Source organism: Colletotrichum phormii, assembly GCF_030913505.1.
Source record: "Colletotrichum phormii strain CBS 102054 chromosome Unknown BDP81scaffold_28, whole genome shotgun sequence".
Taxonomy (NCBI): Eukaryota; Fungi; Ascomycota; class Sordariomycetes; order Glomerellales; family Glomerellaceae; genus Colletotrichum; species Colletotrichum phormii.
This window is the reverse complement of record NW_026851470.1, coordinates 76,728-317,358: the sequence shown is the minus strand read 5'-3', so window position 1 is coordinate 317,358 and position 240,631 is coordinate 76,728. Positions and strand designations below refer to the sequence as shown.

At 52.4% G+C, this 240,631-nt stretch overlaps 76 protein-coding genes and 3 non-coding genes across 79 annotated transcripts; 43 read left to right on the top strand and 36 right to left on the bottom strand.

The window, feature by feature from the left end:
- The first annotated feature begins 6,454 nt into the window (after window positions 1-6,454).
- On the top strand, window positions 6,455-8,278 carry BDP81DRAFT_119530 (uncharacterized protein). The gene has a single exon (XM_060581584.1). The coding sequence runs from the start codon at window positions 6,571-6,573 to the stop codon at window positions 8,194-8,196; it is 1,626 nt and encodes a 541-aa protein (XP_060439595.1). The 5' UTR covers window positions 6,455-6,570; the 3' UTR covers window positions 8,197-8,278.
- A 3,708-nt stretch (window positions 8,279-11,986) lies between these two features.
- On the bottom strand, window positions 11,987-13,558 carry BDP81DRAFT_399287 (ankyrin repeat-containing domain protein; the record flags this gene model as incomplete). Its single annotated transcript, XM_060588560.1, has 2 exons — window positions 11,987-12,380; window positions 12,684-13,558. 2 exons carry the CDS (start codon window positions 13,556-13,558, stop codon window positions 11,987-11,989), a joined length of 1,269 nt encoding a protein of 422 aa, XP_060439594.1.
- Window positions 13,559-15,735: 2,177 nt separating this feature from the next.
- Window positions 15,736-16,476, top strand: BDP81DRAFT_331832 (uncharacterized protein; the record flags this gene model as incomplete). The annotated part of the gene is made up of 1 exon (XM_060585537.1): window positions 15,736-16,476. One exon carries the CDS (start codon window positions 15,736-15,738, stop codon window positions 16,474-16,476), a length of 741 nt encoding a protein of 246 aa, XP_060439593.1.
- A 910-nt stretch (window positions 16,477-17,386) lies between these two features.
- Window positions 17,387-18,545, bottom strand: BDP81DRAFT_119497 (uncharacterized protein). The gene has a single exon (XM_060581583.1). The coding sequence runs from the start codon at window positions 18,464-18,466 to the stop codon at window positions 17,468-17,470; it is 999 nt and encodes a 332-aa protein (XP_060439592.1). The 5' UTR covers window positions 18,467-18,545; the 3' UTR covers window positions 17,387-17,467.
- Window positions 18,546-18,575: 30 nt separating this feature from the next.
- BDP81DRAFT_439146 (uncharacterized protein) lies at window positions 18,576-19,112 on the bottom strand. Its single transcript, XM_060591379.1, has one exon. It carries the CDS (start codon window positions 18,972-18,974, stop codon window positions 18,630-18,632), a length of 345 nt encoding a protein of 114 aa, XP_060439591.1. The 5' UTR covers window positions 18,975-19,112; the 3' UTR covers window positions 18,576-18,629.
- A 1,320-nt stretch (window positions 19,113-20,432) lies between these two features.
- On the bottom strand, window positions 20,433-22,915 carry BDP81DRAFT_331740 (peptidase family M13; the record flags this gene model as incomplete). Its single annotated transcript, XM_060585531.1, has 4 exons — window positions 20,433-21,803; window positions 21,854-22,093; window positions 22,152-22,597; window positions 22,780-22,915. 4 exons carry the CDS (start codon window positions 22,913-22,915, stop codon window positions 20,433-20,435), a joined length of 2,193 nt encoding a protein of 730 aa, XP_060439590.1.
- Window positions 22,916-24,930: 2,015 nt separating this feature from the next.
- BDP81DRAFT_119450 (DnaJ domain-containing protein) lies at window positions 24,931-26,263 on the top strand. Its single transcript, XM_060581582.1, has 4 exons — window positions 24,931-25,174; window positions 25,236-25,296; window positions 25,353-25,908; window positions 26,003-26,263. Exons 1-4 carry the CDS (start codon window positions 25,144-25,146, stop codon window positions 26,078-26,080), a joined length of 726 nt encoding a protein of 241 aa, XP_060439589.1. The 5' UTR covers window positions 24,931-25,143; the 3' UTR covers window positions 26,081-26,263.
- A 263-nt stretch (window positions 26,264-26,526) lies between these two features.
- Window positions 26,527-26,627, top strand: BDP81DRAFT_t331. The gene has a single exon. It is a non-coding gene; the product is annotated as a tRNA-Ser (tRNA).
- A 6,042-nt stretch (window positions 26,628-32,669) lies between these two features.
- On the bottom strand, window positions 32,670-33,602 carry BDP81DRAFT_465232 (uncharacterized protein; the record flags this gene model as incomplete). The annotated part of the gene is made up of 2 exons (XM_060594256.1): window positions 32,670-33,487; window positions 33,551-33,602. The coding sequence occupies 2 exons, from the start codon at window positions 33,600-33,602 to the stop codon at window positions 32,670-32,672; spliced, it is 870 nt and encodes a 289-aa protein (XP_060439588.1).
- Window positions 33,603-34,142: 540 nt separating this feature from the next.
- On the top strand, window positions 34,143-35,865 carry BDP81DRAFT_503328 (uncharacterized protein; the record flags this gene model as incomplete). The annotated part of the gene is made up of 3 exons (XM_060595591.1): window positions 34,143-35,044; window positions 35,102-35,140; window positions 35,204-35,865. The coding sequence occupies 3 exons, from the start codon at window positions 34,143-34,145 to the stop codon at window positions 35,808-35,810; spliced, it is 1,548 nt and encodes a 515-aa protein (XP_060439587.1). The 3' UTR covers window positions 35,811-35,865.
- A 1,386-nt stretch (window positions 35,866-37,251) lies between these two features.
- On the bottom strand, window positions 37,252-38,400 carry BDP81DRAFT_331787 (uncharacterized protein; the record flags this gene model as incomplete). Its single annotated transcript, XM_060585535.1, has 1 exon — window positions 37,252-38,400. One exon carries the CDS (start codon window positions 38,398-38,400, stop codon window positions 37,252-37,254), a length of 1,149 nt encoding a protein of 382 aa, XP_060439586.1.
- Window positions 38,401-39,510: 1,110 nt separating this feature from the next.
- Window positions 39,511-41,296, top strand: BDP81DRAFT_439135 (ceramidase). The gene is made up of 4 exons (XM_060591378.1): window positions 39,511-39,869; window positions 39,957-40,143; window positions 40,202-40,655; window positions 40,707-41,296. Exons 1-4 carry the CDS (start codon window positions 39,780-39,782, stop codon window positions 40,888-40,890), a joined length of 915 nt encoding a protein of 304 aa, XP_060439585.1. The 5' UTR covers window positions 39,511-39,779; the 3' UTR covers window positions 40,891-41,296.
- Window positions 41,297-41,959: 663 nt separating this feature from the next.
- On the top strand, window positions 41,960-43,587 carry BDP81DRAFT_331875 (uncharacterized protein; the record flags this gene model as incomplete). The annotated part of the gene is made up of 5 exons (XM_060585542.1): window positions 41,960-42,128; window positions 42,245-42,671; window positions 42,732-42,849; window positions 42,909-42,958; window positions 43,017-43,587. 5 exons carry the CDS (start codon window positions 41,960-41,962, stop codon window positions 43,585-43,587), a joined length of 1,335 nt encoding a protein of 444 aa, XP_060439584.1.
- A 258-nt stretch (window positions 43,588-43,845) lies between these two features.
- BDP81DRAFT_331862 (uncharacterized protein) lies at window positions 43,846-44,583 on the bottom strand (the record flags this gene model as incomplete). The annotated part of the gene is made up of 1 exon (XM_060585541.1): window positions 43,846-44,583. One exon carries the CDS (start codon window positions 44,581-44,583, stop codon window positions 43,846-43,848), a length of 738 nt encoding a protein of 245 aa, XP_060439583.1.
- Window positions 44,584-45,217: 634 nt separating this feature from the next.
- Window positions 45,218-46,114, bottom strand: BDP81DRAFT_331612 (uncharacterized protein; the record flags this gene model as incomplete). Its single annotated transcript, XM_060585523.1, has 1 exon — window positions 45,218-46,114. The coding sequence occupies one exon, from the start codon at window positions 46,112-46,114 to the stop codon at window positions 45,218-45,220; it is 897 nt and encodes a 298-aa protein (XP_060439582.1).
- Window positions 46,115-47,919: 1,805 nt separating this feature from the next.
- Window positions 47,920-49,534, top strand: BDP81DRAFT_454382 (fasciclin domain-containing protein; the record flags this gene model as incomplete). The annotated part of the gene is made up of 3 exons (XM_060592934.1): window positions 47,920-48,054; window positions 48,260-48,304; window positions 48,476-49,534. The coding sequence occupies 3 exons, from the start codon at window positions 47,920-47,922 to the stop codon at window positions 49,532-49,534; spliced, it is 1,239 nt and encodes a 412-aa protein (XP_060439581.1).
- A 2,236-nt stretch (window positions 49,535-51,770) lies between these two features.
- Window positions 51,771-54,370, top strand: BDP81DRAFT_399275 (peptidase S41 family protein; the record flags this gene model as incomplete). The annotated part of the gene is made up of 4 exons (XM_060588559.1): window positions 51,771-51,978; window positions 52,140-52,535; window positions 52,595-53,301; window positions 53,354-54,370. 4 exons carry the CDS (start codon window positions 51,771-51,773, stop codon window positions 54,368-54,370), a joined length of 2,328 nt encoding a protein of 775 aa, XP_060439580.1.
- A 1,341-nt stretch (window positions 54,371-55,711) lies between these two features.
- Window positions 55,712-56,357, bottom strand: BDP81DRAFT_399274 (uncharacterized protein; the record flags this gene model as incomplete). Its single annotated transcript, XM_060588558.1, has 2 exons — window positions 55,712-56,029; window positions 56,142-56,357. The coding sequence occupies 2 exons, from the start codon at window positions 56,355-56,357 to the stop codon at window positions 55,712-55,714; spliced, it is 534 nt and encodes a 177-aa protein (XP_060439579.1).
- A 4,897-nt stretch (window positions 56,358-61,254) lies between these two features.
- BDP81DRAFT_410548 (alpha-L-arabinofuranosidase) lies at window positions 61,255-63,660 on the top strand. Its single transcript, XM_060589130.1, has 4 exons — window positions 61,255-61,476; window positions 61,536-61,997; window positions 62,055-62,171; window positions 62,227-63,660. Exons 1-4 carry the CDS (start codon window positions 61,351-61,353, stop codon window positions 63,511-63,513), a joined length of 1,992 nt encoding a protein of 663 aa, XP_060439578.1. The 5' UTR covers window positions 61,255-61,350; the 3' UTR covers window positions 63,514-63,660.
- A 298-nt stretch (window positions 63,661-63,958) lies between these two features.
- Window positions 63,959-66,730, top strand: BDP81DRAFT_454378 (heterokaryon incompatibility protein-domain-containing protein; the record flags this gene model as incomplete). Its single annotated transcript, XM_060592933.1, has 1 exon — window positions 63,959-66,730. The coding sequence occupies one exon, from the start codon at window positions 63,959-63,961 to the stop codon at window positions 66,728-66,730; it is 2,772 nt and encodes a 923-aa protein (XP_060439577.1).
- A 370-nt stretch (window positions 66,731-67,100) lies between these two features.
- On the bottom strand, window positions 67,101-68,527 carry BDP81DRAFT_384284 (uncharacterized protein). Its single transcript, XM_060586952.1, has 2 exons — window positions 68,057-68,527; window positions 67,101-67,991 (listed from the first exon to the last, which is right to left on the bottom strand). The coding sequence occupies exons 1-2, from the start codon at window positions 68,251-68,253 to the stop codon at window positions 67,178-67,180; spliced, it is 1,011 nt and encodes a 336-aa protein (XP_060439576.1). The 5' UTR covers window positions 68,254-68,527; the 3' UTR covers window positions 67,101-67,177.
- Window positions 68,528-70,328: 1,801 nt separating this feature from the next.
- BDP81DRAFT_399271 (uncharacterized protein) lies at window positions 70,329-71,957 on the bottom strand (the record flags this gene model as incomplete). The annotated part of the gene is made up of 1 exon (XM_060588557.1): window positions 70,329-71,957. The coding sequence occupies one exon, from the start codon at window positions 71,955-71,957 to the stop codon at window positions 70,329-70,331; it is 1,629 nt and encodes a 542-aa protein (XP_060439575.1).
- A 720-nt stretch (window positions 71,958-72,677) lies between these two features.
- On the top strand, window positions 72,678-75,883 carry BDP81DRAFT_439116 (fungal-specific transcription factor domain-containing protein). Its single transcript, XM_060591377.1, has 6 exons — window positions 72,678-72,901; window positions 73,016-73,340; window positions 73,439-74,413; window positions 74,476-74,742; window positions 74,814-74,958; window positions 75,008-75,883. Exons 1-6 carry the CDS (start codon window positions 72,774-72,776, stop codon window positions 75,748-75,750), a joined length of 2,583 nt encoding a protein of 860 aa, XP_060439574.1. The 5' UTR covers window positions 72,678-72,773; the 3' UTR covers window positions 75,751-75,883.
- A 79-nt stretch (window positions 75,884-75,962) lies between these two features.
- On the bottom strand, window positions 75,963-77,948 carry BDP81DRAFT_384280 (CocE/NonD family hydrolase; the record flags this gene model as incomplete). The annotated part of the gene is made up of 3 exons (XM_060586951.1): window positions 75,963-77,531; window positions 77,593-77,832; window positions 77,905-77,948. 3 exons carry the CDS (start codon window positions 77,946-77,948, stop codon window positions 75,965-75,967), a joined length of 1,851 nt encoding a protein of 616 aa, XP_060439573.1.
- Window positions 77,949-78,293: 345 nt separating this feature from the next.
- Window positions 78,294-78,865, bottom strand: BDP81DRAFT_384278 (uncharacterized protein; the record flags this gene model as incomplete). The annotated part of the gene is made up of 2 exons (XM_060586950.1): window positions 78,772-78,865; window positions 78,294-78,683 (listed from the first exon to the last, which is right to left on the bottom strand). Coding segments are annotated over exons 1-2 (456 nt in total), but the record flags the coding sequence as incomplete, so codon positions are not given.
- A 699-nt stretch (window positions 78,866-79,564) lies between these two features.
- Window positions 79,565-80,386, bottom strand: BDP81DRAFT_273646 (uncharacterized protein; the record flags this gene model as incomplete). The annotated part of the gene is made up of 1 exon (XM_060582950.1): window positions 79,565-80,386. A coding segment is annotated over one exon (822 nt), but the record flags the coding sequence as incomplete, so codon positions are not given.
- A 1,420-nt stretch (window positions 80,387-81,806) lies between these two features.
- On the bottom strand, window positions 81,807-83,966 carry BDP81DRAFT_331694 (family 2 glycosyl hydrolase; the record flags this gene model as incomplete). Its single annotated transcript, XM_060585529.1, has 5 exons — window positions 81,807-82,107; window positions 82,159-82,619; window positions 82,680-83,086; window positions 83,148-83,332; window positions 83,395-83,966. 5 exons carry the CDS (start codon window positions 83,964-83,966, stop codon window positions 81,807-81,809), a joined length of 1,926 nt encoding a protein of 641 aa, XP_060439570.1.
- A 3,881-nt stretch (window positions 83,967-87,847) lies between these two features.
- BDP81DRAFT_465218 (transmembrane amino acid transporter) lies at window positions 87,848-89,264 on the top strand (the record flags this gene model as incomplete). Its single annotated transcript, XM_060594255.1, has 2 exons — window positions 87,848-87,967; window positions 88,026-89,264. The coding sequence occupies 2 exons, from the start codon at window positions 87,848-87,850 to the stop codon at window positions 89,262-89,264; spliced, it is 1,359 nt and encodes a 452-aa protein (XP_060439569.1).
- Window positions 89,265-91,417: 2,153 nt separating this feature from the next.
- BDP81DRAFT_465217 (kelch domain-containing protein) lies at window positions 91,418-94,114 on the top strand (the record flags this gene model as incomplete). The annotated part of the gene is made up of 4 exons (XM_060594254.1): window positions 91,418-91,976; window positions 92,025-92,102; window positions 92,161-92,984; window positions 93,041-94,114. 4 exons carry the CDS (start codon window positions 91,418-91,420, stop codon window positions 94,112-94,114), a joined length of 2,535 nt encoding a protein of 844 aa, XP_060439568.1.
- Window positions 94,115-96,132: 2,018 nt separating this feature from the next.
- On the top strand, window positions 96,133-97,452 carry BDP81DRAFT_465216 (uncharacterized protein; the record flags this gene model as incomplete). Its single annotated transcript, XM_060594253.1, has 3 exons — window positions 96,133-96,364; window positions 96,426-96,676; window positions 96,739-97,452. The coding sequence occupies 3 exons, from the start codon at window positions 96,133-96,135 to the stop codon at window positions 97,450-97,452; spliced, it is 1,197 nt and encodes a 398-aa protein (XP_060439567.1).
- Window positions 97,453-97,607: 155 nt separating this feature from the next.
- On the bottom strand, window positions 97,608-98,606 carry BDP81DRAFT_331652 (uncharacterized protein; the record flags this gene model as incomplete). Its single annotated transcript, XM_060585525.1, has 3 exons — window positions 97,608-98,255; window positions 98,342-98,485; window positions 98,544-98,606. Coding segments are annotated over 3 exons (855 nt in total), but the record flags the coding sequence as incomplete, so codon positions are not given.
- A 9-nt stretch (window positions 98,607-98,615) lies between these two features.
- BDP81DRAFT_475564 (major facilitator superfamily domain-containing protein) lies at window positions 98,616-100,145 on the top strand (the record flags this gene model as incomplete). Its single annotated transcript, XM_060594739.1, has 8 exons — window positions 98,616-98,619; window positions 98,692-98,742; window positions 98,825-99,084; window positions 99,144-99,295; window positions 99,354-99,415; window positions 99,487-99,545; window positions 99,607-99,633; window positions 99,699-100,145. The coding sequence occupies 8 exons, from the start codon at window positions 98,616-98,618 to the stop codon at window positions 99,840-99,842; spliced, it is 759 nt and encodes a 252-aa protein (XP_060439565.1). The 3' UTR covers window positions 99,843-100,145.
- BDP81DRAFT_484786 (cation transport protein-domain-containing protein) lies at window positions 100,082-102,664 on the bottom strand. The gene is made up of 9 exons (XM_060595125.1): window positions 102,544-102,664; window positions 102,285-102,409; window positions 102,077-102,200; window positions 101,711-102,022; window positions 101,611-101,655; window positions 101,423-101,581; window positions 100,532-101,361; window positions 100,418-100,461; window positions 100,082-100,361 (listed from the first exon to the last, which is right to left on the bottom strand). Exons 1-9 carry the CDS (start codon window positions 102,578-102,580, stop codon window positions 100,127-100,129), a joined length of 1,911 nt encoding a protein of 636 aa, XP_060439564.1. The 5' UTR covers window positions 102,581-102,664; the 3' UTR covers window positions 100,082-100,126.
- A 1,982-nt stretch (window positions 102,665-104,646) lies between these two features.
- On the bottom strand, window positions 104,647-107,779 carry BDP81DRAFT_399261 (uncharacterized protein; the record flags this gene model as incomplete). Its single annotated transcript, XM_060588556.1, has 3 exons — window positions 104,647-105,932; window positions 105,999-107,324; window positions 107,482-107,779. The coding sequence occupies 3 exons, from the start codon at window positions 107,777-107,779 to the stop codon at window positions 104,647-104,649; spliced, it is 2,910 nt and encodes a 969-aa protein (XP_060439563.1).
- A 5,281-nt stretch (window positions 107,780-113,060) lies between these two features.
- Window positions 113,061-113,662, top strand: BDP81DRAFT_439078 (uncharacterized protein). The gene has a single exon (XM_060591376.1). The coding sequence runs from the start codon at window positions 113,116-113,118 to the stop codon at window positions 113,287-113,289; it is 174 nt and encodes a 57-aa protein (XP_060439562.1). The 5' UTR covers window positions 113,061-113,115; the 3' UTR covers window positions 113,290-113,662.
- Window positions 113,663-113,672: 10 nt separating this feature from the next.
- BDP81DRAFT_439077 (uncharacterized protein) lies at window positions 113,673-115,577 on the top strand. Its single transcript, XM_060591375.1, has one exon. It carries the CDS (start codon window positions 113,937-113,939, stop codon window positions 115,098-115,100), a length of 1,164 nt encoding a protein of 387 aa, XP_060439561.1. The 5' UTR covers window positions 113,673-113,936; the 3' UTR covers window positions 115,101-115,577.
- A 349-nt stretch (window positions 115,578-115,926) lies between these two features.
- BDP81DRAFT_119166 (zinc-binding dehydrogenase) lies at window positions 115,927-117,391 on the bottom strand. Its single transcript, XM_060581580.1, has one exon. It carries the CDS (start codon window positions 117,116-117,118, stop codon window positions 116,072-116,074), a length of 1,047 nt encoding a protein of 348 aa, XP_060439560.1. The 5' UTR covers window positions 117,119-117,391; the 3' UTR covers window positions 115,927-116,071.
- A 1,697-nt stretch (window positions 117,392-119,088) lies between these two features.
- BDP81DRAFT_399257 (transferase family-domain-containing protein) lies at window positions 119,089-120,543 on the bottom strand (the record flags this gene model as incomplete). Its single annotated transcript, XM_060588555.1, has 1 exon — window positions 119,089-120,543. One exon carries the CDS (start codon window positions 120,541-120,543, stop codon window positions 119,089-119,091), a length of 1,455 nt encoding a protein of 484 aa, XP_060439559.1.
- A 2,380-nt stretch (window positions 120,544-122,923) lies between these two features.
- BDP81DRAFT_465210 (uncharacterized protein) lies at window positions 122,924-124,985 on the bottom strand (the record flags this gene model as incomplete). The annotated part of the gene is made up of 3 exons (XM_060594252.1): window positions 122,924-122,964; window positions 122,994-124,100; window positions 124,148-124,985. The coding sequence occupies 3 exons, from the start codon at window positions 124,983-124,985 to the stop codon at window positions 122,924-122,926; spliced, it is 1,986 nt and encodes a 661-aa protein (XP_060439558.1).
- A 2,134-nt stretch (window positions 124,986-127,119) lies between these two features.
- BDP81DRAFT_399255 (uncharacterized protein) lies at window positions 127,120-128,332 on the top strand (the record flags this gene model as incomplete). The annotated part of the gene is made up of 2 exons (XM_060588554.1): window positions 127,120-128,139; window positions 128,228-128,332. 2 exons carry the CDS (start codon window positions 127,120-127,122, stop codon window positions 128,330-128,332), a joined length of 1,125 nt encoding a protein of 374 aa, XP_060439557.1.
- Window positions 128,333-128,964: 632 nt separating this feature from the next.
- Window positions 128,965-131,420, bottom strand: BDP81DRAFT_331578 (uncharacterized protein; the record flags this gene model as incomplete). Its single annotated transcript, XM_060585518.1, has 4 exons — window positions 128,965-130,162; window positions 130,226-130,664; window positions 130,728-130,846; window positions 130,909-131,420. 4 exons carry the CDS (start codon window positions 131,418-131,420, stop codon window positions 128,965-128,967), a joined length of 2,268 nt encoding a protein of 755 aa, XP_060439556.1.
- A 1,985-nt stretch (window positions 131,421-133,405) lies between these two features.
- BDP81DRAFT_331833 (ferric reductase NAD binding domain-containing protein) lies at window positions 133,406-134,780 on the top strand (the record flags this gene model as incomplete). Its single annotated transcript, XM_060585538.1, has 2 exons — window positions 133,406-134,282; window positions 134,341-134,780. 2 exons carry the CDS (start codon window positions 133,406-133,408, stop codon window positions 134,778-134,780), a joined length of 1,317 nt encoding a protein of 438 aa, XP_060439555.1.
- Window positions 134,781-135,190: 410 nt separating this feature from the next.
- Window positions 135,191-135,878, top strand: BDP81DRAFT_439069 (uncharacterized protein). The gene is made up of 3 exons (XM_060591374.1): window positions 135,191-135,517; window positions 135,574-135,662; window positions 135,743-135,878. The coding sequence occupies exons 1-3, from the start codon at window positions 135,242-135,244 to the stop codon at window positions 135,855-135,857; spliced, it is 480 nt and encodes a 159-aa protein (XP_060439554.1). The 5' UTR covers window positions 135,191-135,241; the 3' UTR covers window positions 135,858-135,878.
- Window positions 135,879-136,352: 474 nt separating this feature from the next.
- On the top strand, window positions 136,353-137,881 carry BDP81DRAFT_475555 (uncharacterized protein). The gene is made up of 6 exons (XM_060594738.1): window positions 136,353-136,504; window positions 136,572-136,635; window positions 136,704-136,795; window positions 137,053-137,227; window positions 137,377-137,566; window positions 137,626-137,881. Exons 1-6 carry the CDS (start codon window positions 136,415-136,417, stop codon window positions 137,801-137,803), a joined length of 789 nt encoding a protein of 262 aa, XP_060439553.1. The 5' UTR covers window positions 136,353-136,414; the 3' UTR covers window positions 137,804-137,881.
- Window positions 137,621-139,019, bottom strand: BDP81DRAFT_503220 (uncharacterized protein; the record flags this gene model as incomplete). Its single annotated transcript, XM_060595588.1, has 4 exons — window positions 137,621-138,000; window positions 138,066-138,693; window positions 138,789-138,913; window positions 139,013-139,019. The coding sequence occupies 4 exons, from the start codon at window positions 139,017-139,019 to the stop codon at window positions 137,969-137,971; spliced, it is 792 nt and encodes a 263-aa protein (XP_060439552.1). The 3' UTR covers window positions 137,621-137,968.
- A 396-nt stretch (window positions 139,020-139,415) lies between these two features.
- Window positions 139,416-140,991, bottom strand: BDP81DRAFT_465206 (major facilitator superfamily transporter; the record flags this gene model as incomplete). Its single annotated transcript, XM_060594251.1, has 3 exons — window positions 139,416-140,617; window positions 140,676-140,756; window positions 140,820-140,991. The coding sequence occupies 3 exons, from the start codon at window positions 140,989-140,991 to the stop codon at window positions 139,416-139,418; spliced, it is 1,455 nt and encodes a 484-aa protein (XP_060439551.1).
- Window positions 140,992-141,507: 516 nt separating this feature from the next.
- On the top strand, window positions 141,508-143,946 carry BDP81DRAFT_465205 (fungal-specific transcription factor domain-containing protein; the record flags this gene model as incomplete). The annotated part of the gene is made up of 2 exons (XM_060594250.1): window positions 141,508-141,571; window positions 141,989-143,946. 2 exons carry the CDS (start codon window positions 141,508-141,510, stop codon window positions 143,944-143,946), a joined length of 2,022 nt encoding a protein of 673 aa, XP_060439550.1.
- Window positions 143,947-146,066: 2,120 nt separating this feature from the next.
- Window positions 146,067-147,293, bottom strand: BDP81DRAFT_484776 (fumarylacetoacetate hydrolase; the record flags this gene model as incomplete). Its single annotated transcript, XM_060595124.1, has 3 exons — window positions 146,067-147,084; window positions 147,140-147,221; window positions 147,282-147,293. 3 exons carry the CDS (start codon window positions 147,291-147,293, stop codon window positions 146,213-146,215), a joined length of 966 nt encoding a protein of 321 aa, XP_060439549.1. The 3' UTR covers window positions 146,067-146,212.
- Window positions 147,294-148,090: 797 nt separating this feature from the next.
- BDP81DRAFT_t332 lies at window positions 148,091-148,162 on the top strand. The gene has a single exon. It is a non-coding gene; the product is annotated as a tRNA-Met (tRNA).
- Window positions 148,163-150,084: 1,922 nt separating this feature from the next.
- On the top strand, window positions 150,085-150,166 carry BDP81DRAFT_t333. The gene has a single exon. It is a non-coding gene; the product is annotated as a tRNA-Ser (tRNA).
- Window positions 150,167-150,367: 201 nt separating this feature from the next.
- Window positions 150,368-152,799, top strand: BDP81DRAFT_358818 (fungal-specific transcription factor). The gene is made up of 4 exons (XM_060586370.1): window positions 150,368-150,611; window positions 150,695-150,825; window positions 150,883-152,175; window positions 152,232-152,799. The coding sequence occupies exons 1-4, from the start codon at window positions 150,573-150,575 to the stop codon at window positions 152,599-152,601; spliced, it is 1,833 nt and encodes a 610-aa protein (XP_060439548.1). The 5' UTR covers window positions 150,368-150,572; the 3' UTR covers window positions 152,602-152,799.
- Window positions 152,800-153,117: 318 nt separating this feature from the next.
- Window positions 153,118-154,320, top strand: BDP81DRAFT_439062 (uncharacterized protein). Its single transcript, XM_060591373.1, has 2 exons — window positions 153,118-153,175; window positions 153,254-154,320. Exon 2 carries the CDS (start codon window positions 153,579-153,581, stop codon window positions 154,110-154,112), a length of 534 nt encoding a protein of 177 aa, XP_060439547.1. The 5' UTR covers window positions 153,118-153,175; window positions 153,254-153,578; the 3' UTR covers window positions 154,113-154,320.
- A 1,087-nt stretch (window positions 154,321-155,407) lies between these two features.
- Window positions 155,408-157,219, top strand: BDP81DRAFT_454351 (cytochrome P450; the record flags this gene model as incomplete). The annotated part of the gene is made up of 4 exons (XM_060592932.1): window positions 155,408-155,592; window positions 155,666-155,825; window positions 155,892-156,326; window positions 156,380-157,219. The coding sequence occupies 4 exons, from the start codon at window positions 155,408-155,410 to the stop codon at window positions 157,217-157,219; spliced, it is 1,620 nt and encodes a 539-aa protein (XP_060439546.1).
- Window positions 157,220-157,783: 564 nt separating this feature from the next.
- On the bottom strand, window positions 157,784-158,475 carry BDP81DRAFT_399245 (ankyrin repeat-containing domain protein; the record flags this gene model as incomplete). Its single annotated transcript, XM_060588553.1, has 3 exons — window positions 157,784-157,966; window positions 158,048-158,188; window positions 158,311-158,475. 3 exons carry the CDS (start codon window positions 158,473-158,475, stop codon window positions 157,784-157,786), a joined length of 489 nt encoding a protein of 162 aa, XP_060439545.1.
- A 3,240-nt stretch (window positions 158,476-161,715) lies between these two features.
- On the top strand, window positions 161,716-162,534 carry BDP81DRAFT_454349 (uncharacterized protein; the record flags this gene model as incomplete). The annotated part of the gene is made up of 1 exon (XM_060592931.1): window positions 161,716-162,534. The coding sequence occupies one exon, from the start codon at window positions 161,716-161,718 to the stop codon at window positions 162,532-162,534; it is 819 nt and encodes a 272-aa protein (XP_060439544.1).
- Window positions 162,535-164,187: 1,653 nt separating this feature from the next.
- BDP81DRAFT_331850 (uncharacterized protein) lies at window positions 164,188-165,261 on the bottom strand (the record flags this gene model as incomplete). The annotated part of the gene is made up of 2 exons (XM_060585539.1): window positions 164,188-164,959; window positions 165,023-165,261. 2 exons carry the CDS (start codon window positions 165,259-165,261, stop codon window positions 164,188-164,190), a joined length of 1,011 nt encoding a protein of 336 aa, XP_060439543.1.
- Window positions 165,262-165,770: 509 nt separating this feature from the next.
- BDP81DRAFT_119043 (short-chain dehydrogenase) lies at window positions 165,771-166,925 on the top strand. Its single transcript, XM_060581579.1, has 2 exons — window positions 165,771-166,043; window positions 166,100-166,925. The coding sequence occupies exons 1-2, from the start codon at window positions 165,878-165,880 to the stop codon at window positions 166,795-166,797; spliced, it is 864 nt and encodes a 287-aa protein (XP_060439542.1). The 5' UTR covers window positions 165,771-165,877; the 3' UTR covers window positions 166,798-166,925.
- A 127-nt stretch (window positions 166,926-167,052) lies between these two features.
- Window positions 167,053-167,868, bottom strand: BDP81DRAFT_331679 (dolichol-phosphate mannosyltransferase; the record flags this gene model as incomplete). The annotated part of the gene is made up of 2 exons (XM_060585528.1): window positions 167,053-167,671; window positions 167,771-167,868. 2 exons carry the CDS (start codon window positions 167,866-167,868, stop codon window positions 167,053-167,055), a joined length of 717 nt encoding a protein of 238 aa, XP_060439541.1.
- A 2,332-nt stretch (window positions 167,869-170,200) lies between these two features.
- Window positions 170,201-171,298, top strand: BDP81DRAFT_454345 (uncharacterized protein; the record flags this gene model as incomplete). The annotated part of the gene is made up of 2 exons (XM_060592930.1): window positions 170,201-170,255; window positions 170,436-171,298. The coding sequence occupies 2 exons, from the start codon at window positions 170,201-170,203 to the stop codon at window positions 171,296-171,298; spliced, it is 918 nt and encodes a 305-aa protein (XP_060439540.1).
- Window positions 171,299-178,417: 7,119 nt separating this feature from the next.
- Window positions 178,418-181,522, top strand: BDP81DRAFT_331723 (uncharacterized protein; the record flags this gene model as incomplete). The annotated part of the gene is made up of 3 exons (XM_060585530.1): window positions 178,418-178,477; window positions 178,541-179,089; window positions 179,144-181,522. 3 exons carry the CDS (start codon window positions 178,418-178,420, stop codon window positions 181,520-181,522), a joined length of 2,988 nt encoding a protein of 995 aa, XP_060439539.1.
- Window positions 181,523-182,214: 692 nt separating this feature from the next.
- BDP81DRAFT_410522 (alcohol acetyltransferase) lies at window positions 182,215-184,337 on the bottom strand. The gene is made up of 2 exons (XM_060589129.1): window positions 183,953-184,337; window positions 182,215-183,863 (listed from the first exon to the last, which is right to left on the bottom strand). The coding sequence occupies exons 1-2, from the start codon at window positions 183,991-183,993 to the stop codon at window positions 182,345-182,347; spliced, it is 1,560 nt and encodes a 519-aa protein (XP_060439538.1). The 5' UTR covers window positions 183,994-184,337; the 3' UTR covers window positions 182,215-182,344.
- Window positions 184,338-185,053: 716 nt separating this feature from the next.
- BDP81DRAFT_399237 (uncharacterized protein) lies at window positions 185,054-191,479 on the top strand (the record flags this gene model as incomplete). Its single annotated transcript, XM_060588552.1, has 3 exons — window positions 185,054-189,125; window positions 189,497-189,857; window positions 191,134-191,479. The coding sequence occupies 3 exons, from the start codon at window positions 185,054-185,056 to the stop codon at window positions 191,477-191,479; spliced, it is 4,779 nt and encodes a 1,592-aa protein (XP_060439537.1).
- Window positions 191,480-191,879: 400 nt separating this feature from the next.
- Window positions 191,880-193,469, top strand: BDP81DRAFT_439045 (uncharacterized protein). The gene is made up of 2 exons (XM_060591372.1): window positions 191,880-192,744; window positions 192,803-193,469. Exons 1-2 carry the CDS (start codon window positions 192,150-192,152, stop codon window positions 193,345-193,347), a joined length of 1,140 nt encoding a protein of 379 aa, XP_060439536.1. The 5' UTR covers window positions 191,880-192,149; the 3' UTR covers window positions 193,348-193,469.
- Window positions 193,470-193,826: 357 nt separating this feature from the next.
- BDP81DRAFT_299314 (uncharacterized protein) lies at window positions 193,827-194,270 on the top strand (the record flags this gene model as incomplete). The annotated part of the gene is made up of 1 exon (XM_060583115.1): window positions 193,827-194,270. A coding segment is annotated over one exon (444 nt), but the record flags the coding sequence as incomplete, so codon positions are not given.
- A 567-nt stretch (window positions 194,271-194,837) lies between these two features.
- Window positions 194,838-196,546, bottom strand: BDP81DRAFT_465192 (Tim44-like domain-containing protein; the record flags this gene model as incomplete). Its single annotated transcript, XM_060594249.1, has 2 exons — window positions 194,838-195,513; window positions 195,579-196,546. 2 exons carry the CDS (start codon window positions 196,544-196,546, stop codon window positions 194,838-194,840), a joined length of 1,644 nt encoding a protein of 547 aa, XP_060439534.1.
- Window positions 196,547-196,973: 427 nt separating this feature from the next.
- BDP81DRAFT_331753 (uncharacterized protein) lies at window positions 196,974-197,699 on the top strand (the record flags this gene model as incomplete). The annotated part of the gene is made up of 1 exon (XM_060585532.1): window positions 196,974-197,699. The coding sequence occupies one exon, from the start codon at window positions 196,974-196,976 to the stop codon at window positions 197,697-197,699; it is 726 nt and encodes a 241-aa protein (XP_060439533.1).
- Window positions 197,700-197,944: 245 nt separating this feature from the next.
- BDP81DRAFT_399232 (PPPDE putative peptidase domain-containing protein) lies at window positions 197,945-198,790 on the bottom strand (the record flags this gene model as incomplete). Its single annotated transcript, XM_060588551.1, has 2 exons — window positions 197,945-198,601; window positions 198,686-198,790. 2 exons carry the CDS (start codon window positions 198,788-198,790, stop codon window positions 197,945-197,947), a joined length of 762 nt encoding a protein of 253 aa, XP_060439532.1.
- Window positions 198,791-199,706: 916 nt separating this feature from the next.
- Window positions 199,707-201,605, top strand: BDP81DRAFT_439039 (P-loop containing nucleoside triphosphate hydrolase protein). The gene is made up of 3 exons (XM_060591371.1): window positions 199,707-200,103; window positions 200,189-200,746; window positions 200,949-201,605. The coding sequence occupies exons 1-3, from the start codon at window positions 200,029-200,031 to the stop codon at window positions 201,498-201,500; spliced, it is 1,185 nt and encodes a 394-aa protein (XP_060439531.1). The 5' UTR covers window positions 199,707-200,028; the 3' UTR covers window positions 201,501-201,605.
- Window positions 201,606-201,846: 241 nt separating this feature from the next.
- BDP81DRAFT_439035 (uncharacterized protein) lies at window positions 201,847-203,828 on the top strand. The gene is made up of 4 exons (XM_060591370.1): window positions 201,847-201,941; window positions 202,114-202,159; window positions 202,213-203,236; window positions 203,345-203,828. The coding sequence occupies exons 1-4, from the start codon at window positions 201,887-201,889 to the stop codon at window positions 203,534-203,536; spliced, it is 1,317 nt and encodes a 438-aa protein (XP_060439530.1). The 5' UTR covers window positions 201,847-201,886; the 3' UTR covers window positions 203,537-203,828.
- BDP81DRAFT_439033 (uncharacterized protein) lies at window positions 203,820-205,397 on the top strand. The gene has a single exon (XM_060591369.1). It carries the CDS (start codon window positions 204,126-204,128, stop codon window positions 205,281-205,283), a length of 1,158 nt encoding a protein of 385 aa, XP_060439529.1. The 5' UTR covers window positions 203,820-204,125; the 3' UTR covers window positions 205,284-205,397.
- A 77-nt stretch (window positions 205,398-205,474) lies between these two features.
- On the bottom strand, window positions 205,475-208,185 carry BDP81DRAFT_503134 (peptidase S8/S53 domain-containing protein; the record flags this gene model as incomplete). The annotated part of the gene is made up of 4 exons (XM_060595587.1): window positions 205,475-205,999; window positions 206,045-207,485; window positions 207,548-208,000; window positions 208,094-208,185. The coding sequence occupies 4 exons, from the start codon at window positions 208,183-208,185 to the stop codon at window positions 205,508-205,510; spliced, it is 2,478 nt and encodes an 825-aa protein (XP_060439528.1). The 3' UTR covers window positions 205,475-205,507.
- A 226-nt stretch (window positions 208,186-208,411) lies between these two features.
- BDP81DRAFT_454331 (ankyrin repeat-containing domain protein) lies at window positions 208,412-210,766 on the bottom strand (the record flags this gene model as incomplete). The annotated part of the gene is made up of 3 exons (XM_060592929.1): window positions 208,412-209,997; window positions 210,097-210,596; window positions 210,648-210,766. 3 exons carry the CDS (start codon window positions 210,764-210,766, stop codon window positions 208,412-208,414), a joined length of 2,205 nt encoding a protein of 734 aa, XP_060439527.1.
- Window positions 210,767-211,650: 884 nt separating this feature from the next.
- Window positions 211,651-213,949, top strand: BDP81DRAFT_331934 (uncharacterized protein; the record flags this gene model as incomplete). Its single annotated transcript, XM_060585546.1, has 2 exons — window positions 211,651-212,830; window positions 212,886-213,949. The coding sequence occupies 2 exons, from the start codon at window positions 211,651-211,653 to the stop codon at window positions 213,947-213,949; spliced, it is 2,244 nt and encodes a 747-aa protein (XP_060439526.1).
- Window positions 213,950-214,102: 153 nt separating this feature from the next.
- Window positions 214,103-215,201, bottom strand: BDP81DRAFT_454329 (hemolysin III family channel protein; the record flags this gene model as incomplete). The annotated part of the gene is made up of 2 exons (XM_060592928.1): window positions 214,103-214,495; window positions 214,614-215,201. The coding sequence occupies 2 exons, from the start codon at window positions 215,199-215,201 to the stop codon at window positions 214,103-214,105; spliced, it is 981 nt and encodes a 326-aa protein (XP_060439525.1).
- Window positions 215,202-215,898: 697 nt separating this feature from the next.
- Window positions 215,899-216,880, bottom strand: BDP81DRAFT_439029 (translation machinery associated TMA7). The gene is made up of 3 exons (XM_060591368.1): window positions 216,695-216,880; window positions 216,514-216,603; window positions 215,899-216,424 (listed from the first exon to the last, which is right to left on the bottom strand). The coding sequence occupies exons 1-3, from the start codon at window positions 216,714-216,716 to the stop codon at window positions 216,330-216,332; spliced, it is 207 nt and encodes a 68-aa protein (XP_060439524.1). The 5' UTR covers window positions 216,717-216,880; the 3' UTR covers window positions 215,899-216,329.
- Window positions 216,881-217,415: 535 nt separating this feature from the next.
- On the top strand, window positions 217,416-220,173 carry BDP81DRAFT_118877 (kinase-like domain-containing protein). The gene is made up of 4 exons (XM_060581577.1): window positions 217,416-218,255; window positions 218,313-218,545; window positions 218,591-219,471; window positions 219,526-220,173. Exons 1-4 carry the CDS (start codon window positions 217,498-217,500, stop codon window positions 220,087-220,089), a joined length of 2,436 nt encoding a protein of 811 aa, XP_060439523.1. The 5' UTR covers window positions 217,416-217,497; the 3' UTR covers window positions 220,090-220,173.
- Window positions 220,174-232,960: 12,787 nt separating this feature from the next.
- BDP81DRAFT_118821 (uncharacterized protein) lies at window positions 232,961-233,823 on the top strand. Its single transcript, XM_060581576.1, has one exon. The coding sequence runs from the start codon at window positions 233,133-233,135 to the stop codon at window positions 233,670-233,672; it is 540 nt and encodes a 179-aa protein (XP_060439522.1). The 5' UTR covers window positions 232,961-233,132; the 3' UTR covers window positions 233,673-233,823.
- A 398-nt stretch (window positions 233,824-234,221) lies between these two features.
- On the bottom strand, window positions 234,222-234,819 carry BDP81DRAFT_118819 (uncharacterized protein). Its single transcript, XM_060581575.1, has one exon. The coding sequence runs from the start codon at window positions 234,674-234,676 to the stop codon at window positions 234,230-234,232; it is 447 nt and encodes a 148-aa protein (XP_060439521.1). The 5' UTR covers window positions 234,677-234,819; the 3' UTR covers window positions 234,222-234,229.
- A 2,321-nt stretch (window positions 234,820-237,140) lies between these two features.
- On the top strand, window positions 237,141-238,757 carry BDP81DRAFT_399224 (kinase-like domain-containing protein; the record flags this gene model as incomplete). Its single annotated transcript, XM_060588550.1, has 2 exons — window positions 237,141-237,825; window positions 237,910-238,757. The coding sequence occupies 2 exons, from the start codon at window positions 237,141-237,143 to the stop codon at window positions 238,755-238,757; spliced, it is 1,533 nt and encodes a 510-aa protein (XP_060439520.1).
- Between the last annotated feature and the right edge of the window lie 1,874 nt (window positions 238,758-240,631).

Below are 240,631 nucleotides of genomic sequence, written 5' to 3'. Positions count from 1 at the left end.
GAGAGAATAATACTTAGAAGGAGGGTCGTATAAAAGATACTAAACTATAAGTTATACGTAACGATATAGAAATTATAAAAAGCCTAGATATAATATACAAACCTATAAAGTAGTTTAGAGTAGTAATAAGAAAAAGGCTAATATGTAGTTTAAATTTCTATACGTTATGGCTAAATTAACTTATATAAAAGATAGGAAGGTCTAAGAGAGTGCGTCGCTTGCTATGATGCGTCGCTCGCCATGCAAGTACGTTAGTGATTTTCGGGTTCTGTTCAAAATTATTAATATATAACTAGTTATTAATAATTATAAAAGTTCACTAAATTATACCCAATTTTATAGAGCACCAAATGAATATTTTTAATCAATAAATTATAAATACTTACACTTATAATCGCGTATATAATTAGATACTTTTATTGTAAATGAAATAAAAAGATTAGAAAATAAAGTGATGCAATATAATAGTATAGTATAATGAAATACAATCGCATATAAGCAAACAGAGGAGCGTAGGCGGGTTACTTACCTCTCTTAAGAAATATTAAGTTAGGTAGGAAAAAGAGGAAATTGATTGGCAGTGGAAATTAATAAGGAGGTATAGACCCCGGTGGCCTCAATTTCACCGCCTAGTTAACTTCCCTCACGTGATCTACGGCGCCCCCGGTCGCAAGCAATTGCTTACCATATTATACGGGATTAGCAATCATATTCATTTATACGTAGGGCACGTATGGCACTTTAGCTTACTTAATTGTACGGCTACCGTAAGTCTACTGAGAAAAAGTGTTTTGGCGGAGTGCCTCTTGCAGTCTGCCGTACTGTGGCGCATCTTCGCTTGACGACACTGCCTGCGCCAATGCTTGTGTATAGCCTGACGCGGCCGTGGCCAATCACCAAATCTCTTAAATCTGGTGTCTTCTTACTGACGATGGTCAATTGAATGTGCCTGCCTGCTCCTCTCAGGTCGGGCTAGGTACTTGGGCAAAAGTTGACTCGCATCCGGAAGCGTGAGTGCGGCGTCCGGAGGTAAGTGTTGTCTCAGTTCCTTTTGTGATGTTTCCGTACTTAGAATTCCGGAAACGGTAAAGCTGTTGTTGGAAATCCATCGGAAAATCATCCATTGACGAGAGGTCAGAGTCGAGATTGAGTGCAAGTAGGATAGAAAAACTGCCCATCTTGTGGTTGGCGATGAGACCTAGGACCACTAAAGTGGCTAGACTACTCCCATTGTAAACCGACTTGAGGCTCGAAAGCGGGCTTCACGGTAGGAGTGAGGCGACGACCCAGCATCTGACAGCTTTGCATCGTCTCGTAGAGGCAGGGCACGACGTCGGTTGTGTCACATGAAGTTGCGGTAGGCACGGGCTGTCGAGCCGCGACCGAAGAGCGGCTCCGACCAAGGTAGGTAGGTCCCTGTTGAAGACGAGCTCGGGCATTGACATCAAGCTGCGGAATCCCAGTCAGCCAAAGAGTTGCGAGTTCTTGAAGAGTCTTCCAATCGGGCTTTGCGAGCAGAAGTTGCTTCAGCGACACCTGTTCTAGGCCTCTCTGACCATTGGTGTTGACGAACCCCTTGCGCAAGACGCTGGTCAAGCTGCGCTGCCCCTTGCGTTTGGCAATCCTCCCTAGACCCGCATTCGCGACATGGATATGGCTTCGTGGCTGAAGGTCGCTGGTGTCACGGGCCGGTCTGCGAGCGGGGTGGCTTCAAGCTTGGTCGAACAGACGTTTAAAAGCAAAAAAAAAATTGAGAGCTTTCTGTGACAAGAGCGGTTGGCTGTGCCCGTTCCGACGAACGACTAGAAATCCAGGGACTCGTCGGAGCAAGGATCTCTGACTAGAGAAAGGGGCGTTTGCTCAAGCCGATCAAGCTCTTGGATCTGAAGTAAGTCTGGACCCTGCGGCCGGGACGTTTCGCGGCCGTAGTATCGTCTCGTCAAGAAATCCAAGCCATTGGTGGCTGGGCTGTCAACCAGGAGGCTAGGAGGAAAGTTCGTGACTGCATTCAGCGATGAAGGTTTATGACAACGTCCCGGCTCGGAAGCGGAGCTGAGGGAAGATTTGATATGGAGACGCTGCCGATGGCCCAATTCTTGACATCCAGTCGGGGAAAAGCAGCGCCGGAGGGTAAATTGCGTGTTGGGACGTTGACAGAATTGGGATGCTTCCGATGCCAGGGTAGCATCCCGGTGGATTTTCTCTGGTCGACTTGACGTTGCCATGTTGGAGACAACAAAGACTCGACCACCCGGCCTTGATATCCGTACATGATACAGGAAAGCCTCGAAGTATGCGTACTTGGTAGGGCATTGTGTAAGAGGATGCAAAGCTTCGTTCGACTGGCCTGCTTACGCCCTCGTAGTGCTGGTTCATTGGCTCGATGCAGTGCCCTGCGTTTATGGTGGCTGCAATGAGGACACTCATCTGATGTTGACAAGTTTTGTGTGTTCGCATTAGCGGCAGCGATCTTTTCGGTGATGCCCTCAGAGGGTTACAGGTAACAGAAGTAGCGCGGCTGCCAGGTCGGCGTCGAAATCGTTCGTCGTGTTGCCCTGGCAGTCAGATGGGCCAATTATCTGCCATGAATGTGCGCTCTGACGACAAAGCGAGTCGTGTCTGCGGGATCAACAGGCACGAGGTAGTGGAAAAGGTGACAGCCAGTGTTGAAGACGACGCTCGAACCCGGTTGCACAGGGTGCTGCTGTCAATATTTTACGGCGTTAAGTCCAAGCTCCCGTGGTAGGGAGCCGGGGTGAAGAGGCCGATCACCAAGGCATCAAGTCAAAGTAGGTGGTGCACTGGCACGATTTGTGCGTGGCTCAAGCTGCCCAAAGTGTGCCTGAATCCGGGGGTCCAACTCTCAACGTCTCTGAGAGGCTCGCCAAATGTCGTGCATGGCGTTGCTTCACGGCGGGTAGAGTGCGTAATCGTTCAAGAAAAGGCTTGTTCAATGCCTAATGATTTGTATACATGGTGACAAGGTTGGAGGGAAACGATGATCCGGCGTAGGCATTGGTACCAAAGACCCCAGGTTCGTCTTTGAGTTGAGGCTATATCATGTCATGCGTCTCGCATCTTGTCAAGATCGACCTCTGGTGGGTGGCGTTGAGGCAGTTTGCGACTAGAGACAAGACGCAACGGCCGAGATGGGTTTGATAGATGGCAGGAGTGGCTGATGGATATCGCTCTTCCCCGCTGACATATGACAAGCAAACCTGCTCGATACATACTGACAGGGGCACTGTGTTACACAGAGAGAGAGAGAGAGAGAGAGAGAGAGAGAGAGAGAGAGAGAGAGAGAGAGAGAGAGAGAGAGACTCTGGCGACTGACGGAAGAGGATCCGAAATCAGCCTCGAAGCGGCGGCGTGATTGGCTCTCGGAGGATCTAGCATGGACGACGGCTCGAGAGCCTAGAGATTGGGGGACCACTGAGGACCCGGTATCGTCAAGATACTTGGTTTATCCTGTTTTCGTTTTAGGTGACGAAGATGGGGTGAAGATGAGCGATGAAGGATCGGGAGGTCGCTGTGAGGGAATCGATCATATTGGCCGGCAGTGGAAGAAGAAACGAAACGAAACGAAACAAAATGATCAAAGAGGCAGCGAAAAAGGCATAGAGTGTGCAGCGGCAAGGAGCCAGTAGGTCCGGGCGAAAATGATAGAATTGTCGTGAAAATGACGGGAACAGTCAATTACTGTCGACTGTCAACTGTCAAGACGGCGATAGTAAAAAATACTTGGTAACTACCGCTGGGGTTGGGACTGAAGCTCGAAGAAAAAAAAAAAAAAGGTTCATCACCTGCAGATGCAGGAGGGAAGGAACGAAGGACCCTTGTTCCGTGCACTGGTGCTCTTTCCCTCTTGGTCCTCTTCCAACGTCCTTGCCCTCTGCGGTCTTTGCCTCATTTCTCATATCAGGTAGGAACCGACGGGAGTAAAACTACACATCCGTACGATGCATACCTTCCATGTGCAGGCGCAGTGGTAGGAGGATCCGCCGGGAAGGATACCTTGAGCAATTGACGAATACAGGGACAAAAACCAGCAAAAAGAGGGCCATGCCATGGCGAGCTGGATGCTTCTGCCCTTGCATCGGCTTATGCGCTCTTCTTCCCTTTTGACAGTGCCCTTTGGGCGTCAATTGGCTGTACGGAGTGCCTATGGTGTTGAGCATGGGGTACTAAGGTAGGTGAGACTAATTAAGGTAGGGCAGGGCAGTCAAGAACTGCATCTCATCTTGCCCTGCTCTCCTGCCTTGCGCCGTGCCGCTGCCTCTCACGATCGGTCCTGCCTCCGGATTTGTTAGTGGTGTTGCAGCTCGCTCCTGCCCTCTGAGAATCCGTAGCTTCGACCTTGGGTTGTTCTTTCCCTCGAATTGTGTCAGCCATTAGCTAGGCCCAAATGAACACCCTCAAGAAACATATCCAGTCACAACGTCTGAGAACCCTGCACAATCCCTGTTGGGCCATGAGAACATGAGAAACTAGCCCTGTCTCTTTTCTACCATGTCCACCCACATCCATAGCCGGAAGGATAAAAAAAAAAGAAAAGGCGACTTTGACTGAGCAGTGAGAGAGTCTGAGAGAGCTTTTGCCTGCTGTACGGAGTAAGGTAGTGCTGCCCTTGCTCCAAATCGCAAAGGTGCGCCCCACCCCACCATCCCACTTTCAATTGCCTCTCCCGCCCGCGGACTCACCCCCGGTCTGCGCTTTTCCAGGGATGGCTACTTCGTAGTACGTACACTACGCATGTGGCACCGGCTTGAGGTGAATTGCTCGGTACGTATCTTTTTAGCTTCATCCATCCGTCTAGCTTCTTCCCTACCCGTCTCCTCGCTGGCGTCTCTCTCTCTCTCTCTCGTCTCTCGCTCACTCTTTGCACTTCCTTTCGTGTCTCGTCCACAAAGCCAAGACAGCCATCTCGAACTTCGCTCACACTCCTCGCCTTTCTTCGCACTAATACGGCGGGGCAATACGCCCTCGTCCTCCCGTTCCCTCGCCTTCACCCACTCCTACTGGTCATCACGTCCACTCCTGCTCCCACGCCCGCTAGAACCTCCTCTCCTGCTTACCTTACCGTACGGAGTATTCGTACGGATACTTTCACGTCAGAGACACTACCTACTCCGTAAGGTAGACCTCGACAGTGTCAGAGACCACACACAAGACCTTAGACAGCAGCCACACTTTCCTTCCCCGGCGTTGCTGCAGCTCGACATGGACATGGACCTGGATCTGGCCCTCGACCCAAATCTCTGACCCCGACGCTACCTCTACATCTGAGCGCACCCTCACACGCTCACCCTCCCGTCACCGTCACCCTCTCACTCGCCTCGAGAGGTATTCGACCCTCAAAAGCACCTCAGTCTTTTTTGTCCCGTCCCGTCGCCGCGTTTCAACCAGCCTCGACTGTCATATCTTAAAGCCTTCACTTCCCCGGACCCTTTTTCTTCATGCCCGTGTCCCTACTTAGCTCTCAGTACCTCACCCCTTGGTCTTGTGCTGATCTTCGGTCGACTTTTCAATTTTCATCATAAGCATCCTTATAACTTAATCAATCCTCGGCTCGGTCCTTTCGTATTTCGCCCTCACCTCACCCTCACATTCGCCATCAGCTCCAGCTTCAACTTTCGGGCTGAGCTACCTTACCTTTACTTCACCCCTTGCCTACAACACCACCCGACTGATACCGAACGCTGTGGTACCTCTTTCCACTTTTCCACCTTTCTTATTCTCATATCGTGTCTCGCCTTTTCCTTCTGGCAACACAATTCTACAAAACGCCCCCCATTCCCACCCAACCAATCTGTTCGGTCGACGACGACCTAGAAGCCCAGAAAAAGCCAGGTGCCCGCCATTTTATATATTACGACCCATCTCACCTTGACGACCTGTCTCACCCAAGAGTCGTACAATCTTGATCGTACAAGTACCGCCTTCAGCCAATCCCTTCACGACATTCTCAGTCAGGGCCTCTGTGTGGCCCATTCTTCGGCTCATTGCTCTCGAGTTCGTTCAACCGACGTCGCGCAGACGAGGGACCGCTTCATTCCTGTGTCTGACCCTTCGCCCTATTACCGGTACAACTCTCGCGTCACCTTTGGTGTTCTGGATTCACTCAGCCGATCCGGTGAGACTCGACTCACTCCAATTGTTGGACTCTCCTGGTCTACAATTACTCCTGCCCGGGTGTTCCTGCCTACTTTTCGTGGCCCCCGAACGTCCTGTCTCACTGTGACCACACTTTGGTCAGCTCCCAACAGTGTGGCCGAGGCCTCTTGTTCCCATTTTTACTCTCTACCTCGCTCCTTCCCTCACACCTCAGTCTCGACGACCACACACGTCTCTCACACAAGGATTAATTTCTAAAATTTCCTCCTCTCCTTGTCATACCATCCGCAACTCGCGGTTCACTTACTTATAATCACGTCTCATAACGGGTATGTTTATCCTCGTCCGCCCAAGTGGCCCTCCTGTCAAACTCATAATCCGAGCGCGAAGAACTTACCAAACTCTCTGGAGATCAGACAAACACACACAAGTAGCCGTCACTCGGCCTATTTCACCATGCCTACCAGCCTCGACCGCTTGGAGAAGCTCTTCTCCCGGAGGAAAGACTTCTCCGTCCAAACGAGCCCATCAACGCCAACCATGGAGTCATCGGGTCCCAGGACCGCAAGTTTAGATCACAGTTTTCCTCAGCCTTCCTTCATCCGTCCGCGAGTCTCCCGCATGAAGGCTAGAGAAGAGCGCATTGTAGCATCGCAAAATGAGAGACGTGCCCAGAGCCTCCCGGAGAATCAGTCCGAGCGCATCTCAATACACATCTCCCACCTAAGCAGTGCAAGCACGACAACTCTTACTCTTCCAACCCGCTCCATGTCGCTCAATCACCGCAGGGAAACTCAGCCCGTGGCAAGTTTGCGTGGATTCGATTTTCCTTTTCCTCCCACATCCCCATCCCCGGCTTCGCCTTTTAGTGCTACTTTCTCTCCGAAAACTCTCCCCACAACGCATAAGGTTTCCCTCGAGCACCGCCACAGCTCTGTCATCATCCCTCCCAGAGCCGACACCCCACCTACCTCGGACCACGAGGACGACTCAAGCATAAAGGGATCCCAGGGCCGGCCATCTTCTTCTCTCAGCAGAGATTTGCCGACACCTGCCGCATCTCCAGAAATGAAGCCCATCAACGACATGAGATCCCGGGACTCTGCAGAGCTGAGCTTGGCCAAGAGAAAGGCAGCTGCAGCAGCGACAAGACGTCGAAGAGAGGAAAAGGCAGCCGCCTTGCGCCGGCCTCAGGGCCAGTCCAGACCTCACAGGTCCATCACTTCACCAAGTCAGATCCTCAAGGGTGGAGATGTCATGGATTTCTTCAACCTCTCTGACGAAGACATCTTGGAGGAGCCAGAGTTGGAGGATGCCCCGGACACCCCGATCATGCCGGCGCCTTTACGACTACCACCCTCCCCGCCGACCCCAGCCTCTACGGTGTCATCGGTCGGTTCAAAGCGACGAACCTCATCTATTCATGCTGACGACGTCGCCAAAGAAGGAGCGCTGCAGGTCGCTCAGATTGCGGCCAAGCACAAGTTTGACCTTGTCTACATCGTCAACTTGTGGCCCGAAGGAGCGTCAGAGTTGTCGTCACCCACGTTCCGCTCTTCTATGGATTTCTCATCACGACCCTCGAGCATGAGGAACTCACTTCTTGGGCCCATGGATGGACCGATGGTGGACACAACTCCCGGTATGACCGGGCGTCTGCTTGCCGCCTACGGCTTGTCAAACCTGACCAGCCCTTTCCGCATCTCGGCTACTGTTCAGTCCAGAATCTTGAAGCAGGAGGGCTGGATGGAATACCGCAGCGATGATGCGCAGGCGGGCGAGATCGCCCGGGGTTATGGCCACGCCTTTCACACGGCCACTGGCCGAAGAGGCTCCGCGAACTCGAGTCCCCGAAGCCCGGGACCGCTAGACGTGTCCCAGAACGATCGCGGCATTGTCTTCGCCGCCTACCGCTACCCGAGCAAGGACTCCCAAACAACCGGGTGCACCAAGGAGGAGCTCGACGCATTGCGCGCAGATGCTGAAGGCCTCGTCGACTACCTTGTCGCCATTCACAAGGCGCGACGCCTCCGGGATCCCATGACACTACAGACGCTGGTCGATGAGGACGCCACGCCTTAATCAACGCCAACGCCAGCGCCACACTTTAAACACACCGACACGACCGTTTCTGATTTATACCAAACGCGCGATCAGTGCAACGGATATTAGATGATTACGACCCCGTCATTCCTTGACACATTCTTCTTTGGCTGGATTTACACATTTTGCGATTCGTCTTTGATATGATACCACATGGAGGGCGTCGTCCTCTATTCGCGACATGGACTTCGTCATTTAGCTCGAAAAAAGGACATTTTAGTCACATCCAGACGGTTCAGGTGCTAGGCATAGGCATCGAGCGTTGGAGGCGACTTTCACAGAGGCATGGCATGGAGAGGATGGGTTCTGAACTAGTCCATCCTGGACTCTTACGTAGCAAGTGGACTCGATCCATAATGAAAATAATTACTCATGATACCTCAATCCGGGTTTCTTCCCCAGCCACACTCGCGGGCCCCTGTTCTGGCCCGAGGCCACATTCCCATGACCGCATGACGAATCCGAGCGTACGCAGTCTTCGGCTTTACCGGCGCGACTCGTCTTTGGTTTCTTTTTTTCCAATAATCCGATCTTTTTGTTAATGAACTCTTTTTCATGCCTCAAAGCTATTTTTCTTCGGCTGACATGGACAGTTCATGAGTCGGGTTGATTTTTGGGGGCTGAGCCCATCAGCGTGGCGCATATAGTAATTGCCCATGGGAGAGGCCTGGCGGTTCTTGACTCTGGTAGGACTGGTAGGGCCACTGACAGGTCCCAATTTTTTTATTTTTTTTATTTTTTTTTCCCTTTCCCTCTTTCTCAATTGGGTCCCCGGCATCATCATTCCATCTGGCAGCGGGCGATTTGTAGTCACTTGCAGCCGGGGAACCCCTGGTTTCAAAACTTCCCGCGACGCTGGTTGGGTGGGGGTGGAGAGAGGAGGAGGGTGAGGAGGAGAGTATCCGGGTCCAAAAAATTTTTTTTTTTTTTTTTGATTTCTTGTCTGGGCCAGGCCTTTTTTGCTAATACTCCATTGGCAACGGGGAGGGACTCTGGGAGGCAAAAGGCAACGCCGCAAGCCCGCAACGGCAAAGCATGGTCAGGCATTGAGGAGGTCTCCGTTCGCCATGTGGTTAGAGGAGGGGGGGCTTTGGTACAATGGTACGCTGGCGTGGGTTCGCGGTGGAGTTGATGGTTTAGCCCAAGTTGAGGGCGTTGAGCGTTTGGATAACTTGGCGCCGATGGGATTTGATTATCGTTGCGTCGGGGGATTCTTTTTCTTTCTGGTTTTTTCTTCTTTTTTTTTCTTGGTCCTTGATCCTTTCATTTCTCTTTCTTCGAGAGTCTATACCCCCGCTCTTTGCTTGGTTATCTACTAGAGACCAGATGATGGAAGGTGAAGTATGCCAGGCAAAACTTTGAAAGTTTAAGGGCATGACATGAAGTCAGCTGTAGTTCTGACGACAGTCTCACAGAGAGAGAGAGAGAGAGAGAGCGGCAAACTCTGGCCGGGCCGTTCATGATTCGATGGCGAATGGCGTGTACGGCTTTTTGGGGGGGACGCGGGTACGTACGGACGTAGTGTACGGGATACTGCACGGCATGGCATCCCTGGGTTTGTGAACTTATCCAAGACCATATTGCCTACATGACTACGGATACCTACCCTGCTGCTCGCAGAACTTCCAGTGCGCCATTTCGATAGGGTTGCAGTGGATTGGGGAGAGCTCTCGAGGCTTGAACTTTTACGGGTGGTGGGAGGCGATTGCGAAGGTGGCTGTTCGGCCTTTTGCGCGTTTAATCTACGTCATTGGCAACACCAGGAAAACGGCAGGTTCCTCGGGTTAGTAATTGACTACCTGCCAAACCTTTACCTGACTCTATATCAATGGAGCGGGGGAAAGAAACCTGAACTTGATAGCTGCTTCGTGAGGTAACTATCATTGGACCGAATTTGGAAGTGGGCCAAGACCAAAGAGTTTCCGCGTCTCTTGGGTGGATGCGACGGCGGCAGGACGGCACGAGCGGCGGGACGTTGCCGGTGCCATGTCTCGACTCTCTCTGACTTACCACTCGCGACTGCGGCTTCTTTTTTCGTGCCTCTCCCCGCCACGCGCCGCCTGGATGGGCTTTTACTAGTCACCTAGTTGAACCAGTGGCGAATAGTGTGTGGTACGGATTATGATGCCAACTATTCGTACTCGTTGCGGGCTTCGCGGCTCGCGGCTCGCGCGCGCGCGCGCATGTGTGTCTTGGTTGGCAATGCAGGCTTGGGATGCATCTTACAGGGCAATCTAAGGTACGACCACTCTTGGCTGCGGCGACGGCGCGGGCGCGACATGCAGGAAGGGGGCACAGGGGAAAAGAAATGAATATTTGCTCCTGCCTGCGGTATTTCGATACCTTGCGCGCGGCTTGCCTTGCATTAAGTGCGTAAGGTAGGAGTCTCTGATACTCTGTATATGTGTCTGTGTGTGTTTCTCGGGGTTTTGATAACGGATGGAAGCCGAAGGATGGGTTGCAGTGGTAGTGACTAGTGAGTAGTATTTCGTAGTTGAATCATGGGGAGGGGGAGGGCTAATGCAGGTTGTATATCATCGATGACGGGGCGAATGTTGCATTGCTTGTGTTTAGATGGGATTCTAATGTGGTTTGGATTTGTTGGACGGTGGTATTGGACCTGAGTTTGGGCATATCTGGTTCAACCACGCATCTGGTCGGGTTTATCGTTGTTGACATTTCTTTTTTCAATGTCTCGGTAGAGTCTCGTTAAATCGCAAGGGGTTTCCCGAGTCCGAGCTGCATGTTCGCGTTCAGACGTCCGAGAAGGTGGCGTGCTTTTTGACATGCTCTTGACACTGCCACGGCTGCAGCATGCCCTCCAAGCCAGCGCTCAGACGTTGAAGAGATCGGGACCGATGGTCCGGCTCTCGAGGCGAGGTAGGATGGCGTGGATGGCGTGGATGGCGTGCTTGGACGTTCGTGGTCTGTGGGGGAAGGAAGCTATTCCCGAGATTGCTACAAGATAGAGTCCTGACTGATCGTCAATGGGTGTGGTTGCCATGGTGTTATGAGAAGCGATGATTCGATATCAGGTTGAAGATCTGGTTCGACCAGCTAGTCTCAGGGGCACCCTCTTTCCGAATTGTGTGGATAAGAGCACTGGCGGCGGTGCGATGAACTGCTCCGGTGGCGGCCAACGTCAGATCGAGCTTCTCAGACGCCATTGGATGAACTGGACGACGATCTGAGATGTCAGAAACGCCCAACCGGCTCCGAAGTATGTTTGTGACACTACATCCGGACGCCGGCGTTGTTTCTTTGGAAAGAGAGGAGGCGTATGGGAGAGGCGTTTTTGCCCGTTTACTGTCCAGGCGCGGGCGCGGGCGGAAGCGGTCTCGAAAAGGTTGAAGCTAGGTTAGTAGGCTTGAAGGGACTAGGGGAAGCGTGACTAGAGCTTCCAGGGCCGACACTAGAGTCTAGACTTGCTTTGGATACCAACGTCCGAGTTTCAACTGCGAAACGAAGGTGCGATCCAACTATACACTACTTTTTATATACTGTCTTGCAGGTACGCAGGTACGTAGAAAGGAACCATCCCAACGTCTTAAGAACCGCCTCAAGAATTCAAGGTCTTCCAGACCTCAAGAACTCTGGGCGGCATACAGCTCTCAATATCATTGCGAGCCTTTGTAATCACGTATTCCCTCTTATATGCTACAATTGGTAACGCACACTCGACGTGCCCTCATCATCCTCCTCCCCCAAGGGAAACCATCCGCCACCATCCCCAAGGACCTTGATGACGTTGGCTAATTCTTCAGCCATTTTACCACCCTGAAAAGCCGTTGTCACACAGTTCCGCGGCCAAGTTTCCGTGATAGTGTCGAACAAAGTGACGAAGCGGACTCCATTTCGGATCCATGCCAGGTGTCACAGTTTGGGAAGCTCCTTCCGTGATCAGCCATTTGATGGTACGAATTAATGCTTCATTGCCTCCGTCGTATTTTCTGAGGAAGGGTCGGGGTTGGAAAGCGGCGATCGTCGCGTGCAGCGCGAGCATGCCAATGGTGCAGGTTGTGACGCCGGAACCATCATCCTCGGCGTCTATGTCTGAGTGAACGAAGGGCTCGGCGTCGTTGGTGTAGAAGTATTCTGTAACTTGAGACCCAAGCTGACCATCGACAATCTTTTGGAGATCAACGTTTGTATCCAACAAAAATCTGTTAAGGGTGGAAGTCTTCAGCACTGGACCACTGCATTGGCATGCAATCAAGAAGCAATCGAGCATCTCTTGGTCAAGAGGCACAAAGTGTGGTTCATGTTGCTCTTTGGTATACCGCAAGAGACTCTACATCATCTTATTTAGACCCGGTGCCAGAGGATTGTAATAATCCTTGGTCCAATGCTGGGACCTTGCCTTTAAGAGTAATTGTCTCAGTTTCGAGACGACCTTTTTGTCGCCTCCTGTAGGGCAGCACCAGGCCGCTCCTGGTTCTGAAAAGAGACAATGTGTAGCATCTGACTTTGCCACGGCCGAAGAGAATTCGAAAATGTTGATTATAGGATCGGTCTTCTCAATGGCAAGAACGAATTCGAGAGCGTTTTCGTAATTGACATTACACGCGTCCGACACGAAGAACTGCTCCGGCTTCGCCCCGAGGCTTCGCAAGAGAGCCACCGATTGCGCATTATATGCCGCTAAAGCATAGTAGAGTGGCGTCGCACCGCCTTCTTCCACTCTTTCGTCAACGTCCACTCCCATGCGCTGGACGAGCTCCGTAATGATGGGCTTGTTGCCAGAAAACGCGGCGGATTGGAGCGCGGAAACCACCGCCGGACCTACGTAATCGTTCGGATCCAAACCCCACCAGTAACTGGAGAAGACCTGGTTGAAGCGAGGAAACTTTGACCGGCCCACGTTTACGCTTCGAGACGAAGCGCCGCGGGAAAGCAGTAGGCGGGCGACGGATACTTGGTGGTGGCAGATGGCAATGTGTAGGGGCCTCCAGGCCGGTACGGCTTGCCCCATCAAGAGGCGAATCGCGAGATCCTGACAGGTACCTGGGGGAATACACTGACACATAAACCTCGCCGGCATTTCCATGTCGACGGAGTGCTGCCCCAGGAGCCACTGGACGGTATCGTAGTGCCCGCCCTTCGCGGCGAGGTGCAAGGGCGTCGCGAAGCAGGCTTTCGAGAGCGCGACCTCGACACCTTGCCCGCCTGAAATCTTGCTGTCCCACTTCCGCTGCATTTCCATCCAGTCTTTGAGATGCTGGGGGGCATCTACTGAATAGATCTTGTTCATGTCGGCGCCGTGCGATGCTATGCGCTGGAGAGTGGCCAGGTTGCCTGTCGCGGCGCTCCTGGTGATGATGTCGGTGTTGCCATCGCGCATCGCTGTGAGGTATACTTCTTTCTGAAGATTCCTGTGGAATCCGATGCTGACTTGAGCGAGGGCGGCGACGTCGACACTTTCTAGAAACTTGGCAGACGTGAAGCCAGGTTTCGGCAGGAAACTCCACGCGCGATGTAGTCGGCGTCATGGTGGTTGTAGGTGAAGGATATGTGCTGTGATGAGTGGTATGGGAAGACGATCGATGCAATCAATTCGAGGTTTTTGTTTGAGTTGCTAGGGTTGATGAAACTTTTCCGAGAAAATAAAAAGAAGATGATATATATATATATATATAAGCGGAATCATATCCTTCAGTGCAAGTCATCAGGGTGACCACCAACGGGAACCTGGAAGGGGAATGGAGATAGTTTAACCTTTCTCCGTCTCTTTTGCTTCCCTTGTCAAGGTTTTGGTGCAAGAGAATATTGCGAAGCTGGAGAAACATACTTGATAAGGTGTTCTTCATGTGACTATCTCGCCCGCCGTTGAGACTCGGCCCCGGCATCTGGCCGGAAGACTGGCCCCGCCAGCATAGGCTCCCGTCTTCTGGACCCACTCCTGCGGGCCACCCAGTTCTCCGATGTAAGTGCTTTATTCAACTCGGACCGACGTCTGATATGTTAAGATACGCTCGAGCAAATTCCGTACATTGGAAAGAGGCCAGAAGCGTATACTGGCAGGTTCTTCTCCTGAGAACGAAGACTAGCAATCTTCCTGATACGCGAGAGACAGCGCGTTCCCGCGCCCTTTTTCTAACTCGGAGATACCGCTCAACGACGCCTTTTCTAAATTGCAGATCGTACAGTGGTTTTTTATGGAGAAAAGACGGTGGTGATGCTTTACATGCTGTCACAGGTAGGCCACGCCGGTCTCGCACGCCGCTGGTGACCCACCCGGCGGAAGATACCCACGTCGCCGATGACCCGCACCGCGCCGCCGCCGCGGTCAATGGCTCCTCCCACCCAAGCTTTCGTTTTTTCCCGACATTTTTTTGCGCCAGTGAACTCAATTGAACCCTGCCCGGTTCAAAAGAGATAAGGCGAGCACGCCAAATCTCCCTCACTGATGAGTAAACGCGAATGAGTAAACATGCTAGGAGCTGCTGGGTAAGTTTGTGAGTTTGATTGCCGCAATCAACGAGATAATCCCTCGCCAGATAACCATGTTGGGACTTTGGAAGTGCTTCCTTCGTAGGTGAGTGACGGCACGATGCTGCATGGGGCGGGGCATCCCTCCGGTCACGCCACCGGACACTAGTCACGGACTGCGACCGACTCAAGGGATGAGCGGGCACCGGTGGAGAACAAGCCTTGATTGTTGCGAGAGAATCCAGGCCCGATCACGCAACGTTGACGAAGGGTCTTTTCGTTGTTGTTTTTTCAAGCTTTCTCGGCGTCGGAGCAAGTGCCGCCCTGCATACCGGATCTTCCAGATGAGCTCAGCTCATTTAGTCATTCTAGTCTTTTGACTACGACATATTCTCTAGTCGCAACGCTACATTCGCATGCTAGTCTTCAGAAAGAAATCTGGGAATAACATGCGGATAAGAAAATCATGCCCATCGCTCAAAGTTTCATGATGCAGGACAAACTGACAAGGTTCAACCCGTTTTTCCCGGATGGTGCATAGCACCAGGCGGTAAGAGGTTTACCACGTAGTCCACGCTGGTTCATTGGGCCAAAAACCATCCGACGTCATGACAGGAGATCCCTCCATCCCAGGGTGCAGTAATTTATTTTACCACGAGAGACTTTTTCCTCAAGCCGAGGGCCAATTGCTAATGGCTGCCAAAGTAAGACCACGTTCCCGCCGCTAGGGCCGTCGATGCAGGCATTCCCGTTGACGGGTTGACGGGGCGGCCAACATACTTCAGCCGCCCGATGTCCGGAGAGCTGAAAAGGCTGACGTCCTGTCGTCTCTTTCCGTCCCATCTCACCTCATCTCATCTCGTCTTATCTCACTTCGCGGTTACATACGTCAGAAAACGAATTGCCATCGACTCACAAACATCTTCAAAGTCGTAGACTACCATCTCACGCGACTGAAACGAACCAGTAATTAAGAAAGCGCAGAACGATACGGGAACAGTGGCCGATTAGTTTAACCTACACGGCCGCTGCAAACGCAACCTCATAATGTCAACAACAAACGCCATCCTCACATCTTCACAGCCAACAATGACATCGCCACATCCCTCATCCCCGCAAAGCTGTCATCCGTTCCTGACACTCCCCCTCGAACTCCGCCTCCTCATCTGGGAAACCTTTGGCTCACAACCCCGCGTCTTCGAATACAGAGAAGACACCCACCTCATCAAGCCTCCCCACGAGTACCGCCACCCACGCGCCGCCGGCCTCCTCACAAACGCCGAATCGCGAAAAGCAACCCGCGCCCTCTTCCGGCCCTTCCCGCACCCGTACGACATCCAAAAGGATTCCCGCCCGTCGCCACCGCCCCTGGAATTCGTCCCGTCTTCGGATATCATCTACCTCCCACCGCTCGTCTACCGCAGACGCCTCGGCGCGTGGGATTCGCTGTGGACCACGAAACCGGGCATCGAGAATGTTGGAATTCACTGGTCTGTTCTCCTCGATGAGCGGCGTATCGCGGAGGCGCTGCGGGCTTGTTCGCGCTGTTTCACCGATGTGAGGAGGTTGTCCGTCTTCGTCGAATTTAAGCCGCTACCACAACCGGAGGAAGAAGTTGGTAATGGCGGGATTGTGAGGTTGTTGGGTCCTGCAGAGGATGAGTACCGCCTGCCGAGTTTATATGCCGAGGCGCATGGGTTGATGGATGAGTTTTGGACGTGGGGGGAGTTGAGGGCGGCACTTGAGAAGGTTAGGAAGGCGATGAAGTGGACGCCTGAGATTGAAGGGGTGTTGTATACCAGAGAGATGGAGGAGGCATCTGCTTTCTGAGATGGGATGGATTGATATCCATGGCCTCATCTTAGCTATCAATTACGACGAGGACGTCAGGCTAATTCGGGGCATGCCCTGACAGAGAGTATCAATTTTGAGGATCTATCAGGGATCAAGCTCAGCATGCGGCGCCATGATCGGGCGTGGGTCTCATGGCGTTCAGCGGGTTTTGTGTAATTTTTATGACAGGTCTGATATGAACCTGCCACTTTTGAATGAGATATCAAGTCATTTTGAGCGTTACTTGGAAATTTGCCCTTGCGTGCGTTTGCGTCAGAGTTGAAGAAAAGATCAAGTTGCTTCCTCTACTACTTTGAAAGCCATCTCATTTTCGAGGACTTCAACTATTAGAACCATGTGTGCACGGGTATCGTCTTCGACTTAATCGTACATCTCATTTCAGCTTCTATTCACGCCGTTGAGAGGGGTGCCCGTGGCCACAATCTCGTCCAAGCTCAGATCCACGTCCATCGATGTCTTAGAGGCTCATGTCTGTGATCATATCACTCTCCGCAACCTCTCCTCTAACCTCACCCACACCCTCCCTTCAGCCATATACTCATCCAAAACCTCCTCATCCTGGTCATCGTCTTCATCTCCTAATTCCGATTCGGAGAATGCTTCAAGCTCGCTATCCTCCAATTCCTCAGCTTCATACTCATACACACACTCCTCTTTGTGCTCATGTGCATCCTCCACTTCATCCTCATCTATGCCCCTTTCAAGATCCTCCTCTGCGTTCTCCTCTTCGTTCTCGTCTTCATCCCCCTCTTTACTCTCTTTATAGTCGCTGTCTTCCTCTTCGACGTAATCATCTTCTTCGATAAGCCCGTGTTGCCTCAACATCTTCTCAACCTTGGGCCTCTCAGACCAGTCATCAAAGTCATCGCAAATGGCAAGAGCCCACTCCGGCGTGATGTCCGGTCTCTCATGTAAGTCGCGAACAAAAACCTCCCAGGCTTCGTACACCCGAGCAACCCCTTTGAGATCATCCTTTCCGGATGGGAACCACGCTCCCTCTTGCGCAAGAAGTCGGATAAAGGGGGCCGACTGAGCCTAGCGGAGCGGGAAGCGGCTCGTTTTCTCGCAAGTTGCTCACCATGAGCTTCTTCATCAAGTAGACGAACGGGGTGAGAGACGGGTCCGGATCGGTGTCCCGCATGCCGATCGGATTGGCGCCCCAGGTCATCAGCCTATCCAAGGTCGTCAAGGCCCGCTTCTGATGTTCCCAGTCCATCGCACCAATCGTGACACAGAGAGCGAGCATGCCGAGAGAAGAGCCCGATAACTCGTGACGCTCTTTGTCGTAATGCATCATAGGGGGACAGGCTGCGCCCCATAAGTCTTTTCGTTCCAGATAGCTCCATCTTATGAAGTCCAAGGAGGGGGGAGCCTGCTGGAGAGTCACTGCGTCGTCCAGATCCAATGCTTCCACCAAGGGGCGGAGAATGTCCACACAGTCGCGATCTAGCTTGCAGGAGAGCTGACAGACGAGGAGAAAGGTCGACTGGAGTTCATATTGAAGCGCAGCATATTCCGGCCGGTGCGTCTGTTTGGTCTGCCGGATGAGGTCTTCGCTGATTGCGGCGAGCGAGTCGAGCGTCAGATCCCAGTAATTTTCGTGTGCATCGCCCGACGGCGTAAACAACCGCCTTAGCAGTGAAAGCCTGGGACCGCTGCATCCATAAGGGATAAACCAAAGGCAGTCCTCTACCATCGCAAGCCGCTTGGCGGCCTCGATATTACCTCTGATAATGGCATAATCGAGTGCAGTGTCGACATCAACTAGACTTGAATCGTCAAGAGAGGACGAGAACCTTATCTGCACCTTCGCCCCAAGGCTCAGCAGATGCGACACAACTTCCTGTTCCTTGTGTGGATTGTGGCTGGAGGGATGGTACTCGCAGGCGTAGTAAATTGGCGTAGCGCCCAACTCATCCGAGCTGTCCACCGGAATGCCGCGGTCCTCGACGAGATAGGTTATCATCTCCAAGTTCCCTGCACGAGCAGCGTCGTGCAGCGCATTAAGGGGCCTTGAACTTTCCAACGCGTCAAGACCCCAGACCTTCGTCCCGCTGGTGTACGGGGCGAATAGACTTGTTTCCGCACCCAATTCCGGGTCCCAGAAAGGAGACCTCTTCATGGCGTACTCACCCTATACCTGAGTCACCAGAGAGGCTCCGGCAGAGAGCAGGAGGCGAGCAATGGCGCCGTATCGTTGGCAGAGGGCTATATGTAGAAAATGTATAGGCAGGACGGTAGGAGGCGGAGAACGAGCGGGCGAATCGGCCCGATGCCCTCTTACCGATCGGCATACAATGGCACACGCTTCTTCCGGGGCCATCAACGTCGACTTTCTGCTCTAGAAGCCACTTGACCATCGTCAAGTTACCTCCTGCAGCAGCTTGGTACAGCGGCGTACCCCAAGTCGTCATCCTATCGAGGTTCAAATAGCTCATACCACAACCTATACGACGTTGGAAGTAGCGGTCCATGGGATCTGATGGTGGTGGTTCTTCTTATCCCAGCACTGCCACAGGATACGCTTTGGCGATATCTGCGCCGAAGCGATGAGCGCGTTTGAGCATATCGAGATTTCCAGTCATCAAGGCGTGGGTGACGCAATCCGAATCGTCGTCGCTTATACTCTTCATATACAAGTCGTGTTCGAGGATGTCGTGAAGTCTCTGGTTGACCCGTATCAGACGTGCCGCGTCGGACTGCGAGAGGTAGCTGCTGACGAACAGCCATAGCTCCGCCGATAGCTCATTACTCGGCATTGTAAATCCTTGCACCTTAATGCGAAGATGAATCGAGCGTCGAAGTTGATGGAGCGAGCTGCAATGACACCGATTAGTTGAGACACCACAAGTGCCCTCCAGGAACCTCTGTACGAACTACCACGGCTACAGTGCGGCCACAAACCACGGATGCCGCTTTCAACTCGTCGTGTGGTCACAATGCGGGCATCGAGATGTGTGATGATTCGAGATCGATTGTCAATTGAATGGAAGAGAATCGACCGAAGGTTATCTGAAGTAGAGGTACGGAGTACGGTCGCGTGGGCAAGCGCGTCGGTGGGTGGACATCTGGGATTATTATGCAAGTAAGAGGCGCAGCCTCGGTTGGCCAACGCCATCGCGGTCCGATTCCAACACGACGACCAATTTCACCAAAAGCAACATGGGCCACTTACTTGGGGAATAAGATAAAAGGCCACTTTTTGACGAATCATTCATGGACAGGCGGCCATTTGCTTTGTCCCCCGAGTGCCAAGATGAGATATTCTTGATACGTGATCAAGTTTATTTTCTCATTCTGGCAGATGTACGTTGTTTCTGGTGCCTTTTGGTGACTGCATTGGAGTCTGACGATCGATAGAGTAGCATCCGTACGGATGCTTGTATATCAAGGGCTGGGGCATCGTTTATTTCCCTCCGTCACAGCCGGTGCCGATCCGGACGAGAGTGGGGCCGTGTTCCGGGACGAGTGCTGTGCTCGGTATCCAATTTTGGCGATGGACACATCAGGAATCGACCCTTTTTGAGGCGCCGAATCTTTCTGCCATACCGGAAATCATGGCAAATGAGCCGCAATAGGATGATTCGATATCTACACTAATGTAAGTATACCTTCCTACAGATGCTGAGATCACCGTTCGAGTCGACGTTGAATGTCGCTCATACTAGTGCGCGCTTCCTTGCGTTGACAGATGCCTGTACTTTGACTTCCAGAAAGGAACGCAAGATGGCCGAGAACTACAACATGGAAGATTACTCATGCATGGCTCGGAGGCAGTTAAGGATTCTTGATTTAATCTATGATGCGTACAGGCTCGGAAATGCGAGCAAGGGGCGGAGTCCCCAACATCACAGCCCGGCAGCATCAAATGCCGGCGATACTCCTCCCTCAGGAGATCGAGGCTATCGGCATCTAGTGGCTCCACGTGATTTCTACCAAAGTTCACACGTAGGCTGTCTCTGAGGGCAGTTGAAAACGCTGCGAAAGTCCTTGGAGTTGTCCAAGGGCCCCTTGATGCGAGCGAAGCCTGGAGAGTGCACATCGGCTCCAAGCAGGTAAACGTCGTACACCTTCGAAGACGATACGTCACACCAATTTTGTGCCCATTTCAAGAAGAAAATCTGGTCATGCGAGAAACTTTGTAGGCCAGGCAAGTCGAAATCTTGAGACTTCTTGTCTGCCTGTAGTTTCTTCCATGCCGCATAACTTGTCGCCACTCCTCCAGCATCTGCTATGTTTTCACCGAGCGTGAAATTACCTCGAACGGGAATATGCGTGCCATTAGGCGCAATGACCGTGAACTGCTGATACTGGTTGGCGAAGCATTTGGTGCGGGTACTGAATGCCTTGAGGCTCTGCTCATCCCACCAGTTTGTGAGGGAGCCATTAGCAGCGTAATTGTGCCCGCTGTTATCAAAGCCGTGGGTGAGCTCATGACCAAGAACAGAACCAAGTGCGCCATAATTGACATATGAGGGGTAGGCAACATTATAGAGGGGCTTTTGCTGGATGCCGGCATTGATGACGATGTCGTTGAAGGTTGTAGAGTAATAAGCATTAGTTGTCGACGGGGTTTGCAGCCAAATGTTCTTATCAGCAGGCTTGCCGAGTAGAGCCCATAACGACTTGCTGGAGAAAGTCGCAAACGCAACTGCATTGTCGAAGTAGGAGTTGGTTACCTTCAGTCCAGTGTAATAGTCTGCAAGCTTGCGTGGGTTTGTGGTGTCTGGAGACACGTTGGGGTAACCGATCTTTTTGGAAATGGCATTGACCTTCACCTCGGCCTCTTTCTTGACTTCGGATGTTAGCCAATCCTTTTCGCCGAGGCGCGAGATAAAGGCCTGCTGAATCATGCCCATCATATTGACAGCCAGGTCACGAGCTTCGTTTGAGTATGCCTTATCGAGGTAGAATCGACTGAGAATCCAGCCGAGCCCGGTAGGTAGAGCACTCCATGGGATTCCCTCATCAACATGACCGACGCATTGCTGCCATCTCGGTGGCTTGCCAACCAACTCCGGATCTGTAGCGCGAAGCTTTGATTTCAAATCATTCAACCTTTCCGTGACATCTGTCTCGACGAAATTGGAGAAGGTGGTTACTGTTTTCCAGATGAAGAATCCTTGGACTGTTTCGACAGAGGTGTTGGCGAGAAGCTGAGATAGGTTGCCAAAGTAGGCGGGGGAAAACACAAGTTGATCGGGGGTATAGTCCGCGGGAATCAAGTTGTTGATGACGAAATCGTGGCCGAGTTCTGGGGCCACGCTTGTGACCTCTTCCAACTTGAAATTCCTTGCTGGCGACTTTGACGACCACTGTCAGTTCTTCGACCAGACCTAAAGGTTAGGAATACACCCACAGTTGGGCCTGCCTTACTGTCATCCGTAGCCTGCAAAGCGACCGCGTCCTTCTCAAACTTAGTGACAGCCAGAGCGAGTCTCTGAGCATTCATGACATCGAGTTTGGCCGGATGGACTGCCTGAAGCAGTGCTGCCATAATGCGCTCAAAATCCGCAACAGTATCATTATCTCGGGCTACTGAGCCTGTGAGCAACGGCGTGCCCCCGGGGATGACGTTAATGAGTGTCTTGTTCTGTATGAAATCAGTATGCCTCCATAGTGGAAGGTCCTCAGGCTCCAGGTCAACATACCGTATTCTGGTCATCAAAGTTAACAGTGACTGTCTCGAACGTAGAAATGCCGAGTTGGCTAAAGAACAGTAGTGTCTTGCCCATATTTTTGGCATCATTCTTCGAGATCTTGCGGTCCTTGTCCTCTGTGGTATTGGCCACAGGGAAGGCCTCCGCGACGCGATTGACGATGTTGATGAGGGGACCCAAGCCTGCAGCCTTGACGGCGGTGTCATTGATGCAAGCATTGTATGTCTCCACGATCAGCTGAAAGTTGTCCCGATCCACGCCTACTTGCTCCTGTGACAGCGATGTCGTGATGAATCCGGCATCTGGTCCGCTGGGATAAGTGCCTTCTACGATGTTTTTCAGCACTATTGAGACGTCACTGCCGACAATACCAAGCGATGAGACCTTTCCTTGGCCAGCCCCAGGCGCATGGGTTGCTTTCCATCCAGAACACGCATCTGCCAAGAAAGTGTATCAGCCAACCAGAGTCATGCAACAAACAGAATCCGCGGCAGTGCCGAGTAGGAGAACAACGAAAAGATATGTGAGACATGGATCGGGAGCTTGGGCGCGGGGAAAGTAGAGCTGGAAGCAATGCGAGTGGGGGGAAACAAAAGGCAATTGGAGTCGTGCGACGCACATTTGTCAAAGTCTGTGCACGGATCGATGTCGGTATGGTTCGGTGCGAGACTCATGAGAATGTTCGAGGCGATCTCGAGACAGATCGGTGTGGTGCAAAGGCTGCTGCCGTCCGCGGCCGCAGTGAGGGGAGCCATTTTGCCGACAGTCGAGCAGTACTTGGAACGTCCGTACGCAACTAGCATTACAAGTCAGCTAAGGAGCTTTTGGTCAGTTGGAGTACCGGATAGACAGACCTTGAGATTAAGAAGCGACCTGGCGAGCCGGATAGGGAAGCTGAGGCGCTCGATACTGGAACCAGAAGTGCCTTTCACCGACAAGCAGACGCCCAAGTTAATGAGAGAGAAGGAATCTGGCGAGGATCGGTTGGAGCTGGTTCATCCAGTGTGGTCTCGGGGACGAGCTGGTCCCTATATATAATGGCTCGTAAAGGGAGGAAAGAATATGCTTTTCCTGCAAACCTTTTTTGGTCTAAACAATGTCGGGCATCGAGAACCATAGAATGCAGGATAAAGATGCCAAAAGCGGTAATGAGAGGGCGGCGGCGGTGTGGTGTCGTTGATGTCGCAGAAGAAGAAAGGCAGCGAGGCGTTGATCCAGTTCTCTTTAGGTAGTCCAAAGGTACATCAACAGAGCAGGTACCTGCCCTTCTCAACTTTCTCACGATCTTCACTGCCTCTAGCCAAGGCAGAGTCCGGTCAATTACACCTTCCTAACCCATCCTTAGACGTGCAGGAACATCGCGGGCGAGGCTGCCTTGTTTCCTGCCAAGACTGCCATTCGCCAAACTCAAGCCAACCCCAGCTCGTTAACACATCGGAAGTCTATGTGGTGACGGAGTCAACTCGGCGGATGTTCAAATGTGCATGCGGCGAAGGTAAGCGTTGCGGAGAAATGCAGCACAAAAGTGCCGCTCGCCAAGGATCGGGGACTTTCGCAGAGTAACCTCTGACCTGACATCTCAGCCGCGGGAAGCCGATTCCGACTCCCCGTCCCGGCTCCCCCGCGTTTCTTAGCTTATTCTCCCAAGCTGAGTGGCACGATGTCGATCATCTATGTGCGTTGTTGCGCAAGCATCGCTCGCCATTCGAGGCTGCCGGATGGACTGGTACTTTTGCCCAGAACGCACAGCTGGAATGTTGGGCTGATGTGTGGCTGCGAGTGAGCTTCCGTACTGAATAGGTACCCCAAGCTGGTTTCGTAATGCCATGTGGACGCACGTGTGTCCCAAAAAGCCGACATTTTGGTTAGCGTGTTGGTCAATAGAACGGCGCGACTTGTTCCTAGAGACTAGCTGGTGTTCTATCAATTGCAGCGGAGTACGGTGTATCAGTTGTTCAACTTCAACAAAAGAATGTAGGAGATGAGGGTCGGTGACTAGACCACACAATGGCCCCAGACCGCGAACCGTAGGAATAACCACTTGGCAAATGTGATGGCAACGCCAAGAGCCTTCGCATGACTGTTAAGCAACAGCCGACTCTCGGCAGACCTGCATTTTGACTTCCTCAGAATAGCCTTTTAGCATGAACCTAGCTTCGAAAGCTCGAACATGCGTGCAATATGCCTCACAGGGTCTCTGAAATGTGCAACGAGTCGTTGGGTAGTCATTCCCTCCCAGGATCCAATGGGATGAAAACCTTCGACGGAGACCGTTTTCGAAAACGAATGCGGCATGATCCTTTCGCAGCTTGCTTCGCCTCGAAAAGAGCACGCGAGACCAGACGATGGCGCTCCTCGATCGCAGAGCCTCAAAGTACAGTAGTGTTACCGTTCCTGGCGTCGGAGCACAATGATAGATCCTTCATCCGGGCAGATGGGTCGATACTTGGGATGAGAAGGTCTACACTAGGTGTGACTGAAAGCGTTCGGCCATTGCGGGGACTCCAAGACTTTGGCGCTGCTGATGATTCGATCTTGGCGCTTGCCATGGGCCACGCTCTAGCTCTGAAGAGCTATAGCTATCACCAAGCTCTTGAAGGTAGGTAGAAGTGTGAGAAGATGCCAGGGAAGATGTCGAAGGAGGAGGAGGAGGGGCAGCTGGGCACGTGCTTGCTAGACTGACCTGTGCGCTCCTTACCTCAGCACTGCCGCACAGACCATGTCAAAAGACTTGAAGTGGGGGAATCCCCGGAGGCAATGCCCCGCAAGCCGATCAAGCCACGTTCACCCTTTGGTTTCATGCGCCACAATGACGTTAATGTCAGTCACGCCTGGTTCCTCGGGGAGGCGATACCTCAAGCGCAATCTTCCACTTGATCACCTTAAGCTCGCAGCCTCTCCTACTCCCTTACCGTGCGGGTTTTATCGCTATTTTCACATCTAGAACAAGCCTCTTGTACCTTGAGTCCTATCGATCATCAAGATGGCGAACACGGGCGCCCCTCCAAACTACTGTAAGCTTCCCTCCAATACCCCACCATAGCTACCGAGCCGCGACTAACATTGCGCCTAAAGACAAGATCCTCGAGATTTCGGAGGCGGCCACGACCCAGCAAGTTCGCGATGCGTACAAGAAGTAAGGGATCCAAAATATCGAGCCCAAGCTTCCTCAAACTGACCTTTACTTCCCAGAGCCGCCTTGAAGACACACCCAGACAGGGTTCCCGCCGACTCGCCCGAGCGAGCAACGCGCACCCGCAAGTTCCAGCTTGTGAACGACGCATACTACACCTTATCCGACACACAAAGACGCAGAGAATACGACGCCCAGCGAAAGATCTTTGGCGCATCCGCTGGTACAACATACGGCGACTTTTCCGACGACGACGATTCTGACCCGGAGGAAGTACCCCCGCAGGCCGGCTCCAATACACAAAACGCCTACTCGTGGGCATGGAACTTCTTCACCGGCGGGAAGCAAGGCCAGCAGAATGAGGGACAGCGCGCGCAGGCAGATAACGCACAGTTTGGCGATGTGTTTGAGGAGATGCTGAGAGAAGAGGGCATGGCCGAGGAGGGTACGAACCGCCCGACGAGCTCATTCTGGAGCATGGTTGGCGGTCTTAGTGGTGGCGCTCTGGGCTTCATTGTCGGAAATATGCCTGGTGCGCTGGCGGGTGCTGTCGCTGGAAACAGGCTTGGCTCTGTTCGAGATGCGAAGGGCAAGAGTGTCTATGCCGTTTTCCAGGTCAGTGCGAATCTGGAGATATCAACCGGGTATATCCCGTCAGCCCCTCTCCCTATTCTGTCATTTTACGTGGGTGAAGGCTAACTTATCGCAGGACCTTCCGCAGGCAGATCGTGCGAGATTACTCACCCAGTTGGCTGCCAAGGTGTTCAGCCACACTGTAGGAGCTTAGGGAATTTTGGGATTTCAGATGGGTTCAGGATGATATCACATGGGCAGCTCGGAGTTTTGGGTCGGGTCAAGATCGGTATGAATAGGTAGTTTCACCAGGCCACCTTGGCACTTTGGCATCAATATACTAGATAGCTTTTATCCCTTCAAAAGTCCTACGTGTCGCCAAAAGTATTATTACGCCTTTGTACAGCACAGCTTGACGAGCCTTCCCTCCCTTTGACACAACATGATCTACGGTTGGATGGACCCTGCCTCGACACAGACTGTGGCCATCACTGACCAGCATCTCACCAATGCCACTCTCAGTCATAACTCCGCCAGTCTCCACGAGCCATTGCCAAAATGGTGCCCGCGACTCCGCCTGTGGATGTGCAGCGGGGTGAAGCGGGGTTGTTGCTCAATATGGGCGGCTCCCCACTAAGGATCTCCATCAATTAGTCACTAGTCAAGGTGCCAGAGTGGTTAATGGGCTGCCCTGCTATCATACCTTGATTCCAGATCAGGCAGTGGCTTCGGTCGCGCAGGTTCGAATCCTGTCCTTGACGCAATAAACTTTTTGTCTCTTTGACTCATTTTCTATGTTGGGCGACCTTATGCGATGTTTTTGGATTGTTTTGGTGAATATCTGTAAACAATAGTTGAATAGACCGGGGCCTTCGGCACTGCACTGGCCTCCCGGGTGTCCGAGCGGCAGCACACCGGAGCTAGCCCGCCTTCTAACCCACATCCTCCGCAAGATCAAATCGTCACGGTCCGAAGATCACTTCAATTTCGGTTCCAATGGTACGGATCTGTCTGTATTCGTTACTTGAGATCGGTAGCTAACTTGAAGTCCTAAATACTTCCCTTACGCTGCATCTGAATGCGCTCTGGTATCATTTTCTTATTAAGAAGGGAAGTTATCTTCGGCGGGAGCCCATCGATAAAGGACGCCGTGGGGTTTGCACTCAAAAGATGCTGAGAAGGCTTCGTGGACAGCGTATCAATCTCAACATCCCAATCTTCCTGACTCGGCTCTTTGTAGTGGTAGTGTGGCAGGTGCAGGTGGGTCACGTGAGGCAGCTCCTTCACATCTCGGAGCTGCCCCACCTACACCTTGCCCAGATATCCAGCCCAGCCAGCGCTCAGCTTTTCCTATCATCATCATCATCAGATCCAATACAGTAGTATTGCCTCCACAGGTTATGAGAGCCCAGCGTTGACTCTTTTTCTTTTTACCCCATATGAATTGATCGCCCAGCTCTGCGTAGAGCCCGTTCAATTGAGCAGTTACTAATCTGTCGACCAGAGATCGCGGCGTCGCGACTGGCAACGGCAGAGGTACAGATTCCTCAAAAAAACAAAACAATAACAGACGCGACCGTACAGGCCGTCTACACCTATACACACACTATCACGAATCTTTCACCTCCATCGTCATCATGGCTGGCAACCGCGCCCGCTGGGAGGTGCCCGACCTCAAGGGAGAAGAAAATTGGGACCAATGGTACGCAGTACTGCATCTCACCCTTGAGACTCTCGATTACGAGAAGTACGTCGATAAAGACGTCTCTCAACCCCATCGCGATGATCCTATCACTCCAGCGCAGGCTGTGGCCTTCACTACTTGGAAGAGCCAGCGCATTGAAACGTACGGCATCATCATCGCATCAATCAGCAAAGTCCTCGATCGTCTCCTCGCTGATGGATACGACATCAAGACGGCTGACCGCAACCCCTTCCTTCTCATGAACAAATTGAAGACCATCATCCCCAAGATTTCAGAGGATGCCGTCGCCGAGCTCGTTCGAGAGCTCTGCAACCTCAAGCGAAAGGACTTCTCAGATACTCATAAGTATCTCCAGCGTGGCCAGTATCTCATTCGTCGTATCGATGAGCTGGTCCCCTCTTGGCACAAGAAAGCCATGTTCATCCTACTCAACGGATGCCAACAAGAATATCCAGCACTTTACGACAAGTACGTCGAGGACAACACCAAGACTCTTGAAGATCTCACACGCGATCTCACATTCAAGGCCAATGCCGAAAGGACTGCTTCACTCAATGCCGCGAAGGGCTACGTCGCCGTTGGAAACAACAGCAACGGCAACAACAAGGCCTCCGGTAACACCTCAAACAACAATCAGCGACCTAACAACAACTACAATGGTCCTGACTGCCAACACTGCGGCAAGAAACATGCGACTACCTCTTGCTGGGTCGCCCATCCCGACCTCATCCCATCCAACCATAAGTACCGTGAGAACCTGCTCAAGAAAGCTGCTGCTCATACTTGTACCTCCGAATGCCGGGAGGGTAAGGCAGTCGCGGTCAAGGCTACGCCGAACGTTCTCCACCAGAACACAATGGGACATACAGTCTTGCCGTGCTCAACTTCGATGGCAACGGGCAGAATTAACCGTGACGACATTATCCTGGATTCCGGGTGCTCGCGAACCACTTTCAACAACCTCAGTTGGTTCACCTCCTTCACCGAGGCAATACTGCCACCCATGGAAGTCGCCAACGGTCAGTACGCATCGCCAGCTGGTTACGGCACGGTTTACTTCACTGCCGTTGATCCAGATGACAGCAACAAGGTGGTCGACTGGTCAATTGAGGATGTACAGTACTGCCCTGACTGCCCAGTCAACCTGCTGAGTCAAGGCACACTCCGTCAGCAGGGCTACAAGGTCAGCGACGACACTATCCACTTTGGAAACAACGTCGCGATCGCCAAACTCGATTGGCATAACAATGTTGCCGTTATCGTCACCAACAACTACGAAGGCCCGAAAATTAACGCGGCCCTTAACCTTGCTATGGTAAGCAAGAATAACAACAAAGTCACATTTGACCTTATGCACAAGCGACTTTGCCACGCGGGCAAGAGCAGGGTCGTTGAAGCCTGCCGTCGTGTGGGCATAACTTTTCCTCAACAATAAATTGACACCTTTCACTGCGAGGCTTGCCACCTAGGCAAATCTCAACAACTCATCAGCAGAGAAACCCCCATTCGAGAGGCCCAGCCCGGTCATCTCATTCACATGGACTTGGTACAATTCGAACCCTTGTCCTATACAAAGTCACGTTATCTAATTCACATGATCGACGCGCGTACAGGCTTCCAGTGGCGATACTTGCTCAAGAGCAAGCGTGCTGACGAAGTGCTTGATCGTATCGAAGAATTCATCAACTTCTTCGAAAACCAGACCAACCTTTCGATTAAGGCGTTTCAAATAGACAACGGCACCGAGCTTTTCAATGCTCTTTCGCAGGAGCTGTACACCAAACGAGGCATTAAAGTCAAATTGACTGTTGCTGACACCCCAAGCATGAATGGAAAGGCAGAGCGAGCTGGCCGGACTTTTGCAGAGGCGGCCCGAACCATGCTGATTGACGCCAACCTTCCTGATTATCTCTGGGACTATGCCGTCACCACAGTCATCACGATTGCCAACCTGTTGCCCAAAGCAACCAATCCAGGCCATCTCAGCCCCCACGAGATGCTCGCGAAAGATCTCAATCTTGACGAAGCCCATCACGTACCGTATATCCACCATATCCGCACTTTCGGCTGCGTTGCCTATCTCCACCGCAAGGGGTCATTGCAACCAGCCCGCGCCAACAAGATGGAGACAAGAGCCATCAAGGGATATCTCGTTGGATACGACTCACTTCACGGCCATCTCTTCTACGTCTACGTACCTCAAAGCCACAAGGTATACCGCTGCCGCGATGTTCGTTTCTATGAACAGGGCAAGCACCAGGACGAAGACAATGACCCAACCATTGATCACGATGCCATTTTTGCTGATCCAGACACCAGCACCTCATCTGTTGAGTATGAAGGAGCACAGAAGTCGTCCAGCACTCCTGACCGCCAGGACGAAACCACTGACAACAAGTCTGCCGAAGAGGCAACTACCCAAAACCCTCTTCCAACCCCTGAACCAGACAGCCCTATTGATCAGCAGATGTCTGCTAACATAACTGTTCAACAGCACGATACTGATACATCTTTCGATAACGCTATCGAAGAAGCTATCCAACAGGATATAGATGAAGCAACTATAGTAGTTGCCACAGAAGATCACGATCTTCAACCTACAACACAACCAACTAGACGAACTCGTCAATCTCGCCCTCCTCCAAGCCAACCAAACAGAGCCTCAACACGTGAGCATGTCAGAAACTCACAGGGCACTTGGGTCAAGAAGAGGGGCGGTTTCAGCGGTTGCTCTCTCCGAGGCAACACGTATGCCAAGTCTGATGGTTATCAACAAGCCTATGTCAGCCTTGACACAGTTGTGTGGGAAGACAACCAGCCTCCAGTATTATCTGCTATCGCCGCTGCCGCACTCGCTGGTCCAACCGTACCTCGCACTTTCAAGCAGGCCAAAGAGGGTCCTGAGTGGGACAAGTGGCAACCTGCTTTTGATAAGCAAATCAAGGCGCTACAGCAAGCCGAAGCCTGGGAACTCGTTGACCCTCCAACCGGAGAAAAGATTCTTCCTGGCCAATGGATATGCGATATCAAGTCTGACGGCAGATATCGTGCCCGATGGGTTGTCTGTGGCAACCACGCGGTATCTGACTGGTCCGCTGAACAATTGTACGCAGCTGTCGCTAATGCAACCTCTATCCGTGTTTTCTTTGCTGTTGTTGCAACCAAGACCTACATCGCAGAGTTATTCGATTACGACACAGCTTTTCTTCACGCCTCTATCCCGGACGATACCAAGGTGTACGTCCAGCAGCCCCATGGCTATCGCCAAGGAGACAAAGTCTGCCTCCTCAAGCGTGCCCTTTACGGCCACCCCATGGCACCTGCGAAGTCTGCCTTTTTATCCATGACGAGTACAACTGCATTGTTTTGATGTATGTTGATGACAACGTCATCGCTGCTCCAGACCGGAACACTATTCGCAAAGTCAAGGATCTCCTTAAGTCATTTGTCAGCATGAAAGAACTGGGAGACGTTCAGAGATTCCTAGGTTACGAAGTCTGTCGCAATGAGAGAGCCAAGACCCTCCACCTATCACAAGCCGAATTCTGTCGCAGGATGCTTCAGAAGTTCGGATACGTGGACCTCCATCCAGTCCGCACACCAATGGATCACAATATCGTCGCCAAGTGGCCAGTTGAGTATGAACCAGTTGAAACTGACCGTTGCAAGCTGTACTTGCAAATGACAGGCTCTATTAATTTCCTCTCGACCGGTACGCGCCCCGATATAACTTACGCAACTAGCAAACTCTGCGAAGCCAACAGCCGCCCTGGTGAGCACCACTTCGCAGCAATCAAGCACCTCATGAGATACCTCACTGGCACAGTCGACCTCGGCATCACCTTTGACGCTTCTATGCCTATTGATGACCTCGGACTCCATGCTGCCAGCGACGCGGCCTTTGGCGACTGTCGCCTTACCCGAGTGAGCACTGGAGAATACGTCGTTATCCTTGCCGGTGGCCCAGTGATATGGAAGTCGAAGAAACAGACTTACGTCACAACCAGCTCCACGGAAGCTGAATTCATTAACCTTACTCCAACGGGACTTTCGGTCCAATGGGTTCATAAGCTGCTGAGACTTCTCGGCTGCACTCAACCTCGTCCTACGGTCCTACTTACTGATTCCCGCAACGCGCTGATCAACGTAACGAATCCACTAAACCAGGCGCGAACCAGGAACATCGATCTACGATACAAGTGGATCATCGATCAAGTCAAAAACGGCTTGTTCAACCTCAAACTTATCCGAACACATGACATGCCTGCTGACGGACTCACGAAGCCGTTAAATCACGAGAAGCACGCCAACTTCGTCAAAATGCTTGGCCTTACGAAAATCGCTTGCAAATGAGCATATAGATATCCTTATACCCGACCGAACAAACAAGGGATAAAGGATTATTTGGCTCAGGCACAGGACGGAGGATATAGGCGGAGCATGGGATACAGCGGAGGACTAATTGGGATTGTCGGTATTTGAGCCTGCTTCTCACATGTACGATAGTTTTCACTGTGGCTGGCCTGAGGGGCGGTGTGGCAGGTGCAGGTGGGTCACGTGAGGCAGCTCCTTCACATCTCGGAGCTGCCCCACCTACACCTTGCCCAGATATCCAGCCCAGCCAGCGCTCAGCTTTTCCTATCATCATCATCATCAGATCCAATACAGTAGTATTGCCTCCACAGGTAGTCCGGTGATGCCCGTACCTTCTGAATGAAACTCGATTTAGCCCTTGGCCGTGATTGCTGACCCGAGCCCACAAACTTCACCATCATCAAGACCCAATTGAAAAGGGCCAGCGCTACAACTTCCGACACCTTTAACATGTGCTGAGCAGTTACTCGGCCCACAGATTGGACAGACTTGCCCGAGACGCTGTGGTCGCTGCTGTCATTGACGAGCGTCTCGTCACCCGCAGAGAATTCGCTTCCGTTCTTTACCGGCGACGCTTGACGCTCGATCGCTACCTTAGCGGGCTGGTGGAGGAACTTCGATAAAACATCCACCCCGGATTCTTGAACCTCATCGATCTCTTGAGAAGGTGCTTCTATCGAAGGAGATACCTCTTCAAAGGTTGCTGGCATAGGTGGCGGCATCTCTACCGGGGAGTCATCGTGGTTTCCTTCTGCATTGCCATGTTCAGACCGTGTGCAATCCCGTCGAGCTGTTTCTTGAAGACCGATGTTGCCGAAGATAGATCGATCTCGGTTGTCATCGAGTTGTCAGTGTCGCCTGACTTCGAGCAGAAGCGCAGAAGCTTGTGTCTGCTTTGCCGCATCTTGCTTTTGAGACGACCCTCGACTTCAACGCACATGATGATCGGTCTTCCGCTGTGTTCGAACGCAAAGCCGGTATGGAAGTTGTGTTTTCGAAATGGATTGTTGTATATTTCGCTTTCGTTGAGCTCCCACTCGAGAGACCGGAACCCTTCTCCGTTCTTTGCCCGCTTTACCGTTCCTTTGAAAGTCCAGCTGTCGATAACCTCTCTCATCTTACTCTGACGAGTTCCCATTCCCCCTAATTCAAAGAAGCCCCCAGCTCCAAGCGTGGGTTCGAAAGCCCTCGCCCTGATCTCCGAAGTGACAATTCTTGGACCTGTGAGAAACTGGGGCCCAAAGAACTCTGTCACTTGTACCGCATAATCTGATTCTAACGACGTTCGAACGTGCCTTTGTGTTCGTCTACCACCTCTAGCGTCGAGTCCAAGTGTATTTTGCTCGCTCAAAGTAATGAGCACAGTGGCGTTACTGGGAGTGTGTCCCGGGGGTTGCTTGATTGTTATATCGATGTAAACTATACCGGCAGGATGTCTGCTAGGACCAAGGACACCCCATTGTGCCTTCCTCCACTGGTATTTGCATTGGACTTGAACTTTTACGATAGTGCCGGATCCCAGGCATAGGTGAGACCCCCGGGCTGCCTCCTAATCGAAGCGCTCGAAATCTTGCCAGCCGAATCGGCGAATGCCTAGTTCGGGACGGAAAGAGGGCGCTCTCCCATTTGCTAGGTGTTCGATCGCTGTACCGGTCATGTTCGGAGTGTCTTTGTGTATCACGATACAGGCAGTTGAAGCAAAAAAGTTGGGGGGTTTTTTTTTTTTGGAAAGTCAGGGAAGGCTCTGACAGCGTGAGAAGAACAGGATGGGCAAGGAGCCCTGCCTAATTGAGGGGGACCTCACTGCTGCGCGTGCTCGAAGCTGCAGCTAAAATTGCGCGGCTACCGATTGCGCCTATCATTGAACAGAGACAAGATGGAGTTTCATGTTATCTTTTGGGGTTGGCTGGGCCGTTGGCTGCAGTGCTGGTCATGTACGCTTACGGCGTGGGCTACCGTATCCGCCGACCTTCTTTTCCTCTCCACGGTAGGTAGGTAATCACATCTCTCTAGAGACACCTTTCTCCGTTACGCTAAACGAAGCCTTGGTGCTCATGGTCATGCCACCTAAACTTAAAAGTAAGCATACTTACTTCTTTGAAAGACCGGCTTTCTGCTATGTACGTTCAGGGTCAATCTAACAAGGTCGCAAACGCTATCAGCTTCGGAATAGAGGCACAAACGCTCCCCCATCATCATGGACCCCAAATCGCAAGCGAGCAGAACCTCCCGTCATACTGTTCTTAGCGGAGCCACGCTTTACGACCACGACGAAGAAGCAGACGAAGAGGCGACTAGTCCGCCAAAAGAGCCCTCTTACGACAAGAAGCAAAGAAAAGTCGCTCGAGACATCCACTCACTCAAAAGAAGAATGCCCTGGAATCTTCTGGGAGGGAAACTATCATCACCACTGCGTCATTCGACCACCGATGGAGACCGGAACTGGAGGCCTTACTCCGAGCCTCCCGTAGACGCCGCCAGTCATCAAACCCACAGCGGTCTCCATACAAGACTTGAAGAAAATACACATCGAGAATCAATGGCGCAGGCCAAAAGAGGTGATAAGATGCCTCGAAAACCAAAAAGTTCAAATTATGTCGCTTTCGTCGAAAACTACAATGAACCCAATCAGTCTTCAATGTCTGATGATGAGACACCATCAGATTCATCCTCGAACAGCCTCCATCCGAGTGATGCGGCTTCCGCACAACTGCAATTGACGACCATGGAATTCAGCCAAATCTCTAACCATACCAAGCACAGCCGCAGCATCAACGTTCGGATCGATCCCCGGTATCCTCAGGACGTTACAATCCACTCAGAGCTTAACGCTACTGACGATCTGGAAGAAGATCTGGAACAATACTCAAGACTTGTGACCCTGGGGCGATTCAAGGCTGCTCAGACACAATTCGACCGTCGTCTGTTGCATTTTGTTGACAATCCTTACGTGTTGGATCAGTACTGCGCAGGTCTTCGGGCAGCGTGTGATTTTCATGCACTCTCTCAAGTTGAGCAGAAGTTTGCACTGGAAATCCGTCCTGGAACCCTCCGAACAAGTATTTATATGCATTTGGATCAAGCGAGAAGTTACTGTGGGTATGAATTATCCAAGAGAATCGCCCAGAATGGGTGGGTGTGTATGAATGTATGCAGACTATATGGCAACATTGGCCTCGGCTGGACTCAACGGAAGTAAGTGCATGCGAGGATATGGATCCACTGAGATTAACAAAAATCTAACTTGACCAAGCTCAGTGTAGCGATTGCTGCAATGTTTCAACGCGGCTTTCCCAACCCTTACCGACATCATGAACTCGCTCAAGTCTACCTGCACTTAAGAGACGAGGGCAGAATTTGGGAGTTCAGAAATCTACTGGCAAATCTCCTGCATTCCTATCGGTATTGCGTTTCCGGGGCTCTTGGTATTTTACTTGCAGACAATGGGGAGGAAACCGATGAGCGTCTGATTAAAATGGTCGAAAGAATCGAAGACGATTGGGGGACAACCACGCCAAACGAAGAATCATCATTTGCTCTACTGGACATATTCACGACACTAACCCTTTCCTCTATGAATGCGCGCACGAATCCTACTACGGTCAAAACAATTTTTGAATTTTCCCAGAGTCATGCTCTGGAGGTCGTTGGAATACAATCAACCAATACGAAAACTCGACCATATCTTCGTTGGATCATAGCGAAAGTCTTGCTAGAACAATATGTTGATCCGAAGATCACCGGAGTTTTTGCCCTTGCGTCTCATATTAGAAAAATACGGGGATTACAGCATGTGTTGGATGTAAACCTGCCCTTGAGTGGCATGGTTACTGTCGGATTGGAAGTCCAATTCGACCGCGGATAAGGGCAAGAGCATGGGCCACCTCGAGGTGGTACAACTAGACCGCGACTACCCAACCAACCTACGTTTGGAATCTCCCTTTTACACATTACGCAGAATCAATCAATACAGAGATATTGATACTTCGTCACCCCCAGGACCCTACGGTTCGAACCAACTTCCCTGTGATAGGGATACCAACAGTTACATACGCACCTCTTGATGACGAATCACCCAATTGGCATCCGGACCCGTCTACGACGCTTGGGCACGATGGAGCTCTTCGAACCGTCCTCGGAGTTGCGGAAGAGCTGGGAGATGGTCCACTACAAGCGACTTGCCTTCAACTACTCATCTATCAATGTTCTCAACCAAAGCTCCTGCTAGATAAGCTCGGTGACTTGTGGCACTGAATGGGATCGCCAAAGCACTACCTCCTAACACGTCTATACTGTTACATAACATATTCTCTCACGACCCGCGAAGTCCGCGCGGGCATCCGGCAGGAGATTATCCTCGCTGGTGAAACTTCAACTGAAGGACCAGTATCACATACGCGAGCCATGGTATTGAGAGCCCTCTCAATAAGTCAGGAAGAAAAGGACTTGTATATGAGAAGAGCGATATTAGCCGGCCCGTACCTCTTTAACCATTTGTATCCTACGCCAATGGCAATAGGCAATGGAAGACCTGGATTGGCGCAACCCCCCCAACTTGTTTTCGCCCAGCCCCAAGACTTTACTCGACATCCTGTTTTCCAAAGAAGCGAGAGGAGTTTTGCTGAACAGAAGGAACGGGTCAACAGTTTGACATCCAGAGATGCTGGCAAGATAATAGACGACAGCGGTGGCAAGCAATCAAATTCTTCCGAAACGAAGCCAACAAGTCGGAAGCCTGAAAATGAGCTAATTGAAGAGCAGCGACAGAGATTGAAAGAGCGTTTCAGGCCTTCAAGAACTGGAGATAGAGTCAGAGAGGCAAAAGGGAAGCAAGTGGAAACGAAGTCCAAGACTCACCCACATGATCGAACGTCAGCAGCAGCACAGGATTGAAACTGTTGGATCTCTGAGCAGTCGGCAGAAAGGGTGGATCTGGAAGGCGGTATGGGCACTTACAAACGGCCCTTCACTTACATACCACTTCTGAGGAATCGTGGGCTCTGCCCACAACCTCCTCCTTCCACCTCCATACGCAGCAATAATAGACCATTATTGACACTTCGTTCCAACCGTACGGTTGCCCTGCTGACGTGTATACCAACAGAAACAGTACGAAGATGTTGAAAGTTTCACGAAGTGAATCTACGCGGATCACTTTGCTGGACGAAGTCATCACCTTTTTGACCAAGATGGTGTACTAAAAGAACAAACACCTATTCTTGGATAAGTCCACGACAATCAGAAGGATTCGAGTTCACATACACATCTGGCCGAGAACCTTTCGATCTGTAAAAGTAGCAGCTATCTCAAGTCTCAAATGCCCCTGAACTAGCTGTGCTTCTGTGATATATCTTGCCACCGTGTTCCAAGACCTCTGTTGGCTGGGTCAACTCGATAGAATCATTCCTCGGAAATAGTCCTTTTCTTTCACCGAGGATATCTCGTAGCCAGAAAAGCTCGTACATGAGGATGAACCTGCTCACCATCGCCGATGCCATGTAACGAGCCATGATCTTGAGGCTATCCGTTGCAGAAATGAAAACAAGACTGGAAAACAACATACTTCCGTAAATAAGATGGCATGTACCAAGTAGAGACGTGAAATATGACAAGGCCATTGAAAAATATGTTTCGTCTTCATCAATAACTGCTTTAGTCCAATCCTTGTCGCCTATAGGTGTGAATTGTCGCAGGAGTACTTGCTTGATATATTCACGTCGAGTCATACCTCTGGTGATACGTGTTCGAGCCCACACGCTAGCAGCCGCGGAGACGTGGGAGCTGATGCCAATGATACTCCAGAGGAACTCCAGATAAGTAAGCTGGGGCGCAAGCATACTGACAACCATAACCCCTAGCTGATTGCAAAGTGTATACGTGTTGATAATGGCCGCAATCGCAGCAAGGAATTCGATCGCGAGAGCAACCCTTCTAAGCGGTACGGATGATCTTTTGGTGCGTAATCGGTAGCGCCGAGACTTAACCAACTTCATCGGGTTCATGTATTCGAATGATCGGATAGGGTGGATGGCGGGCGATCCAGCAGCAACGAGTAAGGCGATGAGTGGTCTCTGGCCGATAACGCAGAGCGTCGAGGTCTCTTCCACGCTATTTCCGATTGTGGCAAGGATTGTTGGCATGAGACCGAGGACAACTGCGGCGGCTGCCATGTTGCTCATGATGAACTCGGATGTGTTGCCCAGGATGCAATTTGCCACAGGTTGGGCGAGCCTGTTTGTGTTGCCGCCTCCGGTGAACCAGTCGATGGTGGCATTTTCTCTCGGTATCGTCAAGTACCTCTCGTACTCGGCAGAACAGTTGCCCTCGACGATGGCTTCGAAGGTGGGTCCGAATTCGGGATACCAGCTTTTGAACTGGTCTTTGGCAACGTATACTGCGAGGCACGGCCAGCAGAGAAAGGTAACCAGTACGAAGAAAAGGAAGAATGAAGGCATCTTCAGCATCGAGAAAAGCGGTGCAGCATTAACGTTGGAGCCGACAGTCGGAAATTGTCAACTATCTTGCTAACATGGAATAATGTACGATTATGACATGAACTTGATAGCGAGAAAGAAACGCTCCAGAACTTCATGAAAGCTAGGATGTACCGGGGCTTTTACCTGTCACATAAGATACTGCAGCCTTGGGCCTGGGGAGAGAAACCTAACAACGCCCATGTTGAACAGCCGGACAGCATCCTGTATGTCATCACCTCTTGACAGATCATACAAGAACGCAAGACATGGAGCTGGACGAGAATGTCAACTTTCGAGCCACCTTCTTTTCTGGGAAGCACCCAGGAGGTAGGTCAGAGAGCGTCAATCTTCCGACAAGTAAGCAGCCTCAGGAGGCGAGAGCCTCGACACCCGAGAGTCAAGTGGTGTTCTCGTATGTATTCCTCCCAGTGGGCATGCTCACTTTGTCATCATCCAGTGGTACCAAGACATGCACTCGAAGTTGCGGAGGCTACACAACTGAAGCCACATTCAGCATGGCTGATTACTGGAGTGATTGGAGCCGACCAAGCTTATGGAGAGCGGCAATGGGCCTCTAGAAGGGTGTGTGAGAGACAGAGAGACTGGGACTATATGACTCTGTACGTACTCAGAGCAGAATTTCCAAGCTGAAGGGCTCGGTCGTCGGGTACGTTGACCAAATAACTACTTTATGCAAAGGCAAAGTCGAAACTGACTCGTCCTGTATTCGGTAGAATATAATCATAAAAACTCATCTTGGCTGAACTTATGCAAGTCAGTCTCTGCATAGATTTATGAGTGGGACCTTGCTGTCTAGCTTCCAGTGGGATTAAGTTGTGCATTCCGAAGGAATGGTTTTCGGGACCATTTGGGCAGATAAATCTATCTTAATTCAGCCGGGGCGAATACCCACTCCACCTACTTAGACCTTCACGGATTAACACCCAGTCGATTACTCAGCTCGGTATCGGTACGAACGGCAACTCTGCAACTTGCCGGATATCCATACTGTGGCTTCAGGCTCGCCCTTTTTAAGAAACAGCCAGACACACTTAGACTTTTCACCAATCCACGAAATAATCCTTAGCAACTCCCATTCCGCCTTTCGCTCCACTCAATGCAAACCACCGGCATGTTCATGAGTTTTCCACTGTTCCGGCGTGTAACATTTCAACATAGACAATTCGACCACGACAGCTTCTAAGAAACAGCGTGATCAAAGTGCAGCTTTGCGCTGTAGCCGTGCTCACACCTAGCTCTCAGGGAATGCGATCAAAGTCTCACGGAAAAGTCTACGGTGTTCAGCTTACTTTGTCCGCCACCGTCTCTCCGTTTCTACAGCCTCATACCAAGCCGGAATGCCTTTTCCGTTGCCATCACTACCCTACCCACCCTCCAGGGACGGGTTCTGGAACCCTGTGACAGCAACCATCAACTGGTGCGAGGAGGTAGGCATGTTGCGCGATATTTCAAGAAGATCTACAAAGACTTCTACCATCTAATCGAATTTTACTGATATTGACCGAGGTTTCCAGGACTACTATGTCACATCATACGTGGCTGAGTTTGTTAACACCTTTACCAATGCGATATTCGTCTACCTGGCATTAGTTGGAATCTCCAGCTGTATTCGGAACAACCATCCACGAGTATTTCTGGTGGCATACGTCGGATACATGACCATCGGTATCGCAAGCGTGGTCTACCATACCTCCTTGAAATGTTCGTTGCTTCTGGAATCCTTGACAATGTCGTGTTACAGTACTAAAACTTGAAAAAGACTGGATGCAGCTGTTTGATGAGCTATCAATGATATACACCACATGTATCCTCTTCTATGCGGTATTTTCCCACGGGAAGTCCTCATCTGGCCAGGCTCTTCTGGGCACTTTTGTTACTAGCTTGGCCATTTTCATCACCGTGTACTACCACTATCTCGGGGATCCCGTCTTCCACCAAGTCATGTTTGGAATCCTCACAGCTACCGTTGTCTTCCGAAGCATGTATATCATGGAGAAGATACTCCGGCCCAAGTCCACACCTCAGAGCAAGGCTGAGATTCTTGACACGCAGCTCCTCAAGAAGATGTGGACATTGATCACTTGCGGTCTTGTAGCCATAGCCATTGGATTTCTAGCTTGGAACCTCGACAACATGCTCTGCTCACAACTTCGACAATGGCGACGAGAGCTCGGACTTCCTTGGGGCATTCTCCTCGAGGGCCATGGATGGTGGTGAGTGTGGGCTCACGTCGGATACAAGAAAGAAGCTGACAAGCGAGCTAGGCACTTATTCACCGGGATTGCATGCTATATCAACGTGACTTACGGCGTCTGGCTGCGCTATTGCAGAGACGGGAAGAAGGAAGAAGTTGTCTTGGCGTGGCCCTCGATGTTTGGTTCCATTCCCACCGTTGAACGAGTGCAGCATGGAGGATATCCGTCGAAGCTCCTCTTGAAAACGGAGTAATCTGGAGTACAACAACCGATTGGAAGAGGCTTTTTAATGCCAATGAATCTGCCGGATAAAGCGGCACATTGATGCCGGCGAAGGCTTCATTCGTGTGTCACAGTGTCTGTACTTCCCCTGAGGCTCTCAACTCGAAGGAATAGGGGCCACTAATTAGACGTCAGTGGGAATGTGTTGGACAATAAAGCGGCTGAGAAATATTGCCTGCCGTGACACCACCTGGCCATCGCATCGAAGCCATGTACGACAATAAAGGGCTTGGACGAAAAGAGGGAGCCACTCAAAATATACAGAGGCTTGGTCGATGTAGGTATGGCTGTTTAGGTGGGTGGGTGTCCCACATTGTGACCATACGACAACTTAGTTCCTAATTGCGCCGTTCAGGTGGCGTTTCGCACAAACACACATTTGATCGTCCACGTGGTGTGGTCTCTTATCTTCTTTCCATTTCAGAGGTACAAGACCAATGTTCTCTGGTATAGAGCCGCGCTTCGCTTTAACTAAGAATAGAAACCCAAAGAATTCGAGAGGAAATCCATTGCTGAGATGAGTGCGCCCAGCGAATGAGCTGCGGCGCTGAAGCGCGCATCCTTTTCGCCAAGTGTCGTACAGACTGGAACCAACTATCCAACATCAAGACACTTGACAATCCAGCCAATCAGCTACTGTTTAGTAACATGCAGCTGATCATTGTTCACAGTGCTTCAATAGGTACTGAACCACTGATCAAGGGCGGTACTGAGCCCTTTGATATCTCCAGTCTCAATGCGTGCGGTTACACAGCATCAAGCTGCCACGCCAGCCAACGGCCCCCGCGGGCCGAGGAGCTCTTGGAAAACTCGACTATCTGGTCTTTGTTTTCTCTCGGGCGGAAAGAAGGGCTCCCTCATACCTGTAGTCGCAAAGTTTCCTCTGCAGTCCCCTATTAGACAGTTGTGGAAGCTGTTGAGCGACGCAACATGGTTCCACGCAGTTAGGACGCAACCGAAGCACCTGATTCCTAACACAAGGTCCTGTCAAGGAATTCAGAGCGGCAACTTTACCTGGGCAAATAAGGTCCGCCGCAGGTATGGTCGGCCTATGTTTTGTCGCATTTCGCTGGCAAAGTATCTTGGCTTTACTATCAAGCGTTTCCCTTTCTACCGCACTATCCATCCCGGATGGGAGCAATACGCACGACTCTTCACTCCCTTCTCGCGAGGCCGAGAGAATAGTGCCAGAATATGTCACTCGTCATGGTAGGAGAACATCCCAATTACCTTTGAAGGCTTGCTCGTTTCGAAAGGTTCCTGGAGTTTGGAACTGGCAAGATACCAGGCCGATACATATACTGACCTACCCGTATTTATAACAGCGCCGTTGGTATGGCTTCACTCTGACGACCCATTCCGGCCGGCAGACATACTCGGACATGTACGCCATACGACGCCGATGGTGCATATGGAGCCTATCAAGGGACTGCCAGAACTTAATCTCGACAATCTGGCGATGCTAAACGACTATTGGAACAACGGTCCAGTTTCGCTGACTGCAAACGGCGACATCACCAGTCTTCCCACTTGGCTCTTAGGAGAGACACCAGACGAGTCCGGCAAGCTCCATAATGCCACCTCTTGCGTTGTAATCACCGTTGATAGGGGTTCAGGAGATCTGGATGCCTTTTACTTCTACTTCTACTCGTATGATCAAGGGGCAAACATTACTCAAGTTCTTCCGCCTATGAATGGATTGATAGAAGACACTGAGCATGGAATGCACTTTGGTGATCATGTTGGCGACTGGTCAGCTTCATATTTGGATCCGTATCAACAACATTGCCTTCACTGACATTTCGTGGACAGGGAGCACAACATGATTCGATTTTACGACGGGAAACCTACCGGTATTTACTACAGCCAACACTCCTCAGGCTCTGCCTACAAGTGGGATGACAAGGCTCTATCCGTGGAGGATGGACGGGTATGTCGCGTCCCTGGTTTGTTGGTCAGATCCGACCAAGCATCTAACGATGTCTTTAGCCTGTCGTTTACAGCGCATGGGGTTCTCACGCAAATTGGGCATCTCCTGGGTGAGTACGCTATGTTGTTCAATCCGTTGACACCGCACTAACAACATCGTTCGTCTAGTGACCACGTCCACGATTCGGTTCTGCTCGACTACTGTGACGCAGGTCAAATTTGGGATCCCGTATCGTCAGCATATTACTACAAATTCGATCCCGAAACATCGCTTCTGACGAGTATCTTTCCCGTTGGCAAGGAAGTCTCCAACAATCTTACATCCTTCTTATACTATTCAGGGATATGGGGAGACTTTCAATACCCCGACGATCATCCACGCCAGAAAATCGTACCGTACTTCGGTCTGAAACGCTACGTCTCCGGCCCAACGGGGCCGACAACGAAGCAGCTCGTCAGAAAAGGGCTCTTCCCCGACCATCCAGAAAGGAAGAATCTCTTGCAGTGGGGGGTTGGCGTCTTCATGTCGCTATATCCATGCTGTTTTCGGGGCTGGAGAGCTTGGATCTCGGGCCTCGCCTTCATCGGGTTATTGGTCTGCCTTGTACTCGGAATCAAACGCTCTTTGAAATGGCTGAGGACACGGAAAGAGGGGTATAAGAAGATCAGCAACGAAGAAAGCATACCATTGCGTGAATTGGATTATCTAGATGATAGAAGTTTACACCACCGCGACTAAGGGCGAAACTTTGGAGTGCCCCCGTCGTGGCACAAACTGGGGATGGCTAGGGTGACAATATTAGGTAAGAATAGGATTAGCGCCGGGGATATGAGACCTCAAACGACCTACTTTGTAATATTATTAGATTGGGTCTTCCGTACATGCCGGCAAGTTAGGTAACAGGTATAGAACTGCTGCTTTCCATCTTTATGGATTATTCTGTTCTTTCTTTAATTTGAATGTCTTTCTATCCCATTAGACTCCTTCCCGTTGAGGTTACATCATCTGCTGGCGATACACATCCAACTCTATAACCGACGACACCCTCGAGATCTTCCCGTCCTCCAACTGATAGATGACATGCTCATGAAACTCGACTTCATTGCCATTGGGCTTCGCGCCTCCCCACTCCTTCATAGGAGTCCCCGTGAACTCGAGTCTCGCCGCAATCTGCTGCGTCTCATCATCCGCGACCATTTCGTCGATCTCAAAGTACAGGTCATCTATTGCATCTTGGCTCTCGCTGATGAGGGGTATGTACTCTGCGATGGAAAACTTGCGGTCGTTGTGGATCAACTCTGGTTGACAGAATTGGGCGAAATCTCGTGTCATTGTCTTGTCGTTGATGCACTTGATATATCTCTGATAAAACGCCTTCATCTCTTGTACTGACATTGTAGATGATGGTTGACTCGCCGGCGGTGGCGAGGGCGTCGTGGGAACCGTTGAGACTTCCCGACTAAAAACCGCGTCCTCGTCCCGTAATGAACGCCACCCGAGGAGGGAATCGTTCATAAATTCAGCAAAGACGATTTCTGCGTACTCAAAGACTGTGCCAGAGTCTCGCAGTGTCGTTCTGTTGATGAGACGAGCGGCAAGGTTTGAGGAGAATCCATCAACGAGAATCGTGTCGATCTTGACCACGTTGGTGCTGTTTGTCCCAAAGGGCCGGTTTAGGCGATGTGCAAAATCGCCAGTGAGGCAATCTTCTCCGTTGAATCCGATGCATCTCATGTGAAGGAGGAATTCCAGGCCGGCCTCGTTGCCCGCGTTGCCCGCGTTGCAGTTGTCGATGATTTTGCGGAAGGTTTCCTCGGTCTCCTTCTCGGACGTTGACATGGCTGCGGTGATACCTTGTTACGTTCTTTTGGTAACGACCTGTGAAATGGAGAATACGACGAGATGGTGCAAAGAGAAAGACGATTGCCATTTGCTTGATGAGATTGGAAGCACGCCCTTGATAGACATGGTGATTACCTAAGGTCAGTATGATTGTCTTGCTCTGCTGCGGGGTTGATGCTGGCAGGGTCCAGCTCCGGAAACGGCTTTAGGATCAGTGGGGTCGACGGCCCGGCGAACGATTCGGCTGCTCCCGGCCTTCACCGAACAATCGGGTGACAGCCGGGCCTCGTCTGTGTGACTGATGCTTCCACAGCCTCGTGGTAGGATGTCTGCTAGATTGCATAATGTTCAATGTCGCAATTACCTTGGCACTGCTTGAGTGCCTGCTGTAAGCGCTCAATAAGAAGATGATACTCCATATCGCAGCGAATGGGGAAGTCATTGTGCTCTAAGCAGGTCATGCATTGATAGGGGGTATATGTAAACGCAAAGACAGATCTATCCTTATCTGAGTCCGTCATCAAGATCATGAGCCCTCAGTGCCCTCAATGTGAGTATACCAAGTCCACAACGCAGTCGCGACTGTAACAATCTCCCACTTCTCGCCCAACTCCCCCGTCAGCCCCGACCCAGCAAACGAGAACTTCAGCCCCTTCGTTAAGCTCTTGTAATTCGTCGCCAGGAGAGCAACAATCTCATGTCCATCGCTCGTGAATCCAGCTTCCCTCTCTCGCCTACTTCCCCCAGCGCCCTCGGCAACTTCATTCAACCTGACCAACTTCCACCCATACGTGCCTCCGTGAGCAAGCTCAGAGACCTCCCCGCCCCGACTGCCCCTCCACTGAAACCTCTCCGTCCTCGCCTCCCCCCCTCCCGTCTCTTTCCCCCCAACTGTCATTGAAAACACGCGCGCGGAACTCTGGTCCAGACTCCACGGCAACCCGCTAATCTCCGTCTTAAACCCGGTTGTCTCGCCGCGTTCTTCCCGGAGCGGGATTGCAATCGTCGCAGGCGTCTGAGCCTTCGCGGCCCACGATTTGCCGATCGTCGCGAGTACGGGGTGCTCGTTTGAGGGCCCGTCGTGGAGGATGATTTCTCGCTTCTTGGTGCGCCAGCCCGCGTGCGGCGAGGCTGCGAAGAGCTTCTCCTCGTTGGAGGGGCCGAGGATGAAGGTTCGCGTGAAGGCCCATTGGAAGTAGCAGTTTAGCGAGGGCGGAAACTTGTGTGTTGCGGCTGTGAGGGTAGTCGATGATGAGGGCCCGGCTTCTACGTGGAGATTGTCTAATAGGTTGCCATATTCTGGTAGGGCGTCTTGCGCGGCATTCGGCACGGCTTCTTCGTAAGATGGAGGAGGTGCTCCCAGACTAGTGTCCGCGGCAGAGGAGTACACCGGTTCTTTTTGCTTTTCTGAAGGGTAGGACATTGTTGATCTGGATGTCATGAAGTGTAGCGTAAAGATGGAAATTTGGCATGTCTAGAGACGAGCAGAGTCATATGCCTTTGTAGGTCTATCCTCGCCGTAGGCAACGAGAATAGGTAAGCAAAAACTGGGAACCCAAAGTCCCAAACAACGGGTCGTTTGCTCGATTGCATCACCAACCGTGGCTGTGGACATGAAGAAGCCTATCACGATCATCATCGCCAGCTGCCGTAAGCGGCGCTTGTCGCTGCTAAGCCACCATCACATCGCCCCTATTTAGCAAGGGAACCCACCGAAGCTGACAACCGGGACCCACGCGGCAGGTGCAGTGCCGGGGAACGGGGTCGGGTCCGCCGATAAAGCGGGGCCGACAATTGTAGAACTCGGAGAAGGTAGAAAGTTGCCTAGAATATCGCAAAGGACGGTAGCATCCGCAGAACCGGTAACTTTTCGTCGTGAACCCGGTCGTGGCCGATTCCAGTCACCTTTTGTTGCAGCCTGATATGCAATCATCAATCAGATGCAGGGTATGGGCTTGGCAGCTGAGCCGTGCCGCCGATTTGCGCCCCCTGGTCTTTGAACAGTTTCGAGGCCCCGAAAATACCTCGAACACACCCAGGGCCTGACGGATAGCCTGGTGATCTGGTTGTGGTTCTTACTCAGAACATCCTGGTTGACAGCTCAAACATCCAGGTCATGGCTTTGGGAGTCAACTGTGTACTATCGACCATTATACTTCAAGGGGACCGAGTAATTGGATTGACGGAGTTCCCTCATCCATAATTTGCTTTGGACATGAACTGCCCACATTCCGCCCGCACAATGAAGATCTCCCGCGCCGTTCCAAGCCCATCATTCAGGCACAGACTCGTAGTGGCATCCAGCTCGGCTTAATCTTGCGTGCCATTCGGCTGGTCTCATTGGAAGTTCTGAACGAATGACCTTTCCCCAGAGCCTAGAGGACCCCAGACACCCCGGTTCGTCTACAGACGCGCGATGCACCCTCTTGGTCCTAGTCCAGGCACAAGAACATGACGCTAAAAGCTGACCAGCGTGGCAGCGCAGCAAACGAATGCGCCGCCGTTCCCTCTTTGGCCATCTCTCTCAGGCTCTCAGCCCTTCAAGTTTAATTGCACCTGTCCACGCCGCGTCCAAAGCTTCCTTTCATCACCTTTCACCACGTTTTCCCACGATTCTGCAAAGTCGCGAGAGTTCACGCCATCCCCGGATTGGCTACACTTTGAACTAGTCAGCTCCTTGAAGCCAATTTCGACCCGGGGAAAGAGCTGAGAAGCTTAGAAAGTTATGAAGCTGGTGTTTGATTGCTCGAAAGTGGTGTCAGGGTCGCGCTGAACGAAGCCACGAAATGTCCGCCAGCGAAAGGGCCGCGATCATCTTGCCATGCTGCATTGCGACCCTGTGCCGTTGCTTCAACCAGGGGGTCCAGGCCCGCGTCGCCGCCTAGATGCGGGATGCGTGATTGCGAATTGGGAAGGTTGAGAAGAGAATGAAGAGTTGACTAGTTGCCCTTCAAAATGTCATCTGCATCCTGTCCAACGCTCGGAGGTTTCTGTCAGACCTTCTTTTTTTTCTTTCATCTATTGATCCATTGATTTCGCAAACACTCGTTTACCGACATTTGTGTGTGCTCTTTGCTAGATGTGCCGAGCACGAAATAGACGCTTATGACTGCACCGCCATCGCCTCTTTTCTAAATAAATATCCTTCAGATTCTCAGCCTTTGATCTTCTACTCGAAGACTCCGGATTCAAGTCCCTCTCAGACAAGCACGCGAAACGTTTCCGACGATGAGGCCATCAACAAACGCCCTTTGGGCTACCGTCGCATTGGTAGTGTCAGGCATACCCACAGTCGCACCCCAGAGTTTAGAAGAAGTACTCAGCAAACAAGCAAACCTGACAACGTTCCGTGAACTGGTCAAGGTAAGAAGAGATGTGAATAGTACAACGCTCAGATCTTCAACACACCTTCGTCCGCGGGTCCACGTCCGAGACATATGTCTCTTGCGCGTTGCATGCGCAACAACGATCGGACCTCGGTGCCTTGGCGAACTTGTGATGTAGACTCTAGACTTGATTGTACCTCATTCGCATTCAGTGCAATCACAGCTGACAACTCTCGGCGCAGGACCACGCAGACATCTTCTCGAAGTTGCCCAAATCCGGCGTTACGGTAAGCTTTGCCCTTTCTCGCTCTCATGTCTCATTTTCAGATCATTCAGAAGAAAGACTTTTGATGCAATCCATCCGTATGGAACATGGCACTTCAGCAACGCGTAGACGTCAAGAAGCCTTGACTGTAATGCATAACGCAAGCAAAGACCAGACTGACAAAAGATGCTAGATCCTCGCCCCCAGTGACTCAGCATACCTCAAAGGCCAAGGCTGGGACACAGACAAGGACGCCATCGCCATCGCCCTGCAATACGGCATCATCGACACCAAAGTCGGCTTCAACGCCTTCTCCCCAGGCCACTCGAGCATCCTCTCCACCCTCCTCACCGACACGCGCTTCTCCAACGTGACGGGCGGCCAAACCGTCCTCGTCACAAAACAGCCCAACGACGATGTGGTCATCACATCGGGCGTCGCATCCCGAACAACAGTCCTCGAGACTGACGTCCCCTTTGATGGCGGTTTCGTGCAGATCATCGACAGCCTCATGGTCACGCCCGCGCGCCTCGAGACGACCGCCCGCGACGCCTACCAGGACCTGACGGCATTTCTCGGCGCGCTGTACACCGCAGACCTCGTAGCCGACTTCGCCGAGACGCCGAACGTTACTATTTTCGCGCCGAGAAACGCTGCCTTTCAGCAGGTTGCCGGCACACTTTCGGGTATGAGTAAGGAGGCGCTGCGCCGCGTATTGCAGTACCACTTGGTACCCTCGCGGGTGGCGCAAGCTTCCTCATTGACGAACGGGACCAAGTTTGCGACTGCTGCTAGCGGGAACAAGAGCTTGGATATCACGTTATTCAGCAACGACATCTTTGTCAACTCGGCGCGGCTCATCCAGACGAACATCCTGATTGCCAACGGCGTGGTGCAGATGATTGACGCGGTACTCAACGTAGACGCGCCCAACGTTGCCCCGAATGTGACGGCCGTTTCACAGTCGCCCGTGTTCACGGTCACGGGGACGGTAGAGACGGGGACTACAGCGCCGACGCCGTTTGTTTCAGCTCTGCCTTGCACGACCAGCTGTCCGGTATCCGGCGGCGGAAACGGTAACGGGGCCGGGAGGACGGCGACGGGCGGGGTAGCACCTCCCAGCTCTAGCACGGGAGGCGTCGCCGCGGCGCGGTGCACTGGTCCAGGTCTAGTAGGCGTTGCTGCTGCGGGGGCTGGATTGAGTTTGGCCATGGGAATACTGGGAATGGAGGCCTTGGGTGTCATCGTCTGAGGCGGGCTGGCTTCAGAGAGAGAGAGAGAGACAGAGAGAGGGGGGGATGAAGGACGCATTGCATGGATGGACAGGGAAGGGATAAGGTACGGCCGACGTCAAAACGGACGGTAAGATAGTTCGGGCGAGGGGGCGGCAAGTGGAAGAGGAGGGAGAAGGAGGGGAGTTTACTGGTGTGTTTTACCGGTCCGCGGAAGAGACGGCTGAGGCGGTGTTTGGACTTTGGGACTCTGGACAGAGTGGCGGATGCTGAGATACCCGTGCTTGATTTGAGTGAGGGAGCGAGCGTTCGAGAGGCTCGCCAAGCTCGTTTGTTGATTACTTGGCTGTCTGTCTCCTGACTAACAAGAGTTATTTGTCGTTCTCGTACCTAGCGATGAATTATCGAATTGGCTTTTGATTATCCGCATTCCACGGTTTCCGTATACCGCGGGGCTGACCATAGAATTTGGATAAGAAAGTGAAGCTTCGATCGACAAACATCCCGCTTGGCGTACATGATCGGTTCCCCGGTCGCTACCTTATCATACGATGCATCTAGAGTTTCGCCGGCTTACCCTTTTTTAACGAAGCTTTAGTTGGGGGAAAGAGGGGTTGTTGATCAACAGAAAGGAGTCAAGTGAATAAGGCAAGCGGAAATGGTAAAACCATCGTGACCAGATTTGGGTCAGGGACATGACTTTTTCATCGTTCTGTTAAGAACTGCCCGCCTCAGCTTGGCTTGGGACTCTTATCCGTGCGCGTTGATTCTCCTTCTTCACAGGCTTCCGCGCAGAAGACAGAGTCCCTGGGGTAAGTGGGTGGACAATGGACCGGACGGGCCATTTCAAATCGAGTATGGCCGTGGGGGGTCCCCTTATTCTGTTTTAATCCACGGAGCGAAAGGTGAGTTTAAAGGTGTTTAGGGCTGTTTACTGGCTTGGAGGACCCGTGGGGTTCGACCCGAGCTAGCGCCGGGCGTCACCGAGACAGATGGATCATGGTCAAGGTCCATGGTCCAGGAGACAAGCACGCGAGTCGGGTTCCTTGCCTGTATGCAACACAAGATCTGGCTTTGCCCAGAGTCAGTGGTTGAGCGTGACTGGTGCGGAATGTGTTTCCTCCGGTGGGATCTGCTACAGCAGGGTAGGGCTGCCAAGAATCTCGCCAAGGGTGAGGCGACGAGAAGCTTGACCGGCGGCGGGGGGATGGGAGTGGCCGGGCTGATACGGATGTGATGTGAGTATCTTGGGACAAGGACATTGAGGCTTTGGACTCTGGAGGGATGAAAGAGGGTGGGATGAGGGGGGGGAGCACGGGAGGAATGGAAGAGACGGAGGAAAGGCACCGAAAAGAGGCCACAGCACAAAACACAGTAGATCTGCTCAGTCTTCAAGCCTCAGACGCCCAGCCCGGTAGATAGCCGGCGCGAGTATCACTCATCGATATCTTGTGTCATGTGTGTTGTCGAGGATGGCCTGTCTTGGAACTTCAGACAGAGACAGAATTCTCCCGATTTGCACCGAAACGTCAACCCAATCAACCGCCAAGCAACAAGACGGCCCTTCTGAAATGTCGCCGCACTCTAGCTGTATAGCCTCGGGAGGGGCCTGCACTAAGCCTCTTCTGTATTTACCTTGGTGCACAGATCTGGCCTATTCCTAAGTTGTAAGAGGGTCGTAGAGGGGGGTGACCTTGCATGATGTCCGAGTTTAAATCTTGCAGCGTCGGGCCCCCCAGGATGCGCGGATGCTTATCTGAAGATGTGAGGGTTGTCTTGTTTCATGATGGCTTCATGATTTGGGAGCACAAACTTGGGACGTGTGTGGGCATGGGGGTAACAGCGCGCCGCAAGAGACACAGAACGCCCGCCGCCAAGGGAATAACGAGAGCGAATGAGCGAGACCCGGCCTATTTCGCGAGTTACCTTTCGACCACGGAAACTGGTCCAGAAGGCAAAGGAGAGAAGAGGACAATGCAACTCTTAAAACACCATATACTCGTCGATCCCGCCGGCGCCTTTCATGTGTGAGCCTTCTTTTCAGGCTTCGGCGAATTGATTCCAGCCCCATTATTTCCCTTCCTTTCAGTGCCCGTCTCGGTCTCGAGACTTTGAGCTGGCCTCGCCGATAGCTGTGCTATCCGTTTTTTTTCAATTTCTTTTAAGAAGAGTTAGAGGGCGCGTTTGAAGTAGACGAGGAAGAGAGTCGTACAGAGAGAGAAAAAAGGGAAGAAGACCTCGCGAGATACGATCAAGATGAGATTCACTTGGTGGACTTTGGCCTCGGCCGCCGTTGTGTTGGCGGCGCCGGCTCCCCAGGCCCCGGGACAAACGCCAACTCCCACGAGCAGCGGAACACCGACAACGCCCAGCGCTCCCAATGGAACGGTTCCTAGCGGCAACGGTCAAGCATGCGCTCAGATTCAGCCCAAGGTCCAACAATTCCTCATGGCGAGCCCGAAAGGTACGTTAGTGGAAGAGCTTGTTATGTTGGGGTGGAAGATGGCAGCTATTACGGCGGGGAACGCTAGAGGTTCTCCAAGATCCTCTGAAAAAAATGTTGGACGTCATGGTGTAAAGCGAAGCAAAACAAAATCCGCTAACAAAAGTCTACTCCAACAACAGCAACACCCCAAGTCCCGGCTCAATTGGCCTTTGACTGCCTCCAGACGGTGCCGAACAAGAAAGGCCCGGCCAAGGACCTCATCAAGAGTTTGAAGGCCTATGTCCAATGGCAGTCTACGCTGTCATGGCTCAAGAACCCGCCGGCGTCGTACATGCTGCCGCCTACCGATATCGAGGGCGGTCTTGACGAGATTGAGAAGAAGTCAGAGGCCGGCTCGTACACGAGCGAGTACGAGTTCCAGCTTGCTGTTTTCCAGCTGATTGCTTCGGCTCACGACGGTCACTTTGCCTTCCGCGGCGATGTGTTCAAGGGCTTCAGCTTCCGCAACAACCTCGCTGCCGATATTGTGTCGGTCTCGCGTGATGGTGTTGAAGTGCCTAAGCTGTATCATCTTGGTGAGTCCCAGAGTTACCCATTGGAATTCGTTTGGTCAGATACTGACATCCCATAACAGCCCAGCTTGATGGCAACTCCACCGCCCCCGCCATTGTCAGGATCAACGGCAGAGATGCCGCCACCATGATCTCGGACCTGAACCTCAAGTTCAGCGGTTACCAGGACCCCGACTCGCAATGGAACGCCAACTTCAAGTCGTACGCCTCAAAGGAGAGCTTCATCGTTGTCGCCGCCTCCCTCGCCTTCCAGGGTCCCAAGGTGACAATCACCTACGACAACGGCGAGGAGCGCTCCGAGGACAGCTTCGCCCTCATCCGCACCGGCGCAAACTTCACTGGCGTCAACAGCGGCGAGGACTACTACAACAAGTTCTGCAATCCCGACATGCCCGCCAAGCCTCAGCCGTCGCAGCCCGGCATGAAGCCCAACCAGACGACGCCGACCCCGCCAAAGACTTCTGGCCCGCCGTCGCCGCCTAACCCGACGATCGAGGGATATCCCTTCCCGATTGTCCGTGACAGCGGTGCCAACACCACTTCTGGTTACTTCCTGAACGGAACTGGGTACGAGGACGTTGCTGTGCTTGCTGTCTCGTCTTTCGCTCCTCCCGATTCCATCGATGCCACTGAGTACTTGACCAACTTCCAAAACACCGTCGCCACGTTCTTGAACAAGAGCAAGGATGCCGGAAAGAAGCGTCTCGTCATTGATGTTGCTGCCAACGGTGGTGGTTTTGTCGTCGCTGGATACGAACTATTCGCCCAGGTATGTCACATCCGCGTATCCTCCAGCGTACAGTACTAACTCGACATGACAGCTGTTCCCTGAGGTCAACCGCTTCCAGGCCAACAACCTACGTCTGTCCGAAGGCCTTACCAACCTCGCTCGTCTCTCCGCCGCCATCCCCGCCAACTTCACGGCCACCACGCCCGAGGAGAAGGACGCCATTGAAGCCCTGAGCGGCAGCTCCATCGTCAGCAACCTGTTGCCCGGAGGTGTCTACACTCCCGATGAAGCCGCCTTCACGACCGTTGACCAGATTCTGGCCCCTGTCTCACTCAATGGAGACACCTTCACCGCATACCAGCAGGCCCCTCTCAACCAGACCGACCCCACATTCAACCTCACTGGCGTCGGCAGCAAAGCCAACCCACCCCCTCGTGTTTTTGACCCGGAGAACGTGGTCCTCTTCACCGACGGCACCTGTGGCTCAACCTGCACTATCTTCTCCTACCTGATGATCCTCCAAATGGGCATCAAGACCACCGTCATTGGCGGTCGTCCCCAGGCCGGCATCATGCAGTCCATCGCTGGTGTCGAAGGCGCCCAGGTCTTCGCCTTCAACGACATGACCACCGACGCCAAGGCCATCATCGCCCTCACCCCCAAGGATAAGAAGGAAGAGATCATGAACGGGGAGCTCGGCGAGCTGGCCAAGGGATACGCCATCAAGCGCGCGACAACACCCAAGAGTGCCGGCGCCATCAACGCTAAGAACGCGTACAGTATGTCCGATGCCCGGACGCCGCTGCAGTTCCTCTGGGAGCCGGCCAACTGCCGCATCTTCTACAGCCGCGAGATGCTCTTCAAGCCCGAGAACGCGTGGAAGCGCGTCGTCGATGCCACGTGGAGCAATCCCACGCAGTTCTGCGTTGCCGGATCCCAGGTGCCTGTCACGAAGAACGCTACGATGGATCCTCTGTTCAGGCAGAGCCAGAATAACACCGGATTGCCTGGTGCTGGCAAGAGCGCGGCTGCTGAGGGCATCTCTGGTGCTGGACTGAGACTCGCGGTACTGATCGCGACGTTTACGGTGGCGATTTTGGCCTTGTAGAGTTCCTGACGTTTTCTTTCTTACTTCCATCGAAATTACGGAAGGCAATTCGAATGGCTTAGAGACTTGATAACAGGGCCCAGGGCCGTTTCAATGGCTGAACACTTCAGCCTCGGTTCTATGACACGTCCATGACAGATTGGGGAGCCATTGTCTGGGACCACAGTAGCGGGAACGTCCGACATGCTGTTGGTGACCGCCTGTTCGGCACCAGAATCCCTGAATTGTCATAGAGTTGAGACGAAGAGGAGGAAGGTAGACCCCGATTGAACAAGCGCTGGGCTTTTCTGCTTCTGGAAATGATTTGGTAAAGTCTATTTGGAGTTCAGTTGGGCGGCAGGCGCATGGATGGGCCATATAGACTCATATCTTCCGGGATTGGATTCTGGAGAGGGATGGATGATGATGGCATTGGGGTTGTCGCACAAAAGGAAAATCTTCTTGTTTCGGTCAACAGCTGTCCCATCCTGATTCCGTACGCGAACAACCGAGTACAGTCCAACGTCGAATAACTTAGTCACTTAGTCTCAGTCTCGAATAATAGCCATCAAATCCACAACTCCCTGCTACTGTCAGACTCGACCGATGAATCATAACGCTGATACCCGATGCTGGGATAGCGTTGCCAATGATCGGTCACATCTCACAGCAGAAACGGCCTGTTCAGACTTTGAAATAGCAGGCTACTGGGATGAGAGCCACGGCACAATATGCCGGGGAAACAACCTGCGGATCACCACGGTATGATCGGCCAACGGCGATCGGCTCATGGAGTGGTGATGTGCAGTTGCCGCCAAACTTTTCACGGAGTCCGGAGACTCGGACTCTTTCCAGAAATTGGGGCAAGGTTCATTCCCCCAAAACTTTCACGACAGAGAAGAAGCACGTGTTCCAGGTCACATCGGGTCTACATTCCGTGGAAGCTTTCTTGCCATGAGACCTTGGAGTTTCATCACATGCACCTTGTACCTGATAGGCCACGGATTCTTGCTTATTATCAAGCTTAAGTAACCACGATGGCTCCTGAATTTGTCATAAACTCAGTTGCTGGGCCATTTCAAGAGCAGTCGTCAGGGTTCCCTGTCGTACTTTTCCTTCTCAAGCTATGACTTATACTTTGGCTTCACTCTGGTCTGGCGGGCGAAATGGCTCGTCCTGGTCAGACAGTAATTATCAAGCTCACCGTGTTTACTCATATCCAATTTAACATTACATATGGGACATTAGGCTGAGCCATCGCAGATCAACAAACCTACAACCCATTCAGAAAAACAAGAACAAAAGAAAAGCCACGACCAGCCAAGCTTTCTCAACAACCAAGCACTCCCATAAAGATCCAGCTCACAACGAAGACGTGAATGCAGCAAGACCCAAGGCCCATGCGCATCCGTACATCACGAAGCGGACCTTGTGCAGCCGATCCCATTTCTCGATCAGCCACCCGACCTTTTTCCTGTCCAGCTCCGACAGAGCCACTTTGTCGTCTAGGGCGATGAGGCTGTTGTTGGTGGGCATGATGACGATGAGAGTGTACGGCAAGATGCAAATGCTGCAAATCGCCGACATGATGGACAGTCTGCGGGAAACGGGTGAGTTGCCCAGGGCGAAGGCAGCCAGGTGAAGCGTTGCTGTCACGGCGGTGCCGCCGATGATGTATTTCTGGCGCAAGGCGTCAATACTAATCAGTCCTTCATGATGCTATCACGGGGCTCTGCCATCTCATCTGCTCGAGATGACAGCTTGGTGACGAGGCAAGGAGGGGATCACTCACAGAAGCTTCGTCGAAGAAGAGCCTCCATACTTTGATCTTTTGCTTGGAGCTCAAAGTGCATGCGCCAAGCTGATCTCTGATGATGGGAAGGGGCCCGGTGAGAGTCAGGCCGATGTTTCCAAAGAAGAGTGATGATGTGACGAGGAGCCCGGTACCGAGGGCGTATGTTGCTGGCGATTCCTTGCCGAAAGCGGCGAGATAAGCTGATACCGACATCTTGTCTCCGTATAGGACTGCAGTGTGCGGTATGCGGTGGAGTCGCTTTCTCGAGTTTGATATTCTGGTGAAGCACTGCTTGAGTCGTGTTCGCTCGCCGTTGAGATATTGTTTGTTGTTTGTGTGCACAGACTATGAGATCATTACGAGTTGAAGTGAAAGGGAGGCTCTGCGAATTCGACTGCAATCATGTTTCTCCTCTCCCTCCTCGGATTCCCCCCTTGGGGAGCCGGCAGCTCAATCCCTTGGGGGCGGGAATGGCGCTTATCCCGACGTGGTCTAGATGCTGACAGTGTCTTGCAGCCTCAACGCAACTTTGGGCGCACCGCCTGGACGGGCTGGACCTTCTCGCTAACTGCGTACGGTCTTAGTTGTGCGCCACGTTGCTCTAGTCTGTCAGCTTGGGCCATGGTCGTTGGTGAGAAGATTGTCCAAGATGTCCGTAGTCAACGTTTCAGACCAAATGAACTGGTCTTCAAAGACGTGAGCCTTGACTGTAGTCATGAGTCCCGGGCTGTTAAGCTTCAAGACCGCATGCTTGGCATCGTGGCTGGTCGACGAGACGACGTTGTCTACAGGATCATGAACTTCATCTTCAACATCAATGAACACGCATCTACATACTTGCACTCTGTCCGCACATAAAAGAGCATGCAACCCTGGACAACTCTGCATCCTTCCAAAACCCAAGAAACCTACCGATGGTTTAATACTCATGATCTCACGTTGAGTCCCCACATAGAGGCCATATACTTACCAGGCTTCGAGTTCAAACCTTTCATCTTCAGGTGAGTAAAGAAGTTTTCTTAATTCTTCTGTACCAATTTCTTGCGTAGAAAAACTAGTAATATTTGGCTAGTCGCGAGATAGAGCTAGAGCTATGTGCGAGGAACGGAATTTCTTACGAGATTGGCTCTACTCGGCTTCGCCCTACCGTGGGTCAATGAATGTAATTGAGTCCTTGGTGGAAGAGGAAAGATGAATCCCCCGTGAACCTTGATGTGGGTGACGTAGCTCAACTTATGAAGGAGCGTCTCGATCGCATTGTCGGATTGGAAGTCCTATTCGGCCGCGAGTAGGGGCAGAGCATGGGCCACCTCGAGGTGGTACACTTAGACCTCGACTACCCACCCAACCTCCGGTTGGAATCTCCCTTCTACTCCTTACGCAGAATCAATCAATACAGAGATATTGATACTTCGTCACCCCCAGGACCCTACGGTTCGAACCAAATTCCCTGTGAAAGGAATACCAACACGCATGCTTTCTCTTGGGGACAACTGTTGTATCCCATCGAGTGCTGCTTGACGCCATTTTTGCCAAGGGCGGGGTAGAGCCAATCAGGGGTTGTGAATCTATTGAGTTAACCAATAGGGTTATAGTACCTAAATGGCCTATATATTCTGCGTATGCCAGAGGTACCAACAATCCCCTTGAATACATAAGGGTACGTTATAGTCTAAGAAGCCCTTCCTCGTGTATCTACGCGGTTATGTAACGCTATTCCCAGATATTTTACCTAGCGTCTGGCGGGCCCTTAATACCTTTATATTACTGCAATAAGAACAAGGGGAATTAACCTTCCGTGACCCCTTTATATGGTGTCCCCATGGGATGGAGGTATTCCTTTTATCTACAGCCTGTCTAGGCCGTGACCTCTGCCGCCCTTGTGCTAATGGTCCAAACTGCTGGATAAGCTGTGCTGCAAGCAGTTGCCGCCGGCGGTAGTGGGTCTTTACCTTCTGCCACCTAGGGCTGCCCCAGAGCTGTAGTAAAAAGCTATTCACAACTACCACTTCTAGTAGAAAGTTCCAAGCAATTGACTGCCAACCTCCTCGTCGAATAAGGTGGCTGTATTGATAGTAGGACCTCATCTGGTCACTCACATCAACCCCATTCATCTTATGATTGTACTCATCGATTGCCCTAGGCACTAGAAGGTCCTTACGGACGTCTGGGCCAAACACTTGCCGGGCAGCCTTTTTAGCAGCAGTATCCCCCGCTGAGCGGCGGCGGTTGCGAATAACTTCCTGGCCGTCCTGGAAGACAGTTGACAGGAAGAGTACGAGGGCATTATCCTTCCAGGTGAATTGATTGACCTAGTTCCTAGTTAGCTGGGCTGAGCAGGGCTGGGCGGGCTGGCAGCTTACCTCCCCATCTAAAGTAGAGACACAGTGTATTTCGCCCCAGGGGATACCCCGTCCTTCAGTCTCTTTCTCAGCAACTAAGATCTCATCTATCCCACTATTCTTCCGGCAGGTACCAGAAGCTCCAATCTGTTGATTCCTCAGGGTACGAAAGAGACGTATAGAGGCGAAGAGGTTGTCAAGAAATACGTGGTAGGTTGCAGCTGGAAGTAGGGAAATAAGGGTAGTTACTACCTGCTGCGTTGGTGTCAACAGAGCCAGCTTTCCAGCAGCTAGCCCAGCAGGCCTAGCCAACCGGCCTGGGCTGGGCTGGGCAGGCTGGGCCTGGGGGACTAATGCGTATGGGCCCTTTCCATGTACGTGCCACAGCCACCGTATACAGTAGCCAGACTGGGCAAGGATCCAGATCTTATAGCCAGTTGGGATAGGTTTCGTTGGACTCGTTGTTGTCTCAAGAGATCGACCTGTAAATCGGACCATAGCCTCGTCGACTGTAAGGTCTGAACCAGGTATATAAAGAGAATCCCCAGTCTCTTGGATGTGGGCTGACCACTGGTTAACCTTCCGGTATACATCTGGCATTTGATCTTGGCCCCGGCCCCGGCCCTGGCTGGGCTGGCTAGGCTGGGCTGGCTGGCTGGGCCGGAATTCAGCAGTGTTAAATATCCGTAGTCGCTGGAGTAGTAGTTGAAAACGGTCCCGGGGTATAAACCGCGTAAATAGGTGGATGGGATCCTCCCTCTCCTGCTGGGTTAACCAGTAGGTTGATAATTTAGATTCCCTATAGATCCCTATATAATAGGATCCCTAAAAAGAGGTAGATCCCGTCGGCTGAAGTCTTCCTCCACTTATTCGCTCTAGAGGTTCTGGCCCTAGGGCCCTCCTTAGACAAGGGCGCCGCATTCGTCCACTGTGCCCACTGCTCTACGAGGCTCTGCGGAACGTATTGGAGGAATAGTTCAAGCGGGCTTGCCGGCAGCCCCTGTACCTCTTGGGCCCGGGCCGGTACGTCAAAGGGCCGGAAGGAGCCCGGAAGACCATGCTCAGTAGCCGGAGGTTCGCGGGGCCGGACTGTCGCTGCGTCACAGCGCTCGGGCGTACAATCTGTGTTACAGGCAGCAGTAAGGTCTTCTGGAAGGACCTCAACTACTATGCAGCTGCGTATAGAAGTAACAGAAGCATTGGATGCAATAGACGTATCAGAATCACCAGAAGACATCACAGGATCAATCAAACTGGAAGTAATAGTAGTAGTAATAGGCAAAAGAACACAGGGTAAGTGACGTATTGTTAAGTACCCCTTCGAATGCGGGGTAATAATGGGTAAATAGTGGGTATTTGGGGGCTTGGCAAAAATGGCGTCAAGCAGCACTCGATGGGATACTTGAAGGCAAGGAGCACTTGGTAAGAACTTTCTATCCGGATCGATGTATCCTGTCCATCGATCCACTCAATGCCATTCTCCATGTTCCTGCGCAAGCGGGTAGTGCTAGCAATGGCGTGTCTCCGGCTTCTCCCGAGCGGATATATTCTTTCCCCGTTACTGTTAGACGGTTTAAACGACATGTAAGGCAGACAATCAGTCTCCGCATCACTGGCGGAGTTGAGGATGGAGAAGGAGTTAGAGTGTCCCAATGATGTCAGACTGGTAAGCATCCACGTTGGGAGTAGGGACAGTGGGAGACCTATTTGCCCTTGCAGGCTTGTGACAAGTCAAAAGAAACGGCACATTGGCAACCAAACGAACGCCCAGACATGCTGCATCTCGCATCGAAGCGATCCAACCCGATCGCAAGAGCTTGGAATTTTCTGCGGGGTGTTACTATATGTAAGGTAATCAACTTGATCCCCTATCGGCTTCAGGAGATCACAAACCCGAAGACACCATGATCAAGTCATGATGCATGCCATGCTCTCCTCTAGCGCCAGGCACAACATGGGGCATACACATTCTGTTTGGCGGTAAAAAGAGAGCCCCGATATTGTTGTTGATGCGCTCGAATGAGAGGCCGTCGCCGCCTCGCTCGGAAACCGGTAGATGACGAGGGTGGATCCGGGGGATATCCTAGACGAGGCCGCGGACCGCTCCCTCTTTCTCCAACTTCCCCTCATTTTCATCTCAAGAAGTCAAAAGTTCTGCCCAGGTCTCCCAGGTGTTTCCCCACATCAGCGGAGGAGGGGAAGCTCGCAGGGGGAAATAACGTTGTCTGCTTTCGCGTTCGCGCGCGAAGCTTCATATCAACTGGTGCGCGCCCGATGTAACGGTGCTGTTCATGACTTTTGAAGCAAACATCCAATCCGCGCTGCTGCTGTTTCTGCTCCGGGCCCCAGACCCTTGCGCTTTCAGTGCTCGCAGATGAAGACGCGAAATATCAACCGAGCCGAAGCAAAGAGGCCCCCTGGTATCCGTAGAGCCCGCGGGGCAAAATATTTGCCAAGACCACTCGTTCTCGGGCCTGAAGCCACCGACATGCGACGCTCACGATGTGGGTTCTGCCGTCTGGGCAAAGACGTTCGCGCCGGGTAACATGCAATCTAAGCAGAATGCGGGGTGGTCAGGCACATCAGGAACGCCGGTTCATTACGAGACGATCTTTCCCAATGGCCCTGTCTATCCGGGCGAAGTGAGCACATGTTCTTCCTCCACCCGCTTCGCATGCGATGCTACGCAAGTATGGCAACATTTTCCCCGGTCCATTGAGTTCCGTGGTGATCAGCTCACCATGTAGCTGCACAGCTCGAGTTTCCTTATAAAGATGATGCCCCTCCTTGGTGGACTTGATGGTTCCTCTTGTTTGGCACCCTCGCGTCATTGCAACCTCAACCCCAAGCAATAGGGAAGCAAAATGGTGTCGCTCAAGTCGGCCATCCTGGCCGCTACTTATGCCGTTTCGGCTGCTGCTGTCGATGTCTCCATCAAGGCATCCGGCGGCAACGCCACCAGTGGTCACCAGTACGGTTTCCTTCACGAGGTTTGTATCCCAATGCCATCCGGTGCTCAAGTCCTTCATCTAACGTCTGCAATCTCAAGGACATCAACAACTCTGGTGACGGTGGCATGTACGCCGAGCTGATCCGCAACCGAGCCTTCCAATTCAGCCCCAGATTCCCCGTCTCCCTCGACGCCTGGCACGCCATCAACGGCGCCAAGCTCACTCTCAAGAACCTCACCGAGCCCCTCTCCGCCGCGCTCCCCGTCTCCGTCAATGTTGCCGGAGGCAACGGCTCCGGCGCCATCGGCTTCGAAAACGATGGCTACTGGGGCATGGACGTCAAGGTGCAGAAGTACACTGGCTCTTTCTGGGTCAAGGGCTCGTACGACGGTGTCTTCACCGCCAGCCTCAAGTCTGCTCTCAACGAGGACGTCTTTGGCTCAGTTGAGATTGAGTCCAAGGCCTCTGCCGACGAGTGGGTTGAGCACGAGGTTGAGCTCACTCCTGAGAAGGATGCTCCCAACAGCAACAACACGTTTGCCATTACCTTTGATCTTGCGGTAGGGAACTCCTGCATAAATCTAAGCTGAATCACTTTGCTGACGACTCACTCGCAGAGCGCTGCCGACGGTTCGCTGGACTTCAACTTGATCAGTCTCTTCCCTCCTACCTACAAGGGCCGCAAGAATGGTCTTCGTGTTGATGTCGCCGAGGCTCTGGCCGGACTTCACCCTGTAAACACCTTCCCCGATCCCCTACATTGATTAAACATCCCTAACAAGTAGACAGAGCTTGCTTCGCTTCCCCGGCGGCAACATGCTCGAGGGTCTGAACAACGGAACCTACTGGGACTGGAAGGACACCCTTGGCCCCCTCAAGAACCGCCCCGGTTTCCAGGGTGTCTGGGGCTACCAGCAAACCCACGGCCTCGGTCTCGTAGAATACCTCGAGTGGGCACTTGACATGGGTCTGGACGTCGTCATCGGCGTCTGGGCTGGCCTCGCCCTTAACGGTGACGTGACCGCAAAGCAAGACCTCCAGCCCTTCATCGACGACGCCCTCGACCAGATCGAGTTCATCCGCGGCCCCGTCGACTCCAAGTGGGGTGCCCGCCGCGCCGAGCTCGGCCACCCGGAGCCCTTTACGCTCGAATACGTCGAGATTGGCAACGAGGATTGGCTCGCCGGATACCCGGGCGGTTGGACCTCTTACAAAGAGTACCGCTTCCCCATGTTCATGGAGGCTATCAAGGCCAAGTACCCCGACATCACCGTCATCTCCTCCGGCGCCACTACCGACGGCGACGGCTTCGAGATTCCCGCCCCTGGCATTGGCGACTACCACCCTTACCGCACCCCCGACGCCCTCGTCGACGAGTTTGACCGCTTCGACAACGACATTGGCCACATTGTCGGCGAGGTCGCTGCCACGCACCCCAACGGCGGTACCGGCTGGGACGGCGACCTGATGCCTTTCCCTTGGTGGATCGGTACCGTCGGTGAGGCCGTCTCCCTCATCGGCTACGAGCGCAACGCCGACCGCATCCCGGGAACTTTCTACGCTCCCGTCCTCCGCAACATGAACCGCTGGCAATGGGCCGTTACTATTGTCCAGTTCGCCGCCGACTCCGCGCTGACAACGCGCTCCACCAGTTGGTTCGTCTGGGAGCTCTTCGCCGCGCACCCGCTGTCGCACACCCTGCCCACAGTCGGCGAGTTCGGCCCCGCGTACTGGGTCGCTGGCAAGAACGAGGCCAAGGGCAGCTTCATCTGGAAGGGTGCCGTGTATAACACCACCGACAGTGCTGATGTTGACATCAATCTCGCGTTTGAGGGCGTCACTGCTGGCACCACTGCCTCCTTGACTGTCCTGACGAACCCCAGCGGCGACCCGTTTGCGCACAACGATCCCCTCAACGGAGGCGAGACTACTGTTGCTAGCAACACAACCACTGTGACTGCCAACGCCGATGGTGTCTTTACTTTCAGCCTTTCTGAACTTAGCGTTGCTGTTCTTGATACTGAGGGTTACAAGGGTAACCAGACTGCCCATGCTATCAGACGCTTCCACGCGTGAAGGATGGGAAACGTAGACTAGCTGTCTTGAAATAATGATACCTCTTTCGAACTTCAAATGGTGAACAATGATGTCCAAAAGAAAGTGGGCCATTTGTAGTTATTACACTTCAATTTCCACGGCAGGTTTGTGAGGCGGTGCAGCGAGGCGTTCTGAAGGTCAAGTAGCATGCAGCTTACCTACTTGCCGCCACGGCGAATAGAAGAACAGCCCTTCCACAATACCGCCAATCTACGTTGCACAGCCCCGGACATTATGACGATAGTTTGCACCCTTGGCGATGTGATCCTTGCAGCTGGCGGATCAGGCTCCAAGGCTGGTTGCATAATAAGTGCCGGTCGCCCCCCCACTGGACTGAGACAATTGAATATAAAGCTGAGTGATGATTCTATTCTTCCTACGGAGTACTTGCACCTTGACTGCTTTTGTGTGATGAACGAACTCCATGTCTAGATGGCATGAACGCGGTTGCGGCCGCCCTGATGTTGTGGTTTGCAGTGGCCTACCGTGTTGTCAATCTTGCTACGCCGTAGCATCAACTGACGACGTTCAGTTCGAAACTACTTTGCGGATACCACAAGCCCCTGTTCTCGAGAATGACTCCACGCACAACCTTCGATGGCCAGCATGCGTCGATTATCTCGACTCTGAGCCTGGAATCCCCCCAACTACGTCTACTAGCTTATGCCCCGGCCCAAAAATTCCTTCTGGAAGGAAAGCAAGTTCTTGTCGACCAAACGTCTCCTCTAAAAAGCCAAGCGCATCTTCGAAGGATCCCACGACCACCGATGAGCGGCCACTGAAACGGAGACGACTCTTGGTCGGTGATGAGCCATATCAGCCTTCAAGGTGCTACACGATTCTATGCAGCGACGAAGAAATAAGAATACTCGAACTAGAACCGGGGAACAGCGATAGTCTTCTGCATGCAAACTTCCGGAACGTCCGATTGGATTCGGAGAGAGCGACGTACGAGGCCCTTTCCTATACTTGGGCCGATTCGTCTGGAGAGTCTCACCGATGCAGACCGATGTTTATTGGATCCTATTGGGATGTCATTCCCATCACCCGCAATTGCGAAGATGCCCTTCGTACCGTTCGACTGGATAGAAGCTCTCGGTCTATTTGGGCGGATTCACTTTGCATCAACCAGGATGACGACGAGGAGCGAAATGCACAGGTCGCTCTTATGTCACGAATATACGATACTGCCACCGGCGTTTTGGCATACCTTGGGCCGGCCACTGACGACAGCGACAAAGCGCTCAGTGCCATTCTCAACTCAACGTCCCGTGGTGATTGCGGTCATCGAAGAGGCGAGAGAAAAGCTTGTGCAGATTGCGAACTACCTATCCGGGTGCTTCTCGACCGACCATACTTCCGGAGACTGTGGGTGGTACAGGAAGTTGTTTTGAGTAGGACACTGACGCTCTACTGCGGTTCGAAGTCAACTCGGTGGCCTTCCTCGGAGATGCTGAGTTCAATTTACCACGATCTGCATTCTTGGATAACAACATGGCAGAGTGCTACAACGCGTCCTCTACCAAATTTTCTCAAACTCATGATGGATACCTGTAATTGCTTATGCAAGGATCCACGCGACAAAGTATTCGCTCTGCTCGGCTTGGTGTGGCGATGGAATAGGTGGCCAGTCTTTCCAGATTACAGGCTTACCGTGGAAGAAGTTAGCATTGGCATTGCAGCATATTTGACGCAGAGATGTGGCCTCGGTAAGGCTGTGTTAGTCTTCGCAGGTGCGAACCGAGCTCGGCGAGTCACTCTGCCATCTTGGGTCCCAGATATACTAGTGCCGTTTTGTGAAAACAGGGGCATTCCGGCCGACTTCGAGAGGCTCTGGATGGACGAAAGCACAGGTGGCGGCAAAGCGGCAGAGTTCCACAACATGGGATCTCTCACATTGCTACCACTCTCTCCCTACGACATCCGTATTATGTCGCGGAGCGGGCATTTGAAGGTCACAGCGATCGAGATATGCAATCTTCGCGAGTTCTTCACTGAAAAAGGCCAATTCGAATACCGACAGCCATTCGTTCGGCATGGATCCAAGCACGAACCGAAAATGAAAGCCAGCTTGCTTTTCCCAAAACCATCGCCAATGTTCCCAGATACTACCAAAGAGATTGATATCTCTCAGCACATTCAACAACAGGATGGAATTTTCTGGCTTCATGGAGTCAATGGATATGCGGTGTTAAGGCCGATCTGTCCTACTTCAACTTATCATCCTTTGTGTGCTTGTGATTTAGTATTTGAGAACCCCGAAACCCCTCAAAGCAAAGACATGAGCTTTAAGCCTTTCACACAGAGTGACTCCACAGAACCTGAAAAGCAAAAGAAGAATCTTATAGAAGAGTTTAGGCTGATGATTGAAGATAATTGCGTGGCGCGAATGTCGGAATTGCCAGCAAAATCACTCTTGTTGAAACTTGCAACGTACATCAACCGCCATGGGGACGACTCAAAAATCCGTCTTTGGAAGATATGGAAGCAACACGAAGTTAAACTCAAGCCTTACCTTGAAGATGAGCGTGGCATTGCGCTACTACTACGTGGCATAACTGAGGCACAGCGCATCACCTTGGGACGCGAGCGAGATGGTAGCCCTCGCCAGGCCTTCTTGTACAAAGGCTGTATACTGAGGTCTCCCAAGGCTATCTCAACTCTGTTATGGTCGCTGTTGCCCAGAACGAGACAACGCGGCAAAAGTTCCCTTGGCGCGGACAATCTTTTGCTTTCAGTTGAAGAGGTATTAAAGGGCTTTCAGGAATGGGCGGATGTCACAAGCGATCTTGTGTTTGCTACGGCCCATTCAATCGAATACGAGGAAGAGTCCCTTTTCGGACTACGATCTTGTTTGGAGATTCAAGAAGATTGGTTTCAAGCATTTGAAAGCTTTCGGCGCAGCAAGATGTCCGAAAGGAGTAGTCTGGGATCCATGGAGATTATTGCAGATGTCCTAACATGGTTCCCACTTATCAAGCAGGAGCTTCGCCAAAAGCACTCTTCTGTTTACATCAATGTAGAGCCAGAATCCATGCTGGGACCTCACACGAGGCACAGGGAATGGTCAGGTTATGATAGAAACCAGATGTGGAACTGGGAACTTGTAGGACACAATTTTCGAGAAATGGTGGAAGATTTCGCAATACCTGGACCAACACGAATGGTTGGGCTCATGGCGAGATACGTCACCTGACAAACTAGATGGACTGGAGCAACAAATGTCGGTTCGTCTTCGGCTGGAACCCTTTGGGTTTAACTTGACATTGCCTTCCAACATTACAATTCAGTAATGAAAGATCTACTATTTCATGGATTCGAAAATACAGATGATCCTCACTCTTTATGCTCGCGACGTCTTTCCTTCTCTAATCACCGTTATTGTAGCATTTTGCTACAATTCACCCAACTCCTCTGTGAGAGAAAAAAGAAAAAAGCAGACGTTGCACATTTGCCGTAGGGTATATATGGCGTTAATCGATGGCAGCAATTAACGGCGTTGTTTTTGCGACAACATTTCACATGATCGTGTTGGCCAAAAGGTGGTAGAAAACTAGGAAGTCGATCGAAATTTGTGAAGGGTCATTTTCATGGGCACTACTCTTATTATCCATATCCTGAACACATTGCATGAGTCTGTAGTTCACGGGGCACCTCCCCCTGAAAACTTCAATTCCTGGCCGGAAACACCTTTCAAAACATTTCCAATACCTGGCACCTCGCCATTTCCTCCTTGCATAATCGCGGCATAGTTGTCGGCAATGAGCTGTATTCCTGATCCAAAACCCTTCTCATCAAACTGACAGTGACCTCCCACTGGCTTATTGTTGGCTGTCTGAAGCTTGTTGATCGCTTCCGTCTTCATGCCCTTGTCTTTGACAACTTTCTCGTACGCCTTCATGGTAGCGGAGATCGATCCTTGTAGGTGTTGAAGCTCATTTTGAGTGCTCTGATAGTGGAGTCGAGTATTCATAAGAGTGTCACGAGAGGACTGCGATACTTCAACGCGGGGCTCCATCGCACCGCAGCCCAGCATCACCCCGTTCCCAGCGAAGTTGCCCATGTGCGCTGGCATGAAGTATCCAGAAAGCAGAAGAGAACCGCCTGAGATTCCAGAAAAGAAGACATTCGAGGAGTTGAAAGCCATATACTTTGGCAGGGTTTGGAAAACCAGATCATTGACTGCTTGAGCGTGCGCAACGCCGTCTGTGCGATTAAATCCGGAACCGCCTCCCCAGTGGAGGTTCCTGTCCGGGGAGAGTACTGTGACTCCCGCCAAATTGTTCTTTACGCCTTGGTTGGGCATGTCGAAGAAAGAAGAGCCGCTATCGCCGTGTAACAAGACGTGAAGCCCGAGGTTGCCCTTCGCACCTGTTGTCTTGCCGCCTCCGGGTACCTTGCTTGCCGTTGTAAATTCTCCTGCAGGACCACTGATGCGGAAGCGGATTTTCAAGTTGCTAGCTCAAATTTTAGCGCTTGCTTCATTGAAGCGGACAGCAGATTTGGTTGAAGCTTCACTCACTTGATTGTCTCTGTAGCATCAAGCATGATTGAACCGTCTTTCGCCGGCATAATACCCTGAGGAATCTTATTTGCTTTGTCTGCCGGAGACTCTCCACCTGTCTGCTGTGGCATGGGCCCAGGTAGACACTGAACACCACTAAAGAGTAGGACAAGGGCTAGCGTCAAAGCGCGCTGAAAGTGGAAGATTAATTCCATCTCAATTGCTGTTGATGGCTCGATTCACACCGTTAGACGAGCTAGATAGGATGGTGAGACGGGGTCACTGGTAAAGGGAACGGAGGTTCCAAGACCATATTTCTCTTGATTCACTCGCTCTGTATCAGCGCAGAGGGGGTCTGCAGTAGAGGGTGGCTGACCACTGTATTAAAGCTTATTTTTCTCCCTCACGAACGGTCTAGATGATGGTAGTTTTATCATGAAGGTTTTCTCGCAAGGAGTTTCATCTGAACCATCGAGGGATGTTTTAGGTCGGATTCGACGCGCCCCGGGATGAGGACGAGTAAGGTGGGGAGCCACGGGGAGCTAATAAACAGACGAACAAGGTTTCGACTCGCAGAGGTTCATTCGTGATTTGTGATCTACTATCCCATCCAGTGCTGACTGACGCCATTTTGCCAAGCCCCAAACCCCCACTATTTACACTTTATTACCCCGCATTTAAAGGGGTACATTGACGATACAACATTTACCACTATGCTCTTTTACCTGTTATCACTACTATTACTAGCATTTCAATTGATGCTGCAATGTCTTCTAGTGATTCTGATACCTCTATTGCTTCCAATACCTCTATTGCTTCTAAAACTTCTGTTACTCCTGTACTCAGCACTATAGTAGTTGAGGTCTACCCAGAAGACCTAGCTGCTGCTTGTAATACAGCTTGTAAGCCAGACGGCTGTGACGAAGCCACAGTCCGGCCCTGTGAACCTCCGACTACCGAGCATGGCCCTCCGGGCTCCTTCCGGCCCTTTGAAGTACCAGCCCGGGCCCAAGAGGTCCGGGGGCTGCCGGCAAGTGTTTGGCCCAGACGTCCGCAAGGACCTTCCAGTCCCTAGGGCAATCGACGAATACAACCACAAGATGAATGGGGTTGATGTGAGTGACCAGATGAGGTCTTATTATCAATACGGTCACCCTATTCGGCGAGGGGGCTGGCAGTCCCTAGCCTGGAATTTCCTGCTGGAAGTAGTAGTTGTGAATAGCTTCTTATTACAGCTCTGGGGTAGCCCTAGGTGGCAGAAGGTGGAATCCAACTATCAATGGCGGCAGTTACTAGCAGCCCAGCTTATTCAACGGTTTGGACCATTAGCAGGCGGGCGTAGACTATCACGACCTAGACGTACAGACAAGAGGAATACCTCTATTCCATGGGAACAGCATACAAAAGGGTCACGGAAGGTTAATTCGCCTTGCTCTTATTGTAGTAATCTGAGGGCAATAAGAAACCGCCAGACTCTAGGCGAGATATCTGGGAATACCCTCACGCGGCGTAAATATACGAGGAAGGGCTGCTTAGACTGTAACGTACCTTTATGTACCCAGGGGAATTGTTGGTACCTTTGGCATACGCAGAATATATAGGCAATAGAGGTACTGTAACCCTATTGGTTAACTCTATAGATTTCCAACCCCTAATTGGCTCTACCCCGCCCTTGGCAAAAATGGCGTCAGTCAGCACTCGATGGGATAAGGCTAAGTATGCTGCATGAACCCATGGGAAACGAATTGAGTCAACAAGTAACATCCTTGATATCGCGAGGTTGCCATGAAACGGCTGTGTACACAGCTCAGCACACGGTAGATGCTTTTACTCCCCTGATAGTCCTGAAATGTGAGATTGTTGTACAAATTAAGAAATCCCAGAGTCTTAACTACCGGTTACGACAACCTTGATAACGGAAGCTGTCATCGTAGAGATCAATCGCTGTGGATTTTGCGCAGTTCTTCGCAGGAACGTAGAGCCAATGGGAAGAAAGCGGTTCAAAATTGGCAGTGCACCGAAGCTGCTGCCAGCAAGTTAGGGAAATCTCTTAGACGCGGTAGAGACCATAGAACGTGTTACGAATTCAAGACTCTTCCCAAAATTTCGTAATGACACTAATGGAATGAAGAAATGACTTGAACGATTGAGGATTGTAGAGATATGTGAACATAAATTGCAGTTTGTCGACTACTTCAACTTGCTGCTTGAGCCCTAGAAGCCTTCACGATGTGCAAGTGCCTCACGATGTTTTTCAGCGTGCTGCGATTCAGCCCTCTTTAGGTCAGTTTCACAGTCGCGAGCTGCTTTGCACAAACTTCTTGTCAAAGTCAATCCCCAGATCCTCCAGCACCCTCTTAGCTACTGGACGGCCACCGCCCCAGACTCCTCCACCCGGATGCATGAAAGGCCCGGCAAGGTAAAGACCCTCAATGCCAGGCACACGGTACTGAGCGAGGGCAGGCGTAGGCCGGTTAACTCCCATCTGGTCCGCTGCCATTGAAAGACCAGCAATGTCGCCACGCTGGAAACTCGCGCTGTCGGACTGATGATCCGAAGGAGTAACAACATGATAAGAGCGAACGATGTCGGGAGTAAAGTTTTCCAGGTACTTGGAAAAGTACTTGAAAACTCTCTGCGCCCAGTCGTCCTTGATGCGATCCCAAGCGGCCCAGCCGCCGTCAGCAGGCTCTGCCTTACACATCACGACACAGTGCAGCAGCGACTTGCCCGGTGGGCACCGGCTTTTGTCACCTGAGCTAATGCAAGAAGAACCGATCATGATGTTTTCCGGGAGGATGCCCTGGTTCATCTCATCGTAGCTCTGGATGAGATCTTTGAGGTTGCCTGGGCAGCAAGTGTTCATGACAGTTTTGTCGGCAATCGGGCCCGCTTTGAACTTGAGCGGGCGTTCGAGGGCGGCGTGGATGACGAGAAGACTGAAGTCAGAAACGCGGGTGTTTGAGGCCGCTTTCGTTACTGACGGATCGATTCCGTCGACGAGATATCCAAGGTTATGAGGATGAATCTGTCCGATGACGGCCTCTCTCGCTCTCAGCTCTCCAAAGCGAGTTCTCACTCCAACAGCACGTCCGCCTTCAGTGATGATCTTGATGACTTCCGTATCCAATTTGACGTCGCCACCGTGGTCCCTGAGACACCGGATGACAGACTCTGTCCATGCAGATCCGGTGCCCTCGGGGACGCAAAGCCCATAGATGTCAAGAAGTCCAAAAGCCAGGTAGGCCATCAAGCCAGTGCCGGTTGATTTGGGGTGGGCAAGCTGGATTTCAGTTACGAATCTCAGCAACGCCACTTGGAGAACCTCGCTTTTAAAGTACCTCTGGATGATATCCAGAGAGGAGCTGGTTGATGCAATGGCGATTTCCTCAGCTGACGGGCTGCTAGCAATATCCGCTGACATGTCGCGGGGAGGCTCGAACATGGAAGGTATCAAAAGCTCGGTGATTTGGCGAGATTTGTCCACAAAGACGTTGTAGGCGTCAGCATCTTCTGCCGAAAATGGTCGAATTGCATTGACGGTTCTGTGGCGCTCTCGGTAGATGGGTAGGACTTTGTCTTCCATGACTATGGCGTAGCACGGGTCTAGCTGCTTGTACACAAGACCGTATCGAGACTGCAGACCAAGCTCATCGTGAGTGATCATGGGATTCGCGAGGATCATTTGGTGAATGGCACTGTGACGTTCGCTGATAAACCCGGGCTCGGCCATCTGGAGACTAGCTACACCACCTCCTGGGTAGGAAGCCTTCTCCAGAACGAGAACTTTCTTTCCAGCTGCTGCGAGGTAGGCGGCTGCGGTCAAGCCATTATGACCGGATCCCACGACGATGATATCCCATTCGGTCGTCGCTGGTGAAGAGGTGAGTCTTCCCAGCTTGGAGAAATCGGTGGCCATGATCGAAGAGTAGCGCGGTGGGTGAGTCTTCCAGTTGAGATGCGTGATCAGGTAGTTTTACTGAAAGTGTTCGAATGTTCAACTTGTTGGAGCAGGATAGAGTGACTTAGTGAAGGAATAAAAGAGAATTCGTGACGTATTTAAACGAACGTATGGCATCCTCAGTCGCCTTTACAATCGGTACATTTACATCAGATGGGTCCAAGTATGTACTCTAGAGCGGCGGAGCTGCATGTCTTGGCGCCCAGAGTAAGATACTCTCACTTAACCACTCTCTCCATCAACTAGAACCTACTCTACTTGGGTTCAAACCGCTTAGTAAAGCTGTACCTGGGGTGTCTTCGCGTACAGATGGCGTAGACAGGTAGTAGTCAACCATCGCCGTACCCGTGACATGGGGGTTAGCGTGTTTTACAGACTTGGTTAGGGTGCATCCTCCGTGGATGGTCTACCGCAACACTATTCCTATTGCTACCTACACCGCACATCGGCGACGGACAATTGACAGAAGCCGTTTCTTTCTGTCTGCCAAATCGGGATCTGACACGTCGGTAGTTGACTCGGGCCGCCTCATGCATCAATGTTAGATGCCGCCCCCACAAACTCTGTCTCCACGATTCCCTGTTCCGAGAGGGGTATATAGGAAGTCCCCCGCAGCCTCCGAAAACATCAAGCTCTTTGTTGTAACTACCCCACCCACACTCTCCGACGACACCAGCCTCCATGCATCGGCGACAATTCCATACCACATCGGAGCAGTAATAGAATACGTCTGCGTTCTACTGGCCCTGCTTCCGATGGGGTTGAAGCGAAATTATGGCTCTGAAATGTGACATCTGTCAGGCCGAGTTCCGGCGTGCGGAACATCTCAACCGCCACGTTCTCCGCCATCTCGGCATACGCCCTTTTGCATGTCCGACATGTGCCGCCAGCTTTGCCCGAAGGTAAGAGATCTTGAGCCATACGAAGCTTGTAGACTGCCTGGTCGCTGGATGTGGAATCGGGCCCTAATGTTGAGATACTCGCCGTATCAATTAGCTGATCTTCAGACTCGACAGAGACTCACTTCAGCGCCACATGCAAAGTCATGCAGAGGTTAATTCTCCACCATCAGGCTCCGATACGCCAAAGAGGGCCCGCAGATCTTGTGTTTCTAAAGCCTGCCGACATTGTGCCCGCTCGAAGCAGCGTTGTGACGGGGGCAACCCCTGCGCTAGATGTCAATCCAAGAATCGGTCTTGCGTTTATACAACTGACAACCAACGAAACACCGATTCCTCAAATGAACAGGAGGCTCGAGAATTTGATACTGCGGAAGCACCCCCGGAGTCCTCTTCCCCGGTTGCCCTCAACCAAACCGCAATAATCGACAGAAGCGAAGCTGTAAGTGGCCACGACCTTGCAACTTCATCTCGGGTAATTACCTTAAAGCTCTGTGTGAAGGCAGGAACAATCGCGGGTATGCTGACACATGCTCGTAGTTTCCGGAAACTCCATTCCATGCCTTACAGGAATATGCGTCCCAAGCGTCAGTCCCAGATGTCAGAGATGATTTCCAAGCTGCTCTCTGGACTCAAGATGGACTCCAATTGGAGCTGGATCCGCTCTTGTGCACGCCAAGCCAATGGTGCTTTCCATATTCGGCAACTAATGCATGGCTGAGCTGGGATGACTTCCTGAGCAATGAGTTGACGACACAACAAAGCGCCAGGGTCACTTCCATGGCCGGCGAAAGAGTTTTGCGGGCTCAGCTTATCTCAGATCAGACATCTGACGAAAGGGCAGAACAGAGTCGAACGATCGATATAGATTCCATGGGTGCAGAAGTGGATGGAGCTGTGCTAGAAACAGCTGTTCAAAAACCTACACCTACTTCTCTATTATCAGAGGATACACCGCGAGCAATTTTTACCAATCACTCCCAACTTTCTTCCACTTTTGCAAATGCCTTTGAGCGACCATCAGCTTTCAGTCGGGATTATGGTGACTCCACAGAGGCAGAACAAAGTCGAAGCCGACGAAAAAAGCACTTCGTCACCCAAGGCCTTGAAGATATCAGTCGAGTTGCAGATACTTCATTCATTAGTGAAGGTATCGATGAAAATGAGCAGGACTGGGATATCGAAGACTACGGTCATGTTCCGACCTTAAGCCCACACGCTTACTCGATCCTCGAAACTCAGTTTGAGAAGCTGAATGCAGACACAGACTATTGCAAAGCATTTACGGATAAGCCATTTCCAAGTAAAGAAGCTATCGATGTCTTCATACAATCTCATTTCGAACTTTACCACCCAGTATGGCCTTTCCTCCATCAACAAACCTTCGACCCAGAACGAGTTCATTGGATTCTCCTTCTCGCGGTCGCGGCGACGGGGTGCGGGTTCTCGAAGTTTGGCACACTGAGTGATTCTTTCCTCTTGCAAGAACTTTTGAGGCGCTCGATCAATCTTTGTGTAGGTTCGCTCTCAAGTTCATTGTTACATGCAACGCAATGAAAATCTGACAACCTGTCTAGCTAGACCTTGATCCCGAACCGGACCCGTCTTCGGAACTGTATCTGACACAGTCCGTTTTACTCAGTCAGATCGGCTTGATGTTTTCTGGAAGCATGTCTTTCACTGAACACGCCCAAAGAAACATGTCTTTACTTGCAACACTTTGCCGACGAGCAGGCTTCTTTAGCGAAGCCCCGTCACATTCTGTCGACTTTACACCGCAACCAGCGAATTGGCAGAGATGGATTCGCATGGAAAGCAAGAGAAGGCTTGTACATCTATCATGGGTAAGTCTTCATATTCTGCCTCAAGCATGTGGGCACGGGAACGCTGACGTCGCAACTACTGTAATCTTAAGATGTTGGACGGTCAGCTGGGCTTGTTCTTTGACTTGCCTCCAACCATACCAACAGATCTTCTACTACTTCCACTGCCATGTGAAGACATACTTTGGAGATCAGATTCTGCAGAATCATGGGCCGATCAAGCTTCAAGATCACCATGTGAGCAACCCCCCGAAAAGTCGAAACCAGCCGACTACTAATTGCGCAGACTTGGTCAATAGTAGGCTTCTTCAAGAATATCTTACGCGTTTTCGGTGTGATGAAAAGGTCCCAGAAGGACTGAGTAGCTTGAACAGGCTCTTTCTCACTCTCGCCTTATACCGAGACTCGACAAACAATCAAGACACTATGCGCTACCTAGCGATTCTGCGAGGCGGTGAAAACGCTCAGCTTCCGACCGACGACATTGACAGGATTGCACTCCAGCATAACCACGCTTTCAGCCTCCTTATACATATGCCTCTACGAGTACTAACTGCGTTCTCAGGCTGGGGTGTTAGTAGTGAAGTTCGAGAGGCTGCAGACCGGAGGCTTCGCATGTGGCTCCACCAAAACCAGGGAAAGGCGAGAATCATCATCTACCACGCCGCAAGGTTGTTTTCCCATATTCGGAACCATTCTACACCTGGGCACCATGAGGTTAATGCCCTGCTGTGTGCTACACTCTCCATGTGGATTCATACTCTTTTCGATTGTCACCAAACAGGCTCTTGGAGGACTCTTCGCCTTGACAAACTAAATGGTCAAAATAACTTAGATGAGTGGCTCTCTGGAGAGCCCGGATTCCGGCTGTATGTAGCAGGTATCGGGGATTTGGGTGAAAAACGAGCATCCGACCGCTTACTACAAGAGAGCGTACGGATGTTGTCGCAGAAGTCAGGCTGGTCTCTAGGTTTAGCTGTGAGCCTGGTTATAAGAGCGCAATGGAAATCAAATCGAGGAACGCGATGATTGACAATATTTTGCTTCAGGCTTTCCTGCCTGGCTTTTGGTAGAAGAGATCTCTTCATTGCTGGCAGGTAGCTCTTGTATAGCTAGGTGGCAATTTTAGATATATCAGATCTTTGGAGGCTTTCCTCTATCACCATGTCAAGTTCTCAAGAGGTTTTGCAGATCACTTGTGATTCAATTCTTGAAATTGGAGGTGCCTTAAGATAAAGTACCGCTAGAACTCCAGATCCTTCTTCACCACAATATTCTCATCCCCAATCACCGCAAAAGACTTCTGCTTGTTAAACGACTGTGGCATAGTCTTGAAGAGGGCCTTGAGTCTGTCCTCATCGCTAAGGAAACTCGCTACGGAGTCTCGGTCCGGGAACCAGTACTGCTCGAAAGCACCCATGGTAGACCAGTCTGAAGTAGCAAAAGGCGTTCCGGCGAAGAAGCTGTCAGTATCCTCAGGAGTGACTTCCCGATTGAGAACATATCTCATCAAAGCCGTGCCAGCTCCGACCTCTGTGATAGACGCTGCTCGGCTAGTGAGGTCGTCTTCGGCAAGGGTTGCGTCCTGAGACTTTGCTAGGAAGACTAACAGCATAGCTGCTTTGGTTCCACGCTTCTCAAAGAGAATCGAGTCAAACAAAGCCTCAGCGAAACATTGACTGAGAATACCAGTCTGCGATGAAGTATCCGCGAATTCGTGCTTGCCAGCAGAGGCTTTGTATTCGGGAGCTTGGAACGAGCCCCAAATACTTTTCAATGACGTCCATCCCAGCGTCGTGACGGCGTCCCAAGGTTCCAGACCCCCGTTTGGAATACCGGGGACACTGGAATGAGGGAGTGCGACGACCTGAGTGTAGTTACGGAGGATGGGAACCACGTCGGAGATATGCTTCGTCATACCAGCATGGACGCCGGTATATTCCTCTAGAAACTTGTCTTCGGACCACCCGGGGATCCGTCTGCAGGCAATGGTCATCTTGACAAGGGGCCTCTTTTGGCTATACGCTTCCTTGACCGGTGGGACAACGGGCAACAGCAAATGCGAGTCGTATTTTCCCCCGTAATGAATAACATGACTACCTTTGTTGACTGTCGAACTGTGCCTGGGGATGGGGGCACCTGGCGGGTACTTGCCGTAGTCGTGCCCAGAAACTACCAGGCTGAGTCGCTCCCCTGCCCGGAATCGACAGCTAGTCGGCTGTATCTCAATCTCCACAGGCACCACGTCTCCAGCTTTCAAAGGCTCAAGATCTCTTCGATGAAGATGGACTGGCTTCCATGGTGTCGAGGCCTTCTCGTCGAGCTCGCGTCGAGAGGCTCTAAGCCACCCAAACCCAATGGGACCGGTATCGACGACTGCGATCATGGGAAAGTACACGTCTTTTCCATCTCTGTCCTTCTTTCGTAGAGTGATGAATAGATCCAGATTATCGCCACCATCTGTCACTTCAACCCAGAGTCTGAGCTTGGAATGGCCTGCAAACTCAAAGGAGTTCCGAAAAGGAAGCTCAAAAGCGACTTCACCCTCACTCGCGTCGTACGAGGTATGGCTTTCCACGCGTTGGGGAATCTTGCTCAAGCCGAGACTTGAAGTCGGGAAGTATTGCGTATACTGAGTTTCGGGAATGGGAAATTCGTCACTGTATCGCCATTCCCCAGTGTAGTAGCGTTCTCTCATGGTGTAGCGAACTTTGGGCCAATACTGGACTTCAGTCGGTAGTCCCAGCAGAAAATGGTCTAGGAAAGCCTTTTGGCGGCTCAATGATTCCTCAGTGACCGACCATTCCCATCTAGAACACATAGCGAAGGTTAACGATGCTACCTTAGCTACAGGCAACAGAAGATACTCACTTTTGGTATTGATGAATCTCGAGATACTTCTCCTGAGAGGCGATCTTTGCCCAAGCATTGAGTGCCCCGCGGGTATAGATAGCGTGGTCACCCCATCCACAAATAATGTAGGCTGGGGCCTTGATTTGAGTAAGAGCTGGTATCTTGCTTTTCCAGTACTCATCAAAGTATGGGTGCGTCTTAGGCCCGTCCGTCGTATCCTCGACGAGATTCTTCCCCCCGTTGAAGAAGTTTGGATAGCTTTCTCCATATCCCCATCAGTTCCACCCTTCAGAAGTTCAGGTAGATTTTCACTGGAAGGGAGGAACTCACACGGCACCGAACTGTGTTTCGGGGACTCCGCCCTTCAGGGCCATTTCGCGGTAAAGATCAGTCATACCATCGATGGGAACAATGGCCTTCGTATTCGAATGTTAGCAATTCAAGGCAGGACTGAAAAGGATTCAAGATTGCTCATACCGCAAGCGAAGGAGGTTGCTCTGCTGCCACGAGCCATAGCACCATTGCAGATCCACTAGCTCCATATAAGGCAATCTTGCCATTTGACCAACTCTGCTTTGCAAGCCATTCAACAAGATCATAACCTGTCGAAGTGCGTCATCTTAGCAACATTCTTCAACATTTACAAAAGAGGTGCGATGCATCTAATTCAAAAGGTGCATGTAGTAAAGGATTCCGAGGGAGTCGGGGAAATTACTCACCATCAATTCCAACATCTCGAGAATAGTAACTCTTGTCACCTTCAGACTGGAAACAGCCTCTGGCGTCTATGCTGACAACGATGTACCCGCGAGGACACCACCATCCCGGATCCGCTGCTTCGAACTCGTAGTCTTTAGTGATTCGAGCTTTGTCCAACCCTGCACTAGGTGGGAAAACTGCAATTTCGGTAGCGCCGTCTTTGCTATAGACGCTGTAGTTGAAGATCACGGGAAGCTTCTGGCCTTCAAGGTGACGAGGCCGGTAGATGTTGCCGCGCAGAATGGTTCCATCTCTGACCGGGATTGCAACATCCATGTCTGAGAGGATATGTTCGTCGGTGACGGTACGAGGATTGGCATCCTTGGCGCCCAGAATTTTGGGGTCCCAAGCTGAGAGTGACATCAGTGAGTGCCTCGCAGAAAATCGAGGCCCTTTGAGACCAGGGAAAGCTTGGCACAGTAACTTGCAGAATCTCACCTTTGATGAACTTTCCCAGTCTCTGGGTCTTTGCCAGCTCGGCCTTGAGAACTTCGACACCAGCCATATCTTGAAAATCTTACTGGGTAACAACCAATGGAGAATAGGACTGGAGCTTTCGGGATGTCGTCAGCAGATGTTTTGAGCCCTCTGAAAGAATGGACAGATCATCAACTTATAGCAAGTCTACATATCGATGACAACGAAGTCAGTCTCGCTCTCGCTCTCTGACTTGATGCTATCACCGAGCTTCCTGCTCTTAGTGACAAACGCGGTCTCAGACAGCACCAAAAGGGGCTGAACATTGCGGGGATCGGACATCGTGGGGTAGCGGGGCCGACGCCGGCCCGTGGAGCCGATGGTAGCTTGCATCTCGGCAGCAGCACTCGACTCCGGATTGTGAAGCGGGGAGCTATTGGGGAAATGCGATCCCTGACTTCCTGCGGGGGCTACTGATTTAGGAAACTCTTCGGTGTGCTGTAGTCTAGGTCTGGTCATGTCACGCAGAATACCAGTAGGAATCCCGAATGCGTTCGACAATTGTTGTCATCTATCACTGTCACACAAACGTTTACGGTTCAACTAGTCGCTGGGCACGGAAAAATCGTAGGGGTATTATGCAATAATATCATCTGTGGCTAAGAGTAGAATGAAACTTTCTGTAAGCTCATGACATATGTTTAGACAGTAAACCACAGATTACAATATTGTAGACATTTTCCAATCATTTAAATTAGTGATTGCACTGGCTAGCGGGCTTCTGGCCCTGAACACCCTGAATGCAGTTGTTGGTAACGTCAAGAACGTGGTTCTTCAGCAGAGCAGTGCAGGCCGGTCCCAGTGTTCCGCTGAAGTTGTTACTGGTAAGGTTCAAGACTCCCAGAGTGTCGAGCTTGCACAGTCCCTCGGGAACGGATCCAGACAGCTTGTTGTCGCTGGCGTCAAAGACAGTGAGGTTCTTGATGGCGTAGTCTCTGGGCAGCGAACCAGACAGGTCGTTGCCAAGAAGGACAATCTCCTGGACGTTCTTCATGTTTCCAATGCTCTTAGGCATGGATCCATTGAGCTTGTTGTTGGCCAAAGTCAAGTAGATGACAGGTGAAGAGCCAACGTTGCTAGGAATGCTGCCCGAGAACTTGTTGTCGTTCAAGAAAAGGACCTCGAGGTCGAGGTTAAAAGTCTCCTTCGGGATTGGGCCGGAGAACTCGTTGAAACGCAGATCAAGGAGGGTCAGGTCGAGGTCAAAGACACCCGTCGGGAAGGGTCCAGAAAGCTTGTTGTTGCTGACATCGATTTCCCACAGCCACTTGAGGGCCGAAAGATCCTTGGGGAGCGATCCCGTGAAGCCGTTGCTGTTGGCGTGGAAGAAGGTGAGATCGGTCAGCTTGTCGAGGAAGCCATCGAGGACCAAGTCCTTGCCCTCAAGACCGAATCCATTGAGATCGATCCCTGACAAGGCGTTGGTTCCGGTGTTGGGGTTCTTGGCGCAGCTGAAGCCGTCAAACTTGCAAACGTCGTTTCCAGTCCAGTTCTTGGTGGCACCGGAAGGGTCGACGGTAATCTTGTGTTTCAATGATTGAACGAGAGAAAGATCTCTCCCCAGGTTTGAGCCACTGGAGGCGGCGGGCGCACCGAGCGCAATGGAGAAAAGGAGCGACGAGTAAAAGAGCGAAAGAGGAGCCATTTTGAAAAAAGAGTGTTGAGACTATTAAGCAACTGAAGCCACGATGAATGTATTCTCCACCAAGCGTGAATGGGAGCATTAAATGATTTATATGCCAGCCACGCCCACCGGCCAGGCTTGATTCCGCCTGCCTACATGTGATTTCTGCTGAGTTTTGACAAGTCACCGGCTCACAGAGCCTTTGAGTTTTCGTATTTTAGTGTATCACGACTCGGTTTTATTTCGCCCCCACAATTGCGCTCAAGATTTGACCTGCGATTGTTTATTAACCTTCGGGCTAAGGTGTCCGTGGGTCGAACAAGATGAAGACACAATCAAACCATCCGTTCCTCTTCAAAGCAAAGCTCTGTTCCCTACAAAAGGCCTCGGCGAGGCGGGAATTGCTCTCTGAAACTTCTCAGCTAGCTTTACAACTTCGAGGTGTGCACTCAATCAGACGGTGACAACAGCCAGTGTTTCATGGCAAAGTTCATGTAAGTAGGCGGTATGACAGCCTCCACAGCAACTCCATCAGTCAGTCGCAGAAAGTCTCTAGCGTATTACGGGTCACTCCCCAAGGCAACTAGTACCTTACGGAGTACATGCAGCTGATTTATCGCCATAGCTTTGAACCACAGCCAACAACGCTGAGGCGTTCAATCGCTATGCGCGACCTATAAGACTGTGTCGACATGCCGATTTACACAGGTGCGTAGTGTATCACCGGGAACCTGGTACTCGGGAACATCTTCATGGTCGGAAGGGTACTCAAACCAAAGACGGACACAAGATCACATACCAAATGCCTTCTGGCATCAACCTCATAATCTTTCAAACCTTGCCGGTGCCAGACCAGCCTGTTCTATATGCAAATTATCCCAGTCTACAACGCCGGCCTTAAATGCAGTGTGCCATCAACAGCATTACGAACCACGAATCCCGCCCAGCAGAATCTGCTTCGTCTCCCGGCTTTTACATGTCAACGCGACGGCGACTGCTCACGGCAACAGCAATGGGGCATGCTATTGCCGCCTCGTACAAAACGCCAGCGTCTTCGTCCCGATGGATAGCTTACCGGCACAAGTTCCTGCCTGAGCTTATGACTGTCGACATCACGCGCTGTATCCAATGCGCTACAACAGGACGCTTCACTGTTGTACGAACAAACTCAAAACGAAATAGTCGTATCGTCGGTCATTATGCGGTTCAGGAATCAGATTGAACGAATCTTATTTGACCCTCGTCCCTGATCGGACTATTCATTATGGTATCCCACGCTTAGCATTACTAGATCTCCCGAAAACTTTGTTGCGAATAAGTTGGTGTGAAAGAAGAGAAGTGAAAGGAAAAACCAATGTGTAGCCATCACTGCTTACATTGTACCATTGACGGGACCGCTCCGGGCCTTCGCAGCGTCAAAGAGAGCCTTGATATCGACCTGCCATTGCGCAAGGTCGGGTCGGAGAACGCGGCGATCGTAGGTGACCAGGCCGTTCACTTCACCCTCGACGTCGGTTGTCTGTGTCCAGACGCCGCCGCTGCAGGCGAACATCTCAACTTGCTCGCGGAACTCTCTCAGCAGAACGCGTCCGCGGTAGTTGTACGCTTCGAGATTTTCGTTGATTTCGTAAGTGGCATTGATCGAGTCGATTGCCTGTTGAACGTTCCAGAGACTATGTCGTGTTAGTTTTTCTTAATGAATTTGAGCTTGATGTTAGACTTACTGCTCAATCGAGACGTTGTGTCCGATACCACCAAACTCGCCCTGGAATCCGATGCGTCTGTTGTCGTAAGGAGGCGAGGCGAGAGAGTAGAATGGCGTGCCGCATTGAGGGTTAGCGTAGTGGTGGTTGTCAGCGTAGTCACCAGATCCGTGGTCAAACCAGCCACTGTTTGCGTTGATGAGCCTCGTGGGGTCAATCCCGCGAACAACGTCGACAAGTTTGGCCTCCGGGTAGGGTGGTGTTCTAAGTTGACCCCAGCCTTCGTTGTAGATGGTCCAAGTTACAATGCTGGTGTAGCTCTTGTGCTCTTCGATCATGAGCTGAAGCTGACGCTCGAACTCGGCTTGTTGGTCGGCGTTGGGCAGACGAGCCGAGTTGGCTGTCAGACTTGGCATATCCTGGATGACAAGCAGACCGAGGGTATCGCAGGCGTGGTAGAACAAGTCGGGCTCAACCTTGATCTGCGAAATGTTAGTCTCTGACCCTTGAAGATGAATGCACATAATAGAGACTGAACATACGTGCTTGCGAACCATGTTCATTCCAATGTTCTTGAGAACCTTCAGGTCATATGTCATTGCCTCTACACTCGGGGGAGTATGAAGTCCATCGGGCCAGTATCCCTGGTCGAGGGTTCCAAACATGAAGATGAACTCTCCGTTCAGGAGCGGGCGGTTGACGCCGTCCACAATACCGGTCGAAATGGTGCGGAAGCCAGTGTAGCTGAAGACCTCGTCGCTACCCATCTTCAATGTGATGTTGTACAAGTTGGGGTTAGTCGGAGACCAAGCATTAGGAGATGGCACGGTGAAGTTGAACGCGGTTCCAGAGTTGCCGGTGCCTGTTCCTATCGTGTTGCCGTCCGCGTCGAGAAAAGCGATTGAAACCTCCGACGAGGTGTTGGAGGAACTGTGGACAAGCGCATTCACTGTGAGAGATTAGCAATGAGATTCGCTAACTGCAATACCATCTCTCTCATCGCCTCTTACCATTTCCGTTGTGCTCAGCCGAGAGGTCCAGCTTGGTAACGTAGGTTGACGGCGTGCTTTCCAGCCAGACTGTCTGCCAGATGCCAGAGCATGACCGGTAGAAGATGTGCGAAGGGGTCCTCGTCTGCTTGCCAATTGGGATGACGTACCCATCCGCGTCGGTGGGATCAAAGACAAACACCAGCCTGAAACGCCCCAAATTTAGTTTGGGAAGTGATTGAAGGAAAATATGGAAAGAAGCACTCACAAAGTGTTGTCTCCTCCAGCGTTGAGGTAAGGTGTCGCATCAACCGTGTAGCGGAAGTACCCTCCACGGTGGAAACCAACCTTCTGTCCATTGATGAAAACGGTCGCCTCGTAGTCGACAGCTTCAAAGTTGAGGATCACCGATTGGTTTCCCCAACCGCTGGGCACCTGGAACGTCGTCGCCAGCCAGAAATGGGTGACGCCAAGCTCCTGGATCCCAGACAATCCACTCTCGATGCATGAGGGGATGAGAATCTCGCGATCGAGCACGGCGCTGGTCGGCGGGTGGTTGACGTCGTCGTCGCTGCTCGCGGCCCGGTAGGTCCACAGGCCGTTCAAATTGAGCCAATTCTCTCTGCGAAGCTGCGGGCGAGGGTGCTCCGGCCATGGCTTCGTTCCGACCTTGGCTGTCCAGTCTGTATCGAGAGGCGGAGTCTGGAGCTGGTACGGTTCCGCGGTTCCGGCCGTTGGCGCTGAGCCTCCGGCAGTCGTCGTCGCGTTTTGCGCGTTGGCAGCGATGGTGAAGGATAGCACCGCCGCTGCGGACGAGAAAAATGAGCGCGTGAAACGCATCGTGGAAGGAAGACTGGAGTTGCGCGCCAAGGAGGAGTGAGAGAGCTTCCTAGTCCTTACGAGGAAGAGGGCTAGTCGACTGGAAGCTATCGACGAAGCTTCGAAGAAGATGCAAAGAAGGAAGGATAAGACGCGAACAAGAGGGGTCAAAGCATTCGGGGGGGACTACTCCTGTTATACTTCTTTCCTGCTTGAGAAAGTAAGATTTAAACTTTCTTCGCTCTTGGGACGAGCGTTGACATTCAACTGACTTATAAGCTTCGTATTAAGACCTGCGCACAGCTTGTCAAGCAAGGCAAGCACGCACATCAGATTCTCCACCACTCCCGGACATCTCGGCATTGAGTCAAGTGGTCTGGTTTTGGACCTGACTTGGCGGCGGGAAGGAGGAACGACCGCAAGGTTTTCGAAAGTTCCTTGCAGCCCCCGGGGTCGGGCAGTGGGCTCGCGGTGACGTGCTATTCAGAAAAAGAGACAATGCAATGTTGCACGCCGGTGAGCTAGACTACCTAGTTCCCCCGCACTGGAGAAATTGGCGTTTGCGACAGAATGTTTAGTTTCCCATGTCTTGGCCGCTTGGCCCTGAGGGGAAGAACATGCGGGATTCGCCCTAGTGTTACTACGTCGTGTTGGTTGGTTGGATCGTCCGATGGCATGTGAGTAACAATAATAGGAGCTGTTCGAAAATAAGCCCAAGAAATCCTCTAGTCTTTGCACGATGTGAGCTGTGTGGTTGTGTACATTGGGCAGCACGTGGAGTCGTTCGATGGGTGGCACAAAATAGCTGCATGATGCGGTCATCTGGAGAGGGGGAAATGGCTGGCCACAAGACCTCAGAACGGTCGATCTTGTCTGTTCTCGAATGTCGAACAGAAAGGGCAGTAAGCTTCCCCTAGTTTAGGCTGACATCTGTGGCCGACGACGTCAAAAATGGGATGCGGAAAAGGAGAAGCGGTGCGGATATTGTGTGACATTGGAAACTGGAAACCTTGACCGGGCATTACACTTCTCCCACCTTAACCCAAAAGATCCCATCCTGACGAGGCGCAGCTGCTAGATGAGAGGGAATCTGGAGCATAATTCTAGTCTAGTCCTTGGGACGAAGGAGTGATCGACAGGTCCTTTCGACTAGAAGCAACGCCAAAAGTCGTCCGGTTTTTGTCTTGGCAAACTGTCACCGCTTGCCAGATCACAAGCGGTCAAAAGACCTTGTCTCCCTTCTCCTCATCTATTCATCTCGAGCTACTACCCTAAGTCATCGGACATCTGCACCTCAACAGGCACGACACCAGCCAAGACTCTTGTCTTTCCTCCACTTTCTCGTTGATGCGGGGAGCGGTAGATTCAGTGGGCATATCCGACTGGCTCTCCTTTCGCTCCTCGTCGCGGGAGGGGCTGAACCTTGTTTAATCCCCGGACCGTGCATGCGGGGATGGCTGCTCGAGATCGACGGCAAATGTCTTATTTTCCCACTTTCCCTCTATCGGCCTGGGTCCAGATGGCTTGGGACCTACCTCGACAGGAGAAACCATCCAGGTGACCTCTTTCTTTGCTTCAAGCGATCCAATGGTCTCTTTGAGAGTCCAACTGATCATCGCCAGCAGCGGCTTACTTGTGGTTTACACGTGAGTTGCATGTCTTGTGGTATGTCTCGGGTGCCGGTGGAATAGCCGGCATGACCGTACTGCCCCTATGGCGAGCTGGAGAGCAAATTCGACCGAGATGCATGACACTGGCAAACTCTCGCAAATGAAGTGATGGAACCATGCCCTTGCGCGATGCATCTTCACTCCATCGCTGCAACCTCATATCCCCGCACGTTTCTCAGCGGTTGCTCAACCAGGATTTCATGTCATTTTTGACCGTCGATGTAGGTGCAGTACGGATGAACATGTGTGGTCACGTTGAGAGAATCACTGTACACCAAATTGCATTGGAGATCACGCAAAGTTCAGATAGCTCATATTCGGCCCAGGGGCAATCGCGATTCTTTACAGCTTATGGCTATCTTGTCGTGTTTCCTCAAGCTCCTTTCATTTTTTTAAGTCAAGAGATCAGTGTCGGTGTAATAGTCAATGTATCAGGCTTGTGGCTAGGATTCAATCGTGAGCGGTACATGTACTTTCCCTTGCCGCTTCAGTCCAGATGGCTTCAATTTCTTGTCGCGCAGAGCAAAGAAAAGTGAGACAGCAACTTGGCTCCTCGCTTACAGCCTCTTAGTAATGACCAGCATCCACAGTCAGACTCGTGCCGCGAGCGAGTGGTGACGGAAACCTGCAGCAACTTCTGCGAACAGATGCAGCCCGCCTCACTTTCGTAATCTCGACTGGACCGTCTGATCACTGTGCATCGTCTGAACACACGTACCTACCCGAAACGTGGATGCAAGATGCATAAGTCAACCAGCGATCTGAAAGTTTCGGATTACTAGGATTTGGACTTCGCGAAACATCAAATACGATTCAAGCTCATGAGCCAGCTTGCGGTCTTAAGGGGGGCCAGCTTGTCTCATAATGAAATTGTCACCAACTCTAAGTTGAAGTCGTGAACTTGTTGTCATCGAATCTAGAGAATACCCATATTGCCATAAATGTTTTCTTCTATGGGGTTTGCGAGCATGAAAAGCGTGATAGCATGAATTGATAGTCACTTAGAGGTGCCACTGTGTCAGGGTGTCCGCATTCCGCAGCAGCATCGCATCAACCCTCTACTAGGTACGAGGAACACCGTAGCATAGGCTTTGAATCCAGATCTAATGATCGGCAATGATCATCAGGGCAAGAATCAACATGGCGGGCTAAGGTACGATGGGATCGCTATATTGGGATTCGCTACTCAGTCTTCGTGTATTAGTGTTTACAATTTCCATGGTCTCTTGGTAGAACTTGGGCGTTGTAGTGTCGGTCTAATTCCATTAATGGCCTAGGTCAGAATTAATCTTAATGAAGGGGTGCTCGACATGTGCAGGAAGGAAATGCCGGCCAGTAAGAGCTGGTCCTTCTAGGTCTGTCTCGTATCTGCTTTTACTTTTGTTCGGCTGTGCCACGTGGATTCTTGAGGTGTGTTGAACCACAGCGAATTTCCCGTTTTCCTGATTTCCAGTCATTTGAAAGGAAGCCATTTAAGAGTAAATTGGCTTCAAGAACGAAAGGCTCTTGCTACTTCTTTCGATACTGGCTATAATTAAGATCATAGCCCATCTTATCTACCCAGACTTCATACTAACCACTTGATATTAATGGTAAGGTAATCACTTTATCTCGACTAAGTACTAGGAACCATAAATTTTGACAACTTTCCAAAGTGAGTAGGTTGAATTTGATAGTATTTACTTAAGTATCTGTCTTAGCGCAATGTTATCATCGTGGTTCGCGACCAGCTATGTGTTCTCTCAAGCTTCCTTCGTTGTGTACTAATTACTTCCTCGGCGAAACGTCGACTTATTGTTCAATTATTCTTGACTATGAATTCTCAAAGTGGTGACTCCCATTTCCATACCTAGTATCACTTAGTGAGAACCAAAGTCTTCGGCAATAAAATGCTGCTTTCTCTACCAATCACTGTTGGAAAATAAAAGTCCATGACGCGTGCGATATGGTCCCAAGATACGGGACCTCCTGTTACGGAACTAGGCCTATCTTCGCGGCCAGGACATTAGAGTGACAATGTAAGATAAGCAATGTGCATAGAAGCAATCCTTCTGATAAGAGCTCACTCTGCATCGCTTATCTGCACAAGCGACATCTCGTATTACCCCGCGGTGTTGAAGAACAACAATTCTCAGGAGGCCGTCATTGGAATACCGACACTGCGGTTCTCTTGAACACAGCTGGCCAGTCCAGTATCATCGAAGACGAATTTTCGTTCTCCGTCGTGTCAAAATGAAGCAGTATCGGGACACATATGGCAGGAGCGAAGGGGATGTCGGGTATCACAACGACACTAGTCGGCCAGTGGTGTACGACGACCTTGACCCTTTTGGACATGAAGAAAATCATCAGGTGCGTGAAGTGTATTCGACTCACAATGGAACACTGATGAACTGACCATGAACTGCAGATCAAGTATAAAACTATGTCATGGAAGCTTGTCGCGGTGCTCATGATAGCCGAAATTGTCAGCAACGGCATGCTGTCTCTACCATCCTCCTTGGCGGTCGTCGGCATAGTCCCGGGAGTAATTCTCATCGTCTTTCTCGGCATCTTCGCGACTTACACGTCATGGCTGCTGGTCCAGTTCAAGCTGCGGCACCCAGAAGTCCATTCCATGGGCGACGCCGGCCAAATCCTCTTCGGGCGGCCCGGCCGAGAAATCCTTGTCTTCGGAACCGTCGTCTTCGCCGTCTTCGCGACAGGAGGGCAACTCCTTGCAGGCCAGATCGCCCTCGCGACGCTGAGTGACAACAAGCTGTGCCTGATGCTCTACACCGGCATCTTTGCCGTCCCCACCCTGCTGTTCAGCTTCCCGCGGACGATGGACCAGCTCTCCTGGCTCTGCATCCCCTCGGTCCTTTCGATCCTCGTCGCCGGCATCGTGGGCATGGTCGGCGCGGGTGTACACCCGGCCCCGGGCCGACAAGTCGACGTGGCCGTGTCATCCGACTTTTACACGGCCTTCATCGCCATCACGAATCCCGTCTTCGCGTACGCGGGCCATTTCATGTTCTTCATCCTCATGTCGGAGATGAGGCGGCCGCAGGAGGCGATGAAGGCGGCGTACACCCTCCAGGGCTTCGCGACGACGTTTTACGCCGTCTTTGCGGTCGTGTGTTATGTCTACCTCGGCAGCGAGGTCGCTTCGCCGGCGTTCAGCAGCTTGGAGCCGAAGTGGGCCAAGGCGGCGTACGGGATCGCGATACCCAACTTCTTACTTGCGGGTTCGCTGTATGCGCACACGGCGGCGAAGTTGATTTTTGTGCGGATTTTCAGAAAGAGCCATCACTTGCATAGTCACACGGCTGTCGGGTGGGGAACATGGGCCATTTTGGTTGTGATCATGAACGGCGCGGCATTTGTGCTCGCGGTGGGTGTTCCGATTTTCAATTATCTTATTGGAATCGCGGCGAGCTTGTTCGCGGCGTGGTACACGTATGGGATCGCGGGTGCGTTTTGGCTGCATGATAACTATCACGACTATGATGGATGGAGGCAGTGGGCGCGCAAGTGGTTTCAAGCCTTCGTGGCGGTGCTGACGCTTGCTGCTGGTGGCTTTATCTGTGTTGCTGGGACGTATGTCACTGTGAAGGGCATCGTTGAGGCATATGAGTCTGGTGCCGTGGGGGAGCCTTTCAGTTGTTAGACTTTGGGGGTTGACTCTGGCGAAGAGTTGCGAAATCAAGGCACTTTTCTCGATGGGAAACCAAATGCAATAAGGTAAATCCAAAGCCTGCCCAAAATTTCCGTTTTTCCAAGTCGGTGTCTTGGATATCGCGACCCCTGTGATACCTATGTCTCTAACTCTGAGGCTGATACCGTCGATCAGCAACATGTTGAGGGCACAAAGAATGTCACATGGCTAGGGTTGACAAGAATAGATCCGAGTTTTTAACGGGAACAGCCACACATCCTGTGTTCTGGCGGGAACCGTTGTTGGGTACATACTAAGTATAGTGATGCTACGCATGAGAGAGCTGCATCCGGCTTTCTCTCAGATTTCCAAGCCCGTAGAACTCAGCCACAGGACGCCAAATGTAGGTTCGTGACCGTTAATACTTGAACTGGGGTTTCTGAAAGCATGTGAAGCGCATAATAGTTAAGAATCTATACTACCTGAATGTGTTGGCGGCAGGCAATGGTGTTGGACTGAACATGATGACCTGATGATAGCAGTGTCAGTACGTACTTGTGTTCGGGACGGGGAAAAGGGACAAGGATCTTCCTGAATGACGTCAAGCTCGGCGCTGGAGACCGCATTTGTTCCGGTCTCCGCTTCCTCTCGCTGGCCTCCACCTGTGGACCTCCCTTGCTCTCTCTTGAGATCCTGAGCCTAGACTCACTCCTATTCGCAGTCTATCATATCCTTCCTGAGTGATGGCCGCTTTCAAAAGGTGTGTCGGTGTGTGGTGTGCCATCCGCTGATATGTTTTCCTGAACGTCTATCGAATCAGACAAGACACGCGACACTCGCCAGCCAGCAAATCAGCAAGCAAACCAGGCCGGAAGCCGTCGTGCAAGGCTTCAGTCCCCTGTGTTTCACTGGTTCCTGTCTTGGAATCTCGATGGAACCGACTCTCAGTCCCCTTTCTGGATGCTAAAAGAGGGCGCCCAGCGTTGCATTCATACAGCGTCCGGGTTGCAAACATGGCCTGCCGATGATGACTGGTGAAGTCATCGCGGCCAACCGCACCCAAGTGGGCACTCCATCGCCGCCAGCGCGCCAACGCGGTTGGTTCCTGGATTGGACCCAGCACCGACTGGCGTGCCCAGCCCTTCCAAGTTTTGGCTCGCCTGCTTTTTCACGCTCTTCTCCCCGTTGCGCCGGTGCTAGCCACGATCCGCCCCCTCTTCGCTTGTCGAGACGGCTCTTACCACCACCGGGAGGCGAGGGTCTTTGATGGAAACGGTATGATAGTGTGGCGTTCTCGTTGAGGACTTCCAGTTCGTCCACGACCTTCAGCACACAGACTGGGCAGCTCCAAAGCTCCACGCCTCATCACGGCCACACCCTCCCTCCCTCTTTGGGCCCGGCAGCTGTCTGCCAGCACCGCGTCCATCGACCGGTTGAATGTGTGGTGCTACTTTAGGCGCTATCTACTCGTGGCAGAGGATGAAAGCTCGCCCCCCGCGTTTTCGATTTCTTGGATTCAGGGCCAGGCCAAACCTCAGCCACGGATCCAACTTGTAGACCGAGATGGGGAACCACTACGTCTAGTTTTTCCCCTGGATTCTGATTCTAATTCTTATTCTTGTTTTTGTTTTTGTTCTTGTTTAAACTTATTTCTCAATTCTTTTATCCATCTTGTCACAGCCTCGTTGTCACATCACGAGCCAAGAGGACCATATTCTGAACCTCAAAACGTAGCCCTCATCTTTCAAGTCTGTCACTTCAGTCATCCATCGCGCAAATAGTAATAATCCTCTATCTCTCCCATACCTCAGTCCTTCTCCCTGCGAAAGGACTGACCTCACAAGCCCTGCCATCCCGCTCCTGTGCTTGCGGGCGATGTGACAATCCCTACCACCCAACTGCAGGTGGCGACATCATAGTGTGCCTCGAACCAACCAACCGCTGCCCGCACATCAGAGCCTCCCCGTCACTATCTGGCATCCCTGACGGAACGGCCTTTGCCAGTTGCCACGCCTCTTGCTCTCACGATGTCGTTCGTAAATCTCTCCCGTCCCCCTCTCGACCACCGCGCCCATAGCGACACGCACGTCCGACCCAGATTCAATTCGCAAAACACATCCGACCGTCTAAGAGAAGGTTCAGGTCTTCGACCCAAGGCATACCCAATGGTCAGCAATATCAAGAAGGGCAGAAAATCGGTATTCAAGGAGCTGGGACTGGACAACGACTTTAGCGACGATTGTGGTTCGCCCGTTGTGGAGACTTTCCAACAGTCTTGTGTCCGACAGGAATCGATGTCTAGCGAGAAGGAATTTGGAGATGTACCTGGGCTGGGGGAATCGAAACGCGACGGCACATCGAATGATGACGAAGACGACGCGGAGGACGATGGCGATGGGGACAGCAGGCGCTCCGAGACCGAACAGCGCGAAACGGCGGCCGACTCTAGACAGCGAAGCTCAAGTCAGGCTGTGAAGCTGTCTTGGTACAATAAGCTCTCCCAAGGTTATCGACGGCCGAGGATCAAGACGGTCTCTAGCGCGCCACCGCCCACGGTCTCAAGTCTGCAGCGGGTCGGCATGATTGCATTGCTCATCGCGGTCATCATCCCGGCATTCAGCTACAACAATGGCCGCCAGAAGATTGAGAGCGGTGCGGTCGCGGGTGTCGTGCGCCCACGAGCAACGACTTCGACGGATGTTTGCCTGAGATGGGCTCAGCAGGGTGAGTGTTAGTAATTGTAGCTTTGGTAACTCTGCTAACAGTAGTCAGCGGCTTTACTCAACGGAACCGTTTACATGTATGGAGGTCAATCCAAGACGGAGTCTTCACAGACCGTCAACACTTGGAGTACGACCAGCAAACCCCTTGGCTGAGACTACTTGAAGAATCTGACACATGTCCATAGACAACGACTTTCTCACTCTCGACCTTACGAAATCATGGGACACGAAATCGCCCTCCATCAAGGGCATGACGATACCCAACGGACCCCCAGCAGTCGCCAACGGCTACTTGTGGCACGACTACGACTACCTCTACCTCTACGGTGGCCAATTCGCCGACAACGACGGCGCCGAAGGCACGTATGCCACCGTTGCTCCCATGTCAATCTGGCGATACTCCGTTAAGGACAGCTCCTGGCTCGAGTTTAAGGATCCTCGCACGTCAGCTGGCAACTACTCAACGGCAGCCGATACCCCCGTCCAACGCTCCGCCGAAGGCGCCGGCTTGTCGGTACCCGAGCTCGGGCTGAGTTGGTACTTTGGCGGCCACCTCGACTGGCTAACCACCGAGGGCTGGTCAACCCAGACTCCGAGGGTGTACCTCAAGAGCCTGTTGGAGTTTACACACCCTGGGTACCTGAACACCGGTGTTGACGCGCTTCGCGCCGCGGGCGCTGCCGACGGCGGGGTGTTTCGTAACGTGACGGAGGGCGGGTTGCAGGAAACGGATGCGTTCCCGGAACGAGCTGACGGTGTCTTGGTTTTTGTGCCCGGGTGGGGTGCGAGGGGAGTCTTGATCGGCATGGCGGGAGGGTCCGACAAGACATTTGTCGACGACCTCGGCACCCTCGACGTGTATGACATCGCCACGTCTGAGTGGTATCATCAGAGGACAACTGGTGACAGGCCATCTGTGCGCGTCAACCCATGCGCCGCCATTGCTAGTGCACCAGATGCCTCGAGCTTCCAGATCTATTTCTTCGGTGGACAGAATCTGCAGCCGTTCGTAGGTCACCACTAGTACTGTGAGACAACTGGGTATGGACTAACACATCTATGCAGGGCAACCAAACACAGTACAACGATATGTACATCCTCTCCATCCCTGCCTTCGCCTGGATCAAAGTCGACGCAACCGACGGCGTCCCCGCCCCCCGCGCTGGCCACACCTGCACCATGCGCGACGGCCAAATCATCGTCGCCGGCGGCTACCTCGGCCCCGATGCCGGGTGCGAATCCCCTGGCGTCTTCGTCTTTGACGCGAGCAACCTCAAGTGGAATACGGGCTTCAAAGCCGGCTCCCACGCAGCGGACTTTAGCTCCGAGAACTCCGTCCTGGCCGGGTCCTACGGCTACAAGGTCCCCGGCAAAGTCCAGAGCGTCATCGGCGGCAGCTCCGAGGGCGGGGCTACCGCCACCACACCCGCAGCCGGCCCGGCTACGGGCGGTCCGTTCAAGACGGGTACGCCGCCTGTCTTCACTGTGACTCAGGGTGGCGCGACGGCTACTGTCACGGGCATGGGACCTACGAGTACTTCTGCGGGCCAAGCGCCGGCAAAGGATGATGGAGGCGGAACGAACCCTGGCCTCATCGCCGCGGGTGTCATCGCCGGTATCCTAGGCGCGTTAGCCATGTACCTCGGCTTCTGCGCGTGGCTTTACCGTCGCCAGGTCGCGGCATACAAGCAGCATCTGTCTCAGGTAAACCGTTATTCGGGTGCCAGCTCCATGCACTTTGGCGCCGCGGGTTTCTTCGGTGCTGGTGATCGTGAAGAGAGGAGGGAGCGCGGGCACCGCCGCGATGCGAGCACCGTCAGCGACGAGTCCTTCTCGTGGGTTGGCACCGGCGTCGAACCGAAGTGGATGACGGACGATCCTACACCAGGCTCTGGATCTGGCGGGACGGCGAGCGGAAGTGGTGCTGGCAGCGGGTTGAAGCGGAAGAGCGAGGACACGAGAACATTCAAGAGCGGGCCGAGTGGGACTGATCCGCGGACGAGCTCTAGTAGACGCGACAATACTGATAACGAGAGTGTTTCTAGCACGGAGCAGTTGCTTGATGGGCAGGAGCCGAGTTTCTTCTCGGTTGTCATGGGGCCCAGGCGTGCTTTGCGGGTTGTCAACAGTACCGAGTAATGAATAATACACGAATGGTTCACGAAAAAGTCTGAGGAGGGGGGATGAGGGCAGGAAAACACGAGATACACGGGGATAAACGAGGATACACGACTTTTCTATATATATGCGCACGATCAAGGGGAGGATGAACCCTCAATCGCTCAAGCTAGATACCCTTCATATTATGTACACGCTTCTTCTCTCGGACAAGACATGAAAAACTTTTACATACTTGTCTCCATCAAGATAACAAGGTCTGTCCCTCGGGAGTCGGCAGTCTGCGTTTCTTCCCTGACCGCCTCTCCCCCCAGAAACAAACGCAACGATCGTCGTCCCATGTTTCTCAGTTGACTTTTGGTCATGCCGCCCGTATGTCTTGGGCCTGTGGAACGTGCTCGCCGCCAATTTGTTGAATTGAGTTGATGGGTTTCAGAGCTAAACGTATTCGGACTGCAGAGTGCCAAAGACGCATGGCCCATCTGAGACAAAAACAACGACCATTGGCGGAGAGAACTGTGATCTTCCGAGACAGCGTGAGCTGTCGAACAAGATTTCTCAACAGTGAGGTAAGAGATCGCAGAAGCGCACATTAGTTTGGGTCGCACAGAGAGGGACGGGCCGGGTTGGTTGAGCTCGTACAAGCTCGTACTATCGAGCAACAAGATCGGAAAGAACACAGCCAGCTGATTGACTTTGTACAGAGTATCACTCTCCACGGTCCTCGAGTCGTGTCTCTCCACAGATTCAACCACGGTACGGAGCAAATGAGGATGCATTCCGGATGGCTTCTAGCTCGCGGCATAGTGGCATTCGGTCCTTTGACGCTTGTTTACTCGTCCCATTCGGGGGCCCGTGAATGAGGGAATTAGCTAGGAATTGGCTACTTCGAAATGCTGTGAGGAAACATTATTCAACGAAGTACATGGCCTAGACGGTATATTCAAAGTTTTGCGATGGAGCCCGCACTAAACCCCAAAGCATCTTTGACAATGGAGAAAATCTGTGGAGAGGTACGGGCAGTCCATTGACTCGTCGATTTCTCAATTTCTCAAGGGGCTCATTTCCCTATCAAACCTTGATTTCTTGATGCTTTTTCTGCCCACTGCTTTGCGTGATCAAAAGATATTTCTCGATCGTCTCTTCCACGCCAAGCCTGGACTGTTCTTCACCGGCGAGGACGGGTCTTCAGGTCAAGCCGCTCTCAAAAGACCTGTCACATTTCCAATCTCTTGACTCGTAGCCACCTGAACATCCGACATGGTCCTTATCGCGACATCGAAGGGCATGGCCGTTCCCCTTTAAAGGGTTACAACGACGTCCGTCACGTCATCGCGTATCCCCAGGGTCCTGACTCGACCCTGCTCCCCATTACAGCCAAATAAGCCCAGATAACCCTAATCAAAGCAACCCCCGGTAATACCGATGTGCCATAGGGATGAACTCTAAAGCGTAGCCCCGTCCCCGTTGTGAATTGTACCGCCGTCCACGGCGAGAGAGAGACGTCCCACTTCTGGGCCGACCGAGATCGATACGACTCTGTACCTCGAGCCTCGACGCGGGCGTTCGGGTTCTCCTGCACGAACTACCACTTTCGTCCGAGTCGACGATGCTTGATTGGGCACATCGTCGCAACTTCTCAACCACCCACACACACCACTCACTCTACTTGACGCTAATGTCGCGGGCCGGGCATCTCCTCCACACCAGACGGGCATCCCGGTGCGGTGTAAGGCGGTGCCTCTCTTCATTTTCGACGAGGATCTACAGCCGCTAGGCCTCATTCCAGATGTCTCACGAACATCGCATCATTCAGCTGCGGTGGAACGGAATTCCCAATCATTCCCACCCCGCGAAGAAGCGGAGGATGGATGGAGGGGGTTCATTTTTGTTTATAATGAGCGGCGGGGAACCTCTTCCTTCTTCAGAACTTTCTTGTTAGTCTCGTCAGTATAGTACGCTCGAACCCGCCAGTAATACCCAAAGCCTAGCTCTCGTTCATAGGCTTTCTCCCTCCACTCTCATTCTTTTAGCCTGCCATGAAGTTCTCTCTCGGCTCCCTCGTGCTCTCAGCAGCATCGAGCCTCGTTGTGGCCCTTCCCATCAACGATACCCAGGAGGTCTACGATGCCATCATCGTCGGCGGTGGCCCGTCTGGTCTCAGTGCCGCGAGTGCCCTCGGCCGTGTGCGCCGTAACACCCTCCTCATCGACTCTGGCGAGTACCGCAACGCGCCTACGAGACACATGCACGATGTCCTTGGCTTCGATGGTGAGTGTTTCTCATTCAAACACCTTCCATGTGCGTGTGAACAGTCTTTAACACAAAGCAGGCGTCACTCCCGCATGGTATCGCTACGCCGCCCGCGAGCAAATCTCACACTATGACAGTGTCACATTGACCAACGGCACCGTCACCAAGATTGGAGGCAGCGATGCCACCGGCTTTGTCGTCTCCGCCAACTACGCCGACAACTCGACCAAGACGGTCCGGGCGCGCAAGATCATCTTGGCCACCGGTCTGCAGGACGACCTTCCCGAGACCCCGGGTCTGTGGGAGAACTGGGGCAAGGGTATCTACTGGGTATGTCATCACGAGTCTTCATCTGTCTCACGCCCAACTTCGGTTCTAATATCTCATTCTAGTGCCCCTGGTGCGATGGCAACGAGCACGCAGACCAGGCCCTCGGCCTCCTCTCCTCAACCTTTGACGACCTCCCCTCCCTCGTCCGCGAGATCCTCACCCTTAACACTGACTTGATCGCCTTTGCAAACGGCACCGACACCCCCGCCGCCCGCGCCGAGACGGAGGCCAAGAACCCCAAGTTCCAAGAATACCTCGACCTCCACAACGTCACCATCGACAACCGCACCATCACGGCCATCACCCGCCTCAAGGACGGCGGCAACCCGCCCCACGACCCTTCCCTGCCCACCGCGCCCGAGGAGGACCTCTTCTCCGTCAGCTTCAGCGAGGGCGAGCCCGTCGAGCGCGCCGCCTTCTTCCTAAGCTACCCTGACGAGCAGCGCAGCACCATTGGCGCCGAGGCCGGCGTGCAGCTCTGGGGCGGTCGTCTGGCTGCTGATGTGAGCAAGGGGTACGCGACCAATGTCGCCGGCATCTACGCCATTGGCGATGCCAACTCGGACAACAGCACCAACGTCCCTCACGCGCTGTACACGGGCAAGAGAACCGCGGTTTTCCTGCACGTGAAGCTCGCCAAGGAGGACCAGGCCAAGGAGACTGGCGTCAACGTCACTGCTCTGAGGAGAGAGCTGGACCTTGAGGAGCGCTCCATCTGGGATGTCGCGAACGGTCAGCCTACCGACATTCTGTACGCCGGCGAGTACGACCAGTAAATAATCATCGGATGTGGACAAACACATCTCACCAAAAGCATTTTGATTTTTTCGCAACAGCGATACCAAAGATACCTAGATAGACATTGTTCAATCTTCAACTTCATTCACATGCTCTCATCCACGTTTGTTCGATCCGCCTCATCCATTTGTGCTCACTCCGCCTCATCCTCGATCTCAAGATTACCCACCCGAAACTTCTTGCCCTTCATATCCGCATAATCATTGTGATCATGATAATCTCTCACCCGCTCCCTCACATACTGCAGCCCCCTCACTAGCGCAGCCTCCTCCGCATTCTCCCCAACCAGCCCAAGCCTCTTGAGCAGCGGCGACGCCGCAGGCTTGATATCAACATCGTCACCAGGCCTCACAAAGTAGAACAACCCCTGCCGGAACAAATGAGCCTGGTCCTCAGGCGGTCTTAAGACGCGGTGCGTCGTCGACTTCAAATACCCGGCGGACCAGAAATCGAGCGTGTCGCCGACGTTGCATACGATGCCGTTGTCCACCGGCGGTACGTAGCGCCATCCGCCCGCGCCAGCACCCGACGAAGTCTTGATCTGGAGGCCCGCGACGTCCTGGCTCCAGAGGAGGGTGAGGGAGCCAAAGTCTGTGTGGGCGCGCGACCAGGTGTTGTTGACTTTGAGGTCGTCGGCGAGGGGACGGGGGTGGTAGCCCATGTAGCGGAGGTGGTCTTCGCTTGGGGAGGCGTAGGCGTGGCGGGAGGAGAAGTAGTCTTCTGGGAGCTCCAGAATGATGGAGAAGAGGGTGAAGACTTTGCTTGCGAGGTCGAGGGAGCGCTGTTTAGAGAAGGTCAGATTTGTGTGAGTGAGTGAGAGGCTAGTTGGCAGCCAAAGCCGTTACTTGTGTAGATGGGAATACGTACTCTTGAGAAGTCTTCGATCTCTTGTCGAAACGGCTCGAAGAATGGATGGAATGGTTCGTCTTCATAATTTGGGATGAATTCGGCAATGTTTACCGACTCAACGTTGTTGAGCACATCCGTTCCTTGCATCTTCTTGTCATGCGCCTAAGTTTTTCATGAGTTCCTATGCCATTGACCACACCGCAAATGCCGGCAGACTCACTGATCTGTACCCAAAGTAGTTCCCCTTGGAAAAATCGCACGTGTTACGCGGTCTGGCCTTATCTGGCTGGAGATGGGTAAGTCATCTTATCTCTAGAAATTACCGCGGGTGTCATTTAGTAACACGACGAAGCTCTTCATTCTTGAAGGGATTCCCGGCATCTTTTGCGGCATCTATACATTTTTCTTCCTACCAAATTGTGAGTCCTCTCTTGATACGAATCGCTCAAACAATCTCCCCTATTTAGCCTTGGAGTAATGCTGACACTAAACCAACCTCAGGCCCTGAGACCGTCGACTTCCTCACAGCGTCCGAAAGAGAGGCAATTCTATCTGACCTCCCAGAGCAGGCACCGACCATGAAGTCCAAGACAATTGACCTCCAACAAGTCAAGGGTCTTTTCTGCGATCCGACCTTTGTCCCATTCTTGATGATTTGGATTACCCACGGCATCGGCGGATGGGGCATCTCCTTTGTCCTACCGACTGTCATATATGAACTCGGCATCTCGAACACTGCTATTTCTCAGGTGATGACCATGGTAAATTTCAACATCCTCGTTGGCGTACTTCTGGAATCTGCTAACTGATACGAGAATAGCACCCTTTTACGCTGGTCTTCGTCATATTATTAACGCTGGCATTCTTTGTCCACACGAAGCGACTTAGTCCATGGGTCGCTGGCTTGGGCCTAGAAGCTGCCCAGATTGTCTGTTATGTGCTTTTAATCACAGTCAAGCATCCTATTGCCAAGTAAAGACCTTTACAAAGCGATCCATCAGATGCTTCGCAAGGCTAACTCTGGTGTTAGATACATATTCGTCATGATTGCAACCGCCGCATCTCAAAGCTTCTTCGCTATAATATGGCCAGGTACGTGACCGTGTGTCATTTCCAGCCAACAGTCCCTAGGGCCGACCTTTGCTAATAAACTCCTTTTGCAGAGCGCATTAGAGCCGCGAAGGGAACGACGAGTGCGGGCCTTGCCATTGGTGTGACCAACGTAAGAAAGCCCAAGCTCTTACAAAACTCGAAAGTTGAAGCTAACTAGTATCATTCCACAGGCATCGTGTCAGCTCATGGGAATTGTAGTAAGTGCAACCACTCCCAGCCGACACCTTGCTCCTCACTCGTATCTTCTGACGACTTTAAACAGGGTCCCCAGATATACCAGTCGATATTTGGCCCTACGTACCGGGTGAGCTACTCCTGCTCCATCGGTCTGCTCTGTGGAACGCTGTTGGCTGTTTCTGCTGCCTGGTTCTTCGTGGCTAGGCAGGACCGGAAGGAAACCAGCTGAAGCAGCTTATGGCGCTTCTCGTTCATGATATATCTCTGTCGGAACAGCAAGGCTGATAAGGAGCAATGGGCAGGTATCGTGGGCTGGCTGGCGCCTGCCCTGGGCGAAGTGGGACAACTGGCTTAGTCACCACGGCCGGTTAAGGTGGGGCAACCACCCAGGCCGTCACCACCTACTTCGATCGGCCCCTGCCCACAATGTAAATAGGAAGAAGAACAACAACAGCAATTATCACGGACATCGACGTGATTGTTGCCGAAGATACACCCTCATGAGGAAATGTATCACGCCTGTGATACCAACAATCTCTCTTCACGCTCCGCGGCCGTGCGTCTAGCCGTTTCAGAGTGCGAGCTTTCCTCACTTGGGAGCATGATGGCGCGGTCGAGTGAGTACGGCAACCCGCGGTGGCGGCCGCGGATCATCATGGCGCAGATGACGAGCTTGCTGAAGGTCGTGAACTCGCCGCTGAGGGAGGTCATGACCGACGGGTGTCTCAGGGACAACCCGACGTTGCCGCTGGAATTTAGTGAGCGATAAAAGACGGGGGTTAATACGGGTTTCGGGGTACTTGCTATGCGCTAACGACTTCGAAGAAGACTGGGAACACGGAGAACGCCTGATTGAGATCTATGTCAGTCATCGAGAGACCGGTCGGTTGATCTGGGTCGGTGATGGGAAGAACGAACCGGTTCGTTGAGGTCCATGATCCGCTCCGACTCTGCGATGCAGATGCAGAAAGTTCCCAAGAAGATGTACCACAGGTCAAAACTAAGTTGGTTGCGGACGTGAGACATGATGTACGATGTGCCGTTACTCTCGTCGAGCTGGCTGTCGTCACCATAAATGCCTAGCGCCTTCTCCTCATACGTGTTGGAAGCACGGATGCTGATGGCAATCGGGTAGATGGCAATGTACATCATGGATAAGAGACTGAACTGCACAGCCGGATTGACGAGTGAGAGGTTCAACGTCGCCGTACCCGTGTGTCGCGCCGACGCGGCCTGGAAGAGCGCGGATAGGATGCGCGGACCCATGGGCAGGTCGTTGACCGCCGCGTTGTCGAGGTCTAGGACGATGATGAGCAAGACGTCGATGAAGTTGAGGGCGAAGACTATGCCGAAGAGGATCCAGGTGGGCTTGCTGGGGAACAAAAGCGTGTAGCACCGTCTCGGGTGGTCGAGCAGGAAATGCAGATGTTCTCTGGTGGCTGAGGTACGAGATACGACTTGAGACATGATCCAGATGGCAAGGCGGAGGAAGACGGGGTAGCGAGTGTTTCCGGCCAAAGCGAGGAACGTCATGACGAGCATGGGCCATGTAGCGTCTCTGAAGCTTGCCATCGAGTCTGGCGTGAGCGTGAAGCCCAAGTTGTCGACCATGGTCTGGGACGAGTAGATGGCCCACCAGGTCCGGTCTTGCGCGCTCTGGGCCAGGACGTCCTTGTACTTGGACGGTGCGTTGTGTATCCACGGCACGAGGCACACGACTCCAAAAAGATGGAACTCGACGAGGTAGACTACCGTTGGATCAGCTAAATCTGTTTAGGGGACGAGGGGGGTTATTATGCAGGCGTGTACTAGATATGATCTTGAGCATGGACGAAGCAACCTTCTCAATGGAGATGGCCGCACGCATTGCAGGACCATTGACCTGATGCGGTCTGCGTCTTGACAAGCCCACCAATGAACGGCGAACGGGTCGAATTGCGTCAGTGTCTTTCCGCCATTTCAGCTCAACTACTTGATAGGGCGTCACAAGTGCCTACCATCAATCTCACTACGCCCAACAGGAATTTCAGTGATCGGCTGGCCTAGAGAAGGGCGGGTTTAGCTAGTGAAGGGTGAAGGAAGAGGCATGGCACATACCGTTGATGCGATCTATCGGACCAGGCACATGAAGCACAGTGGTATCCGCTCGACCAAGAGGCCTGGGTACTGGCAAACTGTCGTCGAAGGTAATGTTAGTCGGCCTGGATGGACGTTCGGGCTGCTCGTTCAATCCATGGAAGATTTGCTCTTTTGTTGGTGCGAGTGAGTCTGCTACTGGAGTAGAGTTCTCGTCCGGGTCACGAGGTGTTTGGTGCTGCGATGGAATCTCTGCTCCGCTGTCAAGCTTGCTTTCCGATACTTCATTGGCCTCTACATCTTGGTCACCATATCTTCCAAGTGTAGAAGGAGCTTCGAGGCACTGTTAGCTCAGATGAAATTGAGGAGTGCTCTTCATGAGCTTACCGATGTCGTGAAGGCGCTGCCGGAACCAGTACAGACGTGCTACGACGACCACAATGTTGACAAACATCAAGTTGGTGATGATAGGGATCACGTAGATATACACCTGCTGATATGTCTTCAAATCCTTCACATCAACGTTGTGACATCATCGAATTGTCAGCTATTGATCGCGACTTCAAAACGCAAGGGAGTGAGTGCATGCGCCTACGTACGTGTTCAAACCGGACTCTGTTGACGAACTGCAGCTGAAGAAGAAGGCGTCCACGGCGGCCAAGTTGCCGTACGGATACAGAATCACCCATGATAGGAGACTACAAAACAGAATCCACGTATCTATGAACATTCGAGGGACCCCAGTCAGTGTGATTCGACCATTAACATCAACACCAACGACGTCGGTGCCGCAGTGGCCAGGCCAAGCAAGCCAAATTGAGGGCGAAAAGACCGAGAGCAAGGGCGCGACTTACAGTGAAGGGAGATGAAATTCAGCTTTGGCTTCCACATGTCAGCGGGCTACGGAGAGTTTCCTTAAAATGCGTATATGACAAATGATGCAGCACAGAAGGCGTCAGCGACAAAGTCTACAGCAAATATAAAGTTGAGTGAAGAATGAGGCAGCGCTCTGGATTCAAGGGGTCGGCATCGTTAAAAATGGCGCATGCTGACGGCGCGACCAACCACTTGACAGGTCACAGACGTTATCTCATTTCGCCAAGACCAGAGGCCGCCAGCTTTGCCAAGACGGTGCCCCGCTCAAAGCTTCAAAGATGGGGGGTGGTGCAGTTAATTACACAACAGAGCGATTCTCGACGCACGTGAAGCTCTAGGAGTAGACAGCATATCAGAATGAAGAATCTGAAATCGAATGAGCGGTTACAAAGATGTCATTTAGGTACTGTGCACGTTTACTTTAGTCTCTACCTCATTTCCAGATACATCAGCAAGCCTTTTCTTGCCTGTTTCTTAGGTACCCTACAGACCCAAGTGGGTGACAGAATGGGATGCCGCTCAATACCCTCCCTATCTCTCTTCCTACTATTCCTATTATCATTATTATTATTGTCTATATTAAACTCTATTAAACTTATCTAATATAGAATAAATATAAAATAGAAAATAAGTAACGTTAGGTATAATAATGATCGTTAAAATGTTAATAACAGGAAGAATAGAAATAGAGCTAGGTACTTCATGTTGTTGGGCGGCAAATCATTGTGTCACCCACTTGGGACCGTACAGAGTAATCACTACGCTTGCAGCACGCACATGCGGATGACTGAATTAAGCATATCGTCAAGTTTGAGACATTTCCGTTATTCCAGTAGTCGTTGAAGACGCTAGTAGATTTCACTTCAGTATCATCAAAAAGTGTCTCGTCACTCTTGGGATTTCAAGTGTAATTACCATCATTTTCTCTCGTTTGACCCTCAGTTGTTAATCTCGAGCTCAGGAGCATAATAAGGAGGTCTAATATTCCATTCTACACGGCCGATACATAATTCAATGACACACTGTCAGTTGATGAAACCTCATCGAGAAGGATCAGTTTGACTATCACATACCTCTTCGACCGAGTCCTTCATTACAAAGCGGATGGTCGTGACTTCTTGAGTCTGTCCCAGGCGGTGTAACGCTCTAGAAGATATGCTCTCGCGGCAGCAGTCAGAGTCAGCCTACAGATAATGCAGGGCCAGTGTGCTACTTTCGAAATCAGCATACGAAGATCTTACCCTGTAGCACCGTAACCCAAAGAAAGCAACATAACCCCTGAGGCCTGATTGTTTGGTATTAGAGGAACAATGAAGGAAAACTGGCAGCCACCTCGTGGATTTCTGGGTAGACTGCCCACTCCGGCATAGTCAGACCCTAGGAAATCTGTCAGACTGTCACCAGCATGAAGTCCAGATATCTGGATTCTGGCGGGATGCGGAATACATCTCCAGACTGGGTCTAAGATGTTAGACGAACATGACTAAAAGACAAAGTATCTCACACATCACGCAATCAGTTGAGAAGAGTATCTTGCGAGACAAAAATGTCATGTGCCATGTGTCTTCATTGGCTATCGTGCTCCCTTTCCAAGGAGTTCAATCTCAGTATTTGGCCCTCCATCGGGCAACGACCAACGACCAACCCCCCCACCGGATCCATTGATTCCATTCCATCTGTCATTTCAAACGAATTTTCAAGGCCGCATACCACCACGCCGCCGGCTATCATTCTTAGAAAAGCCTGATGAGACCTTCCCATCGCGAAAAAGAAAACAAAAAACACAATTCCGTTGCGGCTGTTGACCATCCGAAAGTGTTTCCCCTCCCTGATTCTTTTTTTGTTGATAGATCGTACACGCTCGAAGACCATACACTTGGGTAATGAGTAGAGAGAAGAAAGTTTCCCCTAGAAAGAGACCGCATGAATTATCCTTGCCACCTGCAGCTTATAACCATCTGCAGGCCCAAAGAGAGAGAGTCTTGTAAACAGCTAACGACGTGTTCGGGGGCACCGAGACCTTAGCCACCTCTCATACCGCCGTAATGACGGGGGTGAGATGGCCGACGACCACTACCATCCTAGTGATAGTTTCCGCCCCAACCGCCACGCTGCTGTTGCTGGCCGCCGCTGCCGTAGTATCCACTGCCGCCGTAAGCGCCCTGCTGGCCGTAGGAACCGAACGGAGCGCTGCCGTGCTGGCCGCCGGTAGCGCCTCCCATGCCGTATGCGCTGTTTCCGTGAAGGTTGTGGCCCTGGAGATGGCTGGGGTAACCGCCGTAGCCGCCCATCTGAGAAGCGGACTGGGGCGGGGGGAGACCAGTCTGGCCCGAGGGGGTGTTCGTGGCCGAGCCGGGGCGAGCGCCGCCGAGAGAAGGCGAGGGACCGGCACCAGGCTTGCTCTCGCCGAAAGGCTTCAAATCATCGTTAGCAGAAGCAGCGTTCGACTGAGCAGTGCTGTTAAATCCTTGTCCAGCAGGGCTCTGGAATGAAGAGGAGCCACGGCCAAAGGTGTCCTGAACACCGCCAAAGCCACTGCCGGCCAAGCCGGGCTGGTTGCCAGACTGAACAGAACCAGCGCGACCGCCGAAGTCACCTCCAAGTCCCGAGCTCAGACCGCTATCGGCGCGGTGCAGGGATGACTGGCCGAAGCCAGCAGCAGGAGACGAGGCGTGGTCGTAGGGGCCCTGGGGCGACATGCCGTATCCGGGGTGGCCGTATCCCTTGTTGCCGCCGTACGGAGCACCGCCGTATCCTCCTTGCTGGCCGTAGTGGTTGCCGTAGCCCATGTAGCTCGAGTAGTAAGCGTTGTTGTAGTAGGGGTGGTTGTTGTAGGGGTAGCTCTGTTGGCCGTGAGACTGAGGCTGCGAGGCCTGGCTGGCCGCCTGCTGGCTCTGAGCTGTGGGGTTCGGGGTGCTGTGTCCGCTGTTCTGGGCATCGTTCGTGACACCACCGTAGCGGGACTGGTTTTGCAGACCTCCGCTCTGAGGGTACTGGCTCAGATTATCAGCCTGCGAAGCATTGTAGCCACCGAAAGATCTCTGCTGGGAAGACAGGTTGTCCTGGTGGCCCTGAGCTCCCTGTTGGCCGTAAGGCTGGCTGTAGTAGTTGTAAGGGGGGCGGTTTTGTTGGTCCGCCGTATAGTAGGAGGAGTAGTCGCTGGGAGCAGAGCTGAAGGCTCCACCGGGTTGCTGGCTCTGCTGCGATTGCTGGTTGGAGAAGCTGTCGAACTGGCTCTGCGAGGCAGCGGGGTTGTTCGACTGGGTGAAAGGATCGATCGACTTTTGGGGGAAGGACGAGGGCTCCTGAGGGCCAGCCTGGCCGAAGCGGGAGTAAGGCTGAGTGGCAGCAGCGGCAGGTTGAGGGACTGAAGATTTTGTCAGTGTTTGTGAACAGGTAAAAGTGCGTGGTTTTGGCATAGAATGGGACATACCCTGAGCGGCGGGAGCCTGGGGAGCAGCGCTTGCGGGTCCTGAGAAGGGTGCATTAGCAAAGTCGGCGACGTTGCTAGCTGAAGCAAGTGTACCGGTAGGAGTGGCAGCAGCAGGAGGAGGCAGGCCAGGTGCAGGCTTCTGGGTACCGATGGCTTCGGGAACAGGAGCCTGCTGAGGAGCGGGAGGAAGAGAGGTTCGGGGGTGAGCAACGGGAGAATCAGCGGGGGGCTGGGTCCGGGTTTCGGGCTCTTCGCGATCACCGTCAATGTCATCATCCTCGTTCAAGCTGAAAGCACCGAACTGGACGGCAGCGCGGTCAACCTCGCGGTTGCCGGGCATGCGCACGGCCTCCTCCTGGTCAAGAACGCGACGCTGGTAGCTCGGGGTGCGGGATCCTCTCTCGGTGGTAGCCTTGATGGCGGAAGCGGCAAAGCCGCTGTTAGTAGTGGGAACAGCAGGACGGATGGGCTGGTGCTGCTGCTGGGAGGCAGACAGAGGTGTCGCGGTGGCGCTGGCAGCGTTGTGGCGAGGATCCCAGGAATCGGCGGCGGTGCTTGCGACGGTAGCAGTCGCGGGAGGATGCGATTCGTCGACTACCTGTTCAAGATTCGTCTCAGTAAGTTGGTCCTTGGAAGGCGGCAAAACCACTTCAGGTTCGATGACGGTTGGTACTTCTGCAGGAGCTGGTTCTTCATGGGCGGGTTCCACGGGGAGTTCGACGGGCGCGGCAGGCTCAGGCTGCGCCTCGGGTTCGGGCTCAGGTTCGGGTGTAGGTTCGGCAGCAGGGACGGCAGGAGGGAGGGGTTCGATGGGTTCGGTGGGCTTGGGCGCGGGATCCTCCTTGGGCGGCTTCGGGGCAACCTTGGGCACGGTGGATTGACGGAGCATGCTAGCCCACGTCTTGGGAGCGGCGGCAGCGGGCTTGGGCGCGTCGGTGGCAGCGGCGGCGGCCGCGGGAGTGGGAGCGGGAGCTGCAGGCTTCTCGATAATCTCCTTGGGGGCCCAGGGATCCTCGGCGGGTGCGTCCTTAACGTCCAACTTCGGGGTATCCCATGCGTTCGACTCCTCGGTGGGAATAGAGAGCGGCTGAGCGTTCTCCTTGTTGCGAGAGCCATTAGTAGCTACTGTGTTTGAGGCCCTGCCCCGGCCACCGCGACCTCCTCTATCAGCAGTTCTTCCGCGACCGCGACCAGCCTCTGAGACGTTGCGTCCGCCACGAGTGGGTCTGGCGTTGGATGAGTCGATGTTCGAGGCTGCGGTCGTAGAGTCCTTGGCCTTGGAGCGGGGAGCCTTCTTCGTGACTTCGCCCCATTGGGAGATGGTGCCTAGAAGCAAGAATATTTGATTAGCAGAGAGCACAAAAGCGATGAAGTTGAGCAGTCATTGAGGAGGGAGGCAGGGGAGTTGATGGATTGTCGATTCGTCGCGCGGGAGAGAGTTTGGTTCGTAGCCTGACGAGGCAGGAGCCGTGCGCCCACTTACCTTCAGCAATGCGGGTGACGGTGAGATTCTCGTCACCATCCGTCTCTTGAAGTGCGTAGAGAATATCCTGCTCAGACCAATCGGGGAAGAGCTCCTTGATGAGGGGTGCCTTGGATCCGTATTGCTTCTTCAGCTCGCCGAGCTCGCCTTGGTCCTCAAACGCATCGTCGGCATCAATCTTGGAGTCGCCATTGGGTCTGCCCGAGGTGCGACCACCCCGGCTGGCGAAACCACCTCTTCCACCGCGTGCAGAAGCTCTGCCGCGCGAGGCGGCAGGCCGAGTCTGTACCTCAGACATTGCTGGGTTTCTTTGTATGAGAGGAGGGGTTTTCCACGATGGGAAAATTGGAGGGAATCAATTATTCAGTCCCGTATCGACACGACAGCTTTGGTGGGGGTTTCTTCAGGTGCGGAACTCAGGCCGATGAAGAGGAAGAAAAAAAGGTAGGAAAAGAAAAGGGTGCCGCAAGGTGGGAGAGACGACTTCGTCGTGATCGTGGCTGACGAGACGAGACAAGTGAGGTTTGGGTAGTGGTGGATGTTGGTGGGAGAAAGGCGAGGTGTGGATGGTGGATGGATGTGGAATGTTTGTGCAGAGGCAGACGCAATTGCACTGGGGCACTGGGGGAAAAGTTCAAAGGGAGGTTTTTTGCCCAGGCGCCCAGCAGAGCAGCACACAACCAGGAAGCGCAAGAGCAACCGACCTTCAGGCAAGGTACCTGAGCAGGTACCTGGGTAGGTACCTGAGGTAGCGAGTGTCTGGCAGCTGGGGTCCCGTCAGATCGGCTGTGGCAGCTGGCCCAGGAAGCAGTAAGCAGCCTGAGAGGTCCAGTCACAGTTGGCAGCAGCAAGGCCCAGTTGGAGCACGGCCGCCTTAAGCTACCTACTTTAGAAGCTTAGGTAAGGCAAGGAAAGTACCATGGCACACAAGGTTCCCCGTCAACTTTCAAGCTGCCCTGGGCTGGGCCAGGGGACGAGAGTTGGGGTGAGAGGAGAGCTGGGAGGCAGGCACGCAGGTGAGATCTGGGGGTACGTACCAGCAGAGACCTCCACGAATTTTGGTGCTTGTTCTCTTTTTTTTTTTCTTGCGTTGCTTCCTTCTTCCTGGTGTTGCTTGCTGTGTTGCGTTGCCCCCATTTCTGATCCAGTCAGGCTAAGGTTTTTGGCCTGAGCGACCGGCTGCAGCGAATGACGCCCCCTTCAGTCCGCAAATGGTTAGCGCGTTGTGACTCTAGCGGGGCATGGCAGATCCACTGCCTCAATTGTCGGGCTGAGTGGCGTACCGATACCTAGCTGGACACAGCAAACACGTGAGCTCTTGAGTACGGAGGCTAGGGCCAAAAGTATTGTAGTATCGCAGGGGGCCCTGTCTATAGTGCCCCATTTTTAGACTTTTAAAGGCCTTATAGCCTCAGCTTTTAGGCTAATTTGGCCTTAGGCTAATTTTATTACATTAATTAAATTAAATTAATTACTATAATATATTAACGTGCATGATAAGTGAGGGGATTGGACAAGCGAGCGAATTGCTCAACAGCGACCGCCACATCTTTTTCTTTCCAACACATATCCATTCACCATAATATTATAGTTATCAAACAAAGAGGCTGGCATAATTTTAGCAGTTTAAGCTATCAAAAAAACACTAAATTTGAATATTAAAGGTGTAGCTCGGATCTACTTAATGCAATTTTTAACTTTATACGTCTATATTGATAAAAGAACTTTGCAACTTAAAACCGTACTAAACTTACGTAATTTGATATTGCTCAAATAGGATATACTAGTTAATGTTGAAAAGGTAAATCTTTTACCTTATTATTTGCCTTATTATTCATATTACGTAAGCTTATTATATATCATATTAATTTATAAGAGTTATAAATTAATATAAATACTAATTATGTAAGCAAGATTGGTTATGTAAGCTTACGTGAGCGAAAGAAGGCACTGGAAGGTAATAAAATGCACTGGAATTTACTTGAAAGGTATTACGTATTACGATTACGCATTCACTTACGTATATGCTACTAAGAGGTTAAAGGTAGGCAAAAAGGGAAAAGGTAAATAAGTTGAGGTACGAGTTGGGATAATCAGAGAATCGATTGTATTGATGATTATTCTATGATATGATAGGAAAGTGTAGTCTATATATAATACAAATATCACATGTAATCATATGTAATCACATGTAATTACATGTGGTGCTTAAGTCCGAGCATTTATTATTAAGTTTATACGGGCATATGTGCCTGTCGGCGCTTTAACATGTATATGTAAAGCATATTTACGTTCGGGCTGTACGTGCGTACAAAGCGTTGTATCTGAGTAGATACGTACTTCGGTTGAGTGTTACGAGAAGGTCAAGGCAACCAACTGTGGCACAAAGCAAAAGCTTCGATAATGATGACTCCGCATCATTTTCCCTTGTTCTGCGTTATGTGGCTACGCGCTCACAGTGACAAGTTGCGGCGGGCGTAGCATTGAGCCTCTTATTACCATGTAACTTCTTAAGTACGTAACTCTTATAGTACTAATCAAGTATAAGTTTTAGAATTTTAGTAAATATTCTAAGTATGCTTATTAATTATGATATAATTAATAAGCAATGAAATATTCTAGTCAGAGGATCTTATGCCTATATAAGGGCATCTTTTTACCTACTTAGACCTTTCGTTAAGCAAGCAACTTCTCATATAGTAATCTAACTATATACTCTCTTTACAGTTATCAACCTCTTTTATATACGCTTAACTACCCCTATATTCGTATATTCTTGCTTTTATATGAATATTCACCATTTAATACTCTTGTATAAGAGTCTTATCACTTACCTCTTAAAGCTATCGTGCTAGACTTATTATTAGATATAGCTATGTATAATTAAAAAATATATTTCTTAATATTAAAAAATTAATTTTATTATATTAATAATTAAAAATTGTAATAAAAAATTAAATATAAAAATAAATAACGTGGTTCATCAGTCAGCCGGCCGGACCAGTCAGCCGGACGTTTTTTCCCACGTACACAACAACATCTAGTATTTCTCAACCACAACGCATTAAATCAACTATTAGTTGTCGCTATCAGAATCTCCTGAGGGTTCGACATCTTTGGAACAGGTTCGCGCGTTATGCCCAGTCTCACCACACATACCACAGCGTCTCCGAGCTGGCTGGGCTCTCTTTGATGGACCCCCCTCGTCGTCCTCTTGAGGCGCTGGACGTTTACCTTTTTGTTTCTCTTCCAGCAAATCCTGAGATTCCTCTATACTAAGTGCCCCTCCAAGCTGCACACGTGACCTTTTGGCCCTCCGACGCTTAGCAAGTGCTACATTCGCATCCTCAAGGGTACGAAGCCGATCAGTCAAAATAGTGATTGAGTGCGCCATTGCCTGCGCACCCTTTGACAATTGCTCAACTGCAGCAATAATTGGTGTCGGTGAGCTTCCTTGATGAGCAGAGATGCGACTTTTGATAAAGTTGGACTGCGAGACGGTTTGTTGTGGGTTAGAGGGCGTTTGCGACTGCCAAGGTGGTGGTGTTGAAGGGTTGGCTATAGGAGGTGTACCGTAAATGCACATCAAGCTTTTTGATGACATGCTCTGGGTCCCATGGTGAAATTCCAGCGCCTTGGAAAGCAGACCTGATGTTTTCCTCATTAAAAACCTTATTATGGGCCTGGTGGAAGGCAATAAAGAACTCAGACTTGGTGATGTGATTTATGGAGGCTCTGATGAATAGGTTGATTTCATCACCGTATGCGCGTTTCAAAGGCGAATAAAGGGCAATATCCAATGGCTGTAGTAGATGCGATGAATGTGCAGGCATACTGGCCGTTATAATATTGTTCTGCTTGCAGTAATCGTCGAATTCGGCCGATAAATGGCTCTCATGGCCGTCGACAATGAGCATCCGGTAGACGCCCTTCGTTTGGTTCTTAGTATGTTTGTCGAAGTGTTTAATCCAGTCAAGACCCGTCTGATTATCCGTCCATCCATTAGCCGTGGGTTTGATGACCCAGTTGCCCGGAAAACCTGATTCCATGGTCCAACTGGCAAGGTGATATGCGCCCTTGATGATCACGAACGGAGGGATGCACCACCCGCCCGAATTGATACATTCAATGACTGTAGCCCATTCACGATTGCCAGGCTGGACAGACTTTGCTTTGCCGCGTCGATCGGCGCGTGTTACCACCATTGACGCGGTGATCATGCCCATCATGAAGCCAGTTTCGTCAAAATTGTATAGGTCCCCCTCTTGGATGCCATACTTGGCCATCATGTTGCGTAATAGCGCAAACCACTTTGATATAACCTGAGGATCTTCTTGAAGAGCCCTTTGATAATCGTATGGACGATTAAACTTGGTTTTCAGAGCAGGCTGCGAGTCCACAAACCGCCTGGCCCATCGCTTGCCAACAGGCTTGCCATTACGGGCTCGCAGCAGGAGATTGGCCATATCTTCGACACCGCTAAGGCGCAAAGGAAATCCTCTGGAATCCTGTTCAATAACGTATTGGAGAAGTGTTTTCTCTTCGATCGGATCGAGTTTACGTCGTTGGGGTTGAGCTTGTTCGCGTCGCGGTCGGTTGTTCATTCTATCGGCTAAGGTGCTCTTCGGGATACTGTAGGTCTTTGCGGCACGCGAAATGCTCAAGTTACCACCTGCAGCGCGCGTCGATCGGATCGCTTCAATTGCGAGAATGACTTTGTCTTCTTGGGTGTAGATTGGCATTATGGTTGTTGAGATTTTACGCGTCAAAGGTTTAAGTGGTTTGGACATAAGTGTGTTTAGAAAAAACGTCCGGCTGACTGGTCCGGCCGGCTGACTGATGAACCACGTTATAAATCTTTAATTAATAAGTTAGTTTTAATTAATTGATTAAGTTAGAAATTTCTAGATAATATAATTTCTTCTTAAACTCAAAGATTACATAGTAATAGGGCCCCCTACGGTACTCTAATACTTTTGGCCCTAGCCTCCGTACACGGACACGTTGGCGATAGCTTTGCCATCATCACGGTAAGTACCTAGGTACTTTTGTGCTCTTCTATTGCTACCTTAGGCGGTACCTGACTTGGGGACCTTCCCCTTAGCTGCCCTGCTGCTGCCTTACCTGCTAAAATACCTACCTAGGTCTTCATGTATCTCTTTCCATCTGTGGAGGAAGAAGATGAGGTAAGAAAGTAAAGCAGTCACGTCGAGTCTTGGACCTCAATGAAGGGATAGCTTGGCTCCAGCTCAGCTCACTTGGATACACCAAGACGGCAATTGCGATGAACGTTGGACAAGTGCATTAATTCGTAAACGACGAAAGCGACCAATGGAGGGCGCCTGACCAAGTTGTACTTACATACTGTTCAGTGACAACCAAGTGGTAACAAAGCAAAACCAGGCTGTGCCACAGCCGAGGCCAGGAATGTTACATGTCAGGAAGCTCCGAGTAGCTGTTTCTAGAAAAGCATTGTCATTTCCGTTCAACTCAATTCGCAGCACGAAATAGCATTCTCAACGTTGTTTGCTCTGCCCATCGGCGTCGGCCGAGATCCTCTGTGCGTCGGTTTCTTCGTCGGACTCTACTGCTGTATCATCCAGCTTCGCATCGCGTCGAGGTGTTGAGCTACATATGGATAAAAGATCGCTTTGTCGCGTCACTGCTATTGCCTCCCGTAACGGAGCCCCTCAAGCTCATATTTTGAAGGAAAAGACACCCCTGGTCGACCTGGGTCATACGTTCTCAGTCACGAGGCTGTATTCGTCACTCAGAACCACCCATGTTCAATGGCGAGCTGAAGCCTAGATGGAAGGTGATTGGTGTGACTTTCGAAGAATGGATAACCAGTCAAGTAGCCAAGCGAAATCTCGAGTAACAGTGGCTGACCGTAGGCGACCAAGCAAAACATTTGCTGCCTGAATCACAAACTCTAGAACTTTTCATACATACTCCATACACAGGACTTGCCCTCGTCAGCGAGCAAACAGCTTAGGTTCTCCATCATGCCTCCTAGCCACTCACGAAGACAGCCGAGAGCCCGCATTTTCCATACTTTCGGTACGTACCGGATCTCTTTTGAGCTTTGGTGTGTGGAGTGGAGGTCGAGGGCCTGGGTCTTCTGCCTCAGGTGTCAAGGGGACCAACTCCGCATTGCCCATGTCACATGACCCGTCAGTGGCATGACGGAGGCTCGGCTCAGCGGGCAACCTGACTTCATGGTACCACGATGATGCGTATCTGACCTACCTATTCGTACTTCCACCAGACATTCCCATCACCCCAGCACACCACCTCTCTCTGGGACCGCCAGTTCTGAGTGGAGAGACATTCACCCCGTTCTCCCGCACTTCCGGCGAACACCATCGACCACAACCCATTCTTGTCACAAAACCGCGAAAGGCCGTCTGCGCCGCCACAGCTATTCCGATACCTCGAATCCTACGATTCTCACAATGTTCGCCACAAAGCCTCTGAGCTCTATCAAAAATGCCATTCCCTCGATCCACCAGCCGCTACCCCTCTCATCAAAGCAGTCCAAGAAGCTGCTCAACGTCTTAAAGACTTCCTTCCGCAAGAATCTCGACAAAGAGCATGGCTTCGTCCCCGAGCCTACCGACTTGTCCGCGGCCAAAGCTACTACTTCCACACACCCTCCGTCTCGCCCAACCGATCAACATCTTCGTTCCATCCTCTCCAATCCACTATTCAAGATTGGCGCCCAGCTCGGCAATGTCCCTTCCACAAGTCCCAGTCCCAGAGATCCGATGGACGTCTTCGACGAGGCAGTATCGCGAGGCATGATGACGAATCGTGCTGCACAAGGCTGTCTGAAGGCAAAACGACTGCAGATCGTCCAATCCAGCACCCTATCAGAGGAAGACTCCATGGCGGCATCTGCAGCTGGTTTGCGGGTAGTTCAGTGGTTGAGATCATCTGGCCAGGAACGGAGGCTGGAGTTTCTCACAGACGTCCCATTTAGCCGTGAGCTCCTCGCGTTCATGGTTGCAGAGGGGCTGGAAGAGGTTGCGTGGACGTGGGCGGACCGATTAGTCCGCGGTGAAGGACCTGCGGACGGGACCGGTCAGATTGTGGGATTCTTGGTCGCCAACTTGGTGCGGGCAAAGTCAAGATTGGAAGACCGCAGCCTAGACACGGCATTTTCAACGATGCTAAGAGCAGAATCCACTTGGAAGGCGAACCCTCAACTTCCCCAGTTTCTCTGGCAACCCTTCCGCCACCTGTCCTGGGAAGCAACAGTCGATGCATGGAAGCGACCACTACCCTCTGCGCCGCTATACGAATCCTTTGCTAGAACTGCAAGTTACCAACGGCCTCTGATCAAAACTATCAGACTCGACGGTGCGCATTTGGAACTTCACCATCCCACTAATCCAGATCATACGACCGCCTTGGCTGTCCTCCGCTGGTTCCTGAATGATCGAGGCACGCTGGAAGGTGACGGCCGTCTGCCTAGAAGACTGAGGACAATGGGCATGGATATTGTCACTCATCTCACTAAGATCGGCCGGGCTGATAGTGCCGATACGGTTCTGCGCCTGTTGTACGATAACTCCGCAACCAATCCCTGGCAGCAGCCCGGGCCACTCAACGTGTGAGGAGTGTGCGCGAATTTTTCTTACAAAGCTCGCATCACTACAATTCCCCCACGCAGTCGGAATCCGTGTCGTCGCCGTCGTCTTGGAGGACGGACCACGCCATGCGCCAAGGTGTCCTCGTAGACTAGTCATTGGTCTGAAAACTACTCCTCGCGCAGGGCTGGCCCATTGCACAACTCAGCGCCAGGCTGTTATAAGCCGTCGAAGATTTGATGCTACCGGGCCTTTGAGAGTGGCTCGAAACACTTCAGACAGACAGATTGAAGCGGGATTGGAGACTACATCACTTCCTACAACTGCACGCCAATCAGCCTTGAGATATGTCGTGAACAACCTGCGACTCGATATGAGAAGGCTTATGGCCGCTGCTCGCAACCCCTTTTTTGGAACATAGCTTATGAGATACCCGCAAATGAACAATCATTTCAACCCCGTACATGCATGACATTTCGAAATGTAGTTTTGGCAATGACAATGACAAACATGGTCTAGATCCAGACATCAGATGCCCTGTTGACATGGGAGGCAAGTTTGCAAGTGTAACCAGACAGGCCCGAAGTACCCATGTCCACTTGCCCAGGTGCCAAGTACTGATTGAGGGATGAGATGAACTGTCTCTATTGGCTCGTGCCCGATCACCGTGCAATAGGTAGAATTAAAGGGAAGATGCAATGCATACATTAGTGCTTACGGGTCGATAAACTCAATTGATCGACTGCATGCATGTGGTTTGCTACGCGATAATCCTTTGATTGAACAACATCAACTCATTCCAATCATTAGATTAGACCTTGCCTCGAATGACTGCACAGTAACTCCACGAGAACGCCAAAGAGAAACAAGCCGCCCAACCACATCTTCCAAATCAATCGCGTGAAAGAAGTCCAATTTCCGGTTTGCCCTTCGGGCCTTCTGATCCTCCTTCTCATCTCCGTCGCCCCAGAGATGCAAATAGTTCCCTAGCCCAGTACTCAAGCCTTCTTCGCAACCTTCACAACAATTTTACCAGCCGCCGACCCCACCTTAAGCTTCTCATACGCCTTGACAGCATCCTCAAACTCGTACGTCGAATCAACCACAGTCTTCACCTTACCCTCCGCCATCCACGCCGCAATCTGCACCAAATCCGCGTGCGTATTCTTCGTCATGAACGCCTCAAACTTGTGCTTCGCGCCGCCGAGGAACCCAGGCAAGAACATGCTCGGCACAAGACTACTCACCTGCGCAAACGACACCGCCCCGCCCACAAACTTGTAGTGGCCGCCCTCGAGCAAGAAATCGTCCGAGGCCTTGTATAGGTTCGGCGGCGAGTTTCCGACATTGTCGACGACGACGGCAAAGATTTTGCCCTTTGCGCGGAGGGTCGAGACGACGTCGGCGGTCTTGTAGTCGATGATCTCGTCGGCGCCGAGGGATTTGCAGAGGGTTGCTTTGGCGGTGGAGCAGGAGACTGTCACGGTGCAGCCGAGGGCTTTGGCGATTTGGATGCCAAAGGTTCCTGTGCCGCCCGAGCCGCCGTTGATGAAGACGTGGTCGCCTGCTTTCACGTACGGCGCGATGGTCTGGTACGCCGTCAGGCCCGCCGTGCCCACCGCACCAGCCTGCTCCAGACTCTCCGCGGCGCCAGACCCGTGAGGCAAGGCGGCTACGCCGTCGCGCTCGGCGACGAGGTACTCGCTCAGGGAACCGTGGCTTCCCAAGGGGTCGACGCGGCCGGCGACGAGGTCGCCTGCTGCGATGTCGGTGATGTCGGAGCCGACGGCGACGGCGCGGCCGGAGAAGTCCATGCCTGGGCAGCGGGGGAAGGAGACCATTGCTTTTGCGACGAGGCCTAGGTCGGGGAGCTTGTAGTCTGCTGGGTTGATGCCCGCGGCGACGACTTGGACGAGGACTTGGGTTGGTTTCAGGATCGTGGGGGATGGGGTTGGGACGGTTGCTAGGGTGAGGTCTTTGATGAAGGCGCCTGGGGCGGGGATTTGCCAGCGGCGCATTTCGGTGGGTGGTGATTGTTGGGCCATTGTGAACGTGATGTTGATGATACACTGGGGATTGAGATTCGGAGGTTGTTGATGAGATGGAGATGTGTGGAGTGGAGGTGAAGTGTGAATGTGAGTGTGGGAGTGAGGAGGTCTAGATAAGGCAGCTCAAGCTTCTCCCCGCGGAAGGCGCCCCGGTCGTGATATAAACTTTCTCAGACGGTCTTTGCTTCCAAGGTGGGGTGACGGCCACTGACGAAATCAAAAGTCAACCGGGCAGCCAGCCCGGGGAATGCGGGAACTCCCCTCTCCCCCTCGCCAACCATCAGTCATCAGTTCATAATAACCCAACTCTCCCTCCCTCCCTCTCACCGGGGGGCGGCAACAAGCACCCGACGCAGCACAAGCGGCTACACCGCACCACCCCCCGATAAGTCAAATGGCGTCACGACTCGGCTTGCCCCGATCCGGCTTGTTCGCTCCGATCATTCTCCCGGAGACCCCGATCCAATTCAACCTCGGGAAGTCGGGGGCAGGTTCAGATGTCAGGTCCAATCCGCATGAATACTAAAGGTTGATATGAATAGATGGCCCACCTTCGTTGGGGCTGCCGATTGGATGAGTGGGAGAGAGAAAATTCCTGCAGTCGAATCTTTCTAGAAGAAAGTGGGTTTGGCAGCTGTAGGAACCACAGCAACCAGCCAGCACATGCCATGGATTGCGGTTATTTCTCAAGGACGCTACAAAAAGTACCTTATGCAGATGCGTTGGCATGAGGTTCCGAGATTGGACGTTATGTAAATACCTTGAGCCGAGTCTCTATTGAATTATATACTCTCAGCATCAGAGGCAAAGCTCACGTAGGAACGGCTGTGGCTGAAGAGTCGATGAGGATAATAGCGCTTCTATTTTGTGCCTTACCTTACCTTACTTCTAGCCCCCATTCCGACCTATCATAGTATCGAGGATACGACGCTGCATTGATTGGATGCGTTAACGTCGCGGGCCACCCTACTCGCAACGACAAGACTCTCGACTGGATACAGGAGCTTTACCTACTGTCGGAACGGCAAGGCTGATAAGGAGCAATGGGCAGGTATCGTGGGCTGGCTGGCGCCTGCCCTGGGCGAAGTGGGACAACTGGCTTAGTCACCACGGCCGGTTAAGGTGGGGCAACCACCCAGGCCGTCACCACCTACTTCGATCGGCCCCTGCCCACAATGTAAATAGGAAGAAGAACAACAACAGCAATTATCACGGACATCGACGTGATTGTTGCCGAAGATACACCCTCATGAGGAAATGTATCACGCCTGTGATACCAACACCTACCTTACCGGGTTGACACCCAAGACTGAAGCAAACTTGTTAGATCGTTCAGCCGAAGTTTTTTGGACATTGTTCGGAAGCTACCTAGGCGACGACAACGGGTGTTCAGTACCGTTGTCGGTAACTCTCCACCTTCCAAGTCGACCTGGTTCGGAGTACGACAACTACCTGGGCTGTGGATATTCGAATTTAGTCAAGAAAGTAAGAATCGATGCATGCCACTTCTATTACTGTAGGATCTCTGGGAACATCATTCCAGCAGCAATATTATTTATCATTCAATCTAGAGCAAAGGCCCTTGCCTTAACAGACATACAGCTAAGCTTTTCATGTAGTGTAGAGAGGCCAAATGTTCCGTTCTTCCTTCTTAAATCCTTATATCACGAAGTGACGGGTATCTTCCCCCTTCCTCCCAGGCAACCCAAAAACACCATGCCACAGTCCAGAGCGTCACGCACGCTGATGGATCGAGGGGCATTGATTGCCCTGTTTCCTTCGAGGACATATGCCCAGACAATTACTGCGGTAAAACAACCCAATAAGTCCAACTTTGCTACCACTGTAAACACAGCGGTTCAAATCGTCGATGGGGGTATATTTGTACGAAACAGCACTCGTCCTCATTATCGTCCATTTTTTCCCTTGTCTTTCTCCAGAAACGGCAACCTTCACATCTCGCATACTCAGGCGCACCAAGTAGACGCCCAGCGACCAAGCTCATTCGGCCCACAGAACCGCTCCATATCATCCTCCCGCAGAGCAAGCAGGACCTCCCAGGGCGCTTCACCCTTGGTAATCCCACGACGCTGCATGATATTCATGCTGCCGTCGTTGGCAGACCACGTCTTGCGCACGTAGTCAGCCTTGCCGCCCGTACCAGGGATGCCAAAGTTTACATCGGCGCCCATATGCGTCCAGACGCTGCAGCCGAGGCCAGCGTGGCCAGGCTGGAGCGCCTTTGTAAAGGCCTTGCCTTCCATTGTAGGGTCGGGAAGGGACGAGGCAAGGGCGATCCGGGCGGGGATGTAGCCCGGCGCGCTTGCCTTGCTGATGGCCTGGCGAACGCGCCAGGCGGCGTCGAGGATGGCAGGCACGGCGTCGCAGGGCAGGGTGCCAGAGGTAGAGGTTTGGATTAGGTCCTCTACTGTTGTCTGTCCGCTGGTGGTTTGCGTGTATACATTGCCCCACGCCCCAGGGGAGAAGGCGGGGGATAGACGGGGGCGGGCATCTGCTGCGGTGGTGAAGGAGGTCTGGTCCTGCTGGGAGAGGTGGGTGAAGCGGGATCTGGTGACGTGGACCCAAATCATGGCGGAGAGGGTGTCTGCCTTGGAGACAAAGGCTTTGTCACCGTGCTTTCCACGAACGTGGGTGAGGGCTTTGTTATGGAGGTCGGAGAGGGTCTTGTTTGGAATGCTGAACAGCACACAGACTGCTTTGGGAGGCTTCTCTGAGATGGCCTTGGTGTTGGTGATAGTGTCGTTGGGGGTGAAGTCGTACTCTTCGAATGTTGCCTTTGAGATATCGGTGATTGTGTAAGGGACCATGCTCGGGCGGTCGTTATGCTCGTCTACAAAGACGCTGAAAGGGTCTTCGTCGTTTCCTTGGCCGAAGTACTCAAGGAACGCCTTGATGAGGCCGCCGTCAAAGATGGCATGGTGAGTCGAGAAGCAGACGAAGAGGCCGCCTCCAAGAACTTCTGTGATCTTGATTGTCACAGGAGGGCAGGATTCACCTGGCTTCGGGTGGTTAGGGGTGAGAGACAGGATGTCTTTGTCCATGAACGAAGGGGGCATGCCACGCTTCTTCAGATCTTGGTAGTCGAGACCTCCAAGATGGTCAACCGAGCTATATGCGAAGATGTCTGGTCGCTGGTCGAGGTTGATCTGGGGAGCATTGAGGTCGTAGGTGAGCTCCAGCTCATTGGGTCGGCGACTATTGCTAGCTGGGCCAATGCGGCCTGACAAGAAAGGCCAGCGGGCAAGAGCGGTCTCGAAGCGAAGCTTGAGGTGAGCGATTGTCTCAGCTGTGCTGTACTTCTCACCCTGGTCGAAGACGAAGATCGATCGCACATAAATGCGCGGGGCGATCTGGTCCAGGGGCCCGAGCTCAATGGTAGGGAGGATGGCGGTGCTACCCATTGTGAATATTGGTGACGAGTATGGGGAAGGGTTGTTGGTCTGAGTGTAAGTGAGGTATGCGAGGTAGCGAAGAAGAGCAAGTATCGACGGAGGGGAGGAGGAAAGGAGGTACGTTGGAGGAATCTCCAACTATGGAGAGTATTGTGCGAGGCAACTTGCATGTGAGGGAAGGTGTTGAGAGGAAGGAACAAGCTGTTGCAGTGAATGAAAGGTCGCTCCTTACTACAATTCGTGGGAGGTATTTCCGACTGCTCAGGAGGAAGGATTGCCAACGGAGATGTCCTTCAAGGTTGAAGGACTCCTGGTACGAAGGTGAAGTTTGACCCAACGGTCATACAGGTCCTACTTTTGCTCGGAGATAGGTTGCTTTCAATTCGCGGTTTTCCAGCTGATTCGCCGGCAACGTGCTTCAACTTCAGCACGCTATCAAGGTATCTTGCCTGACTGTTGATCTGGGAGCCCTTTGGAGGAATGGTTTGATGAGTGAATTCTGAAGTCAGACCATGGGCTTTCTGAAGTTTATACAAGCCATTTCCGCAGCACCAATTCAGTTGGGGCCTGTAGCTGTTCGGAGAGCCCAGCAATATCGATCGCTGTAACTCGCTGTTCACCCGGTCGGAGGTTTAATTGATTCGATCTGTTTACTTACAGTATGACCGAAGACATCATTAGCAGAATATAGCCTGAAAGAGAATTTGAGATAAACCTGCAAGCGCGGCGTCGTGAACAGTAAAGATTTCAATGTGATTGTGTGTTTATTTCTTGTCTTTCAAAGAAGGGCAACACAAGACCCCCTTATGTATAGCCTGGCTGGGAGCATAATCAGACTGTTGGCCTTAACAAGCGCCGGCGGCTGCTATGACCTTCATTTTAAGATAAAGAAAGAATAGAAGACAATTGACCGGGTTCTTGTCGGCCATTAAAGAGGTAGTGTCAGGCACATAATGGAAAGGTCAAGCTGGTTCACTGTACCGGTCGAGTCAGCCTTGGCCCTCCAATGGCCTCTGGCGGAGTCCTGATTGTTTGATTGAGAGTATCTCGGGTCCGTTGAGTAAGACTATGTCGCGCTTTGAGGCATCTGCGAGAAGTTGGTTTGGTTGCGTTATTCGCATCGATCAGGGAAAACCATGATGATCTTTCGGTGCTGGTATATTAAGTTGTTCCGTACAGGTAATAAGTACCTGGGTTAACAATAAACTACCGACTGGAGTGCTATGTGAACAAGAACGCCAACTTGCATGGCTGATAGAGTCATCTACTGCGAAGAAGGGTGACTTCATTCTCTCCTGAAGGTTCATCTCACGCTCTTCCTTGACCTCATCCTAATGACCTTGGTGGAGCCGTAGAAGAAGAACCTAGGAACTTTACTGTAAAATAGTAGTCCCATTCTACTATCTGGGGGGTGATGATTTTAACCTCCATCTGAGCGGAAAGAGAGGAGTGCCATATGGTGAAAGTGTCGGAAGTAGCGTGTCTACGCCAGTTCCAGCAGGCAATTGTTCATGAACCACGTCTATAGCGCAGACGAAGATGTCGACGTCGTAAGCCCTAGCTAGACTGAACACACGCTCGTCGTTGACGTGGCAGTATATTTGCTTGATCAACCTGCATAAGCTTCAACTCTGTGAGTCTGTAAAGGGGACTGGAAGGAGTGAACACCTTTGATAAGACTCATTTCTCCAATGCTAAGTAGTCAATAGTATCAACGGCATTGACACTGCTTTAGTTGATAGTAATATAAGAGGATGTGATGTTACCTTACACATTGATCGGGAATCGAAACACTACAGTAAGATTGACACGTACGCACCCTCGCTCATCTTTATATAATATATACTTAGTATCAACAGGAGACAAGTCTATCATCTAGTGATGTCGCTGGAGATCTGTCGTTTCCTTCCTTGTTGTCTCGTTCTATCTCGTGGTTTTATAGACTCGATAGCTGCGCAGGTTTGTAGCCTATCATTTTCTGCCCATTGCTTCAGCTCTTTTCTGGCTGCGTTTCCCAACAGACAAGCTCCTTAGAGAACCCGACCGCAGATTCAAAACTTGGACACACGCAACATGCGCTCTGATAGCAAGCGGTGTGCTCAAAACTTTCATCATATTTGTTACACCGAACTGTACCCCTGTCAAAGCCTGTGTTCTAGACTTAGTATGTAGACAAGAAACAGTTCACCGAATCGTCATGTTACAAATCTATGTTCCAGTCACAAGAATTAGCAAGGTAGTATTGCAGATTTCAAAGTGTTAGGTGTTCTAATCATTGCATTTGGTGTCCAAACTTATCTGAAAGCAAATAAGTACACCGGATTATGGCTCTGCCCTCACTCCAAACCTCTGCCACGAAAAGTCTCCCTCTCCGCCACTTGGATTATAATTATCCACCAGTTAAACCATGCCCCAAGGTTGAGTGTAAAACTACTGGCACCTGGGATAAGAGCTTCCACAATCAGGTGTAAGAAATCCGCGATTGTTTCCCGGAGGGCAGTACTCAAACTCCATGCAGTCACCTGATGACAAAGTGCAATGCTCTCCATTGAATTTCTGGCCTTCAGGACACTGAGGCAACGTTTGTCCCACGCACTCCTTGGAAGCAGCATCCCAAGTGGTGTTGGAAGGACAAACGGGGTCCTGCTCAGATTCACAAATCCTGCCGTTGAACTGAGTGCCCGGAGGACAGCTTGGTTCCACGATAGACGCACACCGCTCTCCGTCGAACTCGGTTCCAGGCTCGCAGCTCGGAGTGTCACCAACGCAGACGGTTCCATTGAAGTGAGTTCCCAATTCACACTCTGGGATACCGTCGGAGATACACTCCTCCCCACTCAGGATGTATCCAGGGGGGCAGGCCTTCTCCTCGATGTTCTGGCATCGGCCGCCGAGCCACTGATGGCCAGGCGGGCAGTCTGGAGGGTCTATGCTGATACAGGTGTTGCCCTTAAGAACCAAGGCCTTTGGGCAGGCGGGCGGGCCTCCGATACACTCGTCGCCGACGAGCGTCGTGTCGTCAGGGCACACTGGGGTTTGCCCGGTGACACATGCTCCGTCGCTCAGGGACGATCCCTTGGGGCATGCGGGCGGGGTGCTCGATACACAGCGTGAGCCGTCGTAAATGGTGTTCTCGGGACAGCTTGGAGGGTCGCCTCCCACCCGGGTGCAGTCCTCGCCGTCGAAGTGGCTGCCATCCTCGCACTCCGGTCGACCACTGATGGCACAGTCCCTGCCATTGAACTTGGTTCCGGAGGGGCAAGAGGGTGGCTGGATGCTGATACACTCGTCGCCCTGGATGTGAGTGCCCGTGGGACAGATGACTTCGCCTACGGAAACACAGTTTCCGTTGGTCAGTGTTGTGCCATCTGGGCAGATTGGTGGCTCAACGGAGATGCAAGTGGTGCCATCGCGAGCTGAGCCTGGAGGGCATCCTGGCGGTGTTATAGAGATACATCGATCGCAGTCCAACTTGGTTCCTGGGGGACATGAAGGGGGAACGACTGTGATGGCTCTGCAACGATCGCCAACTTGCGTGGTTCCTTCCGGGCAGCCTTCTGGGGGACCTTGTACGAGCAAACATCTCCATCCCACTTCAGGGGAAGTGGGCAACATCGTGAGGTGCCTGAAGCCTTGTCGGCAGACATCTCAGTCCCAGGTGAACAAGCAGGCTCGTCCGGGGACACACATTTCGTGTCTTCTAGAGTATCGCCAGGGGGGCATGATGGCGGTGTCTTCATGATACAGTTGTTTCTCTTGACGCTGAACCTTGTTCCGTCTGGGCATTCGGGGCCACCATCAGTGATGCAGTTGCCTCCTTTGGAGAAGGTGCCAACTGGACATTGGGGAGTCTGGCGATGATTGCAAACATTGTTGACTTCGTCGTACTCGCTGCCAGCAGGACAGCTGGGCGGTACAACACTGATGCACACTCCGTCGGAAAGAGTCGTGCCCTCAGGGCACACCGGTGGACTGGAACTGACGCAGCCCTTGCCGTTAAACCGATCGCCGTTGCCGCAGATGGGAGTCTTGGTCGAAATGCAGACTTTGTCGACCAGTTGTGTGCCAGAGGGACATTTCGGCGGCGTTTCCAAGACGCAAGCCTTGTCTTTCAGAATTGATGGGGAAGGGCAAGATGGTGGAGTGCTCGTGATGCAGACAAGTCCATTGAATGTCTCACCATCTCGGCAGAGGGGGCCAGTGATGGAGATGCAGTGGCTACCTTTCAGCTTCGTGCCGTCTGGACAACCCGGAACTCCGAGGACGCAAGAGTTACCATCGAACAAGGTCCCTTCCGGGCAACACTTGACGCGGCCAGACTCTGGGTCGGTGAGGGGCTTGATTGCATCTAGAGTCCATTTGTTGCGGACTGCCGACCCCAGTGGTATCTGGTCGGCTACTGCCTGGAGGGCAAAGAGAGAAGAAATGAGGCCCGCTTGTACAGCGACCATTGCGATGAGTTCTAAAAGATTCAACACTAGAGCTTGGTAGATGGTTGTGAAGAAGAAAATGAGAGTAGGGTTGATTGCGTGGTACTCATCTTATAGCTTGTGGAATGAGATGTTGAAAGCTTCAGACAGCGCGGGAAATTACATGTGTCAAGGCCAATAAGCTGCCCACATAGCGATTTTCTCTCTCCAGAACAGCTATGGAGTAAATCGTCTCTGTCCTTAACCAAGTGTACGTCACGATCCGCAATATTTTCTACCTGAGCCTAGTATTCATTGTCCGCAAACGTTATGTGTCTCTCTGCCGCCGAAGTGAGCTCTCTTGAAAATGGTATTATTCAGTAGACCCCGCTTCAAGATCACTACTCAAGGAAGAAGTCATTTGAAGCTAGAGAGGGGCGGAGCAAAGTCAAGAAGCAACTCCCCTCTATGCTAGAGTAAACATTGAATGTCCCTGGAGTCTGAGACCAGTAAGCCACAGTCTTACTAGACGGAGGTTATGGAAGACTGTGTTTTGGTGGAATTTGATCCGATCAACTGCATTCAGCATTATCAGGCATGAGCGAGCCTTAATACCGCCAATCCAACGAGGTAGCATGCTGAGCGGGTTTGTTCAATAACCATGTCGATCATCAGCGTCGCTTCCGAGAAGCCGATACAAGTCGGAGTTGCTTCCGACGAACATCATTCGCTGAGATGAGAGTACCGAGTGCTAGTAACACACTGGCTTGTCCGTTTTGGCAGTGGTTGTGCGGGCAAGACACCTTTGTCGGGTGAATCATCTAATTATCTTGATAAGAGATCTACCGAGACAAGGATCTCCGAGCATGATCCAACTGCCTACGGCCTTATTTCAGACTCTTGGGACCAAACAATCCTTTATGAACCTGGACTAGTTCGGAACATCATATCACAACGTCTGAGCTCTACCGATGTTTGCGGAGCGCGACAAGGATTCTGCCTCCTCATTGGCTGTCGCCTATGTTCGACGTTGCTGGAAGCCATGGATTTGGTTCGAAGATCTCGGGAGATTCGCCGATGCAATGTCTTTCAAACGGCCGCGTAGATAGTAAATCTTTACTGAGTGCGTATGATCTCACCGGTTTGGATCGAAGCTGCGGGGTAGTTTGAGACAATGTTAAGGAACGGGACGGTCCAGTTGCCCGGCTATCGACTTAGACTAACCGCATGCCTCACAAATCACTGCCTACCTAAGACAGCTTCAAGATCTCCGACAGGCTATCTGCGAGAAGCCAAGGCCGCCATCAGCTAATCAGCTTGTGCGTACGGCGGAGAAGAGCCGTTTCCGCTTAGAGCTGAAGCTTCAAGGAGCTCTCCTTACCTTAGAGACCTGGGCACAAAAGCTTTGGAAACTTCTGTGAATGACATCACTGTGAGAGCGTGAGACAATGTCAATGCTTTACGACGTTCCGGTTGAGGCCTCAAGTTTCTCGGAGACATCGCTTAGGGCTAAGATACGAAGTTAAAGATTGGTGTCTCACCGTGTAAGTAAGCTTGAGATAGGACGGCTCTCATCAACAACATGTCGGATAGTCGGACAATTCGGATTTTGAGCCCTGCTGTGACGATGATCTCAACTCAGCGCGAACTAACATGGCGTTCAAGCATTAGAGACAGTCTTGAATCCAGCTAGGCAAATTGTATCAACTGCACCCAAAGTCCATTGCTGTGGCTGCTTCCTGAACAAGTAGTCGATAGTCGACGGGCACCAATTAGAACTTGACTACATTGGAAAGTGCCAGTATTGGTCTGGGAAGTCGGCAAAACAAGAAACCCGGCACTATTCCACGTAGCGTACTACAAGATGATGCGTCTGTTGATCTAATGTCATCGAACATGAATCCGGCATGTGAGAAGCCGATCTATCTAGCCCAAGTTATGCTCATGTGACTTCAGAGCAGAGAAGACATGGAACTTTTTTTTTTCACCAAGTGATACCTGAGTCTTGCTGAGGCGGTTTCTGGAGTTATTTATAAAAGAATAAATTCGCCCATTTGTTCAAGTTCATGCGGGACGTTCTCACACGTTATCAGCTCCAGCCTCTCCCACTGTGGCTTTAATTGGATTACCTCAACTCTACTTGATCTTAAGTGCTCTTCTCACAAATTGCGCTACTATGCAACTACCTTTGACTACATTGCTCCTTGCTCCAGGCATCACCGGGGTCTTGGCAGCTGACCAGGCGCCTCTTACCGGCGACAACGGCAACTGTCTTTCCTCTCCGAGCTATAAATCTTGTTGTCCTACCCAGCAATCCTCGGGAAAAGGCGGTATCAGCGGAAGTACGTTCGAATATGTCTGTGGCTCCTGGTCGTCGGGTGCTGTCAAGCAGGCAGACAAAGCACTCACGCCTGCGCATTGCGCTCAGGTGTGCGCCCAGGATCCGCAGTGTGTCGCAGGAGCCTGGTCCACGGGAACTTGCTACATAACAAAGGACCCTGCTTACAAGCGCTTCGGTCCCAGTAGCAACAACATCATACTCCTCGTCAAGACAGATGATGCGTTCGGCGGTAGCACACAAGGCGGGACTGGCCGCCAGAACGCAGCCGAGTGCGCGAATGAGAAAGACGCCATCCGGCGCCAGATGACATCTCAGTGCGACAGCGAGAAACAGAAGCTCCAGAATGGCTGCAAGGATGACGTACGGAAGGCGGAGGAAAGTTGCAAGAAGGAGAAAACAGCACTCGAGGCGAAGGCGGCCTCAATTACGCAGGAGAAGGCGCAATGCGAGGCTGAGAAGGCTCGGGAGCTTACCGACGCTAAAACGCAATGCGACAATGACAAGACTCGAGAGATTACCGATGCCAAATCGAAGTGCGATGCCTCAAAGTCCGATATCGAAAAGCAACTGCAACAATGTCAGAGTCAACAGGGCCAGGGCCAGAATAACCAGCAAGAGTCCCCGCAACAAGCCGAGTGCAGGACCATGTCGTGGCAAGGCATGTGTGGCGGCAGAAAATGTGCAGACAAATTCTCCGTCGAGGGCGTCGAGTATGCGCGTCAATGTGGCGTTGCTACATTGAACACGCGACAGAAGCCCGTTGCGACTACGGTCTACCATACGCCATGGGACTGCTTGAAGGCTGAGTGCAACGGAGTCTCGAGCTGCATGGGTATTGGGTGGACTGACGCATTTGTAAGTGTACCATTCCGGCTCCAGATCGACTGTTGTCAACGTTCAATCTCTAAGTGCGCGTGTGCTAACGTTTCTCGATGTGATGTAGAATCTGTGCCACGTCCACCTGCATGCGAACACTGCGGGAAAGATCCTGAGGCCTCACCCTCAACACCATGCTCTGTTCAAGGTGGACTGGAAACAGCCATTCTGAGGATTTTCCAAGGAAGTTCGAGAGATGACCGTTCTATGGAGTCAATAGGTGGATGTCAGTATCGGACATCCACCCTGAGGAGCAACAGTCTTCAAGTCCATAGAGACTACCCAAGATGTGGAACCAAGTGGGCAAATTTGTCATCTCCCGTCCAGTTCATTCTGCCAGTGTAGTTTAATCAATTCTCTACTACTTGATAGAGCCCAGGTCTAGGCATATATAGTCCCTTAGACGAAGGTCAAGACTCATCTTCGGCTTTTATTGACGTATCTGGCTGCCTTAAACATGTCAAAGCTGCTTCCAATGCTGAGATACACCGAATGAGCCTCGACTGACCAATTAATACTGCTATTATCATAATACCAAGTAACAATTGCCCAGAGAAAAGGCCTCTTGGTATTGAGGCAAGCGAGATCTCGAGTACATGTAGTAAATACTCATTCAATTTGATTTCATTCTAATTCATCAAGGTGGTTCATTCTGCATCTTCTAGAGCTAAATTGAGCGATATCGAGTCCGAACAAGGCACCCAGAAGTCCTCTATTACCATAACGCCGCGCAGAAGAAATCATCAAATTCAAGTCAGCCACCCCAAGCGCTTCAACTAGAGCATTCGCCATCAAGCTGAGCAGTCACGGTGTTGTATCGTCAGGTTTGGCGCCAGGTAGCATCATGCGAAACGTCCAACACTGAGCTTCATAGACCTCGCGGGTGACCTTCTTGAGCCACACGGTCGGCACAATCGGAAGCCAAAACTCGCACGTCTCAGTCTTGAGTATCTCCGATCCAGCAGCCCAAGATGCTGACGCGCCTACTACATCGCCAGCGGCAAGCTGTGCGTGAGCCAAGGACAAGTGTATCGTCGCCGCCGTAAAGCCGGCTTCTGCTTTGAGGGCATGCATACGCTGAATCTCTTGAAGGGCGTGCCTCCATCGTATCACGGCGAGGTTCTTATCCGATCTGAAGTGGGCTATCCGAGCCACAGCGAGGACGGCACGCATATGTAACTGCTGATCAAAGAGCGTATCTATACCAATCGGCGTGGTGTGTTGAGTCTCGAGCTCCCTGAGTAGGAGTTCTGCGGCGTCAAAGTTTTCTAGTCCGATGTTGAACTCCGCTGATGATAGCAGCAGCCGCGGATAGGCTCGACGTGAGAGTTCGGGCTTATTCGAGCTACTCAGCTCTGGTCGTAGGATCTCGGCTGCCTTTGAGTACTCTTCCATCTCGCAGTACATGTCGGCAAGTCTGCTTACCAAAAGCCGGCGCGTGTTTCCTCGCAGAGGTTTTGTCATGTCAAGTGAGAGAGTCTGTTCCAGCGAAGCCCTGGCTGCAGCAAAGTTTCCGATGGATTGGAAGAAACGTGCTGCCGTGCTCTGGAGTCGGAATGTCACCTCGGTATCCAGGGTCGAGAGCGGTAGTTCTGCTTTCCATTCGTAGATGAGCAGGGATACGTCGTCATCTGTGCACTTGATCTTGTTCTCCATCTGAGATATATGGAGTCGTCCATGAAGTGAATGGTCCCGTCGAGTAACCGGTCGCGGGCCACGCCATACAAAGTCGCGTATGTGAGCCTCTGACTTTGTGAATTCTCCTTCGTTGCGGTAGAGAACACTGCGAAAGAGCACAACGGTAGCGTGAAGATAGTAAGGCATAGACTTTCGCAGCAACGATCGAGCCCGATCCACGGCAACATGACGCATGGCAACCGAGTCTCTTTCGCAGAAGAAAAGAATAGCCTCAAGAACTTGTGTCCGGAGTGGCGTTGGCACTTTATACGCTCTTGTCGTCTTCTCAACTATAAGCCAAGCTGCCAATTTGAGGGGTTCGGACCTGTACGATTTCATGTCAGTCGGGAAATCCACATGCTCGTCATTGGTCAGGGCTGGGCCATACCAGTCCGTGTTGCCTTCGTAACATGGGGGACAAACAAAGCAAAGCAGCTTCAGAGCAACTGCTCCTAATTCTTCTACAGTTCTTGGTCGTAAAGCGCGAGACAAGAAAACAGAGAATTCGGGGCATAGCGACAAAGCCAGGGTGTCGTTGTCTAGCCTGCGCTTGATGATATTAGGGCTCTCTATAGCACAGGAATATTCAACGTCATCAGAAATGAGCTTGACGAGCTCATTCGAAAGACCAAATTTGGAAGCCTCGACGGCTTCAATTTCTCCATCGGTATTCCATCGGCGTTGCGGGACTCGCACGCCCTTCAAGAGGATCTCGGGGATTTCGACTGCACCGAATGCTTGAAGTAAGAGCAACAGCTGGTCCGCAGCTGGGATCAACTCTGCATAGCCCACGAATAAATTGTAATAAGATGATTTCAATGACGGATCTACGGCCGTGGGTCAGTACACAAGCCCAGGGCCCCAGAGATGCAAGACACGAGGCAACTCACCACGCAGCTGACTTAGAATGAGGCGTTGGACCACATCCGCATGATCCGTGACTTGTGGAGCGAGCGATAATAAGTGGTTGAAGACTTCTTCATCATCTGTGTTCAAGTATCTTTCATAACTGCCCGGTATAAGTCAGTTTTGTGGATTACTAAATGGGCAGTGCACACTCTTGAATCTTACGTGGATGGTGGAATGTCTAAAGGAAGCCAGAGAATCGATCCCAGACCACCCAGCTTTCGGGCAATTTGGATATACTTTCTCCCAGAATTGCGAATGTCCGCATAGTTTGTCTGTCCATGAAAAGGCTTCGCGATATGTGGTGGCACTGAAGCTTCAGGATCCAACTTGGATCTCAGGAATATTACTATGCAAGCCAACCGGCGTCGCAAGTCGGCATTGACACGGTCGTCAGAGGCTACCCAGAAGCCATCAACATTCTCGCTGAAGACCTCGTAAATCTGCTTGACGGGCGCGAGGTCAACCGAGTCCACGGACAGGGCCTTGTTCGTCCGCTGGTTGCGTGGCGTGATTTGATACTGCACGTCCCGGGACAATGCCTTCGACTTTGCTAAGAGTCGGCGGACGTCCTCGAGGTGGCTGTTGAGAGCAGGGATCAACTCTCTAGCTCGCTCTTCGTCATATTGTTTGGATAGAAGCCGAGTCGAGCTACAGAGACATATAGAGTTATCCATCGCGTGGCGACTCGGAGCATTTGATGGCGACTTGTGCGAGAGAGGCAATGGCACCCCCCCTTTCATGCAGAATTTGAGCTCCACTCGTGCATCTCGGCTTTGGTCGGATTTGCGGAGAACCGACCCGCACTAGGAGTATCAATCAACTAAACCCTTGACTTGCCCACATTTACTGACAGAGACAGTTAGACTGCGATTAATTTAGTTCTTTATCAGCTTATCAGATCATGATGGATCCCGTGAGTCCGCCGAGCGCCGGAAGCATGCTCGGAGATGCTGCTTCGGAGCAATTGAACATCGAAAACACCATAAACTGTGAAGCAGGAAATCCACTCGAGATATTCCGAACCCTTCTTTGAAGAACTTACTGCAGGATTCACTCATTGTCCAGCAAGATCAACGATTCGGACACTTACGGTCTACCCACACGTTCCTCTGCGCCAATGTACTAGGCCTTATCTTGCACGATTTTCATCGAAAGTGTAAAGCATTTTCGCGAAACTAATCGCACTAAAAGAATGACCCAATGTCTCCAGCAACAAGATCGGCGAGCTCGCAACGTGAATCCTCTTATTTCTGGCGACGTAGAAAGACTGAAGTCACAAACTCACAGGACCTCGCTCCGGTTCGAGACATAGGCCATAGATATTGCGGAACAGAATCGAGACCTGGACATCCAGCCAGATTTGTTGGGAAGACTGTGTGCCCTGGAGTATCTTGAGAATTTAACAGAGTTACTGTACACTCGGGGAACCAACAGGGAAGTTATCAGACACATGAGTCTTTTCGGACTGATATGGATAAGTACGAATCTATTGCAGCAGCCAGTCTTGGAGTTTAATTGTGCCAACATACTGGCGCCGGCCTCAGTCGGAAGTCCGACTTACCCATAAGAATTCTACTTCATCCAGAGCCGTAACTCTTGACTTCTGATTTTGTTCTCAAATCCGAACAGCTGATCACTGCCTCGCACATTAGCTCACTTACTCCAATAACTTGAGCAGGCTAACGCCACAAGCTTCGCAAGGCCGATGCCGGTAGTCAATCTGACTTCCCCTCGTTGCGTTGTTCTCCACTTCACACGCCATCCGGAGATGTTTGCTCACGGTAAGGAATCTGCAGTATTTAACACCCCTGTCAGCTGGGTTTCCACCGCGATGGCTTTTCTCACAGTGAGGGAAATCTCAATTCTAACTACCCTGCAGCCTTGGGGTAACCCAGCTCAAAGACACGATTTTGTCAGCTGTCAGTGTCCAGACTGGGACTTCCCAAGCTGTCTTACATAGGACAGCCAGCTGGCTAGCTCACGTGTCAAAACAATTGTCTCTCGAGCGTCCGCGTGGCATACTGCGTGTGGGCCCTCCAAAAATCTCTGTGGTGGATGATCTTATCAATCTTATCAATCTGCCCCCATGCTCATCTTATCAATCAGCGCACATCTCCCGTTTCGTGACTCGATCTGCCTGTGCGTTCGTTCTACCTCGGTCTCACCACATCCGTCTCCTCAGCCATCCTCACCAACAAGATGGTGCAAGCATTCAAGAGCCCGAAGCAGAAAGCAAACGAGGATACTCTGCATGTTTACGTCGCGTTTCTTTTTGGTCTCGTGCTTCTGACCTTCGTAGCCTATTCGCTGCGTGAGGCTTCCAACAAAACCCCATGTTCCAAAAGAGCTCAGGGGCTGAAGGGTTCCGGGCGCCGGGCATGCGTTGATTTCTTTCGGTATGTGGGAACACGCCTTGTCCACTCAACACTAAGATGCTAATGAGGCTCTTAGAAATTTAGAGAGGCGTGTGGATTGGGGATGGTTTGGGAGGCCCTCCTTCGGGTTCATCGCAATGGTTGGGGTCTACCTCGTCGTCAATGTCACTCTTTGCTCAACCAACATCGTTATGAGGCGTCTACTCAATCATTGGGCCTCTAGGCTTGGATGGTGATTCTCTCACACTCTTCAAATTCTCATGCAGCAGCTAACATGTTTCAGGATGTGCGCCGCAAACATAACGCTATGCATATTTTTCGGAATGAAGAACACGCCTTTGAGTCCACTAGTAGGAGTATCACATGCACAGCTCAACATTCTGCACCGGATTGTGGGATATACCGCCGTCTTCCTGCTTGCTCTGCACGCTATCTTTTACGCGATACACTTCCATCGCTATGGCAAGTTGGCCAGCTTGCTGAAACCCGAAGACCTGGCTGGTATCGGTGCCGCTATCGGAATGATCATTCTGTTCCTAGGAATACTGAGACACAGAAACTACGAGCTCTTCTACATCAGTCACATCGCTGGCTTCGTGGCAGCCGTCATTTTGACGGGGTTGCATCGCCCAAACTGGGCAAAGAGGATACCAGCTTTGATGAGCTTTGCGTTCGGACTTTGGCTGCTAGATCGCACGATCCGAGCTTCTAGGATGCTTTACAACCTCATCAACAACTCCGGCGCCTTCTATCTACTCCCGGATGGAGGAACGCGCCTGCTTCTCAAAAGGCCAAGTGCCCAGGCTGCCTCACCGGGGACTCACGTCTTCCTCTGGATTCCGCGGGTCCATATCTATGAGAATCATCCATTCACAATCGTTAACAATGGCCCCGCTGGCTTGGAGCTTGTGATGAAATCCCACCAGGGATTTACCAAAGCTGTCAACAACTTTGCTACATGTCGTACTCGTTCTACAGCCTGGGCATCGGTTGATGGGCCGTATGGTGTGTGTCCTGATATGGACAACTACGACAAGCTGATCTTTATCGCTGGTGGAAGTGGAGCGGCTTTCACGTTTGGTCTCATAAATCGGATTCTAGGACAGTCTGAGAGACCTAAGCTCCAATCCGTTGAGTTCGTGTGGACTGTCAGACGTACAGGTGAGCCGCAGTATTCATTCTTTACTTGATATATCCCTCTAACAACCTAATGCGATAGAGCATCTCAAGTGGTTCTCCGAACATCTCAGCAAGCTCATGAAGATGGGACCAGCCGTCAAAGTATCGCTGTTTGTCACAAATGAAGAGCCAATATCAAGCCCAATAGCGACGCAAACCGACACTCCGTATGACGTTGAAAGTCAGCTCTTGTCTGAGAGAGGTACACCAAGCTACGGAGCTGTATCGAGCGTAGACGACACAAGTAGTCTGCTTGCCCGAGCAAACGGCCATGAAGTCGAGCAGGCTTATAACCTCCATTTCAGGAGAATGGACATAGAATCGGTGGTCAGTGATGCCATACAGTCCGTTGAGAGTCGTCAAAGAGTTCTGATGGCCACTTGCGGCCCAGAATCATTGATGGAAGCTGTGAGGGATTCGGCGGAAAGTTGGCGGAAGAAGCGAGACCTTCGAATAGACGTACACTCCGAGGACTTTTAGAGTCATAGAGAGATTCTTTTAGATATCAGCACATCATCAGCGACAAATTACAAGCTTTTTCCACTTCCACACAACTCAGTACTTCCCAAAGAGAAAAAAAAAACAGGGACCGGGTAAATTTCACGAGGGATAAATGAGACATCCGTCCCAGGAAACCCAAAGCCCCTGCTGTCAGCCGGCGCCATGCCACCCAAGATGCGCCCACTTGTCTAAAAACCCGCCCATGCCCATCATAAATGGGTCGCGTTGGGGCGCTTGCATTAGTGTACTTTGTTAGGATTCCAATGTGTGTGGAGCCAACGCCGAGCCACGGGCTTGGCTGTTTATCTGATGTACGAACAAAGATTGATAAAACCTGATCCTTTTGCGCCCTCTCGGCGGTGAATTTCTGGGGTTTTGCATGCTCAATTCTCTCATCTTCTTGTTGCTGTCTTTCAAGCTTCTTGTTGCGGCGATTTGCAATGGTCTCCAAGGATCCAGTCGAGCGGCCTCTGCCCGTTGCGGATGGCGAAGATAATGCCTCCCCAACGCGGTCCCAGACCGACAAGAAGGGCATCGTGGATGCCACCAGCTATCCATCTGATGACACTGAATCAATCAGAGACTTTCCGTGGACGTGGAAAGCTACCGCTATTGTTTGTGGTGTTGCCCTCTCCTGGGGCTCGTCTTTCTCTGAGAACACCCTCGGACCTCTCAAGAGCACTTTGATCAAGAATCTGGATATCAATAACTCTCAGGTAAGGCTTGGAAATTAACGTGATTCAATCCAAAGACTTGTGCTGACTCTCTATAGTACGGAGCTATTTCCTCGGCCACGTCGCTCGTTAATACCGTCCTCCCAATTCTCGGGGGTTACGGGCTCGACCATTATGGCGTCGAATGGTAAGCTCCTGTCAAGCTTTGCATTCCGTGGCAAAAATACAATAGCACCAGGACTCTCCTATACTAACGCGATTAAACAGGGGTTCTTTGGCGTGCTCGGTTGCAATTTTCATTGGCGCGGTGATATCAGCGGCTGGCTCCAACCAGGATTCATTTGCTTTTGTTGAAACAGCAAAGGCTGATAAGGAGTATTAATAGGCAGGTACCATGGGCTGGCTGGCACCTGCCCTGGGCGAAGTGGGACAACTGGCTTAGTCATCACGGCCGGATAAAGGTGGGACAACCACCCAGGCCGTCACTACCTACTTTGACCGACTCCTGCCTACAATGTAAGATAGAAAAACAAGAAGAACAAGCAATAGGATCACCAACAGACGAGTGATAATTGCTACCACTATTTTTCGTATACGACCCCGTGGAACCAATACTGATCAGTGGTTGACTTCTCACGAATCACCACAGATTATACCATGAAGAGAGCTCGCCGGCCTGAAAACCCGCGCAGCTGCTAACGAGCAGTAACGTAGACTACTTCACGAAAGTCCACGAGAACCTCAAAACTCCCTCCGGCCTCAGCAGCCCGAGCGCGAGTGCGTCTATCACGCTATCACGACTACCTTTGCAGACGAGAATCCCTCCGTACCTGGTACCGTCGGAAGAGACCTCTGCGTGGCCGCGATACTCCATTTCATACACTTCACCTTCTCATCTTACGCGCAGATTGCGCAGCAATTGCTACCACTATTTGCCGTATGCGACCCCGTGAACCAACAGCTTTAGTAGTCGCTGGGCGAGTAATCATGGGCTTCGGCAGCACTGTTATTGAGACATGTACATCTAAGGTCAGTCTTATTCGAGCCTCAATCTGCTGTTTAATTTGACGACGGACCTGACTAACAACGACTGAAGATCCTGGCTCATTGGTTCCAGCACAAGGGACTTGGTTTGGTGTACGGCTTGGATTTGTCAATTGGTACGTTGTTGCTACTACGACACATCTTATCTCAGAGACACAAACACTGACATATCATCTACCTTCAGGGAAACTCATTGTTCTTACTGCGAAAGCCACTGCGGTTCCGATGCGAGACGCCACTTCGTTCTGGGGCTGGGCGCTCTGGATCCCCGCCATTGTGTGTTTCGCCAACCTTATACAAAACATCTTCTATGTCTGGTGGGTTTGGACACGACCTGAATGGACTCGCATGCCCACAGGCCAGGAGCGAGCCAGAGAGATCACTCGTCGTGAACGCTTGCAGGCTGGCAACACTGAAGTGGCCACAACGAACACCAGCAAGAGCACTCGTACACTGCGGGCACTCCCTGACTGGAGTTCCCTCCTTCGCGTGCCTCGCTTCTTCTGGCTGGTTGCTGCACACAAATTCTCCAGGCCGGTGTGGTGGGAGGATTTAGCGGTCTTAACGCCGACATAATCAAAGAGACTCGAGGTTCCACGGCTCAGCTTGCCGGGTACACTTCCGCAGTGCAACAGGTTATTCCTGTCATTTGCGCACCATTGATCGGGTCTTACTTTGACTTCTTCGGCCATCGGATGGTGTTTGTTAGTATCACATCGGCTATCTAGATCTTGGTGTACTGCCTCATTGGATACACCCAGACGAACGCCCTTGGCTCCATGGTTATCGCCTCTGTGGCGTCGACAATGAATGCTCTTCCCTTCCTGGCGTCAATCCCCCTCATCGTCCCTGATCAGCTCGAACTGGGACTCGTATTCGGAATCTGGAAGTTTTCAACAATGCTGGAAGCGTCATTGTCGACATGATTGCCGGAAGGCTGCAGGACATCACCCCTGGAGGCACGTATGAGCGTGTCATTGCCTTCTTTGTGGCTGTCAAGCGGCTGGAGTTCTGCCTTGGTCTCTTCTACGGAATCTTGGACCGAAAGTAAGTTAGCCTGGCTGTACTAGTTTTCAATTGCGCGAGGTACTAACATCTCAACGCAGGTATCTCTCGGGAATTCTTAGCATCAACAACAAGAAGCGCATGAAGCTTGAGAAAGAGGGTAAGCTTGAGGATTGCGTTGGACGTAAGCCCTCAAAGGGGTATACCACAGCAGGTATTGGCTTGGTGTGCTCGCTGATCATCATTGCCTGGGTGTTGTTCATCAAGTACTCCATTTGATAATGTTCATCGATAAAATGTCGAAAATGACAGTATTTAGCTTTGCATACTGGGCAAGCTGCGGCATCGCAGTCAGGGCAACGAAATGAAAACTTTGCTCTTCTCTCCCCACAGAACGTGCAGGTTGCTTCTCCTTTCTTTCTCGGCCAGCCGTATCTCGTATGATTACACCTGCTCTCCTGCTTGAAAGGATTGAACTGTTTCGAATCTGCGTTTGCTTCGCGTTTATCCGCCGCCTCTCTCATCTTTGCCCAATGCCCACGAGCAAAGCCCAGCTTCTCCTCAATGTTCAACATCTTGAGCCGCTCCTGTGCTGCCTTTTCCATTTGCTTCTGTGCCCGCTCCGCGGCAGCCCTGCTTTTCCTCTCGGCCTCGGCTTGTTTCTGTCGACGGATGTACTCTCTAGCAGAATGTTCCTGTTGAAGCTTGAGCTCTCTGGCATTTTCTTCTTCTCGACGGAGTCTGTCATGGGCGTCTTTTTCTTGTTGTTCTCGAGCTTTTTGTGCTGCTTCCCTCGACCGCAGCTCCGCAAACTCCTCCTTCAGCTTTCTCAGCCTCTCTCGCGCTTCCCTTTTCTCTCTCTGAAGATCTTCCTGTTTTTGACGCTGAGCCTCGTGCTCACGTTCTCTTCGTTTCCTTTCTTCCTCCTCGACAGCTCTCCTGAGACGCTCAGCCCGCTCTCTCTTTCTGGCCTCCTCTTGTCTACGAGCTTGTTCAGCTTCGCCAGCTTGCCTCTGCCTCTCTTCCTCTGCTTTTTCTTGTCGTTCTCGTTCACACTCCTTATTCTGCCATTCCTGGCATGCTCTCCACTTCTCTTTGAGGTTCTCATAATGCGTATCGTATCGGCTACGTTTGGATTCGTCTCGGAGATATTCGTACGCCTCTTGAATCTGGACTCAGGTAGAACAACGTCAGTCTCTAATACGGAATGCTTATTGGTGAATCGTGATTCGGAAAAGCCTTGATATACGTCTTGCAGAATTACTATGCGGAACTTTTCGGTATCAACTTTTGCTCCTGGAGGCTGTTTATCCGGATGATGTTTGATTGCTAACACCCGATGGGCGCGCCATATATCCTGTGCCGTTGCCGACTGCTGGATGCACAAGTCTGCATAATAGTCTCGTATTTTAGGTATTTTAGGTGTTTTAGGAGGCTCCATTTAGTGCAGTATTATCAGGATCGCAGACGCCTTAACGAAGCTCAAACCTCTCATGTTAGTCAACCTTCCGAGCAGGCCGCTTTTAAATGCAGTGGTCCCTCGATTCGCCTTTACTTTTGGGCATCGGTGATCGGCTCAATAAAGAACCTAATCTCGATGATTATACCTATATGCTTTGTAACTGGCTGTCGTCCCATGCAGAATACAGGAGGCCGCAAACTTTGAGTCAAAGAATCTCACCCTTGCATACCTCAAGTTCGTTAGTGTTAACCCACCTCATAATAAAACAACTCGAAAGGCACTATTATTTGATTCCCGGGACCATTAGAGTTGATCAAGATTGTGGACTCTCATTTCGAACATGCGAGACGTGAATATTGATATAACGAGGCAATTAAGATAGTATCATGACAAGATATCAATGGGTCACTAAAGCTATGACCAGATGACTCAGAGCGTGTATCGGAAATCAGGGTGTCTATCGCCCTTCTTTCCTTGGTCAATCTCTCGTGACCTCTCATCGATACTCATGTTTTCTCTCTTGTTGTTGATCCTGTTCAGAAGAGTCCACATGGCAAAGTAACCAACCGACGCAATCGTGATGGTGCAGATCGAGACCGCATGGCCAATTGTGTATCTTCCGTCCGAGGTCGTGATACGGTAAATCTGTCCAGCCATAATACCAGCACTGTTTCCGATAGTCTGTTGCAGGCCAATGGCCGTGGCCCGCTTGAAATATCCAGCATTACTGTTGGAAATCCACGTGACGTTGAGGCCGACAACGCAATAGATACCTGTTGCCGTGACGAAAGTCGCAAAGTAGAGAACCGAGGTTGACTTCATGCTTACACCAAGCATGAGAGCATAACCTGTGGCAGTGACTAAAGCCATCGGAACCATGAACACCGCACGCTTGTTGATTTTGTCCGAGATGTAGGCGATGGTGAGGTAGACTGCTGATGCCCAGATGTAGACCGGCACCGTAAGGAGCTGGGTCTTGATGCTGCTGTAACCAAACCCGCGAATAATGACGGGTAGGAATGTTCCGAAGCCGAAGGAGCAGGTGTTTGCGCAGAATTGGCAGCCGGCTGACAGCCAAACCTTGGGATCCTTGAAAGCGAGTTTGACTTCTTGCTTGTCGAATGTCTCTGACTCGCCCTGGTAGACTCTGGCCTGCTCAGCACGGATGCGCATCAATGCCTTATCCTCTTCAGTAAGCCATTTGGCCGACTCGAAGCTATCAGGAAGCAGAAGTATAAAAGCCAAGCCAACTGCCACGGAGATGACACCTTCGATGAGGAAAAGCCATCTCCATCCAGCTAAGCCACTCGCGCCATGCAGACCTGTGAGTCCGTAAGCCAGAAGACCTCCAAAGGCACCAGATAACGCAGATGCGACGAAAAGGTATGAAATTCTCCGGGCCTGTTCCTCGCGCTTGTAGTATGTGCTGAGGTAGAGCGTCAGGCACGGGAAGAGACCACTCTCAAAGACACCGATGAGGAGACGAGTTGCGAGAAGACCGGCATAGTTGGTGACAAAGGCCGAGCCTATGACTGTTGCGCTCCAGGATAGGATGAAGAATGGGATAAGTCGACTCGGCCGTGCTCTCTTGAGAATCAGGGATGCCGGGATTTCGAAAGTGATGTAAGTCACTGGACACCTTGTTAGCCACCCTCATGCTCGCGTATGAAAGGAGTCATTGCATCGCACCATAAAACACAGTGACAGCGACGTTCAGCTTATTGCCCGTGAGATTCAAATCCTCTGTCATGCCTGCAATTGCGGCGTTACCTAAATTTCGACCTAGTTAGACACCGTTGATTGTAGTGCATCTATTAGTTGAGGGTCGCGTACCGATGTTACTTCGATCGAGGTAAGCCACCAAGAAAGCTATGATCATCATTGGCGAGAGCCATGCGTCCAGCTTTCTGAGGAGACGTTTTTCCGCAGCCGGGTCGATCGTGAGGTCGGAGCTCGCGGCCGCCGAATGAGGCTCGATATCACCATCTTTGGCCTCCAGGGGCATCTTTTCCGAAGACATCATTCAAGCACCAGTGGTCTTTGATTGTCTAAAATGATCAAGGAAATCGATAGAGAGATGTTGCGACTCTGTCTGGAGTTGACAACATATCCTTACGACCAGGCAGAGTATCCTGCAAAGGGCATATATCTACCTTATGCAAAAGATGCATCACAAAGGCACGGTGAGGTCACTGCATTCGCCTATCAAACGGCTTCGGCTTTTGACCGACATACCTGGCTAGGCGTCGGGGAATTGACGAGCTTATCGTAGCATCGAAAGACCATCCTTGCGGTCTGGCGGGGGCAAAGCCGGGGAATGTAGGATTCTTATCTCTTAGTCCGCGAATAGCCTAGAGGCGCCGAGCCATTCCTTTCGGCAAAATGTGGAGAGGATGATAGCCAAGTCTTTTTGGGGATATGAATACCCCGACATCGCCCTCTGGTCCATACAAAAGGGTACTATTTCCCGATCTCGCAACCACGCGACAACATTCCGGCAGACAGTCCGAGCATATTATCAATGGATACCCCAACGCCCAGAACGACTAATCCGAAAAGTCCGATTATTCGGAAGAGGAAGCGAGGTAGGCATGCGGTTGCGTGCGAGTCGTGTCATCGGCGAAAACAAAGAGTGAGTGAGCTTGTTGTCTCATATTTCTTTTTGCCAAGGCATGATAGTCTTGCCGAAGCCTTCGACATGTCCATTACTTCAATTCCCATCTGTCCAGATTACTATCTGTCATTGGACCGAAACTTCACAATGGGTTGTTTTGGTGAAACCACTTGCATAAGGTAGTTGACCGCGCCAGTGCTGAACTCAACTTGACGGCGTGCTGAGCCTACATGTAGTTTCTAAACTCAATTCTGTCCAGTCATCTCACTGACTTCACCTCATCAGTGCAATGGCTCGCGACCATGTTTCAACTGCGAAAGGCGAGGAGTTGGGTCATCGTGTTCCTACAGCCACTTAGTTGAAGACGATGGCCCAAGAGCTTCTCAAGGCCAGCGTGAAACTCGTCTGACTTCGCCAACCGCCAATATTGCAACTCCAGTCTCACCTCCTTCCACGAGTGCAATCCCTGTTCAAGATGCTGAGCAACCTGATGGCTCCTCAGGTTCCAGGACTTTCCCATCAAGGTCTTCAAGTCGTGGTGGGGGGCGGCAAGGCGAGAGTAGCGGTCAAGATCAGCCATCAGAAAACCTCGTCGGCAATCTCTTCAAAAGCCGCGATGCCCCGTCCTTCTTCGGCTCTTCGTACTTCGGCCCTCAAGCCGCCGCGAAAATCATTCAAGCGCCCGCCCCAGAGCTATCATCTGGTCTCAGCTCAAAACCCCAAGCAGGATCAACACATTCGTTCCGAGAGGAGAACGGTCCATTTTCGCAAATATGGGATCTCCTAGGGCTGCTGCCTCGCAAAAAGTCCACGGTCGACAGGCTGACGGAATGTTTCCTCAATGAGCTCAATTGGGCGATTGACGCTGTTCAACCAAACTCTTTCAAGGCCAAGTACGAAAACTTTTGGTCGCGAAAGTTTGGCTTTGATGATTTTGCCACAATTGATCTTCGCTGGCTGGCTTTGCTGTTCATTGTCTTGGCATATGGCGTGTTGTTGGATTGCCCAAGACCGCGGAACAGGGAGGTTCAACGAGAGGTCTACGACACGTCACAACGGTTCTACTGGGCTGCCCGGAGAGCCATCGTGATTGCGCCGACTTTCTACGGCGAGTCAACGGATCTCGTGCGAGCTGGTGTTCTAGTCACTCGCTATCTCATCTACACTCGTCGCGTGCCAGAGTCCTGGCTCACAACGAGCTTTGCTATGCGAATGGCTCAAGCTCAGGGTATGCATATCGACGGTGAAAGGTGGAGGCTTCCCAGGAAGGAGACAGAAACCAGACGACGCTTATGGAGCAACCTTTACATGCTCGACAAAACCATAGCATTAGCTCTTGGACGACCGTTTGCAATTGTTGATCAACAGTGTCTTGTCAAGCAGGCGTCCAACGTTTGGTTAGATGATCTGGATGATGAAGAGGCCGCCTCTGTGCCAGAAGCCCCCCTTTCAGAACCTACCGCGAGCGTCTTCAGCCGTCTAGCTCATGAACTTGCCGTTGTTGTTGGCAAGATACAAGAGCGATGTTTCGGTCTATTCACAGTCTCCTACGAAACAGTCCTCACGCTCGACAAAGAAATCGATACCTGGAAAGGCAGGCTACCACCGTATTTCGAGTTAGAGGACCCAGACATCTCCAAAGATGACCGTCTCCCGTTTCTCCCTTGGCAGAGGTTACATCTACACAGCATGTACCATTTCGCACGGGTCACACTTCACCGGCCGTTCTTGCTCCGACAGTCAATCACGAATAGGTACAAACACAGTCACGACGTTTGCATAGCATCCGCCTGCGCGGACCTTGATATGGGTCTCAAGATGTTCAACCAACCTCTCAACGACCGGCTGAAATGGAGTCTAGGGCCACACAACCTCTTCAACAGTGCTCTGGTGCTGGGCATCATCGCTGTCCGCGATCCTCATTCTCGGCGTTCTCATGCTATTCTCGAAGACTTGTCCGCATACTGCGAGATGCAGAGAAACGATGTCTGGCTCAATGAGTTTGCCCTCGCCGAAGTCAAAATCGTTGAGCTCTGTGTCAAAAAGTCAAGGCAGTCTCACCCGCCTCCAGCCAACACCCTAGTACCACTGGCTCTAGCGTCAGCTTCGCCTAGCAGGCGCGTCTCCCAGCCCGTTGGTCAACCGCCAGTCATGGAGACACAACCTCAGTTACCAGTAGAGAGTCCCGACTTTGATCCTCTGATGGCCGGCTTGGGACTTCCTTACAGCACGACGAGCGCGCAGATGACATGGGATGACCCTGGATTCTTCCTTCCTGAGAGCGGTGACCTGTCACAATGGGAGCATGTGATCAACACTCTTATGCATGATCAAGCAAGCATATGATCTGAGTACAAATGCCATGATGATAGCTTGGAAGAAAATAAGGAAGTCACGTACCTAACTCTAGACCAGTGCAAGAGCTATGAGACACGCGTATTCAAGTACTAGCTACATGTATTGCTCGGTGTAGAAATCTAACATAACATCATCTAAAGTACCTTACCTAGTAAATCAGTATTGAACATCCGCTGTTGAGACCAAGTCAAATCATTCAATACCATGTAACACAGGCTTTCGGTCTACATTCGGAAGGCCATAAGCACATGGAGAGGTATTGAACGGGGGAAAGTCCTGAGTAGTCATTTACGACTGATGGAGATGAGTTGCCGGTTATTAAGACTCGCACACCAGAAAAATAATTATAACCTGAGAGAGCGTATTGTAGTTTCAGATGTTGTATTTTGCTCTCTATATTCCGCTACATCTTAGATCTCCACTCGCTTTCGCCGCTCGTCATAAGTAAATCAACTTCCCCCTTTCTCCTTACGCAGCGGGGCACTTGTCTCCGTTCTGAAGTAGCTGATTAGTATATAAAGACGTCTTTATGAGCAAAGGGTAGAATTACCTTGGAAATGTCACCTGGTGCAATGCACTTGCAGCCATCCTTGTTGTAGCGGACGCAGCACTGTCAACACAGTTAGTAACTTGTCTCGACACGAACCGATTCATCTACAAGTCCACTTCTGGTCTTCGTGAACGATGAACATTTCGGTGGGCCGTTTGCAGTGTGACTTACCCACGCACCGGCGCAACCGGCTCCAACGCCACCGCAGTGGCTCTTGATGCACTCCATACGGACTTCGAAGACGCTGTTGCTGCTAGTGCGCTCAGCAGCAACGCTAGCCATAGCCAGAGAGGCGGTGGCGAGGAGGATAAGCTGGGTGATGGTAGAGAACTGTATGATGGCAACTAAGTTGTTTAGTTGATAAATGGACTGGCTGGTTGGTTGAGTTGTTGGTTGAATGAGTGAATGGTTGATTGATTGACTGGCTGTTGATGAGGAGCTTCAATTGTAATGATTGCTGAGAGTCCAGCTTGGTATTTGTACTCTTGATCTGTTGGTATACAGCATCATTGCGAGTCGGCGCACGGCATTGCCTTCCCCGGTTATTGCGGCAGGCATAATTCTTCTTGCCCCGGAGGCTGACAACAATTAATCTCATTCAGAATCTATCACTAATCGAGGTAGCAAGTGGAAGACATGTATAGTAGAAAGTGGCTTGATTCCTCTAAGTGGAAGATCCGTATGAGGGTCATATCTATATACTGTACAAGCCGGGTAATCGGCTTGTGGAAAGCGGTATCGTACGGCAGTAACCGGCAGCGCCACGTGTGGCGCTGCGACAGAATCTGAAGCTTTATTTAATTATATTGACTTTGTCACGAAGTCCACAACGCGCTCTGTCCGAGTATCGGTGTCGGTTTCGGTTAGTTGCGAGTCAGCATGTGTGCACAGCAGCTATTACTTGCACAACAGACCGACATGCCTTTACTTACTAAGAGCTACGGAGTACTCCGTACAAAGCCCCCTTTAAGCTTTACATATAATTACCTTCTAGGATGGCTATAGCAAGGTTCGGCGATTACGGGGTATACATGTAATTTAATTGAGTCCTGAACCACTTTTCAAGGCCGCGACTCGTCGGCCTCAGATACTCGTATTCCACTTTCACCAGAGTTTAGGCTAATGAGTTGGGAGCTTCTCTATCTAGAGAAGTGATCGACACGCAATTACTCCCTATTTGTTGAACATCCAATCCCGTCAGATTGAGATGGCAACATCGTCACAACTCGTTGCACAATCTTTTGTCCATTACCGTATGGAGTACCAGAATACGATTTCCGTAGAAACCCCTCAACGGTATCCGTAGAGAGCCACATTCTGTCGGGTACGTAAAAGTCCGTCTAAGCCGATTCTTGGCCTTGTAAGGCTTAGGGGCCCCGGATGTCGGAGTTGCCCCGCAAGATATGTGCATAATGGCTGTGCATATCCGCATCGTCAGTGGAGAAGCAAGTCGCAGTTCCGGGAATTTGGAAACTCCAAGTCGTGCAGGGCGGAGGGTTTTACAATAATGCCCGTTTACTTGAGTAAGCAGTGTGATTCAATCTCGGAGTCCGATGCTGGACTCCTAAAGTCGAGTTAACTATCCCTAGGTGAGAGATGAAATGCCTAGCCCCATGTAACGAAGAACTAGGAGTCGACACTTCCATCAGAGAAATATGTGTGATAATCACTTGACAGTAGGTATTCCATGTGTGCTTCTCCCGCCTAGTGGACTCCATTTACCCTGACTTCTTTCACCCCATTCACTCCGTTTACCACTTTGACCCCACTGCTCCCATTCGTGTTCCGTTGGGGCCTCTCCTCATATTCCACCTTATTCACCAAGCTTCCCAGGCCGTGGCTCATAACGATGCGCAGGTCATCCCCGGGAGCCAAGAAAACAGGCGGAGTTCTGCTCACACCGATTCCGTGTGGGGTTCCCGTCATAATCACCGTCCCGGCTTCCAGCGTCGTGCCTTGAGACAAGTACGCCACGATCTCGGCGATGGAGAAAATCATATCGTCCCCTCTTCCCTCTTGCATCACCTGCCCGTTGAGAACCGTCTTCAACTCAATAAGTGAAGGGTCCGGGAGGCTGCTTGCGCTGACGATACACGGACCCATCGGGGCAAAGCCGTCGAATCCCTTTCCGAAACCCCATTGAGCTCCCGCGAACTGGTGCTTCCGCGCCGTGACGTCGTTGGAGCACATGTAACCAAGCACGTAGTCCATGGCATCCTCCACGCTGACGTTCCTCGCGTCACGGCCGATAATGACGGCCAGCTCGGCCTCGTAGTCTGCTTGCAGATCCGTTGCTTGATGGGGGATGAGTAGCGGTGCGTTTGACGCGTTAAGACAGCTTGCGGGCTTGAAGAAGAGGGTTGGGTGTTCTGGGAGGTCGAGGTTCATCTCTTTGGCATGTTTGCGATAGTTGAGGCCGATACAACGAATTGTCCCGATTTCTTTGCGTGTAAGGGGTGGGAGGAGCTTTTGGATGTTGAGGATCCTTGATGTTGGCTCTGCTGAGGGGTCCAGGGCTGAGGTTCCGTTGAAGACTCGAGCCGGAACAGGGAGAGATGCGGCCAGAGCAGCTCCGACTGTCCCGGGTGTCAGACAACATGATTTTATTTGCGCAGTAAGAAGTATCCATACCGTCGACAGTCTCATCGACTGGTTCGCCGATGTATTCCCTCCAATCATCTTCCGCGATGAATCTCACGAGACGTTCCCATTTCTAGAAGATCTGTTAGCAACGAGCATTTTGTGAATGCTGTGTCCTGCGAAGACCACCTACAGGTGTAATCATCTTGGCTGACTAGTTGTGAGACTCTGTTGACGAGAAGATCCAAATCAGATGCTTGACTTGCGCTTGCAGCTCCTGGTAAATTCAAATGAGCTTGTTTGCGATAAGAGCAAACATGGCATCATCTATGAGGCGGATATAAACACCCGTTTTCAGGAGACAGCCATGCCGGCCGTCGACCGGAAGCTTACTGCATCGAGTGACGTCGGTCATCCTCCGTTGTCGTGGCTTTTCCCGACAGTTTCGGGAAATATGATCGGCCTTTTCTCCAACACCAAGACAAGTATCCGCACCCAGATAACGTCGGAGATCCTCACCCCGCAATGCACACCCCCGTTGAATCAGAGATGGTTCGGTAGATAGATAAAGACTGCCCGACAATTATGTAAAATCCTGTCAACAGTCTGGGGAGAAACGTGACTCTATCCCTTTTCTCCAGACACGTACATGCGCAATACCCACTGGGCCACTTACCCGGACCTATCTCCGGTGGGCCCGGTTCCTCGGAGGCTCGAACGCTTGGGTCGGTCTTCCTGCCTCCGTTTTCACGAGCGGCGGGTTTCGAGAGACCCGCCTATCCGTACAGGTCCACGGCGATAGTTAGAAAGTTTTTTCTCGGCGAGGAACGTGGTGGCATGGCCGTCCCACTGAGGCCACTGAGTTAACTGAGGCCAAAGTTGTCTGTCACACTAGCTGATGGCCCAGCAAAATTTGCGACCCTTGAGTGGGTCACGTTCTCATCCACCTTCCCACAGCTTTCTTGAAATCAAAATGAGCAGGTACCTTTAACAATCAGAACAAGCACAATAGCTCAGGGGTAGAGCGCTGGGCTCATAACCCAGAGGTCCCTGGATCGAAACCAGGTTGTGCTATCGACACATTCCTTTTGCTTTTGTTCCCTTCAGTTGTTCCTTGTTCTATGCATATTTCCTCTTGTTCTAGAGGAGGGTGACGAAAATTTGGACGTCTACAGGGGACACAAGGAACAAAAGAAATCTTCTCAGCTTAAATTGGGTTGCTTTTTTGATTCTATATTGTTCAACTACCTACGTGTTCGTTGTAGAGTAGCTGTGCTCTCTTTCGCTGAGTTCAACGCCAAGGAGTCTTTATTGTAACTATGCTATGAGACGTTCCTCAGATCAAATCAAGATCATTGTATGCTGAATCTAATTCGAGTCTGTTCACCTAATGGCCTTTGTTCTAGTGGATTCTGTGGTCGCTAGTAGTATTTAAGTAAGGTCAACATCGCCCACAGGATGCTTGTAAGTGTTTCCAGTCTTCCAATCCAGAGCGTTTATTCACAGCCCTTCCAACATTTGTCAACGTATACATAAGTTTCAAGCGCTTCTTCCGCATTTCAAAGCTTCCACTTGGTTTGATACGATCAAATGGATCCGCCAATGACGCCCACCGATCATTATAGTGTTCTTGGCATCAGGAATGACGCAACGCAAGAACACATCGAAGACGCATTCTATGGCATAGTGGAGAGATTTCTCCAGAATGGCCAGCATGAATCACCTAGCAGATCCGAAAAGCACCCGAATGGAATCTTACTAGCCAGTTCATCCAAAACCCAACGTGCAAATGGGACACTGATCAAACAGTCTTCAATTCGTCATCGAATGCAGATCACAAAAGCTTTCGAAGTTCTCATTGACCCCCTTCAGCGCACGCAATATGACAAATCAAGACAACCCGTGGTCAAGGCTATGTTCGTGGCAAAGAACTTGCGCCTCCGCAAATTCTCGGCATGGGACAAAGAGTCTAAGGAGAATATGCCATCGGCGATCGCAATGGTGAGCGTCAAACAAAAGCTGAAAGAAAAGTTGAAGAAGGGCAAGAATCGATTGAACGCGGCTTTGGAGACAACCGCGCACAAGGCAAAAGAGGCTGAGGCGCGACGCAAGTCTCGGTGGTGGCCTGAAGTGCTTGCAACTCCCCAAGAAGAGGAGTTCTACCAGCAACCGACGATGCCACAACCTCAACTTCAAGAGCCTCAGAACGAGTACTATGAAGAAGAAGTTTCGGAGACCCCAATGTCTTATGAAGACTTTTACAATGCTCCCAAAGACTACCAACTTCAGAATCGGGCTGCTACTGACTTGTACACTAGGGATTCGAAAAGCTTCAATGAGGCTATAGAACCAAAAGAGATGAAAATGCCAAGTCCGCCCAATAAGGCGCGGCTTGTCCCTCTAGGGCGACAGCCGACATGCATAGACAACGGGCTTCATGGGTGGAAGGGATGGTATCCAACTAACAACGGCCTTTCGCCTCCGGAATGTCCCATCTGCGAGAACTTTGATTCGAAGTATTTCTGTACGAAGTGCGACGCCACAAGTTGCATGATGTGCAGGCTTACTTAGCAAGAATTCGTCTTGGAATTTGGTACTTGTGGCTCTCGTTAGATTTGACAATTTACTTTGTGTCAGTATTAGAAATGATGCGAGAAACTAACGCCTTTTTCGCAAACAACTTTCCTGCTTCCCACGATTGATTCAGTACAAGTTGTACAGCTACAGAGCGCTGCCCCACATCTCCAATCAGCAAGTGAAAGGCAAGGCAACGAGTGCGTGCGTGAATGCGCTAAATAGAGTTGCCAAGAAGTGGAATGGCGTTAAAAGACAGAGTTTGATTTTGCAGCTGTCGTCCGAAGTCCAAACAATACCATTCGCAACCGCCAGGGGAAGACACAAAGGATGTCGCGATGGAACACTTCAGCTTGACTCCCAATATGAGCTACAATTTGGAAATGGCTTAACATCTCTACTCTTCAATGAGTTGTCCAATGGGCGTTGTGGCAGAGTGGTCTAATGCGCAAGACTAGAAATCTTGTTCCTTCGGGAGCGTCTGTTCGAATCAGGCCAACGTCGACTTTCGCTTTTGCCTGATGTGACTCTTTGCCTTTGAGTCATCGGCTGGATAGTCTATGAGCTCTTTCAGAAATAAGAGTGTTTGTTTTTAGCAGTAGACAAGATTATGTAAGAACTTGTACGGTAGTTACCTTACTCAGGTGCCTACTGTGAAGGATTTTGCTCCTTGGTTTTTAACCTTCTTGGGATTGGTGCGCATTTGTAAGCGGGGTCTCATCAGCCTACCTCTCAGCTTCAAGCCACGACCTCATCCATTTAACTACCTTGCCCCTTTCAATAGGATGAGACGAATCTGGACCAAGTTCTTCTCTCTTTCTCAACCACTTTAATATTCTGATTTGTAACGCATCAAGTAACAGAACCTCGGGAAACACATAGACATAAGACCTGGCAATTTGTGCAAGCTATGGATACATCCAAAACGAAAAGAGTCAGAAGGAGAAAGGTGAGTGGCCCCAACTCGCCATGACTATTGAGCTGGGTCAAAGAAACTTTCATTGAGACTGACTGCAAGCCTCTACCTCGCAGGCTTGCGATTTATGCTACCATAAGAAGATTAAATGTGATGCAAAACAGCCACGGTGTTCAGGGTGTAATCTGTACAGTTCGGAGTGCACTTACACTGGCCCGACAAGGGCAGCAACCGTGAAGTCCAATCAGTAAGTTCACATTTTAACCATTATTCAGAACGAGTCGATCGGCTGACGTCTCAACAGAGTCAAGAAAATTGAGATGCTGGAAGCAAGGCTAGCACAATTGGAGGCACAGAAGCAGCCTGTGCCCCGGGCAGCCGACCCAGACTTCGCTCTGACATCGATAGATCCAGGTACGGCTACAAGTATCTCTGAAGAGGAGCATAATCTCTGGGCTGCAAGCACCTCAACACTGGAGGAATCACCCCACTCTTCTACAAACCCGGGCTTGGGCATCTCAGGCCACGAGTCCAGCATGACACTTCCACCTCTCCGTCAGATCTTGCCTTCAATAGAAGACTACTTCCAGAACTCGAACCAAGTCCTTCCGCTGTTTGAGCGAGAAATCTTCGTCAAGATGCTGCGAAGTTGGTACGCATACCCAGCGCACCGTAAAGCAGACGTCTGGGCCGCCATCAACGTCGTCTTGGCCCTCACGCATCGGCACTCCTACGCGTCCAGCTACGAAGAGACACAGAATATGCAATGGTACATCGACAACGTCCAATCAGTCCTGAATAAGTTGGTCATCAATGAACCGAGCATGCTGGTCTTGCAGACCCTCCTTGGACTGGTTCTAGTTTTCCATGGCTCAGCGGACCAGGGCCCGGCGTCCATACTCATAGCAACTGCAATCAGGCTGTGCCAGAGTCTTAGACTTAATACGAAGTCTACCTCGCAGGAGTTCGAGCCGGCTGAGGCTCTCCAGAGGAGCCGAGTCTTTTGGGTCGCGTTCATACTCGACCGCGATCTATCAATGAGATTGACACAGCCACCTCTTCATCAGGAGTCAGATATCGACGTAGATATCCCATGTCTAACTCCTCCAGACGATGTAGGTATGATCATGGGTTTGTCTGGCCAAAAATTCAATTACTTCCGCAGCTCTGTTCAGCTCGCCTACATCCAGGGAAAGCTATACCACATGTGTTTCTCCGTTCGAGCTCTCAAGCTTCCAGACCAAGAAAGAAGTCAAAACATGCTTCGTGTTCGAACGATGCTGGAGAATTGGCAATACTCAATACCTCTCGACTTCCAGCCAGAGCTTGCAGCAGCAACCGTGGCCGCGGAGTACCTTCGATACATTTGTCTGCTTCACTACACCCACCTGCAGCTCATCGCGACAACGCACTATGCAGACTCGCACCATCTCGAGTGGCTTCAAGGGCAGCTCAGCTGTAACAAGGGGAATACCCCGGCAGCGCGGTCCGACTTGACAACACGGCTTCCAAACTGCTGGGAAAAGCTGGTTACGGGGTCGCGAACTTGCATGCATCTCTATGCTGCAACACCCGAGAACGACTCTGCTCTTACTTGGTATTTGGGAGTTCCTTCTCCATTTCTCACGGTTAGTGCTAATAATGTCGTTGTAGGCTTGTGTCGTGCGGCTATTTGACGAGCATCATGTTCATCTCAGTCAATAACCTGGCCTGTCCAGATAACCCGTGCCGACTTAATGATCAAAGCAATGTCGACTCAGCCTTGCTCCTCCTCGAGCGTCTGATCAACGCTACAGACGATGAACGACTCAAGAGGATTCACAGTGCTTGCAAGGAAATCAACGAGAGAGCGCGACTTATCATTGTATCAAGGCTATCAGAAGAATTCCCACGATTCGATCCTCCCGGCCTTGAATTCGGAGACGAAGACCCTCTTGATGACGGACGATGGGGATTAGTAGGCGGCGATTCCTGGACGATAGACGAGTATGCCACAACTTTATCTTGTCATTCTGAAAAATAAGGCAGTAGGCATCAAGGCAAGTCCTAAGAAAAGAAAATCAGGGCAGGGTTGAGGGTGACGTCTGAGAACAGTGGCAGGAGCAACCTTGGACTATCCAAAATGTTGTTACTCCTGATCGGACGCACCTTACAATCTCTTTGTCCGCAATGCATGCCACAATATCTACTGTTTTTGAGAGACTTAAAGATGCAAAATGCATGGGATAATCCACAGAGCCAAGTGAATCATTCCATGTCTGAATTCCGCCTGACGGAAGGTGCCTTGGTGCCTGTCCTTCCGGTGCCTGCCACCTTGCCCTTGCCTCCTTCCCAAAAGACTACTCGCTCTCTCCTTCCCACCCCAGGTAATTAATTGACTCTGATTCTCCAAATTTCACACTTCCTTGGTTTTTCACAAAAGGTTCGAACTCCCAGCCTCTCACCATCAATTCTCTCTTCTCATCTTCTTCCGACAATAGTCAATTCTCCCGAACCTCGAGAAGGATGGCCGACCCCGATGATCTTCGCATCGCTGTAGGCATCCCGTTGCCTGCTGATGTGGACGATGACTACTTCGCCTTGCAGCCGTTGACTCCGTGAGCTCAACCCTCAATATTGCAGCATCCCGATGTGGGGATTTCATATTCTTGTTCACTAACCCGTTGTTTTCCTAGTGATTCTGAGGAGCTCGTCACACTCAAATGCGACGAAGAGGTCTTCAACTTCAGCAAGTTCAAGCTGACCAAAGACTCTGACTACTCCTGAGCATGCCTCAACAACTCCACTTTCGTCGAGGGCAGAACCTCTATCATCGAATTCGACGATATCGAACCAGAGCTTCTCGAGGCTTATCTCCGTATCGTCGACATTACAGCTACGGGCGAATCAATCGACATCAAGGAGTTCCTAGCCAGCAGCAAAGAGTACAACGAAGCTGCGGATGACATTATTCCCGTGATCAAAGTTAACCAACTTTCCGACCGGTTGCTGAACGAACCCATGCATGCTGAACTGAGCCAGTGTATTCTGGAGTACTTGCGGAAGGGAGCAGTCACCAAGGAGGACAAGTCATCGCCAGAGGGCATGAAACGGCTGTTCAACACATACAAGAACGCATACAACACCTTGGATCCCAGCATCTCCGATGAGGCCGATCTTCAGGTCCAGATTGCAGAAGTTTGCTGTCCCCGAATCGACATGGATGAAACCTACGCTCTTACCCGCATTTCTTCTGAAAGCGACGCTTTCCTGGTAGCCGTGCTGAGAGCCGCAACCCAGCGCGTGAATACTCTTCTGAAGCAGACCAAATCTCTCAGCGCGAAGGTGAAGCGTCTCAAAAGGGATATCTGGATCTTGACCGATCCAAGAGACTCGGAGGCGCACTGCGGCGAGCTGGCAAACTACGTGAGAGATGACTATGACCCTTTCGATGGCTATCCCGATTTATACACAGATGCTTGGTTCATCGCACATGGGGACGATGAGGATGAAGATGATGAAGATGACGACGAGGAAGAAGATGGTTGTCATTAATGGAGACTACAGCGTGCTTCAAGATCATTGAAGACGGGACTGTAGCTCGTCACTCAATCATTGGACGAACGCGATAGTTGGAAGCAGGAAAAGGTCCAGACTCTTTGTGCCTGGGCTATCAATTTGTGTTTTGAGGTCAGCCCAACAGATCAACACATTTATGTATACGTTACGCTCATTACTCTCCCGAGACAATCAAAAACTGTACAAAAAGACGGTGACAATCAGGTATGCACATGATTGTTGGCCACTCACTTCTGCCGTGTTTACTGCCTTGGAGTACGCAATTACTTAGCTCTCAAATTTCCAGCTCCCCCATTGCCATAAAGTAGTAAACATAATGCCGGTAAGGCACTTGAGCGGGATTTCCAAGCAGACCAATGGTCTTCTGAGAGTTCATAATGCATAGATAAATGCGCGCTGGGTTGAAGAGCACAGAGGACTATCATCTAACAGCGGCCGCCCTCTTACTTGGCTTTCCTCCCTCTACAGCGTCACGGTGTAGTAAGTCTACGCACACACATGACTTTGGTTTCTCATCGAAGAGGATACCTGGTCTACATACGTTCCAGATTGCCAGGGCTGCGACCTATTTAAACGAGCAAAGCGTATTGAGAGCGGTAGCAGGAAGATGATTCGATTGCAACCTGGTCATCCAAGAGTCCCGGGGGCAACATTTGCAGCATTATTACAACTCGAGTGTAACTCACACAATGCCTCGCATGTCAACTCACTGAATGCCGAGAATATCAGCGCTTGTCCTGCGTACCTGCCGTCATTCTCTCTTCTTGCCGACGATTGGCGTTGAAGCAGGCATCGGAAGGAGCTTTGACAGAGGTGCATCAGCTAGTTACATTGCATTTCCATAGCTGGAATGCCACACGCGGATCATTGGCTGCTTGCATGTGAAGCCAACAGACTGTCCTGCAGCTTACTCTTTCGTATTCTCAATGAGGAGCCAGGTCGCAATCTGACACAACATGCTACCAACAAAAGAAGGTGGAACTTCTTCATGCCTCTCTAGGCCTGCTTACCTACATAGAGCTCAACATTGGCCGCTCGAGGTGCTCCGTTCGGCACGCGTGGATGAAGTTGTGGTGAGGGGTGCACACTTGGCATAACATGCCGAGATAATGATATGTGAGCTGCCGCCGACTCCCCGCATGGAAGTCAGCAGAGCAGATGATGGCTCGAAATTATGCGCGAACCTCACTTTTGTCCTCTCGGAATTTCTCTCTCATTCTCCCTCGCCCCTGCCTCTTTTCATCGCTCACGGATATCTTCGAATTGAAATCATGGCATTCATGTTTCTGATCCCACTGGCGATTGTAGCATTTGCCGTCTTCAAGCTGCGGAATGTCGGTCGACGGCCCAAGAACTATCCCCCAGGGCCTCCTACATTACCACTCATTGGCAACTTGCACCAAATTCCACCGAAGCAATCGCATCATCAGTTCAAGGAATGGGCTAAAGAGTATGGGTATGTTCAGCGAGGCACACACCCAGCTAAGTGGTTATAAGTATCTATACACTGACATTGGCGTCTCGAATAGCCCAGTCTACTCGCTCATTCTCGGCACCAAAGTCATGATCGTGCTCTCGTCCGACCGGGCAGTCAAGGACCTCTTGGACAAACGCAGCAACATCTACTCCTCTCGCACAGATCTCTACCTCGGAAATGTAGTCAGCGGCAACCTCCGCGTCGTCATGATGGTTAGTTGCCCGGCACGTCCGATGAAAGAATGAAGGCCATTGATCCTTGGGCTAACGAAACAAAAGCAATACGGCGAAACATGGCGCATGATCCGAAAGATATTCCACCAAGTCCTACACATCAACGCCGCCAAGGGCTACGTCCCATACCAAGACCTCGAGAGCAAACAGATGCTGTCCGGCTTCCTCGAAGAGCCGGACTCCTTTGTCGATCATATCCGCCGATTCACGACCTCACTGACGACGCAAATGGTGTTTGGTTTCCGTACGACGAACATACACGACGAGAAGCTGAAGAGGCTGTACCACTGCGTCGAGAGGTGGAGCGAGGTCGTGGGTTCCTCTGCGGCTGCTCTCTTAGACGTGTACCCGCCCCTGAGGAACCTCGGCTTCATGTCGCCTGGGAAAAGATACGCCGAGGCGCTGCATAAGGAAGAGAGAGCTCTTTATGTCGGACACTGGATGGATGCGAAGGAGCGTGTTGTCACAGGCACGGCAAAGGTAAATACTGCCCTGTATCCGAGATCCCACCATGCATACTGACCAAAGCTAAGCCCTGTTTCTGCATGGGCATCGTCGAGAGCCAAAAGACTCTCGGTTTCTCAGACGCCCTTGCCGGCTACATCTCCGGGTCCGCTCTCGAAGCTGGATCAGACACCACCGCCTCCACGCTGACCGGCTTCGTCCAGGCCATGGTCCTGCACCCCTCCGTACAGAAGCAGGCCCAGGAAGAACTGGATCGCGTCTGCGGTACCGATAGACTTCCGACCATGGACGACTGGGACTCCATGCCCTACATACGGGCGTGTATCAAAGAGTCCCTGCGCTGGATGCCGACCGCGATCCTCGGCCTACCGCACGCCGTCATACAGGACGATGAGTACATGGGCTACAAGATCCCCAAGGGCGCGGGCGTCATGCTGAATGTCTGGGCGATCAACATGGACGAGAACCGGTTCGAGAATGTCCGCGCTTTTGATCCCTCTCGCTACAAAGACGACGAGCAGAACTCATTCGAGTCGGCGATGAATGGTGACCCGTCGAAGCGCGATCACTACGTCTTTGGCGCTGGCCGGCGGCTTTGCCAGGGAACGCATATCGCTGATCGATCACTGTTCCTGAGTATTTCGAGGTTGCTGTGGGCTTTCGACCTTGAGAAGGCAGTTGATGCTGAAGGTGTTGAGATTACCCCGGACGCGGATGACCTCACTGACGGGTTTTTGGTCCAGCCGAGACCGTTCCCTGCGAAGATTACGCCGAGGAGCGATGCTCATGTGCAGGTTATCCGGATGGAGTGGGAAGCGAGTCAAGCCTTTCTGGATGAGAGTAAGCAGTGGAAAGAGATCCCGAGCGGAATGGTTTTCGAGTCTTTGGTGTCGTCGGATTTCAAATAGTGAACTGATCAGTATTGTGGGGGTGGGATACAAGACCTGTTCAGGACCATCACATAAGTATAGCCTTTGAGCAGCTCTGGATAACTGAATGAACTGTAAAATTGTCTCTCATGATTTGTGATCTTAGGACCTATAGGGTCCCTCGATCGCTACTTCAAGGGGCTAATCACTGACTCTGAAGGCTTCCAGGCCTTCCTCTGCGTAACAGACTTCTTCCAGAAGATCTGCCCGCGGTACTAGGAGATAGGTCATAACCTATCCTCCAAACGACAAACTACCTCTATTAAGAAACCAGATGGTTATAACGGAACTAGGGCACCAGTGGGAACTAGGGATGGATAGAACACATAGTAGCTCACGAGCAAGACTTGGAGGACGTCAGGATACGGCGTGTACTATATAGTATATAGCTAGAGCCTGCGACCCTCAACGCCACATACCCTCCGGGAGGTCTGCCGCAAGGGCGGCTGCGCCCTTGCCGCCATGGCGTTAAATATAAAACAAACAACAAACAAACAAACAATTTGTGATCTTCGTTAACGTTGGAAACATCGTCATGCCCACTTATGCTTTGAACTTTTCGGGCGCCCTCTCCTCGGCCTGGTCCTGAGGCACTGCCTTTGCCTTTCCTCTTCCGGGTGCGTTCTCGAACTTGTCCTTCCACTTACCCTCCTGATTGAACATGGTGAGGCACTGGATTGCTGATGGCTTGCCGTATTCTGGGTCAGCACCACCCTCCAGAAGGACCTTGCAACCCCCACGTTAGCAACATGAAAAAGCAGTCCTCGCTTCCCTACACAAGGAAGGCGCAGTGCCTCCACAACTTACCTCAATTACTGCGTCCAGGCCCTTAAAGACAGCGCCCGCGATGGGACTTTGACGCTTATCATTCAGTCTGTTGGGGTCAGCTCCATGCTGGATCAGGAGCTTCACCACGTCCGCATGACCGTAGTACGCGGCCAACATTAGCTACATGAGATGTTAGCCACGAGGTGACATGAGAACTAGCAGCCTTCAAGTCTCCAGCCTGAACGCTGAAGACGGGCTGCCCGCGCCTCGGGACAGCCACTGAGGTGAGCATTGCTACGCACCAATGTGTCTCCCTTCTCATTCGTCAGGTTCGGCGGCAGACCGTCGAGGATGCCCTCCTCAATGACAGCCTTGTTGCCTTCGCGGGCCGCATTGTACATGCTGGCGGCCAACCTGACGGCCTCCAGTGATGGCGAGAACGCCGTAGCGGATGTCAACGCGCTCATGTTTTCTTTTGGTATATCGAACGACGAATTGCGCAATAGTCTCCGAACGGGTGTAGCACTTAGTAATGCTGATAATGATGGTGGTTCCTCGCGGCGGAGGGCGACACTAGGATGAATAGGACAGGCAAGGTCGTGGCCCAGCGTCTGGTATCCGGTGAGGTCGGAGGGGAATGTTCGAGAAATGCCCGGTTAGTAAGCTGGGCTGTTGATTGGCTCGGGCTGTGTAGGGACTCCGTGCAGTACCGGAAGTGGTGGCTGCCAGAGTCACAAATGGGTCCCACTTTTACTTGCTAAGAATAAACGTGTCCAAGACTCTTTGTTCTACCTTACTGCCTTACCTTGTACGATGCTCGCTTTCGGATTGTCTTGTTTGCTATCAGCAAAACTTCCACTTAGCTATCCATTCTTTTTACAAAGTTTCCATCCAAGAGGCAGTTTTTGAATTTCAATTGCGACAGTTGAATGCACTGCTATTGTCAATTGAGTTGCTAATGTTTGCTGAACCTGATGTCTAAACGCAACACTTTCACTGCCAAAGTTTGAATAGTACTTACGTTGAATGGACTAGGTACCTCTCTGAAAGCAAGGCTCACACGTATTGCCTCCCTTCTTTAAGGCCTGTTTCCAGCAGACTCCGCTCTACTTAAACACAAACAAGACAATCATGACCAAGATATGCAGTATCCATCAGACTCTATTACTGGAGTAAAAGTCTGAGGGATGCCAACTTTGGGTATAAATACTAGCCTGTGCTCGCAGGGGTCTGAGATATGAAGTTGACAGATACCGCCTTAGTCGGCCGTCCAGAGACGCACTTTCATTTGCTGCACTCAATTATATTACCATGAATATGGAATCACCTTATGAAAATGGGGTGGAAGTACCTCAGTCTTCTGTGTCTCAATTAGATTTAGTCACCCGAAGAGCAACGCCATCACGGAACATCATCTCAGCCGTCTTTTCAAGCTTCCTAAGGTAACTTTCCGCTTGCCTATATTGGCCAGCTTGACTCTCAGCAGAGGGAGAGGGTGAACATCGGCCTACAGTACGGCACTTTGCAGACATTTCTTACTTCACCTTGTACATGGTTGTGTTAGTGTTGGGGGGAAATGAGTTTCAGCTTTCGTTGCAAGGACGCCAGTCTCCATTCCGGCACAGCTCCTACATCTTGGCTAGGACAAATATTTGAACCGCCGAGATATGAGCAGATCTCTTCAAATATACTTCGTCGTCACTCTCAGTTCAACCTGCCTCGGGCCCTTCTTCAGGGGTGTCGACTTAACAGCATATCATAAGTTGGAAGCGAAGATGAGCACCTGCAGCCAACTCTCAGAAGGTGAGGTAATGTGCTCTGAATACCATATCTTTCTAAGGATGGCGTTGAACAAAGATAGTGGTGACAACAATAGCAACAGATCTTGCACTGTCACGATGTACGCTTCCCATCAGCACTTTGTGGCCCGTGGGTTGTTCATAAACCCGTTCTTATTCGGCAGTCCGACTTTTTCAAAAGTAGTCTTGGGTACGGTCCCGAAGATCCGGGAAGCTCAGTGGTCTTACTTATCCCGTCACCCCCTATACCAGATTCTCCATCATGAGAGTCAGGCAGTTATATGGTTGCCTCGTCTGCTCCGTGTGCCATTTGGGCATCATCTCGATGGCTGGATCGCCCTATTTCATCTCAACAGGCTCTAATAATCCATCGATGTGTTCCGAAATCCGGGATTTATAATCCTTGTGGATGCCATCATCCACTGCACGTCTTCTTCTGAGGTTGCTTCACTAGCACATGTTATCTCACCTCAGAGACTGAAGACGCAGTAATCGGCGGCTTCTTCAAGGCCATCGCAGCACGCAAGCATGACGATGCTGACGCAGATGCGAAGAAGCCTGCCAAGAAACAGAAGATCCCGCTCCTCCTTCAGGCTATCTAACATAAGGAGGACATCGCCGCAATCATCGCGGAAGACATCTTTCAGGACAAACTTGATAAGGCGAACGAGGTTGAATTGAAAGGCATCCTAGTCTCTTAACATTGAACCCGGGACCCAAGGCTTCGAGAAAGCTTTTGCGACCACATTGTCGAGGGCATTTGCGAACAAGTTCGTTCCGATGTCCTATCAACTTGCAAAGCAAGATTCTACTTTGGAGTCTCACCCTTCATCACACCAGAATATATTTACAGGGCCGATGACTCGATGTCCTCTTCCTTCGGCCTGACTTTCACTTCAGTACCTTGCCGCAGCGGAATACGGAAATCATCCCCATCGAGTGTGCCTATGCATGCTATTGATTCACATTTCACACATTCGCTGTTGAAGAGGCCAGAGATAATAGCTTTTAGGGCCTCGGCACACTTTGCGATTTCTAGGACAAACTGACCTGGTTCAAAGACCGTCGTCGTCATAACTTTGAACTAAGATTTCTATTAGTCGAGAGGTGGGATGTAGGCGATAATGTATGGGCTATCTTGGGCTGATAAGAAACATTATGACGAAGAGTGACTTGGCAAAGCTTCTGGGGTAGAAGCCAAGCAGGTCGGGAAACGATTTCGGGAACCGTTGTTCCATAAGTTTGAGGTCATTCTTGGAGGAACGAGGGGCGAACGAGGGCACGGGAGAGAGCTTAGGCGATGGAGGCGAAGGGTGCAGCTTGAACCAACGAGATGTACTAAACAGAACTTATGGTTACTGTAGCTGGCCGTAGCTCTGAACCATTAAGGGAACACCAATCTGAGGAAATGTGAAAATGATAAGAATGTTTTAATAGATCGAGCCCCATGTAACTTTTCCGGTGCTCGCTGAAACCTTGATGGGCTGGGTTTCTCTTGGGCACTTGTCGTGAAAATTATGTTAGTACCTGAACAGGACGTCTCTCTGAAGGAAAGACGAGGATATCAAGAATTCAGTATCAGTCGCTGCAGCTCGGCTAAGGCATCCAGCTTCTACACCATCTTTCCATCTCTCTAAAACTGCCAGATGAAATTTACCCAGTATGGCTGGCTGGACCGGAGATGGGAAGGTAAAGGCTTGACAGGCGGGCCCTTTCTCCGTTGCCCCCTTCCTCTCTTACACCTTCCGTCTTCTACCTCTCCAATTCATGAATCATCCTCGTCTTCTCCTACTTTCTTTTCTAAAGGCAAACACCTCAATAAACAACAGGCAAAGTTATCCCCATCGTCGTTTACCCCCGCCCTTCTCGACTCAGTATTTTACAATGCATAATACACTGGAAGCCAAGATGGACCGAGACGGAGAGGTTCTCTTTCCTATTGAGTATTGTGCACCGATCGACCCCAAAAGAATTCTCCTAACAATAAGTAGTAGCAAGGATACTGGCGACCAAGTTCGCATTGTGATCGAGTGTGCCGATCACAAGCCCTTGGTGGTCCAGAAATCCCTTATCACTAGGCACTCCGACTACTTCAAAGCCTGCCTGAAACACGATTTCCAGGAATCGAGGAATTCCACCATCCAACTCCTCGAAGTTGACGCCGACTTGATGACTTTGTACCTGAGTTTCGCACATCGCCAATTCAATAAATCCAAGAAGTCGCCCAAGCTCGGAAGTGTCGGCATCATCTCGACTACCGATTTCCCCAACGTCGCCGACTGGCCGCGCCTCATCAACCTCTACCAGCTCCTCGACTATATCCAAAACAAGGAGCTCCTACAGATCGCAGGCCGCTTTATCCAACAGGTCATCTCTTTCAGACACTGCTCCATGCTCACACCCGCGACGGAAGGCACAGAAGTCGACCGCTTCTTCGAGGCCTATGCGAATGCCTTTGACACGCTCGACCCCGACCATCCAGCCCAGGCCAAGTTCGGAGATGAAATGGTCGCACGATTCTTCAGGCGAGTCCATTGTGATGTTCTTGTTAGCCATCATCACGCGTTAGAGTCCCATCCCGAGTTCGTTGCTAAGATTAGCCGAAGACAGTCGGAGTACGTTGCGTCCAGGACGCACCAAGATGTTGAGGAGTTGTGTGGCCTCCGAAAGGTTTCTGGGAGGATGAAGTGGGCTAGGCGGGAATATCTACGAGCAGTTCTCGATTAGAGTCTAAAGGGCTAGATAGGCTGCGGAAATGGGATTAACATGAAGGAGGGCTAAAATGGAAAAGGCATTCATGGCCACTTTGCAGTAGGCAGACCGGTCGTGTTTTGCGCCTACCTAAAGTACAATAAAGAACGGTCTCTTCAACTCAAACGGCGCTTTGATGATGTTGTCGGATTGGAAGCCCAATTCGACCGTGAGTAAGGGTAGAGCAGGGGCCACCTCGAGAGGGTACAATTACACCTCGACGGTCCACCCAACCTCCGGTTGGAATCTCCCTTCTACTCCTTACGGGAATCAACCAATACAGAGATATTGATACTTCGTCACCCCAGGGACCCTACGGTTCGAACCAATACCCTGTGATAGGGATACCAACAGATGTACTACAAATTACATGTATGCCCTCCAGGAATGTTGTTCCTCGACGATGTCCTGGAGTTATCTCTCTTACTGGCCACCTAAATCGAGGCAGTAGAGTTGTAGTTAAGGGAACCTGGATACCTTGTTGTCGAATTCCAGGTTTAAGGTTGATGGGAGCACAGTCTTGTGGCGGTAGTCACGCTGATACAACAGACTGTAAGTCCCTTGGTGGATAGAAAGGGCTTTCTTCGAGCTTAAATAGTTATATCAGGTGCCGTTTCCACTAGGTGGGTTTTTTGTCGAGAATTTCTCCGTGGCCAACTTCCAATAAATCCAAGTCACTCTTGACCCAAATTTTCGATAAACTTCTTCAGAAATCACCCCTCATATCAAGAGTATTTCATCGGTATCATGGATATTTCCAAGACAGAGCCCGACGTCGAAAAAGGACCACCTAGCGATGGCGACAAGAACCACCGGGTCTACACTTGCCTTGATTATGTCGTAGATCGCATTTCCCAGGCTTTTAAGTAGGTCCATACCTAATATAGATGGTCCAGAATGATGCTAATCTTCTCAATTGGTCCGTTAGTGACTCCGTTCCAGATGTACAACATATACAACATTCTAGAATGCCTCGAAAATAAGCATGCGCTTCCAATATCATTATTTGTTGGTGGAATGATGTTTTTTATTTGGTTCTTGGCCTTTGATTACCTCGATGGACGCCATACTTCAACGCTGGAGGAAACGTCGGATACGTCACTGGTCGATGGGTCATCGATGTCGTCCAGTTGGGAGATATGGGACACTACACCCTTATCGGAAAGCTCGAACATCACGGATGGAGATGAGAGGAAACAAAGCAGTGATCTTATTGTCTTTGCATAAACTAGTGCAGTGAATTTGGAGTGACGGCGAGTCCTGCGCTTGGAATAGGAGCAGCATGCCGATATACTCTATTTGTGATCCCCCATAGGCCGCGCCTGCACAGTATTTTCTAATAGATCAAATTCCACAATACATACTTGGCTGTTCTTGAGAGTCACATATGGCTAGGTACTATTACCTTGCTGATCTGGATTTACATGTTCGAATATTATGCTGCAATGAAGACACTGTAGATAATCGTACGAGAAAAAGGACTCGAGATGATTGAGATAGCCTCGATTAAGGACCAAACTATCATACGAAGCAGCCGGAAGCCACAAAGCGCGTCAAGCTTCAAAACGCTTTCATAATTCAGGGGTATCAAATGCACCATGTCTACCATCGAAGCAAGTGCTCCCCCCCTCACTTCGCTCTGACCTTTCGAATAACAACCTTTGCCCCATCAAGCTCCCATCCAACACCGTGATCCCTCGTCAACGACTTCCAGCCCTGACCGGAACACTTCTCCAACCACTCCCTATCAACGCCCAAATACGTCCTCCCAAAGCACTTGAGTACATGCGTCCGCACATCCGCCTCAGCAAACTCGAGCAACTTGGCCCGGTGCCCGTCCACGCTCCCCTGCACCCTCCGAAACGCAACGTAATTATCGTGCGCCAGCGCTGCCAGCACGGCATCCACTTTGGCCTCGCGCAGCTTATACCGGTGCCGGATCGCATACGCCTCCGCCAGGTCTGCCCTTCGACACGCCGCGTCGAGGACGAGATATGACAACACCTCCTGCAGCTCTACGCTGGTGAGGTTGCGCACCGGGTGGATCGTGCGCAGGACGTGGAGGATGGCCGGGTGGTAGGACTCCGGATGCTTGACGAGGACCGAGAGGCGGATGTTGAAGAGGTATGCCTGGATGGCGAAATCGTCTACGCGCTTCGAGGCCACGATGCCCTCGCGGAGCTTGCGGAGGGCCATCATTACGTCCGAGAGGGCCTTTGTGCTGGAGGGGTCGTCGAGGAGTCTGGGGGAGGCGGTGGGGGAGACGGAAGGGTAATCTACGATGTCGAGGGAGGCGAAGCGGCGGAGGAGTTCGTCGCGCTCGCCGGCGTCGGAGCAGAACGTCATGTAGCGTTCGACAATCTTTGTGTAGTATTGTTCTTGCGTCTTGAAGGTTAGGAGTCTGGGTAGGCGCATTGGTTAGGATAGGATACTGAGGAACGGAACTGAGAGTTGCAGGCTCTACCTTGTGTCACCCTTTGAAGGAAGGCCGTAGTTGTCGAGAGGATCCAAGTCGACGGGCTTGAGTCTCCCCCAGGGTCCTGAATGTGAACGGCCTCCTCTGCCGGGGCCACCTCCACCACCGCCGCTGGCCCCTCTTACTATGCCTCCTCCTCTTCCTCCTCCTCTTCCGCCGCGAAACCCTCTGTTGCCGCCTCCTCTCCAATCCCCTCCTCCTACTCCTCGATCTCCGCTGGTTGACATGGCTGTAGACTGGTGGGTTTCGAAGCTTGGCACCACGGGGTGTTGACACGGCCTGGTGCAGGAAGCATGTCGTCAAAACAGAGACGGAGACATCCCACCTTCCCCCTTATCTTATCTATTCCCCTAAATCGGGGCGCCAAGGCCTGAGCTTGGGTGCCACCAAAACGTCAATTCCACGAATTAATGTGAGAAGTTGAGGTGCTCTTTCCGATGGCCATGTTGTACCTCGTAATATCCTCCAACGAATTACTTGGAAATGCAGCCATGAGAAATCAACCTCATTGCTACTCAATGACCTCGAAAATTGACTCGTTGGAGCTAGATCATACAATGCGTACAGCGATTTCGTCGCCCGGGCCCGACGGCTCTACCCCACTACCGGTACCTCGTCACCTCGTCTAGGACCGGGAATGCGACCCGCGTGGAACCTCGGCAGCCCAGGGGTCTTCAACTTGGAGCTCCAATGACACTTCGATCCTTGTAGAGCTGTCCCTCAGATCTCACTCTCGACTCTGAATTATATACTCAGTAGCAGCTTATCACCCCTCAAGTTGACTAGTTTCCAAACCACTTGAATCAATTGAAGAAGTCCAAATTCACTCAAATCATCGCCAACATGTCGGATCGTGTAGCGCAAATCGCATCTCACCTCAACTACCCCAAGGGTATGCTCGCCGGCCAAGTCGCCATCATCACCGGCAGCGGACAGGGTATCGGCGCCGAAGCAGCGCGGCTCTTTGCCAATGAGGGCGCAAAGGTTGTCGTTTCCGACATTGACGGCAGTATGACGTTCCAAAAACCTCCCCCGACGTTCTTAACAACTGACAATTACCAACAGAAAAGGCACAACAAGTCGCAGACAGCATCACCGCCGCAGGCGGCCAAGCCATCAGCGTCCCCGGCGACATGCTCTCAGCAGACTACATCACCACCCTCGTCGCCAAAGCAGCAGAGTTCGGCGGCGGCAAGATCCACCACATTGTCAACAACGCCGGCTACACCTGGGACGGCGTCATCCACAAGATGACGGACAAGCAGTGGGACACCATCATCGCACTGCACTCCACCGCGCCCTTCCGTCTCGTCCGCGCCGCGGCGCCCTACTTCCGCGTCAAGGACGGCGAGAACCGCTGCATCGTCAACATCAGCTCTACCTCGGGCGTTCACGGCAACGCAGGCCAGGCGAATTACGCCATGGCCAAGGCCGGTGTTACGGGCTTGACCAAGACGATTGCCAAGGAGTGGGGGCCTGCGTTTGGCGTGAGGGCGAATACTGTGGCCTTTGGGTTCATCAAGACGCGGTTGACGGATGCCAAGGAGAAGGGTGCGTTTATTACCGGGCCGGACGGCGAGAGGATTGCGCTGGGGATCCCGGGGGCGCAGAAGGGGCCCGAGGCGGATGCACATGCTGATATTCCCTTGCGGAGGCCTGGCTCGCCGACTGAGGCAGCTTCCGCGGTACTTGCTGTTGTCAGTCCGCTGTTCAGCTATGTGAGCGGTCAGACGATCATGGTGACTGGTGGTCGAAACATGTGAAGAGTTGCGTCTGGAGTGGATGTAGTCAGTTATCTCAGGGCGGATGGAGGCCCCCTCACATGACTGAACAAAACTGTAGATTTCATGCGATTTGTTCATAATTAGGTATCGGTACTTTGGATTCCCGTCGTCCCCCAACGCCCAATTCATGCCAAATGTGTCCAGCAGCAAACAAAAACTCTCGGTATCGTATCACCTCTATTTTCTCTTCCATTCCCTTTTTCATGTTCGTTCTTCCAAAGGAGGCTGGCTCCCTTAGACCTTGGCCCACAACGACAACACACCCTTGGCGTACTCAACAATCTCGTCACCACCAAGCTTGCTGTCGCCGTAGACGCGGTCGACAAAGGTGATGGGCACCTCAGCGACAGAGCACCCCATAGCCTTGGCGCGAACCATCATCTCCATCTGGAACGTGTAACCCTTGCTCTCGGTGCTCGAAATGACCTTGTCGAGGACGCTCTTCTTGTAGAGGCGGAAGCTGCCCGTCAGATCGCTGACGCCGGGGCGCAGGACGGTGTCGGCGAAGAGGTTGGCGCCGCGGGAGACGAACTTGCGCTTCAGGTCCCAGCCGTAGACGCCGCCGTTGCCGGCGTAGCGGGTGCCCGTGACGATGTCGTAGTTGCCCTCCTTTTGGCGGGCGACCATCTGGGGGATGAACTTGGGGTGGTGGGAGAAGTCGGCGTCCATGATGATGACGAAGTTGCCGTTGACGAACTGCAGGCCGTGAACGTAGGCGGTGCCGAGGCCCAGCTTGCCGGTGCGGGTTTTGAGGACGATGTGCGGGGCGTAGGCCTTGACGAGCTGGTTGGCGACTTCTTGGGTGCCATCGGGGGAACCGTCGTCGACGATGATGAGTTCCCAGTCGAGCTTGCTGTTGGAAAGGGTAGGATCGTTAGTAGATGGTATGACGAGGGGCAGAGGGATGTGAAGGGAAGAGAGTCGTGGTATGGGAGAAGGGATTGCGACTTACTGCTGGGTGAAGGTGCGGTTCAGCAACCAGGCGACAATGGGCAGGTTGCGACGCTCATTGTAGGTCGGCAGGATGACCGAGTACTTGTTGGCTGCCATTGTTGCGATCGGAGAAAACTATCGGTATCAAAGAAAGGGGGAAATCGAAGAGAATAGAGACACAAAAAGTCGAGTTTGGCTTGGCGGAAAGGAGCGTGGTGAAGTTGGCTGCGCGTGTTGAAGCTTCACGGCGATGAATGCTGTGTGTCCTTTGGCGGTGGAATGCCATTTGGCACATTGAGTGGTCGATGACTAAGCTTGGCCTAGCCCCTGAAATCTAGGGGGGAACCACAGGGCGGGAACACTGGAGCACCAGATATCACCACCTGGCACCACTGCACCTCAAGGTAGCTTCTATGTTTCTTACCTTAGTTGCCAATAAAACTTGCAATTGTTTTCACGAGCGGACCATGCAAGTCAATCATGACGAAGTTAAAGCACAAGAATCGTGAATTTTCTAGGCGATATTGCTTTGCTCAAGTCTGGACAGCTTGTCGGGCACAACATAAGGTACCTAAATACCTACCTTGCCCAAGCTTCTTGCCTGAATAGGTTGGACCAAAACTTCAAAATCTTGACAAGCACCTTACGGAAGGACCCATCCATGAGATACCTACCTTTCCTAAGGTAAACTAGGTGACTTATGAGGCAGCCACTCCTATGAAAGCGAACCATGATGGAAAAGATCACTCTTTAAATTGACTGTTTACGATTCAGTCCGTAAAACGTTGGTTCCTACACCCAAGGAACGAATGATATTTGCTGTCATTACGAGGAACTCTTCAATACCATCCATCCAAAAGCTCCCAAAGTTGCTAATAAGCCCCGTCTTTGCAAGTATTGTATGAGGAAAGCGGAGGCTTTTCTATAGAACAGAGGCAAGTCTTACCAACCTGTTGCACCCCAGGTAGGGACCACAAGCACAATTGAAGATATGGCATATGACAATAGCAACTTCATTTTGCAAAACACATCTACGGATACGCAACATACTCAGCCAGCCCTGCACCTCTCATGAGCTTTCCGGGGTAAACAAGTGATCACAGATGGCGTGCAGCTTGCCCGGAAAGCTCAGACGTGGTTCTTTCCTCGATGAGCGCTGATTGGCTGACGTAATGTCGGTTGGCTCAGGGTGGAGATGATGCTCTGCCCTCGAGGCCAATCATTGGCCCTTCCCCGCATCCGCCTTGCTGCATCACCGCGACGCTGCAGTTCTGCCCTGGCAAGCGTCGCCCGCCAGCCAGGAATCGATCGCATCCCATCGGGGACTGAAGAGAGAGCTTCGCTTCCTTTGTACAGTGTATGGCTTTTGGAAATACACGGTCAGCTTGATTTGACCGACCATCTTCCAGTCTCGGCGTTACAAGACGTTGAGACGGACCTGCAACACCGTCTTCTCAGCGCCGAAAAGCTCTGTGCCTCTGTCACATATGTATGCGGTCTCTCGCATTCGATAAACCACTCATCAGATGCCGTTGAACGGTATCAATGGCAGCACATGGAAGACCGTTAAACTCCAGTCGTGCGTCTTGCGCTGCTCTCATCGGCGTCTGCTCGCCTCAGCAGACTCGACCTAAAAGACCCAGTCGTGCCAGTTTGCCAGCTCGATCAGCTCACTAGGCCTTTCTCGGATTAACCGGATCTTAACCGGGTCTTAGTTCCCTCTCGCCAGCCCTGTAACATCCCAAGATCGCCAGGTTTGGCCCATCGGCATCCGTGGAGCTTCCAGTCACGTCAGATTGACATGACGGTCCAAGGTTCCTCTCCACCCAATGTACCGCGAGGGGAACCTTGCTCGTACCGGCCATCTCCTTGCAAGCTCACAGCTTCACTCTCGCTGCTCGAGGTCCGCTCCTTGCTTTGCAAAGGTAGAGCTACGGGTCAGCACAGCACAGCGCGCGCACACACACACACACCTCCTCGCTCCTCGCAGCACGGAAGCTGTGAGGCAATGGCTGAGGCAATAGCAATGGCGTGTTCCGAGCCCGCCCTTTCCGCTGCTGATTCGTCCCGTCCCTCGTGGAACCAGGAGCGATAGGTTTCCCCCCCCTCCCAGTGCCTCCTACCTCCCAAACCCATGTCTCTGTGCGATGACTTGCTGTGTGGTTGCAGCAAGGCCCAGCCGGTGAGGTGAGGAGGAGCTCTGCCGAGTCCCATGCTCCGACGCCAACCTCACCTCTTCTTCCCTCTTCCTTTCGTCTTTCCTCCAACCATAAACTTCATCCTCTATTCTTCAGCTTTCTCATCTCCAATCGGCCTCATCACAGCCCTTTCCATCCTCTACTACTCTCATCCTTCCTCGAACTCGGCCATTGAGCCCATTTCCCATCACCGACTGCCACATCTCCAATCGCGCACTGTGCGCCCACCGGACAGCCGTTACGTCATCGCAATGGACCCGAATCCCGTTCCTGGAGCTGTCCCAGCCGCAGCTGGCATCGACAAAGGTGAGTAAGAGATGTCGTGAAGCTTCCATCGGTGTCGCGTCGCCTTTGTACAGCGGCGCTGATGTTTGCGCCCTGTGTTGGCCCATCGCCTCTCGGTGTGCGGGCGCATCACGTCTCCCCATCGCCGCGCATATACTCCCGCTCGGACCTTCTCGCGCTGACATTTTTTCCCTTGTACAGCTCCCGAGACTGTCGCAACCACCACCGCCATCACCGCCGCGGATGAGAAGCCCACAGAAACTGTAGCTTCGGAGACGAAGCCAGTCGAGGAGAAGAAGGACGAGGTCGCACCAGTCCCAGAGACATCAGCTACTGAGGCTGCCGAGCCCGCCAAGCTGGCGGACCCTCCTGCGCTGGCCCCACCGGCCGATGCGCCAGCTGCACCAGCTCCCGCCGAAGGTACCGCCGATGCGCCCAAGCCGGCCTCCGTCGAGGAAATTCCCGACAAAGACGGGCCCGTTGCGACGACGGGAACCGAGGAGCCCAAGGCCATCCCCGCTGAACAGCCTGCTGAGAAGCCGGCCGCAACCTCTGCACCCGTCACCGAGCCTGTCAAGGAATCTGTCGAAGAGCCTATTCCGCAACAGACACTCAAGGCGCCAGCGGTCGAGGAAGAGGCAGTCAAGGAACCAATCATTGAGAAGCCTGAAGCCGCCAATGGTGCTGCGACCAAGGATGTCGAGATGACCGGTGCCCTCAACGACGCCGAGCCTACCGGTGCCGGAGAGCGCGAGGCCGCGCCGCAGGCCAAGACGAGCAACAAGCGCAAGGCGGATGAGCTAACCGAAACCAATGGTACCAACGGAACCAACGGCACCAATGGCGTTGAGGCTGTTGAGGCTGCTCCGGAAGAAAAGCCCGCAGAGAAGAAGGCCAAGAGGGGCCCTGGCCGACCCCCTTCAAACGGCGCTGCGAAGCAAGTCAAGGAGAGTCCCAAGAAGGAGAAAGAGTCTTTCGGTCATAAGGTTGCCACCAAGGTCAAGAAGGTTCTGCACTCGCCCGGTCAAACTCAGCGTAAGACTCGCTCTCAAGGCCCCGTCTAAGCGGGCCACGCGGTGAGCCTGATGCTTCTGAGGCACGTACCCGTATCGCCTCGGATTTTCTTCAATGTCAATTTAGGGTCCCATGGACTACTCTAGCAACAACGAGACCATGATGGTCGAGGCGGCTTGGATTCGGACCAGCCGGGCGGGCGTCTCTCTTTTCACCCCGCGGATTTATGATGGGTAGGCAAAAAGGAGGCGCGGGTTTTTGTTTCTGTTTTAGTCTCTTTGTTGTAGTTCAGGTCGACTTCTTATCGACACTGAGTGGTGGGAAACTAGGATACTGTATATACTAGGACGTTTGCACATGCAGCTTACCAGTCTTGTCGTGGTCACTCTGATGCAACGTGTTGAAGGAGAGCAATGCCGAGGAACGATTCGACTTGGAAACACGGGCAGTCGAGAATTGTGAGGCAACTACTACATCAACCAAGGAGTTTCAGCCTTTACGTCCCGTACTCTTACTCCGGGGATGCTGTCTTGATTCTGAATGCCTCGTGCAAGTCATGATACTGTTGTTCCACGTGTCTCAACATATGAAAGCACAATACAGAGGTCGAAAGTCTAGCTACAGCATCGAACAGCCACGCAGCCCATCTGGCCATCACCTACCAATTAGAGTACAAGAATCATTCTGCCCGCTGATTTTGACTATAGATTCAATAATAGTTGCGTTTCCGTTGGGGTCGATTGGTGCATATATTAGATGGAGATGGGTTTAGTATGTGAGTCTTGACTGGCGTGAACAAGACTTGTAGACCCGGCCTTGGTTGCTTATCTGAACTGGCATGGCGGTTGATGCGCTTGGAGCGTCTTATTCGGGTTAGCAAGCCGAGGCTTAGGACAAGGTGAGTGACGATCCAGAGTATCACGCATCTACGCATCCCCAGGAATATGTGCATCTCGATCGACCGCATCCTAGACTATTGTTTTCCGTTCACACTACTGTGGATCAACACCACATTATGAACCTGTGCTAATTCTTTAGATAGTTGAAGATTCGGGAAGCACGAATATATATATATATATATATAACGTGGTTCATCAGTCAGCCGGACGTTTTTTTCCCACGTCCACAACAACATCTAGTATTTCTCAACCACAACGCAGTAAATCAATTATTGGTTGTCGCTATCAGAATCTCCTGATGATTCGACATCTTTGGAACAGGTTCGTGCATTATGTCCAGTCTTACCATACGTACTATAGCGTCTCCGAGTCGGCTGGGCTCTTTTTGATGGACCCCCCTCCTTATCCTCTCGAGGTGCTGGACGTTTACCTTTTTGTTTCTCTTCTAGTAAACCCTGAGATTCCTTTATATTAAGTGCCCCTCTAAGCTGTATATGGGACCTTTTAGCCCTCCGACGCTTAGCAAACGCTATATTCGTATCCTTAAGGGTACGAAGCCGATTAGTTAAAATAGTGATTGAGTGTGCCATTGCCTGCGTACCCTTTGATAATTGCTCAACTGTAGCAATAATTGGTGTCGGTGAGCTTCCTTTATGAGCAGAGATCCGGCTTTTAATAAAGTTGGACTGCGAGACGGCTTGTTGTAGGTTAGAGGGCGTTTGCGAATGCCAAGGTGGTGGTGTTGAAGGGTTGGCCATAGGAGGTGTAGGCGTCCGTAAATGCACATCAAGCTTTTTGATGACATAGTCTGGGTCCCATGGTGAAATTCCAGCGCCTTGGAAAGCAGACCTGATGTTTTCCTCATTAAAAACCTTGTTGTGGGCCTGGTGGAAGGCAATAAAGAACTCAGACATGGCAATGTGATTTATGGAGGCTCTGATAAATAGGTTGATTTTATCACCGTATGCGCGTTTCAAAGGCGAATAAAGCGCAATATCCAATGGCTGTAATAAATGCGACGAATGTGCAGGCATACTGACCGTTACAATATTGTTCTACTCACAGTAATCGTCGAATTCGGCCGATAAATGGCTCTCATGGCCGTCGATAATGAGCATCCGGTAGACGCCCTTAGTTCGGTTCTTAGTATGTTTGTCGAAGTGTTTAATCCAGTCAAGACCCGTCTGATTATCCGTCCATCCATTAGCAGTGGGCTTGATGACCCAGTTGCCCGGAAAGCCTGATTCCGTAGTCCAACTGGCAAGGTGATATGCGCCCTTGATGATCACGAACGGAGGGATGTACCACCCGCCCGAATTGATACATTCAATGACTATAGCCCATTCACGGTTACCCGGCTAGACAGACTTTGCTTTACCGCGTCGATCGGCGCGTATTACCACCATTAACGCGGTAATCATGCCCATCATGAAGCTAGTCTCGTCGAAATTATATAGGTCCTCCTCTTGGATTCCATACTTGGTCATCATGTTGCGTAACAACACAAACCACTTTGAAATAACCTCTGGGTCTTCTTGAAGAGCCCTTTAATAATCGTATAGACGATTAAACTTTGTTTTCAGAGCAGGCTATGAGTCCACAAACCGCCTGGCCCATCGCTTACCAACAGGCTCGGCATTACGCGCTCGCAGCAGGAGATTAGCCATATTTTCCACACCGCCAAGGCACAAAGGAAATCCTCTAGAATCCTGTTCAATAACGTATTAGAGAAGTATTTTCTCTTCGATCGGATCGAGTTTATGTCGTTGGGGTTGAGTTTGTTTGCGTCGCGGTCGGTTGTTTATTCTATCGGCTAAGGTGCTCTTCGGGATACCGTGATCTTTGCGGCACGCGAAATGCTCAAGTTACTACCTACAGCGCGTGTCGATCGGATCGCTTCAATCGCAAGAATGACTTTGTCTTCTTGGGTGTAGATTGGCATTATGGTTGTTGAGATTTTACGCGTCAAAGGTTTCAGTGGTTTGGACATAAGTGTGTTTAGAAAAAAACGTCCGGCTGACTGGTCCGGCCGGCTGACTGATGAACCACGTTATATATAAATAAACCGCTGGTGAATCTGTCCTAGGAACTGATCGCCCTTGACTGAGCATTTGAGCGAAGGGGCGGGATGACGTCTACAGGATAGGCGGGGGGTTGACTCGGATGAGAGAGGCTCATTCGGTCCAGACCGTGACAGAATCAGTGGGTTCTCCACTGAACCGCGTCACCAAGGGCACAAGGGTTTGTCGATCAATTCGTTGTAGACTGAGTACGTAGTGAATACGCAATTAGGGGACGTGGGACAGAAGGGGAAGCACATGCGCTCTTTTTTGTCGTTTTGCCATGGCCTAGGTAAGTATTCACTTCTTTCCTCGTCTTCAGCCCTTTGAGCATTCATGATTCAGGAACAGGCAGTTCCTGGAATGGAGAAGTTTGAGAAAGCTTCGGGAGATGGTGAATAGGAATGGGAACTGGCGTACTTGGCGTGTCTCTTACAAGCCGAGGACAGGGGACGCGTGTGTGCTTGTGTGTGTGACGGCAAACGTCTTTTAGTCTTTTCTAGAGGAGAAAGAGAGAGCATTGGGAAGGAACATCATGTCTAGCTGAGCTAACAAAAAACAGGGGACCAAAACCCGTGAGGAATGCATGTGCCTTTCCCGAAAGACCAGCCTCAGACTAGGTGTGTGCGTGTGTGTTTACTTGCGGTGTTCCAAATAGGGAAAACGAGTAAACAAATGGAGGAGCATGGACGCTAAGCGGGTTTCGAGGAAACACCAGCCAAACAGCTTTGGCATCGTGGGGGATCGTAGAGTGGGTGGGTGGCGTTGCGTTTTGCGCTTTGCAGTTTTGTGTGTGAGGCGGACGGTAGGTTCCTCGGCTTTCCCATGAGTCTTTTTCGTCTCTCAACATGTTTCATAGTTTAAACGGCGGCGGTATGCGGTGGGAAAGCACAAGAGTTTGGAGATGGGCAGAGGCCGCCGTCGATTGGGGCGATGAGGGCTGTGACGTAGGGGGGAGAGTCTTTTTGGTGCAAAAAACGGGCCGGCTGGGGGTCTTCCGTTTTCGTGTACGGAGTATTGATAGGTACGGATAGGTACACTAACCTCAACACACAAGCGTAGTAAGGCGTGCAAGGTATCCGTAGTCAAGGTAGCTTTCATTAGCTTAGCTTCCTTGCGTTGTTCTGGAAAGGTCGGCGGGACTTGCGGGAGGGGATGCAGCGGTGGTCTTGGCGATGGGGAGGGAGGGGGAACGGACTGGACGCCTCACTTCGACTCAGCTTCGATCAATGTTGGTTTGTCGATGAGAGAGAGAAAATCAGTTTGCCAACTTGTGCTGGTACGAGATAAGCAGTGATCAGATGCAGGAACACAAACATACAGATGTATTAATGGTTATCAAAAGTGTGTGTGGATTAGAAGGGTTGAAGCAGAAGAATAAGGAATGCTTATTTCTCATGTCATGCATCACCCCCCGAGGAGCAGGGTGGCTGAGCAGCATGTAAAGATAATGTTCCGATAGAGGGAGTTCATCGCTACTTTGGAGGCTATTCTCAATGTTCGTCTTTGGTGACTGAGACGGCAAATCCCACTCACCCACTCAATCTAGCATTGAGTTTACTTCTCGTTGTTCAGCTGGCGTTGAATCACCCCCATCACTGACTTGGAAGATGAGAGAAAATCAATCATCTTCTTTATCAGAACCCCCCCCATCTTCTGTCCCGTCTCTCCACAAATGGCCAAACCTCACCAACTTCCCAAGGCCCCGAAAAGGACCTCCCCTCAATGCACAGCCCTGTCGACGAGTTGCTGCTGGGGTCTTGCCTGTCATGTGAACCCCATCCCCCCTTACTCCGTGAGTCCGTAGTGTACGAAGTACGTGCTCCATGGAGACCACTGTAAACTTGTAAAGGTTGGAAACGACTTCCCTTTCGGCATTGGGTCTTGCGGGGACGCAAATGCTCCCCCCCTTTTACTTAACCTGACACGGGGGCGCAAGGTGTATTCCGTACGCCTGAGCACGGGATATGTATCCGTGCCGTTGTAGAGACGAGGGCTCCCTAACCATTGACCTTGAGGGGAAAAAAGATTGAAAAATTCGTGATACTAAAAAACGGAAGAGAAAACGGAACGGATTGGTAAACGTCTAGAACTCTTTTGGGCTTGGGCGCAACTGCGGCATCCAACCTTTCCATATGGAATGATGACATTTTTCGCCTCTAGCGCGAGACCAGAGAACATTCGCTGCATACCTCGGACGCAACACGCGAGCAAAGACCTTTTTCCTCACTACTGATATTGAATCGATCTTTTTCGAATGCAGATCTTCCAGTAGGTACTGCCGCAACATTTCGGCCGTGGAAAGGACGCCGAAAGGAACAGAGTCCCTAATCGGCCGGATGCGCGGTATGCCCTGCATAATCCGAGCATGGTATCCGTATGGAAGGATCTTTTTTTCTGAATGGGCCTCGTATTCATCGACCACCAATCCATTCCCTTTTTACCCCCAAAGAGTCTAGCATTCCTTGGATCGTCTGCCAACTGCACAAAAAAGATGCAGGGCGTGTGATGTGGGTGAGTGGGTGAAGGAGGAAGAAGGTGGGGCACAGAACGCATTCAAGGCGTCAAAAATAGCCACAGCCACAGCGAGCGGCGGCCCTGCCGATGCGCTACGACATGCAAAGGCAGCAGGGCAAAGCGTTCCCGCGCTTCCTTGGGGAGGGGCCTATCTTGCGGGTGCCAGTTTGCTGTGTGGTCACTGTGGTGGTGGGTGTCCCAAGCTCTGACAGCAGAGAAAATAATTTTGGATGGCAGTTTTAGGGTCTTCTGCCCAATGAGGTCGTCTGATGCTCCGTCCTGTTTGCGATTCCCGTTCACGAGACTGAGGGTACCGGTGTGTATACGTACCGGAGCAAGAAGTACCTAAAGCCTCCAACTGGGTTCCTTGGGCGTTGCATGTTCCTGCAGATGCTGACATGTAAAGACATGCATTGAACATGGAGAATCGCCATTTACTAAGAGATATTCTTGAGCACGAGGACCTGGCTATCAACAGCAGATTTACCTAATAACTCTTGAAATCCCATCCAACGTGAGGTGAGCAGACAGGAAGCAAACGGCCACAATGGAAAGAGGAAGAGTGAATGACATGAGCAGCAGGTACAAAAAAGGATACGTACCGGATCCCTCAACCTGGTGATGGTGGGTCGGATCAAGTGGGTCCCCATTAGCGCAAGAGTTGCAAGGACCTCAGGCGAACCAATCCCCTTGGCCGTGTTTTTTTACGTATGCATTTTGATGTGTTTTTTTTTTTTTTTTTATCCCATGGTTTTTTTTTCCTGCTCCATACGGAGTAAGGTACCGCAGCTAAATGATTTTTTTCTTCCTGGGCTGCCAACCGCACTCCTCCAGCGATGGACCCGGATATCGGCGCACCCACCGACTGGGATGTTCCAGGAGTGACATACGCAATCCTCCAGGCTCAACAAGCTTCCTCTCCAGTGGTTGTTCCTTCTCCTCCACGCCTCTCCACCTTTTCCCTCCTTCGTCCCATGCGTCCCCTACCTACTCCTACAGTCCTACTGTACTCCGTAGTCCTGTCTCTTTACCATCCGTCCGTGTCGTGCCGTAACCTAAACTTCGTCCTACATACGCTCGCTTGAAGGCCGACTTCCCCTCGCTTTTCCCACCTCTTTCTTCCTCCTCCTCCTCCTCCTCCCCCCAATCCCGCGATCATCCCGCCGACCCTCCGCCAGTCGTTCTCTCTCTCTCTCCATCGTCTCCCTCTCTTCGCACGCTTCGACGACATCTGCGGCTCCACTAATCGTCCCAATCGAACCCTCCCATTGCTCGCGTGGTGGGAACCAGCTGCTCCTTTCCAAGGGCCCTTTCGACGATCTCTTCTCTCCTCCCCGACTCTCGCTGTGGTAACCCGCGTCATTCACCTAATATTCGACCACTTGGCCACCTCCCCGGCGGTCTTTGTGCGCCCGGTAACATTACACGAAGGGCCAATTCGAAACCAATTATTTGCGACGAACAACCAACGGAAGCGCCCCCCTTGGACAAGCTCCTGTGTCATCATCATCATCACCCTAAATCGAAATCACCCAACCGACTAGCCCACCGAGCTTCTTCCTCAACCGCCAATTTTTGAAGACCCGGTGCAAAAATAACATCATCACCAAGTCTCTCGCTGCCCTCTTCCTTGCCGAGATCACCTAGAGACGCGACTCGCTCCCCTCGCCCCAAGGGGCCTCAACCTTTCAAGATGAGCACCGACGCCGGAAAAGAGCTGTTGGACCTGCTGAAGAACCCTTTCAGTTCTCAGGTACATGGACCCCGTATCATTTGAGCTATCAATAATTCGCGCTGAATGCTGACTGCCATATAGCTCGCCAAGAACTCAGTCTGGGCTGCTTTGGGCACCTCACTCGGTGTTACTGTCGGTATTGCCGTCACCTTCTCCTTTCTTCGACCGTATAACCAGTCCGTTTATGCGCCCAAGTTGAAGCATGCCGACGAGAAACATGCTCCGCCGCCCATCGGCAAGAAGATTTGGTCCTGGATCCCGCCGCTATGGAATACCACCGAGGATGAGCTGGTGCATCACGTCGGCATGGACGCCACCGTCTTCCTCCGCTTCGTTCGCATGTGTCTCTACATCTTCGCGACCATCTCCGTGTTTGGTCTCGGAATCCTGATCCCCACCTACTTGAGCACTGCGGAGAGCAGTTCGACCACAGACAGAACCTGGATCGATTTGATTACTCCCATTGCAGTATGGGGTAATGCGTACTGGGCACAAGTCGCAGTTGCGTACATCATCACATTTGTTGTTATGGGCTTCTTGTGGTGGAACTACCGCAAGGTCTTGCGGCTCCGACGCAAGTATTTCGAGAGCGAAGAGTACCAAAACAGTTTGCACGCCCGGACCCTCATGGTAAGACTTGATTTTCGGATGACGTACGACCGGGATCCAAGCTGACCCTAGCAGATGTACGATATTCCCAAAGCCAAGTGCTCCGACGAAGGCATCGCGACAATCATCGACGAAGTTGTGCCGGCCTCCTCTTTCTCTCGCACCGCCATCGCCCGTAACGTCAGGGAACTCCCCAAGCTGATCGAGCAGCATGACCATACCGTTCGCAAGTTGGAGGAAGTGTTAGCAAAGTACATGAAGAAGCCCGATCAACTGCCGGCTGCCAGACCGATGTGCAAGCCCTCCAAGAAGGACCCATCTTTTGCGACGTACCCCAAGGGACAGAAGGTTGACGCTATCGAATACCTGACACAGCGCATCAAGGAGCTTGAACTCATGATCAAGGAGATTCGACAGAGTGTTGACAAGCGCAGCACCATGCCCTATGGGTTTGCCAGTTACGCAGACATTGCTGAGGCGCACAATATTGCATACGCCAGCCGCAAGAAACATCCGCAAGGCGCAACAATCACCATGGCCCCGCGCCCCAACGATATCCTTTGGGATAATCTGGTTCTGACGCCCTCGGTTCGCCGCATGAAGCGTATCGTGAACAACCTCTGGATCGCGTTGCTCACCATCGTCTGGATCGCTCCGAACGCCATGATCGCCATCTTCCTCATCGACCTCAACAACCTCGGCAAGGTCTGGCCGGCCTTTCAGACGGAACTTCAAACCAACCCCGAATGGTGGTCCATTGTTCAGGGTATCGCATCTCCCGGTTTGATGTCGCTGGTCTATCTCGTCTTGCCCATGATCTTCCGTCGGCTCTCGATGAAGGCCGGAGACCAGACCAAGACGGGCCGTGAGAGGCACGTTCTGGCCAAGTTGTACGCCTTCTTCGTCTTCAACAACTTGATCGTTTTCTCGCTCTTCAGTACCGTGTGGTCGCTGGTATCGGCAATCGTGAGCGAAACGAGCGAAAAGAGCGTCGACGCTTGGCAGGCTATCATTGATCAGAACCTCGCAACCACCATCTTCACGGCGCTTTGCTCAGTCAGTCCCTTCTGGGTCACTTGGCTCCTCCAGCGCAACCTCGGTGCCGCCATCGATCTCGCCCAGCTTTGGAAACTCATCCATAGCTTCTTCGTGCGAAAGTTCTCGAGCCCGACGCCCAGAGAGCTCATTGAGCTTACGGCACCGCCCACTTTCGAGTATGCCTCTTACTACAACTACTTCCTTTACTACGCGACAGTTGCTCTGGGTTTCTCTGGAATTCAGCCCCTGGTTCTTCCTGCTGCCGCGTTGTACTATGGAATCGACTACTGGCTCAAGAAGTACCTCTTGCTCTACATCTTCGTCACCAAGACCGAGTCCGGAGGCATGTTCTGGCGCGTACTCTTCAACCGCATGCTCTTTGCCGTCTTCCTATCGAACTGCGTCTTCTTCCTCAGCTCATGGGCGCGTGCCGACTGGGCCTACCATAGCCAGGCCTTTGCCATCATTCCACTGCCCATTTGCTTGATCATTTTCAAGGTCGTCTGCTCCCGATTGTATGACGACAAGATCCACTACCTATCGACCACGAACGTTGCCAAGCACCCCGAGGCTGGAGTGATGAAGGAAACTCGCCTTCGCAGCGAGCGCTTGGCTTCGCGTTTCGGCCACCCGGCCCTGTACAAGCCTCTCATCACTCCGATGGTGCACCAGAAGGCGCAGCCTTACTTGCATGTCGTGTACAAGGGTCGCCTTTCCGATGGAAGAGACGTCAATACTGGCGACATGATGAGTGTTTCTGGCTACTCGGACGTGTACGCGATGGGTTCCATGAAGGCTGGCAAGCCGGGCAAATCAGAGGGTGTTCCTGGCTTCGAATTCGTTTCCGAGTCCAACCTGGATTTCGAATTCTACAAGAACCGTGCGGAATTCGCACAAGAGCATGGCCAAGGCGACATATTTGGACGCGATCCCGACATCATGCGTCCCGGCACTCCTGGATCAATGTCCGATTTCGGCTCTCGTCCCGGAACGCCCACGGGCGCTGCTTTGCAGGGCGGCATGACGGGTCAGCGCCGCGACATCTCTGGTCAGTCTGGATTCGGCTCTAGGCCTACTCCGCCTGCTGGTTACATGTCACCGACTGGAAGCGGCCGTCAGTCCCCTACCATGGGACCGCCCCAAGCTGGTTTCGCTCAACAGTCGACCATGGGCGAGCGGTCCCGTAGCCCCCTGTACACCATCAACAGCAACGGCAGCGACACGGCGCTCGTGAGAAATGCCGCGGGTATGCCGATGAGCGCACCCACGGGGGGGCCGAGTGTTGGAGCTCTAGGTGGCGGACCGAGGGGGTATAGTGGACTCCCTCAGGCCGATGCCGAGACGCCTGACCCGGACCCGACCCAATACGACTACTTCCGTGGATCGGCAAGGCGGCGCCAAAACGATCAGTGGTAGTTGAACGAGAGAGTGTCATGATTGGTTTTCAATTTTCTTTTTTGTGTTGTGAGCGATGATAGAGCGAAGGGTTGCCTCGCGGTCCGGGATCTGGTCTCCATGTGATGGCATTGCATTCTCGGCGTTGATTTGTATGAGAGAGAGGGGAGGGATTTCCACGAGGGTCCGAAGAGCGACTTTTCCCGTGGGGTGGACTGCGGGTTGTGAGGAACAGGGTCTAGGTCATCTTGACTGGCCCTGTTTTTTACCTCTTTTCCTTATTCATCAAAATGGTAATGATCAAAGAGATGAGAACATAGACTGAAGAATTGTGTGGGGGACGTTACATAACGGTGCTGCTCCCCTTCGAGAAATATTCCCCCCCCCCCCTGGCGCGATGCCGGTGGGAAACAGATTATAGATTTAATGAGTAACCCTTCCGCATTTTCTTGTTCAAGACTGTTTGCTCTGATCGACTTGAACGTGGTCCCTCGTGGCTTTTTGACAGTGTTTGAGGTGTTGGGCTATCTATCGCTGGTGTGGAAGGTGATCGCTTTTCGTAGGTTCCGTCCATCGGGTCGATGGGTACGGATTTCTTGGGTGACACAAGCAGATGTGGTTCACCTTGAAGCTCTGCTTAACCTGTGTCAATAGGAGGCATATTTTTGAAGTAATCTCGTCTGCAGCGGAAAGCATATTATCATTATATACTGGTTGATTCAAAAGAGAAAGGAAAAAGGAAAAGTCTGTTTTTATTATTATAATATTGCATCTTTACGTCGTAGTCTCTCAGAGGTCAAACTAACCTCCTCGTACCCTCACCAACTTCACCCGTCACCCCCCTTAAAAACTCTCGCCATTGGCAAGCTTCCGCGTCCACACTTCGAGATCAACAGCCAGCGCCTCCACGACCTCCGTCTCGGCGATAGCCTCGTTCCACGTCACCGTAATCGTCGTCTCTCCGCCAGCGATGCCGGCTACGTTGACGCAGAAGGCTTGGGCGACTGTGCCGGCGGATTGGGAGAAGACGGCGCGGGTTAATTTCCAACCCGCTTCACCCTTGTCGTCCTCGCCCTCGCTGCCGCCGCCGCTGCTGCTGCTGCTGCCGTTGATGGCGCCCAGGTTACTCACCTCCCAACTATTCCCCCTCGCCTTCCCATCCTTTTTCCTCAAGAAGTCGTGGAAGTCGCCGACGTACCGCAGCATAGCCGTGATGTCGTCGTGGGGTAAGCTCGCCAGCCTCGTTTGGAGGTCCTTTTTAACGGAGGATGCGACGGCCCAGATTGCGCTTTCGAGCTTTGGACCCGGAGAAAAGGAAGAGGAAGAGGAAGACTCGCGGAGCGCGGTGGTGAGGGCCGTGGAGATGGGATGATTCGTCGACGTGACGAGGACGGACATTTTGTTGTCAATGTCGAGGGTTTTGTCGAGGGTTTTGTCGCGGACGAAGCGGCGCATGCTGATGGCGGAGGAGGGTTCAAAGGAGGGCGCGGAGGAAGGGGGGATGTGGTGCGCGAGGGAGGCTGTTACCAGCGCGTGGAGGAGGGGCGTTAGAGTTTGATTCTGGGCGCGGGAGGCGGAGAGGAGACCGGTGACTGTTGAGGGTGGGAGGGTGATGATGCGGATGTTTGTGTGGAAGGGCGTGGCGAGGTTGATGGGATTGCCTGTCCAGGGCGGTGATTCTGGTGTTGGCTTGAGCCAGGCGGGCGCGAAGGCGGTCCATAGTTCGCGGAGGAAGTAGGGCCAGGAGATGTGGCTGTTGACGAGGTGTTCTTGTGGGAGGGGGAGGGCTGGTGGGTTTGGGAGGTTGAGGATGTTGTTTTGGAGATTTGGGGTGGTGGTGAGGGGGTTGGTTAGGGCGTGGAGGAGGCGTTTGTGGAAGATGGAGCCGCTTGTGCCGTCGCTTATTGCGTGGTGGTAGGTGTAGGTTACTTCGAGATGGGTTGGGTGGTCTTGGGAGGTTTGGAGTGGGATGATGGATATTTTCCAGGGCGGACGCTGGGTTATCTCTGGCCAGAGCTGGTCGTGTTGGTGGGAGAGGTGTTTGCAGAGGGCTGCGTCCGGTCCCGGTCCACCGGCGCTGGAGTCGGTGTCGGAGCCGGGGCCGGGGTGGGACGGACCGAACCACTGAATATGGTTTGACAAGTTGATTTGTGGCACGCGCACGAACGAGGTTGTTTGTTTGTCTTCGTCGGCGATGCCGACCTGCATGAAGGGTTGCTCTGCAATGACCTGTGCCACGGCATGTTGGAGAATTGGTTTGGCTTGGTCGAGGGTTATGATGCTTGGTGGGATTATGTAGCGGCCGGTGACGGCGACGCATCGGTAGAGGCCGAGGGAGTGCCTGGCTGTTGAGTACTTTTCCCTGTGGTGAGGCAGTTAGTTACAGTACATTGGAAGTAAGCCAGGTCCGAGCGAGGTGCCGGAATGGTGGTTTGGTAGGAGGCATCGTACATGCTGCCGCATGGCCGGATAACTTCTGCCTGGGAGCTCATAGCTTGAAGTTGTTCTTGGTGTGAATCTTCTGTATGGAACTCAAGATTTGGGGGGGGGGTTCCGTCCGTTATTCGTGCTCATCAGCTTCTAAGCTGGTGCGTCATGAGATGTGAGTCGTGTGTCGTGACTGCGAATAACGAGTCGTGACTTTATGAGAGCGTTGCTTATGCTGACTGCTCGGATGAGCTGGAGCCTGGAGATGATGCACTGGTGTTGGAGTTCCTCCACTTTGTTGCGTCGAGCTCCTGGTCCCTGCAGGTGTCCCTGAGCGCCCAGGGGTACCCATCCTGAAGGGGAATAGCTCACCGAGTTGCCCGTTGATTGAAATGGGCCATTGGACAAGGGTTTGACATGACGAGTCGTAACGTATAATCTTCGCTTAGGATATGAGCGTTGTATGAGCTGTGGAGGTCTATGGATGCTTGACACGATACTACAGAGACAGCCAGGCATGTCAAACATGTGAACAAAGGTCGTTTGTTTTCTGGGGAACAAGACCCAGAAACGTGGTTACGGATACCGTTAAACGTCTTTGAGAGCCGCTTACTTTACGGCGTACCGTTTCTGGGACGGGATCGACCATCAGGGTCCAGACCGGCGTGCAATCCTGGAGCTTGGACTATTTTGGACCGGAAGCTCCTGATTAGTCATTTCCTATCTGTTTTTCCGCTCCGAGATTAGGAGGGGCAGTGTGGAGCATTGATCCAAATGGGAAAGAGCGGCAGGGATACCCCCCGGTCAATTTCCCTGGGAAGACGCGGTTCACCACTTGCTCGTTCTCCGACCCAAAATATTGTCTTTCCCCTTTGCGCGACCACCTTTCCCCTGACGACAATGCGAATAAACACGGCTAGGTTGACCATCTTGGCCTCATAGCTTTTGAAAGCTCGTGTCGCTTTTCCCACTGCGTTCTCGTACTGTTATGACGCGACCAATCGCCAAATCGCGTCGCATCGCAAGAAAATGCAGCAGCGCGCAGCTTGACAACCTACTATCCACCACCACCATCACCACTGCCGCCACCACTAACTACGAACGTGGCCACAACCACAAGTCGCCATGGAATACAATCCATCACCCTCCTTCGGCCTCGGCGCGCGAGCGAACCGTCGCGCTTCTACTCAATTGACTATTGACGAGGAAGGCCGTAAACCACTCTTCTCCAAACCCTCCCGAGAGAGCCTCGAGCCCCAGAATCCCTCCCAAGCGGCAGCGGGAAGCAACAGATTTGGATACTCGCCAACGAACGCCCAAACCAGTGCGACTGGCCGACCCCCCTCTCGTGCCGCGATCCCCCGACCTTCGAGCTCCCTTTCGCAGACGCCGTCCCTCAACTCGAACCACTCCATCGAGATCGTCTCTCCCGGCTCCCGCATTCCCCGACCCAAATCCACAATAGGCGTTTTCGTCAAAGGCTCCGGATTCTCTGTTGCCGAGGCCTGGAAGCTGGCGGACGAGAACCGTGTACAGACTCTCGAAAAGACGCGGCGAGCTACTCCCGCGGCCATCGACGCATCGCCAAGCCCTGCCCCACGCCCCTATACCAATCGACAAGTTTCCGACGAGTCAAAATCACGGCGATCTCTAGGCAAAGATGCGGTCGACTACAGCCGCCCCAGACCCCTTTCGAGAATGTCGAGCGACTCGTTGCGCGACAGCTACGTCGGACGATACGGCGGTAGTCCAGGCTCGAACAGCCTCTCCAGCTCTGGAAGCTTCGATCGTCGACTGAGTCAATATGAGCGCGAGATGGCGGAATCGCCGAGCGCGTCTCGGGATCAGGACCATTTCTTTGGTAAGACCAGAGTGGGACCAAGGATTGCCGAGACAGGACACACCCTGGCGAGGAGGACAAGCAACAGCAGCCTCAACGGGTCTTCGAGTGTGAACCGGCGAGCCAGTAATAGCAGCTTGAATGGAAGCTCGGGCTTGGGTAGGAGGACAAGCTACGGCAGTTTGAGCGCCAGCCCGCGTCCTGGAGCATTCGCCAAGAGCCATGTTCCTGAAGGACACATAAAGGAGCTCCTGGAGCAGGATGAGAAGGGTATTAAGCGATCCGCCAGCCCGAAGCCAGAGGATAATATTTCAGCCGACACACCGTTGCCCTCTGTAGAGCGTCTCCCCCAGGAACCCACTCCGCCAACATCTCGTCCGGCTTCTGCGAACCCGGAATACCGATCTCCAGACAAGAGTTACGCGTGGCAGCTCGATGCAGATTTCACGGCGGGAGACTTGCAGATTTCAGACAGTCCACGGATAAGAACCGGTGGCGCTGGCTTTAGCGAAGCCTCCGATCGACGATCCTCTTACGGCAGCGCTTATGCTGAAGAGCAGCTCTTGGGAATGAACGGGAATCTCAGGCGGGAGTCATCGCTGGGACCTTCTCCTCGGGCTGGGCGCTCGAATACTAGGATCGACGAGATTCGCCAGCGGGAAGAGAAAGCCAAGGAGGAGCTTGCCGAGTCGCGGAAGGCCCTGCCAAGAGCTAGGAATAATACAAGGCTGGAGGAGATTCGCGAGAGAGAAGCCGAGGCTGAGGAGCAATTAGCCAAGCAACCGAGGCGCTCCTATTACCCGACACCCGATGATCTGCCAGACCGAGAAGAAGTCGATACACAAGTTCCGCCAAAGAACACGAAGCTCGACGAGATACGAGCCCGAGAAGCCGAGTTATTGTCTAAGAAGGCCGTGGCTACTAGCCGATTGGAGGAGATTAGGGAACAGAACTCAATGACGAGATCCGTGTCGCCGGAAGCTCGGCGCAGCGGGGACTTTGCGAGAGAGTCGACGCCTATCCGAGAGGCAGGTGGAGAGTCGGAATGGCCAACAGAAGACGGCGAGCATATCGCCAACACGCCTGTCACAATTTATCGCGACTCGCCGGTGCGCGAGCGCAACAAGTCGCTATCCGAGACGCCTGCGAGCCGAAATGAGCGAGCGAGTCCCAAGCCTGCGAGGCCATTAGGCGCGCATGCGCGGACGGATTCGAGGGACATATTGCAGAGGCTCGCCAGAGCTGCAAGCAGCAGCCCTGCCCCTGAGACCCATGCCCAACCCGCAACTACAGATGAGAAAAAGAGGCCTAGCATAGAAGACCTCGAGAAGGAAAGGCTAGAGAAGGAGACACGCGAGAGAGACAGACTGGAGAAGGAGAGGTTCGACAGGGATAGACTTGAGAAGGAGAGGTTGGAGAGGGAGAAAATTGCGAAGGACAGGCTCGAGAAGGAGCAACTCGCGAAGGAAACACTCGAAAAGGAGAAGCTCGAGAAGGAGAGGCTCGAAAAGGAGAGGCTCGACAAGGAAAGACTCGAAAAAGAGAAGCTTGAGGAGGAAAAGCGTGCGAAGCTGAAGCTTGAGATGGAAAGGCTCGAGAAAGAAACTTCCAAGGAGCCTTCTTCGCAGAGGGCTGAGATACAGCGGCGCAGAAGCGAGACCACACGGTCTGCCCACGAAGCCGAGCCCAAGGCCAGTCCACCACGAACTCGCAGAGGAACCATCAAAGTATCCGAGCCAGTTTCTACTGAGACGAAAGGGACGGATGACTCCAAGTCCAGTTCCACAGATGAGCTGAAGGCGCCGGAAGCACGGAGGCCAAAGTCTCGCGTGGACTTCGCTGCAAGGCGCCGGGAACGTCGTCAGAAGTCAACCGACTCCGCCAAGGACAACCGTAAGAGCGTGGCCTTGTCTGATGGTGATCCTACCGACCGCATCGAGCAAGAGATGAACCTTTTCGCGCCTGCGGACAACCAATCTGAGCGTGGATCGAGAGCACCTTCCGCGGAGCCTACCACCGAGGATGAGGATAAGGACCTTTTCGCGGGCGAGACTCCTCGGCCGAAGAAAGTCGACCCGCTGTCTCTCCCTACACCTAGGGTGACCGGGGCTTACGTCGAGACACCTGCGACGCTCAAGGTCGAACGGATCGAGGAGAACACTCTGCCCCCATTGACGAGGCCTGGCCCGTTGTCGAACGCGACTTTCGATAGACCGCACAGCAGAAGAGGATCACGCCCGTCGTCAAGGGCAGACACACTCTTCAAGGCCAGTGGATCGGGCTCTGAAACAAGCGATCAGAAGGAGACAGCTGGAACGAGTACGACTTCCAGCCTGCGACGCCGCAACAGATCAACCTCTCGGCCGCGCAAGCCTCTGACCAACTCAGTCAAGCCGCCAACAGTCAAGGACGATATTATGGAACTTCAACGCATTCATCAGATTGAAGACTCCACACTGGACGATTTCGAAGAACTGTTTAACATGCAGAAGCTTCAGGACGACCCATCGATAGATATCGAGTCGATGCTCGATGATATTGCGGTTAAGAAAGAGGAAGTCGCAGCCAAGCCCAACATTACCAAGAGTCAGCGAAATCACGAGCTGGAGCAGTACGACAGGATGAGCAAGACATTGAAAGACGGGCTTTTCAACATTCGTACCGCCAAGCAAGGCATCGAGCGGTTGGAGGGGCAGGTTTCTCATGCCGAGGGCAAGCATGACGTTGCCACTACACTTGAGAAAGTGTCTGAGAAGCAGCCGCTGGCTAAGGGGTCGCATCACCGCCATAACCCGGATCATGCCCGCGATTGCCCAGATTGCGTTGGCCAGACTCCCGTCAAGGAAGTGTCGTATCTTCACCTTCCTGTACCGAGCCTCTATCATCGCAACCCCTTGCGCCTTACATTCCTTGGGCTAGTATTCCTCATGGTCTCACTCTGGTATGCTGCCGAGTCTGCCATGTGTGAGGCTTACTGTCGGCCAACTACATGTTCTTCGACACCTTGCGTCTGGTCACCGACGGATCCCACTTGGGGTGTCGCTATCCCAGTGAAGCTCGACGAGTGGGCCACAGGTGGCTTAGGCCGCCAACTCACTAATCAGTATTCCGAGGAGGCGTCAGATCTTTGGGCGGATGCGTTGGATTTCGTGACAGGTACCGATATCACGACTATCGATATCAACACACTCGACTTTTATGACAAGCGGCAGCTGCGCCGTCGTCTCCGCAAGAAGGGACTTGCGAAGCGGCCAGTCGTCGAGTCAGCTAGCGACACGGCCAAGTGGGATGCATGGCACGCCACACGCGTGGCCAGCGAGAGGGCACAGGACGCAAGGGAAATGGGGTATGATATTGGTGACGTGGATGAGACCCTTGGAGACGATGAGATAATGTGAGAGGAGGTAATTCTTCCCGGTCAATTGTACATTACTACTAGTCTTTACATGCTGCGCTTGCTGCCGGATGACAGCACGCTGGATAAGACGCTTTGGGGCACAGGACTCCTTTGGTAATTAAGATATTTGCAAGTCAATATGGTAACTTTGCAATAACTTGCCTGATACGTGATGACCCTTGCGTGAGGATGGATCGACCGAGTCAAAGCACGGCAATCCGGGCCGACGGCGGGCTCCGCCGGTTTCCGGGGGTTCAACCGTGATGGCCCGGGTGGAAAGACGACTTCTTGCGGCTTGCATACGGCTACGGCTAACCACAAGCATCACAAGCACTTGCGTTCAACGTTCAACGAATCTCAAAATGGACGGATCCAAAATCACCTCACAACTCAAAGCCAGCCTGGCAGAGAAAACCCTGGTTCGGCTTCGACCTCGACGACACCCTCCACGAATACCGCCGCGCCTCCTCCGCCGCCACGGCCAAAACCCTCGAGGCCATCTCCCAACGACACGGGACCTCCCTAGATGACTTGAAAGAGGCGTACGGCCACGTCCTACGCGATAAGACGGCGTCCGCGTTTGCCGACGGCAAGACGTCGTTTGAGTATCGACGGGAACGCTTCGCCTCGGTCCTGGACCGCTTCGGATTGCCGAGCGATGATGCAATGTTTATGGATTCGTTGTTGGATGTGTATGAGCGGACTTTAAATGAATCTCCAGTTGAAAGATGGCGCGGAGAGCTTACTCAAGAGGTTGAAAGCCAGCGGGAAGAAAGTTGCTGTGATTACGGAGGGTCCGCAGGATGCGCAGGAGAGGACTGTCAAGGAGTTGGGGATTGAGGGGGATATTGATTTCTTGGCGACGACGAATTTCTTTGGGGTTGCGAAGACGGAGGGGTTGTTTGGGGCGGTTTTGAGATATCTTGGGATTGGGGCGGGGGATATGGTGTTTGTTGGGGATAGTGTAGTGAGGGATATGGAGCCTGCTTTGAAGGAGGGGATTTTGAGTGTGTATTTTGATGAGGGGGGACTTACGGCTTGGGAGGGGAGGATGTTGAAGGTTGGGAGGTTGAGGGATCTTGAGGATGTTTTTGGAGATGGGGATTCGTGAGGTGGTGAGTGCCTTCTTCATGGTTAGAGAGTCGAGGTATTAAATGAAGCCGTATTCTCATTCTCTCTCGGGCTAAGAGTAAGCGCATATATTATCGATTGCTGCGGGAAGACTTATTATCTCGGCCTTGGCATGAAGTGTTCGCGAAACGTCTGTACGTCGAGGCAGACTGAAGGCATCGCGAAGACTACATGGCCGCCAAGAACCCCTTCAAGTCTTGATAGATGGCTGTAGCGACATCTTACCAAGCGGTGGTGCTTAACTTGAGGAACACAAACGTCCAAATCGAACAAAGTACCTTAGCTTTCCACTTAATCCGTAGCGAATTAGTTAGTTCATCCACGCATGAAAAGGGGAGTTAAGACAACATCACAGCTCATCCGTCGCCTTCGACGTCATTAGTAAGCGCTACCATTCGTCAATCGCAAAGATCGTCAACGAACCAACCCCAGATCTTCGCCGCTCCCTTGGTCACGATGGTCGTTAGTCCGTTCTTTTATAGAATCAGGCCCTGCTGTGCCGTACGGTTTTTCGGGACTGGGTTCTGGGGGCTGCCAAGTCGATGCTAGGCAGCTGTTTAGAGATGGGCCGATATTGGACTACGCCAGAGATCTCATCTATCTTAATTACGAAGTTTCCTGGATGGACAAGGCCCTTTCTTCAACTTTATGAGAGGACATTCAGTAGTGAAAGCACGATATCTTTGCGAGACTCTCCTTCTCCACGAAACCTTACGAATAGCAGGGATAATCATCGAGCAGACAACTCCAGCCCCATCATCATCACCAACAACCTCTCACGCTCTAAAACAAACGTAACCTGCCCACAATGCCCAACGCAACATGTATCAACCGCAGCAGCCTTCCAGAGCTCTCCACCCTCCCGATCCCGCAGAACATCACATTCGTCGCGACGCCGGGTCGCAACACCTCGGACGCGCCCATGGTGGCCTGCTGCGCGCCGAACCCCGTCCAGCTCGCCGGCGGCTGCTACGAGTGGTGCGAGCTTCCGGGGACCTACGACGCGAAGAAGAATGCGCTTTCTACGTTTGGGGGGTGTCTTTCGGCTAATGGGAAGAATTCCTCGACGGATGCGTATATTGTGGGGTTGCACGTTGCTAACGGCGCCGCGAGGCCGGGTGTGACGACGGTGGGACTTGGGATGTTTGTTTTGGTGGTTTCGTTGTTTGTGGGTTTGACTTGATTGTGTATTGGGGTATGGCTTCTTATTAGCGATATTTCATCAGGATTTGATCAGTATGGTGTTGGGAGCTGGGGGAAGAGTGTTGCTGGTGTTGGATATGGTGTTGCCGATCTCATCGCAGTCAACTCATGGGATACATGAGCTTGAGTGACCGGTGTCAAATGTGAGAGGTTGATAGACGTATTCTAACACACGTCATATTGTATGTCTCGACTTATTGTACAAAAATTGAGCAGAATACGTTTAGCATGATCTTCTCGAGAGTAATTTGATGCATGAGACATGCAGAAACGTTGCAGAGAAAACCTCCCTGACTTGATTTCATCTCCCGGCTACCTCAAGTAGTGACAAATCACGGACTGCGGTTTCTCTCCACGGCGACCACAAAAGCGTGCTTGGTGTAGTTCACAATCAGTTCCATTGAGAATTCGATATCAAAGCGAGGGGGTTGTTGATTACCAAGGTGGCTGCAACCCCTCTTCCAACCGACTTACACTGCGATGCGCCAGCTTACAAATCGGCCATCACATCATCTTCAGTCTTACGCACCTCAACTAAGATACATAACATGGCTTCACTATTAAACTCACAGCCCGAACTTTCTCACTTCTCAATCGGATAGTTTCCCTTCAAACCATACTCACCAAACAACATCAAACAAGCTTTCACAATGGCACCCATCAAAATCGGCATCATCGGCCTCTCCTCAACCGCAACAACAGCATGGGCATCAAGCGCCCACGTCCCCTACCTCCTCTCCCCGCGCGGCCGCTCAAAATACACAATCACAGCCCTCTGCAACTCGAGCGTCGAAGCCGCCCAGCGCGCAGTGAGAGCCTACAACCTCCCCTCCTCCACAAAAGCATACGGCAGCCCCGCCGACTTGGCCGCCGACCCGGACGTGGACCTCGTCGTCGTCTCGACGCGCGTGGATCAGCACTACGACACAGCTCTGTCTAGCGTCGAGGCGGGGAAGAGTGTGTATGTCGAGTGGCCTCTCGCGCAGGACGCGAAGCGCGCGGGCGAGCTGGCGGACGCGGCGAGGAGGAGCGGGGCGAGGACGGTGATTGGGGTCCAGGGACGGTTTGCGCCGCCGCTGTTGAAGGTCAAGGAGATTCTGGAGGAGGGGAAGATCGGGAAGGTGTTGAGTAGTGAGGTGAGGGCAGCAGGTGGTTCGTTGGACCGGAATGTGTTGCCGGCTGGGTTGAAGTACTTCACTCAGCGTGAGGTTGGGGGGAATGTGATTACCATCGGCTTCGGTCACTGTGCGTATCATCAGCATGAATCCGGAGAGAACAAACCATTGTTAACATGAGCTGCCAGTGTTCGACCAGGTCCAGCACGTCCTCGGCGAAGCAACAATCCAGCACTCCCACACCCAAGTCCAACGCCCCGACGTCAAGATCCGCGACCCGTCAACGCAACAAATCATCGAGACGGTCTCAAGCAACGTCCCAGATCTCCTCGTCGCAACGGCAACCCTGTCCGCCTCAGACCTCGTCTCCGCCCAAGGCGCCACGTTCCTCGCGCGATTCCGACGTGGCCAGCCCTTCCCCGGCGAGCCGCAGCTCTCGTGGACCATTAATGGTGAAAAGGGCGAGATCCGGCTCACGTCGCAGAAGAGCGTGGCACTACAGGCCTTTGCGGACGTTGACGGGGTCAAGATTGAGGTTCATGATTTTGAGAGCGGCGAGGTTGAGAGTGTGCCGTGGGCGTGGGATGAGGAGTGGCAGGCGGGGTTGCCTGTGCCGGCGAGATGTGTCGGGGCGGTGTATGAGGCTTTTGCGGAGGGTGGCGGGTTGCCTGATTTTGAGGATGCTGTGAGGAGGCATGAGCAGGTTGATGGGATTCTTTACAAGTCTGGGTGAGTGAGATGGCTTACATGACTGTGTACAGGCTTGGTGTTCACTAGGCAGAAACCAAAGCGAGGCACTTATTTGAGTACCATGAGAAATACGAATCTACTTTCCATCATTGCGACCATCACGCAAAAGTAATAAATTGTGCTGCTTGTGATGTCTTGTGTCTAAACTCACTTCACCTTTTGGCGTTCACGCTCAAGCTCGGTTGAGTCATCCGGCGGCGGCACTAACACGCAGCTAGGCAGACAGCTGTCTTCAACGACAGCCTCACTTCAACATCAACCAACACATATAAACCATGCAAATTTACTATCCATTACGAAAAGCATTCAACCTTCAAAGAATCCATTTGAAATCCATGTCCGTATTAGTCATGGACACATCACCAATCTACTTTTGGCGAGAAACAGGGCAAGAAGGCTACCTCTCCCAATGGTGGACCTCCAACCCCTTCACCCGATCCCCCTCCCCCTCCCTATCCTCATCTTCTTTCCCCCCCCCCGACGCCCATAACATTCAAAACAGCAGAACACTACATGATGCACGCCAAAGCCCTCCTCTTCACCGACCCCTCCGTCGCCCTCTCCGTCCTCAAAGCAGACCACCCGCGCAAAGTCAAAGCCCTCGGCCGCAAAGTGCACAACTTCAACGAAGCTGTCTGGAACGAGAACAGGGAACGCATCGTGCGCGAGGGGAACCTGCTGAAATTCCGCTCTGCGCCGGGGTTACGGAGACAGTTGCTAGCGACGGGGGGGAGGGAGCTGGTGGAGGCGAGTCCAAGGGATCGGATTTGGGGGATTGGGTTTGCGCCGGAGAAGGCGGCGGGTGTGGATCGGGACAGGTGGGGGTTGAATCTTCTGGGTAAGATTTTGATGGAGGTTAGGGGGGTGTTGAGGGATGAAGAAGAGGTGGAGGAGGAGATGAAAAGGAAGAAGAGGGAGGTTGCTGAGGGTAAAGCGAAAAGGAGGCGGAGTCTGGAGGAGAGTGAGGTCGTAGACGAAGGGACTGCGAAGAAGTCGAGGCGGGGAGAGGAAGAGGTAGGAGAAGACGGCGAATGACACGGCGAAAGAGATGGCTCAAAGGGAGCAATGATGGGGTGAGGACATTTTCAGTTCTCGTTGATATTACATCGCGAAGTATGGGTAATCGCCTCGTCTACATGAAAGACACATTTTTTCTTCTACACGTACACATACAGCCTTCAAGAGCGGTGTTGGTTTTGTTTTGCCTCCCCCTCGGCCACACATCCCATTGTGGCAAAATTGATCGCCAGCCCCATATGCCCCCCCCGGTTTCTATTTTGTACAAGTAGTAAAACACTTTTTTGTCGGCTGAAGATTTTGTTTGCGGATTTTGTTTGCGAGAAGGTGGCTTTTTTGTAGGTTGTTGCTCATCATCCAAACATCTTCGTCGCTTTGAGAAGTATACTCCCCTTAAAAGTCGGGAGTGGGGTTTATAATAGTATTGTTCGTGTCGGTGGTGGCGGCGGTGGTGGTTTAGTAGTAGTCCTTTCCGCTCTTCTGCATCTCAATGAGACGCCATCCTCTCGTCTCCGGGTTGCTGACGTCCTCTGGTACACGGGTAATACCAATGGCGTATGTCACCAGCTGCACCTTGTCCTCCATGCCAGCCGCGAGCTCGCCAGACTTTGCGTTGCGGTAGACGTGCACCTCCTGTGTCCTGCAGGTGATGACGAAGACGGGGATTTCACCAGGGTCCAGCATGCGCGCGCGGACAATGTCGACGTGGCGGATATCGAGGATCTTGCCGTCCGACTTGAGGCCGGCGGTGAGGTACTGCTTCGTCAGGGCCTCGTACACGGAGTACTGCGCCTCGGAGAGCCAGAGCTTGAGCGTCTCAATATCGCCCTTGACATAGGCGTCGAGGACCTCGGGCAGGATGTATTCGCGGAGCTCCTTCAAGAAGGGCTCGGTGCGGAAGCCGGGATCCATTGAGCGGAACTTCTTGATGACCTGGGCCGTCTCGTTCTCGGCGAACCAGCCTCCAATCTTGTCCGTGACGAGTCGCGCGGTCTCGATGAGGGGGTTTTCGGATTCGCGGTAGACCTTGCCGGCGCTGAAGAAGCCCTGGGCGAACTTGTTCGAGTCCTTGAACTCGTTCCACGCCTCCTTCCAGGCGGCGTCCTTGTGGAGCGTGACGTTGGTGCCGGCGCTTTCATCACAGTCAGTCAAAAGACCCGCAAACCCTGCAGGCAATACGCCTTCTCCAAGACTTACTTGGGGTCTTCCTCCATAATCTCCGGCGTGCCGTTCTTGGCAGCCTCGGCCTCGCGCTTCTTCCTGCGCTCCTCCTTCTCAACCCAGCCTCCGTAGCGCGAGCTGCTACCGTCATCGATAACATCCTTGACGTTCTTGTACGCCTCGGTTTCGCGGATGGGCTTGGTCGCCTTGTCGAGCGCATCTCCCGTCACGTTGGCGACCTTGCGGACGCCCTTCATGGCGGTGGTATCCCAGGTCCAGGCGGCTCCCTTTCCAATGGCTCCAGCAGTGGTCTTGACGGCAGAAGTTGCAGCAGAGGAGATGGCACCGGAGGACTTCTCGTAGGCCTCGCGGGCCTTGCGGACTCGTTCGCTTTCGGTAAAGTCTTGGATCTCACCAGAGAGTGCCTTTGTCGACTCGTTCCACTCCTTTGACTTGCCAAACTCAGTCGTGAGCGTCTCTCTGAAGACCTCCCACGGCGTCTTGTCACCGTGGGGCGGAGGAGGCGGCAGATCCTCCTTCTTCTCCTTTTGCTTCTCCTCGCCCTCCTTACCCTCCTCTCCCTCGGCCTTCTCGCCCTCCTTCTTCTCGGATGACTCCTCCTTGGCCTCAGACTCGGCGTCCTTGGGCTTGGCCTCCTCGGTGGGCTTCGCGGTATCCTCGGCGGGCTTTGAACCATCCTCGGGTGCCTTAGGCTTCTCGGTCTGCTGCTGCTGGAGCTGTCTGGCCGTCAGGTGGAAAGAGCGCGACTGCATCGAGCTCGAGATGCTGCGGACATCTTCAGGGAGGAACTGTGATCGCAAAGAGGTGGGTCGTGCAAAGGTGTGTCGTGATGAGGCCAGCAGCGCAGCGTTGCCACTGATGTCTGTGGAAAGTAACCGGCTGAAGGCGGGTGTCCTGCTGTGGTTTTGGACTGCCGCCCGCGCGGAAGCTCTCACGAGCGCATGCTGAGGATTTCTCCTCGCCGATTGCACGAGAGAGTTCATACTGTGTATGTCTGTATGTGTAATCCAAGCCAACCGCCTCTCGACGATAACGCAAAGAGGATATAAAGGGAAAGAGGAGGAGAGGGGCGGAAAGGGGATGGCGGATGACGATTGGGGGCGAGTAAAGTTGCAAAGAAATTTTGGCTCGCGACAGGTTCCGACGGGGGTGTTCCAGAAGCTCTGGCTCTGCTGGGCGAGCGATCTTGGTTGACAGCGGAGCGCGGAAAAAATCTGGGCCCCTGTTCAACCGAAGACGACCCGGCGCCGCGCTGCATCTCGGAACCAATCAGACAGCGGCAATGTCTCCAGACGTTGAACGGGAGCTTTGCCAAATTTCTGAAATCTTCACTACGGCTGGCCATCATCGTCACGACAGGCCACCTTCTTTCCTCATTGCGACAGGAAGAAGCCTGACACAACCCCCGCGATGAGCTCCGCACCGACGAGTCGCCTTTTGGCGAGATCTCTCTTCCAGAATGTCGCCCGCCCATCCCCGATAACACGATGCTCCCCGGCATTCCTCCGACCCTTCTCCCAGACCCCAACTCAGCGCGCCGACGACGCGAAGAAAGGAGGCCAGGAGCTCCTCGCTGCCATGTACGGCTCCCGCTCCACAACCTCAACACCCGCCTCGACGACGCCGGCAACCGGCTCGCCCAGCCACAACCAGACAATGCTTCTCCAAAGCTTGAATAAGGCTGCCGGCAAGAAGTCGCCAGAAGGCGGTCTCGCCTCAAGCGGCTCAGGTCTCGACGACCTCGTCCCCGAGCAAGAGGACCTCTTGGAGCCATACCACATGCACATCTACTCCCATAAGCATAACACGCACGTGACGGTCACGAAGCCAGACCGTGGTGCCATCATTTCCTTGTCGACCGGCAACATCGGCTTCAAGAAGTCCAAGAGGAAAGGATATGATGCCGCCTACCAATTGACGGCATACGTCCTCGAGAGGTTGAACTACGCTGGATGGCACAAGAAGATCAACAAGCTCGAGATCGTGCTCAGAGGATTCGGTGTTGGACGTGACGCGGCAGTCAAGGTTCTCATGGCCCCCGAGGGTAAGCTCTGGAGAAGCAAGGTCATTCGGGTGGCGGATTCGACGAGATTGAAGTTTGGTGGAACGAGGAGCAAGAACCCGAGACGTGTCTAGAGGAGGAGTTACGCCGTCTGGGGTTCGTGGGGGGGAGGAGCAACACACAATGCCTGTACAATACTTGTACAACTGTATCATATCACAAGAGCAAAATTTCCTTGCATTCTGATGGTTCATATCGAAATGCAGATGTCCAACCCCGCTGGTATCAAGTGCGAAACGCCCACTAAACCCAAACGCCAGCCAGACCTTGTAACGCCAAACATGCCGCACAGTTGGAGAGGGTAGCCTCAACGGCCCTTCTACTTTCGATCTGGAGCCCTCTCGGCAGCAGGTAGATCGCGCCCTGCCGTATCTCTTACGGCTTTCTTGCCCTTGCCATTGCCGCCGCGGCGTCGCTCCTCCTCACTATCCCAGTCTGCGTCCTCGGCTTGACCCTTTGAATCCTCGGTGAGGAATCTCGGTGGCGATTGCTTCAGCATCCTAGAGCCTTCGTGAGCACGATCGTCCTCCTCCTCGTCTTCCAGAAGTGCGCCGTCGGCGGTATCGTACTCGGGTGGGTCGATCCAGTCCCTAGGGACAACGCAGGGCAATGCGACGCCGATGCTTGCCGCACGGTTCAGCCAGCCGGGACCGGGACGGCCGGTAAGCTTTCTGCAGAGATACGAGGTGAAGTGGTTGCAATTCTTCGTCAAGAGGTTGTAGGATGTGCCGAGGAAGTCTTTCGAGGCCTCTTCTAGAATTGTGTCGATTTCGGCTTGGGTCGCAAAGGTGAAGCCGTGGAGGATCTCGGACTTGAAAGTGCCGCCGGGGGGCTCCGTCTTTGGCTTTGTCCAGTAGACTCCCGTCACACCTCGTCGCTCGTGCCCGCCGTAGGCATACTCTCTGCCATTGATCACGACACCCGAGTGCAGTAGTGAAGCGCCAAATGTCCAAAGAACAGAGGATAGGCGACCTGGCTGCAAGTCACTTTGTTAGCTGGGCTGGGCTGGGCTGGCGGTGACGGAACCAAGCTCTCGGTTCGGTGGGTCCAAGCAACTTACAGGAAGCAGATCATAGACATGGATTGTGACTTCGGTTTTGGATAAGGACAATGTCGACCTATGCGATGCTGTTGACTGCCTGGGATTGCTCGATCGTGGAGGCATTTTCTTCCAATTTGTCGGGTGAGGTGTTTTGGTAGCTTGCGGTGCTGCTGCCTTTTTGGCGTAAGGAAGTCTAGGTTACGTCGTGAAAGCAGCCGCGAGTCGGTGGGACTGGGAGGGGCGGTAGTTGTTGGAGAAGATGAGACGAGGCACGAAACGGAAAGAGGGCCAGTCTGGGGAATAAATGGAATGCGCTTTAGGAAATACTCAGGATCCCTAGGACAAAAGAATATGGAGGATGTTTCGGTGAATGAAGGGCGCAAAGGCAATGAATTAGGCTGGCTGCAGAAAGACAAAAACGTTTGAGGGGACTCGTCACTCGCGACGAGAAGGAAACGGGAGCAAACGCAAATGCACCCGGCAAAGAACCTCAAGACAGGTCTCGTAGCTTCCTTGGGCTTGGCTCGGGCGGTGCTCGGCGCAGAGAGAAAGCGGGCGTCAGCAGAAAGGCAAAGAGGATGAGATGCCGATGTGGTGCCCAGGTGCCTTGGTGCTTGGGTGCCCAGGTCCAGTGTGCTGGGCTGCATTAAACGACCTCAAGGAACTTGGAGGTTGCTGGTTGAGGTGAGCTTCGAGGTACATGCTCCTTCAGACTTGGGTCATAGAAGTTTGGTGGTGGTCTGCGGGATGCACAAGTACTCTTCACTGCAAGCGGGTTGAGCCAATTGCGACCCAATAAGGTGCAAGGAATGAGGTCAGAGGTGGCTCCCAGCCCCGCGCTTTCCTCAAGCTTTCTGGGCACCTTCCTTCGAGCTTCCCAGCTTGGATCGTTCCTGCCCTGCTTCACTGTTCAGTGGTGCTGTCAGCGCCTTCCAGATTCGACCTTCACTCCCGGCAGAACAGAAACGCCGTCACGCCGCACCACCCCTTCAGGTACCCGGGCCCCGTTTTTGGTGGGGCACATTAAAATTCATCTAACCAGGCCGGCCACAACACCTCTGTCGCGAAAGCTTTTTCTTTCTCGATCAAACAATCCTCGAGGCTTCTCTTCCTCTTTCTACTCTCTTCTCTCTCTACCGCTCTGCTCTCTGAGTCGTCGGGCAAATCCGCGTGATTGAGGGCTGGTCACACAGCCAAGAGTCGCCAAAACGACGTCCTTCATCCTCCTCCCTTCTTCCTTCACTTCTCAATCTCCCTCTTTGCTACCCCGCGCAGCTAGCTCTGCCTTTCGCCAAGCTCAAGTGCTTCACTGCACTTTACTCTACACCACCACACGTCACTACGCAAAATCAAGACGCACAATGCCTCCCAAGAAGCAAGTCGTCGAGGAGAAGATCCTCCTGGGCAGGCCCGGTAACAACCTGAAGAGTGGAATTGTGGGTGCTGCGCCTTAAGCCTTCGCCTTCGCCTTGGCCTTAGAACCTGTGCGGGATCAGGCTGACCCCCCTCTCTTCTCTTCAGGTTGGCCTTGCAAACGTTGGAAAGTCCACCCTCTTCCAGGCCATTACCAAGTGCAACCTGGGAAACCCAGCCAACTTCCCCTACGCCACTATCGACCCTGAGGAGGCACGTGTCATCGTCCCCGATGATCGCTATGATTGGCTTTGCGAAAAGTACAACCCCAAGTCGCGCGTGCCTGCCAACCTTACGGTGTACGATATCGCCGGTCTGACGAGAGGTGCCTCCACTGGTGCCGGTCTCGGTAACGCCTTCTTGTCGCACATTCGCGCCGTCGATGCCATCTTCCAGGTCGTTCGTTGCTTCGACGATGCCGAGATTATCCACGTCGAGGGTGACGTCAACCCCACCCGTGATCTCGACATCATCAGCGACGAGCTGCGGTTGAAGGATATCGAGTTCACCGAGAAGGCCCTCGAGAACCAGAAGAAGAAGACTCGTTCTGGTGGCAAGGGCCTCGAGCACAAGAAGGCCATGGAGGAGCAGGCTACCATTGAGAAGATTCTTCAGCACTTGAAGGACGGCAAGGAAGTCCGCAAGGGTACCTGGGGCCCCAAGGAGGTAAGACCGACAACTGCATTTCTTTTCCTCTTCACACACCCCTCGTCATATGATGACAAAGGATCTAAGATCCGAACTATAAACCCAGCTCTTCGAATGCTATGGCATATTGAGACAAAAACCCCATTCTGATTTGACACAATTCCCTCATACACTTTATCGCAAAACTATGAGAGAGAACCGTTCCTGACAAAAACAACAGATTGAGGTTATCAACCCCTTGTTCCTCCTTACCGCCAAGCCCGTCGTGTACTTGGTCAACCTCTCGGAGAAGGACTTCATTCGCAAGAAGAACAAGTACCTTCCCAAGGTTGCCGAGTGGGTCAAGGAGAACGCTCAAGGCGACCCCATCATCCCCATCTCCGTCTCTTTCGAGGAGCGTTTGACCCGCTACGAGACTGAGGCCGAGTCCAAGGAGGAGCAGAAGAACGTTGGTGCCGAGTCCTCTCTGCCCAAGATCGTTCTTCAGATGCGCAAGGTCCTCAACCTTGGCAGCTTCTTCACCACCGGCACGGACGAAGTCCGCCAGTGGACTCTTCGCAACGGCACCAAGGCGCCCCAGGCTGCCGGTGTCATTCACACTGACTTTGAAAAGACCTTCATTCAAGTCCTCGTCTACAACTTCACCACGCTTAAGGAACTCGGCACTGAAGCCGAGGTCAAGGCCAAGGGCAAGGTTATGACCAAGGGCAAGGATTACGTTGTGGAAGATGGAGACATCTTGCTCATCAAGGCCGGTGCTGCCAAGAGTTAGAGAACGAATATCTGATGGAAACTTGAGATATTGGGAATGGTCAAAAAGCTCTGCCTTTTTTCGGTTTAGATATCACTGCCGGCTAATAGAAGTCCTTTGCCACCATAACTGCTACGCTATGAAATGTGTGAGATCTCATTGTGTCATGCTCTACGTGACCAGAAATTCCATGCATACGATGCACATGTTGAAAGCTACAGGTGCTTGTCTTCCGGGTGTCTGTGCGTCTTAATCGCATAAGTGGGGGGTTTCCCCGGTCCAGCTTCTCAGCGATCGCAGCACAGACCAACTAAGGTAGCTTCGATACCTGCTGAGCTTCATCCAGGTCCATCATCCAGTTTGTTCACTTAAACAACACCTTTGAGATCCCCTCAGTCTTCGATACGATGAGCCAACCTCCAATAAATCGCGGACATGGACGAAACATATCAGTGACGAGACGTAAGTCCTATTTACTACGCTTTTGCTTTGTCAGGGCTGCTGCTCTCCCAGGGCCCTTTTTCCTCTGAGTGTCCTCTCATAGCCTAGGTCCTTTCAGAAGCTGTGGCCCAAAGCTCATGAGATTGGAGATGAGAGAAATGTCACCAAATCTTTACTGACCCTTCTCGTACAGCGGTTCGTCCACGGTCCTCGACTAAGGGTCCGCTCGACCTGGACGAGTGAGTTTCACTTCCCATCTTGGAATATCGGTCTTCTCTAACAGACTCTCAAGCACCCCTCTGAATGACCCGCTGTCTCCAAAAGCCGCCGCCACAGAGGACAAGCCGCAGCAACGCCCGATATCAGGACAACGCTCGCCAGCGCTGCCTCACTCTCCCGCAGCACCACCCTTGAAGACGACCGTCACCAAGGACTTTGGCTTCCTCTTGCGGCCCGAGATCTACCACACCGTTCAACCGGTCAACGTCCCGGTCGCGTTCAGGAACTCATCCAAGCAGCCGGCCGCCGATGCTCCGCTCGAAGACCTGCTGGCAAAGGGCCACTTCCGCGCCGCCGCCATCGCCGCGGTCCAGGAGCTGACGGCCACGGGCGGCCCTGCCCGGCCTAGGGTCGAACCGTCGGATCACCAGAGGATCTTCAGCTTGCTGTACACGAGGCTGGCGTGTCTCACGCTCATCGACGCGACGGCGGTGGCGGCACAGGAGGTAAGAGCGCTAGAAGATTTGAATGCGGGCGTCTACATTGACGAGACTACGGGCGAGCACCTCGTCCCCTGGGAGCTGCGCGTGCTCAACGTGCGGCTACAGGCCCTCGGGTTCAGCGACCCGCGCAGGTCCGTCATGAGTTACCACGACCTGGCAAGGGAGGCGCGCGAGCAGATTAGCAAGGCGACGGCCCGGCACGATAACTCGGCGAGGGAGCTCTGGAAGGCGCGGCTGCAGGATTTGGGTGTTGCTGTCGCGGGCGCGCTGGTCGAGATGGATGACCCTGCTGGCGCGGCGCATCACTTGGCTACGCTTAAGGACCGCGGGGACGGCAAGATGGCGCTTTCGAGGGCTCTGATGTGGCTTCACTTGGGGGATGCGGACGCGGCGCGGCGCTGCGTCGTGCGAGGCGAGGATGCTAGGGAGGATGGAAAGCATGCTGAGGAGGTTGTGGGCGCGCTTTGTCAGATGGCTGATGGGGAGTACGAGGCGGCGCTTGCATCATGGAGAGGGCTGAGAGAGGAAGTCGCCGACGAGATGGTTGGCGTCAACATGGCGGTGTGTCTTCTTTACACTGGCAAATTGACAGAGGTGAGTCCTTTCTCGAGTTCTCTCGTTCTCGTGTTGTTACTTGTGGTCCCATGGGTACCTTCATGACAACTCAAGCATGACAAAGACGCTGACACCCAGGCACATCAGGCACGAGCCATTTTTGAGGACATGGTCGGGTCCGGCTACTCATCGCACACCCTCCTCTTCAACCTCAGCACAACCTACGAACTATGCACGGAGCGGAATCGGAATCTCAAGGTGAAGCTCGTTGATAAGGTGGCCGATCTGGAGGAGACTCCAAAGGGCTGGGAAAAGAACAATGCCGACTTCAAGCTATAAATCAAAAATAAAGAGAGGGTCATGATGATCATATGAAATCCTATGGAGCCCAGGATGGGATGTCATGTATTACTGTGCAGACACTGCAGAGTGCCTCACTCCCGTCCGTGTGGTCCGAAAACGGGCTACCCAATCAGAGCCAATAGTACCCCTGTCGCCAATGATCAAGTCCCGCACTGGCTGCATGCACAGTCGGGGAGCGGACTTGCTTACAACGCTTACCAAGATGCTTACCTACGAGACTTGCATGCTTTTGCAGACTGACAAACCGAACAGTAAACACCAGACGAAGTAGGTCGGCGCTCAGAGCCAAGACATTTGAGGTGGGGATGAAGCGAATACGGCTCCTTTTGTGTTCAGATAGAGATGTGATGAAAAAGGATGGTCTTTCCCGCGGTTCCCGGTTTTTCTGGCGGTGAGTTTTTGAGGTTGGAACTTGTAATGTTCCTTATTACAGACATCGCCGGTGGGAGTCTAAAGAGCTGTGACACGCCTCTCTCACATGAGCCAACCACGAAGCAAACGACGAACTAGATCAACTTGACTCTCTCACGCCAGAAGCACATCTCGGTTGGATTCAAACAACATCATGGAATCAAAAACCTTCCAAGAGCAAACTCTCCACCTCCTCGAGAGAATCGCACAGTCTCAGACGGCCTTGGAAGCGCGCCTCGCCGCAATGGAGACTATACTCTCCCACCACGATACGGATACGCAACCCCAATACCCAACCTTTCCGCAATTCCGCCAGCTGCCACCCGAACTACGACACCGCGTCTGGTCCCTCGTCGCCATCCCTTCACGTGTCCTCCGTCTAGACGCACGGAACGGGAAGAAGACGAAAACGAGCAAGTCATCATCGTCTCCACTGCCATTACTCCCGCCTGCCATTGCCGGAGCATGTCGTGAGTCGCGGGCCGTGGCGACGAAGTACGGCGCGCTGGCGAGACTTACCTACGAGGGGAGCACGAAGGGCGAAGGGGCCAGGACGCGGTGTTATTGGTTTGATGGGTCCCGCGATGTGTTGGAGGTAGACGGCTGGGTTGACGTCGAAGGCGATTCGCCGCGGGGCATCAGGGATCTGGTACAGAGGGCGCGACATGTTCTCGTGGGTCGCGCTGAGGCGGAGTGGTATGCCCGTCTTTTCGAACGCGCGGCGTTGGTGAAGCGCGTGAGTTTGAAGTTTGATTTTGTGGGTGTGCAGTGTAGCACGCATGGTCGGGACGCCGTGAGACGTATGTTTGGCGTCGGTAACGTCTGCGGCGGTGACGGTGACTGTGGGACTACGATCGTCGTCACGGATCTGGAGGACGCGGATGAGATTGCGAGGGTGAAAAGCGTGCTGGGCTCTGGGTGGCGGAATCCAGTGTTTTTGGAGTTTGATCTCGAGCTTTGGGCGAGGAGTGGGACGGAGAGGATGGGTAGGGCTGTGAGGGATGAGAAGTGGATGAGGAGGTTGAATGGGACTTGGATGAGTGAGGTTGCGAGGGGGTGGGTTATGGCTCGGGCTGCTGCGGCATCTATGATGGTGATGGGCGATGGCGAGGTAGAGATGGAAGGGGGTCGAGAGGGCGATGGGAAGGCGATGGGCGATGGAGGGAGCTCGGAGGCGAGGATACGTGTTGCGAGAGCGGTGGCTTTGGATGTTGAAGATGGGTTTATGAGGGAGGCGCTTCTGGGTATGCCCGAGGTCAGGTTTGTTAGGGCTTTTTGTCTTGATGAAGACTATGGTGCCTGTCATTCATAGCAAAGCGGCCCTCGTCATCTTTCACTTTTTATAGATGCCGAGACCTTGTAGCTGTTAGCTTTGCGCCGACTTCAGCCTATGAAAAATCAACTAAAGTCTTCAATGACATTATCATACAAATAATAACTAAGTGAAATCGAACGATTTTCTTAGGATGTGATTAATATACTCTCCAATGGACACATAATGACCCCTGCTTGTCTAACTGTTGCTCGATAGAGGCATTATATCGTAGGCAAGCCAGTACTGTTCAGACTGTAAACTAGGCTCCATTCGTCTGATCTCCAGAATTCGAAATGAGTTGGGTTTTCACGGTCACCATTCATCCGTAGCGCGAGTATCTCCCAGACGTAGGTTCCAGCAGGCACAAATGTTCTGTTGTCCTCTGAGCCACCCCAAAACCAAGCTGCACTCATTGGCTCCGCGTCTGTACTGACGGTGTCGTTGTGAAACGGTGCTTCGCCAGTCTTCGTGTTCACCATGGAATAACTTACCAATCTACTCCTCACAACTTGCTGGAAGGCAAACGCGGGATATATGCCATCGGGATAGGTGATGGGGTTCTCGTCAATGCCGACGCTGCCGTCGTAGGTGGCATTAAATACCCTGCCGGGTTCGATATCGATGAGTGCAAAGTCCGGCAGCCTGACTCCGATCAAGCTGGTTTGCCTGCGATCAATGATGGGTAAGTTGAGCAGCGGTCCTCCATAGCCGGTCTAAGGCACAGTCAGAGTATTAGCCTCAGAAGCTGATGAAAGGACCTCGATATAACCGCCAAAGAATGATAGCCGACTTGCTGCATCGGCCAATTCGGACTCGGAGCGGATCGATACTGCCACGGACGCAGATTCGCCGCCCTTCAAAGTCAGAGTTGTGGGAGAAATCGATATGCTGGCGTAGGCATCGCTAATGTTCCGCAACGAGAAGGTGTAAGGGGCTGCCGGATCGATCACGTAGCCTGACCCCGCTGGTACATGATCCAGTTGATATGAGAGCTCCTCGACGCCCGTGTTTTTGAGGGTGAAACTTAGGAACGGTGGTCTGTTATCGGTGTCGTTGAAAGCAAGATCCGTCACGTTGACAACGGTGGCGCTCCGCACAGCAGACCAGGCGTCGACCATCCCACCCCCTTGCTGCTGGACCGGGGCCTTGAGATCACGAACTTTGAAGTTCGGAATGCCGTCGTTGTAATTCACAGGACGTGCTGTGGCCACGATAGCATTGCGAATCTGGCGCGGCGACCATTCAGGGTGTGCAGACTTTACGAGGGCGGCAACGCCGCCCAGGTACGGGGTTGAAAAGCTGGTGCCGGCCCATACGCCGAGGCCGCCGAGGCGTGCAGGGAACGGCATGGCGACGTACTGCGACGGTCCAAGAACAGCCACGCTCATGTGGGTATCCAGAGCCGGACCCCAGGTTGTCCAAGATGATGGCGTAAGACCAGTCTGGTTGTTGGTGATGAAGCTGAGGTTCATTTTGGCCGAAGATGGATCCCCGGCCAGGGAAAGATCAACGCGGTCGTGTTTTGCGAGCAGTGAGACAAGCCTTGCCGCTTCATCAAGCCCAATATTGACTGCCGCACGTACAGAAGGGCTGAGATTCGTGCTGCCCATCCGGGGGATGCTGAATGCGAGAAAGGCATAGTTGGGAGCGTACCCCATAACATATGGTATTCCATACTTGGTGGTGATGTCCAATGATGTGTCGTCGGGGTCGCTCCAGCATTCGTATCTTGACTGGAGAAGTATCGTGGTTGCCGGATCTGAGGGCGGTTTTGCGTTCGCTGGAAGAGGCCGGCAAGGGGAGACAACATCCTGCGGACCCTCCAGAGCTGTAGGGTCGAAAGCTCCGGGCCACCACAATGTCAAGTTGATCTGGTCGGGCATATCGAAGGTTTGGACATCGGTGGGATCACTCGGGTGGTAGTATAAGGGGCCACTCTCGCCACCTGCTGTCCAATTCCCTTGCCATGTGTAAACCGGAACGAGGGAAGTATCGTAGGTACCGATAGGCATACCACCGCGACTGGCCGTGGGGGCTCTAATCGAGTATAATACCGGACCGGTGTTGCCGGCACAAGTAGTTACAAGAGTACCGTTGTTGAACATACGCTCAATCAAAGCGGGCCAAGGGGCTGCTAGCCTCACAGTCAGCGAGTCAACGCGCGAAGGTGCTGAACCATATAGAACGAGTGTCACTTGCCTTCAGGATATTCCAACTCGTAACTGTAAGGAATGGCAATTATGTCCAAATGCCGTTCGTACATCTGAAGGAAGTCGTTCACCTGATCGTCTCCGTTGACGGCGTTGACGCAGTCAGTGATGGCGATTGCTTCAAAGATGGCATCCGGCGCCACACCGGTATAGCCCCATAGCGGATCGCCCTTCCCACCGGCAATGCCAAGATTACCAGTGCCGTGCGGATCACAGCTCCCAGCTGATTTATTAGCGCCGGTCCGCAAGTTGGCCGTGTATGCGATGTTCGTTTCTCTCAGGCCGGGTGCAGTCACATCAATCGCAGCATCCATGATAGCAACGCGGACGTTCCCGCCAGTTACATTCTCCTCGTGTAAGCGCAACACACCAGTGTCCTCATGCGAAGCCTGGAGCAGCTCGGCCTTCGACGCGGTGCTGGCGCTGTCGATGTTGGCTTGCACGGTGCTTCTGCGGCCAATGTCTTTCGTTTCTGGGTACTGGCGCCGCCCAACCGGGAGTAACCTTGCTCAAATCGTCTCGATATAAATTTGCGACAGCTGTTTGCATAGCTGTCCCCGTTTGCATGATCTCTGTTGGTCCGGCCTCGTAAATAACCTCGCGGACTGGCCTCTGGGCTTCAAGGGTTCCTGAGACGCCCTTGGCCTCATAAAATTGTACGATGCTGGCTTTGAACTCTTCCAGTACATCTTGATGGGACTCCTTGATATTGGGTTGCGGTATGTCGTACTTCATCGGCTCTTTGTGAACTCGTGCAAGGGAAGGGTCGAGGAGGATATTTCTGAGCGCTTCCAAGTGCTCTAACTCGAGGCATCTCTGATCTGATCTCGGTTGCTGCCTATCGATTCCCACCACTTTTTCTCGTTGCTTTTCGGTTCCCGCCGCTTTTCCACTGTCGCTTATTCTCTGGTCACCTTATTGGTCCTCGTCCAGATATTCATTTCCTCCGGCATTGCTTCTAGGGTCCATTTTTCGTGACCTGATCCTGGAGATTAGGGTCTCTAGTGTATTCAAGGCTGCTATCAAATTATTTTGCATTTCGCGGTTTCGCGAAGAAGCAGTAATGAACAGCCATATCACAAGGGGAAGTTCGCCAATAGAGTCTTTGCTACCAGGGTCCTCTACCAACTCCAAGTTAGACGCCAGAACTGACTCCAGCGCCTTTGTGGCTTCAACAGTCCCAGGTGATCTTGATATCAGTAGTATAAGTAATCGGGGAAGCTGTAGGTTTGCTGCCCAACCGATTGCGTTCCGGTTCTCAGAGCCAGGTGGTAGTGTAGTATCCATTCGGGTCATGTGTTGCAAAATCAGTCGCACGATGTCGTGTAACTTAGGATCGTTTGCAGCCCAATAGAGGGCATGTTCCCACGTATCTTCTTGGTCGAACTCGTCAATCTTCGGGGAGTCCAACTTAAGAAAGGTTCTCATCGCGGTAGCTCGCCTTTGTCCTTTAAGCTTGAGGATAGAGGAAAGTGCGGTCTGGCCGTTCTTATTACGGATCAGCAGATCTTCCTGCTTCATGTACTCCATAATGATTTGGAGAGAAAAGAGCTCGCCACATGCTACAGCGAAATGTAGGGCTGTCTCATTCTCGGGGGTTCGGGCCCCAGGTTCAGCCCCATCGGAGAGCAGAAGCTCTATTGTACTCACATACTGACCGGAGTGAAGCTCTGCTATGTTTCTTGTTTCCTCCGTCAAATCACCCAAGCCTGATTGATACAAGGCCAGGTCATTTTGGACGTTTCGTAGGGCTTTGATGGCGACGTGAAGCGGAGTGAGGCCATCTTCATCGCGTGCATCTGCAGTGGCCCTCGCCTCTAAAAGTAGCCGAGCAATACGCACATCTCCATTGTTGCTCCCTAAATGCAAAGCTGTCTGTCCGAATGCGTTGGTCACATCGACATTTGAAACTGCCAGTAATGTGACCAGGTGCTCGTTGCCTTGGTTCGTTGCGATGTGCAAAGGGGCGTTTCCATCTTGACACAAGATGTTCAACTTGGCATTCGCGTTCAGCAACGAATTGACAATCGCAAAACTCGCTCTATAGGCTGCTTCATGTAAAGCAGTAGCCCCATTCTCACTCTGAAGATCGATATCTGCACGGCCATTGGGGTTACTGGTGTCGAGAAGCATCTCTACTATGTCCCAGTAACCCCAGATGCTAGCTTCTATCAAAGGCGTCGATCCGGTGCAAATATTCTTGCCGTTACAGTCTGCACCGGCAGCGATGAGATGCTTGACGCCTTCTGAGAAGCCATTTATCGTTGCCCATAAGAGAGGAGTCTCTCCTGTGTTGAAGCACATCTCTAGTTGAGACGCGACACCTTCATATCCCGATCTAGGCGTGAGAAGCTGGGCCATGATATCTACTTGCTCAGTCTCAGTAGCCATCATCAAAGGCGTCAAGTCTGCGCTGTTCCGAGTTTCAAGCTTGGCGCCAGCTTTGAGAAGCTCTTCAACGGCACCGACGAGGCCATGCTGAACGGCAATGTGAAGAGGCGCTGTCTTGTATTTATCTTGGATGTTGACTTGCGATTTGTCCGATTCGATTACTTCTCGGAGCCTTTTGAGGTCGGCCTAGACTTCGGGACGCGGATGACTTGCCATTGTCGAGAGTAGTTGTCTTAAGGGTGATTGTTCACGATCAGTCGCCTCCCTTGGTTTTCTCTTGGAGTCGGCGGGTTGGCCATCAATTGGTTTGCCGGGTTTTGGGTTGCCAGCAGACTTGTCAACAGCTAAGATCAAGGTGGGCGAGATTTTTCTGATGTCTGCGTTCAGGCTGTTGCGGTGCAGGACATGACATATGATGTCCATGGCCTTGGGGTCGTCGTTTGAAAGGGAAAGGCGTGCTGGATCTGACTGGGCGGGGTCTTTGTTATAGTTTGCTCTTGGTATCGTTGAGGCGAAGATAGGAGAGGCATTGGAGAGAACGAGGGGGTAAACGCGGATTTCATGTCTGGATGGTCCTACGATGAGGATGAGGTCGCCCTTTGGTGCTGGATCTTGTCTCGTTGATTCGAGGGGTGCTCCATCCTCGAATCCTAGCTTATGAGAGTCTGCATTCTCTCTCATCGCACTAGGCACCTCAATGGTTGAGCGACTTGAGTGAAGTCATCGAGGATTGTGTCAGGAAGTTACGTATCTTACTTACTCTTCGTTGGTAGAACCGGGGGATTGTGTAAAACTATCATTACTACCGCTTACATTCTCTTCCATTGAGGTCTTGCCCCTGACGAATCCTTCGGCGTCCAAAGTGATGTCCGAACTCATCTCACTTTCACTTTGCCATGAATGTGATAGCAACTAGCCACATGACAACTTTTGGAAGGACGGAATAACTCAAGGAAGGGCCAAAAATTCGAGACTTTGGTCTTGAGCGAGGTGGTCTAGGACTTTTGAGTGAACCAGGACGGGCCCATCCCAGGGTGGCGGAGCTGGTTCGCGCGAATCCCTGTCCTGAAGGAGCGCAGGACTCTTCGAAGGATCAGGAACCTAATATGAGATATTGCTTGTGATCAAGGGTATAATTAGGCCCCAGTTCATTTGATACGAGTGCTCATTTGTTTGCCTAAATATACGCCAAAATAGCCTTGGAATTGTCACATCACCAGCTGAGAACACCACATGCGTCCGGCGTTAGTTGGCCTGGCTGGGTTCAACATATTAATATGCCTCAAGACTTGGTGTTTGGAACTTCTTGCTCAATCAGTACTGCCATCGGATTCGGGCGACTCATGGCCGAATGAACGGCATAAATACTCGTTGAGATCGAAGACCCCTGGAATTGGTTCAAAAAAAGTATTAAATCCCATCTCAGAGAGCTTATATGACCACGATGACTTGATGAATGAGAGAAAAATTGGACACATCGTAGGTTGTGATGTTGAGTTGAGTGGTGAGGTGAGCAGATGGCAGTTGGCACTGTGTTTTCCGTGGCGGAGACGCTAAGACCCAAGGCTTTGGGCGGATCTCTCCGCCCCGTTGCTGCCGCAAGTCCCGCTGCAGAAATCGGCCCCGCATGGCACACAGTGCGCCGGCTTCCGAGACTCGTACCTTCGTAAAGTTCACTTGCTTTTTTCACTTCACGTCTCATTCCATGTCAACGTCAACCACTTCACTCACAAAAGAAACACCACATCCGCTTCGTTCACGTCATGGTGCGAACACGGCCCCGCAACAAGACCAAGCGCGTCGCCATCATAGATTACGGCTCGGACGGCGAGCCACCAGAAGAAGTACACGATGACCCAGAAGACGAAAATTTTGAGGCGCCGCTGCCGGACCCAGAAGATGACGACGACCGCATGGACGTAGACGGGGGCGACGATGATTTCGAGGCGGAAGATCCATCCAACCTAGCCATTGATGACGGATCACGTAGAAGAGGCGATGGCAGTGACGACGAGCAGCCCGCCTACACCAGCTCCGCCGGGATCAAGAAGCGCCCGACGGACACAACTGCCCTCGAAACCTACCACGCCGACGGCCGGCCTACGCGCTACTACACCGGCGAGTTGAAGCGTGGCCAGCGGATCCAGGTTCTCGACTTCTTTTATGGGCCCGAGGAGGAGGCTGTCGGCGTTGCGAGTTGGTTGCTGAATCGATGGGCTGGGTATGCCGTGCTGCCGAGTAAGTTGTCCGACGGGCCTGCGCATCCGGTGCCGAGTCCGTGGCTCGGAGAAGGCTTCAACGAAGACCAGAAATGCGCTGCCAAGAGCTGGTTTGAGAGGTTGAAGGGTTCCAAGGGGGTGACCGAAGGCGAGAGGGAGATGGGGGCGATAGAGGCGGAGGGGTACCGGTTGAATCCGGGTGGTCACCTGGTCACCGTGATCGGACCATATCAGAACCAGCAAGAAGTCGAGATTCCGCCGTACGATAGCGTCGTACTTGGCGAGATGGGACAGCTTCTGACAAAAGACTCCGGCGACGAGGAGAAGTCTTCTGGGTGGATGTTTGACGTCGGTGGCATGGTTATCGGGATGGATTGGGCCTCGAGAACAGAGGGGGAATCGCAGATTCTCTCCCTCGCCGTGGTCCCGCCGACGGATCACCAAATGGGCCTCGAGGACGCTTATAACGAGAAGAAGGGCATCGTACAGCTGTGGGAGCTTCGTGGGCAGAAGGACAGCGACGGTATCTCAAGACCCGCCGCACAGCCTGCGCGCCTTGCAAGGACGCTGTGCGTCGACTGGGGCAGGGTGAAGCGGCTCAAGTGGTGCCCGGTACCTTTCAGAGAGGACGGCTCTCTAGGTCTCCTTGCACTGCTTTGCGGCGACGGGCAGGTTCACGTCGTCTCGGTCAAGGAACTCGGCGACCGAGAAGAGGACGCATTCAGTAAGAACATGCACCCCTCTGCCTCTTGTGTTCTTTACACTGACAACTTCCACAGCAAAACTCGAAAACTCAGTCGTATCCCTCGGCGTCTCCTCAGAAACTAACGTGACAGCGAGCTGCTTCGCCTGGGTCAACACAAATCGCATCGTCCTAGGCCACTCAGACGGCTCCCTAACCCTCTGGTCCATCTCCCCACGCATCTGCCTCGCCCGCCACGACGTCCACTCGACCTATGTGATGCACCTCGACTCAGCCTACCCCTCGGATCCGTACCTCATCGCATCGACCCCGATCGCGGGCTACACCACCCTCGTAGACCTCTCCGACCCCTCGTGCGAGCGGACAAGCTTCCCCTGCTTCGCCATCACGCCGCAGCCGAACCTCATGCAATGGAGCGACCACCTACGCGGCTTCTTCACCGCCGTGCCGTCCGCGAACCCGCTCAACGCCTCTGTCGGGTTCGTTCACGCACGGTGGTATGCCGCGCAGGTGCGGAAAGTCATGGACGGGGACCGGTTGCCGACGTGTCTTGCCGTTGGCGCGCAGCATCCGTTTGTGTTGGTGGGGTATACGGACGGAACTGTGTGGGCTGCGAATCCGTCGAATCGCATCTTTGCTTCGAAGCATCATTTCGGACACAAGATGAAGGTTCTCGACCATCAGCATATCCCGCGCGAGAGACTTGACATGGAGGCTGTGAACGGGCAGGAGGGAGGGAGTGCAGCGGACCGATGCCGTGGCGCGTCGAGGATATTGCAAGGGTTTCGGCCGGTGCCGAATGTGAATCCCAAGGTGGATACGTGGAAGACCAAGGTTGCGATCAATAAGAAGAAGGATAAGAAGGGAAAGGCCAAGGGTAAGGCAAAAGGGAAGGCAAAGGGGAAGAAGGGCGCTGTGGCGGCGGCGGCGGATGCTGGAGAGGAAGACGATGGGGATGTCCAGGGCGGTCAGGAGGAGGTTGATGGGCATTTTGCTGACCCCGAGCGAGCCGTCATCTCGGAGCCGTTGACGCGGATTACGACGATGGCGTGGAATCCGAACATGGAGTACTCGTGCTGGGCAGCGATTGCGATGGCATCTGGCCTGGTGAGGATCATGGATCTAGGATTGGAATGTTAGAGAGAGAGCGCCCATACATATAGTGGCATAGGCGAAATAGGCAAACAGTGTGAATGATACCCTCTATTACCAACGTTCTATTAAGCAAAACATCATATATCCGAGACTCATGAACCTCATTACAACCACCTACTACCACCGTCAGACACCTGATCACATACACTTGCCCCCCGTAACAGTATGATGATAATCAAAAGCCTTGGCCATGCCATACAAATGCGTCAAGGCAGCCATCACCACGAAAAAGTGAAAAATCTGGTGCGAGCTGCCCCAGATGTCAAACGTGCGCGGGAACGAGCGCTCCGGCCAGCGGAAGGCGTACAAGAAGGCGCCGAAAATGTACATGAGGCCGTGCAGGACGACCCAGCTCAGGCTCATGCGGTTCTCCATCTCCTGGCGGCCGTAGATTGTCAGGCCGTGGAGGACGGGGACGACGCCCGAGGTGCCGAGGGCGGTGAACATAAGGGCGCGGAAGGTGCGCCATTCTGGGGCGCGGAAGAATTCGATCCAGGAGACTGCACCGCAGCCTAGGCCTAGGACGTTGATCTTGTGAGGATTGTGTTAGTTGGGGGTTCTCTTCTGAGGGGTGTATATCGTGAAAGTTGAGTGAAAGATGAGTGAGAGATGAGTGAGGGATGAGTGTGAGGATGAGTGAGATACATACCGTTGTGAGGTAGAACTTGAGCAACGCAGGATGGCAATAAAAGCCATAATACATGGCAGGCACATAACTTCCCACAATAAGAAACACAATCCCCGAATAATCCAACTTGTTCCCCCACTTGGCGACCTCGGGAGAATGGTTACACATGGCGTGGTACGCAGCACTCATCCCCAAACACGCGACGGCGCCGGCGAAGAAGCACCCAAACACCACCATGTCGGCATCGCTCGCCGACTCGTAACGCGGCACGATGACGGCGTACAGTACTGTGCCCGTGACGACAAAGGCGACGGCGCCGAGGAGGTGGGACCAGATGTTTACGGACTCATTGTGCAGATACCCCAGGGAGCGGAAGGAGGCGCGGTAGGAGTTTGAGTCGGGGCGGTAGCCTGTGATGATGAATTGGTTGTCGCGGCGCCAGGGGGGCAGATCTTCCCAGAGGACGGTGAGGGCTTTTTCGACTTTGCGTTCGAGGGCTGCGGCGGAGGATTCTACTGTTGAGAGGAGGCTTGTGGTATCGTGGGATGAGGAGGAGCGCCGGCGGTTGCGGTTTCTGAGGCCGTCGTCGGCTGTTTCTGGGGCTGTCATTTTGGTGGTGTTATTTGTATTGATTGAGAGAGTTGCCTCGTACTCTTTGGGGCTGTTTGTCTATATGTCGCAGTTCACGAGAGAAGGAGGTATCTCTTTTGACATGTGGTATGGTCCTTCTTAAGCATTCAAAGGCCGTTGAGATATCACGGGCGCGCACGTTCAACAAGGGCGCATACTGCAGCTGCTGCGATGACGGATTGACCGCTAGGGGCCGGGGGGTGCGGCGGCGGGTCAGGCCAGGGGTACTCCGTAAAAGGGAGGGACCTGAATTTGATTGGGATGGGAATTGTTGGGATTTCCTCTTTTTCCTGCTGGCATCTGCATTTCCACATGCTTGAAGAATTCCTCAGCAGCAGAAACAGCAGATACCTCATGTTTTTTTCTCTACGGTCCGCACCGAGCGGACTCGAGGCCCTCCGTTTTGGCTCCCAGCTCCGTATGGGCGGCATCACAAGTGGCGCCAGCTGGGACCGGCATAAAATGGACTGGATGAGACGTTTTTTTTTTTTGTCGGCCCGTCGGTCAGACTGGACCAGCCGCCGGGAAGAGAGCGGGCATCAGGTGAGACATTTGGACTTTTGCCTTACATAAGGTGCTTCAAGGTCAGCGTCTGCAGGACAGTCAGACATGAGCATCGACTGTGAAACGGGCACTGGATGGAGCATTGGAGAACAGAGGGCCGGTGGGTTCTGTGGGATGCGCGAGCATGTGCTGAGGAGACCTCTCGAGCGCAAATCTTTGCTATGAGGAGCAAAGACGACAAACACCCGTGGGCGCATTTCCACTGTTTAAAGCCCCCCGCCGTTCCATTTTTTGGGTGCTGCAAATGCAACTTGAAGACCCTGAGTCCGACTTTTGTGTCTTAAGTCAATCCAGCTACAATCTGACACTTCACAGACTCAACAGCATGAACAATAACAGTCAGGATAGCCAGCATCATCCATGTCCGCTTGGTCAAGGGTCAAGAGTTCTTTTGATATCATTTCATTGCATGCTCGTTGTAGATATGTAAAAAGGAAGAGCGCTCCGTCGCGCCCCGGGCTTTCGTAAATCGGGTCGTCGTCGACTTCGATTATCTCTCAATCCCGCGCACCAAAAACTTCGTTTGCTCCACCAGCAGTCGATTTATTTCTTGCCGCTCTTCTTGATGCCCTGGGTGCCAGTGTTGAGAGGTCCCTTGCCGCCGGCCTTGGCGGCCATCTCCTTGCGAGCCTTCTCCTCTAATCTCGTGCATTAGCCTCCATCGGCAAGGAACTTTGAAGGCGAGAGGGGATGCAGTATCTGCCCCGTCGGTGATTGGAAGACCTACCGGCGCGCTTCTTCTCGAGGAAAGCGACATCGTCCTCGTCCATGTCCTTCGCGGTCTTCTTCGCGGCCTTGAGAGGCTTGGCCTTGCCACCTATTGTTGTGAAGAGGTCTTGTCAGCATCGCGCGGACAGAGTCGGAAAGGGGTCACCCCTAAGGTAGGTATGCGACGGTGAACTGCTTACCTTCACGGCTTGCACCACCCATTTTTGCAGAGGTTTTCGAGGGAAGGGACTGGGTTGGAGATCGGCTTTGGGCGAGGAAGAGCGGTGGACAGTGAGAAAGTCTGGAGTCGCAGAGGTTGCACAGTCGTAAAGTCCAAAGGAGCGGAAAGAAGAAGCGCGGCGCAGTAAGGCGGGTGGACGTGGGGTGAAAATTGCCCCTCCTCGACGAATCGGTCGAGGGTCCTCGTTTATAGCGATTAGTAATGGTTTATCTCATATATGCGAGGTTATGCACACATACAGTAGTGGATCCGGGACATCTCCATTCCAAGCTCAACGACGGCTCTGTTCCGTGCCACCTTGATTTCTCCGGCGCGGCGCAGTATCTCGTCACCACCCAAATTCCCATACCGCATTCCCGAACGTCCACGGTCCAAGGCACACTCAACCTGTCGACCCTTGATCGCTGGAAAGCACCGAGTCGTTCGACACAAACAACACTGCTTTTACTTGGCATTGCATTACGACACTTCATCCTCCTTTCCCCCCCCTCTTTGACTTGCCCTCTGGTTTTCTAGTGTCGCATTGCTTTCTCTTTTCCCCATGAGCTGAGCCGACACAGTCATCCGGTTCGCAAACAACTCCTGCCGCACATCAATCGTCTGGTGATCTCTGCTAACACGTCGCTGCTCCTTCTTGCGCGCAAAAAGACCTAGGGGACTTCTTCCTCTGGCGGATCACTGCTGCAAAACATCTAAAGAACGTGCCCCGACACGTTCAACACTACAGCTCAAGAGCACCGCACTTGCTATCGCATTGCAAAGATGGCGTCGAGTTCCGACGAGGGCGAGATCATGGAGAATGACGCCGTGGATTTGAAGGCAACTTCACTGCCGAAGAAGTTTGAAGGAAACGGTGTTGACCGTCAAGACAGAACTCGAGATAGACGCTCGGCCTCCAACTCCCCCGAGTACGACAGTTCCGCCAGAAACCACCACCACCTTTCGAGACGCAGCCGGTCGCCCCCGCCGCCCCGCGGCTTCAAACGCGCCCGTGACGAGCGTGACTACGCCGGTGGAGGACGACAGGATACCCGCCGCTTCCGCGTGCACTACGAGGACGGCGCGAGGGATGACTACCGCCGCTCACGCGTATCGTACGAAGACCTAGACCGCCCGCCGTCCCGCGGCTCGAACAACAGCTACGACGGTCGTGATAGGAACCGCAGTCGCGAGAGAGACGCATACAGAGAAAGGGACAGGGAGCAGCGCGATCGCGAGAGGGACCGATACCCGGATAAGAGACCCCGCAACCGTACCAGGTCGCCCTACAGGCCCCCGCGCGGCGAGCGAGGGGGCCGCGATGATCACTACGCCAGAGACGGCGGGCGCGATCGTCTCACCGATTCGTTCCGCGGCCTCAAGTACGACGACAATAGAGACCGACACGCCCGAAACGGAGGCGCGGCGCCGAACGGAGTCGCTGTAGGAAAGGATCCGCGCGCTTCCAGAGAAGATGCTAAACCTGTGAAAGACTCTGCAGACCGTGAAAATTCTGCGGCTTCTCGCTCTCGGGGCCAGGCGTCCGTCTCCCCTCCTCCTTCCAAGAGGACTCGGTTCCTGCTAACACCCGACGATAGCGCTCCGCAGGTGGTAGAGCCTGATCATAGCTACGAGGAACCCGAGGAGCCAATGATCATTGACGAGGAAGCTGAGATCGAACGCAGGCGACGACGACGTGATGAGCTACTCGCAAAGTCTAGCTCAGCTACTCCGCTGCTTGTTCACGCATTGCATGCGGCTGAAAGGTCGGCGATTCCATCACCAGCGCAGGAGAACACCCCTGTGACGGATATCGGAACCCCAGGCACAGGTAAGAATTTCGCCTCCCAGACTTTGACATACGCTAAGTCTTCAGACATTGCCTCACCAGCCCGAGACGGAAGTTCGCCTAGTGCTATCGACATTGTGAATGAGAGCGACCTTATGAATACTCATGGCGGTGGCGACGCAACTGAGGAGGACGGCCCCTCAGCTGCAGACTACGATCCCACGGCCGACATGAAGGAGGACGAGAGACGCGATGAGATGCGACACGGTAACGTGGGTGTTCATGGCGAAGCTCCTGATGCGTCGAACGACACGCAGCCACAGGAACAACCGCAGGAAGCCCCTGCGAAGAAGTCATCGGAAGACGACGATGATGACGATTTTGACATGTTTGCCGAAGACTTTGATGACGACAAGTATGCTGCACCTAATCCTGTCAAGGTAGCTGTGGTGGACGAGTCCAAGGCCTCACCAGCACTTGCGCCGCCAAACGGAGCCATCCTCGAGGGCGACGACAAGGACGGCTACTATAAAATTCGCATCGGCGAGATCCTCAACGGCCGTTATCAGGTCCAGTCGACTCTGGGCAAGGGTATGTTTTCCGGCGTTGCGCGGGCTGTCGATATTACGAACAAGAAATTGGTCGCTGTCAAGATCATGAGAAACAACGATGCGCTGAGGAAAGGAGGTTTCACCGAGATTGCCATCCTACAAAAGCTCAACGATGCTGATCCGGAGAACCGCAAGCATATTGTCAAGTTCGAGCGGCATTTCGACCACAAGGGCCACCTGTGCATGGCGTTTGAGAATTTGAGTCTGAACCTACGCGAAGTGCTCAAGAAGTTTGGCAACAATGTCGGAATCAACCTAGGCGCAACTCGAGCATATGCTCATCAAATTTTCATCGGCCTTGCTCACATGCGTAAATGCAGTGTCATCCACGCCGATCTGAAGCCTGACAATATCCTAGTAAGTACTTTCAATGTTGGTTGTTGGACAGAGAACTTCACTAACCACTACTAGGTCAACGAGAGCCGAAATGTGCTCAAGATTTGTGACTTGGGAACCGGTATCGACAAGTCTGATGCGGCCACGGCGCACAACGAGATCACCCCGTACCTGGTCAGTCGCTTTTACAGAGCACCAGAGATCATTCTCGGAATGCCCTACGACTACTCCATCGACATGTGGTCCATCGGTGCCACCTTGTACGAGCTGTACACGGGCAAGATCCTCTTTGCAGGCGACAGCAACAATCAGATGCTCAAGGCCATCATGGAGATCCGTGGCAAGATCACGCCAAAGCTCTACAAACGAGGTCAACTCTCGGCGATGCACTTTGATGAATTGGGCAACTTTGTCAGCATGGAGCGGGACAAGGCGCTTGGAAAGGTACGTTATTGGCTCGTGGTCTCGGTGTTTTCTGTTCTCCTTGTATCTGTGTTTTCCTTACTTTTGCTTTTCACCCCTCTCTTCCCCATATCTCAACGCCTCTGCATTCTGCCTCGTTTCAAGACTTCAACCCACGACCCAATCATTCTTCAGAGATGCTATTTTTTGCCGACGGGGTCCCGAGATGGGGTCTAGTCGAGGCGGAGTGCGGCTGTAAGCGCTGAGGCGCGGCTGCACATGCGTACGCACGCATCCTCCACAGCTTCTGCGGGCCGTTCATCAGTCAAGTCCGAGCGCATACCCCGGAATGCTCGCGACGCGATGCCGCCCGGCTGACGGTTTGGTCGTCGACAGTGGTCACGATGTCGTTGGAAGCAAACACTTCGGACTATTCGGACTCGCATGACTTGCTAGGAGGGAGCGGTCCCCCAGTATGGAAGGCCCGCGAACGAATCCTCCCATCTTCGGAGGATGAGCTGTCTCAGGGACTGTTTGTCACGGCCGCATCATCTCAACTTCGCCTCTATCCTGTTCTTCTTTGTTCCCCTGTTTTTGCCCCTCCGCCGCCCCCTGTATCCTGCACAAAGGGTCCAACACGTCGGGTCGATTTGTTAAAGTTGACAGAACATGTTTCCGCTGTCCGGAGGGTCCCTCCGCAGCAAGCCTATCCCGGTTGTCCCCTGTTACGCTATTGCATCATTCCCTTTTTTTTCGTCAATGGCCCGATGATGGGCTTTTGTTTGAAAATAGTAGCAGCAAAGTTCAGCCGGTCGCTAACCAACATCTCACCACAGACAACCGCCAGGGTCATGCCCGTCGTCAAACCAACGCGTGATCTGCGCACCCGCCTCTTTGCCGCGTCAGCGGGTATGAACGACGCCGAGACGAGGGACCTGAACCATTTCGTCGACCTGCTCGAGCACTGCTTGACGCTTAACCCGGAGAAGAGGATTAAGCCTGCCGACGCGCTGAAGCATCCCTTCTTTACGGCTAGGGTCGCTGCGCCTGTGAAGAGATAGGAGCGTGGTAAAAGGGTGAGTCATCGAACAACACCGCTGGGGAGTGTTTGTAGGATGAGAGAGATGAGGTGTGGGGGGCTGTTGAGGCCATTGCTCTGCTCCTAGGTTCATCCTGATCAGCTACGTTCGGGGGGAGAGCTGTGAAGAGTGATATGTAGATGTTTGTTGTACGAGGATGAAGGGAGGTACGACTCTTACTGCGAAGCGCTGGTTTAGACAAAGGGGAAAAGAATTAGATGAAATGGAGACTACATTGAACCAATGACCTGATTTTCGTGACGCTGCTCCAGGGTCTCAGCGTGCCATCCTGCGAAGAAGCCTTGGTGGCAGCTTAGATGCAGCAACAAGATGTCTAACCTCTTGTGTACGCAACCGACTCCATGATGAACAGCACACAACACATGCTGTCCGCCGCGGGGAAGTGGGATTGGGCAATCGTTCAAGAGAACTACGTGCGACGTTGGGGCTACCTTGCCTCCCAAAAGCGTATCATGGAAAAGTTACGGTAGGACCAGGTAGAGAGGCCCAGCTTTCCCCTCCTCTCCGAACATCTTGTCCACGCCCCCCTTCTCCACGTATGCCAGGCCTGTCCTCCTCTCATCCGACCTCAGGGTCTAGGGGGTAAGGCTTGGAGGGGTTGGGGCGTTAGAGAGGGGACCAGCGCGTCCATAGGTGCCTTGTTCAATTCCAGATTTCGTTGAAGTCGTTTCCCGTGTCTCTCTGTGCCTGTCAGGAGGACCAGGTTATCTAAAGAGCACAAGTTTTGGAGATAGGGTATTCGGTGAAAAGAATGGTCTGTGATGGATCCGTTACCTAGGAGATTCGATAAGAAAGGGGGACGAGTCAAGAAAGCGGCCAAAGGGGGAGCGAGTGAACGAATATGTCACGGTGGAGGAAGGGTCCAAGGGTTTACGGGGTTTAGAGATATGGGGTCGAGAGGCTCTGAGAGGTCAAGGGTTCAAGGGCTCAAGGGTTCGAGGATGATTGTCAATTTGAGATGGGCATGAATAGCACAGAGGTTTTAACCTAATCCCAGCTTTTGGGTTAAACTCACCCGTGCGTGGGTAAAAGGACACAGAACATAGCCGTCAATGTGGTGAGGTGCGAACATGAAGATGTCACAACATGTCAAATCCTTGACGGGGACTTCTTCTGTGCCAAGGGCAGTTGCTTTATGACCGGGGAGGGGCTCGAGAAATACAAGTCCGTGATGCTGTTCTTCCTCCCTTTTTTTTATTGGCCTCGGGGCATCAGGTTCTAAGATGTCGAGGGTGCCTGGGAGTGTTGTATTGACTGACGTGTGGACATTTGAGCTCTAGCTTGGATGAATGAATGTGGGTGAGTGAGCTTGAGCATTGTGCGCGGAATTCGGTGCATGGCTTTGAATGGGATGTTCTGGTTGAAGTCAGAGTGAGTAGGGGGGGGGGGTGAAAGACTCATGGCGGCATGCGTTTGAGTACCAAGCTCCATGTTGACATTGAGGCATCCTCTCAAGGTTTCTCGAGATACCACGAAGAATCAAATATCTGGCTTATAGTGGCTCGAGATATGATAGCCCGCTCAGTCCCAATTTCCCACGAGAGACAGCCCGAATCTTTCGGTATGCATGGCATAGCTCTGATGATCCCATGCCATCACTCCCTTAAGGAACTGGACGGCGATGTGGCTTTCTAGGCTACTGATGTAGTTGAATGACCCATCTTGCCCTCTCTAACAATCTTCTTCAAGGAGAGGCGTGAGCTTCCTTTTGGTATATCATGGCTATGTGACTAGAAACCGATCTCTTTCCTAAGCATTCACTGTCGAGTGGGAAGAAAGTAATCCTATTCGGCTGCTCGGTCGGTCAGCCTTCTTAGTTACAGACATGACGCGAGGCTAAGAAGTCTCGTATCTCGTACCGTACACGGAGAGTTCAACATGGTTGTATGATCGACGACCTGAAAGGGCCATTCACAAGGGTAAGCCTGCCTGATGGAGTGAAAAGAATGCCGTTGGCGATACATAAAACTTGACATTGGGACGCCACAAGACTTTGTACATTATAAGACTAGCAATACAGAACATGTTCCTAAAAGATCGCTATAAGTCGAGGACAACCAAATAAGTGGTGTGAATTGTTAGAAACTCTCAGAGAGAACCCCAGACTCGAGTACGACCTCTCCGATCTATCAAAAAGAACCGTAAGATGGAAACCAGTCCATGGAAGTGCCGCTTTACAAAGAACCCATCTCATCCAAAGACCCAAAGAAAAAAAGTCTTGCAAGACTCGTATGCAGCAGTACTGGCGGGATATCACACGCCAACACTACCCCGGGCTTGACAACACTCCAGTCGTCTTCTACAACATGAACAGATTGCCAATCGGGCAAAGCTGGATTCTACTCAAACACACACAGCTTTCGACCGCTTTGGCTTGCGCAATCCAGCATGGAAATGACATCTCGGTATCCCGCCTCGCAGCCCACCCCCTCAAGGGCCATGTTAACCACAACCACGCGTCCCGCTTACACCGATTTACGATTTACCTACCAAGTATGAGATTCTCGTTATTGGAAAAAGAAATTAAAAAATCTACAAATAAGAGCAATAACAGACATCTAGATCAAGCTTGAGTCATCCAGCGCGTGTGTTGGCGCCAAAGGAAAGAACCAAGGAGCTGTGGTTGCCTAAAAAAGCCCACCCAAAATAACCAGACGTCTCCTGCCTGGAAACGCGAGGCTACGGCTAGGCACCACCCCGCATCATGGGCCAGGCAGTGGGTATCCAACATGGGACTCGGGAGACAAAAGCAAACTCCCCACGCGAGCGAGACGCCGCAGGAATGTCACAGGCGGTTGGTTGCCTTGCTAGGCTGGCGAGAGCACCTGTCTAGCCATGTCTGCTCCTGTACATTGATTTACTTGGTCATCGCGTCCGAATCTATCCTTCAGCTGGACACGGCAGCAGAACAACAGCGAGACAATGAATTCTACATCTACAGCTACGTGCATGGCATCAGGCGGTAATGACCTCCCACTGTGTAACCACTGCGTGAAAGGGTTTACCGCGCAAAGAAAACACACAACAGTGGCACAGCCCCCACAACGTATTGCTCACCAGGCCTCTCGGCCCATCGCCTAACCGTGCCTGGCCGCAGCTGACGGGCGTCCTGGAGATGACCTTTCAGGTGAACCTCAGGTGAGCAGCAACAGCAGCGGGGAGGCGGGAAGCGACGGGCGTTGGGGACTCTCTGGCACGGCATCGTCTCGGGTTGCACAGCGTCAATGACGGCCGCTGGGAGCCTTGGGAAGGATACACTTTCAGTCATTAGGGAGGCGAGCGTGGCCACCTTCCCATGGACGTTGCGGGGAGAGCGAGCCGAGAAACGTAAAAGAGTGTTGCAGCGCCGCGGCTACTCGCCTGCCGCCGGTCGCAACGGGCATCAGTGCAATATAGCACGAGATGCAACACGGGATTCTCCAGGTTCTCACGTGCGGAGAGGGCGAGGCCTAGCTGAATTTGGTGCCGGGTTAAGTCTTGCACACGTAGAAGTCACGTAGGGCATCCCGCTTGACGGGAAGCCCGTAGGTTGGAGGCCAGAATGCAGGATCCCGGTGGCTGGTATCCCCATGCCCAGCAGGATCGCCTGCCTTACCAAGTACTGAAGTGGGTGGTTGGACCAAAGGCCCACGACTAGTTATGTGAGGCGAGCGAGGAAGGGAGGAAGAAGGGAGAGGGTATTACGATGCCGTTGTTGCACGGCGCCGGGAAGCGGCAAGTAATGGGTGTACGTTGTGCTTGATGCGGCCAGCCGGCGGATAGCCACACGATACACTAGAGGAGGTTGTGATGGCGGCAGTCTGGTGACGGTGGTAATGTGGACGCTGGATGGTGCGTAACGGCGTCGGCCGTGTTCCCCCCGTATCCCCCCCGGTAGTGCCGAACGGAGATGGCGGGGGCCTCAATCAAAGAGGCGGGGTAGAGCAAAGGGAAAGCCGGGGACGGGGGGCCTTGGACCGACAGCCATGCTGTGACCTGCCGCCCTGTATCCGTGAGGTATAATGTGAATGTGCATCCGTATACCTTGCTGTGTGTACGGAGTCTATCCGTAGTGATCAACGGCGACGACGTCGCAAGGTCACCGTTCGAATACATACACTTCACCTAAGTAGCTAGGGCTGTCGTCGCTCGCTGATTAACCATGGACCAAGGAGCTTTGGGACCAACCAGCCAAGAAAACTCTCTCAAGAACTTTTCAGTGATCGTCGTCGGGCGTTGGTTGGTTGGGACGTGTGTCGGGCACCCATCGTGCAGGTCCATTTCCTGGACTTCCTCGCAGGCTCACCCCCTGAGCCATGCTCTCATCATCGTCGTCGAACCTCGCCGTGTTGGCACGTAACTGGCTGAGGTGGGATTAGGTTCGACGGCCGGCGGAGAGAAAGAACAAGAAGAACATTCAATGCCACCCCGGACGTTGCATGATTGATCGACCCCCCGAAATGGACCCTGAATCCTCTCCTTAGGACCAACTTTTTAGTGTATTTTCGTTGGTCAGGATTTCTGGTCTTCCAAGAAAAGAATGTGCGTACCGCAGATCGGCCGTCTGAGGCTTGCTGGTGCTGCATTCTTTCGCGCGCATTGAGCAGATCGAGTCGATCACCAAAGGGGGGGGGGGGGGGGGGACATTCTCCTGAGTGCTGACTGCTGCAAGGGGGGTGACGCCCGCGGGCCGTTGGTTTATTGAGCCACGGCGCACCGTTGGGACGGTCGCTTCGGTTGTTGGTGGCTTGTTGGACTCTGAAGCTTCGAGCCCTTCTACGGATAGTGGAATGCCATCACGTCGTTTGGCTTGTCTCGCCTCGGGAGACGAGAGGAGATATGACAGGATACACGCGCCATGGGAAGACGCTTGACGCAAGGGGTGAGGTCATTGAGCGGCCCTGGCGCACGCCGCCCGCCTTCTAGGGGTCTAGTCCCTGACTTTGCATTGCTCGACAATGGACGTCCTTCCTCTCTAAGAATTTCGAGTTGGGACTACCTATTCTCGCGAATGGCGGCGGTTTGAGCGTTGTTTACTGTTTGTGGTAGCTCGATGCTTGAGACCACCACGCGTTGAGATGGACGGGCGGTGTGGTGTGGGATTCGGTGATCTGCACTACGTGATCCAATAACGTACTGACGACCACCCGAAGGCGCCGTGACGAGACACTGGGTGACTGGCACGGCTGGCCGTCCGTCCCAGGACCGGTGCAGATCGCTTATGCCATCGATCGAGTACCAAGGAAGCCATATTGCTGGTTGGCATTTGAGAACCCCTCTCGCGGGTCGGTGGTGCGGACCATGAGATCACGGCTGCACAACACAGCGAAGATCTCTACCGTAAGGTGAATGGAAGAGAACGTCCTTTCCACAATCCTCCTTCCCCCTTTAGTCCTTCCCGACGGTTGGCTCGGAATCGCTGATGAAGAATGGGAATCTTGCTGGGGGTGTCCTCATAATCAGGGGACGGTTTGATAATGCGAAAGTTGAATCCTACTACCCAGGAAGCGAGGGTAGGTAATCAGATCTGCAAACCGACATGCGAACGACTAGTGTAGGTGATGCGACATTCACTCCATGCCGATGACATGTTGATGATTGATCGCTGTTGTGGCTGCCCACACCGCTGCCATCGTCATCAAGAATCCTCCTTCCATTCCATCCCCCTCTCGCGCATCCCAAACAGTCCTGAGGGAACATCTCATCTTGGCTCTCGTGCGGCAGTGCTTCACCTATACGAGGACGGTGTGGAGTTGACGAGGCTGTGCTCGTGGTGTTTGAATCGTGGATCGTGAACCGGAGAAAGTGCGGTTACTTTCCAGAATGCCCCCCTGATTAATTATCACTCTGTATCCAAGTTCCGTCGCAGTGGATGGTTGGATGCTGTGTGGGGCGCATCTGCAAGGACTTTCAAAGCTGCCCTTTTTTGGGGTTGTCATTGACAAGTTGTATCATTTGGAACACTTCGTTTTACTGGCCGGCGGTTCATTCATGATTCGAGAGAACCTTCATCGTTGAGATGGGGTTTCCTTGCAGCCTCCACGGCCTGCCATCAACTTTGCGAACCGCCCAGGCTGCAGAGAAGTCCGGGCTTCCATGCACAGCATACTGCCGTTCAGGGAGGTGGCGAGCATGGATGGATTGTTGGATTGCGAGTCGATTCGGCTGCATCCATTCATGAACCAGTCCAGTGGTGCCCGGCCTAGCCGGTGCGTAGCTGTGAATGTGGGCTCGTGAGGGCTGGTGTGATGTTGTCCCGGATAGAGTGCAGCCTCCGTGAAGCTCACTCACACTGCCCTCGACTTGCAGCACCCATCCAGTAATCTACACAGTAGGGTGTGGAGGTGAAGAACGTCAACCTGATCGTGAATCGTGATCACTCAGGTGCCATGGTGCCCAACATGGCCGTGCCAAATAGCACAGAAACTTTGTAGTGATCGGCTCTTTCCACAGTAGCCAGATGCTCGTGTTAGAGGTAGAGCCACGGCAGCTCGTTCCTCTGTGCGTTGGGTTGTGATTATAGCATCGCGACACACTGCTGTTGTTTGTTTGCCCGTGTCCAAAGGGGCAAGGGTTTTCAGGTTATGATCGATCCCGCCGAGTTCGCCAAATGATCGGGAGCACGCGTACCTGAGCCCCGACCGTAGCGCCATTTGTCAGCCGCGACAGCCTCAGTCTGCATGGTTCTAGACCGTCACGGCGCTCAGTCCCTTACCCCGAACTTCTTTGGCAGCGCCTCGTCGTCAGAGTCTCACTCTGGACCCAAGACCCCTAAGTCGGGTGTGTTTTCGAATTGCAGCTTTTGGGAGTGAACAGGCCGTGTCTCCACGTCTTTCGCGCCTGGCATCGGGCTTCGACGAGCACGGATCGACCATGACACAATCCCGCAGGGATAGACAGACATTGCTCTCGTGAGAATCATCCAGTCGAGGTGTCGTCTGGTCCGTGAGTTTAGCTGCAGCGTGGGTGCTGAGTAACATGTCCGGCGCATTCACTAGCGCAGGGGATGGAATGGAACACTATTGGAAGAACCAGCCGCGTTCACCTGACCTGGTAGATTTTGACTTCCGGCGTTTCTGTCATGAACGACTCCGAGACGATACGAATAGAGACGGCCGACCGAGACTAAGCTGCCGGGATCCCTCGGTGTGACTATGGACCCCTGGCTGCAGCGCCAATCCGGTCATCAACGGTCCAACAGTCGTGGATACTATCCGTAGTACCGTACATTTTGCTTCTTCGGTCAGACTACGAGTGCTCGGCTGGACGCAAAATTGCGATCTGCTCGGCAATCCAAAAGCAAGCGGATAGGCTTGCGTGGGTGCGGAATTGTCAGAGGCAGAAGTAAACTCGACGACGGAGTACAACGACTGACTGCCGCTGTGAAGTTTGGCCAGCCGAAAGCCGACGACGGGCACTGAGGAAAAAAGCAAGCGCATGCTTTCTGTCACACAGCAAACAACGGTCTTCCCTCTCCTTGCGTTCGCTGGATGTGCTTGGCTTTTTGGAGAACAAAATTGCCATGTGGTTCAGGACGGGGCGGGCGTTGTCCAAGGTTGCAACATGCTTCCGAGAAAGTTCCATCTCACCGGCGGACCGTCGAATTTCGGTCAACCCTTGTTAAGCGATTCGAGTCTATCGCCTTATGGCGGCCGTTAGCGCCGCGTTTGTCTCCCTTTGCCCACCTCTTCAGGAGAGCCTCATTAACACGACGCAATACGTTGCAAGATGTGGTAAACGTCCCGCAGCGTTTTACCCTTGTTTAGTCAAGTTGCAGAATGATTTGATGAGCGCTAGGCCCTGACCGTGGCCCAAGTTCCGTATCCGATAGTGTGTATATGATCGGCTTATTTCGCAAGGTTGCGCTGCGGGTCGCTGTTGTGGCAGAGACTATTCGCACTTTCGTATGTATTCGTAGTGTGTGTCCAAGGCCTACAGGCCTGGTGGTCTCGTCCAGAGTTCAAGATGCACAAGTCCAGGGTGCCATCCATCCTAGGTTAGCGAGTACGGATAGCGACAAGGGCATCGTCAAACAAGAGGAAAGCCAAGCGGGCGCCCTGATTGGAACCCACGCCGGCGGATTTGCTTACGTTTTCAAAGCAGCCCCGGGCAGCCGGGCATCGCATGAATAGATCGGCCCCGTGAGTGACAGGTTGGCCTGGTCTTGGGTGTTTGAGGTGCGTTGCGAACAACATCGGACTACTGAAAAAGTCCAAGCTCAGGCAGGGAGAAAAAAGAGAAAGACAAGGCTGGATCTTGATCGGATTGCTGAGGTGACTTTGGCGGTCACCACGAACCCTGTCTTCACGAAGCAAGCCGCGCCCGCGCAGCTGGATGTGTGGTTGAGTTGCCTCATGCAAAAGTTTGACTTTGAGCGGGAACGTGGAACCCAGCAAGCTGCACGGCAAGACCGTGGGGGATCTCCTCCGCCCCGGTCTACCAGAGACAATGACACCTGATGGTGCAGCAAGTATGTGGTAGACCGAGTCTCAGGTCCGTGAGCCATGCTTGTGTATCTCGTGATCTCTCAGCCGCGGAGGCGAAGCATGTAGCGGAGAACGACATGAGCCACATCTCAACTTTGAATATCGTCTTTTGACGCAGAATGCGTGGTTTCTTGAGCAAGGAATGCCATAGACTCTTGATCATTCGAACAACGTTGCCGAGGAATGCCATCTCGGTTGCGTCCGTTATTGATTTCGGGGTTGCCTGGAGAGCCGAGTGACAAGCTCCGAATACCTCCTCAGTCCGCCATGGGAAATGTCTAGCTGGTCCAGCACGCCTGCATCGGCACAGTAATTAAGCGTTCCGAGAGTCACTACACGCATGCCAAAGCTTGCCACGCCGACTCACGCGTCGGGTAAACTCAATCCAGTGGCCGGCTTCTTGGTGTAGGTAATTCACACGACAACAGAGTGTCTCTGTGACCCAAGTGCCTCAAATCAGTGTTCCAAGCCAAGCGCGCGCATTCCCTGAATGAATCCCCAACAGCAGTCGTCCAGAGGCGAGATTGGATGCTAGTACCTATGTTGTGTACATCGAACAGTGCCGGTGTTTCTAGGTAGGGACCACGATGGGAAGAGCCCCTTCCAACAAGGACGTGGCGTTTCTTCTCGAGTTCGAATGCGATCACCAGTACTGAGATGAGGAAACGTTCCTTCGCAAAATCCCATGGGTAGACTACGGTCGCGGGGATGGATGCTGAAGTCTCCGTCGTCCAGCGGAGATGTAAACAGCCACTAAAAGTCAGCTAGTCTCGAGAACTTGATAGAAGCCGCATGGAGACTCTTGGAGAGCAACCACGTCTAGAATGTCGAGCGAATCAGAGACGAAGAAGTAGACCCCAAGCTGTTGTGTCTCAGAGCACAGACGACAACGTGGCTCCGGCAGCGAGCTTAATCCCGAAAGGCCAAGACAATATGAGCGCTAATCTGCGTGAAATCGAGCGCATGCCTAGATTGACGACCTTGCCACGTCGGATTGGTTGGCTTGCTCCTTGCCCATGCAACGGGGTATGTGGATTTCGACCGCCACAAACCATATGCACTGCTACAGTCTGGCTGACTCAAGTAAGTCAGCTCAGAACGATGCAGTGATGGCGCGACATGAAGCCATGCCGCCATATCTGTTCTGGTACGGATAGGTCTCGGTCTGCGGGGGACGCAGGGAGAATTGCTTGACGGGCGTCTGCAGCGTGACTGTGTTAGACATCAACGATATCGATAAAAAGCAAGCATGGTGTTGGTGGGAAGGTGAAAGGCTTTGGTGATGGTCTCGGGGATCGTCGTCAATGAAATCATTTCCGTTCCTTGACCTAGTCTTCGAAGACCACAGCTGCATCCGCACACTACGGAGTACATTTGTTTGAGTGTAATGGAAAGGCGCCCCCAGAAAAGCCGAGATTGAGCATGCGCACCAGCATCCAGGTCTAAGGTATTGTGGAGGGCGGATATTCGTACGGATGCTCGGTGCAGCCTTGTTCTTGAACACGGAGCGGCATCTTGCCTCATCTAGATTGAAGGATCAGCAGCGGACGAGGGAGCCCGGAGAGCGGCGGCCCTGCGTGCTGACTGCCGTTTCACAATCGAGTCTCGCTTGGGAGCTCCCTGTGAGTTTGATGGTCCTTTGCCCTGCACCGGGACACAGACAGACGGAGCTGAGGCTTGTGTCGCCAATCAAATGGGTTCCACGACCACATTCTCCCTAGACTCCGTGGCTGGAGCGTCAGCGAGCTTGTCTCGAGCGGCTGGACGTGCGTGCTCAAGCCATTCGCAATGTGACTTGTGGGACGGAATTCGGATGGTTGGGAATTAACTCGAAGATGTTATTGCTCCAAGCCTCCAAAGAGTGTGCCGGCGAAGGAAACGCAGCCGATACTTGTCTTGTAGTGTCTGGTAGCAGAAGGCGGCTGATGGAATATCTGCCTTGGAGCGAGCTTAGCTCTGTTATTCGAGTTTGGTCTTGAAGCATTCGTATGCAGCTCTGTCTTTGATGGGCGTTTGTCCCGTTTCCAGCCTTAGGCGATGGCCATGGTTGTTTGAGCGTCCGTAATCATCTCTCCCTACGCTATTGCCTCAGCCTGCATAGTTGGCGCCCTTTGCTCGTAGACATCGTTGTTCTTCTCGTTGCTGGCTCTGGATCTATTGCCCATCTGATGATGTTGGCCACGATGCTTGGCCCGACTGTTTCTCGTTTGCAGTAGCGGACACACTTGGCGCCTAGAACCGGGCTGGGCAAGTTGGCCCTGACTGGGAATGGGAAGGGCGAGAGACAAACAAGGTTTGGGAATGTCGCAGAAGCGAACCGCTGCTCTTAGCACGGCGTATTAACGTGGTAGTTTACTAGTCACCTAGTATAGGAGAGTCACCCGGTCGGTCATACGTGTAATGCAGAGAGCAAAAGAGCGTGGGGTTTCCGAAGCGTAGCGTCGCAGAGATTTGAAGAGTCGGGATGATATTCCCAGGGTGAGATTGAGATTCAGCACGAGTGTGGACAGGGACTGACGACAAGGACCAAGGACCGAGCTGCGAGCCTTGAATTCAAGTTGGACAGGCGGACCAAGAGTTGTGGAGAGAGGGAACGAGTTGGACGATGAGATCTGACAGATGCGCTAGCCCGGCTCCGGTAAGTGTCATCCGTGATCGATGCAGTTCCTGCAGTTTGCGTGCAGACCGCTTGTTTCTTTTCTCAGACGTGTTGCCTGAGGCATAATGAGGGTTATTCAGGCAGCCACTGGTTGAGGTCTGACTCCAAGGAAGCATCTGGTGGCCTCGGTGCGGTGGTTGAAGAGGCAGCCAGCCACCAGCCACCAGCCACCAGCCACCAGCCACACAAAGTGGCCCACTTGCAGTCGCTTGCGCCTTCTTTCACTCCCTCTTCCTTCCTAAGTTCCTCTCCTTCCCGTTCCTTCCTGCACGTGTGGCCTCAGACTGGATGTGGCGCCTTGTTATCTGATTGGCCACGACGGCTACTGAGGTGGGCTGAGTGAGCACGTTATTGGTTGTGGAAGTGACAGGGCGGGGCGGGAAGGAAGGAACCTAGGAAGGAACTTCAAGTCTCCAACGACAAAAAAGAATCAAGGAAGGACCAGCATCTGCTCTTATTCCATCGTCATCACCTTCGTCATCGCCTTCGTCCTCACCCCTTGCAGTACGAAGTCTTGCACATCGTCTTGCTTCTTGATATGCTGCAGTCCTGTCCATCACAGACAGTGTCTTGCGTTTGGACGTCGTAGACGCGCTTGGAGACATTCTGTTACTCTTGCGCTTGCTGTGCTCGGATATCTCGGTCTCCTGACGGCGCAGCGGCAACGCATCTTCAACCGTGCAGGCCAAAACATGCCAAACATGCCAACCCATTATCCACGGTCAACGCAGACGAATCGAGAAGCCCTGTCCGGTTTGATGTCGACTCATATCACATTTGCGAAGTACAGCACCGACAGACTCGCGATTGCCTACTGCTCGTCACGAAGCAGCAGTCTATATTCGCACAGACAAGCAAACCACCGTGACCATCCGGAGAACCATTCTCACCATGCTCGGGACTGGCTGCACATCACCACTTTCACCACACGTCAGAGAACCCTATCAATGTCCAGTCTGACATAGTCACATCAAGCTCGCCGCCGATCAACTAGCCTCAATCTCAACAGTGGCATCATAGCGCGCCACTCCACCATGAAGATGCGGATCATGGTCGATGAGTCTGCTTCCCCAATCTCCTGAGCGAAACCCCGTCCCACTATCTATTTACCGCCAGGCGGTACGAATACACCGTACGGATATCAAAGAGACAGACGCCCGTGGAATCGGGACTCAGACCTGCCTGGACCGAAACCCAGAGCCTGGGAGGGGCGCGCTGGTTGCTCTGCTCAGCTGTGCTTGCAAACTTGCCGGTGGCCACACTGAAGTTGGGACTTCACAAGTTCATTCACACGATGCTACACTGCATCGCGAACCACGGGCGCTATGCTACAACTGGATGCCCGAAATTGCCTATTGGGCTGGCGAGATCAGCCTCTGCAGACCATTATATGGGCCCCTTCACATCATGATCCATCATAGCTCCGTCGTCGACAGCCTCACTCGTCGGGAGCTTGCGCCCGGGGATCCCTGTGCAGCGGCCCCATCAAGTCGTTACGAGGCTGCTCTCGCTCGCCTGCAGCCTCTGCATTGCTCCCATTCTCGAATGGCCCGGACTGGCCAGTGGCACGCACATATGGCCCATGGACTACGCTAGAACGGCACATGATGACAAGACTCCAAGAGCTGCCTCTGCGCACCACACAGACCACACACTTTTTTTTTTTCTTCCCCTTCTACTGCACCACGGCCACCCTTGTCGACGTTCAAGACAACCAGCTTCGCTCAACGGAGTACCAGAATGACACACAATCCTGGCCTCAGGCACAGCTGCTTCAACCCCAAGCAGCCCTGAGTCCATGACAGCGAATCAACCCCAGCCAGACCCTCCCCGTTCTGCCCGTTTACCGCTCCGAGCCATATAGACGTACAGCATCTTGCTGCAGACTGCGAAGACGTATGCACCACGCGCCAACCAACGCAGCGTTGCGGCGTCCACCGAGCCTGGCGTCTCCTGGCTCAAGGGTACGGCAGAGAAACGACAGAAAATACTCACAACTTCACAACAACACCATTCTGCTCGTCCATTCAGCGCTCGGCACGCTCAGGTTGCTTATCCACTTTCTTTTCATGGAACTCAATCCTGGCCCGTCCATTCAAACGGTCGTTCGCAATCTCAGGCCCATGTGCGACCCATGACCACGTTGGCCGCCGTCACTGGCCGGGATCAAAAGCCCATTCTAGAGGCAAACCGAATCCTCCATCGCCCGCCCTGAGACTCCACACGCACCGAGTCCAGGCCTGTCCTTCCGCTTGTTGTTCCGTAGATACTGGAGTTGCCGCTGCTTCGTCTCCGGTCAAGCTGACCACGGGGACTCGAACCAAGGCCGACATGGCAAGATTTGACCGTGAATTTCGAGGCACAGTCCGCAGCTCATCATTTGCAGAGAGGCTACCGTGTCCTCCCACGTCTAGGTATTCGTACGGAATCTGAGCGATGCCTACAGCGCTAAATTCGACCCACGGCCTTGAGCCCGCTCTTACACATCTGGTGTCGATTGTCCTGGCTGGCTGCTCTGCCTGCACACTCTGGTCTGATGAGACAGGTTCGGATTGACCGGCCATGACGGCCCACAACCAGTCCGAAAAGAAAAATATCATCGCAACGATCCATCACCTCCCATCGTTAAACGAATCCGTTGCCATATTCGGGTCAAGCCGCGGACCGCCAGCAGCCAGCACTGAGCAGACATAGCCAGCCAGCACACAACAGAGCACCCGCAAATGTGAAAAACCCGCCTTGATTGTTTGGCAAGATTATTATGCAGTCTACTCCGTGACCAGCTGTTCGTATTGCCTCGACCATATACCTAGAATGCTTAGCTCGGCACCAATTACTATGATAGTCGCTTGCGCAGACCACTATTCATTGGCTCATGCTGCTAGCAGTCATGATATTGACGCAAGCATCCTCAAGCGCGTCTCAACAGGCGATTGGTCGTATGTGGCCTTGTCAGCCAATCATGGCGCTACGGGCGATCTACACTACGCAATTATTGCTCAGAGAGAGTGTGTGTGGTGCAGTTTGGTGCAGCCACATGGTGGCCACAAGGTGGAGGATGACCGCTTGCGAAACATACGGAAGCCAATCAATGCTCCCGAGAGGGCTGAATGGGAAGCGACGGGCATCCTGTGAGCCCAAGCCAAATCTGTTCAGCATTGATCCAGTCACCAGCCTGCGAGGCAGCATCTGCAACAGAAAGGCTGACCGGCCACCGAAGCCCACACTCATCAACTCCCGGACTTCATGCAAACAGCTTGCCAAGCGCCACAGAGGCTCCAACGTCAGCTACGAGACCGTGACAGTGAGCCAATTAGGTCGTGGGTGGCATTATTGTGTCTGGGCATCCCAAGTCGCCCGCTCACAGTCGGTGTTTGGCGGTAGTCACAGATTGACCTGCTACCAGCTCTATCCGGTGTCAGCAGCGTCTTTCTCGACCATGAACCACGCGGCATTGATGATAGCTGTGGTTCAAAGTACGGGGCTCTGCAACAAGCCATAGCATACCACGTCGCTAGACCAGGCCAAAAGCTCCCAAGTCGCGGTGAAGGAAGACGTGTCTCATTCGATCATCGTTCGATTGCGAATCCATGCCTGGTTCCGACGTTCCTCCAAGGGGGATTCTGTTCAAGCGTGAGGCTTTCCTCAGTGGTCCTGCACAACGGGCACGTTCGCCCTGCGACAGGAGAGACAGGGGCAGGTTGAAGAGAGAAGAAAAGAAAGAGGTGCACATCACAAGTCACAGGAAGCCTATGACGATGGCGCTCACTCAATGTCACTCATCAGGGAGGGCGAGCAGAGCAGGAAGAGCACAGAGCAGTCACCAGCAAGGCACTGGGCTTCCCGATTGACAGCGCGAAGCTGAGAAGGGAAGTGAAGGGAAGGGAAGGGTAGAGCAGCAGACAGTCTGTGTTCCCTCGGCCAGGGTCGTCCCATGAGTGCTTGGGAGGCGACGACTCACACACGCCCCGTTTCTTCGACACCCATCGACCATCCGTTTCGTCTGACACACCCAGCCAGTAGCGGTGGTAGGGGTATATGGAGCACGGCTGGGGGTGGTGGATAAGAATCAGCACACGAGAAAGTGAGGAGTGACACAACTCACACCCACTCACACTTCACACCCCCTTGGGACGGGGCCACTTTAGGTGCGTCAGACAATACCTGCTCGTAAATTGCGCAGAGACGCCAATCACGACTGCTAGTGGCATCCTGGTGGCTGCTCCAGTAGAGAAACTCTGCCGGTCACTCGTCCACACCTCGACACGACCACGCCCCTTTGGTCCCACGCCCCCATGGCCCTCTAGCTCCAAGCCATGCTCTCAGGCCTCAGGCTCTACTATCAACTCTAACCCACTGGCCCGCTGCTCATGTCGAACTCAAGAATAGACGGTGCATTGGTGGATCCATGGCTAAGACATGGCAAGCCGCTCATCCCTGCTCTGCTAATGTCGAAGACGACTGGGGTGTCCTTGGAGCCACCGGCCATGGTGGATGCTCCACGCAACGCACTTCGACATGGGTACGTAGCCGTAGCGCTAACATCATTTCGCCTCGTTCCTCATCGGGGTGGTGGCAGTCATTATCAACCACCCATATCCCACCACCGTACAGCTGGCCCAACCTACTTTGAGACTTCAATCATCAACTCTTCCACCACGTTCCTTGCCGTCGACCTCTTCACATCTCTCCACGATCTTCGGGAAACTGGAACCTCAGTCGCCCTTCCACCTCCGCCTCAACAGATATCGACCTTCACCGAACTCACCTCACCACTCATCCCGCTTCAGGCGACCAACACGTGTGTTTGACTCGTTGACTCGACGTCTTGCACTTTTCGACCTTTTCTACTTCCTCGGAACCTCCCATAGGACTACTACTCCATCAGGCCCGTAGGATAATAACCCAGGATTATTTCTTTGGATTCCCAGGACATATCAACCCAAAGGACAAGGCCATTTCTACGTTTTCTTCTTATTCTCTTCCCCTTGGATCTCGCCCTCGATACCCATTACAGACCGCCAGAGAAAGGATTCCCATTTGGACCCGCAAAAATCACATAACATGCAGCATGTATCAGGATTTGGCTATCCCACCCCTCCCGCGTCGCCGGTGTACGACAACACAAAGTGTTCTATTCAACAACCGATCACGACAGCACCTCACTGCCAGGCACGCTATGTCCCGTTAACACCGGAGGCGAGACTCGGAAGGTTTCTTGAGGGCAAGTTGCAATTGACAACTATCCTCGGGACTGGCGCATATGGCGTCGTATATTCCGCAGTGGATGTCAAGACTGGAGTCCGTTACGCCGTCAAGTGCCTCAGCAAGTTCAACCCAGATGGAACCCCATTGGATCGTCGCCAAGTTGCCTTCCAGAACCGGGAGATTCGTCTGCACTACCTGGCGTCGGCCCACCCCAACGTTGTGTCGATGCTCAAGATTGTTGATGACCCGGACTGCATCTATGTAATCTTGGAATATTGCCCGGAAGGTGACTTGTTCTTCAACATCACCGAGTGCGGTCAGTATGTCGGGAACGATGATCTCGCCAAGAGAGTCTTCCTGCAAGTTTTGGATGCCGTGGAGCACTGCCATTCCCTCGGAATCTACCACAGAGACTTGAAGCCGGAAAACATTCTCGTGTCGGACCAGGGATCAACAGTCAAGCTTGCCGACTTTGGCCTCGCAACCTCATCCGACCGGTCAGAGGACTACGGATGCGGCTCAACATTCTACATGAGTCCAGGTAGGCCATCCACTCCCAGGAACTTTTCTACTTCTATCATATCCCTTGATCACCACTAACGTTTCGCTTTTCCCTTTTTTCTAGAATGCTTGGACCACTCTGCCCGGAGACCTTTCTACTTCTGCGCACCCAATGATGTCTGGAGCCTCGGAGTCATCTTGGTCAACCTGACCTGCGGACGCAACCCATGGAAGCAAGCTTCCTTTGAGGATTCTACTTACAGGGCTTACGCCCGATGCCCGGAAACCCTGAAGAGCATTCTCCCCGTGTCGGATGAACTGAACGACATCTTGGGGAGGATCTTCACCCGTAACCCGGATCAAAGGATTACATTGCCCGAGTTGAAGGCAAGAATCCAGGCTTGCTCCAGGTTTACCATCCCGGCGACGCCGACAGCTGTGCTTTCGACTACCCAGGTTTCGCACGAGCACATTACCGAATACGTTACTTGCGAGGATACGATTGTCGATGACTACGACAACGCCCTTTCACCCGCCTCGTCCTCCTCGGATGAGGGATCTACCTGTTCGTCTGACGAGGGTTCGCTCACATCAAGTGGCTCGACCATCGATGACCTTGATGAGGACTTCCTTCAGGAGCAGCAGGAGACTATGGCATGCCATGCCCAAACATACGAATCAGAGGATACCAGAGCAACATTCTTTCCCACACAGGACTTCATTCCTCAACAGTACACTGGCCCCGTACCATCGCAGCTTGCTGGACCGGAATCCTTCCGTGTCCAGATGCCTGTGCCAACGCCGGCTCCCGTCCAGGCCCAACTGCAAGCGCCCAGCTGTCCATCCAAGTCTTTTGTCCAGTTCTGGTGGGGAGATGTGTTGAAGTATGCTCAGCAGGCTCCTGTTATTCACCCTCACGTCCCCTTCCACCACCAGGTTCCCATCTTCTCGCACCCCCAAGGCTGCTATTAGGAACATATATCCGTTACGCCAATTCTTGACCGGGACCATCTACCAATCCCATATGTCCCGGGGGATATGGCGACATCAACCAAACCAACTAATCAACGTTCATCCCATGAGTAAAAGCCATTCTTGAGGATACCTAATTCGTTACGAGTTACGTGGGCCACATTACCTTTTGGATTAACACCCCCGGAATGGAACATCCAAAAGTCTAGCGAAAAAAAGGACCGGAATTTTGTCTACGCAAAGGCGCTTGTAAACTTGTCGGAGCGGGTTTTTGTTTCATTTTTGTTATTTCTTTTCTATGTTTTCAGCGCGGAGTTGGGAAACGGAAAGCAAGAGTGGACAGTGTCTCAAAGTTATCGAAAATTATGGAAAGCATACCAGGCGCAGAGAGGGGATACAGACAAGGAGGCAGGACTTTTGTTCATGATATTTCTGGAGGCGGAACATTCCATTCTAACGCATCGATGCGCAAACACTTCAGGGAAAACGAGCCTTCTCTGGGCAGTTTTTCCGGCAATCGGTTGGATGATACCAGATTCTTCACTTTTTTTTTTCTTTTTTTTTTTTTTTTTGGGATGGGTTTGGACCACTACAGGAACTACAGGAGAGAGGGATTCAGTTCACTCAAAGCTGAGGACAAGATGGTTTAGACAATACCTGGGCCAAGAACCCAACAGTAGGCGAATATTCGCTGAACTGAGACTCGAGCTGGGACAATAACCCAGAAAACGAGTATGGGCTAAGGGACAACGACCAGGAAAAACTGGTCCCTACCAACGAATACAAACATTCAGACACCCCCAAAATGCAAATCTTTTCCACATTTGTGACTGTCTAGCACTTCTCTTGACGTTGATTTACTCCATCCGAAGACAACTCGGGTTGAGTGCGGCCAGTTTGCGCCAAACTTGGTGCTTAGCTAAGGTGATGAAGATGGGAGGTGTCGGAAGCGGCGGGATGAGGTAGTTAGTGGTTCTCTATAACCCTTTTTTTTTTTTCCCTTACGCAATGTCTGGTCTCAAAAAGGGGTGACATTTCTTTCCCCTTCTGTTCGGTTACGGTTCTTCCAGAACGTCTCGAATATTTCCATTCAGGGTTTACGAGGAAAAGGGAAAACCCCCTTCCCCGAGTCTCTGACAACTCTGAGGGATGGTTATTCCCTACTTCAGTATTCTACGGTCTCCCCTGTATTTGGGGGTTTAAAACCACCCGCCCAACGCGAAGGGGGGAGCAGCATGCCTCCTGTGTAGGAAATGCGAACCCCCCGTGCCCTCATTCCCTTCCTCATGGCTGGCTCGGCTTTCCTGTAGTCTCAAGGAAGAGCCATGGTGCAGCGAGAAGCAAGAAGGTCTCTTGTTCGGCTTTAGTGTGAGATAGCGAGACAGACGTCAAGCGGGCGACATGCCTGGGAGAATAGGTGTTCACTTCTACCACTGACGTCTTTTCTTCAGCACCCTCTTTTTTTTCTTCTTTTTTTCTCTCGAGGGATGATGAGGTTTGGTTGGTTTGGTTTGCTTAGGCTTATTACTATGTTGTGAGTGCCTACGGTCTTGCATATCTGCAGGAAGACATATGTGTACGTGACCGAAAGAGAAATGCAGAGTGTGTGATGTGAGCTAGACAGGATGGGGGGCTACCTGCAACAGCGACTGCACAAAGTGCAACATTCTACGGCAACTGCATCGCCCATGGAAGACGCACGTTCCAACACTGGGGCGGGAGGAGGAGGAAGTGAAGATCAGACACTTCAACTTTTTCTTCTTTTATTTTCGTGGCTACCTAAGCATGTGAGCAACGTCTAAGAAAAAGACAGGGCTGTCGAAGGGGGATCGGAGGTTCTAGTGGTGGTGGTGGTTCACTGGCGCTGGTGCCAT

Bases quoted from the DNA above. Each gene is read 5' to 3' on its own strand.
- BDP81DRAFT_119530 (XM_060581584.1), top strand. From the start codon at position 6,571: ATGCCTACCAGCCTCGACCGCTTGGAGAAGCTCTTCTCCCGGAGGAAA.
- BDP81DRAFT_119497 (XM_060581583.1), bottom strand. From the start codon at position 18,466: ATGATAACCTATCTCGTCGAGGACCGCGGCATTCCGGTGGACAGCTCG.
- BDP81DRAFT_439146 (XM_060591379.1), bottom strand. From the start codon at position 18,974: ATGGACCGCTACTTCCAACGTCGTATAGGTTGTGGTATGAGCTATTTG.
- BDP81DRAFT_119450 (XM_060581582.1), top strand. From the start codon at position 25,144: ATGGCGAACACGGGCGCCCCTCCAAACTACT. The intron at 25,297-25,352 runs GTAAGGGATCCA...TTTACTTCCCAG, and splicing joins GTTCGCGATGCGTACAAGAA to AGCCGCCTTGAAGACACACC. The intron at 25,909-26,002 runs GTCAGTGCGAAT...AACTTATCGCAG, and splicing joins GTGTCTATGCCGTTTTCCAG to GACCTTCCGCAGGCAGATCG.
- BDP81DRAFT_439135 (XM_060591378.1), top strand. From the start codon at position 39,780: ATGCCTTTTCCGTTGCCATCACTACCCTACCCACCCTCCAGGGACGGG. The intron at 39,870-39,956 runs GTAGGCATGTTG...CGAGGTTTCCAG, and splicing joins CCATCAACTGGTGCGAGGAG to GACTACTATGTCACATCATA. The intron at 40,656-40,706 runs GTGAGTGTGGGC...CAAGCGAGCTAG, and splicing joins CTCGAGGGCCATGGATGGTG to GCACTTATTCACCGGGATTG.
- BDP81DRAFT_410548 (XM_060589130.1), top strand. From the start codon at position 61,351: ATGGTGTCGCTCAAGTCGGCCATCCTGGCCGCTACTTATGCCGTTTCG. The intron at 61,477-61,535 runs GTTTGTATCCCA...TGCAATCTCAAG, and splicing joins AGTACGGTTTCCTTCACGAG to GACATCAACAACTCTGGTGA. The intron at 61,998-62,054 runs GTAGGGAACTCC...ACTCACTCGCAG, and splicing joins CCATTACCTTTGATCTTGCG to AGCGCTGCCGACGGTTCGCT.
- BDP81DRAFT_384284 (XM_060586952.1), bottom strand. From the start codon at position 68,253: ATGGAATTAATCTTCCACTTTCAGCGCGCTTTGACGCTAGCCCTTGTC. The intron at 67,992-68,056 runs GTGAGTGAAGCT...AATTTGAGCTAG, and splicing joins GATGCTACAGAGACAATCAA to CAACTTGAAAATCCGCTTCC.
- BDP81DRAFT_439116 (XM_060591377.1), top strand. From the start codon at position 72,774: ATGGCTCTGAAATGTGACATCTGTCAGGCCGAGTTCCGGCGTGCGGAA. The intron at 72,902-73,015 runs GTAAGAGATCTT...CAGACTCGACAG, and splicing joins GCCGCCAGCTTTGCCCGAAG to AGACTCACTTCAGCGCCACA. The intron at 74,959-75,007 runs GTGAGCAACCCC...CTAATTGCGCAG, and splicing joins TCAAGCTTCAAGATCACCAT to ACTTGGTCAATAGTAGGCTT.
- BDP81DRAFT_484786 (XM_060595125.1), bottom strand. From the start codon at position 102,580: ATGTGGAAGCCAAAGCTGAATTTCATCTCCCTTCACT. The intron at 102,201-102,284 runs GTAGGCGCATGC...GTTGATGTGAAG, and splicing joins AGTCCGGTTTGAACACGTAC to GATTTGAAGACATATCAGCA. The intron at 101,656-101,710 runs GTATGTGCCATG...GCCCTTCTCTAG, and splicing joins TCCGATAGATCGCATCAACG to GCCAGCCGATCACTGAAATT.
- BDP81DRAFT_439078 (XM_060591376.1), top strand. From the start codon at position 113,116: ATGGATAAAAGATCGCTTTGTCGCGTCACTGCTATTGCCTCCCGTAAC.
- BDP81DRAFT_439077 (XM_060591375.1), top strand. From the start codon at position 113,937: ATGTTCGCCACAAAGCCTCTGAGCTCTATCAAAAATGCCATTCCCTCG.
- BDP81DRAFT_119166 (XM_060581580.1), bottom strand. From the start codon at position 117,118: ATGGCCCAACAATCACCACCCACCGAAATGCGCCGCTGGCAAATCCCC.
- BDP81DRAFT_439069 (XM_060591374.1), top strand. From the start codon at position 135,242: ATGGTCTCCAAGGATCCAGTCGAGCGGCCTCTGCCCGTTGCGGATGGC. The intron at 135,518-135,573 runs GTAAGGCTTGGA...GACTCTCTATAG, and splicing joins TGGATATCAATAACTCTCAG to TACGGAGCTATTTCCTCGGC. The intron at 135,663-135,742 runs GTAAGCTCCTGT...GCGATTAAACAG, and splicing joins GACCATTATGGCGTCGAATG to GGGTTCTTTGGCGTGCTCGG.
- BDP81DRAFT_475555 (XM_060594738.1), top strand. From the start codon at position 136,415: ATGCGACCCCGTGAACCAACAGCTTTAGTAGTCGCTGGGCGAGTAATC. The intron at 137,228-137,376 runs GTATCACATCGG...GTCCCTGATCAG, and splicing joins CCATCGGATGGTGTTTGTTA to CTCGAACTGGGACTCGTATT. The intron at 137,567-137,625 runs GTAAGTTAGCCT...ATCTCAACGCAG, and splicing joins TACGGAATCTTGGACCGAAA to GTATCTCTCGGGAATTCTTA.
- BDP81DRAFT_358818 (XM_060586370.1), top strand. From the start codon at position 150,573: ATGGATACATCCAAAACGAAAAGAGTCAGAAGGAGAAAG. The intron at 150,612-150,694 runs GTGAGTGGCCCC...TCTACCTCGCAG, and splicing joins AAAGAGTCAGAAGGAGAAAG to GCTTGCGATTTATGCTACCA. The intron at 152,176-152,231 runs GTATTTGGGAGT...ATGTCGTTGTAG, and splicing joins AACGACTCTGCTCTTACTTG to GCTTGTGTCGTGCGGCTATT.
- BDP81DRAFT_439062 (XM_060591373.1), top strand. From the start codon at position 153,579: ATGCATGCTGAACTGAGCCAGTGTATTCTGGAGTACTTGCGGAAGGGA.
- BDP81DRAFT_119043 (XM_060581579.1), top strand. From the start codon at position 165,878: ATGTCGGATCGTGTAGCGCAAATCGCATCTCACCTCAACTACCCCAAG. The intron at 166,044-166,099 runs GTATGACGTTCC...AATTACCAACAG, and splicing joins CGTTTCCGACATTGACGGCA to AAAAGGCACAACAAGTCGCA.
- BDP81DRAFT_410522 (XM_060589129.1), bottom strand. From the start codon at position 183,993: ATGAGCTCCCAGGCAGAAGTTATCCGGCCATGCGGCAGCAT. The intron at 183,864-183,952 runs GTACGATGCCTC...GCCTCACCACAG, and splicing joins ATCCGGCCATGCGGCAGCAT to GGAAAAGTACTCAACAGCCA.
- BDP81DRAFT_439045 (XM_060591372.1), top strand. From the start codon at position 192,150: ATGGCACCCATCAAAATCGGCATCATCGGCCTCTCCTCAACCGCAACA. The intron at 192,745-192,802 runs GTGCGTATCATC...ATGAGCTGCCAG, and splicing joins TACCATCGGCTTCGGTCACT to TGTTCGACCAGGTCCAGCAC.
- BDP81DRAFT_439039 (XM_060591371.1), top strand. From the start codon at position 200,029: ATGCCTCCCAAGAAGCAAGTCGTCGAGGAGAAGATCCTCCTGGGCAGG. The intron at 200,104-200,188 runs GTGGGTGCTGCG...TCTTCTCTTCAG, and splicing joins ACAACCTGAAGAGTGGAATT to GTTGGCCTTGCAAACGTTGG. The intron at 200,747-200,948 runs GTAAGACCGACA...CAAAAACAACAG, and splicing joins GTACCTGGGGCCCCAAGGAG to ATTGAGGTTATCAACCCCTT.
- BDP81DRAFT_439035 (XM_060591370.1), top strand. From the start codon at position 201,887: ATGAGCCAACCTCCAATAAATCGCGGACATGGACGAAACATATCAGTG. The intron at 201,942-202,113 runs GTAAGTCCTATT...CTTCTCGTACAG, and splicing joins AAACATATCAGTGACGAGAC to CGGTTCGTCCACGGTCCTCG. The intron at 202,160-202,212 runs GTGAGTTTCACT...CAGACTCTCAAG, and splicing joins GGTCCGCTCGACCTGGACGA to CACCCCTCTGAATGACCCGC.
- BDP81DRAFT_439033 (XM_060591369.1), top strand. From the start codon at position 204,126: ATGGAATCAAAAACCTTCCAAGAGCAAACTCTCCACCTCCTCGAGAGA.
- BDP81DRAFT_439029 (XM_060591368.1), bottom strand. From the start codon at position 216,716: ATGGGTGGTGCAAGCCGTGAAG. The intron at 216,604-216,694 runs GTAAGCAGTTCA...TCACAACAATAG, and splicing joins GGGTGGTGCAAGCCGTGAAG to GTGGCAAGGCCAAGCCTCTC. The intron at 216,425-216,513 runs GTAGGTCTTCCA...GCACGAGATTAG, and splicing joins CCTCGAGAAGAAGCGCGCCG to AGGAGAAGGCTCGCAAGGAG.
- BDP81DRAFT_118877 (XM_060581577.1), top strand. From the start codon at position 217,498: ATGGCGTCGAGTTCCGACGAGGGCGAGATCATGGAGAATGACGCCGTG. The intron at 218,256-218,312 runs GTCCGTCTCCCC...ACCCGACGATAG, and splicing joins TCTCGCTCTCGGGGCCAGGC to CGCTCCGCAGGTGGTAGAGC. The intron at 219,472-219,525 runs GTAAGTACTTTC...AACCACTACTAG, and splicing joins TGAAGCCTGACAATATCCTA to GTCAACGAGAGCCGAAATGT.
- BDP81DRAFT_118821 (XM_060581576.1), top strand. From the start codon at position 233,133: ATGAGTCTGCTTCCCCAATCTCCTGAGCGAAACCCCGTCCCACTATCT.
- BDP81DRAFT_118819 (XM_060581575.1), bottom strand. From the start codon at position 234,676: ATGATATTTTTCTTTTCGGACTGGTTGTGGGCCGTCATGGCCGGTCAA.